The sequence below is a fragment of the Diadema setosum genome, chromosome 20, assembly GCF_964275005.1.
Source record: "Diadema setosum chromosome 20, eeDiaSeto1, whole genome shotgun sequence".
Taxonomy (NCBI): domain Eukaryota; kingdom Metazoa; phylum Echinodermata; class Echinoidea; order Diadematoida; family Diadematidae; genus Diadema; species Diadema setosum.
The window spans coordinates 9273589-9561946 of NC_092704.1; the positions used below are offsets into that span (position 1 = coordinate 9273589).

Here is a 288358-nt window from a genome sequence, read left to right on the forward strand (position 1 = left end):
CCCTGTCCTCAAGTCATAATTATACACCTGTAACATTACTGTCTGTACTATGTAACCGAGAAACACACTGATTATTTTATAGATCTATTATAACAACAATGTACACAGTGAATTGTAATGGTCGTACTTGACACACTATCCCTGTAAAGCACACATCATTTTCCAAAGAATATTATTTGATATGTAGTCAAAGACATTATATTGTTGGTCTGTTCATAGAGACATTATCATAGATACAAACATCAAAAGCCAGAATTTACAAAGATGGTTTAAGTTTAGTCAATGAATAATGCAAATTTTACCTATGGAAATTTGCGTGATCATCTGGTGTACGCCAGTATACATGCAATAATAAAAGCTCACTGACACACACATGTCGATGGGGAACTTGCAACATGCTGTGCTGGTTTTAGTCCATGGACTAGATTTAAGCCATGGATTTCATTCAAACTACCTTTATAAATTGATGCAAAAGCTTAGGCGAGAGTCACAAACATATCTAATGCACGGTTAGATTAATCCTATGTCCCCAAATCCACCAATTGTGTAAATGCATGAAGGAGATAGTGTGGAATTGACAGAGCATGATCTTTTCATAATCTAATGCAGTTACGTTTTGCCGTGTAATTCAGCTCACAAATTAGGCACTTGGTACACACCTTGATTTTGGAGAATATACTCAAGGGAGGACCTCATAGGGGGGTGGAAAAAAAAAAGAGTAAAATTTGTGGCATGGAAATCGTTGTCCTCAACCAAAGTTGCACTTCAAGTGGAGAACAGTGCATCAGCTAAATGAGGAAGCCTCATTCGGCCCTCTATGCGTAGACTTGTATGTTCCACCAAATGCTACGAAGTGTGGGATTGAGGGTCACATCTCCTCCACTGTGTTCATTGCATTTCATGTAGCAGTTGCAGTGATGATAAAAAGCTTGTTCTGAATACTGACTGAGCTGGCATTTGCAGTATGTTAGGACACCTTGTCATTGTAGAAAGGGCTAAGATACATCCCATCTGATAAACTATGGTCTCTATATATCATACAGTGAGGATATCTTTCAAATACACAGACTTCTGTTCCATGTAAGCTGTGTTTCTCATTTCAAAGATACAGACTATAAGATGAATGCATTATCTCTTTTGAGGACTGTGGGAATATCCCATGCTTTTACACATACATGTATCACGTAAAAACGTACGTGGCTGTTCACATGCATCTCTAGGGTTATGAACTAGCTTTTGCAGAGTTTCTGTGGATGTAAAGTCTTGTTAAGTTAGAAATATGCTTCAAGTAAAAAAAAAAAAAGAGAAATGATTAATTTCATAGTAGTGAACAACATATAAAATTTAGAATTTCCTTTACTCTTTTCCTCAGTTATAATTCTTATTATTTTACAGTCATATGTATTCATCTGTGATTTTTCTTCTTTTTTCAATCGATGGCTCCTTGTTCTTTATAAAAGCCAGCTTTGCAAATTAATGATCAAAATGCTGCTCTGCCATTCAGCTTGTAGAACTAGATGTGTAAGCTTCAGGTCTTCCATTATTTCAAAGTTGTGCTTCAATCTTAGGCTGCTTTTTTTTTTTTTAATTTCATTTTCTATATAGACATCCAGGTGGAAAGGGGTCACTTTCTTCTTTTATTTTCAAATTCCCTCTTTTTTTCTCTTAAAAAAAAAAAAAACTTTATTACTACCATCCTCTCTGGAAAAGTGGATGATGAAATGATGTATTCTTTCGCTATGTGTGTGATTGCACCTGCTGTTTAGGTTTAGGTAACTGTCCACATTTGAGCGGAGAAGAAGAATCACCTCAGAGATTAAGGAATTGACTGTTCCTGCCTCTCCCTTGTCCTCCAAAATGGCTTAAAAGAGTCCTAAATGTACCTCTTTGGATACTTCTTTAACACAGATGATGGTTATGATGATACAGTGAATTGGAAGATGAAATAGAAGTAAGGATTTGGATTTTTCGGTGTGGCTACTAAAAGAAGCAACAACTTGCTGAAAGTCCAATTTATTGCATGCCAGACATTCTTTTATTGCCCCATCAGTAGGAGCAGACAATTTGAGGATAAAGTAGCAGTACATTGTGTAGATGGGGAGTGCTTCTGCTGTGCCATTGAACCTAGGACCTTCAGAATGGGAGCCTGTGGAGTTACCCACCGAGGTACACATTATACATCTGTTGTTGGGTTGAACGGTTGAGTTGGAACACAGCTTCACGCTGTTGTCTTGTTGAATTCACAAAGCTGCATGATTGTGTCCAGCTAGCAGATCATTTTCAAACGTTCTCAAGGATATCCCAGGTCTATCTTAAAATGCTAGGAACCCTAGGGGTCTTTTTTTTACCCCTTATCTTGGCCCATTGGCTTCAAAGTGATTGGATGAGGAGCAAACTGTCTAGGGACTTATAAAAGTCATCAATTGTAATACGCAAAAAATGAAGGAAAAAACAACCAAACAAACCCATACATTGTAGATTATTAAAAAAAAAAGAAAGAAAAATCATGATACAGGTACAAGTGGTTGCAGGTTTCTATTGTGTATCAGGTTCATCTATAGGGCCACAGTGCTGGACTAATTGCTTTCTGGTGTCATTTCATTTCTGCAAGTCCGCCTAGCGCTGTTCTTTTTTTTTTTGTGCCCCCCCCCCCCAAAAAAAAAAAAGACTCATTAGACACATTAGCCACACCAATATAACACTGTGGCTGAATCTTGAATCATATTTGTGACTATAAAGTGCAAAGTGTGCATGCGAGCAAAGCGATAGTATATGCTACAGTGCATACATAATCAAGTCTTGTCGTGAATTTCAGTCATGGGCACCGCTGATCAACGCTAATAATTTTGCTCTTTTTTTTGGGGGGGGGGGGGAGGGAGAATTGGGAAAAAAAGAGATGTAATATTTAGCTTCTCTCATGAAGTGGGTAGTTTTTTGCCATGTTTGTTGTGTAGGAATCGATTCTAGCACCTAACAGTGTTTTTGGTGTTATGATTCCAGGCTCCTAGCAATGATTTTGGTGTTACAATTCTAACACAAAACAAAGTGTGATATATCTGCATCTGATTCAGAATCCAAGTACATGGAACTTGTTGCATGTACAATACCTTTGAACCTGTGTGTATGTGTGTAAATGATTTCTCTGTCTTCAAGTTGTATATATAACTGCTGTACGTAATAAAGAGTAGCAGTTTAGTCGTCAGGTGTAGCAGCTATTTAATGCGTAGATCTCACCAGTACCGAGGCAATAAATGATGACCACGAATGCTGTTCAGAATTTGATATTTTTGCCATGCTTTTGGAAATGTTTAATTTTTTTCTTCTTCTTTTAAATTGGATATTCTGATGTAGCCTCTGTTTTCAGATCTGTCTTCAGTAAATCACGTTTTCTGTGAAACACCAAGAAATGTACAAATGCAGTTTTAGCTGTATCCATTCTGTGTATCTCTCTTTCTCTATTGGTCTTTGTTGTTCGATACTTGTCTTAAATGAGAAAATATACATGTATATTTAAGTGGAATTGAATACTTCAAAGAGTTGTGATTAATTAATTGAGCATTCAAAACTGTCACATTTGTTTGTGGTTGGCGTCAAGCTTCATGTGACTGCGACAGCGCTTTTTATTTTCTTTCTTTATGAGTGTATGTGAATGCTTGTTGGTTGGCCAAACAACTAAATGTTTGATACGTACCGATAAGAGTGTAACCATGGGTTGCAGAATACCTGGATTGTTTCATTATTTTTCCCCCACAGTGTATATGTACCAGTAGATTTATATCTTTAAACTGAGCAATTTACAGGCTACAGAATTTATGTGAAGAAGGATAAATGCGTACCCTTGCACCCTGTTTTGTACAATTTATAGAAGCAGCGACGCTGTAGGCTCATAGCGCTGTGAATATCAGATCATCTCATTCAAACTACAAATTGCCCATGTCCAAGTTGCTGCAGTCTGTTGGGCAAGACTACCTTTAATGATAGAAACATTTTGGGGTTTTTTTTTGTGAATTTGAGTCTTAATAGGATCATCTCTCTTGCTCTCTCTCTCACCTTTTCTTCTCTTCTTGATTTTCTTTTTGTCAGCCCTTCTATCTCTCTGCCCTTTTATCTCTTTGACTATCTCTCTTGGTCTTCCTGAATTTTTATTTATCTATTTTTTTATTTGTAATACCCTAGCTGTCTTAACTATGCTTACCCATGCCCTTGTGTTGAAGTCAAGGTCAATTATTACTGTGTAATGATTATCAGAAATAGGCCAGTTCACAAATGTATTCAAGTGTATGGATGATTTGCCGTTTCATTTTCACCTCTTAGGTGAAAAGACAAAAAAACAACAACTTTGGAATGTGCATGTTCTAGTTATTGTAGAATGTCAGGTGTTGGAATAAAACTGGCATGCAATAGTTGATATCACGTTAGAGCGAGCGTGGTACAAGCCTTTTGGTTGTCAGGAACAACTGCTTGTTGCGTAGGCATGCCAAAAGTTTGAGTATGTTGGTGAACCAGCCTATTTATTAGAACATTTGGGCCAGAGAGTGTTTCGGGTGCGGACTGCGTCATTCGGTTTGACGTTATCTCACGTTTTCCTCGTCAGAAACCAAATTTGACTGCCAAGTGGCGTCCACTTTGAAGAGGGGAAAAGCACAAGTGTTGGTGCGTCATCCAGTGAGCTATTAAAGATGGATCGGCATTATCCCGCTCATTTGCTTTTGAGAGATGGCATACGTGTGTACTTGCTATTTAAGTTCTTCCATAGTATTGCCAATTTGACTTAGCTGATTGCAAGAGATGAATGGGAGCAAATATACTTTGATGCGTGAACGTGGTTCACTATTCTGCGAGAGTTTTTGAGGGATATTTTTTTCAATTCCTCGTGATGTCCCTCGTTCCAAACAGTGGGACCATCGGGTTGGATTTAACACAAGGGCTGTATTTTTGTGTGAACAGAAAAAATACTTTGGTCATATATGCTTTTGCATTTTGAAAATTAAATAGCTAGAGCTGAAATGGTAGGTAATTGAGGATTTAAGGGAAAAAAGAAGAAGAAAGAATTAATACAATGCAGTGTGATGGGCCTGTCGTATCTTATTCTAAGTTTTTGAAGGTGTCTATTTGCTTTACGCTTGATGATATTAAACAACTTTATGTTTTAAAAAAATGTGAATGATTCGACTAATGTATCATAAATTATGTAACTATTACTAAAGTTAGCTACTGCTTGATTTCTGAAGCAGTGACGACACATTTGCAAATAAAATGATGAAATAGTTCATGGAAATGGAAATGCAACCATTGCCCATTGTGTGTTAATTCTGGTGTTAATGTGACTGATTGTGTCTGATTCCCCTCCCCCCCCCCCCCCCCTCCGCCAAATCAACAATGCAGTTTGTTTAAAGGGTAATTCCAGACTAGTTCAACGTTTGTCTAAACAGGAAGAGAAAATACAATGGAAGTTTTATTACAAGCACAACAGTGAAATTTAATCAAAATCAGATAAGAATTAGAGAAGCTATGAAATTATGAAGTTTTGCTCGTATTTGAAAAACAGTTCTCAAACTGCCTTTATGCATATGAATATTAGTGAGCTAATGTCCCCTCGCAATTTTTCATTGATCGTGTTTTAAAAAGAAAAGACATGAAGTTACATTTTTCTGCTATCAAAATGTAAAACAAAATGAAAGTAAAACAAAAAAAATGAAATTTCACAATTTTCTCTACGAACTATATGCCGAGTTTCCTTAAAGTGTCCTCAAAGTTAAACCTGTGATAACATGTGTTAGCTATCCTTAGAATGGGCACCAAAAATTGTGTTCTGCAGTATTAAAGGGATGGTACAGTATTGGTAGATGTGAGAATTGGGCTTTTAACTGTTTGCGAGATATCAAGAAACCATTTGTTAAATGATACAGAGCGTACCTTTTTGAGAGGAATTCAAAGTTTGTGTGATGAAATCAGTTTTGGAATGGCTGAGACATCCAAAAATAAAGTAAAACAAAGCGATCGTAATAAAAGCTGGGTCCCATATTTTATTAGAATTGCTCTTTTTTGGGTATCTTAGTCATTTCAAAAACAATTTTCATCAAATAAACGTTGAATTCTTTTTGGAATCACATGCTCTTTCATATTTCATAAGAGGTTTCTCATAATCTGACCCCAAAATGTTAGTAACCCGAGGTTAGGTCTCGACCAAAACTATACGATCCCTTTATACAAGTACACTGTATGTCTATCATCCGTCCAATACCCTGCACATCCATCGATTGACTGAGATAATATTTTACACGAGTGAGACACATCCCTGATTACACAAATAAGAAAGAGATAAGAAGATAAAAATTGCTGATCAAATACATTTATTTTTCAGACACGAGTGGCATCGATTCACATTTAATTACATTCAAGGTGAGCGGAGACACAGTACAGCGTAAAGGACAAGAAATCACTGTTTGCTGACCTTGCAACAAATGGGCCTACATGCAAGACTAGGAAAAGAAGAGAGAGAGAGAAAAAAATTCCTCCACACTGTAGTATTGCGCAATCTGATTCAAAACATACAATTATATATACCTTACAGTTATACACAGAAGAGTGTGTGTACTTAAAATATCTTCTTTTTTCCTGCATGAAGTACATTGTACAGTACATATCATAATATATTCACATAAACTGACCTGTTTTCAATATACCTGTTTAGATTCAGTGGTTTTAAATTCATTTTTCTAGCAAGCTTACTTTAAATCATTTGAATCCTTCAGAAACTAGTCAAGGTGTGACACATAAAATGATACATTGCCAATAACAACTGTGAAATAACACACAGTAAATTGGTTTGCTGTGAAAGTCACTGAATACCCTTCAGTATATTTCCTGATCTCAAAAGATTACACCTGTGGCAGGAATGTTTCTTTTCTTTCAGAAGCGAGGACATAACGTGTATATATGCACACAAAATTCACATTCACAATGATCAAATCGAGCAAGCACACACAAATCAAATTTAGAGTGAGCAAATCTAGCAATCAATACACTCCTCGCTCCCAACCCCTCCCCCCCCCCAAAAAAAAAAGAATCCAAAGTACAAAACCCAACAACTTAATGGACATGAAACACGCACAATGTAAAAATGGTCCCAATGCAAAGCCACGATTCCTCACCTGTATTTACCCTATTGTCTACATAAAGATATGAAAAATAAGAGAAAAATGTGTAATCTTGATTGCCAAATCACATAACCTGCTATCAAATCATAGGAAATCTAGTCTATACAAACACAACATTTGGACAGAATGGAGAACTGTCATACAGTCTTCCAAACAAAAATGTAACGTGATGATTTCATCGTTACGCTCAACTGCATTGTATTAAAGCACAAATCTTCGCCAGATGGTAGCATCGATCACTACTGCAGATTATTTACCTGTTGAAGACTAGTCAAGAGTATTCTTGAGCAGGTGTCTATTGGAATGTGTGTTACAGCGCAATCAGCTTCTTAACGACTTATAAAGCCCACCGCACACTATACCACTCACGACTATACAACTGGCAGACTTTGGATCCGAAATAAATCACAACAGCCTCAGAATAAACATGCTCGTCTATTTCAGATCCAAAGTCTGTCTGTCGTTTAGTTGTGAGTCGTATAGTGTGCGGAGAGCTTTAATGATAATGATGGTATTGCACCTTGACAATGATTACATGGAGACATTGGAGGCTGAATACTGTATAAGCTGTTATTTTTACGAGGGTTTAATTTTCACAAATTTCGCAAATCAAGGTTTGATCGCGAATTTAGCAACACGCGAAAATGTCGCTATGCGCTAGATTATTAATGCATTAATGATAGCGTTGGTGTCTATTCGCGAAAACAACATCTGGCGAAAATGGTTGTGACCTCCACATTTGCGGAAATATCTGTACGCGAAAATAACAGCTGATACCGTACTGGAATTTGTCCAACGATGCAGCGAGAGCATTTAAACCAGGCTTAATCCAAGGGAGGGATCAAGGGCTATACCTGTATTCATAGCTGTACACATCTACAGCTGCACTGTATTATAAGGGCTATAGTTGTATCCATGGCTGTTAATCTCTACTACCCTACTCTGGCAACAGGAAATAAATGACATCATTTTTTTTTTTTTTTATGACTGAGCAAAATGTACCTTTCACCTACATTGTCTTTGGTGCAATGTAACAAAGTCTCAACTTCAATAGGTATCTCTCATCTGAGTAGTGTTTCTGCTCAAGACCTAAGCAAAGCAGAAAGCGTTAAGTCCCACCATAAAAATACAATGTATGACTAGAGTGGAACCTGTTATAAACACATTGGATGTAACATAACCCTCTAAAATACATCAAGTTGATTTTGCTGGTCCAAAGTCTTTATATTTCTCTGTTTTTTTTTTTTTTTTGTACCCTGGTATGCATGAGGTGAAAATCTGATGACGAGGTAATGGTTGTGGTTTGAGGTCCTTGTTATAAACAAGCTTCCTCTGTAGCACAGATTTTTAATACAATGTCACTTGGTTCACTCTGCCAGTGAAGGGCAGCATATGGTAGCTACAGGTGGAGTCCTATCATCTGTTATCATTTTCTTCCTCTTCCCAACGCTATGTTAAATTTTCACACGCACACGCACTGTACTGTCGAGTTATCATGGTTATTCAGTAGTCTACAAAGCAAAAAGCACCACATACATTGTACGTCATTAAAGTAAGTAGCGACAATTTGTACTGCCGATCACATGATTCCCACTTTGAATACATGGTGTACGTTCCCCGATTTTGGGGTCAAAGTTTAGGGTGCCTTCACCGCCACCTCAGCATTAAATTTCATTGCATCCATATTTTGCACATGAAACAATGTCAAACAAATTTAAGTGTGAGACATAAATGAATGTTTCTATGCCCCTTCTAACCATTTGTATAACCCCAAAGTTTCTAGTCTTTGCCAAGGTGCCTGTTGGTGAGGATTTTTTCTTTAAGAACAAATTGTCACCCATCAAATTCACTTTGCTGAAAAAGTGGAAATATTAATGATCTCATGTTTTCATGCTTGACTAAGAAAGATGAATGTGACAAGGTGTCAAGATTGTCAAAAGCTGACATTGTCAATACAGTGGTCTCCCGTTATAACAAAGTCCTCAGGACTCTTTCGTTATATCGAAATTTTTGATCTAACCGAGCAAATAAACATTAAAAATACATAGAGTGGATAATGCTGCGGCCTGAATTTTTACTTAGTTGTACCTGGAATTTCGTTATATCCGTGTTCCTTATTGCGGGAGTGCACTGCAGTAACAGAGTATAATTTCATATGGACAAAATTGTCATTTTCTTTCCTCATCTTAGCACTGGTAGCACAGTGTGCAGATGAGTGAAAATCTTGTGAACATCGTGAACAATTCAATGTTTACAGTTAGTCGTGTCACAACGCAGCGAGCAGAAACCCCAAGCCCTAACTTTGGTCATTGAAAATATTTCAGAGGCATGATATGTTCACAGCAATGGATTCACATCAAACAGCAACGAACACAAGACCAAGGTGAGAGAGGAGATACTACATGCGTTAATGAAAAACAGAAGTCAAGAATCAGTTTTCAAAGACACGTCAAACGGGCATTAAGCCAACTTTTGCTCCTGTGGTACATTTGATGGCATAACACTCTTTATAGAACTTGGAAAAAATAGAAATGAGGTGAACAAGTGTAAATTAGTACAATGCGCAGACACAAAAAGAGTTATTGAGTGCAATCCTGGTATGTTATTATACGGAATAAAGATAGAAAGTGGGCAACAAACCTACAGACACCAAAGGGCTACCATGACAACAGGGGGTGAGGCTCGTTATCCTTAAAGGTTGCTTTGCTTTTGTGAGACATGCAAATTCCATATACCTAGTTGTTCATTAATCTAATTGTAATGAAATAGGTTTGTTAATCAGAACATTTGTGGCATTATTCAAAAGGCTCATACGTCTGAAAACTAAATAAGGTTCTATCTAACCATGCCTAATTTCACTCTCTTCAGACTAAACTAGAATTATCACTGAAGGTGATTAATACCCCCGCCCCTAGTGTTGCTTTATAGTATGTGATGTCATGAGGGCAATGACGTTAATACCAAGTTTATGCACTTTTCGAATTGGAAACAGAATAATTTTAGTTTACTGTACAATTACAGAGTTTACACTGAGTATAAAACTTACAGCAAATGAAAACATGCTTTCCCCCAGCATCACTACACTTAAAGACCATCATACACACCAAATTTGACCTTCATAGCTTGAATGGTTTATTTTGATACAAAAATGAGAGGTTACCATCGATGGCAACACATTTTCCTTAAACTAACACATTGGTGTCTTGCAAAACTACACTTCTAGATCATGATACATACTAAATTTGAGTTTAATTGCTTGAATGATGGAAAAGTTATTCAATCTGTAAGGTTTTGGGAAAATTGTGGTTATCATGGCAATGGTTTGTGTGACAAACGCAAAAATTATGTGTTCCACATATATACCTCAGGGCCATAATGCCTACCAAATTTGGTTTGAATTGCTTGAAAACTGTGGAAGAAGTTCACTCCACAGGATTTTTTAAAAAAATGCAGTTACCATGGCAATGCATTGTCCGATACAAATACAAAGGACATTTTGCAAAACTATATTTAAAGAGCATCATACACACCAAATTTCACCTTCATAGATTAAACGGTTCAATTTGATACAAAAATGAGTGGTTACCATGGCAACACATTTTTCTTATATTAACACATTGTTGTCGTGCATAACTACACCTCCCGATCATCATACATACTAAATTTGACCTTAATTGCTTGAATGATGTGGAAGTTATTCAATCCACAAGGTTTTGGTAAAATTATGGTTACCATGGCAACGCTTTGTCCGACAAACACAAAAATCATGTGTTCCACATCTATGCCTCAAGGCCATAATGCCGACCCAATTTGATTTCAATTGCTTCAAAACTGTGGAAGGCGTTCATTCCACAAGATTTCGAAGAAAACATGCGGTTACCATGGCAACGCTTTGTCAAGTACAAATACAAAGAGTGTCTTACATAACTAATCCTATAGATCATCATAGATACCAATTTTGAAATTGATAGCTCAAATACTACGGAAGTTATTCAATCCACAAGGTTTTGGTAAAATTATGGTTACCATGGCAACGCATTTTCCAACAAACACAAAAACATGTCTTGCACATCTATACCTCAATATCATCATTTACCCTAAGTTTCATTTAAATTGCTTCAAAACTGTAGGAGTTCGCGACGTAAGATTTTGCAACAGACCGACCTACCGCCCGACCGCCTACCCGACTGCCCACCCGCCCGACCAACATCACGGCGACTCCTATATACCCCCTTCACACTATGTGTGGCGGGGGTATAATAATGAACTTTCGGACTAACGAAGCTTCTGCATATCTACAGTGTAATCTCTTGGATTTGGACCAATGAAGCTTTGAAATAACAAACTTTGTCCACAGTCACAACAAGGAGTCCACCAATATGGTTTAAGGAGACAAGAACTATTAGTCAGTGAAACATGGGATGAATGTTTATGTGCTTGTTATCAAAATATTGCACCTTCAGCTGTGGATTTTTGCCTGTCAATTTACATGACACACTGCAGCTTTAGATGCATCACTAAATATGCACGAATGAGGAGTACAATTCTGTTTTAATAGCAATGAATTTTGCACAAAAGATGATAATTATCAGCATTTTCCCCTCAATCTTTGGCATTTGTTTTTGATACATCATCAAGTTTATCAAAAAGTGCAAATCCAATTTGCTCATCAGATAATCAAATTCAATGATGGCAAATTACAAAATGTGAAATACTTGTCTTTTCTCAATGCAAATGGTGGATTCCTGGTGATGAGGTGACAAAGGGTAATACAATTTCCCCCAATCTTCACTGCAAATAATACACAAATTTCTTTATTTCAGATATCTTACCATCTATGGTTCTTCCTGAGCTTTCAGGTTTTCTACCCAAATAACTACATGAGTTGTAATATACCTTGAAATACTAAAGCTAATCATTAATGAAAACACACACGGAATAGAATACAACAGTGCCTCAGTTAGGTTACTTTGTTGTTGAATTGTTGCTATTAAGAAGGATGTGTTTCCCTCAAAAAGAATTCCAAATAACTAACAAAACAAAGTATAAATTGAAAAATAAAAACAATAATTAGGCTGAGAAAACTCTCAGATAAATGATAGTAAATACTGCGTATCTGCAAAGTACTGTTTGCAGCCTAAAATGGGTGTTCATTGAAAACTAAAAGTAACTGCATTCTGAAAGAGTGAAAAGGATAAGGGTGGAATGTAATTGATGAGGGCCCGAAACCAACCTCTACATTTCACTCTAACCCTGTCACTAAGCTGTATTAACCTGTTGAGGACGAGTCCAGAGTATACTCGGGCAAGCATCTATGGGTAATGAGTGTTGTAGCAAAATCAAACCGTCCTCAATGGGTTAAATTAGGATTGGGGGTGTGATTATCCTGATACGAGGTGGGGGCAGTGCAACATTGGATCCAAGTCTTTCCACTTTCCTTTAGAACCAAACTTCTTGTCATTTCTAGAATGATTTACAACGGTTGTATTATTCATTTTCATTTTCTTTGTTTTTTCTTTCTTATCTATTGCAGCCTTCATGCTGAGGGACAATGTCGTTGGGATGTTTCATTATAAAATACTTTTTTCTCTTCGATAATTGCACTTCAGTTTACTAATATTTGATGCCAACTGTGACTACATGGTGTGGAGCCAGCAGGGGCAATTCATTATATTGATGACATTGTGTTCAATACACATTTTTTTTTTTTTTTTGAACACCGTAGCCAGAAACAACCAGCGTCCTGAAGCAATGTTCAGGGTGTATGATGTGGCATCCTTCATGAGGTGGGGATTTCTTTCTTCTTTTGACTTAATACTACATGTACACTTCCGTTAATGCTTATACACTGCATTAAAACAAATAAGAAAAAAAAAAACAAACATTAATCCACACACATGCAGGAAACATACAATATTTGTGATTGTACAAGAAATCAACCAGGAAAGAACAAAAGAAGCTGATTATCCCGTGTAAATTGGGTTTTATCTACAAAGAAAGAGAGGGAAATGATAAGAGTTATTAAACAGAGATCAAAAAATGTGCCAGATTCAAATCAAATTTCAAATTAAGTCTAACCCTCTCTGCAAACTCTTTGCAATGTTTCTTCTCTCCCCTTCATCTCCCGCTAGTCCCGGTTAGACCTGTTGCATGCAAACAAGACAAAAACAGAACATAGCAACTGATGCCAATACAACATGCGGACAAGTAAAAAGAAAACAAATAACACCCCCCCCCCCCCAAGAGAAAGGGGAAAACATATCGTCGCTGGGGTGATAAGACCTTGTATCTGCAATTTGGTGAGAATGAGTTTTTTGGATTAATGGTCAAATAATGGGTTAAGTGATGTCCTGTCCAAATCCCAACTGTCTTACTCCAAAAAATGAAGCCACCATGGCATGTCAAAGGAAAGGCTATCCCATTCGCCACAGTGTTTTGGCCGCCATGTTTTTTGGCTCTCCTGAACATTTGACATTTTGTAGATACGAGGTCTTGTCGCCCCAGCGACGTTATGTAGAAATTTTCAGCAAAACATTTTTCAGCTGCAGCACCAGCAACATTCAAACAATGATGTCTATCACATAAAAGAAAGGCGGAAAAATTAATAATGATAGTCTTGACAAAGTAGAGCATAGTGCCACAAGTAAAGCGAATACATACATGTATATACACCAGGATCTTTTGCAAAACACTGTAAGCATTCTTTGACCAGGATTACTACCAGACATTTTGGGATGAAAGATGCTATTCTACACTATGCTCTACACAAAAACCAAAAAATGTAATAATGATAATGATGATGATAATAATAATAATGATAATAATAATAATAATAATGATGATGATAATATGATAATAATAATAATGATGATGATGATAATGATGATGATGATGATGATGATGATGATGATAATAATAATAATAATAATAATAATAACAATAATAATAATAATAATAATAATAATAATAATAATAATAATAATAATAACAATACTAATAATAATAATAATGATAATAATAATAATAATAACAATAATAATAATAATAATAATAATAATAATAATAATAATAATAACAATGATAATAATACTAATAATAATGATCATAATAATGAATAAATGTATAAGCAAATGAAAAAATCACAAAAACAGTGATGGAGGCTTCATTAAGATCATCCCTAAATTAAGAAGGTTATGGAATGTTCAAGTTTTGCATGTTTTTCACGCGAGTAATGATGCTCCCAACCACATATTGAAGAATGTAGGAGTGTGGAATCACTACTTGATACATTGATGAACTGTTGCAAATGCATATCGTCGCTGGGGTGACAAGACCTTGTATCTGCAATTCTGGTGAAAATGACTTTCTTGGATTAATGGTCAAATAATGGTAACCCTAACTAGGCCGGGCTATTTAGGTAGATCATAGAGCCGGGGGGGGGGGGGGGGGGGGGGGCCTCCCAGGCCCCCCCTCTAGATCTCGGCCGTCGACCGCGCGATCGCGACGAAAATTGGCACACACATTGCCTATGATGTAATCTAAAGTACTATGAAGTTAGATTTTTGAAAAATTGTCATTTATGCTAAATTATGCTAATTTATGCATAATGATGCATGAAATCAGACAATTTGGTATAAATCACTAAATAAAGCCCGAAATGGGCACATTTTTTGTGTAAATATTCTTTTTAGTGTCCTAAGCAAATATAAGAGAAAAAAATTGAGCCATCCAAAAAAATTTCTTAAGTTATTTTATTGTTTTTTGAATTTCTTATGTATTTCTTTGTTTTTTCGACTTTATGTTTTTCATTGTTTTTCGATGAAACTTGTCTGCGACATTGTTCTGAACGAGAAAATATGTTATTAGTTGATTTTAATCAATAAAACCCCCAAAATAATCATGCTTTTATGAAATTTGACTGTAAGCACAGTTTCCATTGAAATTGTACACGAATTCACGTTTTTGAGCAATTTTTGGTCTGACATGCGAGTACATATTATGCAAAACTTTGGAACCGCGCGCCCGGGCATCGCAAATTTGGTGTCAAAAGATGCGGGAGACTCGACAGAAAAAAGTCATGAAACGTCGCGGCGATAGCTTTTCACGTTAGCGATACATCGCGCGAACGTTGAGGGGGGGCCTCAGAGGCCCCCCCGGCCTAGTTAGGGTTAAGTGATGTCCTGTCCAAATCCCAACTGTCATACCCCAAAAATGAAGCCGCCATGGCATGTCAAAGGAAAGGCTTTCCCATTCGCCATAATGCTTTGCCCGCCATGTTTTTTTGGCTCTCCTGAACATTTGACATTTTGTAGTAATACGAGGTCTTGTCACCCCAGAGACGATATAGTTGAGTTGTATGGGAACATCATATGTATACATAGGCCCTACAGGTCTGTACATAAACATTTACATTAAATACACATGTTACAGCATACATGTAGATGCAACATATGAGTGTAAACACAGTGATAATATCCATAGTATTATGCATGCTACATGTACATGTTAATTTATCAAATCCATCAATAAATGACACTCAGAAAATCTCATCTGTCAAATTACACGGACTGAAATGTCTTTCTTCCATGAAAGGACTCTATTTTTTTGGAACAATGCTTTTCAATTTCACAAGAGAATGCGCAACAATATATCAGAATGAAAAAAATAAATAAATGGTACTTCCAGGAATGTATCAACTATCATCTTCAATTTGTGTATATTCATTCTTGTCAGCATAAATTCAGTGATGATTTGAAAGATTTGGGTGAAATCAAGGTGAAGATTTGGGTGAAATCAAGGTGAAGATTTGGGTGAAATCAAGAGGAAGATTTTCAAGGTGATCCATTAATTTTTGGTGTTGTTCAACATGCACCAACAGAATGTTGGGAAGCCCCTCACTAGTTATTCTTGATAAAATTTTTGCATAAATCAAAATTCAAATGACTGCATAATGTAATGATATTGCATTTCTGATCCAAATTTAAAAAGTAAAAATCTTATTTCAATATCATTGGTGTGCTTTCTTTTTCTAAAAAGATGCTGTGATTAATTATCTCACCTTCGAAAATTTACATGCACGTATATATCGTATATGTATATATTTTGCATATCTACATATACATGTACTGTAGGTATGTCTGGTATGTTTAGTATGCAATATCAGTATCCACATTATATCCTTGAGCAGTACAAAGATTGAAAAAAAAAAGTTACTTGTTCAGGGGTTAATGACCAACGTCCATAACTAGTGATCTGAATACTGAATTTGTCCACGGGAGTGATCCTTTTCATTTCATTTCATAACCACATCATCTTTTCTTTTTTTCTTTTTTTTTTTTAATTCAAAGAACACAGTATGATAATGATTGTCAGCAGAAAATCAGTACTGGGGAGATTGTTTTGCAAGTACATGTAGAGGGCCAGATAGAAAAAAAAAAAGAAGAAGAAAAAGATGATGATGAATAGAAACTTAATCTTTATATAACATTCTTTTTTCCTATGTACATCATATGCTATCTACATACATCTGAAGACACTATTGGTAACACACCAAGTTCACTTTGAAATAAATTGCATCTTCTCTCTCCCTCTCTCTCTCACTCTCTCTCTCTTTCAGTCTCCATCTTCTTCTATTCTATATTTTCCTAGCTACTTTTGTACACTTTATCTTCCTCAAATACATCGTATGTATCTGCGCTTTGAGCGCTTTGACTCCACTTTGAAAAATCGCTACATGAATATCGGTTATCATATCAAACAGTCATCATAAGGTTTCTTTCAAGAGATTAATAAGCACTTCTTGTCATTGTGACAAATTATACGCTGAATATTTAGTGAGGTTTTTAATTTTTGCGAATTTCGCGAGTTGGATGCTATTCGTGAATCTAAAAACATGCAAATATATTAACTCTGATCCCTTCATGATTGTGATCTGCACAAATGTATTTCTCGGATCAGTACTGTACTCCACTATCACAAATTTACCCACTTACAAAATTGTCGGGAAGTCCCAGTTCGCGAAAAATTAGACTCGGTAAATATATGCCACATACAGTTATAATATTTACATGTTTTCTACTATAACTACACAGCTGCAATGGTTCATTTTGCTATGCCGAAACAGAAACACTACGACCAATTTCAATATGTGTCGCAAAATGGTTCCATATTGGCATACCTTCTTCACTCCTCTACACACGACTCCATTATTCAACGATATCAGGCAATAAAAAAAAAAAACAACGGATACACTCTCCATAAGTTGTGCCCTCACAAGTTTTTGCACAGGAAGCCATACATGTTTGGAAAGCATGTTTAAGGTTTCCTCACATCCTGTTCACATTCAAAGAAAGACCCAAATTTTAAAGCAATTATGCCTCAAAAACTCAGTGGAGTAGGGATTTATAGGTGGTCTGATTTATTTGCTGTCCACCTGGGTACATACAAAAACCACGAATAGCACCTGACAGTAACAGTCGATTCCAGTTGTGATTCTGGGGCTATATGTGTACTGTAAAACGAGGAGTGTTAGCATGCATTTTAATTTCGCGAATTCTGTGAGTGGCAACACTCGGGAAATTAAAATGCATGCCTACACAATATGCATTGGATGCCAGTGGCAAGTTTTGAGAATTTCATGCTGCGGAAAAGGCCGTTGGCTCCAATTCGCGAAATTTTCATGCCGCGAATATATAATGTTTTGCAGTATCTAAATACACAAGGATCAACAATATGCATGTACCCGTGTACAAAATTTGTTATGCTGCATTTACACCATGTTCCCTGCAGCCAAGGCAGTCCCATTTCCTCGAAAAATATTGTGCCGTAGGTGGCTGAGACAGTCTCCAGTTTCCCCCCCCCCCCCACCCTTCGTATTCTAGTTTTGTTTGGTCCAGTCCTCGCCCCAGTGAACATAATAGACATCAGACCCTATTCTCACGGCATCTTGTCAGGCTAGATTATCAAAATTTTCTGTCGCATCCCGCTACGGACCACCTTCAATTTTTGTTACGGGCTATTACATACTGTCGTGTTTTGATGCGTTCAACCTGTTTTTATCACGGCATACAAGGTTCCTCATAAGCCCCACGATTGCAGTGGCAAATTTTTTGACAGTTTAAAGATCTGACACGGCAATCCACGGCAAATCACGGCCTGTCACGTTTTCCTACCCCGTCTCACCGCGTTGTCTCACATCCATCCGTTTTGTCAATGGTGGCCTGAAACGTGACTGCCATGGTTGCCGGAAACATGGTGTAAATGCAGCATTACAGGGATTCTTGAATACATCTGAACTTGGTCACCGTTCCCACTCCATCAATCCTTACGCTACACGGTCTTTAACTTGGTCACATGATGGCACAATACTACTACGCCCTCTACATTCAGTATAAAGATGCAATCGTTACAGCAGCACTTTCTATAGTTGCAGCCATTCATAATACAGTATTCATCGCATAATCGGGCATCTGATAATCGGGAACCTCGCTTAAATGACATACGCTTCCCAGAAACATTTCCAATGCATGTCATTTTCACTGGATAATCGGGCGGGGACCTCTGATAAACGGGACAATTTTTCTTCAAGCGATCTTTGACTTTGTTGATATTTTACACAAAAAATCTACCAAAATACCACAACAATATTTCAAAGATTCCCTATCAGTTGTCGTTTACATCAAACTTACAAAGCAAGCTTCGGACTGGTGTGTTTTGACCTCCGTCCATCCAGTATACGTACATGCATAGCCACGAAAGCGCCGTGTATAAGTATCCATGCCATTGCGAAACACATGCTTTCGCGAACATTCTTCTCCCCTACATAAAGCAAAGCCATGTGCAGGGAGAGCTAGAGGGTCGTGCCGAGGGGTAGCGTGGTTGTGTATTCATGTACATGTACAGTACGTCAGTATGCCTGTGTGTGTGTGTGTGCACTACATGTACATGTCGTATGCCGTTAGTGTATGGTGAGTACTCATCGCGAAATCGGGCAACCCGCTTAAAGGGGCCGTGTTTGCTACTCCCAACCTGTCCCGATAATGCGATGAATACTGTACTCTGCTTGGCTGACACTAAAACCTATTCATATTGCACACACCTACATAATCTGCGCAACGGCAAAAACACAGAGATGAGCAAAAAATCAACCAAAACCTCCCTCCAAGCACCCGAGTCAGAAGATTGCAAAGTAATACACGGGTAAAGCAACACTGCAAAATTCCCAGTACGAAGGACTGCAGTAAACAGTTCTGCCCTTCACACACTCAGAGGATTGCTAGGTATACACTAGCCCAAACACCCAACATAATTTCCAGCAGGAAGGACTACAGTAAATGTCACTGAAGTGTGCACATGGCACTCGTCACCTTTCCATCGGCTTCCTTCTTCATCTGCTCCGCGAGACCGACGACGTGAGCAGCGGCCTTGAAGCGCGTCAGGTTCCCCGTGTTTAGGACTTCTTGGACATCGCTCACCTGTAGTGTGGTCTGTTTCAGCCTCGCGGCCTCCGTCACCAGCTCCTGGATTTTTTGCTGTAAGGTGCAAGAGACAAAAGAATCAAGAAACACAGTGTTGCAATCTTTTTCTTGCATTGTGTAATGTTCACTCACAGCGTTAAATTGTACTTGCAGTGTACAATCTGTTTGTTGTGTCTACAGTCTACACTCAGTGTGCTGGTACTTAAAGCAGGGATGTTTTTACTTCGTCACTCCAGCAAAACAAAGCGAAACAACGGCATACCTCCAAGATCAATGATCCTTCACATACACTATAATATATGCTCACAGCAGCACACCGTCAACATTGCCAGACGAAGGCTAGTAGATCTTGCAGCCAAAAACATTGTTATCCCTTTTTGTTTTACCATGCATTGTGAGACAATTAAAGATAATAAAAAGTTTTGGTACCTCAAAAGTTTCCCTGAATTTCCTTGTCTTGGTTTGTGTTTCACGTTAAAGTACGTTGTCTGTGAGAATTACTCGCCCCAAAGTGCTCTCATGTCTTAGTAATCATGCAATAATGGTTTCGTACCAGAGCCGTCGCCGTACAGCGTCGATAAATATTGTACGAAACCACTGACTGCGACCAGCAGCGTGCAGCCCATTGTACGCATGGCTAACTGCGACCAGCAGCCCCATATGCATAGTGTAATGGGGCTTCGCATTGTAACATTCAGGATCATGACAGAATTAGTATTGCGGGTAAATGTCAATTCAAAATCCCAAAATTTCTTCGATTTGAACACTTACCAATTAAGTTGAAGTATTGAAAACAGGCTTCGAACAACGTTTGGTTCTGATGATGATGATGATGACTGAATGTGACTCGGTCGAGAGGACCTTGGGAGAGCTACATACACCATGGACCGATGCATACACTGACTACTACGGCCAGCGCATGCGCACACAAACATCTTATCCGTTGATATGGGATTTGAAATTTGTGTGCATGTGATGTGTTCGCATGCACTGGCTGTAGTATTCAGTGTACATGGTGTATGTAGCTCTCCCAAGGTCCTCTCGGCCGAGTCACATTCAGTCATCAATTCGAACAGAAAGGGACTGTAGGCAGAACCAAACATTGCCCGAAGCCTGTTTTCAATACTTCACCTTAATTGGTAAGTCTTCAAATTGAAGAATTTTTGGGATTTTAAGTTAACATTTATCCCGCGATACTAAATCTGTCATGATCCTGAATGCTACAATGCGAAGCCCGATTACGCTATGCGTATGGGACTGCTGGTCGCTATGCATATGGGGCTGCTGGTCGCAATTAATTGCATGATTACTAAGACATGAGAGCACTTTGGGGCGAGTAAGTCTCACAGTGTTAGTTATATGAAAGGTACTTTAACCTGAAACACAAACTAAGACAAGGAAATTTTTGAGGTACCAAAACTTTTTATTATCTTTAACCCTACTTCTTTCAATGATTATTAAACATCTTTTGTACTATACCATGTGGCGTTTATGTAAAACTCTCCATCTACGACACTGGCCATGTAAAGTTTCAGGACTTTCCCAAATGGTGTTACAGTTGACTCTCCAGCTAGTACACAATTGCCATGGAAACTAAGATTTGTACTGTAAGACTATGTAATTACATTTGTACTACTCTCATTACAGGAAGTTTCAGGACTTTACCACATGGTATTACAATGAAAAACTCTCAATTCACTCCCCTTGACATGTAAAGTTTCAACAAAAATTTCATGTACACTTAAATGCACAAAACTAGAGTCAGATTTTAAAAAACGGGCAGTAATTGTTTAGAAGAAACAAGATTTAGTGCAACTTTATGAGACCGTGACTGCTTGGAGGTATGACTCAAAAACTTAAATAAACAGCTAACAAACTCCGATTAAGTAGCACAACTCAAGAAGACTGCTTCTTTAACAATGACACTCACCAGTTTGCCTTCTAATCTTTGAACTCGTTTCTTCTCTGTGTTCAGTTCTACATTAAGTTTGTACTTCTCTTCACTTGGCTGTCATGAAACAAAACAACAAAACAATAAACAACTCAAATTAGTTGCCCATGTGACACCACGTCTTGAACATATTATGAAGTGACCGTTAATACTATTGATTTACCAGAATAAACCCATTGAGGACGGGCTGATTTTGCAATAACATGCATTTCCCACATACTGTACACTTACTCGGGACTCATCCTCAATCTAGCTGTACAATTTTCCCAAAAGTAGTTTTTTGTGTTTTTTTTTTTTCTGTAAATTAGTGATATCAATGTACACATGCTTTGCCACAGTTTGCGAGAAAACTCTATCGTTCCCCAGAAGGGGCAAACTGAAAAATCTGTACTGTGTTTAAAGCTGAATTTAAGTTACAGTTTTTTTTAATTTCTTCTTATTTTAGTGTAAATTCTGGAGAAAAAGGAAGAAGAGGAAAAAAAGATGATGATGATGATGATGAAGATGCAGAAGTCAGCAATAAAGCAAAAAGACAGAAAAGGAGAAGGAAAGAAGGAGAGGAAGAAATCTATCCTTACAATGGAGGCTGATCTGTTGATGTCTTGTCGGTGCTTCGGGGTACCGGAACCACTCCCCTTCCGAGGGTCTTTCTGTTTCCCCCACACCTCAATGATGAGACTCTCATTCCCAAGGTAGTTCAGCATCTAGGCATAAGTAAAGATGGAGCAAAGAAAATTATAAAACATATAATGCATCTATTTGACCAATAAAGAGCATATTGCTTCTCTGACATACACATTGCAGAATCTCACTACAGATCTGCAGATAGCCTGTTGGAGAATGGATCAGAAAACAGAAATCAAACAAGAAACAAAACTCCAAAGAAAGCAAGGCAAACATACTTATAGGCAAACAAAAATTTACAGAATCTCCAACAGACCAACATTAAAAAACGTAAATGCTGACGTGAGTTTCAGGAGTTTGTAAGGTTCACTGACAGAATGCATGTATGTATGCATGTATGTATGTATGTATGTATGTATGTATGTATGTATGTATGTAGGGTATGTATTTATAGACGTATGTCTAGTACGCATTTATTCATTTATGTAAAGGACTATTTTGTATATCTACACATGTCTATGAAGACCGATGTCATAGTTATAATGGCCAATTAATGTTCTATCAGATGGTCATAACAGGCAAGTTTGAACCAAACATGAAAATAAATGTGAAGTGCATGGGCATGCTACATACAGCAATATGTATGTGTGTTTGTGTCCTTGTGTGTATTCAAATGGTACTTTTGTCAAGGGCTTGCATGTTTTTGACCCCCCCCCAAAAAAAAAATAATAATAATAAAACCATGACAGTGTAAGTTGAAAGTAAAACAAACCTCTTTGGTCGTTGTTTCGATGGCAAAGACCTTGCTGTGATTGTACTCTGGATTCCTGCCCTCTGTCAGTTTTGTCTCAACCACCTCTCGGTTCACGTAGAACTTGTATCGGCAGAAACTCTGGCGGGGGAGGCCGCAGGGAGACGTAGTGGGAACACAAACACAAAACAGTGTAGAAATAGGGAGCGGGCACATCAATTGTCAGCAATCATTTGATGCTATATAATATTCCATTGTATGAAGAATGCCATGCAAGAAAGTGTTTCCTCCAGGAAGAATCAATGACCAATAGAGAAGATAGATACAATTGTATGCCTATTATAATTACATCTCTTTATATCTATACATGTATCTATTCATCTATATTCCTAATCTCTCTTTCTGTCTCTCTCTGTTTATACGCTCATGTGCATGCACACAATAGCTGCGGTCACACTGGCGAAAGATCGCAGAGTTTGATATTGCAAAGTTTAATATTGCAAAGTCTTCAAAAAGTTTGCTTCTCTATCCACAATGGCCGCTAAACTTCTCGATCTTTAAGTTCTCAAAGTTTGGGTCACTGGTGCGTGTGTACAAGAAGGAATAAAGAGCGCAGCATCTGACAGCTAGTGATTGTGACATAACAGTGCACACACTTACATGACAATGGCTGCGCACTTCGGAGTCACCGCTCGCAAACACATGGTGGGTTTGCCACACGACAAACTTCGCAAAGTTTCAGTTCTAGCATTCAAACTGCCCAAAGATCAAATAGTTTGGTGGGGGTCTGGGGAAATATCCCTAGTTTGAGTGGGAACTTATGCTGGAAAGTTTCGCGAGAAGTTTGCGGTCATAATGGCAAAACTTTGAGATTTTCAAGATTGCAAACGTAAACTTTGCGATCTCTTGCCAGTGTGACTGCAGCTATACAAAGTCACTTCAGTTTTCTTATCATTGAAGAGGGGGAGTGAAAAGAGAAAGAGATATGCATCAAGGCCTATCCCAGATGAGTCAAAGTACTTTAGTAACATTATATTATCAATTCTCACTCTAGCACGTTCTTCACCTCTCACCGTAAGTGACGTACTTGAGAAATGGCTATGAGAAAAAGAATCTATTTGCCATAATGTTAGATACCTTTGCTATCCTGTGAGGAAGGCCACGTGCGCTGGATATCGTGAACTTGAAGGTGACCGGCTTTCCAATCTGAAAGAGTTTGGGAAACTTAATAGCATGATCCAAACGTTAAAATGTTTCCGGACCACTTTAAAATGAGTCATGAAGGCATTATTTCTTTCTCAGAAATACAAGGTACGCTCTATAATTTGCAAAGTACATGTTCTTCAGTTCTGCAATTGATTTACAAACCACACTATCTTGTGTTAATGATTTTATTTTTTTTTTTCAATTTTCTTCAGAACTGATTTCAGGTGTAGACTTCACAGTTAAGAGGTTAAACTTGCATTTATTATAACTGCTACCAAAACAAAACAATGCAGTCTTTTACAGAAGTAAATACAAGAAATTGTGCATGCTGGCAACATCTTGGTTAGGTAGCTAAGAGTGAAACACAGACACAGAATAGGAAATATTCATTTTAGGATGACATAATCACTCAGAATCAGCCAGTCGATCCAGTAATGTCACATGACCAATCGGTCATCACGGTAACTGTTAAAGACTTCATCCTTTTCTGAGTGATGGTCTTTTCAATGTGAATATCATTGTAAGTCAAAATAGAAGAAATTGGAAAATTACACACACAAAAAAGGAGAAACAACTGAAAACCTCTATCTCCAGGGCTGCCACCCTCTACATTAGGAAATTAACAACAACATGCTGGTGGCGGCTGACATACTTTTCTTTATCAAAGGCATAATCAAACTTGGTATCAATCTGGTTGGATGCCCTGTATCTGTATCAATCAATTTTAGCACACTAATATCAGATTTCAATAGTATGCACGTATGAGGGGAGTGTAGTAGGGACCGGACCGGACCGGACGCGTCTGTAGTGCGCTCCCGAAATACTTTATACAACATCTTTTGGCGGGAAGTTTGAATGTTATCTTGGATATATTTTGGGACATATTAGACGCCCTTTCGGAAAAGGTAAGCACATTTTGGAGCTTAATATTAGTGAAGCACATTTGCACCACTAACTGAAATTTATCTTCTCTTGGTATTTTTCCCCCCAAAGTCGGCACATGGCCTACCACTATGGTGGGGGCGATAAAGTGCCCACTAGGGAAGACAGTATGATTGTAGAAAACATAGGCACAGACTCTGACTCAGGCTCAGCCCCAGAATCAGACATTGGAGTAGAAACCACTGATGATGTAGGTTTTAAGCAAGTCTCTCATGGACGTACACGAAATAAAAGACCAAGACTTCTGACAAATACATCCGACGCATATGATAACAACCAAACCAACCCTACTGATCTCCCTACTGGTTCGACCTCCAAAACTGGAGCCCCTCAGTCTACAAGACCAAAGTTTGTACCACAAAACAAAATGTACGTAACTGTTATGACTGTTGGTGGGAAAACTTTTTCCAACTTGAACCCTTTCAAATTGGCAAAGATCTTGAATGAAGAAGTTGGTCCAGTGGAGGAGGCCCGAAGGGTTAATTCCCACGTAATAGAGGTCAAATGTAGAAATGTCAAACAAGTCCAAAGAATGACCCAACTGGTCAAGCTTGGTAGTAATGATGTGAAAGTGGTAGAAGGGAAATTAGGAGTTATTCGAGGAGTCATTAGTGGTGTGGATGTCGAACTACTTGAGGAGGATATTGTGAAAGGGTTACAGTGCAAGAAGGTGACGAGAGTCCAAAGGATTAAAAAAAGACAAAATGGCGAACTGAAAGCTACAAGATCAGTTTGTTTGACATTCCAGAGTAAAGAACTTCCAGAGTCCGTCACACTCGGATACGAAGCTTTCAAAGTGAAACCGTATATACCACCCATCATAAGATGTTTTAAATGCCAAAGAATAGGGCATAGTCAGGCCCAATGCAAAGGAAAGGAGAGATGTGTCAGGTGTGGTGGAGATCACTCTTTTGACAAGTGCCAAAATAAAGAAACGCCAATGTGTGTCAGATGTAGTGGCCAGCACAGCGCTGCATACGGGGGGTGCCCGGAGTTAAAGAAAGCGCGCCAAATTCAGTCATACAGAATCGAAAACCGAATTAGCTACGCAGAAGCCGCAAAGACCTTACGCCAGATGCAAGAGAATGCGATTCCGGAAAGTAAGAAGAAAGATGACAGGTTGGTAGATAAAAGAAATACTTTCAAACTTCAGAATGATAACAGCAGTGCGAATCCCAGCAAACCTCTTATTGTTGCCCAACACACAATGACTGGTGGTGAGTTAGTGAAGGAACGTACAAACGAAATAAGGGGGGGAAAGGTTGCTATTAAGCTAAGTACCAGTGACGCGCAAACGCAAACTGAGACAGCTGAAGAGCAGACACAAACACCTCAACAGCATGAGGGTTTTCAATTCTCTTGCGACCAGTTGCTGGCATTTCTAGTGTTCGTTGTAAACAATCTAGACAATCCAGCGTCAAATTCAAAGTCGAACCGGATAAAACTTGTGGTGGATGCAGCGAAGAAGTGTTTTGGAAAAAACACTGACCCCTCCACCATACATGCATTGTTGAATGATGTTTAACTTATACCATGGGTCCCTTGTCATTTCTGCAATGGAATGCTCAAGGACTCCCTTCTCATGGATGCGAACTACAATCTTACCTAGCATCATGCCATACAAGCAAACCTGATATCATCTGTATTCAGGAAACATGGTTTAAAGAAAATAACGTTGTGCAATTAGAAAATTATACTTGTATACCACATAATAGAAACACAGGAAATAGAGGTGGATGCGCCACATATATCCGAGGAGACCTCAATTATCGCTTGATCGATACTCCTACGGATGAAGAATATCAATGTGTGGAAATCTCTTTTGAAAACCTAGTACTAAATGTTATTAATTTGTACAACCCTTGCAAAAGAATAACGTGTAATTATTTGAGTGACATTTGGAATAGAATAAACAGACCTATTATTTTGTGCGGAGATTTCAATAGCCACCACGAAATGTGGGGTAGTGATTATTGTGACAAAAATGGAAAAGAAATTGTCTCCCTTCTTTCAGAAAACGATGCTGTCGTACTGAATAATGGTGATCCGACAAGACTCGATCCTCATACTGGTACACTCTCTTGTTTAGATCTAACTATTGTGAGTAGGAGGTTAGCCGTTAAGAGTAAATGGAGTGTCATTTCGGATAGATTCGGAAGTGACCACTTCCCCGTGGAAGTTACAATAGAAATATCCGGAAATGAGTATAAGAAAGAAACGTCATATGATGGGAAATGTTACAAGAAAATCGACTGGAGTATATATAAACAAGAGATTGATGATTGTTTTTTAATGAAAATGGAATCTTATGATGTGCAGAGTGAATATAAATTGATGTTAGAAGTTATTAATGATGCTGTTGAGAAGGCGTCTGTAGATTGTTCAAATAGAAACAAAAAACGTCATTCCTCTATCCCGTGGTGGAATAAAGACTGTTGGGATGCAGTTAAAGTTAGAAATAAAGTAAAAAGAAAATTTATGAGAACGGGAAAATATGAGGATTTATGTGAATATAAGCAGAAAAAGGCGTCTGCGCAGCGTGTTATTAGACAGGCTAAAATGAATTATTGGAGAAATTATTGTAAAAATATGAATCGTTTTACTCCAGTCGCGCAAATATGGAGAAAGATAAGGAGAATGAGAGGAGAGCATAGTAATAACGAGAAAGCTATTATTATGAATGTTAACGGACTATATATTACTGATGAATCTGAAGTCGCAAATGTTTTGGGTAGTTGTTATCAAGAAAATGATCGTGTATACAATGAAAACAGTTCGGAGGAAAATGATGCTTCCTATTTACATAGTATACATGTATCTGACAGCTTAAATGAACCATTCAATTTTGGTGAATTAAGATTAGCACTTAAAATGTCAAAGGAATCGACTCCAGGTCTAGATGGCATTTGCAAACGCCACATTGTAAATATGTCAAAAAGTGCTCAGCAGAAAATACTGGAATTGTTCAATCGTATTTGGGAGACCTCTGATCTTCCACACGATTGGTTACATGCAATTCATATCCCAATACTAAAACAAGGAAAGTGTAAGACAGATCCTCATTCGTATAGACATATATCATTAACCTCATATTTGTGTAAGATCATGGAGAGGATGATCTACAAGAGATTGGAATGGTATGCAGAAAAACACGATCTCTTATCTGAATACCAATCAGGATTCAGAAAGGGCAGAGGAGTCCTTGACTCGATAGTCATGTTGGATACAGATGTTAAGAAATGTATGATAGATAAAGGTTATTTGGGTGTGTTATTCATGGATTTAGATAAAGCGTATGATTCTATTGAGAAGTGTAGTATGATGAGGAAGTTGAAGATGGTTGGGATCAATGGAAGATTGTTATCATGGATATCATCCTTTTTATCAAACAGATCATTTAATGTAAGAGTTAAAGGGCAACTCTCTAACAACTTCCGTACTGATGATAGAGGACTACCTCAAGGAAGTGTTATATGTCCTTTGTTATTCAATATTTATGTAAGTGATATATCCAAAGGATTATCAATTGCTACTACATTTATATATGCTGATGATATTGCTCTGTGGATTTCTTGCAAAAATCTGAAATTATTAGCAAAGAAATTGCAGTCCTGTGTGGATATTTTATATGAATGGAGTAAATCCTGGAAAATGAATTTTTCAGCAGAAAAATCGTGTTATATGGTATTTACTAATAAGAAAGGTTACACTGATATGAATGTATGTATGAATGGTTTGAAATTAAAGCAAGTACACAGTTATAAATATCTCGGAGTGGTATTTGATAGTAATTTGAATTGGTCAAAGTATATTGAAAAAATTAAGATTAGTTGTCAAAAAAGAATCAATTTGATGCGATGTGTATCTGGTGCATCATGGGGAAGTGATTTTTATGTCCTCAATTTGATGTACAGGCACCTTATCAGACCAGTAATAGACTTTGCTGCAGAGGTGTACGATTCTACCTGCAAGACTATTAAATCTACCTTGGATTCTATACAGTATCAATGTCTAAGGTTAGTTACAGGAGCTCTCCCTACAACGTCTTTAGAGGCTCTGCAAGTGGAGTGTGGCGAGATGCCTTTAGAACTTAGACGTCAGTTATTGGCTGATAGATTGAAATACAGAATATTAAGTTCTAGTACCAATCACCCGTCAAGAGCTTGCTTTACGGACTGTTGGCAATACCACACGAGAAAATGTGAAGAAAATAAGAAATATCAACCCATAGCTGTTCGCACTCTAAATCTAGATGCGGAGGTAGAAAATGTCTGTGTACCAGTACACCCTCCATGGCATGTCGTAGAGCCTGAAATATGTTATGATATCCATAACAGGGTCAGTAAATCTGATATGGTTCATCAACAAAGAACAGTTAGCGAAGAAGTGATAAATACTCGCTGGATATATCATTTAAGAATATATACTGACGCATCCAAAGAGACTGATAGCGGTGCTACGGCAGTTGCCTTTTACGCTCCTCAGCTGAATGTTTCAGTAGGAAAAAAAGTTACGTCAATATCAGTATGTAGAGCGGAGCAAGTAGCCATAGTAATGGCATTAAACTGGATAGAAGAATTTCAGCCAGTCTCAGATGTGGTGATATTAACGGACTCTTTGAATAGTTTGCATGAAATAGAAAATGTTTCCAGTGATAATATAGTGCAAGAAATAATGTTTAAGATTGCGAATTTATATTACATGGGAATAACAGTATCCTTTGTATGGATTCCTTCACATTGTGATATTTATGGAAATGAAATGGTAGATTCTTTGGCAAAAGCAGCCTTGAAAAGAGAATATGTAGATATATTTGTTAAAAAATCATATAATGAAATACGAGCAATGATTGGGAGATATTATAACCTGATCTGGCAGAGTCAGTGGGACGCATCCGATAGAGGGCGCCATTTATATATCGTGAAGAATAATGTACTGCCGGTCACATCACTGAGTTGTCGTACAAGGAGAGAGGAAGTTGTTGCTTGTAGATTGAGATTTGGTGTGGCAAGATTAAATCATTTTATGTATATTATTGGCAAACATCCGACGGGAATGTGTGCCACATGTATGGTTTGAGAAACTGTAGAGCATTATTTATTACATTGTGATATGTTTGAAGATGAGAGGAAGTTGATGAAAACAGAAGTTAATCAGAAAGAGTTAAATATATATGTTTTATTACAACCACGCAATATACATATCGTTTTGAAATACGTCAAAAGGACAAATAGATTTAGATTGCTGTAGACCCTGTGTCTTTTTTTTTTTTTTCTTCTTCTTCTCACATAGTTTCCTAGGTTTGTTTTTGTTGCTGTATTTATAGCACACTAACATTGTTGATAAACTCACTTTAATTAAGCTCCAAATGAAAGTGCTTACAGTGTGAGAGACCAATTATTACAGTATGAGAAATTGATTATTATTCAAATTGTTTCTAAAAATTTCTGATATCTTTGCCCCCCCCTGCCTGCTCTCCGTGTATATGAGTGGCCTAGGCCTTTGTGCTGAGAAGCCTGCTAAATGTACATAGCTGGGTTGGCAAGATTATACCATTAGACAGCGGTTGGCAGGTTGAGTGGACCAGTGCAAAGGACAGTTTTTTATGTTTATTTTATAACATATATTTTGAAAAATATTTTGTTTATGATAAGTGCGAAAAAAAAAAAATTAACGTGGTGTCTAAAAATAAAAAAATGAATTGTTTGGCGTGAAATATTCGAGTTTTGAATGCAACGCCAAAATATATAACAACAACAACAACAACAACATATGCACGTATTTAAACTCATATATACTGACTATGATGGGTGGGTTTGGTAAAATTAGCAGTTCTGATAACCACTGTATATAATGCCTGATTGCTAGAAACAAAATGAAACTTACTCACTTACAGTGTACTTGATACTCTGAACATTCTTAGGATTTCTGTCACTGAAGTACCTTTTACAATATCACATGAACATTAAATACTGATCAGGATTAGATTGAGACGGAAAATATTCATTTTGATAATAAAGGTGAAGATGATGACGACCAAAATGATGATGCTAATGGTGTCATGGCAACACTGACGATGATGATGATGATGGTGATGATGGTGATGATGGTGATGATGGTGATGATGGTGATGATGGTGATGATGGTGATGATGATGATGATGATGGTGATGATGATGGTGATGATGGTGATGATGATGGTGATGATGATGATGATGATGATGATGATGATGATGGTGATGATGATGATGATGCTCCTCCACACCTACCAGTTCTTCGGGATCGTCCACAAATTCCTCGTCCGGGAGGGGCGATCCGTCCGGGTTGCAGGGCCTGATGTCCACTTGGAGTAGGCCTTGTTCCATCCCCCGGAAGTCCCCGATGCCGAGGAGCTCCTCGATCTCGATGAGGTAGCCGAGGCTCTGGAGGTAGACGTGCACGCAGCCAATCATCACCTCGGTGTCCGGCGGCTCCCAAAAGGGGTCCCTGTCCTGCAGGTGGTCAAACGTACAGTCATGCTATGCTATTTCTAACAGCCTTTTTGAGTGCCAGGGACTTTGGACAGTGTGTACAATGCTATGGGGTTTTCTGTGCCAAACTGCGCTCAAAGTACACATAAGGTTAGGACAATTTGGTTCAAACCAAAGAGGTTACATACTCACTATCTGTAGACGGAATATTCAAGTATAGCAACATTTTCTGAAGATGGTCCTTGACTATAAGTGGTTATTTTACAATACATAGTGTAGACAAGACCTTTCACAAGCATCTTTGTTTTGCGAATCTTGGCTCCTCGCAAAATTTGGAAAAATTTCATGCACACAAAACTTTGGGGTTTTATAGCAGTAGTTTTCACTGTAGAGCAGGAAAAACAAAATCAGTTGCATTTTCATTTTCTGTTTTACCCACAGGAGATGATGGATAGAAATGATTCCATTAATTTTACAAGTAAAGAATAACAAAGATGAACATAGATTGCAACTCACTGAATCAGAAAAATATGACAGAAATTAGCAGATAACAGTGCTTAGGAGAGATATTGTATGTATGGGACTATTGTAGTGCTGTGGGATAACTTGACAAAACTGCTCTCACCTGTTCAACATCCCAATTTTTGTCCCCGTCTGTAAAATTCTGGTACATCTCCTGCATCAGGTATTTACGGTTGAGAAACTTGTTGCGTGACCAGAGGAACTCGTTCTCGTTGTCCACGTTCTTCATGCATATCGACACCTGGAACGAGAAACAAATTCAGAGAGTCGGGATGACCATGTTTTGAAAAAAAAATTGAAATGAAATCAAACCTTGCTTCACTGTCAAGATGCAGTACTGGAGTTAAGTCTCTCATGATCATATTAGGCGCAGTCAGACTGGCAAAAGATCGAGAAGTTTAAGATCGCGAAGTTTGGTCCATTCGTACGCACGCAAGAAAGAGTGTGCCGTCCGATGGCTAGTGATTGTGATGTAACAATGCACATCTGAACATGACAATGGCCTCGCGCTTCGGAGACAACGCCCGCAAACAGATCGAGAAGTTTCGCGAGAAGTTTCGCGGGAAGTTTGCGGTCACACTGGCAAAACTTCGAGATCTTAAAGATCGCGATCTTAAACTTCGCGATCTTTTGCCAGTCTGACCGTGCCTGTGGAGAAAGTATTGGATGACATTAGTGGGACTGCCCATGTGTGTTATTAACAAAATACAAGTAGAGTGACTTATAATTTGAATACGAGGTGAGTGCTAACAGGGTACCAGCACACAGATTTCAGAACGGGGTTGATGTGACTGGGTTTCCCACCTTTAGATTTCCTAACAAGCTGTTACATTTTGAAGGGGTTTTCACTGAAAAGATAATTTCTTGAGACAAACATGCCATGCTATCGCAACGATTATGTGCCACTTGACACATCAACATGAGATGATTCCTCCTGCTATATTTCAGCATATTACATTTATTCTACATCAACTGTTTGTAGCAAATTATTGAAGTTTAATACATTGAGAATTTTCAGTGAAAGAATTATGCTATTCTGGGCCTGGTGCAACTGCTTTCTGAAAGAGGTAAGTCAAACACTCTTTCATTTTGCAAGAAATATGAAAATATGTTGAATTCTCTTTATATTTTCTACGTTTATGACATTACTAAAATAGTAGTCTTTTCATCCACACATAGCTGCACAGAAAATTTAAAATTCATAACTTTTGAATGGATTGCCCAAAATTCCTCAAACTTTCACTGACATGTTCTACTAATATGCTGCATTCACTCAATTCACACATGTATTTGGGTGCACTTGTTCTTTTAACCAGGTGACAGGTACCTCTGTCCGGCCGTGCTTGGCGCCCCGGGCTGTGGGAGAGATGAGAGCAATCTCAAAGCGCACCCTTTTCTTCAGCTCCTCGCTCATGGCGTTGGCCTCGCTGACGTGGGGAATCAGCTCCACAAGGTCCTCTTGAATCAGCAACTCATCTAGAAAAGTGCATGATAGTATGTGAGTGTGGGTGGGGGGGGGGTGGGTTGGAGGGCATTGGGGAAGTTTAACAATCTGAATTGCATGTTTCTACATACAATGTATTACTAGTGTCTCTAATATAGTGGAGAAACAAAGCTAGTAAGAAAATTGCACTTGAAATTGATCATAAAATGCTTCCAAATAGGTGAACACCTGTGACTGAATTTACCAAAAGTAAATACATTATACAGATGCAAATTTTTTCGTATATTGAAGTGGTAGATTAAACATGATTTTCAAACACTGCCAAACTCAGCAAACCAAAATATACAAACTATGATGGTGTACCATAACAAATGGCATCTTTGATCTTTTTCTGTCCTGCTATACTGCAATGTAATGAAAACACAAGATTTTTCCTCCCCACCTTTGGACTTGTCTGGCCCCTTCTGCATGTCGAAGCCCGAGTTGGCAGCGATCTCCTCCTGAGCCTTGCTGTACGTCGGCTTCTCCTCCTGCTTCTGCCGCTGTGGATTCTTGGCCAAGTCTTGAGGGTGGTGGAACACGTACAGGTGCTTGGACCCAAACAGGACCCTGGGGACAGATATTTCAAAAAGTCTTTTGTAAGCTGTTGTTTTTTCTTTCATAGATCAAAATTACATGAGAAATTAAGAAACTCAGGGTAGTAGAAATGCAACATGGTAAATTTCTTTATCAGAATGATTGCTCGCTTGCCAAGGCGAGAAGACCTTTAACAAAGAGTTTTACAAAACTTTTGGTGACCGCTGTGAGTGGTCAGAGGAAAATGATGCCAGTGGCAAAAGCTGCATGACCGCTGAGATAGTTCGTAGTGAAATACAGACATTACTGATTCACTGATATTGGTTCATATTGTGGCGAGACAGTCCCACACACGGATAAGGGGTTTGTTTACACGCCTATGCATAGGTCTTGTAAAATATTTCACATTGTATGGCGTATGTAACAAATATTGACTGTATCCTTAAGTTAGGTAACAATGTGAATCCGTGGCCCTCATTGATTCTAACTTCCACATGCAACAACTTGATATTTCTTCTACAACTACATGTACATCTATCTACACATTTCTACATCTAAAAGCATGTCAATCTCAACATTGCAAAAAGTCTATAAATGAGTTGCCATGGTAACCTGTCATTGTGATGCACCTCCGCCCTGTCCGTCAGCTGCTTGCCATTGAGGAGCACTTTACCTGGCAGGCACGGCTTCAGGATGATGTTGTTGGCACGGTTAGAAATCACTGCATGTTCCTTCTCCATGCTGCAAAAAATACGATCACAGCAACGTAAAAATTAGTAGATGGCCTGAAAATAAGTCGTTGCAATGAATATATGGCTAATAGCATGCAGTTCTTCAAATCCCCTGTGTGTCACAATGATCCACAAAAGGGACTCCTCATTTCATTTTTACTTTGAACAGGTTTTCTTTCACTTTTATCACCCTAAGCCAAGTTCTAGAGGCAATGAAAAAATAATAAATGAGATAGCTTGGTTTGCGCTGACCAAGTGTGTGGCACAAAATTTGACACAATGTTATGTTGTAACATAATAAGTTATACCAGACAGAATAGAAATAAAAAGGGGCAGCAGAACAATGTGCACATGTATTTTTGTGCTTTCGTTTTCTTTTCTATTTCTTTTTTTTTTCCTGGGAGAGGGAGAGAGAGAGAGAGAGAGGGGGTGGGGTAGGGCTGTCAGGGGTTGTGTGCATGGTCAGGTCATCAGGGTGGGGAACTCAAGGGTTTTCTTTTGTCTTTGTACCTTTCTGATTTTTTTTTTTTTTTGGCTTGATTTTTAAGAGCCACAAGTGCAAGGGGGTGGGGGGGGGGGGGGGTGGGGGGGCTGCAGACTCCCAGTCTCACCCCCCCCCCAATAATGTGTCCCCTAGCTGACACAGAACAATAAATTTGATCAAACATTGCTCTGTTTGCAGTTCCCTGACAGCCTACGTAGAGAGCTATATTGCCGACAAGACCATTAGCAACAGAAGGAAGAAGATTTACTTGAGGCCCGACAAGACGATATCGGCGGCCGGAGAGGCCTTATCGCTGCCGACCTTGGTCAGTCCGGGCTTGACGAAGTGGACAATCATGCCGGTCAGGGCGGGGTCCTCGTTCAGGTTCCAGAAATGGGGCGTGACCTTCATCTCCTCCTGCTTCTTCCGCTCCTTCTGCAGCTCTCGCTGCGGTGGCAGGATATGTTTTGGGGAAGACAAAATTTGAGTTACAGTTGTACTTTTATATGTTATGTGTTGCCATACCACTCTGGTAAAGATAAAGATATTTAAAGGGATAGTACAGTACTGGTGGAGATGAGAATTGGGCTTTTAACTTTTTGCGAGATACCAAGAAAACACTTATGATATAGTACAGAGCATTTCATTTTAAAAGGAATTCAAAGTTTATTTGATGAAAATCGGGTTTGGAATGACTGAAACATCCAAAAACAAAGTAAAACAAAGTGATCGTAATAAAGTGTGGGTCCCACACTTTATTAGAATCGCTCTTTTTTGGATATCTCGGCCATTTCAAAACCAATTTTCATCAAATAAACATTAAATTCCTCATAAAATTACACGCTCTTTCATATTTCATAAGAGGTTTCTCATCATTTCACCGAAAAATGTTAGAAACGCGAAATTAGGTCTCAACCAAAACTGTACTATCCCTTTAAGGTCCAGTTTACCTTTAGGAGCAGTGATTTCAAAATTTGACAAGATATCACATTTGAACATATGTGAAAGTCTGTTGTATCACAAAACATGCTACCATATAAAATTTTTGCAATAAAGCCAAACATATGAGGAGATATCAGTATTTTTCTTAACCCTAAAAAGACTGGGCTATTTTAGTGATGCCTCATAGGACTAGGGGGGGGGCTCATTGGGCCCCCCCCCAAGATCTTGGCCATTGACCGCATGATTGCAAGGAAAATTGGCACGCGCGTCACCCACAAGGTAATCTACAAAACTGAATAGGTAATTATTTCACAAATATTCAAAATCATTTCTAATAAATTAATTATGCTAATCTATGCATGAATTAAAAAAATGGCTGTAAATCTGTAATCAAAGGTCCAAAACTGCTGATTTTTGGTTTAGGTATTCTGTGTAGGATTCTTATCGAATGTCCATGAAAAAAACGACGGTATCAAAAAATTTTTCTTATGTATTTTATTGTTTTTAAAATTTCTTATGTATTTCCTCGTTTTCGACTTTTTGTTTTTTATTGTTTTTTTTTGATGGAAATCATCAGCGACACTACTTCGATCATAAACAACATGAAATTAATTGATTTTGATCAGTAAAAGTAAAAATAATGATACATTTATGAATTTTGGTCAGAAACAGAATTTGCATTGGATTTGTACATGAAATCACGTTTTTGAGCAATTTCTGGTCTGACATGCACTTACAAAATATTGCGTAACTTCAGAACTGCGTACCTGGGCGTCGCGAATTTGGTCTCAAAAGTTGCACAAGGCTTAAAAGAAAAAAGTCATAAAATGTCGCGGCGAGAGATTTTTACGTTCCAGATTTATCGCGAAAAATGTCGAGGGGGGGCCTAAAAAGCCCCCCCCCCCCCCCCCCCCCCCGTCTCTTTAGGGTTAATAGACTGTAACTGTAGACGGTTTAGTCTGGAAACACTCTTACTATCACTATTGTTCACATTTTGTGTATTTAACAATACTTAACATCGATAATACGGATTCTAATTTTTACAGCGGTTGTTTCTATCCCTAACGCACATTTTAGAACTATTTTAAAGCACTTATGCTGGGTTTTTGTTTTACCTGCAAATGGTAAATTATGCCTTTAAGGCCGAGAAAATCGAAAAATATAGCAACAAAATAAAAGAAACTGGGTATCTTTTTTTTTCTATTAAAAAAAAAATAATGAGCAATGAATGACGGTTGTCTGAAATAGATCTTGACTTCTGTCAAAATTTTACGACATGTTCCCCTGTTCACAAATTATTTATCTTTTTTTGACATCAGCTACCCCCTGGGAAGATTTGAATTTCTGATGCATTTTCAACTACACGCAACTACACACATTCATGCAGTTTGGGAAAACAGTATTTTCCAGGAAAAAATGCAGTATTTTTGGCAGAAATACTGGAGAATCTGAACAGTTTGGATCTCTGCTAGAGCTGCCCCCTGTACCTCTACCAACCCACCTCCTGTGCTGCATGGACCTCCTTGAGTTTTTGCTCCCAAGACTTCTTCATGGTCTCCATCTCCTCCTGGTTCTGGTAGAGCTGCTGCTCCAACTGTTTCTTCATCTCCTCCACCTCTGCTCCAGCACATCAAAACAAACAGACAACCAACAAACAGACAAAACACAGACAAACAAAACAAAACAAACAAAACACAAGCAAACAGAAACAAAACAGCAATACACGAACAGAAAAACATGAAATGTATTAGATAGTAATATAATCTTGCACTAATCAATCACGCACTTCACATAGAAATTTTCACAATTTTTTCAAACTTCATGGGGTACAAATGAAGTTAAACACTAATGTGATGAAAAACATCAACAAAATATTAATTACAATACACTAGAAATCACAAAGGGATCTCTTCCTTCCTTCCTTTATGGGAAATGCCCTGCAAAATGGCTGCCTCCTATTCTTAAATCTGGATGGGCTTTTCAAACAGAGCCACATTTGCACAGAACCATAAACAAACAAACTAAAATAGAATAGAGCAGAGATGCCATTAGAATGAAACAGAGGGCCTGATATACATACTTGTACATCTACATGAAGCTACTTTGTGCACAAAAGAACCCGAACTTTGATACTACAGATGTACCAGGACCTGAATTCAGGCTTTTGCTTGAAAACTAGCATCCCTAATAGAGGTAGCAAATGAAAACGGGTGAAGCATTAAATATATCAGCTTTCTCTCTCACCCTCTTCTGGGATGCCTTGCAAGATGGCCGCCTCCTTGACTCCGCCCCCGCCTCCCCCTTTACCCTCCAGCTCCTTGAGGAGACGGGCGTTCTCCTCCTTCAGCTCTCGGATCAGTTTGTCAGTCGGGCTCTCGTTCACCACCGCCTTGGTCTTGATGGATTTGGCTCTGTCCGCTACGAGCAAGAATTTTATGCGTGGTTATTTTCAACATGACCACTACCATCACCACCCCCTCTCCCCATCTCCCTCTTCTAAAAAGCTACAGTATACCACTGGTGGCTGGCTCATGCATGCAAGTCATTGTAAAGAATCAGGCTCCCTCCCCCCCCCCCCCAAAAAAAAAAAAAAACAACAACAACAACAACAACATTCAAACAAACACACAAACACACAAACAAACGAAAGGATATAGTTCTTTTTCAAAGAAATACATCACATCAACAGCAACAAAAAATGATGAAAATAATGATAACAGTATCATCATTATGATGGGAAAAACAAAAACAAACTACATACTGTAAGTATGAGCAGTAGGCTAGAAAGAAGCTACGATGGAATGCCACAGGTCTACTTAGCTTTTTTTTTTCTTTTTTTTTTTTTTTAAATAGAGTTTCTCTTTCATTCCACTGTAGCTCTAATGCATGCCATAATGTACATCAACTTCTTCTACGACAATACAATTGAAGATGAACATACACAAAAGATATCAAGATTGTTGATAGACAATGATAGTGATGATGAAGGTAATAATATTATAATGATAACAATTACACTGGATTGATCATCATCGTCGTCATCATCATCTTAACAATAATAAGAAATACAGTGCACAAGGTAAAAAGTATGATAAGCAAGACTTACCATATCTTAGAGTTGATAGAGTTTCATCAAAGTTGATGTCTGCAGGACTGATAGCTGCAATCTGAGGGATTTTGCAGAATGACAAGGATTTAATTGAAATTGTGTCATTTTTATCTCCAAAAAGTACACAACATCAATATTACTACAGCAAATATTACACCAGTGTCGTCACGGCTATGACCATCAACATCACTATTATAGCAATTATTGCCATCATCCTGTTCATTGCCATCATCAGCAGGAGCATCGTTAGGCGATACACTAACAACAACAACAACATTGCAAATGGTTGTAGATGCAGGTAAACTGGCAGACCTATCTTAAATAATTCAGGAACAGCAGCAGTCTTGTTTACCACTTGTCTGCACATTTTTAGCACAGAATCTTTGTGCAATCCATATCATTGCCGCTACTTTGCAAATCGGCATCATTGCTGGAACCTTTTCCCCTCTCTTCACAAAAGAGTCTGCATGTTGAATAAGACTTCCACAATGTAACACAAAGCGCATAAAATCGCTGGTACAACTCTAAGAGGATTTCACAGAACAGATGGATCTTCCTCTGACAAATAATTTTGGTAGGGATACTATACACTCTAATTGCCATCATATTTCCCAAATAGGGACTTGCAAGACAATTTTGAGAGTGGCTGAATTTGCAATTGAAAACCATAGTGAAGGAATGACAAGTAAGTATCATCTATTTTCAGGAGTGATTTTCCTTTTTAAGATACAATACAGGGCATTTGAGCTGCAGGAGGTAATATTTTAACTAGTTGATATTTTCTCAATAAAATGCCACAGTGATAAAATGAGATTTTTTTTTTTTTTTTTTCCAGAAGTAAACTCAGTGATTTTTCCTCCTTTGGGATAATATACAGTATATTCGTGTTACAAGAGGTGACATTTTCACAAATTGTTGATTTTGTGAATATGGGACGACTCGCAAAGCTCGTGGAGAATATTGAAAAACACTACAAAAACATATTTATGCCATAAACAGTAAATACTCACCATAATTGTCTTGCTGTTTCCTCCGAGAGCATTCTTGAGGAGCATGGTGAGTTTGGAGTTACGATACGGCACTGTGACAGAAAGCAACAGGGATGATATTGAGGTTTGTTGAAAAAATTGGAAATCAAAATTTTCAGGTGATTTTGATACATGCAAAAATCAAAATGTGTATAGATTTGAGAGAAAAGAATCTGAAATCAGATTCAAATCTACAGAATATCATGCCTGAAACAAGCATTGTTCCCATACAATAAGAGTGAAAATACAAATGTAAATCAACAGGTGAACTCATTACTACCCATTGAAATCAAACTCACAAAAAGCCATTTCAAAGGGGAAATATCACACAACAACTTTGTTCAATGGGCTTTTTGTTATATTCCTGTATGAAAAAGGAATGAAGAAATCAAATAAGACAATAAAAAAGGCAAAGAAATAACAAATGTCCTGCAATGAAAGGTCAATGTAGCACATCAAAAACAAAATCTGCTTATTATGCTCCAGCAACATTTGTGCTACAATGAAACTCAAAGGTGATGTAAAACCACTAGAAACCAAGTATCTATAGTTAACAGAGGACGTCACTGCATAAAAAAGATAAAACAAACTTACAATGAACCTGTTCTATTTAAGAAATAGACTTTCTACATTAGTCTAAAAAATTAGACTGATTTTGCTAAAAATATGTGCTCAAAAAATGAGAAAATCAGTCTACAAATGATCGAAATTTTAAATCTTAATCTGAAATTGTGGTGCAAGGTTCGGCATAAACAAAATGGAATTAACAAATCTATCCTTCATTTCTTTCAGAATTGCATCAGTCATAGCTGGATATGTCAATGTTGGTCTTCTGCCAAACTGCTGAGCTGTCAAGGTTCGGCTTTAGACGAACCTACCGAGCTGGCAAGGTTCGGCTCTAGACGAACCTGCCAAGCTGCAAAGGTTCGGCTTTTGACGAACCTGCCAAGCTGCCCAGGTTCGGCTTTTGACGAACCTACCAAGCTGGCAAGGTTCGGCTTTTGACGAACCTGCCGAGCTGCCAGGGTTTCGGCTTTTGACGAACCTGCCGAGCTGCCCAGGTTCGGCTTTTGACTAACCTGCCGAGCTGCCCAGGTTCGGCTTTTGACGAACCTGCCGAGCTGCCCAGGTTCGGCTTTTGACGAACCTGCCGAGCTGCCCAGGTTCGGCTTTTGACGAACCTGCCGAGCTGCCCAGGTTCGGCTTTTGACGAACCTGCCGAGCTGCCCAGGTTCGGCTTTTGACGAACCTACCGAGCTGCCCAGGTTCGACTTTTGACGAACCTGCCGAGCTGCCCAGGTTCGGCTTTTGACGAACCTGCCGAGCTGCCCAGGTTCGGCTTTTGACGAACCTGCCGAGCTGCCCAGGTTCGGCTTTTGACGAACCTGCCAGTGGCTGCACAGGTTCGGCTTTTGACGAACCTGCAGAGTTGCACAGCTTTTGACGAACCTTCCGAGCTGTCAGGGTTCAGCTTTCGACGAACCTGCCAAGCTGCCAAGGTTCGGTTTTTGACGAACCTGCCGAGCTGGCAAGGTTCGGCTTTTGACAAACCTGCCGAGCTGCCCAGGTTCGGCTTTTGACGAACCTGCCGAGCTGCCCAGGTTCGACTTTTGACGAACCTGCCGAGCTGCCCCGGGTTCAGCTTTTGATGAATGTGCTGAGCTGCTCAGGTTCGGCTTTTGACAAACCTGCCTAGTTGCACAGGTTTGGATTTTGCTGAACCTTCCCAGCTTTGTGTGAGAAGTGTCGTCAGCAAAGAAAATGAAACAAAAATTATTTAAAAATTATTGAAATTAAAAAAGAATTGTAATGTAATTTGCATAAAAAGTAGTAATAGGTGTTCAGACATTTCAACGTGGGATATGCTACACTTTTAATTGTTTGAAAGGAATCCTATACCAATATAGAAAATAATCATCTATATAGGACGTTTTAGCGGCGCATTAAAAATGCGTATTGCAGTCAACTCAATTTTTACCGTTCAATATCGGAGCATATTAAACGAATCGCATAGACCAACGTATTAATTCCCCATAGGCTACCGTTGTTACTTGCCGTTCAAGATCACACGATATTCAATTCTGTCTCGTTTATTGCGTGAGCGCTTGCTGAATGCGCAAATACTTGCTACTAGTGCGCGTCATTTTGTTACATTTTTCACAAGCGCGCAAACATCTTGCTAGTTTGTTTCAATACGCAGTTTTAGGGGCTTCCCCTTTTCAGCGCTGGGATGGGACTGCCGAGTCAACTTCAAAGACGAGTAGAAGTCGGGTAATTTTGTGCAGTTCATGGTTGCTCTACTTGATTGTATAGATGATAATAATTATATTGGATGGCCTTGATTCATGGAATACCAGGGAATATTGCACTCGTTAGAGTCAATATTGCACTCATCTTCGATTCGTGCAATATTGGCCCTAACTCGTGCAATATTCCCTGGTATCCCATTCATAGCCATCCAATATAATATAGATAGATGAAATTGCATGTAATTGAATAGTTTTCAAATCAGAGAAGAGCCATACCTGTGATACATATACTATACTCACTTCATTTATGAATCAAATTTGTATGATCAATTGTATTAAAAGACTACTTAATTCAGCAAGGAATAGGCCAACTACATACTCTATATTTCGATGTCTTTCAGAAATGGTCTTGATTAATTGCTGGAAAAAAATGTTATCGATGGAGACATAAGGGCTCATAATATTGTCTTTCACACACAGACACAGTCTACATGGCTGTATTAAGTATGCAGTGTAACTGAAGCTTCTAATATGTGGAGCAACATACACTAAATAGATAGACTTTGCAAATTTACTGTGTCAAGTGATAGGCACACTTCAATTGATTTCCAGTACAAAAAAGAGTACTGAAAAAAATTGAATGCATGACTGTTAAGAAAAGAAGAGCCTTGAACTGTATTTTTTCGTTTTGAGTTTGTTTAAAGTGGCCTCAGAAAATGATGAAGTTATTCTTTGTGGATAACATTACTCAACACTGAAATAGAAAAAGGTACTCAAAAGTTTTTAAACAAGTTAGGATAATTAACTCTTGCTTCCAGGTCGATATGCAGGGTCAAAAATTAACTGTGGCCCAGTAGCCTGGTTTTAGGTTGATTAATTGTGGACCATCAATTTAAAAGAAAAAAGTTATCTGTTATCCCCAAAGCAGGCAACTATCATAGAAAATAGATTGTTTTGTTGGTCTTATTTTGGGCCAGTACTCATTTCCTTTTTTGGCCACCAAAATCTCAGGCTAAACCATCTTAGACACCTGTTACACACAAACACACAAACACACACACAAACAAAAACACAAACAACAACAAAAAACACACAAACACACAAAAACACACAAAACATTGCGATATTAATTTTGGGCTGCCCCCCCCCCCAAACAAAACAAACAAACAAACAAAACAAAACAAAACAAAGCAAAACAAAACAAAACAAATATTATTGAGTACATCTGGTTCAAATGTATTTAGAGCACCATTTCAACCCCCCCCCCCCAAAAAAAAAAAAGGGGGGGGGGGGCAAAAAAAATATACAAAAGGATACTTCTTTCCCTGGTGCAGCTCGGCAGGCCAGTAAAATGTATTTATACACATATGAAAATATGGGGCTGAGTGCAGTAATTTAGGCAAGCCTTGAGCCGATGAGATTCTACTTACAGAGTATCTAACTACCTAAACATATTATGTGACAAACAGTTTATTTACAAGCCAAAGACATTTGAATCCCACACTGTTAACTTAAGTCTTTTAGCACTTTTTGTCCATACTTTATGTATAGCTTCCATGATCATTTGACACAAATCATGCCCACATCACATTGAGCCATTTCTACTTCCTGAGGAACAGTGGTACTGCTGCTGCTAGTTGTACAGGCAAGTGCATTCATCTCATCCAGTGCACACAGGAGTACATTACTAATTGTAATTGTATGTGTATATGCCTATTTGTGTTGAATTTCATGGAGATGAATGCCATTCTGAATCCTGCAGAGTGCTGTCGAAGTCTTAATGCTGTTGTTGCTTCTGTCTGGTGACATGACCCTATAAGGAAGAATATAAACAAAAATATGTGATTTAAAAACTTAAGCACAAACTCTTGGGACAGTATAACACACAGATAGCAAGGTGTTTCCTGTGAAATAGCTGCAGCACAGAGGTGTTTGTTTTCTTAAGCTTTGTTTGACTTTTCAAATCTCCTGTTTGGTGAACACACATGTACTTCTTAAACTGCCTACATTGTCCACACCTCTTTAGAGGGCCAAGTTTATGCAGAATTAGGATTAAATGCCTCTTGACTATTATATGGAGAGTGGATCTGCAGCTGTGATTGCATAGGAAGCACACCAGTAGTGTGAACGGTCTGACCTCACACTGGATTGTAAAAGGCTCATTATTATGGTCATGTACAACTGTAGTATAGCACTTATTTCATCCGACTGTATTGTCGATAGGGTACTTGAGCTAGCGATGATAGTATAAAATGCCAACTATATTTTTAAATAATTGGATGAACCATTCCTATCATCCCTAGCATGTACATCCAGACAAATTTCCATAATAAATCTGTACTCTCATTTTTGAGGATCTAAAGATAGATTTTCACATACTTCAACACCTTTATCTTTCTCTTCCTCTCTTGAGTTATCTTCTTTGTTGCTCATATGAGGCCTCTTCAAATTTTACCTTCTTTCTGGAATCTTCACCAATGTACGTTGTACTCGGTCATGTATCCTTTTCTATAGAAACTGCAGTGTGATTACTACATGATGATCAGGGCCTATCTGCAAACGTTACCCTTCAAAGTTCATTTAAAGACCAGTCAAGTCTTCTACTACATTTTTTTTTCTTTAAATGTTGTGTAACTTTTAATGTACCTACAACTGTATTTATCTTTTTGCTTTATACTGTATAACATTGAATTGGGATATTTCATTTTCACACACCAGTCCATTGCTCTTTCTTATTGCCTTATTGAATTTAACATTGTTACGTTTTGGAAGAAATGATACACATATTTTGCAGTAGGCATATCAATAGTGTCATTGTCTGCCTAAATTTTGCTTGACAACAATTTTGGTTCCTTTGATCTCAACAGAATAGAATTGCATCACATTTTTTGAATGGGAGGCAGGAAGTGCACATACATAAAGGTTTACATATGACAAAGGGATGTCAAATGAGCTGACTGATTATTATTCCTTCCAAAATTGAACAGTATTGTAATATTTTGAAATTGCTTTGTGTTTTTAATGCCAGATATCATAACCATGACAGTAATTGGTTATCTGTTGTTAAAAGGAATCTATACATTGTGATGTAGGCAATCAGTCATCGTATGGAGACAGGGACTAAATGCATTTCCTTTCAACATAGAATTATTTTTAAAAATAGTTGAAAGTACTTGCTGAATGTGATTACTACTAAAAACTTCAAAGAATGGAACTGTCCGAGTCCAGGACGTCTTAAGACCAGTATGCATCATGCGGAATAGCAGAAATTACTTTACTTATGCCTACTTTTTGCTTTGATGCAAATGAAAAACTTACCTTTATCACCTGGGAAAGTACTTTCAGCAGGATATTGATGGTAAGATTTGAATCACAGTTGTGTTGACCAATATCTAAAAGTCAAATTCTTTTGTTGTTCATGAAGGATAACACCAGTCACATGTGTTTGGAGGAGTTCTGTATCATTGATACCCTGTAAAAAAAGAAAAAGAAAAAAGAAGAAGACACATAGAAGGGAAAATATTCATTTCTTTTTTCATGCAAGAAACATATTTTCTCAATTTGTGAACTAATTCTTGATATACCATGTATATGTCAGCAAAATTGGTTAACAAATTATTATAATAAAGTTGTTTGACACTTATAGCAAGCATGCATGTCATGAATATCAAGAAATGAATTTGGTTTCAAAAGTTTGTATGAATCAAAAGTTTGTATTAAGCAAAAGTCTAGAGTTTGTTGCCAAAGCTGGTGACAGACTCTCTCAAAATGCTTCTTGTAGCTGCATGTATTTTACATCTTCATGTGACTGCTGAGTACTGTTTTTTAGGGCATTTAATCCTTATCATCATATATCTGTTGGGTGATCAGCTTGCAGATTTTATTTACATAAGCGTTGTCGGCCCACTTTTATCAGCATAAATGGGTGTCTTTCCATCCTAAATGTGTGTCATGCAGTCACAATCTAGCTGTATGAACTTTCAAAACTTGTTTTAAGTCTGGATGAAATATTTCACATTAAGTACCTTTATCAATAACATTGTTATAAAGAACAATGACTTGTGCTGATAGTCAAGTTCAGTGTCCTGTTATCAACAACTGGCTAAGCAGTCCAATATACACTGAGAAGTATAAAAGCCCCAACCTGTTAAAGGACAAATTCAGATCACCTTCATAGACATGTGGGCTGAGTGAATGCAGCAATATTACTAGTAGAAGTTGAACAATTTAATGAGAGTTTGAGGAAAATCTAACAATCCGTTCAAAAGTTATCAATTTTTGAAGTTACTGCTTAGTCATAGCTGGATGAAAAGACTAATTTAGCTTGTGATGTCACATGTGTACAATATAAAGAAAGTATAAAGAAAATTCAACATATTTCTACTTTTCTCGCATAACCAAAGAACACTTCACTTTTCTCTTTCAGAAGGCAGGGGGAATAATATTACCCTTATATCGGTGACAAGTCGAAGAAATGTGCACTTTATTCAAAAAGTGAAGTTTTGTGAAATTCTCTTTCATTTTGCTTATACATGTAATATCATTCTACACATATGACATTATACACTATGTATAGTAGTCTTCTCATCCAGCAGTGATTGCACAGATACTTTAAAAATTCATTATTTTTGAACGGAGTATTGCTTTCCCAAAACTTTCGCTTAATGTGTTCTACTAACCAATTTGTTGCAATCACTCAGTCCACATGTAATGAAGGTGGACTTGTCTTTTAAAGGACAAGTTCACCTTCATTAACATAAGGATTAAGAGAATGCAGCAATATTAGTCGAATTATGAAAGTTATGAATTTTTAAAACTTTTGTGTTGGAACCGCTGGATGGGGAGACTACTAAGGCTCGTGATGTCATATGAGTACAACAGTATAAAGAAAATGTAAAGAAAATTCAACATATTTTCACTTTTTTCGCATAATAAAAGAGCACTTGACTTGCCTCTTTCTAAAGGAAACGGGAGTAATATTACCCATAACATATGTCAGTGACGAGTCAAGGTAATGTGTACTTTTTTCAAAAGATGAAATTTTGTGAAATTCCCTTTATATTTTCCTTATATTGTTGTACGCATGTGACATCATACACTGCAGTAGTCTTCTCATCCAGCGGTGACTGCACAAAAACTTCAAAAATTCACAACTTTTGAATGGATTGTCCGATTTTCCTCAAACTTTCAATGAGGTGTTCTACTAATACTGCTACATTCCCTCAATCCTTATGTTAATGAAGGTGAACTTGTCCTTTAAGATCAAAGACACATGTTTATTGATTTAAGGCCCAATTTGCAAGCTGCAAGCTGCCTATCTGGTGTGATACCAACTCCTCTGGCCACCAGCTTCCCAGAAAATGCAGTGGTTGGCGTCTCCTGCTGCATCTTGTTTATGTACACACTGATCAGGGAGGTGGAAAATGCTCTCATGGACAATTGCCCTTCACTGGTGGTCAATGGAATGTGACACAGGGAGGCAAGCAAACAAACAACAACCACCACAGGGCTGTGAACTCACTGGCTCCCTGACCACAATCATACTTTCATGACATCCCCACTATGGTCTGCCAATACACTGTATAACAACTGCATGCAAAGATGCCAGCTAGTGTTTCTCAACTGCATGGCTCTGAGTGAGTTCTCCTACCAAGGTGGAACTGCAGTAGGAGGGGTGAGGAATAAGGGCCGTTAGGCGGGAGTTTGATCCCCCATGATACAGCTAGGTTAGGGAGCTTTTTACTTTGGGATTACAAATTGACAAATTGTGCTGTTAAAAGTAAAGGAGCTGGCTGATATGGTGTTTTAATTCTAAATTTCTGTTTATGGTACTCCTTTATGCTGTTTAGTGCACTTTCTGCCTCACAAAGTAAAATGGATCCCTTCCAGATAGAGTCTTCTCTATAACTCCTTGGAAAATTAGACTGTAGATGATGGCTCTTTCTGAATACCTTTTGTTCTGTTTATCAAAGGAGTTACAATTACACACTCTTTAGGTTAACCCTAATTATACAACGTCCAAGTAGATCCTTGTAATTTGATTGGAGGATTGTTGGTGACGTGATATTAAATAAGCACTCCATTCAACGCGCCGTGCAATTTTGGTTCTATTTTTGCGTGCAACTTGGTTCGATTTTTTCGTTCTATTCCACGGTTCGAGAAATAATGTACGGTACTGCGTGTACTGTGTGTTGCATATTGAGGATCGCATGCAGCTAGCGCAGGTACGTGTGCGGTACATGCATGCGCGTACGTAGGCCTACGTAGTGCTAGTGTACGTGTATTCATCAGCGCTAGTATAGCTGTGACCTGTATCTACACTGATTGCACAAGCCAGAAAGAAAATCGCAGTGGATCCACATGTAAGTATGGCTATATTTTTCATACATATAGGCCCTATAGACTTCTAGGCCTACTTAGATCAAAAAGATCTACTAGGACGTTGTATAAATCAAATAGTGTATGGTCTTTACTCTTGCAATGGAACGAGATTTCGCACTCGGTGAAAGATGAGGCGCACTATTCAACTCGGCTTCGCCTCGTTGAATAGAGCGCCTCTATCTTTCACCTCGTGTGAAATCTCGTACCATTGCACTCGTGACCATTCACTATTTGTATACTAGTGTTAACCTAGTTAGGGTTAACCCCCCCCGACGTTCCACACGATGTATCACTAACGTGGAAAGCTATCGCCGCGACGTTTCATGACTTTTTTCTGTCGAGTCTCCCGCATCTTTTGACACCAAATTTGCGATGCCCGGGCGTGCAGTTCCGAAGTTTCGCATAAATATGTACATGCATGTCAGACCAAAAATTGCTCAAAAATGTGAATTTGTGTACAATTTCAATGGAAACTGTGCTTACAGTCAAATTTCATAAAAGCATGATTATTTTGGGGTTTTATTGATTAAAATCAATTAATAACATATTTTCTTGTTCGGAACAATGTCGCGGACAAGTTTCGTCAAAAAAACAATGAAAAACATAAAGTTGAAAAAACAAAGAAATACATAAGAAATTCAAAAAACAATAAAATACTTAAGAAATTTTTTCGGATAGCTCAATTTTTTTCTCTTATATTTGCTTAGGACACTAAAAAGAATATTTAGACAAAAAAATGTGCCCATTTGAGCTTTATTTAGTGATTTATACCAAATTGTCCGATTTCATACATCATTATGCATAAATTAGCATAATTTAGCATAAATGACAATTTTTTAAAAATCTAACTTCGTAGTACTTTAGATTACATCATAGGCAATGTGTGTGCCAATTTTCGTCTTGATCGCGCAGTCAACGGCCGAGATCTGGAGGGGGGGCTGGGAGGCCCCCCCCCCCCCCCCCCCCGGCCTAGTTAGGGTTAAGCACTGGAAGACTGTATAAATCATAGAAACAACGCAGCAATGATTCACACTTACCTTAAATAGCTTTATCTCCCACAAATATAAGTAGATTGGTTTTGGACTGATCCATGCCGTCTACGATTAGACTCAGGATTTTTTTTCTGTTTCCTCTTTGCATCATCACGCTTCCTATAGTACAGCTTTCTTTCCATCCTACAAATGGCAGGGCACAAATTTACCATAGCTTTTATTTTTTTACCCTTTTAATGAGGCAACAGATCACTTACATATCATTATGCCTTTTATTTAAAAAAAACTCACTTCCCTCCTATAATGTCCTTGCACTACTGTATGACCCACTGGTTTATTTGGAAAGCACTCAGTCCCCACTGACCTGTTCTACCCACTTCTATATGTGCCCCTTTGTTTCAGGCTACTGGCTAAACACTGACCAGCACATTCCATTGTGTTGACAACCACTACAGCAGAGCACAGAGTTCATTGATAAAATCTCATGACCATATCAATTTAATTCCATTTCAATTTTTAATATTGAAAATCAGTCATAGTCAAAGTACAATTTGTAATGAATGACATAATGCAAATGAATATGAGCCCCCATGAAACAGCTTGTGACCATGGTGCTGTAAGGACATTGTACTTGTAGGAAGGTAGTGGGGAAAATACACAATTTTTAATGCATAGATGTAATTTAATCAACTTAATCAGAATTGCTCTGTTATGGATATCTCAGCCATTTCAAAACCAATTTTCATCAAATAAATGTTGAATTCCTCATGGAATTACATGCTCTTTCATATTTCATAAGAGGTTTCTCATTATCTCACCAAAACATGTTAGAACCCTGAAATTAGGTCTCAACCAAAATTATACAATCCCTTTAATATGCATGTGAATTGAGAGAATGTAGCAATATTATTATTATTATTATTATCATCATTATTATTTCATTTTATTCATACAGGGTGGCCCCGTCAGTAATCAAGTACTGTATTCCAGGGGGCCCTGTAATATCATAAGTACAATACATCAATGAACGTTTGAGGAAAGTCTGACTATCTGTTCAAAAGTTATAAATTTGTGAAGTTTCAATGCTGCCATGGCAGGATAAGAAGACTAAAACATCTTGTGATGTCACGTATGTGTACAAAAAAATAAAGAAAATATAAAGAAAAATCAACATACAATTGTATTTTTCACTTTCTAGCATTATGTTTATGACAAGAACAATTGACTTGTCTCATTCAGAAGGCAGGGGAATAATATTACTCTAAACATACATCAGTACCAGTCAAGTATTGTGTACTTTCTTCTCAAAATGAAATTTTGTGGAATTCTCTTAATAGAAATGTTTTTTCTTTACATATCGTTCTATACATGTGACATCACAGACTGTAGAAATTTTTCATCAGGCAGTGACTGTACAGAAATTTTTAGAAATTGCTAACAAATTGAACAGATTGTATGATTTTCCTCATAACTATTACTGATTTTCCTCAAACTGTCAATATGCTCTGCTGATAGCACTCTATTTTCTTACATACTCCACTTGTCACATGAAGATGAACTTGCTCTTTTATCTGATTTCAGACGTTTTACTCTAAACAAAACACTGTTTTTCAGATTTTGAATGCATTGATATTTTTGCGGTACTAACATTATTTTTCTGCATTTTGGATTATTTGAATTTGTCCCACAAATATGCTTTCACACCCCTTTTGGCACACATTATACAGACTGTGCTATAAAAAGGGAAACCCAAACTGCAAGTTAATTCTCTGTGGAAAGGAAACAATTCATGAAATATGATGTTGCACATCAATATAAATTTCATATTATATTTGGGAAATAACATGGCACGGTATAAAAAGATGTAAACACCATGATGATGGAAGATGATGGACATAGACCTTGAGAGATTGTGATTATGTGACAGTTTTATCATAAAGCAGTAGACTGAGTTACCATTTACTGGTACACAGATGAAATGTATAATAGTTTCCTGAAATAATTCACTTACATTTGGCTTTCTTTGTGCATCATCATTGCATTCTCAAGCTCTTTCCTTTTTGGTCTGGTTCATTTCCTTGTCTAGTGTCTTCTCCAGGACAATACATTTCTGGCATTTTGAAGAAATCTCCAGTCTGCATGAAATGAAAACTGATGAAATTAGAATATCAATTACACCAAACTCTGAATCTGATTTTTTTTTATGCATGATTATAAAATGTTTTTTGATCGAATCACCACTCCCATCAAAGTACTGATGTGCACAAAATTACATGCATTAGAATACAGGGATATTAAAAAGCAAGTGTGCATAGGTTAACCAGAACACACTCACATTCAAATCCCACCAGTAATTGAATGACAGCTACATGTAGATGTTTCCAAATGTACCCCTTGATTAAGAAATTGAAAACTATATGTTTGAAAGACAAAATAAACTGACTTCAAAGGTCTGCAAAAACTTTCTGAAGCACTCCCAATTTATTTTATTATATTTTCAAGTGTCACTTAAAATATACAACCAAAATGCCACACAACAGTCACAATTGCCTGGATGCCTGAATCATCAATTGTGATGTCATGAATTCATATAGCACCATATCTGAAATTAAGAAAGAATCCAATTGAACATTACATTTTCAACGATTGTATAGAGCTGCGATGAGCTAATACGAGGTAATGAGATATATCTGCACTTTTAATTGTGACACTGAGAATATGAATAGGTTTTCTATGTATCATGTATTCCCAAATATATCATTAGCACTTGTTGAAAAATAAACATGTTGAGCCTTCTCTGTTTGCGCAAAAACTCCCCATGATTAGTAAGTGTGTTGGGATAAAACCTACCTTTTTCACTCTCACTTGCCAGAAGAACTTTGACCACAATTTGTAGAATTCAGCTTGGCCAATAGTAGGATCCAGTATTTCTGCCTTGTCACGAAGATACTGACTGTTAAATGTCTCTCTTGGTGCATCCATGAGGCAAGCGAATTTCATCTTTATGTGGCATGCGATCTCCTCCAAAGCTCAGGTGAGATAAATCCATCATGTCAGAAGCTCCATAAATATTTGTTCTTGTTGATAATTTTGAGGACAAATGTTAGCACCATCTCCATCATCATCAATACTGAGCTGAGATATCAAGTTCATTGATATTTCCATCATTTGTCTCCATTAATTGTACAAAAATTAGAATCATAGTTGTCCAGAGGAACATCTGCAGCTGACGAATGTGATATCTGACCAGAGTACACAGCTGGTATGGATGGAGCATCAGTTCACTTTCTCAATGAAGGCCAAGAGGAATGCCAAGGAGCTTTGAGTTTCAACCAAAGACTGCCCAAACATTGTTTGCTGACTGTGGTTTGGCAGACCACAAAGCACTTCTGTGAGAAACAAACCATAGGGCTTGGCACTTTCCGAAACCAGCAGAGCATTAGGGCTACATTGTATCTCTTCCCCCTCCCTGGCTATATCAACAATCTGATCTTGGAGGCGCACAAGAGAGTTTTCATTGTCTCTGATAAGGAGATAATTTATTAGGATTGCCTGCTCAGTGTAGCTTATTGTCAAGGGCCTGTTTTATAAAGGTATAAGGGTATAACCTCATTGCATGGACTAGCCAGCCAAAGCCTTATACGAATTGCCCACCCTGACTTATATTATCTTGCACAAGGAGAAAAGGAGGTTAGTGCAGTGCACATGTTCCTATACCACATGTTGAGGATACCATACATCAAGAATCATCAGTCATCTTCTCCATCAAACAGGTATAATGCATCTTAACTCTCTATGATTCAATGGCATACTACTTGATGATCTTGTATTACTTTTGTGTGGACTGTGTTTATGCTCAATTTGCTATGTAGAATCAGTGTTTTGAAATACTGATTCAAAATGCCATTCACAGGATTGAGTACCGATGTGCTCAGTCTTTTTGAGCTCGAGAAAGAGACGATACTGCAAATATGCTATGCTTATTGTTGAAATACTTTGAACTGTGCTCTACTGAACTATTCAGCTTGCATACCGTACGTGTTTTTCATATGTTTCATATGTTATAGTGCTGGAGTATAACATTCCTGAAGCTGAATATCAATAATGAAAACACTGTTTAGTCAAATGAGCAACTAATGTTCCTCAAATTATTATCTTACCCTTTGGTGAATATTCTCCTCTTTCTACAGAATATTTTGTGACTCTGGCAATTGAAAATGTCACAATTAAGCTTGAATAAAAATTGTTTCATTTTCATGTTTGAATATCAAGTTTTCACTGCAGTTTGGTCCCCAAATTGGTATGCGTGTACCATGTAGCTTCTTGTGGTTATCAGTGTACTGGATAATCAAAACAACACAGGAATGAACCTTTCAATGTGGCATGATAGAAGTGCATGTTTTTGCATTTCAACAATGAAGAAGCATTTTGCTGAAAACTGATTAAACTGAACTGCATTTAAGATGTATTTCTGGCTATTATTCACTGCAACTAACTGTCTCTAATCCCTATTTTTGTGATCTTCGCAAAGGGACATGGCAACAGGTGAAAATTTGGAGCCTGACAGGATCATTAAGAGGTGATATGCAGCTTAGAAGATTTGGCAAAAGATGAAAATTGACATCATGACAGGTTCATCAAAGAAGAACAATGCAGCCTGGCAGGTTTGTCCCCGGCTGAACCTGAGCAGCTCAGCACATTCATCACAAGCCGAACCCGGGGCAGCTCGGCAGGTTCGTCAAAAGCCGAACCTTGGCAGCTCGGCAGGTTCGTCAAAAGCCGAACCTTGCCAGCTGGGCAGGTTCGGCTTTTTGGGCAGGTTCGTCAAAAGCCGAACCTGGGCAGCGGGCAGGTTCGTCAAAAGCTGAACCTTGCCAACTCGGCAGGTTTGTCAAAAGCCGAACCTTGCCACCTGGGCAGGTTCGTCAAAAGCCGAACCTGGGCAGCTGGGCAGGTTCGTCAAAAGCCGAACCTGGCCAACTCAGCAGGTTCGTCAAAAGCCGAACCTTGGGAGCTCAGCAGGTTCGTCAAATGCCGAACCTTGGCAGCCCGGCAGGTTCGTCAAAAGCCGAACCTGGGCAGCTCGGGAGGTTCGTCAAAAGCCGAACCTTGCCAGCTCGGCAGGTTCGTCAAAAGCCGAACCTGGGCAGCTCGGCAGGTTCGTCAAAAGCCGAACCTTGCCAGCTCGGCAGGTTCGTCAAAAGCCGAACCTGGGCAGCTCGGCAGGTTCATCAAAAGCCGAACCTTGGCAGCTCCGCAGGTTCGTCAAAAGCCGAACCTTGGCAGCTCCGCAGGTTCGTCAAAAGCCGAACTTTGGCAGCTCCGCAGGTTCGTCAAAAGCCGAACCTTGCCAGCTCGGCAGATTCGTCAAAAGCCGAACCTAGGCAGCTTGACAGGTTCATCAGAAGCCGAACCTGGGCAGCTCGGCAGGTTCGTCAAAAGCCGAACCTTGCCAGCTCGGCAGGTTCGTCAAAAGCCGAACCTTGCCAGCTCGGTAGGTTCGTCAAAAGCCGAACCTTGCCAGCTCGGCAGGTTCGTCAAAAGCCGAACCTGGGCAGCTCGGCAGGTTCGTCAAAAGCCGAACCTTGCCAGCTCGGCAGGTTCGTCAAAAGCCGAACCTTGGCAGCTCGGCAGGTTCGTCAAAAGCCGAACCTGGGCAGCTCGGCAGGTTCGTCAAAAGCCGAGCCTTGGCAGCTCCGCAGGTTCGTCAAAAGCCGAACCTTGGCAGCTCCGCAGGTTCGTCAAAAGCCGAACTTTGGCAGCTCCGCAGGTTCGTCAAAAGCCGAACCTTGCCAGCTCGGCAGGTTCGTCACAAGCCGAACCTAGGCAGCTTGACAGGTTCATCAGAAGCCGAACCTGGGCAGCTCGGCAGGTTCGTCAAAAGCCGAACCTTGCCAGCTCGGCAGGTTCGTCAAAAGCCGAACCTTGCCAGCTCGGCAGGTTCGTCAAAAGCCGAACCTTGCCAGCTCGGCAGGTTCGTCAAAAGCCGAACCTGGGCAGCTCGGCAGGTTCGTCAAAAGCCGAACCTTGCCAGCTCGGCAGGTTCGTCAAAAGCCGATCCTGGGCAGCTCGGTAGGTTCGTCAAAAGCCGATCCTGGGCAGCTCGGTAGGTTCGTCAAAAGCCGAACCTTGGCAGCTCCGCAGGTTCGTCAAAAGCCGAACCTGGGCAGCTTGGCAGGTTCGTCTAGAGCCGAACCTTGACAGCTCAGCAGGTTTGGCAGAAGACCAACATTGACATATCTAGCTATGGCTGATGCAATTCTGAAAGAAATGAAGGATAGATTTGTTAATTCCATTTTGTTTATGCCGAACCTTGCACCACAATTTCAGATTAAGATTTAAAATTTCGATCATTTGTAGACTGATTTTCCCATTTTTTGAGCACCTATTTTTAGCAAAATCAGTCTAATTTTTTAGACTAATGTAGAAAGTCTATTTCTTAAATAGAACGGGTTAATTGTACCTGACAATTTACTTTAGAATATCAACCAGAGGGAGGACTCCACAGCATACCCTAAAAAACCCTACGCCACTAGTACTTTAAACTGCAAACACCGATTATCCATAAAAAGTATCGAAGATATTATTTTATGTACACATTAATATGTTTGATAACTTGCATTTGTTGGCCGACTCTTCCTTTCATTTTGTTGCCTCTTCTTGGTAAACCAAGTAAGGGCTCACAGTTTGCTCAGCCCCCACCCCCCCCCCCCCTCTCTTGCTGTTACTATTTCACTCTTTTCCTTTCTTTATCCCTCTGCTGTTCCTCATCTTGTTTGATGTTGCCTCCCTATTCACCCTTATCCTTCAAAGGTTGCCCCCATGGTCCTGGGGATCATCTCTGACCCTCCTCTGCCTTTTGTCTGTCCACCTTCCTTTAATCCCCCTCCCTTTACCCCTTAGGCTCCGTGCCCATGACCTCCTACCCTTCCCTTTTGTTTTCTTTGTTCTGTGTCCCTAGCCCTTCCCTAACTGTTCTTTTTGTCATGCAGTCCTTAAATGTGATTGCTTTCCCTAGCTGCCTGTTTGTCATTTTGCCTCTGACCAAGATTCTGCTAGGATTGAAAGCTCAGGCCCCTTTTGACTCCATTTCACTCCACTGGCTCGCCACTATTGGATAAGCAGTTTTCAGCAGCCTTTTTTGCTACAAGAAGATATATAAAATCTCTTGAGATTTCGATGACCACACTCGCATACAAGCAAAATCAACAACCTGGCTACAGCTTACATCCAAGAGTTACAAGCTGTAAGATGAATGCCCCCTTTCCCCTCCCCCCTCCATCCCCTTCCTCCTTACCTCTTACTCCCTTCTTCCCTGATCCAAGGTCTGCCAGCGCCTTGATAACATTCCCCAGGGAGGAGAGGGAGAGGTTGATGGCTGCGCCCTCCTTCAGACGGTCCCCGGTGGCACCCGAGCTCTCAACCCTCTCGCTGTCAACAAAGGAATGAAAAGACACACACAAAACCAATGATGACTTCACATGTAAGGACATGTGATCTTTTGTTTAACCCATTGAGGACAAGTTGATTTTGCTATAACACACATTTCCCATATACACACCTGTCAGAGTATACTTGCAATTAGTCATCAGTGGACTAATAATACACTGGCCACGGAGAAAGGGCATGTTTCAGTAAGATTGAGTGTACATTGTAAGTTGCAATCAAGCTAATTGCGTTTCATAAACAACTTTGCAATTCAATGAAAGTTACTCTTGATTTTTCTTGAAATCAAGCGTGTCTTTATGAAGCAGGACATATGCTCAATATTGAACTTATGATCCATTCTCCGAGTTATGCTAAATAAATCGAGCGTAATATTGATCACAACTCTTCATGAAACAGGCCCCTGCTCTCACGCTGCCATTTTCAAGCTCTCTTGACATCCTCTTGGCATGCAAGCATTATGTGCGACAGAACCCTTTCATAACATATTCCAAACAAACTTTAGGGTGTCTTACTACAAAATACAATTCATTAGCCCAAGGAGGTTGAAGAGATGGAGTAACAACAGAGTTATTCCCTTTGATCTATGTTCGAAGCCGCTGCTCAAAAATATTTGGAGCATGTGCCAAACAGGATCTGCCGCGCCGATACGAAGACAATTGACTCGTGTCTCATTGCGTAATCACCAGCCACTTTCAAAGGAAGATATGTCTTTGTGATGGTAATTATTTTTCGCTATCCCTTCTTATAAATGCTAGGTGGTACAGACACGAGGATGTGCGAACAGAAATTGAGGGAAAAATGCTGAAATGAAAATTCAAATTACTCGACTGGGCATATGCGGGCACTAATCTGATATATATATCAATAAAGAATTATACTTGAAGATTATTACATGTTAGTTTCATATGGGGAAATTAAGTCGAAAAGTGATAAAACCAGCTTTCCGGGATGGTACAGTTGTAAACATTTTCACATAATACAGCTCTGATTTACACTTTTGCGCAAATTTCTCAACGGAATTGACTTTTGTTTTACATGCTTTATCATTAAGTGAAATTTCATTTCATTTAATGAATAGATAAACAAAATATGGCCAACACTATGATAACATTCAAAATGAATCTTCAGATTGCTCAGCAAGACGGCGGCTTGGAACATCGATCATCAAAGGCACAAGTGCACCTGTGGAATTCTTTTGTACATCAATAGAAATCTGACAACTGTTTGAATAAATTACAGCCAGTTGGAACTCCATGTATAAAACCTCCTTGATTAGACAAGCTGTTTGTACAGTACATGTTTCAAATATCTGAGAGCTCACGAATCAACAATATGCAAACACAGGCACAAGTGTTCATCAGGCTTACCTTCCTGCCAAATCCACCAGGTTGATGATTGATGTCTTGGTCATATTCTTGCCCGTCTCATTTTTTCCTTTCTGGACGAATCGAATGGACACTATGGTGTGAGCTCGGCTGGAAAAATAGGCACAGCAAAACATGAAGAAAGAAAAAAAAAGAAAATGAATCAACACGAACTTTGTTCATTTTCATTCATTTCAAGCTTGGTTAAAATGTCATACTTGTCACACAACTCACAAAGAATTTCACACCTAGATTTCATATATCAGAGCAGTGCAACATCTTTTAAAGGTGCATGGTCCCGGTGTTTTAGTCAAATGCGTACACGGGCGCACGGCACAAGTTTCCTATAGAGACCTACGCTATTGACTCCTCTTTAGCGCTTACGCTTTGGCCCACTTTCCCCGAGTCCAAAGAAGTCCGATTCACTGTAGTCAGTGGTCGGATCACAGTTCGGCTCAAGATTTGGCTGAGGGGAATGACAGCTTTAGTAAACTTCTTTTGTGATGTCATAATAACAAGCACATATGCACGCACCCTGGCATTACTACAGACTGCGCGATGCGCAGAGAAGACAACAAAGGCAACGTTACTTAGCAACACCTATGCACTTTACTCTTGATGACAGCTAAACTTCGGTAATCTTCGTATCAATGCCAACGGTGATCGGCAGTATCATCAACAGCGCCCTCTACACTACCGGGACTATGCACCTTTAAGGGCACCAGTCTCATTCATGATGCCTTGGAAAATACTTTTTTTATAAATGTCTGGCATCCTATTATGTTTCTCGCTCACTCACACACACACACACACACACACACACAGTGAAACTGACAAAAGGTACATTGTGGGAGTAACCAATTATTTTCTCCCTATAGACAAATACTCCCATGTCAATTTTTACCCCCACAGTGCTGACTAAATAAAGCGAAACACAAGAGGAATACCCTCATAATATACCTCTTGCTCGTCAACACACACAAACACTAGAAAACTGCTCTTTCCCCATTCTATTTTGTCATATATTTATCTGCTCTCTTTCATCTCCATCTCTGTCTTTCCATCCCCCCCCCCCATTTGCATAGATAACTTCTGCATTTCTTACATATCTGCTAGTGTTCCCTGAACACACAGAAGGATCGAAAAGAAGTGTGTTGACTCACCTGCTTGTGGCATTCATATTTGTGGACGCTATGGTTCGGTTCCTTGTGCCTTCATTGATTTTATTGTTGATGTCAGCGTAGCTCATTACAGGAAACGTTGCCTGCTGCTCAACTGTAAAGCATCACATACCACACACCACAAATTAACGTTTTGTTACTGTGACAGGAAGTATGAATAGCTCTGTACGTACATTATGTCAAAAAAAAAAAAACTTACAAATGAATTTTCGCATTGATAACTTCCAATATGATTAAACTGTCAAAATGCTACTTCAGGGTCTTAACATATAACATCTTAGTTTTACTTTGCAGAAACCCCCAATAACTTTGGTTAAGTGGTCACAGAGAAATGTGGAACTTAATAAAGCGTGTAATGGGTATGATTCTTCTAAGTTGCAAGAATTAGGGCTATTGAAACATCGCAGCATGTTTCTGTAGAGAATAGCATAGGCATACTGCATGAGTTTTGTGTTTGAAATCACCTTTTTTTTTGTCTTCATTGCTTAAGCGTCCAGATAAGGGAGAAATTCAAGTAAGAGGGGGCCAGATAATCATGGTCGGACTGTATTTCCTTCTCAACACTGCCAATTCATTCACCTACCACGATTACAGGTGACAAAAATTTGCAGTGATGTGAGGCAATACAAGGTGTCCAGTAGAAACACACTTAAACATTACTGTAGTATTCATCATTCCGCAAGATCTTGGGCTCAATAATAACTCACAATATCTATAAAACACTTATCACATTACAATGTCTCTATAAGCACTGATATCACACAAGTGAACATCATTATGCTTTACCGAAGAAGCCCTTCTGTGCATGCTCCCTGATCTTCAGGCCACCTTTGACCTTGAAGCTGGACGGGGTGAGAAGGTCTCTGACCTGTTCATTGTAGATCTCCAGCATGCTGACAAAGACCTGGGTCAAGAGTCAAAAGGTCAGAGGTCATTAACACAAAGCAAAGGATGTACCGGGGCTGACCCATTTGGGTACAATTCCAAATTCTATACACAAAGGCATGTTACCAACACATCTAAATCTTTCCATTTTTTCCCATTCATTTTTTTAAAAGAAAAAGCCAAGAAAGAGCAGCACTTTGCAATCACACTTGAGGCACTCATTTTAATGGATCCTGTGGTATATGGAATGGAAGCCATAAATAAAGTAAAAAAAAAATAATTATGAATTATATTTCTTAAATTTGCACAATAGCACTCTGACTTTGTAAGGTTATGGCTGTCTTAAAGGACTACTCAAGTGTTCGTGTCTTCAAAAATTCTTGCAATGTCAAAAACAACAACAAAACAGGATTTTTTGTTTTGTTTGTTTGTTTGTTTTAAGATGAGACAGTACAGATTCAGCACAATATAGGTCAAGAGTGCCTAAGTCACAATCAAGATGAACTAATGCAAGTTGGCCATGGAAAGGTGCATGTGTGTCCAATGACTTCTTAACAGCGCAAGGGTTATCACTTTCTTACATCTGCATAATTTTACCAAAACTTGTAGTGCATTTACCACATTCTTCCTTTAATACTGGTTTTCGCTAACCCTTTCTGTGCAATGGACATTGGCCAGTGTGTACAATGCTGTGGGTGGTCTGTGTCAGTCATCACTCTAGGCACACAAAGGTTAGGTAACCATCCCTTTTTGGTTCAGTTCTCGCTTCATCATGAAGAGAAAAGCCTGTGTAGGAGGACCAGTCATTTCAATCCTTTCTGAGCCAAGGCTCTTGAAGCTTAACTTGACAAGTTTTGTTATCAGCGTTCAGTTATTGAAACTTGACCTCGTTAATAGCAAGCCCACTCAGGTGCAGCAATGTTCCTCAGGCCAACAGGAAGTCACCCCTATGATGTCACCATTGTGACATCATAGGGATTAAGGGGATTAGGAAATCCCTATTCATTGATGATCAAGTGTCCAGACAGCTTTGTCAATTGACTATTAACCTGTTGAGGATGGGCTGATTTTGCTACAACACGCATTTCCCATAAACACTTGCCTGAGTATACTCGAGGGGGGGGGGGGAGGGAACTGGTCCTTAACGGGTTAAAGAAAGCACTTCAGGGTGCATACCCATTTAATATTAGCAGACAAAAACAAAGCAGAGCATGGGTCGAGGAAATAATTAATTATACCTGGTACTCTTCTTCTTTTGACTTATCAGCAACCTTCATCTTCTCTGCGATACCACGGAACAGCTCTGAACAAGCCACAGGAACAATTCCTGACAAAATAAACAGAAACAAAATGAGAGAAAGTGAGAGATGTTGTCATCACCTCTGCATTAGTTGCCATGGCAACAATCACAGCACCACGCACCATGCTTGATGTTTCCCCTTACTTCATATAAAGATTCATTCATTGTAATTTTGGTATTTTCATGTATTTATTTTCATTTTTTCTTTTACAGTGAGGACTTTTTCTGGAATTCATTGACAATGGTCAACCTATCCTGTGGTGGTGAGTGCTTTCATTTACAGGAATCATAACACTTGATACCGGCATCATCATCATTTTGGTCCTGAGTAGAACGGACTGGTCAGTTCAAATGTGAATGGATTCAGGTTTTGTTGTCTGGTGACTGACCACACGAGGCAATCACTACTAAACACTGCTCTTGAGTGGAGGCTGAGCACAACTGCCTACGTTTCATGGGGTTGGGGTGGGATGTAGTAATAAAGTGAGGACGGGAGGAACAGGCTGGTGGTCTACACACAGAAGCAAGACCTTGGAGTATTACCAAAATCAAGTACAAGAACAACTGGTGATAAAGTGGGGAGTGGAAATAACAGGATGGGCATCCATACCCAGCAGCAGGATATTGTAACATTTAAACCTAGAATAAAGAACCTTGTGGTAGTAAGAAAAAGGATGAGGTCTACACAAAGTTGAAGAACACTAGAATATAACTACAATCGAACATAAAAAAGAAATTTGATGATCACAAGCCAATTATGGTAGTAATATGTGAATTACATATTACATATATGTAATATGTGAATGTGAAACACTAACACACATACACAAACAAGCAATGATTAATACATCAACATCATGTGCTCATTTATTTATCATATCTAGCGCCTTGAGTATCTTTTTTAGGTAGAAATGTGCGCTTTATAAGAGTCTCACAATTACTATTATTATTATCTAACTCCATAAAGAGCATTTACATGGTCTGGGCAAAAATTCCAATCGGCTCTAATGGTAATATTGCCATGATATGTCTACTTATGTTCCTGGACTTTACTGTCTTTTTTTATTGAGTCCCTAGTCAACCATACCAGTATCATCCTTACCTCTGTTAGCACCGTAGCCCACGATAGAGTAGGACTTTCCACTTCCGGTCTGTCCATAGGCAAAGAGGCAGCAGTTATAGCCTTGCCATGCATTCTCCAACACGCTGGCCCCAAGGTCTGCAAACACCCTTTTCTGTACACACGTACAACAAAGTATGTGTCCATTGTCATTATGATCGGTAAAAACACAGAAGCCTGACAAACGGCATATTGAAGTTTGCTTGGTTTTTGTTTCACATGTACACCAACAGTTTGTCCTCTATGATAGAGCAAAATTACAAATAACTGTCCCAGTTGAAGTGACACAACTGGAATGAATATAAGTTAATGAACACAACCAATAAAAAATACCTAAATGAATGCTTGGCTGATCAAGACTTTGTAGTGAAGAGCTCCATTCTGAGAATTCGACTATGCCATCATAAACTTGCATTCTCCTATACTCTGTTTTTACTCATCCGTGGGCCTTGATTTTAACAGTAGTCCAGGACACAATTTTCCAAACACTGTGACTGTCATGAAACCTAAAATTGGCTATCTGCTTCTAGGATAGTGTGGAGTTTTAAAAGACGGAATATCTGCCATCACTTTCCAGTCACCTGATCTGCATATTTCTTGTTTGTGGGCTCCAGGTAGCCGTCTTTGTTTTCCTTGAACCCGTCATGTGACCAGTAGGAGAAGTCGTAGGTGAATTTCTTCGGCTCCTCCTTGTCATTCTCTGGGTTGCTGATGAGGGTGGTGTTGCCGTTCATTTGGATGATGCATTTTGCCTTGCGGGTCTTCTCGCGATCGTTGTGTAGAAATGCTAAGGAAATATTTTCCAGCATGCAGCTGCTACTAGTACTACTACATATTATGCAATTTTAGTGCATATTGAATCCTGAATTTGACCTTTCCTGTCAAGTACATCTTACGTAAAATGCTTACAATGGTATGGTGCTTGGCTGTCATTTTCCCCCTAACTTAATAGGCCCTAAAATTTTGTCCGTATGCTTCAAAATGTAAAGTGGACATCAACCCAATCTACCAATCCAGTGGTAGTGATTCTAGTATGATTCTGGTATTGATTCCAGGGTATCAATCATACTGTACATACTGTAAGGATAGGTAACCTACATGTAAGAAAGGCAGTCAGAACACAGAATATTTTGGCTGGTCCAGGGCAAGGTCCTGGCACATCCTGGCACTCAGCCCCCAGCCCTGGTCAGCCACAGCCTGGGCAGGCATTCACCACACCTGATACCTCCATCCTTGCCGCTAGCACTTTGCTGCCTTAAAAAAACAAAAACAAAAACAAAAACAAAAACAAAAACAAAACATCAACCCCACTTTTAGCATAACATCATTAATGACCCACTGCCTCAGCTCCGACACATTCTCAAAATCCGCAATGGCCATGTATAGTAAGGGGATTAGATCTCGTGCAGGGACTTATGGTCGCGCATAGCGAAACTGCGTATAGCAAGCAATATTACGCGTGGGACTAAGCGCAAAATTTGATGATACGCCCATGGAATAAACATACCTGACAACCGCTAAACATGAGAAGGAAGCAGGTAAGAAATTTTGATTTCGAACAAATTTTTCACTAAATTTCCAATTTTTTACCTTGTAATTTACCTAGGCGCCTACCTTAGCTTAAAATCTGTTTTAAGGATGTTGTAGCCTAAACGTGTCGTCTCGCTTGTCTCGTTCGTAGCCGATAGAATTCGTAATTTGTTTGATCGATCGTTTATAATATTTTACAAAAGCCGAAGCACGTTACAGCCTCAGAGGGGCATACACTTTCACGCATGAAACTACATAGCTAGGGCAGCTGCGTGACCTTTATATACCCCGAGAATTGAACGCAGAAATTCAAATCCGACATACAAACGGCGACAGTGCACTACTCCGTCATCGAATCATCAGAGGAGATTCTGGGAGGTGATTTTTCTGCATTTTCGTGATATTTATTGAGAAATTCAGGTACGATTGTGGAATAATTCTATTATAAGAGCATCACAAACTTTCGTGCGCGATATCTAGACCCCACAACCATACGCCATGATAGGCTCTATACGGGTACAACTTGACAACCAACCCGCGGCCACCCGCTCATCTCCGAATGCAGAGCAGAGCAGAGCCAGGCCCAGGCCGGGGGGCCAGGCCAGGGTCGTCTGGGCCAGAGCGCACAGGAACTCTAAAAGAAATTTAGGTGCCTAGGCCTAGTCCTACTTAAATTCTAGGAGGCCGAATGAAAAATTCTAAAAGAAATAAAAAAAAAAAAAAAAACCTGAGAACGGTGACAATACTGACATCAATGTCAAAGGGGACCTTGATTCATTATTCAGCTGTCCTATTACGAGTGCAAAATTGGTTATACTTAACGTTAGTTCTTATAATTTCCATATAAAGATGCGAGTTGAATACAAACGCAGAATAGAAAATCTACGAAACCGCATAAGCTGCTTACACACAAGAAAATAAATAGATGGGACTACACTGCGGCGGGTTCATGGCTCACACTCGTGAAACACCTCGCCACCCACGGCGAGGGAGACTCTTTCTGATAATCTCAAGATATATGATGAATTTCCCGTAATTTTTAGGCATAAAGCGATAAGTGTTATTCAAAAGGATATGAATGGTCTCACACGAACAGCTACTCTGACATTTTCAGCCATGTTTTGTGGTACCTTGGTAACGGCCTAACCGTTAACGTTGGATCGTGACCTGCGGGCGGCGGCGAACGGCGAACGCTATCTTTTCGCACCCACCATGATATGGATATGCATGGTATACGGTACGTACGGTAGTACAGATTGCATCAAGCACTTTTTTTTTTGTTTGTTTGTTTGTTTGTTTTTTTTTTTTTGGATAATTATTTATTCAAATTTCGTTCAATTTCATATCAGAAGGATCAGAAACGTTCACAGACCAAAACAAGACATCATACAAAAACAGACTGAATTATATACACAAACATAATACAAAATAACATCAACTTACACTAGAAGGACAAAATGCAGTAATACTAAAATTGTGCAAACTAATGTCAAACTTACATTGTAACTCTTAAAAAGAAAACAACGAAATCCGCTTTTTGTTTTTTTCAACACATATTCTCGCAAAATCCCGCAAAACAGGAACAATAGAGATAATTTGCTTAAAAAAAAACGGGCATATTTCATTGCTTCTCGAAAAAAAAAGAAGAAAAAAAAAGAGGCCATTTGCGAGAAAGCATACACACATGCACACACACACACCCACATAACACCAAACATGCCCCCTCCCCCCCCCCCTCCCTCCCCCACCCTCCCCGTGCCTTCAGCCCTCAGGTTTATATGTACACTTAAATAATTCTGCCGTGTAAGTTGCCATTTTATTTATCATACAATAAAATACATCCTAATCATAATATGGAGATGATGTGGAAAGGTAGAAGCAATAGAGGAAAAAAAAAAACGACAACGATGTGATAATAACCCGCGGATACGGCAAAATCAAGACAAAAAAAAAATCACGTATCATCCTCGGTATTCATCATATACTCCCACTTTAACAAATGCATTCCAACTGTTCCTCTGTTACTCGCTATCTTATTTTCTTCTTTACACATATTAAAATACTTCATAAAATCATTAAACTTCGGTACATTCCCCTGCACTCGCTAAATATAAAATATGTGTAACCATCTATAATTGTATTCCATCCTTTCACTTTTAACGAGTTTCCGGATATACCTGTATAAACAACTTCCAAGTTTATATTTCCTAATTCTTCTAAATTCAATTTGTGAATAATAATTTGCCACAATTCCTGCACTTCAATACACTCCCAAAATAAATGTGAATATGTCTCAGTGCTTTTGTTTTGTTTTTGTTTTTGTTTTTTTGCAGAAAGAACACAGATCATTAGAAGCAAACCCAAATCTCAACAGATTAACTTTTGTATAAAGTGCACCATGAAGAAGTTTAAACTGAAATTCCCTAAGCTTTGGGATAAGAGTTGTGACTCTGGGTCGGAGAAAAATATCTTGGGTTACTTTTGGGGAGAAGGCTAAATTACTCTGTTGATCTCGTACTTCCAATTATATAACTGCTGTAAATCAGTTAATCCCATGCACAACACACATACACACATACACACACACACGCAGCTGAAAAGCATGCATGTAAAACAGTCCCCCCCCCCCCACCTCCTCCACACCAACACACACACACATTGAACAGCGGTAAACTGAGGTACGTTTCCTGTACTGAGGGAGGTGGCGCCTCCTAGAGTGGTTTCATGAAGTCATCACAATAATCATAAAGCCAAGGTCCTTATAAATTTGAGTCTCGTTCATAAGACATCATGCAGACTTATAAGACACTTCTGTATCGTGAAATTTATGGATATGAAAGCCTCTCTTGTCTACGCATGAGCAACTTTAGTCATTCTGAGATTTGATTAGGACTTGACTCAACTGATGAGCCGTTTAAAAAAAAAAACTATTTTCATCAAAGAAACGTTGAATTCCTCTTGAAAGTACATGTTCTTTTACATTTCACAAGAGGTTTCTCGTCTCCCCTAAAGATGTTAGAAACCACGATCCCTTTAAAAAAGCAGCAGGAGCAGTGTCACGGGACGGAACGTTTTTCAGGGTGCCCCCTCCCCCATAGACGGAACCTCGAGGATGTTTTCTTCTTTCCATTTTTGTTTCCATTTTTCATTTTTTTTTAAAGTTCAGTGTGTGTGTGTGTGTGTGTGTGTGTGTGTGTGTGTTTTATAGTTTTTGACAATCTGCAGCCTCCACCCGCACTTCCGAGGCCCCTTGATGTGCAGAGTTGGCACAATGCAAGAATTCTGGCATAGATAGCCATGTCAGCAGAAATAATTATCTACTCTTTTTGCTTTTGGACTTTTTTAAAATCATTCCTTACATCAGTCATTCCCTTGTTGAATTTGAATTGTTCGTTAATTTATTTATTATTCATTCATTCATTCATTTATTCATCCATTTAGGCACAATTATTGCTCACTCAGTCAGTCATTCAGCGATCGTGGATCCATCATCAATCCTTTTGTTTTGTCATATTATAAGAAAGTTACTTTAAGAAAATTTCATAGGTTATGAGGTTAATCATATCACGCACCCTTCGATAGCGAAATATGATTTCATATATGCCTTCTAATGATTCAATTTTAAGCTTCAACACACTACCATATCCAGTGTCTGATTATATAATGAAACTTTAAACAGTGGCGGATCCAGAGGGGGCGCAGCCGGCAAACGCTCCCCTTTATTTTTTGTTATAAAACAAAAGAAACACACACACACACACAAATAAAATGAAATGAAACCCGGAAGTGGCACCAGAAATAGTTGCGCCCCCCCCCCCCCCCTTTGCAGAATTCCTGGATCCACCCCTGCTTTAAAATGCTTTTTTTGATAGTCAAACAGTTCCTCTGCAGCCCTCCAAAAATTCACTTTGAATAGAATTAGAAAACAACAAAATATGATTCATTTTTATACGTCACACGCAACAGTATGGTTAAAGTCTACCCATTCATACTTACGCCGTAACACCGCTTTTGCGCAGTAAGTCTCTGTTTTTGTTTTGTTTTTCATCGCATACTTTGTGAATGACCTCCTATCTTCATACGCAATATTTTCCTCTATGCACTTGAAGAGGATGATATATTGCATTTCCATTTTGATTATTCTTGTTGGGGCATAGATGTTTCCAATTCAATGTTCACAAAGGAGTCAACGATACACCACGCACGCATTCACACTGCACGGTTATGATCACTTCCGGGCGGCGTCCCATCATTCTTTCACGTGGCGATTGTTGACATGTTTTGGCGCGCCTTGCACAGCTGAGTAATTCCGCGCGAATCACAAGCGAGTTCAACACACACCACAGTCCGCCTCGCACCACCATACCTGGAATGTACACTGCACTGTGTGCCGTGCGTGCATTATTGTACCGCGAGTTTCATTCTCTGCGTTCGGTATTCCAGCCAATGTACGTTTGTGATCGAATGAACTTGTCTAGCTAGTTGTGTTGAGAAGAAAGGATCTCCAACTGCCTTCAGAAAGAGGATCGCATGGCTTTGCTCGTGCAGTTCCCTGAAATTTAAGTGGTAAGTGAAAAATCAGATAAAAGCAATGCTTCGAAGTATGTGAAAGTGAGTCAAACCTCTCTAAAACAGTAACGTTATTGTCGTTACACTTGCTGAAAGTTGACTTGACGAAACGACTCCGACCTCCCTGGCCGCGCAGCCGGGTCTATTCCAGTGTTAAAAAGTCTAACGTTACTTGTTGTTACACTCGACTTTACACCGGTTAGGTCTTTTCTAAGGAATTCTTCATAACTACAACGTGAAGTGATTGTTAATGTCATGTCAATTCATAACGTAATGATGGGTTTCCCATAAGACATTGGGTGTAAATTTATGTCAAAGTGTACTCAAACTCAAATTTGTATTGTATGCCATGCGTGGGCAAAGTGGGCGGTGGGGGAGGCCATCATTTGACTTGGAAGTTGTATCTTGATCTTGATGGTGTACGTTGATCAGCCCTGGTCATGCTGGTAGAGCAACACTCAACTCACGTAGACGGAGTCTACGTGAGATGAAAATTTTAACTTTCCTTGTTTCAACTTAAGAATGAAGCAAAAGAGCCCCTATCTCTGACATGATGGCCAGATTATCATGATCATGATGATGGTGTTGACAACTAATTTTTCTACCAGCAGCAGTAGATACCACTCTACGTCTCTACGCTATACGCTACGCTACCCTGGCCTTGTTACAATGCACTCACTCAGGCACGGATGCATGCACTCACTTTCACACTTCACAGTCTCGCACACATTTGGCAGGTGTTGGGGTATGTGGGGGGACATAGAGCTCTACAGCTGTAAGGAAAGAAGTCTACCTTATTTGTTCCTTCTCTAGGAAATTCTTGCATGCTGTTAGTATTAAAGGCAAAGCCTAACGACAACGTTAGAGGGGATGGCTAGTGTAGGGTAGTAACTGATCAGTGGGAATCAGTGGGAATGCTGGGGGATGATTGTGCCAATCCTTATATATCTTCTATTGTGTGAAAATTATTTGCTTCAGAATGGTCTCATATTCAAGTAGTGTGCAGTTTAATGTTTCCAGATTAGCACGCCTGTACAGTGACGGGGCAATCGTTAACGGGCTCGTTAATGGCCCGTTAACGATCGCTCCGATACTTTACAGGCTGCTAACCTGGAAACATTAAACTGCACGCTACTTAAATATGAGACCATTCTGAAGCATATAATTTTCACACAACAATAGGTACCGGTATATAATGTACTCTTAAATGAATCCCACAAGGATTGGAACAATCATCCCCCAGCATTCCCATTACTGATTCCCACTGATCAGTTACTAGCCATCCCCTTTGATTAATTATGCAATGATTAAAAGTGCTATTAAATTGACACACTCTTAGTCATAATGCACTTGTCAATGTAATGACTTACCCCACTACCCCCGGACATGGGTGCGTCATTTCCTCGTTTGGTCCGTCAAACTTATGACCCAGGTGTTCGTCATTTTACCAGCTTTGTCCGTCAAATTTTTGACCTAGGGGTGCGTCAAAATCCCATCATTGTCGGTCAAATTTTTGACCGAGGGGTGCGTCATGGTACGTCACTTGGCTATGGAAAATAACACGCATTATTCTGAACAGAGGGGTGCGTCGACGGGTACGTCACTTGGCTATGGAAAATTGCACACATTTTTGCACGCTACCAGTGCCGGATACACGTACCGCGAGTGAAATTACAGTGAGCGCTTTCCCGCGGCAAGTGAAAATCAAAGTCGGGAAGCGTTTTGGAATAAGAGGGAAAAATGCTCGCCAGAATCTGGCGAGCAAATAATTTAAAAGCCACCCTTTCTCCTCACAACAAACCTTTCCCTCCAACAAACCCATGAAATCATGCATACTCAATCTCAAACCAGGGACTGTTCAGCGATGTAACAATTTCAACCTTATTAAGTTACTGTTGAACACTTAGTGCCAATTGCATATTGCGATGCAACACCAACACACATTGCTATCGAAGAAAGTTCGTTTATATTCCAATACAATGTAAGTCTAAATAATGTTCTGTGGTGACAAAGGCAAATTTTTGACAGTAAAAGAAGCGGCAGCAGAGGAAACTGCCTGCCGCATGCCATTTTGTGCTCGCGGGATGCCGACCAGACGCGCGATGCTGTTAAGGGTACGCTGTGCGAATCTCTACATACAGCGACTGGGCTGTGTAGTTACTCGCGGGAATGCTGTGGCGTGGTGTGTACCTGCGCTGCAGTATGCATCCACCGGACCAGCAATGGCCGTGCACACACAGCGCATCTGCACACATGTGATTGTCATGTATGGATTGCATGCACAGAATACATACTCCCGTACGGAATATCGTAGCAGCAGCGTGATGTACGGTGAATGACGGTACGGTGCTTACAGGGCCAGGGTAAGGGAAACTTGCCGAAACTTTTACAAATTATGTTTACGAACCAAAAGAAAATGAAATTGCTTGAATAAAAAGTACGCAAAAATCGTTTCAGTATTTTCGGGGGTGCGTCAAATGTATAGAGGATGTCCGTCAAAAAAGTGACCGAGGTGTGCATCACTTTCAACGTGTTGTCCGTCAAAAAAGTGACTGGTGTTCGTCACTTGCAGCGTTTTGTCAGTCAAAAAAGTGAATGTGGTGTCCGTCAAAAACCCCGTGTGGTCAGTCAAAAAATGACCGTGACGCACCCATGTGCTGGGGTAGTGGGGTGCGTCAATACATTGACAAGTGCATAATAGGTATAATCCTCATTCTACACGTTTTGAGCTGAGTTGGTTTTATTGCCACGTTACAATGTAAATTTAGCCTTGCTCCAAAAGAGGCATTTTTACAATATTCTATTGTAAACTTGGACTGCAGGAGGTGCTTCAAATTTTGTGTGGTGCTTATAAATCAAAGACCACGAAACTTAAGGTTGGTCTGGTCTGGTATAAGCAGCTATTAATCTACTTGAGGGAAATTGATCCATTGTTTTGTTTCCATGAAAGATGGCACTCTCTTTAGTATCAGATATTGGTTGAGGAAATTACATGTGACAATTACAGCCAGCAGCATTTCAACTCGCATGCCCAATAGAATATGGTTAAGAAGTTTCCTTTTATTTGCAGTACCATTTAACCTATTCTTTGCCATTACATTTGCAGCTTGTAAAAAATGTTGTATGACTGCATAATCTGAAAGTCATCTTTAGGTGTCATTTTCATGTCAATCTTCTGATGCTAGTCGAGGCCTGAGGTCGCAGATCACCATGATGGTGACAGCTGTGGTTGAACCCGGAGAAGAGGTCCCGACCTTTGAGACGATTGTGGGGCGGCTGCAGGGCAAGCATGATGGAGGGTCAGCTGAGGACAGGACAGCGGTATACCAAGCAATATCCAAGTGAGTGTTGAAGAAATTGTGCCATTTTTGTGTCATAATCATCTCCATCAATGTCATCATTATCATTGGTATCCTTTGGAACTAAAAATTTTTCAGAGCATCATCAGTCATTGTTGGTGTTTTACTCAGTGATTCCTGGTTTGTTTTTTAACACACCAGTATGACAAAGTTGCAATCCTGTAGTTCTTTCATCCTGTGCTACCAATGTCACCATCAACTTGATATCATTCTCATCATCATTTCTTTATCATTCATCATCACTATACCACAGTCATCATCAACCTCCTCTTCATCTTTGTCTGAATTTTGAGGATTTGATATTCTTCATGAATTCTATCCTTACATACACTGTATTGTCTGTGTGGTCCTCAGACAGGTAGGCAAAGTCAGGACTGTCCTGAGTCCCAAGTGTATATTTTGCTAAAATAAGCCAGGAGATATCTTTCTATCTTTACATGTATAAACTGAAGTTTACAGCAATCATATTTCTTGCTTTAAAAATTGTACATGTTGAAAAAGAGGATGTTTTGTATGTATTGATTTGCAGATTTCATCTCATGTCCACAGGAATTGCCATTCCCTTGTTGCGGTATTTCTTTTTTTTTTTTTTTTTTTTTTTTAGGGACCTACGCTTTGAAAGAATTAAGAACATTAGAGTTTGATATTCATGTTACACTAATTTGAAGTGCAACAGTATTTTTCTCCTTTTTTATGGGGGAGAGGTAATTTTGTAATGTTATCCAGAGTAATAAGTTTCGGTGACTTATTGCATATATTCCTTGTAACCACAGTTGGTTCAAAGAGAGTGAGGCCAGGGTGCTGGGCAGTGATAGCCTTGACTTGGGTCCGCTGGTCCAGCAGTTCAGCACCGATGTGATGGCGGATGATGGAACCATGGTTCAAGCTGCCCTGGAGGCCATGGGGTTTTGTCTCTACCTGCCTGACACTGTAGGGTGAGTAGCATGGACCCCTCCTTAACTAGGGAGTTCAGTTCTCCAGGGCCATCTTGTTGGAGTCACCAGTATAAGACTTAAGCTATGGTGCATGTTTAACTCAAGAAATATGAAGCGGGAAAAGGGAACATTAACATGGTGATGTTGTGAATGGCATCTGTGGCTAGGTATCTGCCTGTGTAATGAGAAGAATTCAATGTTAATCAGACTATGGTGAGATAGGGGGGGGGGTAGGGGGGGACAGTGACCATATTTTTGTTTCATATTATTTACAGAACCATCTAAATCACTGCGTTTATGAAATATAGAAAAAACTTGGAGAAAAAGACCATATAGATGGGTTGGGTTTGTGAGCATCAAAGCTCATGTGCTCACAATTTGTTAACTAATGATGTAGATTTAATGGGTAATATCAGTTTTACCTCATGTGTTGGTCAGTATTTTCTTTAACAAGAAATCCATTCTCTTTTCCATTCATTAGTGCTCTGACTGATGAGAACTGCAGCTTAGTGGTGAAGGCATTGTGCAATTGTGTGCTGAAGACGGAAGACAAGAGTGTTTGCACCAGGGCGCTATGGTGTCTTGCAAAACAAAATCTGAAACCACATGTGCTAGTAGATGAGGTAAGTTAACATGTGATTCCCAGATGTAGAGAATAAATCAACATGAAAGAAAATTGTTTGGAAAGATAACCATTATTGAGAGAGCAGATCAGTAAAACTCCAAAAGTAACCATGTTAAATCATGATTCAAATGAACACTAGTATACTCAGTGATTTTGGCATCTTATGAAAGATAATTACTCTGTAACAACCTCATTTGGATGACTATCATGTCTGGTAAATGCTACACCTACACCTTATTTTTGTCCTTACGAATTTTAACCAAACTGTCATTTCTGTAGACCATTAAAGAATTATAATTGGCTCCTTATGTTCAGACAGATTACATGTAATTGTGACAATTCATTTTAACAAAATTTATCAGACAATGATATATCCTGCATCAGAGAAAAACTTTTGCCTTTAATATAGACATGTTGAAAAAAATGTTGTCAAGTTCTTGTTTTCATGGTACATTTATAATTATCCTCTGTGTAAATCATTTGCCTCTTCTTCCTTTCGTCTTTGCCCTCCTCCTCCTCTCCCCCTTTCCCTTGTCTCTCTTCTCATTTTTTTTTTTTTTTTTTTTGCCATTGTCCTCCTTTTTTCTTCCTCTTCCGTCTTTTGCATATCCTCCTCTTCCTTCTCCTCCGGTCCTCCCCTCCTCCTACCCTTCCTGCTCTGCTTTCTCTTTTTCCTCACCTCTTCATTCACTCTATCTTCACCTGTTCTCTTCTCCCCCTTCATCATCCTGTTCCCTCCCCCATCTTCCCTTCATCCCCTCCATTTAATTTTCTCCCTTTTCTCCTTCATTCTACTCATCCTGTCTTCATCCTCTCCATCTATATCTTTTCCTTCTTTCATCTTCTTCCTCTTTCCCCTCATCCTCCTTCCATTCTCTCCATCTTCATCTTCTCCCTCACTCTTCCCATTCTCCTCCTCCCCCTCTTTCTCCTCATCCTCCATTCCCTCCATCTCCATTTTCTCGTCCTCTCCCTTCATTCTCTCCATCCTCATCTTCTCCCTCACTCTGTCCATCCTCCTCCATCTCTTTCTCCTCCACCAGGTTCATCCCATCCTGTGTTGTGTGGAGAAGGCTCTTCAGGCAGAGGGAAGTGCAAAGTCCATGACAGTCCAACATGAGTCCATCAATGTCATTATAAGGTAATCAAGTCTTCCAATTAAAGCTAGAGCTGGAAAGAGGCCCGGAGGTCAAGATGTCAGTCTTACAATAACATTAATTTCAGCACCACCCTAGCCCTGAATACTCTCATAATACCCAGAATGACATACAATATGTTGTTGTTGTTGTTGTTGTCATTTTTTTTCACTGCTTCAATAAACCAAGCTGTGATTAGATACTATTTAGACCTTGTGGTTTATAAAGTATGATGGGCTCCTGACTAATCAAATTGGAGTTTGGATCTCTGTGGCTTAAAAAACTCCACAAGTTTTCACCTTTTGAAGCTATTGAGTAAAAAAGGAATACAATTAACTGGTTTTTCAATTCAAGCAGGAAAGAATGCTGTAATTCTTCAAAAGAGTTCTTGTTAGAATAGGGGTGGGAAAACCTAGGGGAAGAAAAAAGGTCAATAAAAACCAATGAAATAAGAATGATTACTGTCATCATAATCATGACATACATATCTGAATAAAACAGAGGAAATCTCGTTGCATAAGGAAGTTCAAAGATATCTAAGATGTCCTTATTGACAAAATTTGTACTTACAATGTATAGTAACCAAGAAAGTATGTCTGGCTGCTGGTTTGATACAGCATTATGATTACAGTACAGTTGGCCTTGTGGGAATATCCATGTACCATGTACATACAATCACCTCGTTGATCTGAGCTTGAGAAAAGTAATTGCCCTCTCCCCCACTGTCTCCACAGGTTGAATGAGCAGCTACCAGACGTGATGGCCCCTCACGCGGCCCGCTGGGGCAAGGTGCTCATCCCCAACGTGGCGCACTCAGCCACCAAGATCCGCGAGCGAGCGGCGCACGGCGTGCAGACTGGGCTGGTCGCCATGACGAAGTGCCAGGCGGAGCTGGTGCCCTCGCTTGTCTCGGAGCTGAAAGGACCCATGTTGCGTGAGCTGATAAAGCTCTTTCGGGGGCGACATGAGCACTTTGTTCTCCGTGTGTGGGGTTACTTTGTTACCATCTTGGGGAAGGTAAGTTGTCATGACAAAAATGTATCATTTTTTTTTTTTCTATTCTCCACTTTAGATTCATTAAACAGCTCATGTCATTTGAATTTATCTACAAAACAATTATGCTTAATGGATATTTTGTGACATTCGTGGTCCTAAACTTCAGCAACTCATTTGATTCAGTGGTTAAATTCCCCAGTGATTATCAGTGTCAAACTGAATTTCTGAGGGGTCCAAGATTACAATGTTTGATAGAAGATTGGTAAGGTACCAGATGAATGTAACATAATGTAACAAGTGTAACATATTTTGTGTCCTCATCTCGTTAAGTATGTTCAGCAAAATGAATGGCATTCTCCTTTCGTAGTGCAACATATTGATATTCTCCCTGATATAGTTCTACCACCTTTCATAGTTCTAGATTACTCAATGACAGTTAATCTTGGTTTGCTCTTTTTGTTGGAAAATATAGGGATGAATTTATTGATGAATGCAACAAATGATAAGGCAAACTAAGATCTTGACTGAAAGAAAGATATTATTCAGAGGGGTGAAGGTTCAGATGGGAGTTTCTTCACTTTGTCTCCCTCTACAAATCAAATTTGTTAGGATCGCCACTGCTGATCTGTAAATTAACAAACATGTCAAAAAAAAATTGACTCTTGACTCTTGACTCTTGTTCTGTGCATTACACAGACTTTACACAGAGGTGGCAGTATCATCAACCAGCTTCTGTCTGTCATAGAGCAAGGCTTCAAACACCCCCAGCCTGAAGTCAAGAGGGCTGCCTTCCAAACATGGCAGGCTCTGATTGACAACTTCAGCCTCGACCTGGGTAAGGCCCTGCCTGCCTCTTAACCATTTCACTGCCAGGGACTTTGGACAGTGTGTACAGTGCTGTAGGTTTTTCTGTGTCAATTTGCACTCAAAAGAACACAAAGGATTGAGCAGCAATTAGTTGGTACATGCATTGAGTAAAATAAAAACAACAACAACCACAAACTTCTTGTTTGTTGTTCGTGAATGCATCCCCAAACCTGCAAAGATATGCAGGGATTAATTTTCAGCAGACCCATTATTATTTGCTTAAGGTCAACAGGATGCATCTGTGTATGTCTGTGTGCATGTGTGTATATGTGTAGGTACGTCATCATTTTGATACGTAAGATTATTTTTAATATAAATTAAGTAAGTTGAGAGGAATTAAACTAGTACATGGTACATGATATGATGGCTGTAGTAGTAATACTGCATTGTCTGAAATAACGTTGGCTGAGAATCTGTACAGTATTTGTCAGTTTTTCCTTTCAAAACAACATAATGTGTTAAAGAGAGAAAGAAGTAGAGTAAGAAGTAGAGTACAGGAACAGCTCTGACGTGTGCAGTCCAAGAGATCTTGCCTGTTGTGATGTCTTCTCTCTTAATCCCCGTTTCTTTCAAAAGATATCCTGAGTAACGCCAAACGACTCAAGCTACTCATGCAGCCCTTTCTGGCCACCAGCGTCAAGGCGGAGACCGTGGCACATGCCAAGCTGGACGCATGGTGGCATCTTGTCCGAAGCCTGGGATCGAGACTACCCTCCACCTTTCAAGTGGTGAGATTGAGAAAGCTGTCTCCTTATTGAATCAGTGAATGCAACATTTGAGCAAAATACGCAAAGTTTATAGAGACAATAAACTTTTGCAAAGCATTTCTCTCATGCAAGAGCTAATAACGAATTGTAATGCTTACATCATGTGTTTCAGTGAAAGCGATGTGTAATTTCAGTGTAGGTGAGATATTGACAAAAATAAACATTCTAGTGACTGGCAGTATAGAGTAGTGTAGGGTAGCGTGATGTAGTGCAGTATAGTTTAGTGCAGTTGTGTAATCTAGTCTCATCTAGTCTAGTCAAGTCTATAACAGCTCAGAATCCCAATATTAAAGTAGGAGCTTTTCCAAAATTAACATTGCACTTCTATTCCAGCTTCTCCAAACACACCAATAGGACCATTAAGCCATTGCTTACAGGTTGCAGCTGCTCCATGCATTAAATCTATGTCAATTGCTTGTGTATTGTGGGAGATACAGGTTGGAGTTTGAAACCATAATGGAGGTATTCTCAAAGCGCACTCATTTTTCAAGTACGAATGAAATCATAGTCCAATTTACTATGCATTTATCTTGTTCAGGCAACATGTATTCCCATATAAGAGTGGTAATCATTCATATGTGAATGGAACCATAATGTGAATGGCATTCATCTTTCCTATTTTCTGGGGTTTTTTTGTGCTTATGTCAGGTGTGCATACCCCTGTTACAGTACACCCTTGGTTTTACTCCCGGGGCACCTGGGGTTGTGACCCCAAGCAAGGCTGGCGGTGCCGCTCCATCAGTCTTCAGCACACCGCAGTCCAGAGCAGGTAGAACACCAAAATCCTGTTGTTTTCATTAATACCAGGATGTGCCTAATTGATACTTTTTCACAAGGATAGAGTATTGACCAAAAGTATCAAAATGTCTTTATTAATCCCATGAATTCAACCATTGTTTGAAAACATTGACAGTCTTTCTTTAAGTCATACCAACTTGTAGAGAGTATATTAAATTGATTCCCAGTTTATGAATGTTTTTTTTTTTTCTCAGCACTGTCGTAAATAGTACATTAAGGTATTAAAACTGCAATGCATAAGCAGAGGGCATATCAATTATGCAATGCCTAGAAGTATCTCATCTATATGTTGACATGCTAATTATAAATCCTGCCATTACAAATGTAGTCAATAAGTAGTTTAGACTGCAATATGGCTTCCAAGTTTTCCTTTGTATCATGTAAGTAAGAGCTTGAGGATTTGTCATGATTCACCGTCCCTTTTCCCTCTGCCCACCATCAACTTCTGATTTGCTGTACATGCTTCCAGAGGCCTTATCCTAAAGGGAAATAAAATCCACTGTGTAGGTTCCAAATCAACAGTTTTGTCTGAATTCATATTGCTAGTGGTCTCATTTATGGTTTACATAGTTGTTACCATTGCCTTTAATTGTTATTGCATCAATTAAGTGTCATGTTTCTGTTGGTATTTAGGAGAAGAATTATTTCAATATTTGCTCTTATGATTTGTCTTCAAAAGAAATAAAGAATAAAACACCATCAAATATCAATGCTACCTTTTGGGTGCTACCAAGTCACCAACCATCAAATCATCTACACTATTTTTATTTTTCAATGTCAGCCATGCTGCCAGGTGCCAGCCCCATCACGCCACGTCTCAATCTTGCCACTAGAGGGGGTGTGTCGTCCCAGGCCTCCTTTCCCTCCGTCCAGCGGAGAGGAGTGCACATGCTAGCTGCCTTCATGGATGTCACCGTGGCAACCAAGGAGGGATCAGGTGAGATGGTGAACTTGGGGAACTTTTTTTTTTGGGGGGGGGGAGGGGGAGGGTGAATTGGGTTTGATCATTTTGGTTTGTGTCTGTATCCCATTTGGAAGGTATACATTAAAGAAACAGCTTTAAGACTTTTAGACTTACAGATGCATCTCACCCGATTTTATTGCTGTTGGGGAGTTCAGTATTTTTAAAACAATGATTGTGTGGTAGTACACTGAAGGTAGATTTTTTTTATTGCTTGATGCACATTGCAAATATATGTTTTACGTTCATTTGAACTCTGAAATTTTGCCAGTCTTGTCTTTCATGTGCTGTACAAAAGAAAGCAACAAAACAGAGGGAAAATCACTAACACTGAGCTGCACAGCAATTCCATTTGAAGAGTGTCTCATGTAAGAAAGGCTTGTTATTTCAAGTTCATTTGGAGTGTGTTCAGGCTTTTATTATCAGTCAGAACTCACAAAGTTCTGTTGGCTAGTCTAGAACATGAGAGGAATCAATATGTGAACACATTCATTTATAGTTACCAGTGCTGCTTTTCTTGGATCGGGCTGTTGTTGACTCAAGGGAATTTATGTCTCTACTAATGATGCTACATCGTTTATACACAAGCTAAATCTATCATGATATATGTTTGATAGCCACAGACATGTACTGTCTTTGTGCACTATAAGTAAAAAACTGAATTTTGCTATTTATTTCATTTTTGCAGCTCCCATAGATGTTCTCTCCCAAAGGCTGCTGACCAGTCCGAGTGTTTTCAGCAAACTTGCTCCCCTCCTCACACCATGTGTACTCGACTCACTCTGCATGGTGGATGAAGAGATTGGTCAGTCTTCTATTAGCCTCTCTTACTAGAGATAGATATATATGAAATCCAGTGTAGAAATCAAATCCCACAAACCTAGGGATACATTTTGATAAGTTCAATGCCAGAGTAATGTCCTTGTGATGTACAATTCATGTCGTGCCTAACTTTTCTTTTTAAGTCTAGCGTGATTCTTATGTAGCCTGCTGGGTTTATTACCTAGATGTTGAGAAGTTCTCAGCATGTTGAATAAGAAACTTCAAACTGAAATGTTCTTGTCATGCAATCATTCTATTGAAATTGAGACTTTAAATATCCTTAAAAGATTGAAATAAGAAGATATATTTTGACCTCTTGATATAAGAGAGTGCAAGGGTTGTTAGCATTTTTAACCTTAAAACTTGGTATGGATGCACTTATGCTTATTGTAGCTTTGAAGTCGTCCGTTTCTGCAACAGCCTCTTGTAATGACATACATGTAACTTATTTCCAATTTTGCACAGAAGTCATGAGAGGTCAACAAACTTATGAGTGTACTCTTATTCCTGCTGTGTGTAGCCTCTTTTCGAAGGTGTATGTCTTTTTAATTCTGTGTGTAGTATTTTGCTTTTGCAGTTACTTCAGCAAGAGGACCATTACCAAAGACTACACTATGTTGTATGCAGAAATTATTATTTTACACACAAGGTACAGTTCTTCTTGTGTGCTAATTAATTTTGATCTTGTAATTTTTCTTCACCAGGTGACCTCCCACTTAGGATATTTGAAAGCCTGGTGGGACAGGTCAGAGGTGTCCTGGAAGGCCCATCCAAGAGGGACAGTCTGGACGTCTTCACTCTTTTCATTGACCATCTGACCTTTCTTGTCAACTCCAAAGAGCTACCTCCTGCTACAGTACTAGTGAGTAATGGCTGCTCCCTATATCAGGCATTGTAGCTCAGTGGCTAAGTCCATGGTGTCTCAGTCTTGAGGTCCCTGGTTCAAGTCTGCTGGCTGCAGCAGTTATGTCCTTCGGCAAGGCATTTTATCCTCATTGTGCTTTTCTTTGGAGGGGACTTCAAGCCATCAGTATTTTAGTTTTTTGTTCATATTAAAGCATTTAAGTGCTTCTATTGGAGCCATGTAGATGAAATGAATTAAAGATTATAAAAAATTGAATTGTTAACATTTAAAGCATCAGAAGGCATGTCATGACCCAGAGATGTAGAATACCATTGATTGACGGTCAGAATTCTGCTATGGCTTGCTTTTTATTTTCTTGTTTATTTGTGTGTTTGTGTCGAGTTTGTTTGTTTGTTGTATATGTGTGTGTGTGTGTGTGGGGGGGGGGGGTGAGCAGATGGGATATCATTGATAAGTGAACTCGTGTCAATTTACTGTCAGCAAGGTCTGTGTATGTCTTATTGTCTTGTGAAAAGCCTAATTTGTGGATGTATGTGTGTGTGTGTGTGAGCACAGGTTTTCTTTGAGAAGCTGAACATCATGTGTTATTAAAAGAGAAAGAGTTTATATAGGGGTCTTTCTGTACATCAAACTGCTCATTTTTATGACTAGCTATGTGCTTTTCTCTAATTTGGTTGTGTCACTTGTTTACGATTGCAGAAACTTTTTGACGCTGTCAGTCTGCTGCCAAAGAAAGTTCTGTCTTCGTCAAGTTACCACACGGGCAGTGCTGGTGTTCTCCACGTAAGTCTGAATTTCTGTGCTGTATGCTTGTTGCATTCCCACCTGTTTTAACTTATTATCAACTTTCTCATTTTCGTTGATATGAAGGATATTGTAATGACATTTTGTATGCTTGTTAATGTGTCATGTTTCAGTTTTCCCCCTTTTAAGACTTTAAATTCCATATTTGTCAATACTCACTTCAACCAGAGTGCTTCATTAAAACCTAGACGATTGATGTGGTGCATGCTTGTTTTCAGAGAGTCACCATACTATCTTAAGTTTTCAAATGAATCTAACACAAGAGGTTTACTGCCTTGGCACTGATTGAAATTTGATGGGTCTGTCCAGAGTTAATCATGATCTGATTACGAGGGAAAAGAAATCTTTATCTGTTATTGAGGTTGCTTTGTCATGTATCCAAGCTGAAACTGCAATGCCTTGTTTTATTTTCTCTTGCAACAGGGCACACCTGCACTGTTTCTTATCGAGCTGCTATTCAGTCCATCAGTCCTAGTTTCTTCTGCAGAGGAGAGGTAAGAATAGCTCCACATCATTTTCATTATATTGATGAAAGTAATGTCATACAGATCAAGTAACTAGTCATTATCATCACCAACATCATTATAATATTAATCATCATCATCGTCATCATCATCATCATCATCATCATCATCATTATCACCATCATCATCATCAGCATCATCACCATCATCATCATAATGTTATGAGTAGAAGTGGTGTTGCAAAGATAAGGTAATCAATTATTATAGCCAGTGCCACCATCATTGCCATCATCATCACTGCCATCATCATCAGCAATATCATCACAACCTCTATCGCTATTGTCATCATGGTAATATTAGTAGAAGTGATGTTGAGAAGGTCATGTAATTAATCATCATATAGCCATTGTCATAATCAACCATCATCATCATCACCAGCACCATCATCACAACCATTATCATCATCCTCATCCTCATCGTCACCGTCAACGTCATCGTCATCATCATCATCATCGTCATCATCGTCTTCATAATCATCGTCATCATCATCACTAAAGTCAAATCTTGTTTTGTACACACCTGCCCAGATTCTTCACTGTGCTGATGAGGCTGGTTGGATGCGGGATGGGGTCAGCTACCACCGTCCTTGGCTTCACCCAGTCCGTGGTGGCCATCTTGGACAAGGTGGCCGTTGCCATCACCAACAAGGAGTGCCTCTGGAGGATGTGGAGCGTTCTGGCTGAGCCCTTGCTCCAGTATATCGTCCAGGTAATGTCCATCTTTCGGTCATTTGTCCAGTGTCAAAGTGTTATTTGTGTTCATTACTGACGGGGAAGATGTAACACTACTCAATCGGTTGGTTCACTGTTTGATGGTTGACTATTGTAATATTGCAAATTTTTGCAAATTTCTCAAAATTTCATGCAACATGAAAATAACATGAAAGTGAAAACATGCAAATATTTTGCCTTGCATATGTAACACATATTTTATGTCTCATATTTCTTGTATATATGTTTACCTCAAACCATTTTTGCAGGCTTATAAAAGTTGTGTGGTCTTCACTGATCTGATGTAGATTATCATTTTCATGGTTATTTAATAGCATCATATGATTTCACATCTACGTTGCAAAGAGTGTTCTGTTAAAGAGGTTTTATTGTGAATTGTCATGCTTGCCCACCAGACCAACGAGGTGAACCAGGGCGATTCTCTTGAACATGACTTCTCCGCCATCGTCGTCTGCCTCCTGTTTCCCATACAGAGGCTTCTGCCTCACCATTTACCACAGGTAAAACTCATCATGTTTGAATCCTAAAGAGCTACTACAATTTTGTTCTCAAGAGTCACAGATAGCTAGAAATGATATTTCTTCTATGTTTGCTTCTCTCGATTGTAATTACCGTGATGAGTAGGGTACTGAAGCAATGGTTCTAACAGTGGTTTTAACAAGTTCTGTGGGATGATTTCATGAATTATTGTATTATCTTTTATCTTTGGACATACTGGACTGTATGAGATCAATTCAGACAACCATCAAGATGAAATCTCTGCCTTTAGAAGAATACATACACTGTAATGTACATTAATTCAAATCAAACTTTTTAACAACACATGAGAATATATCTCTCTATTGTGTTACCATGTCCTTGTTGGACTGAGGGACATACATTTGTAAAGGGTTATGTGGAGAATAGTACCTCTTCAAAGGGCAGTATTTTGCAGCTATTGTAATGGAATAAAAGTGTTCTCATTGACTCGAACAAAAACAAATGTGAACAGAAAATATACTTTCTCTTGTCATTTTCCCGCCCGTTCCTGTCACCAGCCGACGGTGAAGACGCTGCTGAAGCTGTGGTCAGAGCTCTACGAGGCGTTTGCCAGATCTGCCTCCCTGGTGACTGTTGCTGAGGGCAACCAGTGCTGCGAGGATGTGTGTGCAAAGCTACTTACACTGCTAGATGACTCGGCTCTTGCTGTAAGTTGTGTGTGCTGCGACACAAATGTTGAATCAATATATTCTTCGTTCAGTACATTTGTCAGTCTGCATGATTTTTTAATTAGATCAGAAAATCTGAAATATTTTACTGCTGCCAGAAGTAGTTCGGCCTCTGGGAGCTTGAATGCTTAACAATTCAAGTGCTGTCTGAATTTCATTTTCTTTTGATTGCATGGATTGCTAGTTGCCCATCATTGCAATTGAAATGAAGGTACCATGTAGGAATGTACCCAGTGTAGCTTCAAATTAGGTTGCAGCCTTTACAAAATTATATTATCTTATTATGAACTAATACATTGCATTTCAGGAAAGTTTGAAAGTCTTTGTTACAAGATGACAGGGAAATTCCTGGAGCTTTCATTGAAAACAAAGCAAAATTTGAGAATCATTTGCAGAAGCTGGCAGAAGAGAAAAAAAGAATATATTTGAAATATTATAAGGGCTTTTCCAGTGTCAGGTACATCATTTGCTGATAAATTTCTTGTGAAATATTGAAGGTTCTTTGCCATTTAAAAGACCACTGAGCAACTTTGCCCATTCAATAAGTTTGAGTTTCAGTTTGACATTTTCTGAATTTGCATACCGTTATTTTTTGCCTTGCAGAGTTGGCATTTTGTGGATGCTGTTGGACAAGTTTGCCAAGTCATGTCTCACAACATTGATTCTCTGCTCACAGTGGATGCAAACAACCCTGGCAGTAAGTGTTATTGTGTGGTTCTCATGTTAGGTTGAATTAGCCCCACAACCCAGTTTTTGTGCTTCTAGTGTAAATATTTTCTCTCAGTGGTGAGATATCAGCCTTTCAAACTTGGCTGTGCAGTTCAATTGGCCAAAAACACTCCAGAAAGTGAACTTGATGACATTAATATTCTGAAAATGTGTTCCTTGCATGGTTTTAGCACATGGAAGAAATATGACTCTATATCTGGAAGATAAGTGTGATAGTTTGAGGTTTACCTTCCCAAAATGATGCACTCTGTTTGATAAAGAAATATCGACATCATTTAATTTTGTCAATATGGTGACCAGTAAGCCCATCACCAGAAGATATTACCACGGAACTCTCATGAAACATTTCAAACTTGGCTGTGTAATTTAATTGGCCAAAAACACTCTAGTAAGTGAACTTGATGATGTTAGTATTCTGAAGATTTGTTCCATACATGGTTTCAGCTCATGGAAGAAATGTGACTCTATGTCTTTGTGAAAGTTTGAGGTTTACTTTCCCAAATGATGCACTCTTTTTGTGAAAGAAATATCCACAACCAGAAGATATTACGACAGAAATCTCATAAAGTTGTATTTTTGTGTAATTTTTCTTCTTTTTTAAAAATATCTGTAGCTCCTCACACTCCTGGTAGGAAGGCAAAAAAGAAGAAGAATCGTCCTCTGGGCAATCTCACCTCATTGGTCACTCTTGTGAGTCATGTGACACTGGCGTGTGCCAATCTGTGCGAAAAGCAGACTGGAATGCTGTGTCAACCTCTGTCCCAGGTTTGTTTACCTCAGTCATCTTTCTTTCTTTTTTTTTGTCGTCGTTATTGCGTGTGTGATTTTTGTTAGATTCTTTTGGTTGATGATATCTATTTTATTTAGATGTATGGGGGTATGTGCTAGATTGGCCTGAGATCTGTCATTGTTGCAAGGGACTATGCCATGTGTGGTGTACCATAAGATTAGAATAGATTAAAGATACCTTCAGTGCACAAATGTGCTGTAAAGAGCAAAGTTCAGGGTTGACCTAATGCAATGTATGACACTGCTCAGTTATACCACATTCATAATGATATATTTTTCTTGCATTTGCCCTTGCACCTTCCCTCAAGTTCAGAAGTTATTAAGTAAGATTATCCAACCAATGCCCCCCCCCCAAAAAAAAAAAAAAAAATAAATAATAATAATAAATAAAAAAATAATAAGCTTGATGGAATGAAAGGTGGTAAAACCCACTCAGGTATTACAAAGTAACACTTCTGTTTAGTATTCATTGTAATACAACACAGAAAAAACAGGATTTCATTACAAAGTAACACTTCCGTTTGGCATCCATTGTAACACAACAGAGAAAAACACGATTCCAATAAACTGTTCATTGACAGTTAATTATTTGACATAAATAACATACATGAACACCAATTGGATCTGCTAATATAAGTGCTCTATTTCATTCCCTGCTTTCAGACTGACCTGATGCACTGGTCATCGGCTGTCCAGTTTCTGACCGCAGCTATGGGTGAGCTATGTCAGATCAACGTGTCGACCTACTTGCAGGCATGCCTGTCAAAGATCAGCCAGCCACTGGCCAAACTCATGAAGAATGCTGTGAGGTAAGTAATGTCGCGGAAAATTCTCTCTCAACTTTTTTTTTTTTTTTAAAGTCAGAATAACAAAACAAGTTTAGTGTATATACACAACAAAACAAAGAATGTCTGTAGATTGCACTGAGATTTCAGTGTTACATCTTTATGGGAGAAATTAAGAGTCCACTCATGACTGACACTCTTGTCGACTATAATGTCGAGTGGTGACATGATGTATTTAATGTATGAATAGATGTATCAGATTCAAACTAAAATGGCTCCCTGAAATGTTGGTTTCCATGGCAGCCCTGTGTTTACCAACAAGGATTACCTGGCAACCATCGAGGACAAAGTGGAACGTTTGTGGGTGGAGCTAACCACGACTGTGCAGACGAGCTACAGCGGAGAGTTCGACTCTGCCTTCCTGGCCATTTTTGCACCGGCGCTGGAAGCGGCTTTCACGTACAAAAAGCGCTCCTTGCGAAACTACACGTTGGTTTTTTTGATGGCGACATTTGGGAAGGAGAAGACCTTGGAGTATCCAGATGTCTTATTGTAAGTTATGCACATCTCGTTTGCCAGATTGTCTTATTGTAAGTTATGCACATCTCGTTTGCCAGATATCAAATGGAAAGTTACTCTGACAAGATTAAATTTTTTCTATAAAATCTGTAGAAACAAATTGGATGGTGACATTTTGATTGCAGTGAGACATAATTTTCAAGTTATACAATAACATGGTGCCTCGTGACTTACAGAACATTTGTGTAAATTGATCAGTAAGGGAGTTTCTTGCAGTGTACAAGGAGGATATGAAACAAAATCAGTTTTAACTATAACTGCACCATGCTGAATGCTGGAGGATTGCAATGTTTCAGTTAAAAAGAAAAAAAGAATTTTACAGAATGGTAATTTCATAGCTTTTCACCTTTTGGTTATAAGATGGAACACATTTCTAGGCATTGATTTAGAGGACAAACAAATTGCCCTGCTCTCTTACATGTAACTGTGATATCTTACAAGTCGGTGATTGTGATTATGCTCCGCTAATGTGTTTCATCAATTTACCCATGATTACTTACTAATCTTTAGGATTCATCTTTCGTTTTTGAATGTTACTACTCTCTACAGACCCTGCCTGGGCGTGATAAAGGAGCGCAGTGACATAGCTCTACCTAACTGGAAAGAGGCGGAGATTAATGCTGAGACACCAATGAGTCAAGAGGTAAGTTGATAGAAATAGATAAAGCAATGTTTGTGTGATATTCTTGTTCATGGGATCAATGGCGGTGCATTTGTCTTTCTCTGAGAATATGTTTCTTTCCCCACTCCCAAAAAGTAAAAGAAACAAAAACAAGAACAAACTGTAGAGTATGTATGGCAAGAGCAGCAGCAGCAGTAGCAACAACAATGATAACAATAACGACAACACACAGCAATTGTTTTGTTCTTGTCTATTTATGTCATAGAGTCAGCTTATGGTCTCCTTTTTTGAAGTGTATACATGTTTCATTGAGTTTCCATTGCATACACCTTGCTTCTGTGTTAGGAGATTTTTTTTAAAGCAATGTTCTGATGCCTTTGAATTCATCATTAAATTGCAAAGTTGTGGAGCATTCTACAACCTATAGAAGACTGGAAAGACTTTGTGTGCAGTCATTGAAAATCAAATCAAATTTGAGGCAAATTTCATTGCCAAGCATGGGTGACACTTCTACTCAAGTCCTAACATGAGAAATGTATCTGAAAAACAAGAAAGTATCTTTCAAACTCAATGATGCATCTTTGACTCCTGTACTGTTAGCTTTCTTCTCAATGATCTATGTACTTGCCCCTTAGTAGCCATGACATTTGTTGGTTGGTCAGTTCCATCTCATGAAGTTCTTGGGGCATTTTTTTTTCGCCAACCGATAGACTGAAGCCTCCCAGACTCTCATGGCTCCACCCATCGTCCCGAACTTCGGTGGCCCCTCACCGCAGAAGATGCACGGCAGCTTTCTGCACCGCACGGCCGAGGCCAAGAAGCTCATGGTGGCGTCCTCCCCGGTCAAGGCCGAGCTGAGCTCTCCGGGGAGGGGGAGGAAGAACGTCCCCGTCGCCGTAAATTCCCCCGGGGTGGGGAAGAGGAAGCAGTTTGCATCCCCCGCCCCCGTTGATGTGGCCAAGAGGAAGCTTCATGTGGATGAAGACAGCAAACTGGTGAGTCAATGATGGATCATGCACAGAACGTTGTCAGGCCCCTTGTATGAAGCGCTCATGCTGATCATGACATTTGGGGAACCCCACCCCCCCCCCAAAAAAAAAAAGAAATAATAATAATAATAATAATAATAATAATAATGATGATGATGATGATGATGATGATGATGATGATGATGATGATGATGATGATGATGATGATGATGATGATAATGATAATAATAATAATAATAATAATAATAATAATAATAATAATAATAATGATAATAAATAAAAAAAAATAAAAATAGAAATACAATAAAATAAAATAAAATAAAAATGAATAGATGAATAAATAAAATAAAGTAGATAAATAAAATGAAGGTTATAGATCACCAAAAAATTCCCATGTAAAAGAGTGATCTAAATGACTAGTACCAAATATCATATCCCAAGCATTTAAAGCAATGGTGACATAAACCAGTATAAAATAAAGTGTGATGTGTAAAGACCAGTCAGTGAACAGTGTCATATCAAGGGTTGTTATGTTAGAAATTAATGTCTTTGTGCCCAGACTGGTACAGGTAGGGGCATTGTCTTGTCACTTGCTACCCAGTATTGCCATCCTCACTTGTACTGCTGCTGATAAAAGCGATCGTGTAAAAGCTAAAGCTTTGAGAGGACTTGCACACATGAGCTTGGGCATACAAAAGTTCCAAAGACGCGGATGAATGCATCATAGCCCTTTGTTTATTTGCCCCTTAAAATTTCTGTGTTATGGTGCACTCCTATTATTAGGAACACAGTTATAATGAAAATCTTGTGAAGTAAAAATTCAGGTTGCAAAATTCTTGTCTTTACATCTTTGTATTCTTTATTGTTCAGCCTAGCAAAATTTCGATGTAATGAAAGAAAACTGCTGGTCCCGAGGACTTTGTTACAATGGTAGTTGCCTGTACTATTTGTTTGTCATGTGACAGGAGTTTGTGGTGATTTCATCTTCGCCAAGTAAGAAGCGTGTCCTGACGGAGCACCAGAAGGAGGTGCTGAAGACAAAGCGAGTGTCCCTGGCCCTCTATAATGACCTGGAGCAGTCTCTAGACATTGAAACCTTCCAGAGCCTAACTCAGACCCAGTCTCAGCCAGTGTAAGTACTCTGCCCACTTCCTCAGTAGATAAGATTTATTAGACTCAACCTCAAATGATCACAAATATTTTCTTGAAGTCTTCAGACATAGAGATTTTTCAGTGATGTGTATTTTATTACCTCCAAGAAGGTTATCTTTTTGCTAGTGTTTGTATGTTTGTTTGTTTGTTTGCTTGCAAGTGACTCATATAGTTACAAATGAATTTGAAGTAAATTTTTAGGAAAAGTTTATAATGACACAAGGAACAGATTATTAAATTTCGGTAGTGATCCAGATCACCATATGTATCCTATGAGTGGAAATGAGCTGCTTGGCAGAGGTCTGCGCTTTCTGAGTGCTTGTTTAGTTTGTACTGTGTATGTATCATGTCTGTTCACGTTAATATCAAAACAGAAATGGGGAGAAAAGTGTCTACCAGACAAACATGTTTAAAGCTACCTGGTTTCATTATTATCTATCCTTGTTATCATCCTGTAGGTCTCCAGTGCATTCAGAAAGTGGGAGTACTTCATCTCAAGACAAGGTCTCATCTTTGCAATTTAGCTTCCCAAAAGAAAGTGGGAGTCCATCCTCATCCTCAAAGAAGGAGAGTGCAGATGAAGGTGCTCAGGGTAAGATGGAGACCAAGGAAGGACAGGGAAGACCCACAGAGGAGAAGAAAGAGGTTGTAACTGATGAAAAAGTTCTCCCAAGCAGTCAGCAGGATCTTTCTGAGAATGCCCAGAGGAAAGTGGCTGCCACAAAGGAGGATGTTAGTGATAAAAAAGAAGCCCAAAGCAGCCAGGACAACTCTCAGAAAGCTCGCAGGAGAGTTGTTACTTTCTTCCAGCCAGTAGCCAAGTCGTCCTCTCCGCTGAAAGATGCAGGGAGACTGGACACGGAAAGCAGTGCAAACGGCAGTAACGATGGAGCTAAAAGAAGTGATGACTCTGTGAAGGAAATCTTGCTGCCGGAGCAGGTGGAGAACGAATCATCCGCAGTGCTGATTGAAGACAGCTGCTTGGATCAGTCTGTAGAGGAGATTGCTCCTCAAACCGATGATGCTACAGAGGTGGAAATGAAGGATGTGGATGATCCCAATGATATATTTGATGTGCCTGAGACACAGGAAGAGCCGAAGGGTAATGAAAGTGTCGTGGATGTGTCGGATGAAGCCATACCATTGTCTGTTGCTGAGAGTCCTACAGAAGATGAAAAACTTGAGGAAGACCCCCAGGACTTCCCGCTGGATGATAGGTTCAAGAAAGTTGTCTCAACACCAATTATCAAACTCCAGAAACTTAGTGAAAGAGTCGTAAAGCAGTACACCCCCAGATTAGTATTGAATAGTAGTGTGAGCTCGGAGGAAAGTGCAGACGAGTGCGGGGAGGCCGGTCAAGCAGGCGTGGAAGGGCGCACAGACTCTGTGTCCAAAGGAGCATCAAGACTCAGGAAATGTCTGTCAGATGAAACCAACAGTCTTCAGGTGACTCCAAAGAGGAAAAGGAAGTTGGATGATGTGTCTGGCACATCCAAATCTAGATCTGATGCAGAGAAAAGGGATCCCTGCAAGGACAAGAAGGCGGCAGAAGTCAGCAATTTACAGGCCTCGCAGAGAGACCTTGCAGAACTGGCTGAACGGTATGAACTGGACGGCATTGCTCCCTTAGTGGATGATTTAGACCAATCTGTCGAGGAATCCTCAAATATTTGTAGGACTGACAATGAAGTTGATGATGCCCCACCAGTTCTAGAATCCTGTGACAACCAAGCGAGGAATGATTCTGAAGAGATCCCACTGCTTGAAAATATAAATGCATCCAAAAATTTGGATGGCAATGAAATAGGGGATGTTATTGCCAGTCAGCCTGAGTTGTTTTCCAATGTGCCTGATCAGTGTACTGTAGGAGAGTCGCTCTCGACAGAACCTGATGAAGTGGTGAGAATATCTAGTGACCTGACTGGATCAGGTGACAGCAGTCCGTCCAGAAAGGATGCAGCAAGTACGGCAGGAGACAAGTCAGAACCATCTTTCCAACAAACACCGGGAAAGAGAAAAAGAGGGAGGCCCCGTAAAAATGCCATCACGGGCGACAGAGTGGGGGATTCCCAGTGCAGCCAGGATGACACACAGCTTTCTGTAAACACAGAGGAGGCACAAACTGAAGTGGGGAATGATGAGACAACCATAGTAGGAGTGGCAGACGGTTCTAGCCAGGTGAAGAGGAAGCGAGGAAGGCCACGCAAGAGCGTTGCCAAGGGCAACTCTCCAGAGAACTCCCAAACTCTTCCCGTTCAAGACAGTAGCTCTGCTCTCCCTGAAAATCTGGACAGGATGCAGTGTGCAGAAAAGGAGGGAACTCCAAGGAAGAGAGGTAGACCAAGGAAGAGTGTTGTGCAGAAAAGTGCATCAGCCACAGATGAAGCAAGAAGTCAAACGCAAGAGAGTGAAACAAAGAGTGAGTGTAATGTTGCGCAGGGAAGTACGTCAGCAGCAGGTGAAGCAGGAAAACAAGCACAAGAAAGTAAAACTTTAGATGTGGTCGAGCTACCAGCATTAAATGCTGTCTCCATGGAGGCAAAAAATGAGAGCGATGCAACAGACAAAGACAGTCAAGTAGAATCAGGACCAAAGGCATCAGTGGATAAAATAGTTGAAGAGGTTAAAGAGACAAGTGAATCAATGCCAGAATGCAACAGTAGTTCGGAAGACTTATTTGGGACATGCACTGTAAGTTCTTCTCCAATAGTTCAGGAAGAGCAGCGAGTGGAGTGTGGGAGGGCTTCCATTGAGGAATCACAGGCCAGTTTGAATGAGAGTTTTGCAAGCGAAGATGATGTTCCCCTTGTCCAGCTGAAAAAATCTCTAGATTGCAGTTCGCGCAAAGAGGGAGAGGAGAGTATGGAGGTTGACGATCACGACGACTCCGAGGTGGACTTCCCAATCATGACGCCCAACTGCAGAGAGGACAAGTTCAGCGTTGAATCAGAGACGCCACCCAAAGAGGTGCTCGTGGATAGACTTGCAAGCAAGACAGACTCCCCAAGAGTGCGTGGCAAGAATTCTCATAAAGATGATCAGGATGTGATTGCCATCACAAGGTCAGGAAGAAAGTGCAAGCCAAGTGCAAGGATCAAATGTGCCAAAGACATTCTCCGGAAGGTGCTCAGGTCTCCAGAAGACAGGAAGAGGGCTGCTGCCAGCAAGTCAGTCAGATCGGGTGTGGTCTCTCCTGTGAAGATTTCTCCCAAGCTGCTGAGATCGTTTACATCCAAAACGCCAAAGACCAAGAGCACATCTCTGGAGGATGGAGAGGATATTCCCTGCACTCCGGACAGCTCTGGAATCAACTGTCTGGACGATTCGCTGAAGGAGCAATCTCGTGTCAAGGATTTGTCAGCATACCAGATTTCTCCTCAGTCCCTACAATCACTGGCAGAGAAGATCACAAAAGACCTCTCACGAGAGTCGACCCTGTCGCCCCCTACATTCAGATCTGCTCGCAAGGCTCAAAGGTCTCCCAAGACATCTCCCGTCAGCAGCCAGATGCTGAGAGGCTGCAGAACAGGAAGGGTAACAAAGACTAGGGATCGCTCCAAGTCCCCAATCTCTAAGAGGCTGAGGTCTCAAAGACTGTGCGTAACGCCGGGCCCCTTGCAGACAAGGTCCGGCAACAAGCTGTCACGAGTACACTTCAAAAAGAGGCACCAAAAGAGGCGTCTCTCTGAAAAGGCAACAGGGCATACTCGAGAGGAGAGGGAGGTGAAGGATATGGCTGTAGCTGAGGAAGCGAATGAGGATGCAGTCACAGAAGTGGAGAAGAAGGAGTTCTGTGATAGTAACGTCATTGTGATTGCAGATTCCATGAGCCAAGGAGAAGAAGTGGAATGTGTCATCCCAGACGAATTAGCGAATGCTTGCAGCTTGTCTCATCAAGGAGAAGCCATTGAAGCAATCAAGGAACTCCCATCATGCAAAGGTGCACCACAGAATGAACTCAAAAACAGTCTCTCAACTGGTGAGCAGAAAGGCATTACCTTAAGTCAGACGATTGATGAAGACGGAGATGTGACGATGCAAGATGTGGAGGAAGAAGCCTCTCCTAACCTTCTCTGTGAAATGGCTGAAGCTGAAATTTTGCAATCAGGGAGGGATGGGTCGTCAGCATCTCCTCGTGAAAATGCAGTTGTGGAGGTCATAGCTGCAGATATTGCTGCAGAGGAAGAGCAAAGAGATAGCGAGAAAGTTGAATTAGGATTAAACCTAAGTGATTCTGTTAATGCATTAGAGGAAGCGAAGCCACATGAACCTACCTCAGCTGATCCTGCTCCGCCTCTTAGCCCTGGGAAAGATGGAGAGCAAGACAACAGTCGGAGGCTTGAATCTGGGGGAGACTCCAGTGCCGAGCAGATCCAGGACTCGGAGAAAGAGGGCGACAACATCAAGGAGTGCAAGACTGCCGAGGGTGGTGATGCTGGCAGCATGTCCACAAATGTTGGTGAGAATGCAGAGAAAGATCAGGAGGAGGTTGTAAAGGTGGATAGCGTGGAAAGCAGCACCGATGACACTGCAGACAGTGGTGAGGTCATAGTGGACAGCAAAGCTAAGAGTGACAACAGGAAGGCTGATGTTCTAGAACCAGACAATAGTGCAATGGTTGGAGTGATGTCATCTGGACTGGATATTCAAGGTACTTTTTTGCCTACCTTTTTGCCACTTGTACTTTGGGGAAATGTAATCTTATGCTATTTTTTTTTTACATCAAATGATGAATTTCAGTGAGGTGAAATGCATAGCAAATATTTCTTTATGTTGGGATGGAACTAAAATTCCAGAAATGGGTTCAGTTAGGAAAATGTATTGTGCAGTACACAGCAACACCAGTGATATGAATGTTTTTGAGACTGTAAACTAAATTTAACATTCTGCCAGTAAGGAACCTTGTAAAGTGATGAAAAGGTTAATAGCAACCTTTCTTACAGATGTGATATTACTTTTTATGCCTCCCGCCACGAAGTGTCACCAGAGACGTTATTTCTATTAAATTATGCTACTGCAAGCATGGTGCAGTGGAAACTACAATTTCATCAAAAGGCACCGTCAGACCTGAGTTTTAAACTGCATCAAGATTTTAAGATAAAGTAAAATAAAATCAGTTTGGTTTTTGCATGTTTTCGTGTAGAGCTGAGAGAAGTGTATCAAGCAATCATGGGAAAAATTTGTATGTGTGTCATAGTATTATCTCCCATATTATCATCACAATGGTAAACATAAATTCTGTTTTCTTTGTGTATGTTTAGAAACTGAAGAAGACATAGTGAACAGCAGTCAGAGCCCACTGAAAATGCAGGAAACGGTGGAGGAATCTCCTCTGCAGGCAGAACCAGCGGTCTCCCTCTCCCCGCGCCTTTCCTTCCCCAGTCTGACCACCTCGGACATGGACGGAGCCGGCTCTCCCGACAAACCCAAGGTGGCGGAGGCGCAGACCCAACCTTTCCAGGTGTCCCCCATCATCCCCACCAAGTTCAGCCCCCGGGTTCAGGGCTCCCCAGAGGGGGCCAGCATGAGACCTCAGTGGGCGTGTCACATGAACTCTCCAGAGGGCAGCATACCCCACATCTACTCCCCGACTGCCTCGCCGAGCAGCGGGATCCTCAAGAACCGGGATGGTCCGGGGAGCAACTCTCCCTCCCCGTCGAGCAAGGTGAGAGACTCTCAACTTCCTAGGGTTTGTGATTGTCATGGGAGACAGAGAAAGTTTCCTGAGGGTCTACACCCTGTCAACAAAATCACTTCCAGAATTTTTTGTTCCTCTTCAGGCTAAATTTATCTTCAACTTGTATTAGCATGACTGCATGTTGAAAAGTGTTTTTTTTTTTTAGATTTGAAAGTTCTACCTAACATACTAAATACGCCGTCTGTATATGCCATATATTTTGCGAGGTTCTTATTTTCGCAAGTCGGGTGCCATTCACAAATTAAAAAATGCACTGAAATATTCACATGATCACAACATGAATGCGACCTGCACACATACATTTTTCCATTCTTAAGTGTGCTCTACAATTGCATTTAGTCACTTGCAAAATTGTTGAGAAGTCCTGATTTGTGAAAAATTAGACTTGCTGAATATATGATGTATACAGTATACTGCCATAGGAAAGTATGAATGGCTATAGATTGATTCTTTTTTCGTTTTTGGTGATGTCATATGCTGAGAATGTGGCATACATACTGTACAAAGTTTCAGAAGTTGACACCATTTAGATGCTTACATGGCAAAGATAATATTCTCCCCTCTGCTCCTGTCTGTGCAGAATCGCCGCGTGAGCTTTGCCGAGAAGGTCTTCATCGAGCCCGAGCCCCTGAACGACGGGTCGTCAGGCCGCGTCCTGGCACTGAGCGATGCCAGCACCAAGTCCGACATGCCAGCTGATGCAGACAGGCGTATCTTTGGGCATGGCAGCCACCCGCCCTCCCCGCTTGTCACCATGGCATCATCCAGAGTAGTTTCCCACAATTCCAAAGTAAGAGAAGAAAACAAAAATATGATTTTCGGTTGATGTGGCAATGGCATTTCCCTTCTTGTACGTGCTGAGTTGCTACAAAACTTTTTGCTCTCTGAATGTCAGAATGACCGAAATCTGTTTACTCAGTAGTATTTCATGAAAACTTGTCTGTAGATATTTCTATCAGGAGTTAGGAATGTAGACATTCCCTGTTTGAGTGACTGTGATTTTGTTTGTACCTGTGCTGGTTCTGCATGTTCTTGCAACTCAACAAAAGAATGCATTTTTGCTACCCCATAGTGCATTTGTGGATTTAGCAATTTGTTTTTGTTCATTGCTTTTTCTACTTGCTGTCCAGCACAATTCTGTTCAGTTATGTTGTTCATACTGTAAAATCTGCATACACTCGGTATATGACATTGCGTATGCCACGTGTTTCCTTACTTTACACTGTTCTGGTCTTTATTGGATTGCATTAATGTTGAAACAAATGTGCAGATTGAGATGATAGTGGAAAGACGATTACCATGTATTTCGTTTTTTGTTGCGCCGCAGTTCATCACGACACCGTCTAAGAGCGGCGAGGAATCTCCCAAGTCGTCCCTGACGTCATCCTTCTCCTCGTCCCAGTCGCTCAGCCGGCTGCGGAGGAAGAGCCCCCTCTCGAGCCGGCGGCTGAAGAGCAAGCTGAACGGCAAGAGCGCCCTCTCGAAATCGTCCTACGCCAGCAAGGTTCTCAGTATGGTGAGCATGATGTGCCCATTGCTCGTGCTGATTCAAAACTAAGCTTGAGATATCCATTAAATCTTTACGTGCCATGGTGGAAACCCCCTGTGTGCCACATTATTCTGAGACACCAACATTGTCATGCCTTGGAAAAACTTTGTCTTTTAACCCTAAAGGGGCCGGGCTTTTTTGGCTATGCTCAGGCCGGGGGGGGGGATGGATTCCGCCCCCCCCTGAGATCTCGGCCATCGGAGGTGCGATCGCGATGAAATTTTGCATGCGTGAGACCCGCGTCATAATCTACAAGATTGTGTCATAAGATTTTTTGAAACAATCAATTTCTAATTTTAATTAATTAATTATGCAAATTAAGCTCAAGGTGATATTTTAGCCTAATTAAAAGCATTGAGAGTCTAATTTTTGATCTGTAAATCTGTTTTAGCATATTCAACAATTATACATCACGAAAACTTCAAAAACTCATTTCAATTCTTATGTATTTTATTGTTTTCAGAATTTCTTATGTGTTTCTTTGTTTTTCAACTTTTGTTTTTTCTTTGTTTTTTCATTGGAAATTGTCACTGACCTTTTTTCTATCATAATTAGCACAAAATTAATCAATGAAAGTGATTAATTGTAAAAATAATCAGGTTTTTATGCCTTTCATGACAGAGCACTGTTTTCCATAGGAAATGTACACAATATCACAAAATTGTGCCCATTTTGGGGCGACATTCCGTTACAAAAATGGGTGTGGCTTCGCAAAAGTATGCGCGGACGTTGCAAATTTGGTCTCAAAAGTTGCGCGAGACTTGAACGAAGAAAGTCAAGAAGCCTCGCGACGAGGCCTTCTCGCGTTACAGAATTATAGCGCGAAACGTCGAGGGGGGGGCGGATTCCGCCCCCCCCCCGGCCCTTTTAGGGTTAAATCCATGTAACTTTTCTCAGTTCTTGTTACATTTGATATGTAGTGAGCAAAGTTGTAGAAAAAATGCCAAGATTTGCATTGATGTTAATTGTATGATAAATCTATGATTGTTTTTCTTTCAAATAACTAGTATACATAGCCACATTACTGTAGAGATACAGCGTATGGCATTGCGCACAAAACATTGACAGAATCTCAGAATTTACTTGCAAATTCTGGCGGGAACACCACTTGATAGTCAATCACCACATACCCTGACAGGAATGGAATCTCAAGAAACGCTTTCATTGTACTGTGGTATTTGGCGATTTATCGATCGGTTTGGGGGGGTTTGTGTTTCTGAGCAGAATATGCAAAGTTGGCACGCCAATGACTGAGATGGATGTGCAAACGTGGCACATAAAGAGTTAAGAGACTTGAGGAAAATTTTGCATCACAATCAAACAATCTTATTTGAACAACAAAGAGTTCAAACTAAAAATACATTTTTTTACTCCTCATAATGAAGTTTCATTGTAGTGAAGATATGGAAACAAACCACATAAATGTAATTGTTTTTGTTTTATTTTGTTTTGTTTTTTGAGGGGTGGTTTTGAATAGAGGGGGGGGGGGGCTTGATTAGTTAGTGCTTTTTCTCACAAAAGCATTCCAGCCTAGTGCCTTACCTGTCTCATTTATTTTCATCTTCCGTCTTTCAAGGCCCAGCAAGGCAAGGACAAGGATGCCCTGGTTCGACGCCCCAACTCCGGCGGGAGTCAGATGACCCTAACTCAGGGGTCACTGACCCAGGGGTCGCCCACCTCCCAGGTGGACAGTTGCAATGAGGCACTGGAGGAGAGCCAGGGACCAGTGTACCCTGCCCTGGTGGACTGCTCATTGCCGGTGGATTCTGTCCTGCCGCAGCTGACATCCTCAATGTGGTAAGGTGCCATTTAATTGTGTTCGATTTTTGTCCGCATCGTCAAGAGGAGGGTTTGATGAAAGACTGCCTGTAATCAGCTGCATCACGACTTGTTTTATGATGGCCCTAACCATTATGATTTGTTGGAGGACCTTTTTACTATGTTTTGTATTGTTTCATTTTTCAGCGTCATTTCTTGACATTCCTTTAAGTGGCATGTCAAGAAAAACTGGTGTTATACTCTTCTTCAAAGAGATGCATGAATGGCAACACATTTATGGTAGTAATGATTGTGTCATTGTATAAATCATATTTCTTTTTCTCTCTCTCATAGGTATAGGGGCCTGGGCAAACTGTTTTGTGCAAGAAACATCCGGACCATTGGTGATCTCTGCTCCTTGTCAGCTATGGAGGTATGAAATCTTTCTCTTGCAGACATTATGTTCCTCTGTACTTAATTTGTGCCTATTGATTGGTGTAGAATATTGTGTGTTGCCTAAAGGGCTGTTTTGTGTAGGAAGATTAAAAAACAACAACAGTGAAAACATGAAAATAGAAATAATAACAAAAGTTAAATATGCTTGTTTCGTGTGAGGGTTTTTAGGACTTTTTGATACAAACTGTTGCAGATAGTCATCATATTTTATAAATGTATCTGCACCACATACTGAACAATCCTAATAATTGAATGCAGATCAGGGTATGTGAATTTCTTTAATTGGTGGTGGATAAGCTCGGTTTAAAATTTGTAAGCATCAAATCTTTTCAAAAGAATTGCAGATGGCTGAAATCTCATGTAAATCAAGCTCTATCATATGTGACGATGGAGTTTTTTGTTTGTTTGTTTTTTGTTGTGTTTTTTTTTTACAAAGGACCCTGGTCACTTTGCTTCTTTAAGCAGTGACTTTTATGCGCCTGTTCTTGTTTACATTCCAGTGTCATATACGTGAAACTTGATATTGTACTTATATATATTGAACAGAATACATGTATTTTTTCCATCATGTTTATCTAATGCCTGTCCCGTCTTATCGAATGTTTGTCAAATTTTAAACCAAAATTGTGATATTTCATAGTGCGAATATATGAATTACTGTATGAATACCTCAAAATAAATGATGTGTTGTTCTTACATAATGAAACCAATGTCAGTCTGCAAATATAGGCATTCTGGTTCAATTAATTTAATGTCTCCTAACAGGTGCAGTCACTGCCAATTAAGTCACCAAAGATTGCTCACTTGAAGAAGGTGCTGTCTGCTTTCCAAGACGAAAAGGTTTGTGTGCCAGGCGGTTCATCCATTTAAGAAAACAGTAATTAAAATGCTAATTGGTCAAAATCGAAATGGGGTTGTACGAAGAGAAGTATGATGGGACCTACATGAAAGCAAGCTTGTTTGGCTGTAAGCCCAGGATAATCGGTGCTTGGGAGTATTCTTTCACAAACGCTGTATTTAAGAACAGACGTTGAGGCATAATGGTGTCTCCCTCTTTGGCTTCCAGTGCTAATCTGAATCAAGAGGCCCAATATGCCCTTGTAGTACCACCTTGTGTGCTTGAAGGTTAGGGGAGGGGATTGTTTTGTCTGCTTATTCATTTTATTCATTACTATGTTTTGTAATATTTATTAACTATTGATGAAAAAGGTTGGCAAGTTAAGCTAATTGCCTGGGCATATACTAAGGGTTAACCAAACAGATTTAGATGCACCTTTAAACAACAATATGTACAATGGATACATCATTTTAGCCACATGTTTCTGGAAGAGATGCAAGATCATGTAATAGAGCATTTCAATTAAACTGGTCTTGATTAATTCTTAATCATGGCAGTATGCTTCTTCATTCTGTGTCTAATCAATTGTCTTCATTTTACCTTCTCCCAGTTCCCAGACCAAAGAGAGAACTCGGCTAACTCAGGGGAGCAGTCTTCAGAATCACAAACAGGTATGGATACTGAATCAAATCTATTCTTTTCCCATGTAGGTGTCACTTGCAGGGCAGTGCTCGGGTCTTGAAATGTGTTCTTTCATTCCTACATGAAACTGATCCATCGTTGGTTTTTGATTTTACAAAAAGAAGTACAACTGTAGTGTGTAGATTTCCTAAGTAATGATTTGAAATGATGCAAGTATTTTTGCTTTCTCTTTTTTGATAACTCAATTCTTCTCCTTTCTTTTCCATTAATCTGAAACCCACTATGCAGTATTATAACCAATGATGAACTTGAGTCTGTTTAATAGAAACATTTGATATACATGTAGTGTGTAAAGGGTATTATAATCCATGTACACATACTGTACATGTATGTGTGTATGCAGGGCTCGACACTAACGGTGGCCCGGGGCCACCAAAAATGCACGTCGGGCCACCAAAAATTCGGAAATGAAGATTTTTGTGGCCCGATCAGGCCACCAAAAAAAGTCGGATGTTTGCCTTTACTTTTGGAAATGAACAGCGGTAACAATCGGCTCCGCAAGATGCTGAAATAAATTTCAGATGTTTGTTTCTGATTTTGGAAATGAATTTAGACATGGGTACCTGTATCACTTCAGTATTGCTTAATATTTATTTTTCTGTGTTTAATAGGACCGATTTAGTTTTTCTTATGTTTTCCTTGATTTTTTTTTTCCGGGCCACCGGATTTTACTTTCGGGCCACCAAAAAATAAAAATCAATGATTTTTGTGGCCCCATCGGGCCACCAAAAATAAAAGTTAGTGTGGAGCCCTGGTGTATGCATGTTTATCTGTATGTGTGTATACCTATGTATGGCTGTATGTATGCATACAGATATGTGTGTGAATGTTAATGTTTGTATGAATATCTGTACAGCTATGCCTATGTGTGTGTAGATGTATGTCTGTTCTATGTGTAGATGTATGTCTGTTTCTATGTGTGTGTATGATATGTGTAAGTTTTATCTGTATTGAATGTTTATTGCACAGAAAGTGCTGTAAACCATTTCAGTTTAGCTGTAGCTGAGATTTATGATTCTATAATATGCCAGACTGAAGAGATCATCTCCCATTCTTCTCTGCAGGAGAGCCTGGCAAGGGATCCCCATCGAAAGCATCAGCTCCCGGCAGCCTCTCACCGCCGAGGAGCCCTCAGCAGGTCAGCCGCGGCAATCTCGTCGGGAGGCTCGGCGAGCTCGTGACGGAGTTCCACGAGGGGGCGCTGGACTCGCTTCCGGCGCTCGAGCTTTTCCAGGCCCACGCCCACGTCAACAAACTGATGGACGGCATCGTGGGAGCCCTGAAATCAAAGTGCCACTCCCCCAGTATGGACAAGGATGCCTAGCGGGGTCGTTGGTCAAGAGAGTTCGGAGGTCATGAAAGGGATGAAAAAGTGACGTATTCAAATTTATAATTTGTGTAGCTCAATGCCTGGGGACGCTTTGTACCAAATGATGGATTTTGTTCTGGCATGGATTGAGAGCTGATGTGTCAAGCAAAGCATCGGCAAGCTCAGGGGCGATCATGAATGATGTTTTTAGAGGAGACATTTACATAGGATTTTTACATAATGAATGCATCAATGTGGGTATTGCTCTGTGCGGTAGCAGAACATCCCACTTAGAAAGTGGACTGCCAAGTTCTGATGTTTATTCATTTTCTTTTTCCTTGAACGGGAATCTTTTCTTGTTTGTGATGAGAAAGATCTTGATGTTATGTCTGTGCACAGGGAAAGAAAAATTTAAGATTAGCCTCACTGTGTATGTGAACAAATACAGTGTATGCACTCGATGACAATATATAGAGACAGAGCAACAGGTTTAGGTGGCGATATTAAAGGGTGGATGTAGATGGATGTGTGTGGAATGTTTTATGATTGGCAGATCCCAATCAAGATTGGCATTGGTATCTAAACAGTACCTCATTAGTGTCTTTAGCAACAGCAACAGTGCATCTCCTATTTGTTCTTGTGCTGTATATGTTTGTGCTTTAAATGAGACTTAGAAATAATCGGGATATTCAAAGTCATGGGTGCACACATGTGGCCCTACATCATGTTCAGGTATTAGCAGTTTTTTACTGTCGGAACTGCTGTACACTCAAAATGCATTTTGACATTCCGTGTAAAGATTTCTTTTGTCTTCCTGGAACTGGGTAACTGTCAAAATGATGCTGCAATTATTAAATACATTTAGTGCGTAGTTGAGCAATGACGTCGGCACAAGTGCTGTCACTTCACACTGCATTTCCCTTTGTAGCACTTTGATATCTTTTTGGCTGATCTTATTAATCAAAACGTTTTCTTTCTTTGAGATGAATTACCTCAGTACATGGCCGACCATCCTTGGTGTGATGTACCTGACTTAGCATATTTCTTTTGACTTGTAGATGTATTCGTGATATCATGAACATGCAAATGTCATACAAGAGTTGCATCAAGACTAGCTGGAGTGATGTTGATTGTGTGCAGAGCACGTGACGTCATTGAAAAAAATGATAAATAATAATAATAATAATAAAAAAATCCTTCAATTTTGAAACTGAACTTGGACAGGGATAAAGCTGAGTCACCTCTCTCTTCATCAAAAACTATTTTCACAATCCAGAATGGGAAATGTTATTCTGCTATCCTCAGTTGGATTTTTACACTCACAAGCCATGATTTTTGCAGTCATATACAAACAGTACATAATCTTTGTATCTTACCTCGACATCCTGTGTTTACTGTTGGAGCATTCGTGGCAAACCACATCTCGTGTTTTCAGCCATTTTTTTTTTTCACCCAAAGTCAGATGTGATTAGAACATGGTTTGTGCTCAGTATGAAGAAATATCTCCTTGCAAGAGAGCTTATGCATGAAATATTTTCACTAGTGACCATGTCTGAGAAATGTAAGATGCAAGCCAAACTTCTGATTTGCTGGTCCTTCATGGCTTTTTGTCACGTGTATCCAGTATCTAATATTGTCTGTACTGATTCAAGTTTTAGATATTTATTATACATTGATTATCCCTCAACCAGTTGTAAATAAAATTTGTTATTCTGAATTATTTGTCATCTTTACCATGAAGTTATTAATCAGAACAGAGACTGTGAAGTATGAGTCTTCTTTTCTTGCAATTTGATATTTAGTGATGAAAGTTGTAATCTGCATGTTTGATAATAATGGATCCTTGTATGTACAGTACATGCTGCTGAAGTTGCAATTTTGTGTACCCCAGTTTATGCATACACTGTACTTGTAGATCATGGGAGTGAGGTATTCAATATTCATGCCATTAACAATCAGTCATAGGGATTTTGCATGAGCTATGTGACTGTGTACATCAATTCATGCTCATTGATTTTCATCATTGCATTCAATACAAGTAAACTTTTGTACTTTTATTATATTCAATGCTGGAACACTGATTAATTGTACCTTTTTTTCCAGTTTCAGGTATTGGAGCAAAGAGATGGGATATTACTTGTTTAAAAAGAAACTGTAAAAGATCAGAAAATGATGCAAAGTAGAGAATGAAATGTCCTGACTTCGTCATTGAAAGCTCATGGTTCTTCAATCAAAGTGTCCTCCATGTTTCTAGGCAGACGATGTTGTGTATTTGGCATGTGACCAGGTACCTAGTATAATTGCAAGAAACGTGCCAAATAAAAGAAATGGGCAACTTCAGGTTTGTACAAACATTCACCCTTTGCTATGCGAGACAACTTGACATTCAAAGCTATCATCGACAAATGAATTCAGTCAGTGCTCAAGCGTACACCTGCAGAATGAGAATTTCAGGAGCCTTTTTTTGTTCATTTTCACTTGTAAATAAGCATTTTTTTTTATATATGGAAATTTTTGGACTTTGGGAAGCTAAGTCACTTTTCTTCTGAAGTGATCAAAGGTGCAGCTTGCAAATTTCAGCTGATATAATGGAGCTAAGGCATTCTTATGTTTTGAGCACGAGTGCATTTCAATATGTAAACTCACTGTGGATGGTAATGAGTGAATGAGAGCATTAGTAACAGAAATCCCATTCTTTGTGCAGGGAGCTATTGTCCCACCAGGTATTTTGAAAATATAAAGCAGTGTACCTTTGACCCAGGGATGGACCATGGTTGCAAGAAAGTCATTATCAGACAGCATATTATTCTCTTTGTTGATGACAACGAATGGACTCTAACAATCATGCTGCAGAGAGCTTGTATTCGTCACCGGTGCATTTCTTACATGTATGGAAACCAAATTGTGTAAGAACATTCCAAATTGAAAGAGAGATTACTACAGCTGTAGTATACTCCAGCCTTCTCCACCGCCACCCTCACTATCATTAACAACCACAAAAGACTCCTACTAGGGAAAAGTCTAATGGAAATTCAAATAACATGCCTCAATTATCTCTTTTGTACTGCTTTGTATTGTGATTGAAATTGGAATGGGACCAAATATGTGTACATATATTACATTCCTTGTGCTTTATTCAGTGATAATGGACATATTTCTCGTGGCTACTTGTTGCCTCACATTCAGGGACTTCCAGGAAGAAAGATGTGAGAGAAATGAAATCAATTTGAGTTGTATTAAACTTGCATGATAATCTGTTCAGTATCTATCGTAGGTAATGCTATTCTTGACTTGTACTGTAATTGTTCAAATGAGAATTTTGCTTTAGAAATCTTTTTCTCTTCTCTCTTTTTTTTTTTTTTTTGGAGATGTTAATAAAATATTTTTTAAAACTGCATCAGTTTGGGTTCAGTTGTCCAGATTCATGTCGTCCATGTACGCGAGTATTTTGCAATTAATGCTGGGTTTTTTATGTCAACTGTACATTAAACAGCAAAGTGCTCAAAGATTTTTTTGAAGGGATGGTACAGTTTCGGTAGAGATGGGACTTCAAGTTTCAAACTTCTTTTGATGATACATGTATTATCTTTTAGATTATGAGAAACTTCTTATTAAATATGAAAGAGCATGTAATTCTAAGAAGAATTCAAAGTTTATTTGATGAAAATTGGTTGTGAAATGGCCGAGATATCCAAAACAAAGTGGTTAGGATCGCTATGCTTTACTTTGTTTTTGGATGTCTCGGCCATTTCGAAACCAGTCTTCATCACATAAACTTTGAATTCTTCTTAGAATTACATGCTCTTTTATATTTCATAAGCAGTTCCTTCATTATCTCACAGGAATATCATGGAAACCTGAAGCCCTATTTCAACCAAAACTTTACCATCCCTTTTAATCTACTTCATAATAGCTAAAAATGAAGAGTATATGCATACTTGCCAACTAGTAAGATTTTATCAGATTCAGTAAGATTTTTTACGTTAAAATAGCAAAATCAGATTTTCTGTCAGAGAAATCAGATTTCTAAAAAATATTTAGATGTACCTTTCATGTGTATTTTATGAAGATTTGACCGAAAGTAAGATTTTTAACTTCAGTTTGCATATAAAATAAGATTTTTGCAATCCACGAGTAAGATATTTCATCTTGAAATGTTGGCAGGTATGTACATGCTGTCACAAAGAAAACCAGCAACAAACCACAGAAACGTCTCCACACAACTTTGTTGTCATTGCCACCCCCCTCAAAAAAACAAAAACAAACCAAGAACAAGTAAATGAAGCACAGAAAACGCTATATTTCGATGTAGATATATCTATTTGTATAATATAGTTAGGGTTGTCTTTTCACAATTCAAAATTTACAACAAAAGGAGATTCTAAATGCATGAAGAGGATACACAATAGAACATTTGTAGATTGACAAGACAGATGTCATGGAAGAATGCTGCAGGGGAAACACGGATTGTTAATCACTACAGCTCTTATAAACTTAAAACACTGCACCAAAAAGAAAGAAAAAGGAATTGCATAAAAGCATCACAAAGTTTGCTGGTTAATCAGTGATGGATTCTTTGCAAGCTGATCCTTTTTCACATCTCGTATTGTTAACACGCACAAACACACACTTGTACAGCTTTCCCATTCCGGGTGCAATTGATTTTGGAGGAACCCCATCACACTTTGAGCCAAGGGTACTCCACATGAAATGATTACAATGACATTTGAGACACTTCGGTGGTCTCAAAAAGTTAAACACAGCGTAATGGACACATCCATCTCATCTAGAGCTGCCAACTCATCGTGTATTTTCATCATATTTTCTTCGTGGACTTAAAAGGTGTTTTTTTTTCTGTCTTTGAAAAGAAAAAGAAAAAAAAAATAGTATTGGATATGAAAAATTTTGTTCAGTTAGCCTGCTCTGATATGTGAAACATCTCTATTTTCTTTTCTTTCTGTTTTTACCAAATCATGATCTTGTTTCATTTTCATTTTGTTTTAATTTTTTTTTTTGGTTTTTTTGTTTTTTTGTTTTTTTTTGTCTACAATATGGCAGCCCTGCTAATGATGATGAAGCTTACACACGCTTGAGTGCTTGCTCTGTTATGACATTTAACATTGAATGTAATTATTAAATGCCCGTGCCACATAGTGCTCACTATGGAAAGTAATAATCAAGTTCTCATATCATACACACACACCCACTAAAAAATTAATATCCAATTTTGATGAACAATATGTCTTGCACTTCTTAACCTTACAGCAGTCACAAGTGCCATATTTCATATCAAAAGCTCCAAAGCTGAAGATATTCAATCCTCAAGAGTGAACTACGATTGCTATCTTTACATTGTTTTATTGACAAAAAGCTTTACCATCGCAACAGATTTTCCGACATTGATGAAAAGTGTGTCATTAATATCTACATACTTGTATCATTGTGTGGGCATGGCGTTTGTGCCAAATTCAAGCCAATAAAAGGTAGCTCAAAAATTTGATAGTACATGTACTTTGAAAGACAACATTTTGCAACAGAGTGACAGACTGACAGACTGACCAACTGACCGCCAGACCAAGCAGTGACTCTTATATTTCCTTTCATTAATACACACTTTGCGTGAGCAGAAGTAAAATTACCAGACAGGAAAATATGGCAGAGGTGGGGGAACAAAAAACACACTTCTTCACAGTTGTTTATGTATCGGCAGTCATAGAAATGTTAAAAATGGAAGAGAGAAAAAAAAAAACAAGATGTTATTCTATATCCGCAGTCATAAAAATATTTGAAATGGAACGAGCAACGGTAAAGTCACACATAAGTTGGTTTTAATAGCAGATGTGCTGTGCACCAGTGGTATGATTGTTTGGTGTGTGCAATTAAAGGGATGGTATAGTATTGGTGGAGATGAGAATTGGGCTTTTAACTTATTGCGAGATACCAAGAAAACACTTATGATATAGTACAGAGCATACCATTTTAAGAGGAAATCAAAGTTTATTCGATGAAAATTGGGTTAGGAATGACCGAGACATCCAAAAACAAAGTAAAACAAAGCGATCGTAATAAAGTGTGGGTCCCACACTTTATTAGAATTGCTCTTTTTTTGGATATCTCAGCCATTTCAAAACCAATTTTCATCAAATAAATGTTGAATTCCTCATAGAATTACATGCTCTTTCATATTTCATAAGAGGCTTCTCATTATCTCACCAAAAAATGTAAGACTGACCTGAAATTAGGTCTCAACCAAAACTATAACAATCCCTTTAAGCATGTCTGTCAGTGTTCTGCAAAGAGGACACACAAGTGATGGTTACAAAGTTCTCCAACTTTGCACCTACCGGTATACTCTAATCTCCCCTCCACATCTTTGTTCACAGTATTTGCTCTCTAAATGCATCACCCAAGACTAATGTGCCCTGTGTTTATCTGTCAACAATAGGCATTCAAGCATTTTTGCTATAAACCCTGTCCTACAAAAGTCTGTTCCTTTCTGAGTTTATTTTTAGGTATTCAGACAATCAATTTGCTATGAACCCTGTTGTACAAAAGTCTGTTCTTTTCTGAGTTTATTTTTAGGTTTAGATAATTTAATCAAAACAGTTTTTTGGAGTTTTTTTTTCAGGTTTTAGGTTTAGGTTTTAGGCGTACTCTACCTATGTGTATTTGAAAGGCCTATATATTGTATAACTAGATTTAGCATTAGCTTAAGGCTACTCCATTCATTTGCCATTGATTTGTTTGGTTTGGATGAATCTATTAATTTTGGGTCCATACAGTTTTTGCAAGTACTGTATATTGCATAGACTCTTGTATACATGATTACTCATATTTTAACTCTGAACACTCTCCATATCTTACTGTAATATATGTATGTAGACCCCTATGGAAACCAGCTCTGCTGAACTGGGTGTTCCACCCCATAGATGTGGAAAGAAATTCAATTCCATAACAATTCAGTACACACACAATAGGTGAGAAAATGCCCTATTCATCACTTTTGCCATACGGTCCATTGAAGCATCAACCAATTTTGCACAAAAATATTCATTAAAAAAAAAATGAATATACCACACAGCCATTGCACTTCTGAATAAACATATGAAATTCCAACGCTTACACTGCAGTTGAAGCATCCACACATCTTTAGCGCTACCAGCAAATGGTCAGTCACGGTAAAACATTTCCTACACATTGATAAATGTGCCAAACATAGGGTGAGTGTATCTTGTATCTCTTTGCACTGCTATCAAAGTTTTGCCAAATGAAAGACACTAAATGTTAACTATGGTACAATGGTATTAAACTCATCTTCCAGCAGATTCAATTTCAATGCACACATACACAGATCCACTTTCTGTGCATAACTTCTTCAACATTCAGCTCAAAGTTAGCACTGGTGAAAAAATACAGTGTACCACCCGACGGTGCTTGCCTATTCAGCTTCAGTTTTATCTACATATACACAGTGTCCATCTATGCAGTACCCTTATAAAAAAGTACCATGGTTTTACCATAGTACTTTTACAATGGTAATACCATAGTATTACCATAGGATGGTAAATTGACAGATGAAGGCAGTACATTTACCATGGATTTACCATGGTAAAAATACCATGGTAATACCATAGTATTACCATGGTTTTACCATAGTACTTTTTACAATGGTAATACCATAGTATTACCATAGGATGGTAAATTGACAGATGAAGGCAGTACATTTACCATGGTAAAAATACCATGGTAATACCATAGTATTACCATGGTTGTACCACGGTAGTACCATTCATTACCATGGTACTTCCATGCCATGAGTACCATTCTTTCATGGTAGCACTTCCACGATAGTACCACGGTAGTACCACGGTACTACCATGGTAGTACCACGGTACATCCACGGTACTACCGCGGTACTTCCACGGTACTACCACGGTAGTACCACGGTACATCCACGGTACTACCACGGTACTTCCACGGTAGTACCACGGTACATCCCACGGTACTACCACGGTAGTACCACGGTACATCCACGGTACTACCACGGTACAACCAGACGGTAGTACCACGGTTCTTCCATGGTGGTACCACGGTCCTTCCATGCTAGTACCACAGTACTTCAAGTATCACATAGTATCACATCATCCACAGAACTACACTAGTATATAACTGTACTAGCACAAAATAATACTTAAAGTTCAACCCACTCACCTCATATCTTATCATATACCGGTATGCTTTGCATGGCTAATTGTGGTAGCTTGAATGAAATGCTCATTATAAGCAATAATCTATGCCATTGCACGTCAGCATGACCTTGTGGAGATGAAGTACAGGTAATATGATTTAGTGGGTTTGGTGTTGTTGTATTTCGATGTACTATGAGATACCTAGCAAGTATTAAATGAGTGTGTGATGTCAGATGAAACGTAACCAAAAGTATTGATCACTGACTTCAATAAATTCACACACACACACACACACCATTCACATGTTTTCTCAGCGCAGCTCAAAGTAAAAAAAAAAACAAACAACTAAAATCCAAGGACTCCACATGCCCATTCACCCCACACTTTTGATCACGGGATTCACAGGTAGATTTCTAGGCTTTACACTAAATGTTACACCACGCAAACGAAGGCTTTGGTACTGGTCGGTATACTGTTCAAGATATTTGGCTTAAACCATTTTTATTTATGAGGCATCAGCCATCAAAAATGAATCCAGAGAAAACACAGCGTGTCTACAGAGTTCTTAAATTGTGGTTGACAAGTAAGCTGTGGCTCTGTTTATATAGCGGAAGGCCGCCGCTTAACCTTAAAACTGGTTGACAGCTGTGGCACTGTTTATATAGCGGAAGGCCGCCGCTTAAACTGTAACATTAACGTACATATGTTCTAATCACAATGGCCGACAAAACTGAGACTAAAACAGTATAGACTAACGTTAGATAGCCTATCCTATACCAGTATACAGACTGTAGGCCCTACACTAGAGTGTCTACAGTACGCACGTTAACCAGCAGGGACTGTTACTTTTTCTAGTAGGTAACCTACAGCTTAACTACAGGCACTGTTTATATAGCGGGAGGCCGCCGCTGTTTACAAACATGGATTGTAGTACATGGTTGTACCAAGTATAAATCTAAGACCTAATAATAAAAGCTACCTGCTAGGATAGTCCAGCACTAACGCGGTAGTCGATATGTCGGTAGCAGTCCCGTCGACAGTTAGATCTGACAGTAACACAGCCACAGGCGCTAGAAATCATCCGTAGAATCTTGGAAGAAAACTCTGGCCGCTGACGATGAAACTAGGAGGGTGGTATTCACTGTTCACTGATGTTCACTGCCGTGCTGGGCGCCCGCGTCGTCGAAAGAAACAGCTTGAAACCAAGAAGGGACCCTGCTGTGCACGAGTACTGCAATGATGGCAGGTTCAGACGTCAGTGTAGGGACCAATGCGAGGTTAGCTCCCTACGCCACGGAGATAGCCTAGCCTGATGTGATACTGCATACTACTGTCAATGTCCAATCAGAAGTCTACGCAGTGCGTAGGCTAGGGCGATGTACGACTGATAAAAAACCTTGGTAGATTCTAGCAGTAATCTAGGGTCACAGGAGTGCCTGCTATTCCGGGGTTGGAATTATCCAAAAATAATGCTCAGTCCAAAATATGAATCCACCATCAGAATCAGTATATAGGCAACTGTGCAGAACACAACTGAGGTCTACGTAGACCGATCGAGTAGGTGACCTACAGTGAAGTAGCTAATCTCAAAGTCAATAAAAACTCATCACTGACAGTATCGTGTGCCCGAGTCACAAGCACGTGCCAGATTAAGCAGAATAGAGACACACTGGTGATCACTCTATGAAAGTTGCAGCAGGACTGACTAAATTTTGGGGCCTAGCGCGCGCCTGCAAACTTACCCTGCAAGCGCAGCTCTCAATGGCCACAAAGGCAAAACTATTTTGATTGGCTAAAGAATACTGAATATATTACGTAACTTAAAATGATTGGCTGTCATAAAGATAATTATTCATTATTACTCATTTGCATAAAAACCAGACATCACATGACATTGCAGACAGGAAGTGACCTGGGGTCCGTTTCATGAAAGTCTTAGGAGAGACTTTCTCTCTCCTAAGTCATACTTAGGAGAGACTTTGCTAAAAACCGTTTCATGAAAAAGCTATCGCATAAAGCTATCACATAAACTCAGACTTAGGAGAGACTTTTTCTAGAAACCATTTCATGAACAAAGCTAGCACATAAAGTCTCTCCTAACTTGGCAAAGCTATCACATAAATCTAGGAGTGGTCAGGAGCACTCCTAAGTTTATGTGATAGCTTTTTGAGAGAGCCATTGTATCAAACTTTTTTCTCATTTTGGAGTAATTGACCCTAAATTTGGCATGTGTGACCACTGTCAAAGGTAGATATGCAAGATATCTTTTTCGTTGATATCGCATAATACGTTGTCATGAATGGCAATGACAAATTTTCACAAAAACATACAAATTGTTGTGGATTGAACTACTGCCCTCAGTTTTAAAGCAATGCAGTTGAAATTCTGCATATAATCAGATAAATGTAATATGTAGTTGTGCAAAACACTTGTTTCATGTGTGGTGTGAAAAAATCTGTTGCCATGGCAACAAGTGTTTCTATACCAATTACACAAAGAAATATGTGAATTGACCTAACTTCCTTAAAATTCTTTTAACATTTGACCAAAAATTTGGCACATGACCATTACAGTATGTAGATGTGCAAAACTAATCTTTGGTTGATGTTGAACAATCTGTTGCCATGGTAACAACATTTTTTCACTTAAAAGCATACAAAAATTGTGAATTCGCTAAATTTGTCAATCTTTGTGCATATGACATGAAATTTGGCACACATGTGACCGGCATAGTGCGTAGATGTGCAAACTTCATCTTTCGCCATTGTTGAACAATGCGTTGCCATGGTAACAGCAGACTTTGAATGAAAATCATACAAGAATATTGTGGATTCTGCTATCTCTCAGCTTTTGAGCATTTTGCTTGAAATTTGGTACATGTGACCACCATGATATGTATAGTTGTGCAAACTTCATCTTTCACAGATATAGAACATTGTGTTGCTATGGTAACAGCATTTTCAATGAATATAATAAAAAAAAGGTGTAGATTCAGTTTACTCCTTCAATATTTGAACATTTTACTTGAAATCTGGCACATTAGACTGCTAAAGTACATAGACTGATGTGCAAATTTCTTCTTTGTTCTTTTTCACACAATGTGTTGCCATGGTAACAGATTATTTTGAATGAAAATCATTCAAAAATATTGTGGATTCAGCTAACTTCCTAAGCTTTTGAGCATTTGACTTGAAATTTGAAACATGTGAAAGTTATACTATGTACTTGTGTATATTCATCTTTCGTTAATACTGAACAGTGTGTTGCCATGGTAACATCATTTGTGAAAATCATAGGACTTTCCAGTTTATTCATTTAATTTATTCAGTTTTTGAGCACTTGACTTGCAATACATATATGAAACATGTGACAAACAGATTTTTTGAATTAACAAAACACTTTATTCAATGTTGAACAATGCATTGCCATGGTACAGCTTTTTTCTTTTTTTAATAAAACCATATAAAGTTAGCGCTGGTTGAACGAACTCCCTCAGTTGGAGGAGGGAGTAAAAATCACAATGATACTTCTAATTTCAGCAGGTATTCTTTGTTCGTACTTGGATTTGATTTCACTCATCAATTGCCACAATGGGAAAACATTTCATTGAAAGAGGCAGTGTAGGCCGACAATGATTCAATTACACTGTATTCAATACATTCACTGCTATCAATTTCATACTCATTAATATCAATTCCTCACAATTTAACTACATGTCATGTGACAGATTATGTAACTGCACAAACTATTTCATATATTTCATTCTAGTTGCCTGATTCATTAGAAAATCTGATCTTGAAAACATTATTTCATTATTCAGTGTCATCATAATCACAGCACAATTATCACAACCACATTGGTGATACTGGTAAGAGTCCTTGTGAAATTATTATCACTCACAGTATTTTCTGGTATTACATTCTACTTGATTTCTACATTATAAGCTATGCTTGATTTTATCTTTCTAATCAAATAATAATTGCCCGCATAGACATAATTTCTAACTGGGTTACAAAAATATTGCCTTCACATGCCTGGAAATAATAACAACTAGAAATGTCGCTATGGCGACTGGTATGCCTCCGCCATGATGCATGATTCTCCTAATAGGTCTAGATAGTGCATGTGGACAATGTGTGATTACATTTTCACAAAAATGGCTAAATATTAAAATGACAAGTTTGTCACAAATGTGTTGAATGTTCACCTTCCTTGACCTAGGTTTAATTGGATGAATAGGAGAGCATGTATTTGGGATTTAAGGACTTTAACTTGACTTTGACCAATTCATACGTTTATGCATTGAGTAATTTCCAAGGTATGGAGAAAAAGTTCAATTTCTGTATTGAATAGTAAATTGTTACCATTTTCATCTGGCCTTTGACCCTAAAATTCATAAGATAATCCCTGTCAGGCAGAACATGCGTAAATATGTAGAAAGTTTAAAAATAACTCGAGCCACTTCTGAGACATGGAGGAAAAACTTAGTTCAGCATTTTCACTTGATCTTTGACCTTTTGACCTTTGAGGCAAAAAAAAAAAAAAAAAGAGATCTTTCCAGAGAATCTCTATTAGGTTATACATGCATACACCAAGTGTAAAAAAATAATCCTGCTGGCATTGCATAAACATGAGGGAAATAGTAAAATTTTGAAGTGTTGCCCTTGACGTTTTGACTCCTGACCTTTGACCCCATGAACCCAAAATTGTCTAGATAATCACTGCCAGTCAGTACATGTATGTTCCATGAAGATACCTCGAACAATTTCCAAGGTACGGAGAAAAAAGTGAAGTTTTAATATTTTTAATTGACCTTTTGACCTTTGACCTCATGACCACAGACTTTCACCAGAGAATCTTAATTGGGTAATACATGAATACACTAAGTTTCCAGAAAATATCTTCAGGCATTGCAGAGATATGGTGGAAATAGTTAAATTTTATGTATTTGACCTTGACCTTTTGACTTTTGACCTTGAGCATGTGCACCCAAAAGTTGATAGGCACAACTTCACCCCCTAATACACGTACATGCCAAGTTTCATTAGGATACCTCAAAATGTTTTTTAGTTACGCTTGCCACAAAATTCATTACGGACGGACAGAAGGACGGACAGACGGACAGAAGAACGGACGGACGGACAGAAGGACAGACGGATGGACAACCCGAAAACATAATGCCTCCAGCACCACTTCGTGGCGGAGGCATAAAAACAATGCACTGCAATGTTCACTGATGTATTTATGTTTGGATCACTTATACATCGACAGATCTTTCATAATCATTTGTATTATTTTCATGGTTTATTAATCAAATTATGAAAGCAGCTGAACTTCACACAATGCTATCATTGCAAATATTTTGTAAGCATAAAATAATATGTGTTGCAATCCACCTTCTTTGCACTCTAAGGTTCCCTATAGCAGAATATTAATTATGATATTAATACTAATAATAATGACCTTGTCTACTGCACAATAGCTCTTAATCATCAAAGATCAGAAATCAGACTCTTATGTGCTGACTGATACAGAATTTGCATTTATCCATTTTAAAATGCTTTCGTACACTTTACAAGGCCTATAAATATTTCTTTTTTTTCACAGTGCTTCAATTCACCCATTTGCTTTTCACTGAATCATTTGCACGCTTAATTGTTCTGTCCTGTTTTGTATTGTAATGTTTTTCCTTTTTCTTTTGAAGGGGGATTTTTCTCATTTCTGGTTTGGTTAATACATGTACCTGGCAAAGCACTTATGCCATCACCTATGGACTCGTCTATGACAAAACTCAGTGAAGTTCAGCAGTCAGACTGCAATAGTCTGATTGCAGCTTCATATTTAACACTGCAATTGTGACTCTGTATCACAATATCAACAGAAAGTCACCAAACATGGATTTCTGGTTAAAGGGCTGGTAAAGTTTTGGTTGAGACCTGGTTTCAGATTGATATCATTTCTTCTCTTTTTTTTTGGGGGGGGGGGGGGAGGAGGGGTGATATAATAAGAAACCTCTTATGAAATATGAAAGACCATTAATTCAAAGAAGAATTCAATGTTTATTTGATGAAGATTGGTTTTGAAATGTTTGAGATATCCAAAATAAAGGAATCCTAATAAAAGGTGGAACCAACCTTTTACTAGAATCGCTTTGTTTTACTCTGCTTTTGGATATCTCAACCATTTCAAAACTAATTTTTGTCAAATAAACATTGAATTCTTCTTTGAATTAATGTCTGTAGCACTTCAATAGTGGTTTCTTAGTATCTTGCAAAAAAAGGGGCCAATCCTGTTTCTGAAAGAGCACACTCTCAGTTTCAAAATGATGTACAACTGAATTCAGATGGACTCTCCTATGTATTTGAATATTAGAAAGAAAGCACACACTCTGCAAAAGCATAGCTAGCAAATAGGTTCTGAAGTATGCGGTCTATCTTACCTAGCTATGTTCTGTGCAATAAATGGGACAAAACCAGGATATAAAACTCTAGAGCAACAATAATGAAGGGATTATCAGATAAAGTTGAAATTGAACATGCCAATTATGTGAACACAAAATAGAAAAGCAGACAGAAAACAATCAAGATGTTGTTAGGTTCTGTAACATTACTCATGTCATTTGCAGCAAGTGCATAAAATTTGAAAATCTATCATGTGTGTAGGTCTAGCGACAATAGACCTATTCTTATTTTCCAAATGATGTCCTGACAGACATAATATTCGCACTCCATTTTAGGAATTTTTGTTGTGCAAGAAGCTTTTGTCATAAGGATCTATTACAAAATCACCATGACATTTTGCATTCATGACTTTCATTACAGTGCTGCAGGTACATGTCAGATCCTCACATCTACAAACTGTAATGCAGCCACCCCCCCCCCCCAAAAAAAAATGTATACAATGTATACCATTAATTTTTGAAGGATTGAATCCACAGCGGTCAAAACCAACATATGTTATATTCAACCTGTCTGCATCACCTTTGGCAAGCTCCATGCCTTGAGAATCTATATGAAAGAAAAAAGAAAGAAAGGACAAAAGAAATAGAATATGGACAAATAAACAATACTGGTTACATACTGAAATTTTGTAACATGCAAATCACATCCCCTCTCCCTGACATTATACAGAGTGGTAACATGTGGGTGTACAGTTGAATGAATACACACACGACTACCACACATATCATTACACAGAGCTGCTTGTCAGCAATTTCATATACAGTATATTAGCAACAGTTTAACAGCATCAAGGTAAAAAAACAAAGAAAATCGTCTGGGTTGTCATAAACAAGAATTAGTGTATCGGATTCTTCCTGATGAACAAAAAAGGTGTGACACAGACTCAAAATGAAAATGTGATTGTGACTTAAAACACTCATCTGACATAATGTCATTCATTCATGTCAGTAGAGACTTATTTGACTTTTTTTTTAGAAAGGATTGTAACTTATGTCAGGCAAGCTGGGAGTTCCAAAATAAACAGAAAGATGATTCAATGGGTTATGCAACAAGTCAGCTGCATTGCTATGTCAGTGCATTAATCAACTCTTGTGAGCCGTACTGAATTCCCAATTGTGGCTGATATAGACATAAACATTAAATCAGCTCCCAACTGGAGTGTATGAATGCACTGATTTCTTCATTTCTCGCGTGGAACAGTTCACATATAGAGGTGACATTGTTCGTCCACCAAGTCTACAATAATTCCTAAAATTAGAAAGACCGAATTACCTGTAACTGATATGTCATCAACAGAGGTTGCCTTTTTTCAACTGTTATTCAAGTTGTTTATTTTGTAAAATCTTTATACTTTCAAGTTTAATTTGAGAAATACATACCTGTCTTCTGTCGTAGATAAGATGCTGCTATACAGTTCGTAGTCCAATTGCAGTCTGACTCTGACCTGGGTGAAGTTCAGCTGCAGTTGTCAGTCCCAAGGGCTTGGTGAGGTTCAGCTCTCTTCAGGCCTTTGGGTGTGCAAATATAAGAACAGTTAAATACCATACAAACAGAAACATCGGATGCACAAATGGGATAGTTGGAAAATATTTGAGATGAGTGTACATCTTTATTAAAACAAGCAATAACAACAAAATGTTCATTAATGAATATCAATTTTGTAAGATATATTATGTGAACGACAAGTTGTAATTGCCAGTTTTCAAAGTTTGAATCACTCTGTAATGAGCCCCTGTTAGCAAATTGTAAGAGTATGAAGTAATTTTAGTAATGAATGAGAGGGGAAATTAATAACAAGCATTCACTTTATTCAGTTGGCAGCAGAATTATTAAACCCCCTTGCGTTATGGACACTATGGCAAAATAAACAACATTACAATTACTAAATCATATACAAAATGGTGAATAGATAGTTTATGACAAATGCCTACCTGATCAATAATCTTTGATTTGCATATAGTTAGAAACTTTGATCATTCATGCATGAAGAGATAAGGTCAAATGAGTACATTATGGTCATTTCAGACCTTTCTGTGATCACTGAAGCATGACGTGTTATGGTCTGATGATAACGATTAATTTCTTTTGTTTTTATGGAATTTTAAATAGTATCTTGCCATTCTATACATAACTCTTAGCATTTCATTGGGTTATATTCATTTTGACATGACTTAAACTTTGAATTATTAATATCATGGCTAAACCTCTGTACAAACTCTATGGTGGCAACTTTCACTAGAAATTAGTTCATTTAAATATTTTTGTACAATGAAAAATGCCAATTCAAATATTAAGAATCCTACATCAAATTCCATCATATTGTGTCACCTATCAAAACATTGAGTGAAACCATATTCAACGAAGCATTTCAGTGATCACTGAAAGAACTGAAAATGACCATAAATGTGCCCACTGGACCATATCTCTTTATACATGAATGATCAAAGTTTGTAACTATATGCAAATCAAAGGCTACTGATCTGTTTTTTACTTGTAGCAAACTATCTGATCACCACTTGTATGATTTAGAAATAATCTCAGTAATAATGTAATTCATTATGCCAGAGTGTCCAACATGCAAGAGAGGGGTTGACTAATTTTGCTGCCAACTGTAGATGATCAAGATAACATGATTTCTCAACTTGCTTCAATAGCTAAAAATGATAATTTAACACACCAAATGAAGATGGTGGAATATCCATGACACTGTCACTTGACTTTTCCATTTGCATCTTGCCCCCAGTCCTTAACTCTGAAGTGGATGAAGTTCACATGTTGTCTGGTCCTTGGCTGTTTGGAGTTTATTCAATATACAAGAACAGTTAACATCTTACAAACAAAACAATAGTGCAGGACATGGGACATTAGAAAGTATGTTAGAGATGGGTGCTTTGCCTTTGCTATAACAAGCTATAGCAATCAAATTGAAAAGCCCTACCATTGATTTTGAAAGACTGAATTCACTAGTATCTACTGATCCATAAGCTGTAAATAGGACTTTTCACAGTTTAAAATGATTAGCTATGTCGAATATTCTTGTTTCAAACATTGTAAGAGCATGAGGTTGTTTTGATACTAGAAAAGGGAGAGGGTAAATAAACAATCATAGTAGGGCCTACAATATTAAGATAACGTGACTGCTAAAGTTTATTTCAGGAGCTTGATACATGTAGACATGCAGGTACCCCCCCCCCCCCTTCCATGAATTATCTCTTTTCAATTGGATCAGTAGGTAATATTCTACAGATAGTGAAATTAAAAAAAAATGCAAAAAACAGTTGTTTCTAGAAGGGTCACTATTCACTGGATAAGAATGTTTGTTTTCAATTACCAAGATGGACATTACAGCAAACATTGTTTTCAATATTTCCTGTCTAACACTATTCAACTAAAAATCCAGAGACAATTTGATGTCCAAATGTAAATAATGTTGCAATTGTAGTATTTGAAAATATACAGATATGTTGTCTGCTAAAATAGTATTATAAGCTAAAATACTTGCATTCTGTTGAAGGTGATCATGCTGGTAGATAAGTCTCGACAAAGTTCAGTAGCAGTCTAGCTGTGGAGAAGATGGAACTTCAGCAGTTTGGTTCTGTGTTCAGTGAAGTTCAGCAACTGACTTTGGGCTTTATGAGATGCAGAAGTCTGATTGTAGCAGTCTGACTGATGTTCCATATCTAACGTTATAATTAAAAATGTGAATACAAAATAGAAAGTGTTTTCAAACTGTTGTTTGATTATACAAGATTTTACACACAATATCTAGAATCTGCATGAAATTTGAAATCAGTTTGCAGTTTAAATATATAAAGGACCTTATATTATTATTTTTGGGGGATGATTAAAAGACATACTACTAGTATTTGAGTTGTCTCAATTCAACATGTGTAAGCCTATAGTTTGGGGTATTATGACTTCTTGAGGTTCTAGATCTTGTCGATAGGCATCCACGTTGCAAGGTCTACATCTACCTAAGATCTGGTAGGACCAGCTGTACTGTGGCTTCACATTCGGGTTGATCACAGTTACAGCCTGAGATGCAGCCACAGTCTGACTCTGATCATGAACTGTTGTCATGTCATCATCATCAATTAAATTGCTAAAAGAAGTTGTGTAAGCGGTACTAGCATCGGAGTATGGACCTATAGAATCCACTAACTGCCTAGATAGATAGCACTATTTAGAAGACCTATTAACTTCCTTACTGATGAGTGATAGGCCTACTTATGTTAATGATAATATGTTAAGAATACCAAGGCTAAGGGTCTAGTCTGGTTATACTTTTGGTATACACTGGTTAAGTAGTATCTAGGTCAGTAGGTGCTACTCAGGATCACTATACCACTGGATTCTAGATCTATAGACACCTGGTAGTATAGCAGTAGAATTCTAGAGGTTCCATGCCAATGAATTAGGTAAACATCATTCTCTATCTTATTGTGACACATGCATTGCGATTACAGTGCTGTATGCACTTAGAATTGTGGAAGATCTGAACCAAGATCTGAACCATGGTTTCCAATTCATATTCTGTGTAGACCTGGATCTACGTACTACTACTAGGCCCTACTACTGCTACTAGATCTAGTTAGTCTAACCACTGTCGGACTCTCCAGATAGTACTACCTGCCCTAACCCCAGGGCACTCCCTGTTAGTTGTACAAAGTGCTTCGCGTTCGGGCTGGTCGCTGTTATTATAACCCCTAACCCCTAGTATGTTACAAGTTTTTGTTGTAGACCTATAGCAACGTTAGACAGTAACATTAGGACTTGTAAACGTAACAATGACACAGGTAACTTACAGCTGGTTCTCTGTAGTGTAAATGCTAACGCTATAAGTTCACGTTAGGGCCTACCCTAAAAAACATTAGGCTTAGGCTAGGCCCATAATTCTGTTGGACAAAATAACCTAGATTTTCTAGACTGAAAAAAAAAACCAACAGATTTTTCCTGTCGATTTGACACAGAATGGAAAATTTGTATCACTTCTGAATACTATCCACACAGCTAGTGACAGTATAATTATTCAATGTTAGACACGTCTTCAAAAATATAGGCCTAACATAATATTAATAAAATGCAGACCAATTCTTATGAAATTTCCGGTTTCTTCTTCGATCCCTTCACTATTCAGGCCTTAAGTTACCTGCAATTCACCCATACATGAACAAATCGGGCAATTTCTCTCATGAAATATCTGCACGCTAAATATATCATAAAAATCAACCTACAAACATTTCACTATTACTTGTAACAACGTTAGAAGTTGTAGTAGACCCTACCATGCTAAGTAACAAACTACCTAAACTCAGCTGGCCATTTGGTCATTCAAACAAACGGCGATGTGCCTACGTGGGACTATTGTGATAACGCTACTACCGGTAAGATTAGATCTACATCTAGCTAGCCCTTTGGAGAATTGTAGAAGATTCGAACAAAAATATATCCAAATAATATCACATTATGAATCCACATGCATTACTTTTCAATTGTAGACAGCTTTAAATATACTCACTAATAGAAATATGTACTGGTAGCGGTGTAGAATGCAACTTAGCCTCTAGGATCCTGCCTCCGTCGTAGATCTGTTGCCTCTGCGCTGTATACACTGTGTGTATACGTGCTATGTCTATGTAGCGAGTGCTCAACGCATGTAACACACAATAGGGAGAAAAAGTTAATGTATGCTAATGATATGTTAATTAGTATTACCCTCGAACATGACGATTGAAAAAATTAAAGTCTCTCCTAGCTTAGGAGAGACTTCGTGAAATGGTTTTTACTTCTCTGTGAAAGTCTCTCCTAGCTTAAGAGCGGCTTGGCCATTTTAAGATTTATGTGATAGCTTTTATGTGATAGCTTCATGAAACGGACCCCTGGGCATCCAGGGTACGTCTAGCCTGCAATGCCTGTACAATGCATACACACAAATAAGCAACCATCTACAGTAGATGTTGAAAAGCTATGTACACTTGTAACTGTGTATGTGTGTGTTAGAAAAAACCTACAGCAGTGTACATATGCACACTGCATATCACGCTGTATATTACAACTACAACAAAAAATATACACTGTATGCATACCCTCTTCATGCATTATCATAATAGATACTAGTAGACAAATGTTGAGCTACTACAACCTTAAATCATGCATTCATCAACCTCATGCAGGTCCACTCATTAGGATTCTTTGAGGAAAACTGGCATTTCGAACTTAATAATTCTTTTCTTAATGTAAAGTGCACAAAGGAGATTGGCGAATGAGGTTGATGAAAGCACTGTACGATAAGATATGATGGTTTCACCAACATCACACCATGAGCCGTTTCAAAATCAACACAGACAGCAACAGTCCTTAGGAATCTGCAAAATAATCCACAAACCAAAAAAAAGTAATTTTCTGTTTTTAATAAAGACTTACTTTAACGTTGTAATACAACTGCAGAAAAACAAGATTTGATATTTTGAATGATTTCATGACAAATAGAACACAGTGAATACTTTGGTGGCACTTGGCAGTTGGCACATAATACTGGTGTTTCATTTAGCACACAAAGTTACAATACTCATGGTAATTCCCGTAATCCTGGCCTTAAAATTACACACGCACATACATATTAAGAAAAGTGCATTTCAATTATGCAACTGTATCTAAGCAACAAATAACAAGACTCTAGTGGGTCTTGTACTCATACATTTCACTCAAAGGGGAAAACTTGATTTCACGCATCCAACCCAGTTGATAAAGTACAGTAAACCTTGCCTAAGTCAAATCGAAAGGGACTTGAAGAAATCCTTCGAGTTGCGCGCATTTCAACTATATATTTGAAGTAAAACAGGGCCTGACACAATCACTTGCACACTTTCCCGGGGCTAGTAAAATCTTATGTCGGGCAAGTGAACAAATTAAAATGAAGAAATTCACTTACCCATAGGCAAGTAAAATGTTATAAAAAAATGAGGAAAAATGTGGAAATCTTTAGGCTGTTTAATGCCTAATTCATATTTTTTGCAAACTACAGAATCACTTGTAACAATATTCCAATGCTATGAAAGGCCAAGCTTAAGTAATTAGATTATTAAAGAGGAAGTTATCATTTTCAATGTTTTTGACTTTCTTGGGGCAAGTCAACTTTGCAAGATTATGGTAGCAGTACCATATGCCAGTCAAACAAGTACCATAAGGTACCATGAAAGTACCATAGAGAACTGTGAAAGTACCACAAAGTGCAATGAAAATGTCCAAGAGTACCATGGAGTACTATGGAAGTATCACAGAGAACCATGAAAGTACTATGGAGAACCATGAAAGCATCACGTGTGAGGATGGCACTCTGTTCAGTATTGTAATTTCATTGTAATACCGTAACATCTATGGTACATTCATGGTAGTACTATGGTACATTATGGTACTTCTATATTTTCAAATGGTACTTTCCTATTCCGTACGGTACTTCTGTGGTAGTACTATGGTAGTACTATGGTACAAATGAATTTACCATGGTTACTATGGTAATACCATGGTAATACCATAGTAATACCATGGTACTTAATGGTACTTTTTTACAAGGGTACTGTACTTAAGAGAGGACCCAGCATAGAAAAATGCAGTGTACAAACTACATGTAATACATCAATCAAGAAGAAAACCAACACAAATCTGAAGTATTCAGGTACTGAATATGACAATGGGGCACAGTGCAATTAGCATTTTTTTAAAGGTAATTGTTTCAACCAGATATGACTGGGGTCCTCATTCTAAACAGACCACCTCTTATGCTTTACACCAACATGTACAGCATGGCGTAGAATGAATTGAATTCCAGCATTTTTTGTCCCCGTTATAGGGATGGTCATTAGCTATTTCTGTTACTTTCGGAAACTAGCTAATCAAGAGCACATGATAATATTTTCATATGACAGTTGTAGCAACCTTTGCTACCCAGAAATTCAGCCAGTATTATTGAAGTTTTATTTCGTGAATAATCAAATCGGTGTTTTCATGATTGGATTGGATTAAGAAACATTAATATATTTATGCATTAAATTAAAACAGCAAATGAAAAATACATAAAGAACAACATTGTACATGTATATCCATGAAACTGATTTGGCACACACTGAAATTAATATACCAAGGGGTAATATTTTTTGCCAGGTTTCTTTAGTATTTCCATGTGGACACATGATGATACAATGTATCACACTTCAGTCCGCTGAACACCTCCAAAGCCTGATCAAAACAGATTTTTCTAAACTTCTTTTCGTTCAGCCTTTTCTGTCACTCTAAAAAAACATTCCTGATTAACACAACTCGTAGGATCCTACTACAAGTGTACGCACTGCTATAATTGCTACTTCTAGCTGGACATACAGCATCAAATTTAGACTTGATTTTTATAACTAAATGATTTCTCATATCAAAGGTTCATGATCATCAGTGACACTTGTATGGCACTATATAGTGGTATCGGAATCAACCCAGGGGAGCTTGATATAACCAAATGATTTCTCATTTTCGTGATTGTCAATGACACCGGTGTTACACCATAGTGGTATCGGGATCAAACCAGGGTAGCCTCATCTACTGTATAAGCTGTTATTTTCACGAGGGTTTAATTTTTCGCAAATTTCGCAAATTGCAGTTGCGCAAATTTAACAACACGCGAAATTGTCTCCATGCGCTTTGTTAATAGAGCATTAACGTACGCAAGCGTCGGCGTCGATTCGCGAAAACCACATCTCGCGAAAATGTCTATGACCTTGTCATTCGCGAAAATAACGGCATATACAGTATGTTAATTAGCTCTGGTTGGCTCCAGGGCCCTGCCATTGACTCCTATTACTCTAATGCCAAGCCCATGGGGTCAGTAAGATGGACATCTGTGCTAGTACTGCTTGATTGTCAGAGGAAGTAAAAATACTTTATAGGAATTGGGCCTATAGAACCTCCTGCATCAAAGCTGGGAGCTTATTTGGTAAAACCATGGAACCCTTACTGTTGTCTCATACAGCACATCACAAACCTAAAAACTCTTGTCACATTGACCATGGTCAAGTACATCAGAATCAATGAATATACCAAACTCCATAGCACTCATTCTCAGCGTACTATATATACACACCTGTAGATATCCATTTGTCTCTGGTGATGTGTAGAATGCACGTCATTACCAGTGCTGTTAAGATCTTATATCAGAGGTAAACACAGCAAACATTATTTGTATTGCACGCATGACTACAGAAATCAAACAAGCATGTTGTATTACACCGCACAGGACGGCCAATACCTGCATTGTCTCTAGTTTGCATAAGTACATATTGTGCCTTTAACATATGTGCAGTATTGTATTCTATATATGCTCTGTGTCCCTCTAAACTTCTCTCTGAATTCACACATTCAGATATACGTAAATCCACTTCAGGGTCTCACATCTCTATGAAAATAACAGGAATTTCATAAATTATCACTGATGTTTAAATAGACAGCAGAGTGCTTTCAACTGAAAGCAGCATTCTTTCATTCTCAAGGGGATCACATTTGTCTCAAACCTTTGGCTTTCTTTACTGAACTCCCCAACACATTTTACACAGTTGTATATTTCTATTTTTATGATTATCAATAAAAAAGTGAATTTGAATTGAGAAAAAAAAAAATGAAATTGAAAGACGCAAAGGAAAAGTTGCGGAAATTAAATTCCAGCTCTCTTGGACCATGTGTACTTCAAAAGTTTCTTCACTCACTAGCAAAATCCTCTCCTCTGATACTGTCAAGTCATTTCAAAATCATTACTATTGCAAAAAAAACAACAACAGCAGAGAAGTAGCAATTATGAATGCTAGCTGGTACCATGGAAATTGCAGATACTGTAAGTTACAATCACAGTATGCATTATCTTAATAAGTTGATCTTAATAAGTAATAAGTGTAATGAACCTTTCATATACTATATAACATTTATTTCAGACAACGATAAATGAATGAGGCAAATTGGTCATCACTTGCAATCACACAGTCATGAAGAAAAAAAAAATCTGCTATATTGTGTTGATTGATGAGGAATGATTGAGATTTGATGCTTTCTCGACTTGTTTTCTATAGCATGGCAGAAACAGGAAACATATTTGTAGAATACTCTGATACTGGCAATGGATTTATGATGATTAATCAAACAGGAGAGCTTTGTTTATGCATTATTCTCTCTCAATGCAATAGATTGAATAAATTTCTGAAACTTTTTTCTCCTGATGGCAGGCCATAATTTCAAACTGTAAAATCTGTCTTGATATCATCCCATCAAAATCAAAATGAAATGAAATAATCGGGACACGGGGCTATAAAAAAAAGAAGAAGACAAAAATAAAAATTGGCACCACCACATCTGGTGAATAAAAACATATAGAAGAGATATACAAGTTATAATCTCACATGAATTTTATTTTGTCACCAACACATCGACATATGACTTGGATGGATTTGGATTTGGATATTTAATGTCTGTGCTTTACATGGACTTTTGGCCTTTACGATACTTCAGCTTTTCCACATGATGACTGAGAAACATCATGACTTTTAAAGCATCAATTTATCATTCATCATGTTCCTTGGAAAAAAATGCAATTCATATGCTGGCACATGCTGAATATTGAGAGTAACGCTACTTCAAAAGAATATAGTGCTGGTCATGACTGCAGGCATAAAGTCATAACGTTTGAGATAACCTACCTCAAAAAGGAAAGTGCATACAGGGTTTTATGGCCAAGTTTCACAAAACACATGCACAACTTTGAATACAAAATTCTCAAATACCATTCTATAAACTAACTGGTCTATACTGCTCTACTGGTAAATCAAACACAGAGATCACTCACAGCCGACGGCTGCAGCTACAATCTTGAAAGACAGTCAAAACAGCTAGCCAGGTTTACACTCCTAACTTTAGCACTCTGCCTAAAGATAAGATAGTCATGCTAGTAATGAAGATTTTGGTTGATGTAAACATGCTAAACGCAGGGGGGCACAAGAAACAATAAACACACCAAATTACATGTATACAAAAAAACAATTTTCTGCTCATCCAAATATGCACAACAAATCACATCCACGTGTGAAAACTTCGATGACTATCAAAAACACCACTTCCCTCGGAGGGGATAAATGCTTGAATTATAAACTATGACATTCGTTCATCAAATTCATTGAAATCGACAATTAATGTATTCAAGACCTGTTTCAGAGCACAATAATCGTTGGACGCTGGGTTTTACCTATAATCTATAGGAAGTCTACAACTTGCATAACACATTCTCCATATGAGGACACCTATCTCATACAAAGCACACTGGAAACAAAAACTGATGATAACTATGTATTAACATCATGAATTGATTGTATAAATAGATATATATTCCCGGAAGTGGTATAATTATAAGTGCCCTGTTAGGAGAGCCTGCGTCAGCATGGACTGGGTCGTCGTTTGATTGACGACCGGGGCCGGCGCGGGTTGGCAGTATGCGAAGCCCTCGCTCTGCGTGCACTTGGTGAAGTCGGGGTCGACGATCATGGTCACGACGCCGGAGATGATGACGATGATGCCCAAGAGGGTGATGAGGAGGGAGGGCAGCTTTTCCCGGCCATAGATGGAGCCGTCCGCCAGGCGCAGGTAACAGGTGGTAGGCATAATGATGAGGGGCACGGCACAGACCACACCCTAGTCAGAGATGGAAGACATATGTGTGGCGCTCCGTCGGAATGAGTCAAAAGTCGCAAAAAATGAAATCGTAGTTATGCCTATATGTGAATTCTACAGACTCTAAGCTTTACACTGATATGTAATACAACTCATTTCGACATCCCTATAGATCATAAAAACGAATATTAACTACACTTATGATGTCAGTCCATTTTCTAAATAACGGAGAAAATCGCTCTCAAAGTTCAGGTTATGTTCAAGCTCACAACCTGTTTCTTTCACGGGACGAAACAATACAACAGTCCTGCTTAGCGACGGCGTTTACGCTCCATCGCACGCACAACCGTATAAGGCGATAGCTTGGGTGTGTAAGATAATTAACCAATCGCAGGACAGGTCTATCATTAACGATTCTGACCAATACGGTAGTCCGAATGTAAACTTCGGGGCGTTTGTGTCCGTGCCGCTGCCGCCGCATGAATGAGTCGGTACGCGTTGTGTGTCGGCTGCAGTGTAGTTTGCCCCAAGTTTTTAACTCACAAACAATAGGAAACAGTAGAAAGAAAAAGGCAGGCAATGCGTATTACGAAAAGCATCTATAGCGAGAGCGTTGATCGCTTCCATTCTCCTCCCATGTTGTTGTCAGTGGAAACTATACAGGATGCGTTTAGCAAGTACCAATACCTAAATCGAACCTGAGAACCTGTTGTAGGCGGGCACGCAATGCGTCTTACGAGAAGCGTCTTTTAGCGAGGGCGTTGATCGCTTCCATTCTCCTCCCATGTAGTTGTTGTCAATGGAAACTAAAGAGGATGCGTTTAGCAAGTACCAATACCTAGATAGAACCTGAGAACCCATTGTAGGCGGGGGTTCAAAATGAAGTTAATTAACGATAGTCGTCTTTTGAAATCGTATTCTTTGCGTGTACTAAAAACCCTCAAATTACGCACATGGTCGTAATGTTGCAGAACATCAAACACTGCTTTCGCGTCTGTTCTGCTGCAGCTGTATACCTCCGTAACATTCTGAATTCCCGCCATATTAGGCACATTTCCTTTATAGGCGTTGCGTCCTCAGTAATTATCGCTTATCAAGCTTGCCAATGCTGCACATACTATACGTATCAGAAGCAAAGGATGATGTAGGCCTGACAGCTTCACGTTGGGTTTATAATAATGACTGTATCATGAATATCGTCGCTGGGGTGACAAGACCTTGTATCTCAAATTTTGGTGAAAATGACTTTTTTGCATTAGTGGTCAAATAATCGGTTAAGTGATGTCCTGTCCAAATCCTAGCTGTCTTACCCCAAAAATGAAGCCACCACGGCATGTCAAAGGAACGGCTATCCCATTCAGTATAGTGCTTTGGCCGCCATGTTTTTTGGCTCTCCTGAACATTTGACATTTTTGAGATACGAGGTCTTGTCGCCCCAGCGACGATATGCTTCTTATTCTCGGTCACTTTTGTAATACCATAGCATATAAAGAAGCGTTAACTTGTAGCTTAAGTTTTTTTTTCCCCTCACATTTACAGTTACAATCTTTCTGCATTTGTGAAGTTGAGTATAGATAATTATACTGACATATATTCTGAATTAATACTTTACGGAGGCCTTACAAATTTCGTTTTGTATTCACAAACCTTACTAAAATAAATGATTGCTTGATTACTTTCGACTAAAGGAAACACCGGAAAAGGAACCGCATTTAATGTGTGTGTGTTTGTTTGTTGTTGTTTTTTAACGAACCTAAGCTAATAGCGAACCATATTTCATTGTGTGATTAACGAACCTTCAGAATAATCAATTGAATTCCCCCCAAAAAACAAACAAACAAACAAACATTTCAATGTCATGCGTTGTCAATAGTGATAAAAGGCCCGTTTTTATTTAGTAGTGTGCATGTCTCAATACTCCTGTGTTTCTTTTTAAGGATGTAACTCTCCTTATGATTGCGATTGATGTTGAGGTATTTCTTTCCCGCAAGCTTGAAAAGGAAGCAGCTAAAATTCAGGCAAGGAGACGATTTTTTTTTTTCCATGAGATACAATCATTAAGACACACAGTACATTTATTCCCGAAAGCTGTGTGATTGCATATGCGCTAAAGAATTGTGTCCATTATAATGTATCAGGCACTATACAAAACGGTTGAAATCTGCTGAAAGTCGAACTTCGTTTTTGTTTTGTTTTTTATATTTCATTTCCATTTCAAGCGGGGATAGACTATAGGAATTAGTTTGTCTATACTGACAGGAGACACTAGTTTTCCAGTACATACTCCGCATTTAAACAGTCGCCATATTTTCGTGATCAGAATCAGATACACACGTCCATACCTACATGTAATAGTCCGCATAAAAAAACAAGCACGCCAAACAAATAATTTGATAGAATTAATAGAACCCTCAGCGATATCATGCATGGCAGATCAAATCAAGTTCAGTAGGTGAGAAAGCTAAATGATGTTAAAAAGTTTCCCTTTCAGTTTATGAAAACAGAATTACACTATTGAAGCGGATTGTCTTTGTTTCCAACCATTGCCATATAAAGCATTTTTAGTCTTCTGAGCAAATCCGAATCCCTATATACTTTAATTTTTGCTTGATAATGTACAAACACTGGTTATAACTTTAAAAATGACTCGCAAATTCAAAGTTTCAAACCGTATACTAAAACATTATATTGAACACGGTGTATTTCAAAAAAACATTTTGAATGCGTTGTGTGTTAGCATGTTAATGGAATCAATCTGCCTTTTATTTTCCGTACGTAAAGCGCACAGAAACGAAACCAAATGTTATCAAATACAGTGGAATCCATTGTACGGGGTGGTATTATCATTATAAGTATATCTCTTTCCTTTTTACTTTTATTATTTGCTTGAAGCAGTAGTCAAACCATGTGTCATTATCGCAGCGACATTACTTAGGAATTAGAATGTATGAAGATAATGGTTACTCATTTATTTCACGCTATTATTATAGCATTTACATTTTCCAACTGTTATTGACAGTATTATGGTACTGTATGGTTACGATTACGAATGTTGGTTATGAATTCAAAAGACTGGTTCATTAATCGAACTATAAAGGTAGCTGTTTTGAAACGGTAGTTCGGTACAAGTTCGAAACGCAAACGAAATCATCGTCATAGGGGGAACTGTTAGCTCTAGAAAACTTGTTTAGGCCAATAAAGATTGCCGTATGCAATCCTTGTAAAATGTTTTGACTATGGCCATCTGTTGAGTATTTTGAGAATTATTATATAAAGAATTATTTGTTTGGATTATGCCAAGAATTAGTTTGAACCATGAGAATAAAAATGCGTGGTTTCCCCAACAATGTCGTAGTTCGATGTATAGACATGATGGGTAAAGTGAATTCATGACTTGTTGACTAATCTTTGCTGATTGATGATCATTTCTGTATTAAAAACCATCAGATAAGTCTCGTAGATGATACCTTTGTAATCGTAGTCAAAATTCTGTTGAGCGATGAGACGAAAACCAACAAACAAAATGCCATGTATCATCGCTCGAGTTTCCAACATTTGGGTCACCCGACCAACAATAAGTGACGAATCAAATGGAACATTATATTGTGGGAAAGCGGACTGTGTTACGATTTTTAAATGTTGCGAGCAATTCTTTAAAAAAAAGAGAGAAAAAATGAGGCAGAGTTCAACAAATTAGAAAAAAGCACGTAAATGCAGGCGATCATGTTTAATAGTCAAAGTAAGAGATTACAATCGGCCATGCGGATGTATATGATTGCCTTATTTACATGTCTGATTTCTATAAACTATGTTATATTTAAATTTAAGTTCGCTTCCCTCCTTGATAAAAGTTGTGTTGGGTTTTCGATAAAGGCATTTATTAGGACACGCTATAAAAACGACAACAAATGACTACTAGACATCAAGAGATGACCTATACATGAACTACAATAATTCTGTACGTTCTGATATAATGCAACTGCTTGTTTGTTTGTTTGTTTGCTTGTTTGTTTTGAATTACCATGGTCTATGTCAGGGGAAAGATGAAGAAAAATAGTAGAGTGTATCACTCTCAAATCCGAATGATTGCGATAAGTGTGTATTCCCGCCCTTTCTATACAGGTAAACGATTTAAGCTTGGTATGCTATTATAAAAGCCTTGTGTCACGCAGAAGAACTGATTCCGCGATCCCTTTAACCTTTCATGAAATTCACGTTTTAAGATAGTAACGATAGCTTGTAGGAGATAAAGTAAGTTAGCGTCCCTGGCTGTGGTTCTGAACACAAAAGGGGACTGAAAAAATCTTTTACAAATTAGCAGACATAATGCCGATCCTCCAACACTGTCGCTCCATTACGTCACTAATTCTGCTATCAATGACGAAAAAAGGATACTGGTTGCGTGATTATCCACCCTTTGATAGCAGGAAGTTTACCTTTCATTGTTCAAGGCTTCGTTGATGCGGGGTTTACTCGGATACAAGGCGTGAACAGTGTCGTCCGAGTTCTTTCATTCGGAATTCCTCAGAATACACAATTCAATAGGCAATTAGCGCTGCTACTTCGCAAAGCTGTTAGCCAAATTCTTTGCAGACTTGACCTCTCACATGTCAGCTACACGTAAGACACGACAAACAGCTATCATTACACACATTCTGATTTTAGAAAAATAAAGAAACACACTTTTGAGTAGCGACACAGCTTTCTGTCACTTTCTCAAATAGGTCCTACTTCTAAAAAATACACAAATGACAAGAGTCAGAATATCCTCCAAAGGGAACACGAGCTATTTGGGCATTGATAATGTTTGTCGTCCGATTTCTCTTCATGTCGTCGCGGTCCAAACCATCATAAGAAAATAGGGCAATAAGTTTTATTAACCGGGGAAATAAAATTACGCATTAAATACATTTGGCTTAAATTATCATACGAATTGTCGACTTTATAAAGACGAGAATAATTGACAACTTAGGCCATGCTATATCTCCAAAGATGAACTTTAAACAGCAAGTCACATACCAGGGAACGCAAGTTATAATTATTTGAATGAATTCATTAATGAGGCCAATAAAAGTTGTAAAAGTACACACACACATAGAGAGGTTTCAAGTTCGATATGTGATCATAGTTAGCTCATTGATAAAGTATCATAAATTTTTCGTGATCATTCGTTGGAATTATTTTTTTTTTCAGCGCCATTTGTGCGTCACATCAATCACCACTTCATGAAATGTGGTGCATGTATCAAACGCAACTCGCTGGTCATGTAATCGATAGCCTTGGTCAGCTCACTGTTATTACGTAATTAAGCCCTCGCAGCCGCCGACGCCGCCGCGCGCACCATGCTTTGTTTTGTCTTCAATGGGGTCAAGAGCAATGCTTCATTAGCATACGCCCTAGCAACGGAGGCGGAGTTTCAATCGGGCAAGAACAATAGGTGCGAAACGCAACGCAAAGGCGAGCATTCGAAAAAAATGAAACCGAAAAAAATTGTCGCAGAAAAACTGTGATTTGGGACCCTTGTCCTCATTTTTACACGCTGAAATTTTCTGTACAAATAGATAAAACGTCAAGGAATCAAAATCCGTCATAAAAAAATTTCGACCCGAGCAGTGCTTCCCCTTCATTTTCGGCTCATTACGGGAAAAGTCCCCGTGCGACTTATGACTCATTTTGTCGGAGCGCCACACATATGCTGATGTGTTAAGTGAAAGTGCAAGACATAACTTACATACAATCAAACAAATGATATATAATTATACAAACACCCATTCTCCCCAAAGGTTTTGCAAGTTTAATTCAGTACATTTTTGTCTCTCAGAGACTTTCATTGTACTCTCTGACAAGTTCTCTGCAGAAACCATGCCATATACATGTATGTATATACACATAATATCAAAATTATGTGTAGATAGATAGACAAGTATAGACAATGGATTGATAAGATAGATAGACAGATAGATAGATAGATAGATAGATAAGTATAGACAGAAAGATAGATAGACAGACAGATAGACAGACAGACACTGTCAGATAAATTGATATATAAACAGAAAGATAGACGGACAGATAGATAGATAGAGATAGATAGATAGATAGATAGATAGATAGATAGATAGATAGATAGATAGATAAATAGATAGATAGATAGATGGGTGTAGATGGATAGATAGATAGATAGATAAATAGATAGATAGATAGATGGGTGTAGATGGATAGATAGATAGATAGATAGATAGATAGATAGATAGATAGATAAGTATAGACAGACAGATAGACAGACAGACAGACACTGTCAGATAAATTGATATATAAACAGAAAGATAGACAGACAGATAGATAGATAGAGATAGATAGATAGATAGATAGATAGATAGATAGATAGATAAATAGATAGATAGATAGATGGGTGTAGATGGATAGATAGATATTTAGATACAGTTAGGAAAAGATGGATAGATAGATACTTAGATAGACAGATATATATATATATATATATATATATAGATAGATAGATAGATAGATAGATAGATGGATAGATAGATAGATAGATAGATAGATAGATAGATAGAAAGACAGACAGGATAGAAAGATAACACTTGCTGCAGAACCCATTTGGACAATTACAGAATAATCCTCTGGACCATACCTCCGAATGCTATTAACATAATTGCAAACAAGCAAGTTGCCTATGATAATGCTAATGTAACAAAAACAAACAAACCAACGAACAAACAAACAAAAACCAGGGACAACCTGCCCTGACCAGCCATAAATGGCCCCAATGGATTTGGGGGATGGGGAGGAGTATGCTACACCTATAAACTTGTGTCAATACTCACATTAACGGAGAGAACTAGCCCCAGGCAGGATGTGCTCATGGAGACGCCGAGGGTTAGACCGACAATGATGAGGGTAAGAATGAGGTGCCTGGTGAGGGGCTGGGGGGACTCCACCCACCCCTGTCTGACCATGATATTCTCAAGCACCTATGGGAGCAGAGACAAGATTTGGTACAGGGGAAGAGTTGGTGTTAGTGAAATGATTCTATTCATTCCACATAGTCTTCTTCATTGTTTGAATAAATGAATGAATGAATGAATGAATGAATGAATTGATTGATTGATTAATTAATGGATGAATGAATGAATGAATACGTTTATGAATGAATGTATGTACGAATGAATGAATGAATTGATTGATTAATTAACGGATGAATGAATGAATGAATGAATACAATTATGAATGAATGTATGTATGAATGAAATGAATGAATTGATAGATTAATTAACGGATGAATGAATGTATGAATGAATGAATGAATGAATACATATGAGTGAATGAACGTATGAATGTATTAATCAATGAATGAATAATATTGATTGATCGATTAATTAACGGATGAATGAATGGATGAATGGATGAATGAATGAATGAATGAACACATTTATGAATGGATGAATGGATGAATGGATGAATGAACACATTTATGAATGAATGAACGTATGAATGTATGAATCAATTAATGAATGAGTGACTGAATGGGTGAATAAATGGATGGATGGATGAACAAATTTACAAACAAATGAATAAATGGATGAATGAATTGGAGATTAAATGGATGGATGGATGAATGGATGGATAAATTAATGAATGAATGGATGAAATTGAGACGGGATGAATGAATGTATCAAAGAATGAATGAATTTACACATCACTGCCAGCAGGAACACACAAAAGTATGTTTGCACATCAAAAACATGAATTTCATTATTTGAAACATTTTGAGCACAGTATGAACACCTGTTGAACTTACACACAATAAACTGGCAAATATGGGAAACTAACTGTACCACAATTAGTATTCATGAAGGTTAGTAACCCTTCTAAACTGTTTGTCATTTAACAATAGAAAACGATTTATCATTCAAATATGTACATCACAAACAAATCTTCCACAGGTGTGCCTTAGTTGCCAGTAATAATAAATCATCACCTCCGGAAGGTACATACAGCTGTATGTACCCATAAGTACACCTAGTTCAAGGGGACGGGGGGCATAACATCCTGTATGTCCCATGACCGTTGCAACAGGCAGGTTGAGAACTAGCTATAAAGACCAAGTTGTTCTTACTGAGTTTGAAAGTCTCATCCACTAGACTATTATGATACTACCACTCAAACAGAGGTTCCAATTGAAATAAGCATTTTTGTTTTTGCATAAACTTGTTGCATCACACTGAGATATTATAATGCGCTACTGTATATTTTAAGAGTTTGATTTAAAAAACAGAGAGTAAGTAAGATAGAAAAATAAGAAAAAAAAATATTCTTTTCAATAATATTGCATTTCTTATGTACATAACAAAATATTCTTGAATATATCACAAATACTGCCACAATATTTAAAGGGTTCACTTTGTGTTTCAGCACATCTCAAGTTGATAAAAATGGATGTATCTGTTTTTGCATCTAAACTCTTCATTATTTGCTCTGCAAATGCCTCTTGAATGGAGAGGATGACTTAATTGTCGTTTATGGCATGCACCTGGGTACACACACCATGCAGGTTTCCAATATATGGCAATTAACTTCAATGGGGAAGTTGAGAGCTGATGGCAAACTAACAATCAATTTGCTTGATTGCAATCGCATTCCCATATGTCAAAGAGTGATTTCAAATAAATTTCACATCTAACCTTTGAACTCTTTCTAACACTTGGCTATCAAATTCTTCTTTTATTGCCTTAATTGCTAAATTTTCATGCAGTATGTGTAATGAACATGTTTACCGGGTTTCATCTTATTTTTTGGTTAACTGATACCATACAAACACTCACACATATTCATGAAAACTCTATTCATCCATCAAAAAACTAAATCAACTTTATAAGTGCATGTAGTCCCACATAATTATACCTCTGTAAGTGATAGTCATCTGCTCCACACTTACCTCTCTGCACACAAAGCATTCCAGTGGGTAGGTGCACATGATTGTAATTGCAAAGAGCACACGGGCCACATTCACCAGTGCATCGTTGTAGCAATAGTTCTCCAGTAGATCACCTACATTTGATAAATAAAAAAATTTATATACACATGTTTAAATAGCCAGGACATATACCTATTCTGCAGTTTGAATTCAATTAATGTCAAAATCTATTTCAGTTTGCAACAGAACACAATCATATTAGTAAGGTGTGCAAGATATACATGTACATCAATGAAATCATTCACCAAATTATTCATCTTTTATGACAAATATGCTTACCATGAATATTGAAAGTTGCAATAAAGGCACGTTGTATGCTTGCCTGAACACTGAAGGTTATTTTAGGTCGATGATTTATAAACACAGTGTGATATTGAATACTTCCATTAGTGGGTAACCATTTCCAGGAATTTCCAGGTGCAGAAGGGTTAAATGGGGGAGGGGGTGCATTGGGTGCGCATCCCCTTTGATTTTTTTGAAAATGAAAGAAATAAAAAGAAAAAAACGAAAGTGGGCGCATGCACGAAGTGGCACGAGAAATGCACAAATTGCCCGAGAGGCTTTTTTATTTTTTGTGCTTGTCAGCTGATGAAACCCAAAAGTGGCAACAGAATTTTTTTCCCCACCCTCCCCCCCCCCCCCACTTTACAAAATTCCCGGATCCACCCCTGCCACTCGGGGTCTTTTTTTAAAGGTGTTTGGATGCGAGTGGCTGTCACATTTGTCTGACAGCGATCGAGTTGCGATGGCATGGCTTTGTCAAAAGTGTGTGTGTGTGTGTACTCACCCTGCGTGTAGCCGGTGAAAGTGACGTAGCCACAGATCCCAATGACCAGGCACATGAGGGAAGAGACAAAGACTGAGACCTGAGTGACCGTGGTCCAGCGACCCTCTGACCTCTGCTCCAGCGACTCGTACAGCAGGAAGGAGTTATGCTGACACAGGAAAGCTGGTGATAGAGAAAGATATGTTTATCATTCCTCGGGTGCAAAAACCTCTGAACTCCAGAGTCACAAAATTTCAGATGAGCAAAAAAGAACAAAAAAAAAAAAACTCTTCTATTTTTGCAACATATTTTCCATATAACATCAATATTGATGTCAAATAATGCAGAAACATTGTTTTCGATTACACTTAATGATTGTAATGTTTCAACTCAAATCAGTATTTTTGATAGCTAGTTCAAAAATTGAGTCAAGAGGTTTTTGAATATATGCCAATTGAAATACCATGTCTTATCACATCAAGGATAACATACTGCACGGTAGCCAAAGTATGTGGAAGCATTATTGTGATTACACAAGAACATTATGTTGAGACAACATAGGGCTTTCATGTACATGTATTAATATAGAGAGCTAAAGTGTGCTGTCTCATAATGAGTCATGCTAAAAGTGTATAGGCCTAACATAATTTGTGATGATGATAATAATGATGATAATGATGATGATTATGATGATGATGATGATTCACAGCATTTGTATGACGCCATATATCTGCTCTAAAAATGTGCATTGAAATAACAAATTTTCAACTTAGAATTGTGTATGTGAGCAAGATAACATGAAATCATAACTGTCCTCCGGAACTGCCTTACAGTTTCATTCACTATTCTAATTTCCAGTCAATATTTTACTCCTTTACCTAACAAAACGGATTTTATTCCCTTTCAATACCCAGCTCACCCTTCCCTCCCTCTCTCTCCTCATTACCTCCACTGATTGTGTCTGTAGTTTGAGTGACCGATCTATTCCAGGTGTTAACTTAGGAGTGCATTGCCCGAGAGCACAACCGCTAATGACAGGGGAATTGAACCAGGGACCTCAGGATTAAGAGACAGTTGTCTAAACCACTGTGCCACAAAGACTCCTAAACTACTACCAGCTACCCCTTCCCGCTGCTACAGCACAACACTGCTGAGGTCAACATAACACTTGCCAAACTATGATTTCAATGGAGGTCAATATAACACTTTAATACAGTCGACCTCGATTACCCGGCCATGTCGGGACTGGCGCTCATCCGGATAAGTGAATTGGCTGGATATGGGAGACACAATGTTAATGTATATAGCTGCCGTCCAAGCTACCGTCCCAGTGCACTGGCAGCTAGGCAGGTATGCTTACCCTGCAACGCTGGTGTAATCTATGCTAGCCTGCGCAAAATTGTTGTCCCTTCTTCACAAAAATAAAGTATATCTTTATGTGAAAATCATACATGTTTTACCTCATTAAATATTGAGAAACCTATCATGAACATCTTATGAAATTAGTGAAATAGATCCATGAAAGTCACATTTTTTTCTGAATTTTTGGATGAAAAAAAAAAAGTCCTGCACTGCGTGAACGCATCTGGATAATAGAGATTTCCAGATAAAAGGAGGCTGGATAATCGAGGTCGAACTGTATCAAACATTACGATCCCGATGGTGGTCAATATAACACTTGCCAAACATTATGATCCTAATGGAGGTCGATATAACACTTTACCAAACATTATGATCCCGATGGTGGTCAACATAACACTTACCAAACATTATGATCCCGATGGTCAACATAACACCTCTGAGGTCAATATAACACTTGCCAAACGTATGATTCCGATGGAGGTTAATATGACACTTTCAAACATTACGATCCCGACGGTGGTCAATATAACACTTGCCAAACATTATGGTCAGGATGGTGGTCAATATAACACTTACCAAACATTATGATCCTGATGGTGGTCAATATAACACTTGCCAAACATTATGATCCCGATGGTGGTCAATATAACTCTAGCTTACTAACATCATGATCCCGATGGTGGGTCAATATTTAACACTTACCAAACATTATGATCCCGATGGTCTCAAAGAAGTGAGGTTTGCCAAACGCCCATGCACCAGGAGTATGTGGACTGTAGGCACAGACAAAGGATAATGATGTCATCATCAAAAATAATAATAATAATAATGATCAATTGTAATCGTGCATCACAAACAAATGAAAATAAGCTCTGATTTTGTTTGTTTGTTTGTTTGATAGATACTTTATTTTCTGCAAATCAATATATACATAAATTACATAATCATGAACACGGGAAACATACAAAGTATATTTGAAACAGAGTCGTTTGACTTGCATAAACAACGATATAAAAGGAAATTAATGATACAATATTACAGTATGCATGTCTATGCAGCAGGGATTACAATAACAATATTACATTTAAGAAGCGATAATGCAGAGGGCCGCCATTGTAAGCATTGCTTGAAAAGATGGCCGGCCTGAGGAAAAGGTAGGGACGTATTAAATTCGTAACAATACAAATTCTGCTGCGAAGATAGAAGGGGAAAATAAACTCTGATGTGTGATGGTGGTGAATGCGCATGCAGGTGCTTGAAAGTGCACAGGGGCAGATAGGCTGGAATTTAGAATAATAAAATTGGTTTGCTGGAAGAGGGAACGGCATACGATGTTGCTATCGGGAGACCAACATGAGTCATATAAATCATTTGTGCTTAACTCGTATTTGAAGTATACTGCAGTAAAATATGCTTCTTTAAGTTTGCTTTGAATGAAAACAAGGAGGCACACTGTTTCATGAGGACTCAAAATAAGTGAAATGGGTGAAACTGGTCAATCTTTACTTTTTTATATTTTCTGAAAGAACAATTTTTCTCCATATGTTATTCTAAGGTTTGGTTTATAAAATAAATGGGAAAGTGTATTTTTAGCACTTTTTAAAGGACACCATTTTTTAGAATAGTGTGATTAGGTATGCCTTAGAGGCTCTGTTTCATTTTATAAAACTCCTAACTAACTACTTACTTTCAACTTTATTCAATGATAACTTTTTGAAAGGATAGTGCTACTGGACACTTTAAAGGGACTGTAAAGTACTGGTCGAGGTGGCCGGGGATTCATGTTTTGAACATTCCTATTAAAGTGAGGTAATGAGAACATTATACCTCTTATGAAATATGAAAGAGCATGTAATTGTACGAAGGATTCGTTCATTTGATGAAAATTGGTTTTCAAATGGGTGAAATATCCAAGAAAGTGATAATAATAAAAGGCGACAGGCCACGCCTTTTATTAGGATCTCTTTGGTTCACCTTGTTTTTGGATATCTCAGCCATTTCAAAACCCATTTTCATCAAATAAACTTTTGATAGCCCTTAGAATTGCATGCTAAATGAAGAACAGGCAGGAAATCAATCACACGATTATAAGGACTTCACACAACAAGAACAGTCAGGGACAGGCTAGGGACACAGAACAAAGAAAACAAAAGGAGAGGGTAGGAGGTCATGGGCACGGAGCCCAACTGGTAAAGGGAGGGAGATTAGGGCAGGAGGGTGGACAGACAAAAGGCAGAGGAGGGTCAGTAATGATCCTGAGGACCATGGGGGCAACCATTGAGGGGAAAGGATGAACAGGGAGGCAACATCAACATCTATTCTCCTTTTGTTTTCTTTGTTCTGTGTCCCTAGCCTGTCCCTGACTGTTCTTGTTGTGTGAAGTCCTTGTATGTGATTGTTTTCCCAGCCTGTTTGTCATTTTGCCTCTGATGAAGATTCTGCTAGGATCGAAAGCTCAGGCCCCTTTTGACTCCATTAAAAAAAAAAAAAAAGGTATGACAGTGTTTGATGATGGTTTTCAGGATAGGTCCTTTGTGGTATGACGAATAGGTGCTCAGCTCTCTGAAACTTGTCAGGAGGCAAGCTCAGTTCTGTACTTGGAAAGGGATTATCCTATTACATTACCTGAGCTTTTGCATCTTCTTTTCCAGTATTTTTTTTTTTTTTTTTTTTTTTGGGGGGGGGGGGATAGATGTGAAGTTTCAATTCATTTGTTTTTTTAAGCCTTTAGATGCCAATGCACATAGCTGTTACTTGCAATTAACCCGTTCCTTACAGGAACCTGGTATACAGGTTCCCAAGATGAAGATAAGAGTGCCTACTTTCGTGGCCTAAATTCAAGTTTCTTTGTGTTGTAATGCCCAGAAAAATTGGTTTGCTAAAAAGATAAGAGTTCATTATATCACCATATGTTCTCTTTCTTATTGAAAAATGTATATATCACAGCATTATTTCCTTTTTTCTGATTTAGTTTGTGCCTGCTTTGCTATAAAACTCGTATGAACATGTACATAGTGATCGTAGCTGAGCTCGAGTAGATTTTTGTATTCGCTGACCCCAGTCATCCCATTCAAGTGCCCGTTTTTGTGTAGAACAAAAGAGTCTGTGAGCTCATCAGCACACGCTCTATTCATACCTTGCACTCGATCGATATTTCCATTGTTCACTGACACATGTAGTTGACCATGGAAAGGGGATATATGTACCGCTCAATGACTGCTTTCGGTCAGGTGGATTACCAAACCTGTCCCTTCTCTGTCGATGGGCAAAAAGAATCTCGTTTGGGGGCATTTAAGACACTCAAAGAATTGCAGAAGGAACGGGTTAAGCTCATTAGTGTTAGGTTAATATCCCCCTCCTTACAGTGTACCTTGAATTTTACCTAGCTGACTGTTAGTTTAGCATCCAACTCGGGGCTTAATTTCCCCCAGCCCTTTCTGTACCAGGGACTTTGGACAGCGTGTACCACACTATGGGGTCTTCTGTGCCAATTGGCACACAAGGCCGGTATACAAGGGGATATTCAGCCCCGGTGCTACGGTGCAATTAACTCACTGATAAGAGGCCAAAGCTTTTGAATTCTTAACGGTCATCGAAGCGCTGTGTGGAGGGAAGGACAAAAAATCTCGAAAGTTCACCTCCTCGTATCTCCCTTATTTTACCACCAAATCCCTTGAAACTTCACACATATATCAAATATGAATATATCATCCTTCATATGATTTTTGGGCGAAAACGCTGATGTATCTTTCGAGATATGTGTATTTTTCTACTTGAGTCGACTGTGGGAAAGGGTTACGATTTTTTCCCGACACAAGTCTGCGCCTGCATGAATATGCATTTGATCAACATATTACTAGTCTGTATACACCAGACTCACTACCTGCGAAGTCTCGTGTTTGTGCAATTAGTAGTTAGGTAAAAATAAGAGCAAAAAGACAACCAACTTTAAGAGAAGATACTGGACATGCACAACTAGATCATCCTCCTGCGCATGCGTTTTCTACTGGTGAGTGCACGCTTAGCCAATCAGCGGTGTCAGGCTCGGCGCAATGCGACAGAGGTCGATTTTCGGTCAGCAGGGTGGTGAGTGGGCAAGAGAGGAACCCTGCTTTGTGCTTCAACTGTTTCAAGCAGCACAAAAACCAATACATCGGACTGCGTATTCCTTTACGCCATGGATTTTACGTGGGTCACAAGTGACAGTGATCTCGATTTTTTCCAGACATAGCTGTGCGCCAAATGATACAGAAAAGATATTTGGAGAGCAGCATGGATATACTACCATAAGTCATATACCGAAGTTTCATTTTTGTGCAATGAAGGAAAATGTGAGAAAATAACACTTGTTTTGAGACCAAATTTTCTGTTTTGGAAGCTAAGTTTCGACATTATTTTCACACGTTTATCCTCAATAAAACCCCAAATAACTAACATTACGAGTTAGAGAATAGTTTCTTCTTCAGTTTGCTGTATAGATTTAATCATTTGATGGCTTTGAGGTGAGATATTGCGATTGTCCTGCTACACTTCCCCAGCGGTTTTACGCACACAAGCTGTTTACTTTTTGCAACTGAGGCTTCGAGGTCATAAGCTTTTGGCGAGTTAATTGCACCCTAGCGCCGCGCCTGTATTCAACTGGAGTAAGGGAATCAGATGATCTTCATTCATTATTGAACAGGTGGCTTACAACAGGCGCATGTGTCAATTATGAATGGCAAGCAGAGCACACCAGCAGAAGTGCCAAATGGTGAACAGAGCACAGAAAGTATCATACTCCTGGATCAATAGACACATTCAGTCTAACAGAAACACATATGAAGAGTTTGTTTGCAAAAACCGATAAGTCCATTTTTGAAGATTTTGAAGTAAGATCTCTGTCATAAAGTACAAAATAATACCTTTTAAATGATATATTGGTCACTACATATAAAGGTACAGTTTTGAAGTTATGGTCTAAAGAAGCAAAAAAATTCTTATTATTCTCTTTATTTTTCTTGACCTTTAATCGCAAATATCTCCATTTGGCAAATATGGACTTATTGGTTTTTGCAAACAAACTCTTCATATGTACAATGGAAAGTATACAATTCTATAGATAATAATGGAACATAAAGTTTACTTACATATCCATTGTTGCTGCACGGATGATAACAATTATTACAATGAATACCAGGAGAGCCAGAGATAGAATTGATACCTGGTAGGCATAAAGAAAGGGGAAGAAATAAAAAAAGGCAAGCATAGTTAGTCTATATCAACTGTGCAACCATTCCTTGTCCAGTGCAAGATGATGATGATGCGTTATCATTTTCAAATGAACCTACAAATTAAAATAACTATGTCTTTAACCCATGGAATCCGGGAAGCAGATGTTGCATGTATCAAATAAAGGACATTACGATCCACCTTGGAAGGAAAGAGTTAATGACTAAACGAGCATGGCTGCATTTAACTTCTGAAAGTATCAAACGTGCTACATGAAATTTAGGGCTATGAAATATTCGAACCCTCTATCAAACCTGTGATGCATTAAAAAAAGAATAATTTTATATAATTCAAATCTAAACGATAAAGGGGTTCCCACGGTTAGTGATGGGCATGGGAGGAAATTCCCTTGTCTGGGTTAAAATTAGAAAGAAAAATCATTTCATGCATACCTGCAACCATGCACAAACAGCATTTAACAGTCTACCACTCGACCTATTGTGTATACATAGATCTGAACTGCAGATCAATGACAATAAAGCCACTATGTACAGTCCGGGAAAACACCAGCAAAAAGAAAAAAAGAGAACAATTATGTCTCAATGCATGATTAATCAGAAAATTTCCGCTTCCAAGCTCCCATATGGCTACAACGAATCAGAACAAGCAAAAGATTGTAGCATCCATTTAGGCCACTGATTTTAACCTGTTGAGGATAGACTGATTTAGCTACAAAATGCATTTCCCACAGACCCCTGCCTGAGTATACTCGGGACTCGTATTCAACGGGTTAACAAAAAGACCCTCTATACATACGGTACATTTACAACTCTCTGCCAAACCTGCTTCTGGTAGCAGCCACCTGTCTATTTGGACCTAATATCTGTTGATACAACTAAATTTGCTTCCCTTCATACTTCTGAACTACAAAAAACATGAAATTTTCTATAAAGACCACATGCTCATGACAACTGCTATTTCTACTTGACTTTATGAATGTACAGAGCGGGTACAAACATAAATTTACAGCTGAACAATATTACAGTACATGCAATCATAACAATGATATACCTAGTTGTTGCTGTATGATTACTTTGTGAAACCAATTTTCTTCCACATGATTCCTTCTCAGAGGGCCGAACACAATTACAAAACTAGAAACATTTGCAGCATGAAACTTTCGCAAATTGGAGCAGACGGCCTTTTTTGTGATATGAAACTTTCATGACTTGCTGCAATGATCATGAAAATATTATGAGTACTTATACCTCTAGATCTACATGTCTAGTACTTAAGTATTTGGAGGCTTTCATTAAATGAAATATCATGACACCAGAGAGAACCAGTATTCGTTTTCATGCCTGCTGAACATAACTGCGTTAGATTTGGAAGTACAATGGCAATCATATTTGAGTAACTGTTATGGCAGTGGTAGAAGTCAACTTTACGATTGTACTTGCGCATGGTGTGCAGCATTGTACTGACATTCAACGCACTGTGTAGACACAAACTTTTGGGCGCATCCCTTCACTTTCGCAGATCTTGGCAACTCGCAAGACTCACAAAAGTTTCATGCAAAAGAAAATTTCTGGTTCTGGCAGAATCCCAGGCTCACCTTTACCAACTTGGACACATTTTTGTACAGCGACACTGGCAGCATAAAGAGCACCGTCACGAGGCTAATGACGAAGTAGCGATTGGCAAGGACGTTTGTTTCTGAAAACAAACCAGGTAGAAATATTTTCGTCAATTAAGGGCTGTATGCCAGAGAAACCCACTGTTTGCATACAAATAATATGATACAATACATTCATTTAGTATACAAGACATTGTCCTACCATTATAAAAATGTTGTATTCATGTACTGTACGAGCTGAAATTTTCGCGTACAGATATTTTCGCGAACTGCTACTTGGAGGACATTTTCGCGTGTTGTTAATTTCGCGGTTGCGAGGGTCTAATTGAACTTAGCTATTAGCACGTTGTTATTTTCGCGTGTTGTTATTTTCGCGGTTCAAAGGCGATTTGCTAAAATAAAACCACCGCGAAAATTTCAGCTCGTACAGTATTTGTTTGCTTGGGTGCGTGTGTGTGTGGGTGTGAGGGTATAGAGAAGTAGGGATAGAGAGGAGGGCTTACAGGGTACAGAGAGAAATTCATGATATATTATCTAAAGGGAAGGGAAAGATTTCTGTTTGCTTTGTAATATTGATTCTTTAACATTGTTCATTCAATTTCATTTCATGTTCCCAAGAATCATTTGAAAAGGAATTCTGTGTCCACCTGCTTATTACTATCAAGTGTAGTATGAAATAGTGATCTTTTTGATAGCTAAATGATCAAACAGATTGTTGAGTACTACATGGCTTTTCGGGAGAGGAAGGGAGTTGTGGTTTTCATGAAGTGCTTCATTTACAGTTGCATATTCTCTGATATGAGATGTTATGTTTTGCATAATTGTTGCGTACATAATTACAGTAATTTCAATTCCTATATAGATTATTTAATGATGTGTTTTGGGTTTATATTTGATTTGCCTTTTTTTTTATTCCTGTGTTTTCTTATACACATACCTGTCTTCTCTAATTTCTAAAAAGTGCATAAAGACTTAAAATGTAATTTGTGCTCTACAAAAACTGCTTATTATTATTATTATTATTATTATTATTATTATTATTATTATTATTATTATTATTATTATTATTATTATTATTATCATTATCATTATTATAATTATTATTATCATTATTATTATTAGCATTATTATTACCATATGTACATACTTATTCACAATCCATGAGTAAAATCAAAATGAAAAAAAAAAGTAGATACTGGAAAAAGGTTTGTACGTGTCTGTGTGTGTGTGTAACAACAAGTGACTTTGTCACTTCTTGCTGGTGAAAACTTGTTCCTTGCGAGAGATACTCACCAGCTATTACTGCTGCAAAGACTTTGGTTATCGTGTCTCCAATGATAACATTGTATCCAATCATGGCTAGAGAGTAAAACAAAAACAAAAATCAAACCAATTCCAGAGAAGAAAAAATCAACAACAGTAGATTGCTACTGTGATCATAATGGCATCACACTGCAATTAATCATATAAATATATATACCTATTTATCAGAGAATAAATGTGGTAATAAAACTATATCATTCTACTCAACTTTTCCCAAAATAATAAACATTGCATAATTGTACAGGTCAATTGTGAATTGTGATTACAAAAGCTGTGGGCAAACTTTTCCCTTGTTGGTTTGTTGTACAAACTTCTGGGGTACCCTTTCATTCTTAAAGCTCTGGAGAGACAATGGCAAACATACATCAGTGGAAACTAACTGATTCATTTGTTCATGTGAACCAATGTTCCTAGTTGAAGGTTTGTTGCATGATAAGGTATATGGACAAAAAAAAAAAAATATGACGACAAGTGAAATGAAACATATTCTTGGCTGTCTGCCTATTGGAAACACTGTGACCCAGAGGTGCAGGCTTCTAGCCTACGGGCTCTTTTGCAGATGGCTACTCGTCTACAGGCCTTTTTGTAGACGGTTTCAAGCCTATGGGCCCTTTCGTAGATGACTCTTGAGACAGACTTAACTAGCATCCAATCTATTTTCTCATACACCATTTAGGATGTCTGCTAGAAGGAATTCTGCACCCACAATGATTTGGGGGGATGTGTTTACCTATAAAGGGGTAAACGAACTGAATGACAGACAACATGTAATAGCCAGGCATTCCCAGGGCTGCTTCCACCATCTCGGGGTAGGTGTGCGTTCCTGTCAGCTCAGCGATCCTGATCATGAGCACCATAGAATAATCTAATCAGAAAAGAGAGAGAGAAAAAAAAATATCAGTCCCTTAAATACTCTATTATAATAATATTGCACAGAGCCATAAAGATATAATCTTACATAATGACTTTCCAAAGATTTGAAACAGGCAAAGAAAATGGAATAATCTAGGCAGGAAAGAGAGAGAGAAAAAAAAGAAATATCAGTCCATTAGTAGTGCACAGAGCCATAAGATATAATCTTCAATAATGACTTCCCAAAGATTCGTAACAGGCAGAGAAAATGGAATAATCTAGTCAGGAAAGGGAAAGAGAGAAAAAAACAAGAAATATCAGTCCATTAAATACTCTATAGTAGTGCACAGAGCCATAAGATATAATCTTGAATACTGTATATGCTGTTATTTTCACGTACAGATATTTTCGAGGTCATAGACATTTTCGCGAGTTGTTTTTGCAAATCGACACCGATGCTTACGTTAATGCTCTATTAACAAAGCGCATGGAGACAATTTCGCGTGTTGTTAAATTCGCGATCCAACTGCAATTCGCGAAATTCGCCAAAATTAAACCCTCACGAAAATAACAGCTTATACAGTAATGACTTCCCAAAGATTCAAAACGGGCAGAGAAAAATGGAATAATCTAGTCAGGAAAGGGAGAGAGAAAAAAATATCAGTCCATTAAATACTCTATAATAGTGCACAGAGCCATAAGATATAATCTTGAATAATGACTTCCCAACAATTCGAAACACGCAGAGAAAACTTTGTAAAAAATACCATTATATTCTTAGAATATTATTTACACCATACTAACACTCAATTTGACTACAGAGTATGAGAGATAACAATTTTACCTTGAACAAAAACACAAACAAACAAAAAATGTAAATCTGAAATGATATAATGCTGAGGTTGAAATTTGGTCTCACTATATAGCATGGCTGTATAGCACTCATTCACATTACATTGGTGTCTTACAATAGGTTGGTAGGTACCATAATATGACATTTTGAACTTTGTGGCAGACTTTTACGCAGAATTTGATGCAGACTTTGTTCAAACACACCTGGAAGCTGCTTTAAGCACACAATGCAGGGCAAAGGCAATGAAGAAAGTTCATTTCATACTGTCATATTCAATGATTAAAATTTCAGGATATTTGAATTTCAAATTGATCAATTGAAAAAAAAATAAACAAATTACACATATTTAAGTACAATGTTGTATAAGTGCCATTTTAGATGAAATCTGGTAAAAATCTAAAACACGTTTGCAAGAGCAGAGCTTTATCAAAGTGCCATAACTGTGTCACACACACACACATACACACATGCACATTACAAACACAAGATAAACCTAAATACATAATCTCTCAGAATTCCTTTGTCAGCTGCCTTCATAGCCTCTATACATGTATGTTGCAGGTTAATAGGCAGACATACTTTAAACTTTTTTTTTCCTTACATGGTTTAGCAGCTTGTCAAACACTTTGTGTGACATAAAGTGCAAGATTTGTACACACTGGGCCTCTGGGGCCCTCTATGCACATACATTTTTCATAAAATGTTAGTCGTTTGTTTGTTTGTTTGTTTGTGTTATACCTGTTACGCCACTGATAAGGATGAGGAACAGTATACCAAGAGGGAGACCGGATTGCTTGAATGCATAGGGAATACCTGCAAAGAACAGAGAGTAAATCATGTTAAAGGGATCGTATTGTTTTGGTTGAGACCTAATTTCAGGTTTCTAACATTTTTTGGTGAGATGATGAGAAACCTCTTATGAAATATGAAAGAGAATGTAATTCCATGAGGAATTCAACATTTATTTGATGAAAATTGGTTTTGAAATGGCTGAGATATCCAAAACAGAGCAATTCAAATAAAGTGTGGGACCCACCTTTCATTACGATCGCTTTGTTTTACTTTGTTTTTGGATGTTTCAGCCATTCCAAACCCAATTTTCATCAAATAAACTTTGAATTCTTCTTAAAATGGTATGCTCTGTACTATTTCACAGTATTTTCTTGGTATCTCGCAAAAAGTTAAAAGCCCAATTCTCATCTCCACCAATAGTGTACCATCCCTTTAACCTATATAGTGCTCCACCATTGTAGTATTCCACTGCCTATTTTTAGGACTGCCAATAGGTACAGAAATCTACAGGGAGAAGCGCATCATGATATAATATTCCGCTGTTCAAATGTGCACATGCATAGAGACAGATCAATCGAGAACGTTTATTGACGTCTACGACAATATTGCACAGATTACATTTTGCAGATTATATCAGCGCTGAAAAATGCTTCAGGAAGTCAACAATTTACTCTGTGCTGGCACAGTAAATAATATTTCACAACAAAATTTAACGGATATCTGAAAATAATCACAGAAATGCAGGTTATTGTCCTGTCATATGACAACTGTGCCAGCCTTAACAAAACTTAAAGTACATGTACATTCCTGGAAAAAAAAAAATATCTATCTAGATTGGCTTATTTACAAGGAGCTTGTTAACCCATAGAGGATGAGTCCAAAGTATACTCGAGCAAGCATCTATGGAAATGTGTGTTGTAGCAAAATCAAACCGTCCTCAATGGGTTAAAGACAACATCATTGACAGGAAAATACAAACACTAAAATAAAATCTACAAGGGAACACCAGTATGTTTTTCAAAAGGGAAGTTTTCACAAAGAAAACAAGGTCTTGAGGTGGGGATGCGGGTGAGACATGGGGGTGGAACAAATCAATAATGGGGGAAATACAATGTATATTGTAATGTTTGCCAACACTGATTGGTATATCAATTCATTGTCACCAGCACCACACTTTTTCTACATACAAACTTTCAAATACAAATACAAATGGGAAAGAATAAGTGGTATATCTCACAGTGACAATCATTACTATAGACAAATTGATATTGCACAAGTTCCTGAAGGGAAAGAGAACATAGGTCATTCATGCACTATATCTGTGAATCAGCATATTGCAGTAACTTTGGAATGCCAGCGATTGCAGAAAAGTCCTACAATACATAATACAAAACAAATGTACTTTTACAACTTTCAATATGACAAGGCATGATGAGCGGAAGTTCTTTCTGTGTGGGTGTGTGTGTGTGGGGGGGGGGGGGGTGTCTTTTTGGCACACAACTTGGCCTTCTGAACTTAGATTATTTGACTTCTACCCATCTGACTGACTCTGAGATCCCAAATAATCTGATTAGAGTTAAAATTAAGCTAGCATTGCACTTTTTATCAAATCACAGATATATGCAAAGATGTTGTATAAAATTGATGCTGCAATTATCTTGTTTTCCCTACTGATCATGTTCAGGGAATAATCGGGCCTCCTTGCTAATCATTTCAGATGACATGTATGTGAAATACTGAATAGGCCTCTATCTATACTACCAGGTATACTGTTGCATTATTTTGAAGTAAATGGATTTGACACTATGTATAACATGTATAAATGTGCACAGACATAGTATGTACACAATTTACACTATTTGCATTTAGGATTAGACCAACAATGTATGTCTATGTCAAATACTTTGTTCACAGCCTCTCTGAAAAACAGCCTCTTGGCTGATTGAGGGCTTTTAACCCTGTGATTAAATAAAATATAAAAAACAAACAAACAAAACACAAAGCATCAAGTATATTCCTTATTTCATACCATGTGTGATACTTGACATCAACTTCAAAATTGAATGTACATACAAACAGCAAATTCCGGGGGTGAATGTTTATTTACAGTACAAGTACAACATAGTATAGCAGCATGAGTTTCATATTTCTAAGTTTATTTGTGGAGGGTTTGTTTGCTTGTTTGTTTTTTCTTATTCATTTGTTTATTCCAAGCAAAGAGAGCAGGGCCTGAACTTCTGCTTCACAGGTATTGTGCAATATGCAACAAAGACCATGGGGGCAACAAAGGCACATAATAATTCATGGGTGGCACAGTCAGCTGCACACGCAGGTTAAACAAACCAACATACAAGAAATTTAGAGTGTTAAAGGCAAATGAGCCGAACTACTGGATGTTGGAACGTGGGGAGGGGGGAGGGGGACAGTAATTTCCACTCAACATTTATTGCATTTACCCATAACTACCACAGAAAAGCCTTGGTATGGATGGGTGAAGGAAAGAAGCAAAAAAAAAACAAAAAACAACCAAAAAAAGGTATCAGAAAGTGAATATCGATACAATCCTGTTATATTACATGAATAGTTTTACTCTTCGAGTATCAAACAAGACTGGATATATTCAATGACTGCTACCCTGCCATCCATGTACAATATGAAGTGAACCACGAGAGGTAACAAATAAAATAAAGGGTCCATTAAAAGAACCCAGAACACACTCATATTAGGTCTGTGCACACACAACGAAAATTGAAATTACAATCGCGATCCAAATTTCGATTTTTTTTTTTCTTTTACCGTTCATACACAAGGAAAAATCACACTTCGCAGCAAGGAAAGAACGATCAGTGGCCAACACAAGGAAAAATCGCACTTTGCAGCAAGGAAAGAATGATCAGTGGCCAAATTGCGCATGCGTGAAACTTGCATGACCGAAGACTGACCCCGCGGTCCCATTAATGTTGACGTTCACGCGCTACGAATGATGGGATTAAAAATACCAATTTCCGAATCTCCAACGCACTCACACACACGACGCTTGGCAAAATAATTGCGATTATTCTGAAAAATCGCACTAATAGTGCGAGTTGGATCGCAATTAGGATCGCAAAAATTAGTGAAATTTTTCTGTCCACACAGGAAAAAAATTTGAAATTTTGATTGCGATAAGAAAATAGATTTTTAAATCGCACTTTTTCCCTTGTGTGTGAACGGGCCTATTATCAACCGTGATGATCACCTCCACTGAAAATGCCCAAAACTGCATGCAAAAAAATTTGGTGGACTAGAAAAATAAATGCGCACATCTTTCTGAAAGACTGGCATGCACTGAATGCATGAATGGCTATCTGATATGCTGAGGGTCATATCTGGGCTCCGTTTCATAAAAGTTGATATGATAGCAACTCCTGATTGGCTGTTGCTGTTGGAAGTTGCCATTCCAGCAAGAGATGCTATCCTTTTGTGAAATGGGGCCCAGGTCAGTCTATTTCGTTGTTGTTGTTGTTGTTGTTGTTGTGATATTGACATGTAAATCCTAAAATGCTGTAGAAACAGGATGGAGGTAATTTAATAAATGTTATTTCATAACAGATAATTATTTACTCCAATATCTTCTTATGTATATGTACTTCAGTCATCAACCATTGGAATACATTATGACTGGTTCATATCATTTACGACATTGAAAACAACCGGCTTTTCTTCAACTGCATACCTTTTGTCGGGCTGGGGTGAACAATCTACTGGGAACCCCTCAAGAGCCACAAAATATCATTGCAGCAAAATTTTTTTTACGTTAAGTGCCCCCTTGTAACAATAGCATTCATACAGCATCTCAAACCCCCTCGAATGGCATTCTGTCGTCAAACATTCAGGGACATTGCACACATTGTAATACGTCCCCCCAGTCAATAAGGTAATACAACTGTACGTATGTTGCACATAGCAGTACGTTTGCTTCCAACTGGTCATTACGTCATTTTCAGAGGAGGAGCTATGTCCAGCAACTACTGTAAAACACAATATTTTCGCGGCATGAAATTTTCATGAATTGGAGCCAACAGCCTTTTTCGCGGCATGGAATTTTTGCGAGTTGCCTCTAACATTCAATGCGTATAGTGTAGACAAGAACTTTCACATGCATTTCAATGTTGTGATTCTTGGTTCTCGCGAAATTCGCGAAATTAAAATGCACACAAACATTCCTCATTTTACAGTATTGCAAAAATTTTCAGCAATGAAATGAAAGAATACAGAAAAAGTTAATGTCATAAGCATGACCACTGGAGAAATATTGGGAAGGTATGAGTGAGAATTTCACACAAATTCTTAAAGGGATCGTATAGTTTTGGTTGAGACCTAATTTCAGGTTTCTAACATTTTTTGGTGAGATAATGAGAAACCTCTTCTAAAATATGAAAGAACATGTAATTTTATGAAGAACTCAACGTTTATTTGATGAAAATTGGTTTTAAAATGGCCGAGATATCCAAAAGAGAGTGATTCTAATGAAGTGTGGGACCCATTCTTTATTACGATCGTTTTGTTTTACTTTGTATTTGGATGTTTCAGTCATTCAAAACCCGATTTTCATCAAATGAACTTTGAATTCCTCTTGAAATGGTATGCTCTGTACTATATCATTAGAAGTGTTTTCTTGGTATCTCACAAAAAGTCAAAAGCTCAATTCTCATCTCCACCAATACTGTATCATCCCTTTACTAGTGCCTGCAAACTGTCAAGGTTGAACAGCAAACTATGTCCACTGCCTTGGAAGATTTTTTGACTGTTCAAGCCTGATTATATCATACAGGAAACTTGTTAATCAGGGGAATGAGAAATGACATTTCAATCAGACTGGTACATATTTCCCCATTACAGCATTCACACTAACTTGTCATTAATACACCTCTAGTGCCCTTAGAGAAATACATAATAATGCATATCCAAGACATAACATGCACATATATACATAAATATCTATAAAACCAGACAGAACCTTCATCCTTTCAACAACAATCAAAGATCTACTAGTATTCAAAACAAAAACAAAAACTGTTAAAACACTCTTGTCTTTTTTACGCTGCTACTATGCATCCAATTATGTATGTAAATTAATTCATTTATGATATTACACATTCAGGGTTGATTGTTTCCTTTAAGATTCAAACCTACTTTCACCCACATGGTAATTCATTGCAGAACTATAGCCACAGAGATCATGGCTAGACTATCAAATCTATTGATTAACTGTCAAAATTACAATGTGTGCAATCACAAGTTGAGCACATGTGTGTAGCTCTGGAACATTTGAAATATTTCAAATATTTGAAATATTTGTGCCTGTTAATGTTTCATTCTCTCCATATTCCTTTGATATTATCAATAACTTTATGAATTAAATAGTTTTGTGCCTGTTTTAGTATGTTTTATTCTCTCTGTGCTCCTTTTATATTGTTGGTAACTTTTATCATTCGGTATTTTAATGTTTAAATTGCAATATGTGTATGATTTGATTTTAAGGGTATATTCTATTTTAACAAGCCTCCAACTTTTGCTGAATTGTACCTCCTACATTTTGTAAACATTTTATAGGGTATATCCAAATGAGTTTCATTACTGAAGAAAAGTATTAATTGAATTGAATGGAATATTTCAAAGAGAGAAGACACTTGAGTTCTCATATATTTAGACACTGATACATGCACAAAGTGTACCAGTAGACTGTATGTTCTAAGCTGTGATGCCTTAAATACTACATGTACAGAGTGTATCAAAAAAAAAAGGTAATCCAACTTTGGAGGGCTACCATTTCATAATTGTAAGCTCTGGAGAGCTGAATTCAGTTGTATGGAAAGGGGAACTCTCCCTCTTTCCATTGATACCTAATTATGTTGGCAAATGTCATGCGTGACTTAGCACACAAACTTAAAAGACAACAATGACAATTCCTTACACTTTTTCCAAGTCTGAGTGTTATTGTAAAGGAACAATGCATGTCTCACCAAGGAGGTAACCTCCTTGGTCTCACTGAATGGATGGGGTCTCTCAATGATAGTGGTAACATAAGCAGGCCAGTCTGCATGACTGCAGGTTTGTGTTTTGGGCTTCTTCTAACCTTTTATGGTCTGTAATCTTCAATATATGGCAACCGTTGTTGATAACTTGGTTACTTCCACAAGGGCTGAACCATCATCCATTTTCTCTCTTCACATTCAAGACTTGGTTTTGCGCTGCGAGCTATGTGTTGAATATGGACAGGGGAAATAGACTGTGTGGATTTGCCTTAGCAGGAGTGACCAAGTTATCGGACAGGTGGCCATGTCAAAGGTTGTGAACCATAAAATGTCAGAAGAAACCCTAAACATTAACCCTAAACACATACCAACAGTCATGAAGGCTGGCCTGTTAATGCTATCACTCTCATTGAGAGATTCCATCCATTCAGTGAGACACGCATTGCTCCTTCACGCAAACTTGGAAAAAGTGTAATTTGTCATTGTTGTCTTTAAAGTTCATGTGCTCTGTCATGCATGACATTTGTTAACATAATTAGGTATCAATTGAAAGAGGAAGAGTTCCTCTTTCCTCACAACCAACATTGCGCTCTCCATAGCTGAAAATTAAGAAATGGTAGCCCCCCAAATTTGGATTACCTGGGTTTTTTTAATACGCTCTGTATATCCATCACTGTACTAACTGCACCTGTGTATGACATGCACCCATATTAAAGTTTGGGTAAGTTCATTTCAGAAACGGAAGAAGAAATATAAGTTGGTACCTAGGAGATTTTACAGGAGATTTTATGTTTACACTTACATGTACAACAGTCGAATGTTAGTGTGTTAGTTAAATACAAAACATTCCCTATTTAACAAAAATTCTCCTTACAACAAAGTACAAATCCTAGTCCCAAAATCATCATCTATACATCTTTATTTACTTTACTGTTCGGATATAATAACAAAATTTCAATATAATGAAAGACAAATGCCGGTCCCGATGATTTTGTTATAATTAATGGGAGTCACCTGTCATGGCTATGGGCATGTGCATCCACACAGGAGCTTTTGGAGTGAAGTACAAAATACCTTGCTCTTCCAGGCATTTAAAATATTGAAATATCCTCTTTAATAATATATTATATAACGCCCGAAGAGATCCATGTCATTTGATTGGTTGTTTGACATTGATCATTCCGCCCATTTCACTATGACGTCATCATCCGCTCCATTTACCATGCAATTTTAAATCCATTGCACGCTCGCTGAGAGCCCGGCACACTACGGGTGTTAAACGCTTGCGTTTGCATTGTGTGTATGTGACAGCACGCTAGCGTAAAGCCCTCAGTGAGCACTCTCGCGATCATCAGATTCTCTCTTGTTTCTGAATTAATAAAACATCAAATGACAAGGATCTATTTCAGGCGTTATATAAAACAAATAATAAATGTTTTTCATTCGTGCAATGGACAGAATATTTCACTCGGTGAAAGATGAAATCGTTTGATCCATTCAACTTGGCTGTGCCTCGTTAATGGATCATTTCATCTTTCACCGAGTGAAATATTCTGTCCATTGCACTCATAAACATTCATTATTTGCATACCATCCAATACCACCCAGCGTACTACTTGTACAACCTTTTTGCACTTCTATTTCACTATCAAAATATACTTATTAAGATGTTTCAAGTAAAGGCATAAATCAAATACTGATATATTGGCACAACTGTATCAGCAGTATAGTATCCCCCATTTTTTTTTTTTTTTTTTTAGGTCTTCCAGTTACAGATAAAAAGTTAAAGGGAAGATAAACCCCAAGAGCAATGTGGATTGAGTGAAAGCAGCAACATTAGTAGAACACATCAGTGAAAGTTTGAAGAAAATCGGACAATCGATGCAAAAGTTATGAATTTTTAAAGTTTTGGTGTTGGAACCGCTGGACGAGGAGACTACTAGAGGTTATGACGTATGAGTGGACAACAATACCAAGAAAATATAAAGAAAATTCTACAAAAATCCATTTTTCATGAAAATTACAAATTCCATCAACTTGATATTGACATATGTTAGGGGTAGCAATTATTCCCCCTGCTGTCTGAAAGAGGTTGGTCCATTGCTCTTTCATAATTCTAGAAAAGTGAATTTTTGTTGAATTTCCTTTATATTTTCTTTGTATTGTTGTCCACTCATACGTCATATCCTCTAGTAGTCTCCTCATCCAGCGATTTCAACACCAAAACTTTAAAAATTCATAACTTTTGCATCGATTGTCCGATTTTCCTCAAACTTTCACTGATGTGTTCTACTAATGTTGCTGCTTTCACTCAATCCACATTGCTTTTTGGGTTTACCTTCCCTTTAACTAGCCTCCCTCCACCCCCATTACAGAATACATGTATTCAAAGGTAAAGATTTGTAAATTGGTACAGTGGTACTTTTTTCCTTTTTTTTTACACAAAGACTACATGTACACCATACAACCCACCAAATTCATACACTACCACTCTCTACCCAAGATATATATACAAGTATATTATTATATATATATATATGTATATAAAACTCAGAAGGAGATCAAGAAAAGTGCAGTACCCCTATGAAACAGTCACAAACAGCATGCTCAACCACTGGCAGCTATACGTGCTACTCGCAGTCTAGACACTCGCGTTAGAACATAAACTCGTTATACCAATCATGCGGTTCTGAGTGCACAATTCGAACAAGGAGCAGACAAGGGGGCCTCAGACGAAGTCTGTCATGCACTCATGTATATATTGGAGAGCAAGAGAATGAAAAATTAACATGTCATTAATGCCTTTAATGCATCCTGCTTCTAAAGAACTACATCATATCCTAGTGGCATTGCCGTGGTTACCACAAAGGGAACAACACCAGCATGCATGCATCCTTTTCTCCTAGCAGATTTTACGGAGTCATCAGCACAGACAGAATGAATAAATTGATGACTAATCAAGTCTAGATCAATTCTATAGATAAATCTGTGGAATTATTCATGTTGCTAGAATTCTCATCTCACTAGGGAATATAGTATGAGCATGACAGATAATGAACAATATTCAAAGACAAGACTCTGATATGTTGGGTAGATAACCATGATATACTGCATCAAACCTTCAGGCAACTCCACAATTAACCCTTTGTGTGCACAGAAAACCCTGTACAAGCATTGAACACATGGTCCAAAGTCCCAAATGGCGAAGAAGGGGTTAAGCTAGCTCCTTATGCCATCAGATGTAAGTGATCTTGTGCATGGCAATAAAAGGCCACCGGAGGGAGAAGCAAAGCGCTCTTACAATCAACTTCAAGTTGATTGTAAATGTTAGAGGTCGTGACCTTTCAAAAGAGAAACAAATCCCTGTTTCATATTTCTCTTCTCATGTACAATGATCTTGCAGCACCGACAAAAGAAGTAGCAAGTTTGCGTCTCCAGACCAGTGGGTGAAGAACAATACCTTAAATAGAATAGGAAAGAGATAGAGTGAAAGAGGGGACGAGCAACAACAACAACAACAAATTGTGAGAGAAATATAGGAAAAGAGAGATGAAAAAAGGAAAGAAAATAGAGAAGACAGGCAGAAAGACCAAGAGGGAGAGAGATAGGTATACAGTAAGTTCTTTGGAGAGAGATTAAAGGGACTGTACAGTACTGGTTGAGGTGAGGATTCAGGTAGTAATGTTTTGCGAGATATTTAGAAACCACTCAATGAAACGTTAAAGTGCATACAATTGTAAGGGGAATCCAACGTTTATTTGATGAAAATTGGTTTTGATATGACTGAGATATCTAAAAACAAGGTATAACAAAGAGATCCTAATAAAGTCAATTTTATTAGGATCACTTTTTGGGATTTCTCAGCCATTTCAAGGCCAATCTTAATCAAATAAACGTTAAATCCTTCTTGAAATTACATGCTCTTTCATATTTCAAAAGGGGTTTCTCATTATCTCACCAAAAATGTCGCAAACCTAAATCCTTACCTCAATCAGTACTGTGCAGTCCCTTTAAAAAGAGAGAATAGGATACTAAATAATAGATCTCATCAGAATATAAGATAATAGAGAAGGTGAGAGATGGAGAGAAAGAACAATAAGACAACTGTGCATGAGAGACTGTGGTATATTACTGGAGCTGATTATGAGACAGGTGGTGGTATGACTGATTTAAGGTGGGGTCCTCTCAGACCAAGTGGTAGAAGAATCGATAAGACACCTACCGATGATGCCTGAGCCGAGGATGCTGTTGGTGGTGTTGAGGCTGGCTCCTGGTATCCCACTCGTTGGCTTCTCGGCATCCTGCTCTTTCTCCGGGGCTCCCTCGGGCGTGGCCTCCGCCTGTACCAGCCCCGCCTTGTCATGGGTTGGAGGCTCATATGGAGGTACTGGCTGTGGAGGGGGATAAAAGGAATATAAATGGTATATACATGTACATAATCCAGGTCTGCCAACATTCCCACATCCAAACTAGGGAGATTCCACACAACAATCAGGGAGATATCTGTGTGTTACATGCATTTCAATGGGCAAAAATAATTCCCAAATCAGGGAGATTTTGATATTCTCTTATTCAGACATGAACAGATTTTGACATTTTCAGGGAGACTCCTGCAGAATCAGGGAGACTTGGCAGCTCTGATATTCTAGTGATTCATATCCAATTCCACAGCTCATCATTAGAGGTGGCCTGGTGGCCCGGGCCACTTAAAATTATTGTTGGACCACCAAACTCCCAAAAAGGTTATCTTTTGGTGGACCAGTCAGACACCTAAGATTCAAATTAATCTTTACATTCTGTTTCATTTCAGACCACTATATTACTTTTTCTGGCCAATAAAATTCTACATTCAAAGATTTTAGTGGCCCAAACAGGCCACCAGAGATTAAAAAAAAAAAAAAGAAGAAAAAAGTTGGTGTTGAGCCCTGCATACCATCCTACAAATTGTACACAGTGTATGCCAGATTTGTCCCAAATATACATAAGCATGGTTCACAAGACTGTCTATTGTGTAACCGTAACATGCAAAAATTTTTGCTATGATAAAATAGATGCAATACGCCAGACTGCTGACATCATGGAAAACATTGATTTCAGTTCAATTCAATTCAATTCCTTTTTTTTTTGATACATCCTACAAAAGTTAATGTATTATACAATGATGAAATGATAAGAATAAGAAACTGGCAAGTAAGTCAAATGTGTTCTCACACTTCAAAAAGAAAATCTGTTTAACAACCTCTTTTAATTCTTGGATTTCAGTTCAGTCAGTGTAGTCATGCATTTAAAAAAAAGGCGAAGATAGCACAAGAAAGCACTTACAATTGTAGCGCCCTTATAGCTTCCTGGGCTATTTAGGTACTATAGCTCCATTACAAGGGGTTTTGTGACTAACACATAAAATCTTTTATTTTTCCATATGCTGCATGATGAAATTCAAATCAGAGTTCATACTTATACCCCAGTTTGCAATGAGTTTACTGAAAAGCCAGCAGCACAGCTCTGGGATATACTTCCTTGTATTTTGGAAATATACACTTCAAGAAAACAGAGCATCTTGTGGCATCAGTTTACGAAAAATCCTCAAGATTTGGAATGCAATCATTATCCCACACTGTTTTGTCTGTGTGAATGCGACCAACGGAAGCTACTACATCCGCTGATTCATCTGGACATTAAAGGGATGGTATAGGTGGAGATGAGGATTGGGCTTTTAACTTTCTGCAAGATAAGAAGAAGCCACTAAAATGAAATTATATGAGCATTCCATTCTAAGAGGAATTCAAAGTTTATAATATGAAAATCAGTTTTGGGATTGGTGAGACATCCAAAAACAACATAAAACAAAGCGATACTAATAAAAGGCAGGTCCCACTTTCTATTAGGATTGCACTGTTTTGGATATCTCGGCAATTTCAAAATCAATTTTCTTCAAATAAACATTGAATCCATCCTGGAATTACACGCTCTTTCATACTTCATAGGAGGTTTCTCATTATCTCACAAAAAAAAAGTTATAAACCTGAAGTTAGGTCTCAACCAAAACTATAGGATCCCTTTAAATCACCTTCCCTACCTACACTCTTCTGTCATCAAAACCTACTATCTGCTTGCGTAAATGGTGAGAGTTTGTCGGTCCATTAAATCTGCTGCCAAGGGCAATTCTATGACTTGTTTTTTTACACAAGCCCACTGACTGGGAGAAACTACTCCTCTCATCCCGTTGCCATGGCGACAAATCATCCCATTAGTGATGCACCAGCAAATTTTCTGCCATCCCTAGTACATCTATAGGGGTATCTGCCCTCCCTCTGAAATATCACGCTGGAGCAGATGGCGGCTCTGCATATAGGCTCAGAGTCTCACAGAACCGCCAAAAGTGGAGACACGCAATCAGAATTTGTCATCCGAGATCTTTGAGAAATTGGATTGCTCCCATCTCTCCTGGCATGTGTCTCTTCATCTTTATCTCTCTCTATCTCTCCCTGATCTCTCCCTCCATCTCTTTCTTTCCTTCTGTCTGGTTTGGTATCATGCATCTACATCAGGTGCATCAATCGATTGCAACACAGTGCAGAACACAGAGCACGCACATGGTACCATAGTACGGCGGATGATAGGGAATACATGGTATTAAATGAAAGGCTTTCAAAACATTTCTGTAGATGAGTGTAAGTTGGCTGCTTTCAATATGGATACATCTTTCATATGAATATATTATCTTATGAATATAAAGATACACATCATATATTTACAGGTATAAAATATATACATTCATAGAGATGTATACCAGTATATTATGGATGGATATAAACTTGTTTTTTATGAATTTTGTGAATATAATAGATAGATATATTTCTATTTATTCTTCTTCTTCACATAGATATGAATATGTATATGTACCAGTATGTTATGGACAGATATACACGTCATTTTTTCTTTCCACTTGAAGAGTTTGTTTGCAAAAACCGATAAGTCCATATTTGCCAAATGGAGATATTTGCGATTAAAGGTCAAGAAAAATAAAGAGAATGATAAGAAATTTTTAGCTTCTTTAGACCATAACTTCAAAAAATTTACCTTTATATGTAGTGACCAATATATCATTTAAAAGGTATTATTTTGTACTTTATGACAGATATCTTACTTCAAAATCTTCAAAAATGGACTTATCAGTTTTTGCAAACAAACTCTTCACTTGTTTTATCCTCATACATATACTTATGGATGTATTATATGTGTGTTGAAGTAAAGACCAGTAGTTGACTCTAGCAAACTATACATACTAAAATGGAAAATGTAAGGCTTGAATGCTGGACAAACACTTAAAATTTATGAATAATGGAAGCAGTCACGCATGACACACGATCAGCCAAGATCAAAAGGCTGTACATGCGAATGCAAGGAAACATGCCTGTAGCAATATGCCATGTGCTAGAATACCATGGTACAATGCACATTACACAGGGCATACTATTATCCACATGACAGTATAAAGTTTTGAACAGACAGGATTGCACAAGGCAAATGGATGTACATTTTGGATTGTTCATAAGTTATGAAGGGTGGATAGAATGCACACCTGACGACAGGATGAACCTTATTTGTTTCATGAATGGGTGTGACATCTCAAATTCTGCGACCAGTCAGTTTTGCAATATTCCTAGGTCAGCAGCAGGTCCTAGTCTACTGAGTGCCAACAAAAACAAATTCTGCAATGCACTTGTAATACATCTAGGTAATGAAGCTAAATGTAGATAAGCAGGACCAGTCAATAGTACAATATGGCTGATGAAAAGAAGGGTTGGGACTTTCAGGCAAAATCAAAGACTGGTGGTCACATAAAGCTCTCACCCAATCATTTGATTACAATCCAATATAATCACAAAAAAAAAGTAATGTTTTATGATAAAGACATGGGCAAGGTCCTCCTCTGGGAAAACCTCTTAACACTTTATGTGCCAATAAGTCAAATGTGCACAAATTTCACACTCATAACCTATGGACAGGAAATTAATATGGTACACAGAGGGTTATTGATGAATGTGCCACTTTAATTAGCCCCTTTCAACCACCAAACTAAAATTCTATTAACTTTGAGCATAAACCTGTGGCCAATAGAACTGAAAGAGTTACCATCTTAAATGAAACTGCATGTGAGCCCTATGACTAGCACATTTGCAGACTCTGCAAATGAATTGCCTACATGTAGCTTTGAACATCTAGAGCAGTTGAACCAGGGAGGCCACCTCCCTGATTGAACCCTACTATAAGCTTCATCGCCAACTGTCATATGGCTGGGGTTCTTTCTGCACCTATCAGCAGAGGCGTCTGAAATCAAGGAGGTCATACCTCCTTGCTGAAACTACTTGTAATCCCCAATGAATAGTGATTAAACCTATAAATCCCCCAAATCCCTATTGAGTCACCATAGCCTTCCTGTTGGCTTTAAAGAGACACAATGCTACACTTGAGCGCACAGGCTTGTAGATCTACAACACCCATTTAATGATTACAGGTACTCTTCAACAATGATACCAGATAAAAGTCTGGGCTGCCTGGTTCTATCAAAAGGAGGTAAAAAGTAAGCTAGTACCTCGAACCCTGACACCACATGCTGCCAGTATCTCTGCCATTGGGTAAATTATATTCAAGCTATGAAAAAAAAAAAACCCAACAACAATCAAAGGGTTTCAAATTCAATGCTTAAAGGAAACCTCCGGATGATTTTCAGATTTTTACATTTGAACAACTATAAATTATTTATGCTGAGGACAGAGTTTCAGAATTTGTGATAATTGGGATGAAGAATAAGAATATTTTCAAAATTTAGAACAAATTGCACTGAACAAGGATGATGACATGGCAGAGTCACCATAAGAATGCATGAGTTGGGGCTCAAGGAAGCAGAACAAAAGAAGAAGGCATGCATAGATTATACACAGGTGAACTTGCAAGCTGGCAGTATTGTAATGGGAATTACACTGCTACATTTCTGAAATATGTGAGCCTCCTATGTCATCATCCTTGTTCAGTGTAATTTGTTTAAGGTTTTTCAAAGTATTGTTTCTCTGCTCAAAAACCACAATAAATTCCACAAATCTACACATGGAGTTGTCGATTTATGTACTACATGATGTGAAATTATGAAAATCGTCTGGAATGTCCCTTTAATGCTTCTAAGAAGCAAGAGACTGGACTTGAATCACACAGCGAGTCCAATTTTCCCACTTGGGACTGAAAGCAGAGAACATGTTTTGATGCCGTTTCAATTTTGCAAATCTTCCACTCTTCCTGCGTGTCTTCTGCTTGGGATGACTTTTCTCCCACTTAAAATTCAGCTTTCCCCTCCCAACTTTACTTTGTCATTATATATATATGACATGTCTCTTCAAAGATTAGGCAAAGATAGCAGTCACTGGTGTGAAGCATCAAAACTGTACACCATGGTCAGCCATTAACTACAAATTGTAGTATCATATGTCCCCCCCCCCAAAAAAAAAAAAAAAATTACAATGGGACCCTCCGCAATGATAACTTTAAAAATAGTGAATCAATCCAAATACAATGTCAGGATACGAAACTATAACTCATTGCCCACATCTTACAGAAAACCCTATTCGATTTGCTTCAGTGGTCAAAGAGAAATGAGGAATTTTGTAGAGCATGTCAGGAATCTCCTCCCTCCAAGTTTTGTCTATTGTGTTCACACACAAGAGCATCCAAGTGCTAAACTTGGAAGAATCAGACTCATGACATGCTTCACAACAATCCACATTTCTCTGTGATCGCTTAACCAAATTGAATGGGGTTTTCTGCAAAATAGAGGTAAGATGTTATTTTTTAAGACCCTGAAGTAGCATTTAGACAGTTTAATCATATTGGGTGTTATCAATGCGAAAATCTGATTATAATTTTTTTTTTTTTTGTGGGGGGGGGGGGACATACTGTATAGTAGCAGAGCAGTTCATATATGAGCAACAGTCTAGCTTTAAGTGTGAACTACAAGGTAAACATTGCACCCAAATGAGAGCAGTACAAATACAAGTTGCGCACATACACCGTATGTTTACACTGCTTATAAATATTGACTACACTGAGTGGTCTGGTACAGGAAGACTACATTATTAAACATTGATCTGTGTGTGTGTGTGTGTGTGTGTGTGTGTTTGTGTATGCATGTGTGTGTGTGTGTGAGCTACATTTTAAGAATACTAATGATAAATGTTTGCTGTTGTTGTTGTTTTGTTTTTTTAATGCAGGGTGGCCTTGCTCTACTAATTACCTGAGCATTGCAAAATACCCATTTAATCACTTGGACACAGATCATTGAGGGGCATTTGGTAGACAGTATAGACATCTTGTCCAGGGAGGTAAACACTGGAACTCGGGTCCTTTGTTTTGACAGTCAGAGGAGCCTAATTCCACTATGCCACAGTGCCCCTAACACTCATGAACGTGATATAAATGCCATTGTCAAGATTTTAATGGTACTACATGTAAGAGCCCCTCTCAATTTCATGACATTTTATACCCTTCGGGACACATGATTCCAGTAAACAGCCTTGAATTAAAGCCTACATTGGACATACATACAATGTAGATCACTTGATGAATAGACGAGGTATAGTGCCATTAATGGAAAACTACCTGTGCATGCCTACTCAAAATCCCAATTCACTTCCTGTCATTCAAGGATAAGGAGTTAACACAGTTATTAAAATGAAACAGTAATACATGATTGAGCTGGGCAATTATACATTTGCAAGATTTCTCATGTGTGTATAGAGCTATCATCCATATGCTGCAAATATAATACTTGGAAATCTGACAAATTCCTACATAGTGGATGTAATTATAACCCTGGTCTTGTTATGTTTGGAAAAAGGTGGGAATGATGGAAGACAATTTCCCCACGACATCGTTACATCAAGCAGTCGTCCCAACAAATTAGCCCCTTCGAGACATCAGCCAGTAATGTAACAACCCGGCGCAGCATCCATGGGGATGTGTGATCTCAAGGCGTGCAGTCGTGGGGGCAGGTGGTTGACGGAGGCACTATATTAACAGGAGCTACAGCCCTCCGAAGTCAATCAATATTCAACCGCCAATTTATTGATTGCGCACAGAAATAATGCACGGGTGGGGGAAGACCAGGAAGGCATGGAGGTTTAGGTAGCTTTGCAGTGTGCCCAGAAGCTTGCTAGCGCACTGACAGCAGAGGCCAATACATGCAGCAGCTCTCTGCAGAGGTAGACAGATTTTGCTTGTGGATAGAGATGAAGAGGGGAGAAAGGAGGCAAAAGGTGGAGGGGGGGAGGAGAGAGAGTGATGGGAAGAATGAATGAGGGTGAGAGGGAGAGGGAGATGGAGAGAGTGCAGGAAGGATGAAAAATTGGAGAGAAGAGGGAGATATGATGCACCACGCGCTACCCCGGGGTATCGTAGTAACCCGGGGTCCCACGTTGTGTAGCGCCATCTCACGTTCACTCGAGTACAACCGCAGAGTTACTGCGTTACGTATGCGCACTGTACTGACCCGTGGTACGGTGCGATACTCAGTATAGCGCTTCATGCACTGACTACACGCACTATTATAATAGCCCGCTAGCTGTGCCAAAGTTACGATCTCGTAGACGTAGTTTCGATCCCGTAATCTTATAAGCTTTGTGCACTTTGTGCCGAACAAAATATCCTTTCGCAATTAGGATCAAGCTGCAAAAATGCCAGCAGGTGATGGGGGCTATGCCGCACTGAAAGGAAAGGGCCGGAAAAGAAGGAAAATTTCCAGAGAGGAGAGGCTGGAAAACGCGAGGCTTCGCGCCACTCGGAAGTTGGGGAAGGAAGGGGCCGCCGATGTTCTGGAGGTGTTTCAGAAGGCCAGTGACGACGGGGATAAGGCGGAGGCATGAAACAATATCAATGATACACTGTAAAATAGTTACTCATAACGTTAACAAGGGATTAATTGAGAAAACTACAGGATGAAGAGGTTTTTTTTTTACAAGAACAATGGCCATAATTGAATGTTGAAGAATTAATCACACACAAAAAAATTAATTTCCCACTTTTTGGTAACCCAGGGTACAGCCCTAAAAAAAAAATAAATAATTCAACAAAATGGCTGATTTTTTTCTGGTACCCCAGGGTACCATTTATGTCATCATATGGGTATTAGATGGAGGGCAACAACAAAGAACATGGGCACATGAGGAAAGAGAAGAAATGACATACAGAAAGAAAGGGGAAAATGAAGAGAAAAAATGAAACAGGAAAAAAGATTTAAAAAGAGATCAGGAGATATAGGAAAAGAAATACATGTAGATAGGAAGAAAAAGTACAACCTTAGACAGACAGACAGCATGATGATCGAGAGAAGGATTTAATAATGTGGGAAGATGATATCTACAAGGAAAAGAGATGGAGAGAAGAGAAAAAGAAGATCAAGGTACAAGGAGACAAAGAGTTGAAGCTATTACAGGGCTATCTTCCGAGGCAGACTTCGTAAATTGGCAGATGAATCTGAAAACACTCAACACAACCCGCGATGAAAGCACTGCATCCATAATTTGTCTGTTTTGTTTTGTGTTTTTCATTTATGGGTTATGTGTGTGTGCTCATGTGTGTGTGTGTGTGTGTGTGTGTGTGTGTGTGTGTGTGTGTGTGTGTGTGTGTGTGGATGTGCTGGCCAGATTGAGTGCTGATGAGTAATGCTTGCTCACATGACCTTTGACACCAGTTTGCCACTGTGATGCCATCAAGGATAGTTAGTCTGGACTAATTATCACTGTCAAGCAGTTGATGGAAATGTCGAGTAATGGCTACTGCACATGTACAAGGTTACCACAGCCCTGTAATCCTAATTCTCGCCTCATAAAGCACCCTTTGTGCCTGGTGTGTGGCAATTATAGCCAGTTCACAGCTCCACTTTGCGCATGAGTGGAAAAAGATCACTTGTACAATCAGGCATGTTGGTATTCAAATTCAGTGAGAGGAGCATCTGTGATGTATTGATTATTCATACATTAAAGGAGACCTCCGGATGATTTTCAGATTTTTACATTTGAACAACTGTAAATCAGTTGTACTGCTGAGGACAGAGTTTCAGAATTTGTGATAATTGGGATGAAGGATAAGAATATTTTCCAAATTTAGAACAAATTGCAATGAACAAGGATGATGACATGGCAGAGTCACCATAAGAATGCATGAGTTGGGGCTCAAGGAAGCAGAACAAAAGAAGAAGGCATGCATAGATTATACACAGGTGAACTCGCAAGCAAGCGGTATTGTAATGGAATTACACTGCTACATTTCTGAAATATGTGAACCTCCTATGTCATCATCCTTGTTCATTGTAATTTGTTTAAGGTTTTTCAAAGTATTGTTTCTCTGCTCAAGAACCACAATAAATTCCACAAATCTATACATGGAGTTGTCAATTTATGTACTACATGATGTGAAATTATGAAAATCGTCTGGAATGTCCCTTTAATCCTTGGTCCTTGCTAGCACCCTCCACCTGACAGCAAGCCTGGTATTTTGCAATATTAATACAAAAAGGTTGTTGATGCATTTAGTTAACGGATTAGTTTACAATTTGAATAATGAAATGGATGCCTGCCCACGTGTCATTGATGGACCGTTCTGGTCACTGGTCTATACCCAAGTTCATTTTTTGTTTAAACATGGAATGTCATATATTGTTACAACAAGTTCATAAATTATGCATCATGCTGCTTTGAAAATTAGTGTAGTGTGTTGCCTAATCAACCGAGAGAAAATGAAGGTCATTTGTACCAATACGCACATGTATGAGCTAATTGTGAAATGGCTTATCATAACCATACTATCTCATGAAACATCCCATGTCGTCAATTTCTTCCCAAACTTTGGAATGGTGCAACCATGTTTTGACATCTGAAGGAACTGCACACCATGAATATATATAATGTACAAAAAATAACACTTTTCATTGTTCTCATTGGACTACTTTCAATGAAATGCAGATCATATAATTACATATCACAATTGACATAATTTCTGAACATACACTGTATATCTAAATAACCCCTAAAAAAATCCTTTGTTAAACAGCTTATTACACACAGATGTAATATGTTGAATATCTGTACAGGATTGCTAGTTTTGAGAGTGTTCACACCTTCAAATCAAGGCATGAAGGGTTGTTGTAACAAGTGTAAGGGCCAGGACCAGATTCAGTCAAGAGATACACTTGTAAGATACTGGAATCTTACATGTATCTCTTAAAATCTGAATCTATGCTATGTCAGAATATGTGAAAGATGTACAATGTACTTGATAAAGATATAAATCTGCAGAATCAATTTATTCAATGGTCTCACTGCATTATGTTTTCTTGAGATAAACAACTGAGTGCCTCTATACATGGCAGTCCTATCTTTCACAAGAATGATAGTATTTCTACATAATACATAAAAATCAAGTAAGGAAAGGATCGAATATCTAATTACCACAGAGAATTACAGCAGAAAGTAATACAAGGTACCAACAAAGGAGTAGCAGTTCAGATCATTTGGGAATGTGATTGAAGACTGCTCCTTCCGGAATAAATTTACTCAAAGATTTAGGTCTTTCACACTGAATTTCTATTTAGTTCTGTTCTGTGTGAATTTAACACTTTGTAGAGTGAATTGAATCACCTTTTACGAAGTGAATTTTCTATTTAATGAGGACCGATTCTGTCCAAATTCCAACCTTTAAGCAGGAAATTGGCTCCTTTACATTAATTAACAGTGTAATTTTGTTGCATGAAAGTACTGTAAGCTTTGCTCAGATTCAAGCAGGCATGTATCTCTTTCTATGCATGCATAAGGACTTACTCTTCACGCAAGTTTTAGAGTGAAAAGGAACGGAGTGATTCAAATAACTTGACAGATGAACAAGAAAGAAGTTATGGCTTGCATTGTGTAGCTGTATAGAAATCATGAAATACATCCCTGAACACACTTAATGAAGTCAATATAACTTGAATTTCCACTGATCTCATGTTTCTGTATGTTACCCCCTTTTTTTCTATTTTTTGTGTGTATTAAGTATGCTAATTTCAGAATTTGATTATTGCCAGAGTATATTAAGTAATGTAAATTATTGTAGAGTTTGTAGTTATGTTGAATGATATGTAAGATTATGTTTTGATATGATTATGATACGTGTAAGGCGCTTAGAAACCATGTATTAAGCGCGGTAAAATGCTAATTATTATTATTATAACACAAATAGTGCCTTCATTTTAAAAAAAAAGCCTCTAACAAATCTCATCCTCAAAATGAGATGTTCATCTCACAACGACAGCATAATGGCCCACAAATTTGCCATCAAGTTAGCCTTTAACCAAGATGCAAGCTGACAAAAAGGATGGTGCAGGCCTTTCTAAAGGTCACCCTATTCTCATGGAAGTGCTATTCCTTTATTTGTATCGCTCATGTAATCAAGTGGAAGGGACATAAAAACAGAGCATGGTGGGTGGCTTTCACAACTTGTTTGGATAGTCAGCTGATAGGGATATATTATCCTCTTTTAGACTTCTAGCAAGATTTATCAAAGCACAAAAAAAATGTACTCGAGTGCAGAAAAAAATTCTAAAATACACAAAAGGTCTATGATTTTTGAGAGAAGGTGTTTGCATGGCGTGGTATTAGATACACTTGGTTTGCGGTTCACCATGTATGTATAGTCCTGAGAAGGACTGTTGGAGTGACAGGAGAAGGATAGAAAGAAAAGTTGGATGAGAATTGAGTAAGAGTATTCTTTCTGGAATGAGTGTAGTCCTGAAAAGGACTGTGAACCAAGGAAGTATAGAACCAAGGAAGTATAGGAGAGTAAGATGAGACTCAACGTTTCGGACAGTTGACTGTCCGTCCTCAGGAGTGAGAGAAAGCAGGAGATGCGCGGGGTTTAGTAGGCAGGATGCGGACGTGAGTGACGCCGGCGTGGGTAGTACAAAGCGGGAGTTAGCGATGCGTGTCGGCAGAGTAGCGGCGGTGGGGTGTGTGCGGACGTGGGGGTAGGTTGGGGGTACTACGACAAGAAGATTCAAGACCTAATTGATGACCCCAAGACCTACTCCAAACTTAAGCGAGACCCCACCCCTGCCGCCGAAAGAAGAATCAACCAGAAACTTCTATCCCTTCATCGATCCGACGTACTACCCAAACCTCTCTACTTCCAGCTTCACTCTTCCTCTGCCTCCTGCCCCATCCTCTTCGGCCAACCCAAGATCCACAAGCCTCTCACTCCCCTCCGCCCCATCATAGCCACCCGAGGATCTCCATGCTACAATACAGCAAGACACCTCGCCACCCTACTGCAACCTCTAGTTGGACTCTCCTCCCACCACGTGACCAATTCACAACACTTCGTCGACATCATCTCCAAGACCCAAATCCAACCTTCCGACATTCTCGTCAGCTTTGACGTTGTTTCCCTCTTCACCAGTGTTCCTGTTGACGAAGCCTGCGAGATCATCAAGCAACGTCTCATCTCCGATCCAAGCCTCCCAGCCAGAACCAAACTCACCCCTGACCAAATCCATGATCTCCTACTCACATGCCTCAACTCGAACTTCTTCAAATGGCGCACTAGCTTCTACAAACAACTACAAGGTGCTGCCATGGGATCCCCCCTCTCTCCCATCATCACCAACATCTTCATGGAACATTTCGAAACCCAAGTTCTCCAATCCTCTCCCACCCGCCCTTCCCTGTGGCTCCGCTACGTGGACGACACCTTCGTCATCTGGCCTCACAGCAGATCCGAACTTGACGTCTTCCTCCGCCATCTCAACGAACAACATCCCAACATCCAGTTCACCATGGAGATAGAGGAAGACAGCTCCATCCCCTTCCTAGATGTCCTCGTGAAGAAGACGCCCTCCGGCTTCCCATCCCATCAAGTGTACCGCAAGCCCACACACACTGACCGCTACCTGCACTACCGCTCCCACCACCATCCTTCGGTTCAGCAATCAGTACCCAACGCCCTCATCAGACAAGCCTACCAACTCAGCGACCAGGAACACCTACACAAGGAACTCAAACATGTCACACACGCCCTCACCACCATCAACAAGTACCCCCGTCGCAAGATTCGCACTCTACCACCATCCAAGAAGACCAACAACAGCGCCCCCATCGACAAAACTCTCGTCACCAAACCACCTACCACTGTCGTACTACCCTACAACGGGAAGACTTCTCACCAGCTACAACGCATCCTCCAAACAGCCGACATCAAAGTCAGACATCGCTCCTCACACAAACTTCACTCAATCCTCCACTCTCACAAAGACAAGATCCCGACCAACAAACAACCCGGCGTCTACAAGATCCCTTGCGATTGTGGCAAGGTATACATCGGGGAAACCGGCCGGAACTTCGACACCAGACTCAAAGAACACAGGACCTGCCAACAACAGTGTGACTGGGAGAAATCAGCAATCGTCAAACACGCACAACAAGAAGACCACCGCATCGACTGGAACAACAGCCAACTCATCTCATCCATCCCACAATGGCACGCCAGAAGAATCCGAGAAGCCATAGAAATCAACAGACATAACACCGTCCCTCAAGACACTGGCCTTCACATCAACAACATCTGGCTCCCGGTCCTACACAAAGAGCCCATCGCTGAACGCAAGCCGCCCAACTCCACACCCAGAAGCACCAGCCCATCAGAGGCCCTGCCCGCCACTCTCCCGACACGCGTTACCACCTCCCGCTACAACCTCCGCCCACTCACACGCCGCCCCTGACACGTACCACCCATTCCCCCCTCCCCCACGTCCGCATACCCACCGCCACGTACTACCCCCAGCCTACCCCCACGTCCGCACACACCCCACCGCCGCTACTCTGCCGACACGCATCGCTAACTCCCGCTTTGTACTACCCACGCCGGCGTCACTCACGTCTGCATCCTGCCTACTAAACCCCGCGCATCTCCTGCTTTCTCTCACTCCTGAGGACGGACAGTCAACTGTCCGAAACGTTGAGTCTCATCTTACTCTCCTATACTTCCTTGGTTCTATACTTCCTTGGTTCACAGTCCTTTTCAGGACTACACTCATTCCAGAAAGAATACTCTTACTCAATTCTCACCTCTCATCCAACTTTTCTTTCTATCCTTCTCCTGTCACTCCAACAGTCCTTCTCAGGACTATACATACATGGTGAACCGCAAACCAAGTGTGTAAAAAAGGTCTATTTGTGTACATTTTTTCACCACATACTGTTTAAGAATTATGAAATCATAGCAGGATATATAACATCATCTCCATGGAAAATTTTTACCGTTACCTTACCAACTTTTAGCACTGAAAAGGAAACTCCCATGATCAGCTTTCATAACAGAATATGATACTACACGTAGTCCTTAAAATGCCTTAATAGCCACATTGAGATCATGCAAAATAACTCTTGGCTCATATTAACATTACAATAGTCATGCATTGTACACAATCACAGATGCTGGTATGAAATTAAGACTTCCATTAATGTTAAAGAAATACTGAATTGCAGCATTATGGCTGTATCATATTTCTACTTATTGACAACCTAAGTATAATATTTAACACTATATGTTTGTCATACGATAACCTTTTTATGCTTCAAATTGACTACATAATGCAATTGTGATTCTAGGATCAATAATACGTGTTCAATCCACAACACTATGTCCATCTCTAGGAGTGGAATTTTGTTGATAAAGGACTTTGTTCCATGAGTTAATGATATGCAATGATGACTTAACCAGTTCCTTACAGGTGTCATATCCTAAAATATCTACAGACATTTTTAAAATCTGGTAGCTGATGGGTTAAAGTACATCATAAACCAGCATGGTACACTGGATACAGAGAACCCACTTTGTTTAATAGAATTACAGTACCATAATGGCAACTTTTCTCAAGATTTCATTTCAACCTAGAATTCACCCTTCCCTGCAATATTCTATTCATTCTAAAGTGCCTTTTAAAGAAGATACAACATCCTTAAAACATTATAGTGACCTTTTGTAATACATTCTGTTGAAACAACAAAGAAATTGATAATGAACTACAACTACAATGCTATAAAGTAAGGCCCAAAGGAGTTATCTTGTTTTGAAAACAAACAATGTATGTTAGTGGGAAAAACCCCAGATACTATATCTAATGGCTTGACATTAGAAGTGTAATGGTAGCACAGGGCCACTAAGAATTGATGTCGCACAACCAAATTTCCAAAAAGGCTATTTTTTGGCAACCCAATTAGGCACTCAGAATTGGAATAGTTTTTCCTTCTTATTTTGGGCCACTACATTTTATTTTTGGTGCCATCCAAAACTTTAGATTTGATGATTCTAGTGGCCTGAATAGGCCACCAGAGAAGTTAGTGTTGAGCCCTGATATTAAAGCCACAATACATGTTTGATATGGCATCCCACATATACTCCAAGTTATCTACTGAAGGTCTTAAAGGGATGGTATTTGGTTGAGATGGGAATTCAAATTGTAACTTTTTGCAGGATAATTATAATCCACTTATTAAATACTAAAGATCAGACAATTCAAGAGGAATTTAAAGTTTATCTGATGATAATTAGTTTTGAAATGGCTCAGATATCCACAGCAAAGTAAAACAAAGTGGTCCTAATAAAAGGTGGGTCCCACCTTTATTACGATTTCTTTGTTTTTTGATATCTCAGCCATTTCAGAACCAATTTTCATGAAATAAACTTTGAATCGCTTTTAGAATTGTATGCTCTTTCATATGTCATAAGAGATTTCTCATCATCTCACAAAAAATGTTCAAAACCTGAAGCCCCATCATATACTATACCATCCCTTTATTTTTTGATGCAACTCTTTTTCTTTTCTAGCGGATCTCCGACCACATACACTCACAAACACACACAGTGCACACAGTTGTAATTCATGGTAGGATAACTGCATCAGTGTCGGCAGGTGCAATTTACGTGTTGTGGTACACAGAGTCAAAATGCAGAATTCTGCGTACGGAAGAGCATGGGGCTATCTTGCCTTTTAAATACAATTGTAGGTAAGCTATCAGATGGTATAAAAATTTTCCTCTGCAGAAAGATTTTTGTGTAAAGGATCAGTGTTTTGTATAACATCTGTGCGTGTGTGAGTCATACACTGTGCACTGTATGTGTGTGTGTATGCACTGTGTGTATGTGTGCGTGTGTGTATATGAGTGTGTGCACTGTGTTTAATGTGTGAGTGGGTTTTGAGTGTACTTTATGTCAGGGTGTGTGCGTGCGTGCGCGCGTGTGTGTGTGTGTGTATAGAGTGGTAGGAGTGCGTGGGCGGATGAGGCAGCATAAATCAGCAAACACTGCAAGCATAAAGATGCATATTATATTATTGAAGCAATAAATATGAAGCCCGGGCCAATCTGGAGGAATACCGGGGGGAAATCATAGGATACCGCCAGCGAAATGAGATTATTCCAGCAGGATGTGCAGCACTCCAAGAATCATTCACTTCAAGTGAAAAACAGTGTACTGCTGGAGGAATGCAGAGGCAAATTCACTCATACACTATACATAAACACCCACACACACTCACACACCAAGAAATCAGCTGCAATGACTGCACTTTTTTATTATTGGAGAATAAGGTATGTACACATAATCATACGTATTGTATATTAATGCCACTTTTGAAGAAATTTCCTGCCAAGTATTAAACAAGACTCCACCACTCTTCTGCAGCTTGCATCAGCACTTACAATTTTTTATATATTTTAAGCAGCTTTTTTTATTTTTTTATTTTTAATGGGGAAGATTTATAGATTCCATATTGTCACTGAAGCTTACAACTGTAATCCACTGATTATAGAAATGAGTGCCATGTTCTGGCTTTCCATATAAAGTTGATTAAAACTATACGGCACACTTGAAACAGCACACCTGCTTGGAATGACTCTACACCATATTGAATCTCAATACTGTATCATATTCAGTGATATGGATATATCACAAGTATCATGTAGACAAATGTTACAGATCAAAGAAAACAATTAGCGGTTAAGGGCCTATGGATACATTCTTTTGTGCTGTGTACACAATATATCAGCAGCAGGTAACTTTACTGTTGAATTCATATTTTTTTTTTTTATGACAGCTTCCTGCTACCCTAAATTCCCCAAGGCAGCCAACAGGGAAGGGATTCTACTTTCTTCAAAGGTTATACACCTGAAATGCATTAGAGGAAGGCACCATTTTTTTTTTTTTTTTTTTTTTTTGGGGGGGGGGGGGAGGCAGGATTTTAGCTTTACAGAGTCTGCATAGAATGACATAATCACCACTGCCCATGTATAATCACACCAACGGATTAAAAATCCAGCCGACATGAGATAGTGCTACAGCTTTTGGGCTTAATCATGATCACGTCTGTGGGAATTTTCGCCGGGAGCATTAGCAGAAATGGGATCCTACTGAGACATCCGCATCACAACCCTAGACTCAGACACAGACCCCATGCCACAGTTTCTAAGTACACAGTCATAATAACTGGTTATAATACAGCTTGACTGTTTTTAATGCACCACCTATATGTGCGACAGAGAAGAGCTTCTGAAAAAAAAAAAAAGAAGTGTTTTCAGCATAAATCTTGAGCTGTGCGAACATGACATACTGTAGATATGGTGTGGCAATGCATTGGTGGATAAGGTCTTTTATGTACAAGTGATCTATTCCCCAATGACTGCCCCCTTTTCTGGACTCCAAGTCCTGGTAAGACAGTAAGTCGTACTATTGTTGGCACTGAAGATCGCTGATGCTGTTTTGTTAAAGATGGACATTGTATTCTGGGACACCACCTTGAGCGCAATGGAAGATATGCAGCAAAGATACGGAGCGGAGATCTACGCTGATCAGAAAGCCAGCATGTCGGCATAATGAGAAGGCTAGGCTACCGTGGCTCCCTCTTCTCGAATATCAGTGGGCGAGAGCATCAGCAAGGCCGACTCTCCTAGATGGTGTTGCCGTCGACGCCGAAATTAAATGCCATCTCTTGGCAGGCCGGTGTGATGCATGCTCAAGAGGATGTGTGGGAACACCCAATCACCGGACCGTGGATGCGTAAACCCTCTCGCCCAGCTCATTTTCAATGAAGCTGGCTGTTATCCACCAACCTGCCAGTCTGGCCAATTTCCATGGCATTTCCTTTTTGTATTTAAAATGAGAGCAAATGACAAATGAAAAGGCATCACTTTTTTTTTGTCACAGTGAAGATGTCTGCTTTCATAACCAGCTTGAATCTCTTTCACGAACTAACATGGCAGTTTGCTACTCACCCTTATGCCTGTGTGATGCAAAAATAATAGTGCATTATTGTTGAGCAACTTAAGTAAATGAGAACTTGCCTGTTTTGGATATGGGGCCTTTGCCAAAATGCCTCTTTGGGCTTCTGGGAGAAACATATTTCTTATCGCAAAGCAAATAGCAATTGAAATATGAAGCAGCTTGATACACAATATTAGAGTGTCTCATACAGTAAGAAAGTATACTTTATGTTAGTGGTATTATTGTAGCACTTAAATCAGATAACATTCAACCTTTTTCAAATTGTCACTGAATTGTTATCTTTAACAAAAAATAGTAGTTCATGCCCTTAGACATCACCATGCAATCAACAGTACGGGCATATGGGCTGCCTTCTTTTTTTCTTTTTTTTTTCCTTTTTTTTTTTTACAGTTTGGTGGTGCCACTGCTGGATAAAAGGACTACTATAGTCTGCGATGCCATGGTGATGGAACTTTATAAAGAAAATGAAGAGTTTGTTTGCAAAAACCGATAAGTCCATTTTTGAAGATTATGAAGTATGGTCTCTGTCATAAAGTACAAAATAATACATTTTTGAATGATATATTGGTCACTACATATAAAGGTACATATTTGAAGTTATGCTCAAAAGAAGCAAAAATTTTCTTATTATTCTCTTTATTTTTCTTGACCTTTAATCGCATATATCTCCATTTGACAAATATGGACTTATCGGTTTTTGCAAACAAACTCTTCAAATATTTAAAGAGAATTCCACATATTTTCATTTTTCTAGCATAATGAAAGAACACTTAACATACCTCGTTTCGGCAAAGCTGGGGAGTATTGCCCTTAACATACATCCGTATGTCAGTGACAAGTCAAAGGAAAGAATACTTTTCAAATAAAATGAAACTGTGTGGAGTAAGCTTTATGTTTTCTTTATATATCAGTCACTACTATGACGTTATGACATGTAGCCTTCTTATCTAGAAATTAAGCAGCACATAGAATTAAACAAAACTTTTGAAAATTCATGAATTTGGAAGAGAGTTTCAGTTTCAATAATGTGTTCCATTTCTGCATTCATTGAAACCACATCTGATGGGGCTACTTGCCCCTTCAAAGCGATTAAAAAAAATTAAATGTATTTCATGCTGAAAAGTCTATAACACATTAACTGAAAGATTCATAATTCAGGATTACAGTCACACACCAGCAATCTTTCACTGATTCAGAATAACCTGACTCCAAACCATCTTCACATCTAAGCAAGATAGCACAAGAGAAGCAGACATACATTATACATGTAAATTTACATCTTGTTGCACTCATGTAAGATTATTGAACCAAGCAAAAGTATATTCTGCCTGCAAGAATGCGTCACTGCAGACAGCTCATAATCCCCTTACTCCAGCACAAGCATCGCAGCACAAAATGTATGAATTCAGAGAAGAGAGCTTTCCATATCATATTCCTGCCTCGATCCTCAATATCCCAGTTTATCATATTCGGCACCCAGCATGCTAACAACACAGGAAGTATGCCACTTGTCCTTCCTGTTGTTCAGAGCAAACTCTGCAATAATCTGACTATCAAATGTTCCTGTTTTAGTGTATAAATCTTTTATAGACATACAATGTGAATATTCTCTTTTCCCCCTCTCTACTGCTGTGTTTAGATACAAACTATTTCAGGACTTGCATGTAAAAGACATCCTACTGTAGGTGTATACAACTTGTACTGTATCCATCTGTTGAACATTATTTTCACGGATTTTCGGGAGTGAGGAGGTCACGAACATTTTCATGAATTGACACAGAGGTCTTCATAAGTGCAATATTACCTCAGCTCATGGGGACATTTTCGCATGTTGTTCAATTCGCGGTCCAACTGTGATTCGCGAAATTCACAAAATTTAAACCTTTACAAAAATAAAAACTTATAAATGCAGTAATAAATTTGATAAAAATCTTGTGCCTGAAAAAAAAAGAAAAACAGGTGTACCTACTAGGTATAAGTTTCAAAGGTCAAAATGAAAAGGAAAATGGACATTTTATTTGTTTCAAATTTTATTACATTCTATAACATTTCTTAATGCTTTTGAAAATTCATCATGCACAACTGTAGTTTCAGGAGCTAATATTTTATTTATACTAAATTATAGGTCATCCATGATTGTATCATTTGCACTGAATAAACAAATCCAAAATTTACTTTAAAATGTATGTTTGTGGCCAGTTTGTGAATCAGTACAAGTCTGTAATGACATAGAAATGAATAGCATGATGAATATGACTTGTATTCAGAGTATGTTTAGTGTGTATGTGTCTGTAATATGTCTGTTTGCGTGAAAACTCCCTGTGCAGGTAAGTAGAATGAAATGTACACTGGCCTGTGTACACTATGCGCAGCTACAAGTGTGCATATTGTGAGTAAAACAACTAATCATAAATGCAAACACGCAGCTAAAGCTATTGTTACATGCAGAGAAAAGGTAAAAATTATCATTATGCTGACGGATTAATCTCTGAATAATAAAATGAAAGTGCAACAGCAAAAAAAAAAGAATAATAATTATAATAATGACATGACAGGATAAGTACACTATATATTAAAACAACTACCAGCAAACCTAAAAGTGGTGGTTGCAAGTAGACCTCAATGTGCGTAATATCAATTAATTTAAGTGGATGAATAATGATAACAAGTAGTACAGTGACACTTAAAAACTACATAATAATATCAAGTGACTTTTAGGCCTGATGCAAGCGAGCACATGTCAAACTGTTCAGAATGTCTACTAGCTACTACCCCATTTATTTCTCAGTCATCACTTCCACTCTTTCATCCCCTCACCCCATCCCCCCCCCCCTACCATCCCATTGTAATTAGCTGGTATTACCATGGACCCCAGGGTCCATGGTATTACAAACACCAGTACTGGAGTAGTGTGTTCCATTAACTGTACTTTTTGCACTACGATGTCAATTAATCAAGTATGCAATATTGTCCACCAGTAATGTATTGGTAGGTACCTATGTCAGTGTATTTCGGTGCCACTGGTCTTTGAGTGTATCTGTGCTAATTGGAACCACAGCACACTCGGATATTAAGCATGTCAATTCATTTGGTGGATTTAAAACAACTCCCAGAATCTGAAGCAATATTTGATGCATGGGGCAAGTGTAGACACTGCGGCTTAATCATTCAACAACAAACAACACACACACACACACACACACACACACACACAAACGCACACACACATACAAAGAGAGACATAATTCAAAATTGAAGCTGTCCCTGATGCACCATAGCGGCCATTCTGCCATGGATGCAACATTAATAAGCCACTTTGCGCATGAGCAGAAAAAGGTTATTCATACCAAGACGCAGGATGGTTTTTAAATTCACGGAGATAAGCTTCTGTCATATTATTCATGCAGTCCTTGTACATGATACTTGCCGACCACATCCACCTGACAGCAACCCTGGTATTTGGCAGTACGAATTAAAACATATTCTAGTGCATTCAATACAAAACAAAGAAATGGATGCTCCCCCCCCCCCCCCCAAGGGTTGTTTGACAGACCATTCTGGTGACCTGGTGGGCATTTCATGAAGGAACTTGTCGGATAAAATATCTGACAAGTCAATTACATCCGACAAGTTTTGAGAAATTCTTTAGTCTGATTGGCTGATTTCTCTGAACTTGTCGGATATAATTGACTTGTCAGACATTTTATCTGACATGTTCCTTCCTGAAATGCCCCCCCGGTCTCACTATGCAAGATCATTTTTTGTTTAACACGAATTCCATAAATTGTTACAGCCGGCAAACTGCATTATGTTGCTTTGAATATGAGTGAAGTGCCTAACCAATTAGTTTTCCTTGCCAGCAAAATGATCCCAGATATGACAGGATAGAGTTACAGATGTTTTGCAATGTTAAAGTGGTTGCAAAAACCGATAAGTCCATTTTTGAAGATTTTGAAGTACGGTCTCTGTCATAAAGTACAAAATAATACCTTTCAAATGAGATATTGGTCACTACATATAAAGGTACATTTTTTAAGTTATGGTGAAAAGAAGCAAAAATTTTCTTATTATTCTCTTTATTTTTCTTGACCTTTAATCGCAAATATCTCCATTTGGCAAATATGGACTTATCGGTTCTTGCGAACAAACTCTTCAAATATGTGATTTTTCACACCTATTTTTTGGACGACTCGAGGAAAATATTTAAACAAAAGAGAATATACAATTAACATGATGAGCGAGCATACAGAAAGAGATCAGGTGGGAGGAGGTGATGCTGAAGTAATGAGACTAAGTGAAGAGTTGAATCGCTCCAGAATGGAGAAAGAACTTCTAGAATGGCAAAATGAAAACTTTCAGACTAGACTTAACCACATAGAAAGAACAATGGAAGAAATGGAGTTACAAAAGCAGAGCACGAAGACTCCACAAAGCAAACCAGTAGTAGATGCTACCTCAGAACCAAATTATGACTCAGAAATACACTTCAAATTGCCTCAATCTACGATGGTCAACAATGATGAAACGTCAGGCTATTTATCTGGGCACATGAGTAGAGATAAAACCCTACCCATTAACATGGCAGACACTCCTTAAATCGTAACCACCAAGCATTTCCAGCAATGCATCCATCTTCGACCCCAGGTGTGTTGAACCAAAAAGAGAAAGCACAAGAAATGCACACCCCCATCATACTCCTGACTCTATATTTCCTTATATGCTATCTTTTGATTCAATCTCTCATCTTCATATTCATTCTAATGTATTCTATCGTGCCTTCACTCAACTTACTTTTTTATACTTATGCCATTCCCTATTTTCTTTATGGTATACCAGTTAAAGTGCATTGTTAAAGAATATTCTTGTGTGTGAAACATTGAAGCATTTTATTATGTGATGATTGAAGTACATGCCTGTTAAGATGGGAAAAAAAGGGTATGTAACTTCAATATTTTGCATTATTGCAAAAACAAGAGGAATCATAAGGTTTGTTTTATGGAAGCAATCTTATTTTAACTTTGTGGCAAGAAGACATCTTGTTGTGTTCTTGACAACTATCTGCTTGAAATAAGTTAGTCAAGTGTGTGATTGTTTAAGATGAAAAAAATGTCAGTGAAAATTATTGATTAAGTTCCTCATGATCCAGTTGATGAAGATTTTACTGAGCGCTGTGGATATGTGCTAGGAAGTATTGTGTTCTGTTTATGTTGTTCCAAAAGCTTTGCGTTAAGTTGTTGCAATGTGAGGAATATATATATTATCATGTAAGCTCTTGTTATTATATGCATTGCAGGATTTGCATTGAACTTAGTTATTGTGCATGAATATTCTATCTCTATCTCTTTTTACTGCCTATCCTCGACTATACTTCATTCTCCATCTCTGAATCACTTTTTACTCTCTTCATCCTCAGTCATGCATTTGAAAGTGTCGGTATTATTAAAAACATGTGTAAGTTCGATGTATTTTTATGGTGCCAGTGGGTATAAGTTCATCGGTAAACATATTCATATGCTGCTTAGAGAGACACAAGTACATAGATGGATTTTGGAAACCTGTTGATTGTGTACAATCCAATGAAAATCCTGATGATGTTACTCAGGTATAAGTTAGATCCTTTTTGTTAAATGTTTATTTAAAAATGTTCAGGAAAGCCACCTACACTTATATACACTTATATATACCTACACTTATATAGAGTAGAGGATTTCTAGTGTAACTAGCATTTAGTTAATAAACCAGAAGCTGCATCGAGGAATACACAGAAAAGATTGAACGACTGCAGAGAGACCTATTTGCAGCCAGAGAAAAGAATGGAATTTTCCTTTCAGAGGAAAACTACAGGTCCATGGAGACGTCCATCTTTTGTCAGAAAGCCCTCATTAAGGACCTGGAGGAGAAGATTGAAGGTCTGACTGCAGAGATGGGGGGGGGGGGGCGGGGGGTGGGGAGGGGGGGGGGGAGGAGTAGTCTCTCTGCCAGTTGTTTAATAGAATAACATTTCTGTTACAGTATTCGACTAACAAACGGTGTTCCCTCCTGGATTTGTGTGCAAATTCTAAGTTTCTGTCACTGCTTTGTGTGCAAAAGTTATGCCTTCACAGTAATGTACCTACACACTTGTACTGGTTATTTGAAAGAAAAACAATCGTAGATATATGTCATGCAATTTAAATCAAAGCAAAGCTTAGCATTTTCTCTATAACATTGCCTACTTACAATATGTTCAGCTAAACACAAATCTATAGAAGTTACTAGATTTGAAAAGCAGAATGTTTTCTCAAATTAGGTTTTGTAGTTTAACTCAATAAGAGTAAAAAAACAAAAAAGAATATTAATGTAATTTAAACATTTAGAGATTAATTTATCAGCATTATCCATCATAGTAGGGTCTACAACACTTATCTTACCATACTACCCGTGGAATCCCTACATGCAGAGTTACAAATATAAATCTTACCTCTTGCTTGTTGACTATGTGTGTCTTCTCATTCGGTCCTTCACTTGGCGAATCCATTTCCCCCTATTAAAAGCCCGCTGTGTACTGTGCGGTGAATGTCGTTGCTTTTAATCCCGTACCGTTCGCAGTTGTGGATGAGATGCTCATTTACCACGAGCAAACCAAAATACTTAGTCCTTCGACTATTTTAGAGAGCACACCTTACACATAGCACTAGCAGACGACAATTGCATTTGCCTCGATCTCCTCTGCACATGAAAGTAAGCAGCGTGCAAATACATGTACCACTGCGAAGCGAACTACTGTTGTACCTCCTTCCTGCTTATCTCGGGCGACCGGGAAAATGTTGCTCGCTCAACATACGATCTGCAGTCGCAGCAGCTGTGCCCTCTCGCATTCGTTGTCTTGATGCTGCGTAGCGTGATGGTGAATTATGATGAATGCCACTACCTAATTTCAGTGAAGATGACAGAGTGGGGACATTATGTTGATGACCAGAATGCATCAAAAGACAGCACACGGTAATTATTCCAACGAGTGGAGCTCGCTTTACGCGTTCACACACACACCCCGGCGGCGCCACCACTCTCCCTATGTTCCTCAGACCTCCCTCTACCACCTGTTCGGCAGTCTCACAGCAGACTTGTTCTGCTCAGGGAGGTGTCACCTCCCTGTTCTGCTAAAGTGTCTTCTTTTTCAGGCTATGCTAAGCCGTGCCAATCAACACAGCGTCGCGTATCCAATGTACTAGTACACGGCTATGGAAAATGAGCACGGGGTGCGTTCCGAACTGTGAGCATTAGGTAACAGCAAGGAGTGGTAACAAGGGAGACAATGGTCCCATCGCACTCCGGACGATGATACCTGCGAAACTGGGCGGGGAAAAAGCGAGATGGAAAGGTGAGATGGCGCTATACCACAGTAAGCTCTTTCTGCTGAAGACGTGATACCAAGTACATGTACCTGAAAAGCGTTGCAAATGTTCTTGTTCTTTCTTTAGCTGTGTTTCGTTTTGGTGTTATTGTGTGTGTGTGTGTGTGTGTGTGTGTGTGTGTGTGTGTGTGTGTGTGTGTGTGTGTGTTTGTGTGTGTGTGCGTGTGTGTGTGTGTGTGTGTGTGTGTGTGTGTAATTTACACATATTTTTTTAACTGATTTACAGCAGCTACGTCTATATACACTGGAAGTATACAAGATCAACAGAGTAATTTCGCCTTCTCCCCAAAAGTAACCCAAGATATTTTTCTCCGACCCAGAGTCACAACTCTTATCCCAGCTAGAGCTTTAGGAAATTTCAGTTTAAACTTCTTCATGGTGCACTTTATACAAAAATTAATCTGTCGGGATTTAGGTTTGTTTCGGATGATCTCTGTTCTTTCTGCAAAAAAGAGCACTGAGACATATTCACATTTATTTGGGGAGTGTAATAAAGTGCAGGAATTGTGGCAAATTATTATTCAGAAATTGAATTTAGAAGAATTAGGAAACATGAATTGGGAAGTTGTTTATACAGGTATATCTGGAAACTCGCTAAAAGTCAAAGGATGAAATACAATTATATTGATGATTAAATATATTTTATATTTGGCGAGATCAGAAGGGGAGGTACCAAAGTTTAATGCTGTTATGAAGTATTTTAAGATGTGTAAAGAGAAGAAAATAACATAGCGAGTAAAAGAGGAACAGTTGGAATGCATTTATTAAAGTGGGAAGATATGATGTATTCCGAGGATGATACGTGATTTTCTTTTTCTGTCTTGATTTTGTCATATCTGTGAGTTATTGTCATATTGTTGTCGGGTTTTGTGTTTTTTTTTTCCTCTTTATTGCTTCGGTATACCAATTCCACATCATTTCTACATTATGGGATGTATTTTTTATTGTAAGAGAAACAAAATGGCAATTTACACGGCAGAGTAATTCAAGTGTGAATAAAACCTGAAGCCTAAGAGCTGAAGGCACGGGGTGGGGGGTGGGGTAGTGCATGTTGGCCTTGTGTGGGTGTGTGTGAATGTGTGTATGTTTTCTTGCAAATGGCCTAGTTTTTCTCTTTCGAGAAGCAATGAAATATGCCCCGTTTTGTGTTTTAAGCAAATTATCTATTATGTTCCCATTTTGCGAGAATATGTGTTTAAAAAAAAAAGCGGATTTCGTTACTTTGGTTTAATAAAAGAGTTACAATGTAAGTTTGACATTAGTTTGCACAATGTTGGTGTTACTGCATTTTGTCCTTATACAGTGTAAGATTGACGTTATTTTGTACAATGTTTGTGTATAATACAGTTTGTCTTTGTATGATGTTTTGTTTTCGTTTCTGTTTCTGTGATATGTAATTGAACGAAATTCGAATAAAGAATTATCCCCCCCAAAAAAAGTGTGTGTGTGTGTGTGCGTGTGTGTGTTTATGGGACCGGGGGAGATGCATTTGTGGGAAAATCTGCATCACAGTATTATTAGTAGTATCATAGTCATTATTGTGTGCTCTTCAGTAATGTGTATACACATTACTAAAGCCTTAACCTTGCCAAAATTATACACCATTAATTTGGATAAGATCATGGACCATTCATCATAATCATTCAACGCTGAATGGATTTTATTATGTTAGAAAAGGGCTTTCAGCATTTGTGGAAGTGCTTATAAATTGTCTTCGATCCTTCGAAGCATTGTCGCAGATCCCCATGCGGGGTGGGGTATGGGCAATGTATTTTTATATTTCAGGCTGGATTATGATTAACATGAATTTAATTTTACAATTTAACCAATTACACTCCGATACCCATATTTGGTTGATATCTCTCCATTGTAGTCTCTGATCTTGGTTTGTCTGACCACACTGTTTTTATTTATCTTTTTCTTTTTATTGACAAAATGTAGAGATGGGAATGGAAAAAAAAAATTATTTTCTTTTGTTTACTTTATGCCTTGAGAAAAAAATAACACATGCTCACAATTAAGCAACATGAATTTCCTTTACGTAAAGCCTATCATTAAACCTCATTAAGTTGCATGAATTTGAAGGTCTTTAATCAATTAAAAAAGATGTACACATGAACATTCTGACAACTAAAAACACATGCCTATATACCTGAGCTCATAAAAAATCTACACCACCTACAAAATTAAAACATTTTAGCTGCCGTACATGAGCAACTGTTAATGGAGCTAATTTTCAATCACCAGTTTGTTATCAAATAATCTTGCCAAAATATACAGGGAGGTGGTTCCCACCTCCCTGATATATGTAATCATATGTGCATGCAATCCACTACTGCAAATAATGAGTGATGTTTCATCCTACATGGTTTACAAAGATATTGTATAATCATTATGATCGAAATTCATCTAACATTCTTAGTACACTTCAGCACTGTCCATTCAATAACATTAACAACAATCCTGTCTACACCATTTGGCCCAAATTTTGTAGCATTGTAATTAACGGCATCTGTTTTGTGTGTGTGTGTGTGTTTTGTGTTTTGTGTTTTTCGGTGAGATGTTCTTCTTGGCATAATAATGTAATTAGCAGGTTTACTTATGCTAGCTGCTATGGATATACTGTATTTTCTTTCCCAAGGAGCCAGAGGAGGTAGCCACAAGCTATTTGATCCACCCATTATGCCCATTTCAATACTTGGTATATATTTTTGTATTTTCATTTATACTTTTATTTTTGTATTTGTATGATGCCATAGCTCTTGCCATGCAAGGCAAGCCTTGGGCAAGATTCTGGTTGTCAGAGATGAAGTTTGGTGTGAAGGTACCTGGGTATGCAAAAACTTTGAATATGTCAGTAAAGTGGTATACCCCCCCCCCCCCCAAAAAAAAAAAAAAAAAACACACAAAAAAACAACAACAAACAAAACAAACAAACAAACAAATAACCATGATTATTATATACCAGGTAATGTTTAAACAATTAAAACATTTATTTTAGGACTGCATAAAGTCTGTACATTGTAACAGATATTTGACTACCATGCTGACTAATACACATTGATAAAGACGTGTTCTCACATTTTGTTCAGTGCCCATTCATCTAGTGTGTATTTATTTTTATGTGTGTACAAACAGTATATAATCATACATAAATACAATGTATAGAATTTATATGTATATACATATAAATACTTTCACATTATATCCGTTGAGTATAGTTTGTGGATTGATGAAAAGTGCTAGATGCTGTGAAGCACAGTGCAAAGTGCAAGTTCGTCAGTGCAAAGACAATGATGGACAATGATTGTCCATCATTGTCTTTGCACTGACGAAGGTCTGAGGCAAACCGAAAATTTTGTAATAAAAATTTTTTGTAATCGTTGGATCCATGGCGTACTTGAGACTCTTTCTTCTAATAATTATATATATATATATATATATATATATATATATATATATATATATATACATATATATATATATATATATATATATATATATATATATATATATATATATATATATACTGTATATACTAGCGTGCACACACACACACACACACACACATTCTGCCTTGAATAGACCAAATTTGATACACAATCAGACATAATTGGTGGAAATTGCTTTTAAAGTTCCTTTTACTACACTTGGTTCAAATCTTAAATGCAGCATTAACATTGAGCTAAAGCTGTACATCATTTGCAGAAATATGAAACAAACTGAGCATCAATGACTAAGTGCAAATATACAGGGTGAGTCCAAAAAAAAGAGAAGTTTACACTCAGAAAATGGGCATCTATTCTAAAAAGCAGACATAAACGAATGATTATCATACATCATTTGAGAGAGTGTTTCATTCTGGATCATTTGGCATCATTTTTGTGTGGTATGTCTTCACGCTTGGATGTTTGGGATTGTTTGCGAAATTAAAAAAATCGACTTGCACCAATGTATTAAAGCGAGAGAACGAATTGAATGTACGACCCAATTTAAAGGTGCATAGTCCCGGTAGTGTAGAGGGGGCTGTTGATGATACTGCCGATCACCGTTAGCATTGATACCAAGATTGCATAAGTTGAGCTGTCATCAAGAGTAAAGCGCGTAGGTGTTGCTTGGTAACGCTGCCTTCGTCTTCTCTGCGCTTCACGCAGTCTGTAGTAATGCCAGGGTGAGTGCATATATGCTTCTTATTATGACATCACAAAAGAAGTTTGCTAAAGCTGTCATCCCCCTCAGCCGAATCATGAGCCGAACTGGGATCTGACCACTGACTAGAGTGGATCGGACTCCTTCGGACTCGGGGGAAGTGGGCCACAGCGTAAGTGCCAAAGAGGAGTCAATAGCATAGGTTTCTATAGGAAACTTGCGCTGTGGGCCCGCATACGCATTTGACTAAAACACTGGGACAATGCATCTTTAATGAAAAACATTGCATATCATATATTTTTTTCAGATGTAAAGTAGCACGCCTGAGGGACCAATCTACATCAAGGGTCAGAACATTGTAACGAGGGATGTTGCAAGCCGAGCAGAGTTTTGGAGCCAGGAAATTAACAAGTTGTCCTATTTGTTTTTTGTTTTTTGTTTTTCCCTTTTTTTATAAAGCTTTTAGTGGTTTGAAGTTTACAACTGCAATTGTTTGCTTGTGTATGATCAAGTCTACCCTAATGTTTCATGTACATCCATACCTTTGTGTAGTGCTGGTTAAATAAAGGGCAACTTGCATTTTGTGTTTGGGGTTACTTTCACATTTGTTTTATTTTCTATTTTGTTTAAATTGTTAATTTTTATTTTTTATCTCTTCTTAGGGGGGTTTGGGGGTGCTAGTTTCTTGATATTAGTCGTTTAGTCCAAAAATATACTATTCTCACAGTGGCCATTCGGTCATTAGGAACCATCTAAACCTCCCTGTCAATGAGATTTTCTCAAATTTCTCCAAGGATTTAGGATTAGGGTCATGGTTATGGTTGTAATAGGGTTTTAGGTTTAGTTTGACGAGGGGGTTAAGGCTAGGATATGTTTGAGGGCAGAAGTTGTTTGCTTTAGCATGCAGATATTTTATGGAGCAAATGTCATGGAACCATCATCAAGAACAGGCACCCCTCCTAGCCATTATATTTGTACACAAAGAGAGGTTATATACACATATCACAACATACATGTAAAATAGCTCAACTACACTTACAAGTATATACAAGTAGTTCTCATACCCACCACTTACACAGAGGACATCTTAATGCAAAAACAGCTTATGACGCTTGCACTTTGCGGTAGCTTAACCTTCCAAGGTGCACACGGATCGTACAGTACAATTTACATACAAGTTTTACTCTACATGCACATTACATACATCATCAGAAGTGCCAGTTTCGGACAGAATGAACAAAAATAGAAAAACAGCAGTAAACTGATCGACTCAAGATAAGAAAAATGATTTCAAGCGAGGTTCTAAGTCACATTAACATAAACATGTAAATGCAGTTACAAAACAAATACTACAAATCAAGTTAAATGACAAAAATTCAAGTAACATGGGAGAGAATTACTAGATAAGATACATGACGGTTCCTGTAATTTCTTTCATTCGAGAATATGAGATTCACATTCAGAACATCCAGATTACATTCTTGTCACAAAACAAAACTGAAACAAAACAAATCTGTTTCAGGATAAAAAGATGATATGACCACACCCAGATATACTTCTCATATGTGAGCTTAGCATCATTCCAGCAAGTAGGGGTCTCATTTTGACAAGAAGTTGTATATGTCATCAAGATTCAATATTCTAGACTACTCTTCGATGCAATCCGGCATGTGCACTTTTTCTTTCCATTTTTATAATTAAGACGTGAGTGGCGGTGACAGACAAAGTCACCATTGATAGCACAATGCCTGCAAGCCACTACAAAAAGATGGTACATGTAGAGTGTATCTTATTTTGCTGAGCAGTTAATGTTTTCCCATCATTTCACAGAGAAAGTGCAAAGGGCTACCCTTTGTCGTCTTTCTATGCAAATTTCTTCCACTTGAAATTATTTCAAAGACCCTTTTGGAATGAGCTTGTGAAGATTATTGTTGAGAAAGTTCCACAATCAACTGGATATGGACATTTTCACTGATTTCCCAAGAAAAATTGCATCCAGTAAGAAAACAGAACTTTGCTCAGCACCATATATACATGTGATTTCTTGAAAAAAAAACCATGTCAAAATAGAATTCCTGATATTTGACCCCAACCCTACCCTTTCCAGCCCTTAACCTCATAAGCAAAAAAATCCATCAGCTTTAATTTCATAAGGTCCTATTTACACATATCACCTCAACATTATGATATATTGAAAGTCATCTACATTCACAGGTAAATGCTGCAATATGGAGTGCTTGGGCGTGTAGTAGGCAACAGACGATTGATTCATCCAGTACACACAATGTGTCCAGCAACATTTCATATTGATGGAAATAAAGAAATACTGAACTAGAGAAATGCTACAGTGCACTCCCTTTACAACGAACACGGTTATAACGAAATTTCGTTATCACGAAGTAAATCTTCTGGTCCCAAAATTATCACCATTAAAGTCTATGGTACAAAATTCGCTTACAACGAACGCGGTTATAGCGAAATTTCCGTTATAACGAAGTCTTTTCCGAGCGCCACAGACAAAGAAAAACAAAAGAAATGTGCTCCGTTATAACGAAATGCGAATTGCTTTCAAAAATACGTAGCAGAAAAAGCATTTATTGCGTCTTTGCATGGGTGAACGCTTCACACCACTGTGTGTTCGCTCCTTGTTTCACGCACAGTTTCTGAGGGGAACTTGCGTTTATTATTGTAATACAGTTATCCCATCACATTTCACATAGCTTTCCAGTGTATGATGAGTATTCAGTTAATATGATATGATATATATATGTGGTTCCTTGTTTTCGTTATATATTGTATTTGTTCGGTTATAACGAAATTTCGTTATAACGAAAGAAAACTGCCGGTCCCGAGCATTTCGTTATAACGGGAGTGCACTGTATTTACATTTTTCTCTTACTTATAAAAAAACATAGCACTGTACGAAGGAATTAACCTTAATTGACCATCTACCACTTCAATCTTAAATTGTTTGTGTGGCCCCAGCTTTGGAGGGGCAGAGGTTGGGGGCAGAAGAAAGGTGAGGGGTGGGGGAGTGTTGGTGCTCCTTGGGGTAGCGGTTGGTAGAGGGTAGGGGTGCTGGGGGAACCTGCTTCAGCTGGGGTGTGTCCTGATTCCACCAAAGAGGCAACTGGTAACTAGTCCGCTGAGGCATGCTTTGCTGGGCCTGTGGTATGGTCAGGTTTCTGTCAAATGTTGGGAGTTGGAACAGCCTTCTAACAAAGCAAAGGATAAGTAAACAAAAAATACATTAACTATCAATGAATGACTGATTACCAAAAAAACCCCCACTCATTCATATTAAAATAAATTTATTACTACACACACATATTACAAGAATAAGAGAATGACATCCCAAATCTCATATGACAAGCAAAACTACTGATACTGTAATGGAGGATCATAACCGTAAATACTGGACAATGCCTCAGTCTCAAACATTCAAGGGATAAATTTCAGTCACAGTGCTCAAATACATTTATAATGAACTTAAGGATGGGTATGTCTTCTTGGAGTATTTTCGGCTGACATATATTACATTAAATGATGGCTGTTCTTGTTAGGAATATACAAAATGTTCTTATCTTCAGGGTTTGAAATGCTATATTGTATCTGGGAAGTTCTATGTCCTAGAAAAAGTCAGTTACCTCCTCTAAGAGCACTTAAACCCTAAGAATTGAATATTTTGTATGTTCCCTTCACATGCAATAGTATCTGGTGTCCCATTAATGGCAAGCAATATAATATAATCACCTGTGAAAAGTTTTATTCCATCTCGGATCGATTCCGCCGCATAACAGGCCCTTCCATCTTGGACCTGCCAGTGGAAGAAACAAATTTCCATCTCCGTGATACAGTAAACTTGCTTCATAAAGTTGCTGAGGTGACAAGACCTTGTATCTCAACTTTTGGTGAAAATTACTTTTTTGGATTAATGGTCAGATAATCAGTTAAGTGATATCCTATCCAAATCCTAGCTGTCTCATCCCCCCTCCCCCCCCCCCCAAAAAAAAAAAGGCCATCACCTGGTGTGTCGTAGAATCTATCCTTGGGGCCTTGGCTCCCATTTTTTTTTTCTCTCCTGAACATTCAATGTTTTGTAGATACCTGGTCCTGTCACCCCCGTCTATTAAGACTCAAGGACAAGCTTCAACTCAAGTAATATTCAACTGTAACATCACATGATTTGCATACACTATGTATATTTTGTTGTAAAGATTTATGTTGACTTATGAAGAAAAGAGATGATGAGGACAGCTATAAGTATTTTCATATCTCTTAGGTCGTATTGCACGGAGTTTGGGCTGAAATCTACAAGTGCTCTCCACTGAGGTGGGACAAGGAGTAAGGGTGTGAGCTGGTAAAGGTAAACAAACAACTTGTTCTGCTTGTAGGTGACTTCCAGGTGATTTTCATACATTTGTAATAGAACACCTATAAATTGGGTATACTGGAGAACAGAGCTTTAATAGAATTCATAGTCATTGGGATGATGAATCGGACATTTTTTGTTTGTTTTTTGAACACTGGTAACAAAGCATGGTGTACGAGGATGATGACATAACAGCTTCACATGAGAATGCATGATCGGGAGCTAAAGGAAGCAGAACACAAGATAGCATGCGTAAATTCTACACATGTAGACTTACTTAGCATGTAGTATAGTAATGGAATAACAATGCTACATTACTGGAATATGTGAGCCTCCTCTGTTATCATCCTTGATAATTCAATTATTGTATTATGTACAGGTTTTTACATCATTGGTCTATCTGCTTGGGGACCACATTAAATTCCACAAATCTATACATGGTACTATCAATTTACAAAATGCATGATTATGTTAATTTATATAAATCGTCTGGGATGTCCCTTCAAAATGCAAACATAGCGTTGTTCCACAATGGTCACCATGACAACCAGAAATCATCACATATTCTCACCAGCGAGGCCCGGGCCCCTCCTTGTACAGGTCTTTCAAGGTCGGGGACACTCGAGGGCGGTCTTCCAGGAAGGACTTCCTCTCATACGGAGGAGGCATGCCCTTGGAGTCCCTATCTCCCAGCTGTCGCCAATCGTCCGCGTCTCTTGGGTACTTCATGCCCAGCGGTCTCTGGTACTGGCGCTCTTCTTCCTCCATCAAAGCCAGCCGCCACCGCTTGTACATCAGTTCCTCCTCCATCGCCCACAGATCGTTTTGCCTCTCTACCACATGGGGAAAAGGGAAATGATAATCATGAAACAAGGAATCTGTATCAGCGGCTCTTGAACTCGACTAAATGATGACCTCAAAAGCTCTCAATTTATTCCTACTGGAAATTCGAATGTTGTTTCCATATGATTTGGCTTTTCGAGATCTTCAAAAGAACAAAACAAACAAAACAACAATTTAAAAACATTCCTGACAATATGGATTAGAAATGTGAGAAAGATGATGATGATGATGATTTAAAACCGTCTGAATTCCTACACAGCAAAACATGAATATGGATATGTGGGACCATTCTGTTCATGAATTGCACAATGCAAACTTCCCGATCCATCCGTTCCTGTCCCAAAAGATTTTCTCTGGTTTAATCATTCCATGCACTCATATCATCCATATGAACACAACAGGAGAAGTATTTTTCAAAACCATACTTTGCTCTAAGCAAGATTTTATACATGGCTAAGCTGTGATACATTGCACAATTCAGTATTTGGATAGTATCAACTTATTCAAATTCATGAAATTCTTCCGTCAAGATGCTTTCATTGCAACTAATTGACAGATATCCGTCGATGCAGGGATATCTGTCAATTAGTTGCAATAGTATCAACTTTCCCGCACATGTGATGTGCGGGTGGGGGGGGGGGGGGGGGGGCGGAATTGCATGTTACATGCTTGACTGAAAAAAGATTGCAAAACAAGTATACATATCACAATCTGAGCATTTCACTAATTACCAGCTGACACATTAAATTGGTTACGTATGTTTTCTTGCAGGCTTACCTCGCATTAAGCCACTGTATGAAAAAGGCGACGTTTCGCCTCGGCGGGGACGGCCTCTGAATGAAGAAGAGGGCCCTGCCCCTGGCCTCGTTCCGAAGGACCGGGCCTTGTTGAAGGGCGGCTTGCCCCTGCCTCGTGGGGACTGGTCGTACTGGTCGTACTGGTCGTACTGGTCCTGCGAATTCCTGGGATTCATGCGCTTTCGCTTGCTGAGTGGCACCTGGGCGGAGTTCGAGACTGGCCTCTTGAAGTCATCAGCATTAAGTGCTTTCAGCTGCATCCTGGAGTCTGAGGATTATGATAAGAAAAGACCGATTAGGTACATGTAAATCATTCCAAAGCTCTTGTTGCTGGATAAATTGTATTGAATAGAAGTGAAAAGGTGTTTCATTGATTGATATCCATCGCAGCCTGGAGGCTGAATTACAGATAAGGACCATGAATACATTAAAAATACCCACAAGATACAGCGTAGCAACGAAAAAAAAAAATACATAGAACAACAAAAATCAATCTTACTCATCTCAACCATTGCACAATGAGATAAACCTGTATATAAAACAAACACAAATATTACAACTACAATGCCTCATATCACTATTCTCAATATTATAAATAAATTGTGACCCACTACAACAAAAGGATCCTAAAGTCGCTGACGGCTTAGCCGAGAAAATCAAGTTTGAAGTCACATCATCAAAATTGGTCAAAACAATCAGATTTCTGTTGCTTGCATAATTTTGTACTCTGAATGTTTTGTCTATCATCTGCTGAAATTTCGAATCTAAATAATCAAAGGAAAGGCAAGAACTCGGCGTTTTTCTGGGAAATGATTTTCCGACTTTCAACGTAACAAAATCGTGTCCGAAGATTTGGATTTAGCGTGGCAGCTAGACTCCGCCCCTAGCAACTAGGGAGCGATCTTATTGGTCAGTGCGTGGCATCCTGATTACTGATTGGTCGTGCGTAGACCGCTGGCGCTAAGCTTGAATGAACATCGCGGAGGTCGCTATGAGCATACCTGCTATTGTCAAGCCGTGAAAACTGAAGGCATTTTTTTTTCCACAAGCACTTGACATGCGCTTATAAATCAACGATATCTCCGAGTACTTTTATGAGTTGTGCTATATAAAGAGATTAAAGTAGAAGAGTACGGGAATAATGTCATGCCATTTTAAGAAAATCGTCCTCCCCCGACTTTCGGATCCTTTTGTTGTAGCTGGACACAATTGAGTTTATGTTCATCTGATGACATAGGTACTCTGTTTCCCCTGGTTCATGTGCTTTCACAATTCTCTTTACTCATTTTCTTGCACACAAAACTTGTCTACTGCATACAGTATGCCATGCACTTCAAGGTAGTGTCATTTTCATTAAATTCACGAGTAAATTGTTCTCTGCTCCCGTCAACATCTGTGATACCAATAAAAACAACAAACACAAACACACATGGTTCTCACCTTTGCCTCTGGTGGAGATTCTACTAGGATCAAAGGCTCAGGCTGTAGTTGACTAATTCCAATCTACTGGCTCCAAATCATTGGATAAGAAATTTTCAGCAACTTTCATTTTTTTTTTTTTCCATTTCGAATGAGGTGAATTAACTTTTCCTTCTGATAGAGATGCTGCTAAGGTCAGAAGCTCAGGCCCTTTTGGATCAACTTTACTCTTCTGACTCACTATCACATGACCATCATTATTCACCCATCAACATCATGGCAATGTTAAAGACAAATCATGCTAGTGTGCTTGCAGAATTGTTGACTTTTTGCTGTAATCTGTACACGTATGCATACGAAATGTATGATAGCATTCCCTGATAGCGCAATTACTTTATTTTCTACCTCCTTTGGCAGAGGTAAACTAGAAATGTCACTATATGGCGACTGGTATGCCTCTGCCATAATGCATGGTTCTCCTAATAGGTCTATAGTACAATGTCTTGACAATGTGTGTTGACAGATTCACATAATTGGCAAAATATAAAAATGACAGGTTTGTCACAAATGTGTTAAAGGTTCACTTTCCTTGAACTCGGTTTAATTGGAGGAACGGCTATATTGTCTAAGAGTGCAGGTATTTGGGGATTTGAACTTGACTTTTGGCCCTTTCATAAGTTTTAAGAAGAAGTGAAATTTAGCACTTTCACTTGACCTTTGATCTTTGAGCAAAAAACTTCCAAGAGAATCTCTATTGGGTAATACATGCATAAACTAAGTCTATTAAGAAAAATCCTGCAGGCATTGCATAGATAAGAGGAAAGAGTGAAATTTTGAGAAGTTGACCTTGACCTCTGACCTTTGACTCATGACCCCTATATCAAATATATCATCACTGCAGTCAGTGCATGCACATACTAAGTTCCATGAAGATACCTTCAACCATTTGTGAGATGTGGGGAAAAAAGTAAAATTTGAACATTTTCACTTGACCTTTGACCTCAACTCAAAACTCTCTCTGGAAAATCTTTATTTTGTAGTTCATGTATACACCAAGTTTCAAGAAAATATCGTCAGGCATTGCATAGATATCGGGGAAACAGTGAAATTTTGATCATTTGACCTTGACCTTTGACCTTGTGCATGTATGCCAAAAAGGTTGATAGGCACGACTTTGCCCACTCATACATATTCATACAAAGTTTCATTATGATACCTCCCTCAAACGTTTTTTTAGTTATGCTGTCCACAAAATTGACCACTGACGGAAGGATGGACGGATGGACAACACAAAAACATAATGCCTCCAGCGACACTTTGTGGTGGAGGCATAAAAAGGAACATTCAAAATGAAGTTCAACTAGCTCACCAGCATGCATGGTCTTCTTCAGCCGGTTGACTGGCATCTCGGGGGGATCTGGGTCCACCCCCCTCTGCATCTTCTTCAACCCCTCCTCCGAGAGGATCTCCAGACAAACCCGCGTGATGTTGGCTGACACCTCGGTGCGGTTCCGCTTCTCGATCTTTTGCGTGACGACCTCTCCAGACTCCGTCGTGGTGGTCACCTCACGATCCTTGGCCTCCACCCTGCACTCATCCTTCGCGTCTGGCCGTTTGAGTTTCTGCAAGGAAAACGGAAAACATTAGCTGCATTCATACACACAATCATGCTTGATTGTGGTGTATTCTTTGCATTATAAGACGCAAGTATTTTATATCATAATAACAAGAGATTGCTGTTACCTATTTTCCTCCTCTTTGCTGCACCGACACCCTCCTTGTTCATGACCACGAATATTTGGTGAAGAGCCTTTAACAAAGGCTACTGGGTAAAAGAAACCTACGAAGATAACCTGATACAAACTTTTGTAGCTCACCACTATTAAGAACTCGCAGTGATACATTTGTGTCCACAGATACGTAAATTGAGACAATTTTGGAACTAGTAATGTGGCCATGGCGACTGGAATGCCTCTGCCATATACCATAATTTTCCAAATAGGTCTATAGTACATCTTGACAAAGTGTTATGACAGCTAGTTTCACATAATTGGCAAAATATCAACATTACATGTTTGTCACAAATGCGCTGAATGTTCACTTTCCTTGAACAAGGTTTAATTGGATGAATGGCTATATTGTCCAAGAGAGCATGCATTTGAGTATTTGAGGAATTAAACTTGACTTCTGACCCTTTTACAAGTTTTTTACATGGAGTATTTGTCAAGGTATGGAGGAAATGTGTAATTTCTTTATTACATAGTAAATTGTAAGCATTTTAACCTGGCCTTTGACCCTATGACCCTAAAATTCCCAAGGAAATTACTGTCAGGCAGAACATGCACAAATATGCTCCAAGTTTCATGATGATACCTCAAGCCACTTCCGAGATATGAAGGAAAAAGTGAAATTCAGCACTTTCACTCGATCTTTGACCCTTTGACCTTTCACCTTTTTGGCAAAAACTTCCCAAAGTATCTCTATTGGGTAATTCATGCATACACCAAGTTAAAAAAAAAAATCCTGCAGGCATTGCATAAATATGAGGGAAAAGGTGAAATTTCGAAGAGTAGACCTGGACCTTCTACTCCTGACCTATGACCCCATGACTCCAAAATTCCCTAGATAATCACTGCCTGTCATAACATGCATATTATGTAGTATATTCCATGAACATACCTTGAACAGTTTCAGAGATATGGAGATAAAAGTGAAATTTTGACATTTTCACTTGACCTTTGACCACTTTACCTTTGACCTCATGACCCAAATCTCTAAGCAGATAATCTTTTTTTTGGGTAGTACTAGTACATGTATACATTAAGTTTCAAGAAAATACCTTCACTCATTGCATAGATACGGGGGAAATAGTAAAATTTTGAGCATTTGACCTTGACCTTGAGCATCCGCACCCAACAGGTGATAGGCACAACTTCACCCCTTCATACACTTGTACATATACAGTTGAACCTCTCGTATCCGGACAAGTCGGGACCGGGGCTCATCCGGATAAGGGATTTGGCCGGATACGGGAGACTCAATGCTTTATACATGTACATATACATACACATGTACTGATGTAGCCCATTGTAGTGCCACATGTAGTAATGTGTATACTGCAACCTTTTCATTGTTACATTTGGGGATGTTTCGGGATGTTGAAATGTCTGAAGGTAAGCAATTTGGAAGGAAATTTGATGCAATGTATGTTAATCATATTGGAAGTAATATGTAATTCATGTGTGTTTGGGTAGGAGTTCTCAAGGAGTTGGGAATCCCCCTTTCTTCCCGTAATTATTATAAAAAAAAAATCACAGCGAGATTGCGTCCGGATAATAGAGAGATCCGGATAAAGGGAGGCCGGATAATAGAGGTTCAACTGTACATGCCAAGTTTTATTATGATACATATCTCTGTTTTTTGGTTACACTGTCCACAAAATTGATTATGGACGGATGGACAGATGGACAGAAGGACAGACGGACAACCCGAAAACAAAATGCCTTTATCACCACTTCGTGGAGGAGGCATAAAAATAATGTTTTCCTTTAAATCTGCAGCATTTTGAGGCAAAACAAAAACAAAAACATACTAAATAAAAAAAAAAAAATAGAAGTTACTGTAATTGCTGACATCCACACATGACCATCAACCATAATTACGGGGTCAAGTGATGCGCCATTCCTTGGGCAGTACTGCGGACCAAAGTGGCCGAAAAACTTACGATGTACCCGTAGCGATGACGATAACCAGTGACGTGGGGGATGAAGCACGAGAAGGAAATCCTGCTCTCGCACAATGTGCAGTAGAAAATGCTCTCCGTCTGCCATTCCTGTCGAAAGTACTCGACGATGAGTTCCAGGCCTGGGGTTGAAGGGAGGAATTCATGCATTTATTAGCAGCTCTTCACAAGTTATGACTTGGATCTGTATACCCTGTGATGATGGAAGTAGTGCATTCCCAACACAGCATCACTGGTAAATATGACATCCAGTTTAATATAACAGCGAATACAGGGTTTGGGTGTCAGAAATAACAGGGGTAGGAGGGGATTAAGTATGCCTAACAATAGTTGATTTATGCAATGACATAGCAATGCATCCAACTTATTGCATAACCTGATGAATCATCTTTTCTTGTCATTTTGGAAAGCCCCCCGGAATCACCGATTTATAAATGATAATGATGTTGGATGTTAGGACACCATGACCAGCATTTACGCAGTAGAAACATATCCCCACAAAATGCAGTCTGCAGAAATTAGAATAGTTATGAGGGACAGATCCAAATTTTGAACAGGCTTTGAGAGGCTACAGCAAGGCCCCATTCACAACAAAGCCTTTTAGAGCAGCTGACATCAGCCTGGATTAGTTGGGACACCCTCCTCTTTGGTTGGGTAATTTCTGTGGGGTCATCCTACAAGAAAGACAGCCACAAGTCACATAACCAATGAGTTTAACAATGATCAAAGGTCCATGAGTCATAAAGCCCATGAGTTTGACACTACGCAAAGAAGGTCCATGAGTTCGACACCAGGTAAAAACAGCCTACGAGTTCAACATTAAAACATGGGGCTTAACGTGCACATTTCTGGGACCCTGTTTGCTTAGCATCAAAGTCATGGGCTGTATGACTCGTGGGTGTCGGATTAGTGACATGCAACCACTTATATGTCACCACCTCCAGAAAGAATGCACAGCTTGTGAAACTTACCGACGAGAGGTTCTAGACAGCTATCAATGACTGGCTGGATTTCCTGAATCTCTGAGCCATCTGAGGCAATCTTCCGTTTCTTCCCAGAAGACTTGTTTCTGGAACCTTTGTGGATTTCCTCTGGATAAAAAAAAAGGGAAATAAAGTGTAAAGAAAATAAGTAATGGAAAGGGTACAAATTCTGACACAAATTTCAACCACACCCCCTCCAGTCACCCACACACTCATTCAAAATATAAAAAAGATACTAATGTGATCATAAAGAACCATACAAAGAGCCTGGTGCTACCTATAATCTATTTGACAGACATACACACATGTACTATTCAAACTGGAACCCCAAACGCACGTTTACACATACACACACACACACACACACACACACAAATACAAACAGTGTGATGAACTCGATACGGGTCTGCAATTGGAATAGGATACTGTCTGTACCCTGTTATTTCAGCATACAGATATTTTCGCGAATTAGACGGTCATAGACATTTTCATAAGAGGTTGTGTTTGCGAATCGACGCCAACACTTACGTTAATGTTCTATTAACAAAGTGCATAGTGACAATTTTGTGTGTTGTTAAATCCACGATCCAACAGTGATTCCGAAATTTTGCGAAAATTTAACCCTCGTGAAAATAACAGCTTATACAGGTACTGTAGTAGCACATCCTCAGTTCGAATGCATACATCCTCAGATTTGATTATGAACTCATAGTCATTAGAGGTCTTTTCTCAACCCAGGTGTACGAATGGGACATGGCAATGATGAGGGTGGATAATGCCATATCACTGCCTTCTGGAAAAAAGCCTTTCTACTGAAGGAGCCATCTTAGGCGAAGAAAACCATGTTTGTGTAGTGGAAGAGAAAATCCTCGCTCATAAATTAGACGGAGATATTAGATGCCCACCAAAGCCTACAGTGTACCACCATCATATCTTTGAGACGAGGTCTGGTGCGGATCCAGGAATTCTGTAAAGGGGGGGAGGGGGCACTGTGTGCACGCGCCCAACATTTTTTTTTTCCTTTTTATTTCTCTTGTTTTTAACAAAAAAAATAAAGGGAGGCATGTGCCCCTACCTGGAGCTGCCACTGGAAGTCATACTAATTATCACAAAGTCAACGCTCATCTACATTATGTCCTGGTGACTTAAACCCATTGCACGAGTGGACTGAGTAAGCACAGAAATGTACTAAGTAGAACACATCTGTGATGTTTGAGGACAATGGGACAATCTGTTCAAAAGTGACAGAGTGTTCGGTACCACCACTGCTAGAGAAGAACACTTTGACAATTTGTGTTAGATGTAACTGTAGGACAACAATATTGAAAGAAAAATATAATAGAAAGAATTCAACATATCTTTTATGTTCTAACACTGTGACAGAACACTTTATGGAGAGTACAATTTTGAGTGAGAAGTTTTAGTTCAATCCATGAATCTTTCAATGAGAACTCCTGGACAATTCATGATTTTACCGAAGAGGAAAGATTCATCTATAGGAAAATTTAAGAGGAATTCCATGACTTGAGTGAAAAATAAACATTCTCTTGACTTGTTCCCGAGATATGCCAAGTCAAATATTATTCTCCAAGCCTTCTGCAGCGGCTATGTCAATTGCCCTTATGATATCTCAGATTTTTTTTTTTTTTTTTAAACCGTGCCCATTTGAACAATTTGAGATTCTATCATCCTACAGATGCTACCCACCACATTTGGTGAAAGTCCATCAAGGAGTTCTCAATATTGAACCTGAAATGTAAAAAGTTTTTGCATAATGCACAACACGAGCTGGATACCGGAAGATGAATTATCATATCAGCTCACTTGAACCTTTGGCTCAGGTGAGCTAAAAACTTAGAAATTTTTGAAGATCGTGTACATCAAAAAGAACTGAAATATTATAATCAGAAATGTGAGCCCAAACTATCCCTTTAAAAAAAGCCATTTTCCCCCTGACTTATGTTTATGAACATATAAGATCAATCTACTACATTTCCAGACAAGAGGCAATATTTTTTCCTGTCCTTACTTCATACGCTTCATACACGTATTCTTTGCTGTTGCTTTTGTAAAAAGATATTCTTTAATTTCAAAATCAGACATCAATAAAGAAAATGGTCATTTGCTGAGCCATGTACATGTACAATGCTTGAACAAATTTCCCATTCAATACCACATAAAATTTTTTTCTTTCACTTTGACAAGTGAAATGGGTGCATATTCAGCACTCTTGTTCTCCACTGATGTTTGAGGTCCAAAGTTACATTTGTGTGTGTGCATGCATTGTATGTGTGTGTACTTGTGTGAGAGTGTGCATGTGTATGCATAAAAGTGCGTGGGTATGTGTCTGTGTCTGTGAACATGTGTAGTGTGTGGGTGCATGTGTGTGTGTGTGTGTGTGTGTGTGTGTGTGTGTGTGTTCACTTTCAAGGACAGAGATCTTTCCAGTTCTGAGCAATACTGGAACTGGAGGATATCTATCGACTCTTTGATGATCTTTATCGCATACTTACCGCCTTTTTCCTGGCGAGCTACGTTCTGCAGGATGGGGATAAAAACGGAGGAAACTGTTTATTGCATTGGACAGAGAGCGTTCGTATTTCAGCAGCCGGTTTCACCAAACTTATCACCGCAGTATCAAAAGAGTTCCATCGACTCTACAGCCAATCTCTGTATGCAAATTAACCCTGAAGTTATACTAATTGAAACACTGGTATTGTGGTTCAGTGGTTTTGAACACCTGGCAGGGAAAAAGCAGGTCACTGGTTCAAACCCTGACCACGGCCACCGGTAAAGTAAGTGCCTGAACAGAGTCATATACTCCCCTACAATCCTTTGCCAAGATAAATGGAGAACTCCAATACACTTGGCAGGGTTGCAGAACAGTTTAGTGCAGAGTATTCAGATATGTCTACAGCCACATCTGAAATTAGGCACCAACATCTCTGCCTGACATTTACCTCCATCTTTGTTTTGGTGAACGGCCGTGATATGATTGGTCGAGGCGCTTTCCAACTTTTTGAACAGGTGATAAGTTTGGTTGTCTTTTCTCTTTTAATGATTATTATCGTTTAGCTGCACTGTTCTCTCTGCCAACAATAATACTGCTGCAATAGGAGCAATAAATGTATTTTATATTGCTCATATTACTGCTACCTCCAACGAGTACTGTGTACGCCATATATTTCTCAAGATCATTATTTTCGCAAAGTTCGCAAGTTGTGTGCTATTCGCGAATCTAAAAGCACATGAAACTATTAACTCTGGCCATGACGTGAATGTAATGCGTGCATCTACATTTCTCCATTCACTAATGTACGCTCAAATCACAAATTGAACCGCTCACAAAATTGCTCAGAAGTCCAGATTTGCAAAAAATCAGACACATATGGCGTAAACAGTAATTATGAAAAATGATTGAACAGACAGTCAACCTTGCATGCATCAAATCATGTGAGGCCTACGCGATGGTGGGAGGCCCTGCATCATAAAAGTTGAGATCAAACAAAAAGTCAGTAAATCAAAGTTTGTGAATACTCAATTCTGATTGACGGACATCTGACATTTGTTTGATTGTATCCCATTATGCAACAGGGTCCCCGTACTCATTCAACTCCTTTTGAATGCCCTGCTCCTCAAAGACCAATCTCCAGCAAGTTCGGTTGAACTCCGGTCATGTCTTTGGAAAGAAGGAGATAGAAATGCGCAAAGTCTACGGTTGGTGGGTACAAAGGCAAGACAATATGAAATGCAGTGACGCCGCTTAATTCAGCTTCTGCTGAAGCTGACTCTTACTCCGGAGGTTCCCTGAAGACTCAGGGTACCTGGCTGCTCTATTTGACGCATACAAGGTTTGACTTTACGGGCACAAGTTGTTGTGTTTTAATCATGTCAGGACTCAGGCGACAGCTAAATGCTGCAGCATGACCTGACAAAAAAGTACATTCGAAGAAAACAGAGAACAATAAATGGCAGTAATTGGTACTGCCATTATCAAGTCATTCAAAATCGTATCGGAAACAAGTGTAAGTCTAACACTTGTACAATTTCTGTTGCCATATAATGTACAAGTAGAATCAATATCCATTCTCATACATGTATCTACTGTACGGTAATGCAAAAGGGAAACATCAGTAAGTAATCGAATAATTGACATATCATAAATGGGCTTTAGAATTTGTGCAATCTGATTGGTCAATTATCATGAACTGATTTTTACCGATCCACACTGAGCCATGTGTCCGGTAAAATCCAAAAGGATGGCTAAAGCCTTGTAATGTACTGTAAGTGTACCAGACGCATGATGGGGAAAAAGGTTGAATTTCATGAATTCATGGGCCCATCTTATAAAACAAATGATGCACAGGCCTATTTCATGGATTAGTGAGAATTGGACTCTCTCATTTAACTTTGGAACAATCTAAAACCGACTCGCTGCTTTCTTGGGTTTAAACAGTTCAAAAGTTAAACTCGCACATTCAATTCTCATGGATCGACTCTGTCCTGTGCATCATTTGTATAATGAATGATTAAACAGCAATGAAAAAGTATTTCAGTGCAATACCACTCCATACCCATGCTAGTTATGTGTTCAATACAGTTGTGGTAACTTTTGCAAAATCCTACCCTAGCCAGCTCAAGTAATTACCCTGACATTAGCCGGACAACCCTTCTGATAAAACGCTCTTGCTGTAACACTCTTTTGATACACTCATCACACATGCAGAATAGTCTAAAAAGAATGACACACTGCTCATCGATCACATGCATAGATTGTAACCACATCCACTTTGCGCATGAACGGGTAGGTTGTTACAGAAATTTACCCGCAGAAGTGGATGAAATAAGAAGAATAGGATGCAGAATTTCACATATTTTTGATAGAACTTTAACGACCCAGCCCACTGAAGACATTCAGGAGAAGAGGTTGTAGCTGCTACATTATTGACTAAAATCTGATTTTTCTTATTCTTGTATAGTAACCTACCACGGTACATGTATGGTTGAGTTCTGACATGACGGAATACATGTAACTTGAATACATTGTACATGTATTGTACGTAAGACATTCCTGCTGCTTTTACTATTATGTGAAATCACGTATGTAAGATATTAAACTTTGGTATTCATCCTTCTGGATAACTTGTCCATTTTTGACAAAACTTCGTTCTACAGTTCTGATTACTGTAAAACACATTTCGCGGCATGAAATTTTCGCGAATGGGAGCCGACGGCCTTTTTCATGGTATTAAATTTTCGCAAGTTGTCTCTAACATTCAATGCATATAGTGTAGACAAGAACTTTTGCGACAATAGAAATTTTGCGAAATTCTGCTCTCGTGAAATTCGCAAAATTAAAATGTACGCGAACATTCCTCATTCGACAGTATATGACTTCACTCCATTCATCAAAAGTTAATTTGATGCTGGAATGGCAATATGCTCAAATTTGTTACTTTGCAATACACGTATGTAAATATTTTTTATTTTTTCCAACAGATTCATTCTGTCCATAGAGTCAAAGACTGAACGACAAACTTTGCAAGAAATAGTTGAAACTTACATGTAAACTATGGGTTTGACCTAAGATTAAACCATAGCTTTCTTCACAGTGCAGAGATGTATCTTAAACCTTCTTCCTGTAAGCTTGGACAAAGGGTTTGCCAAAGTCTTACATTTTAACAATGATTTTGAAACATGAAACCATGGTCTGAAGTTGTTAACAGAAACAGTTTCTATTTCAATGAATGGCTATCACATTGCACTGTGGTATAAATCTATAAGGTAGATGTGGAGTGATCTGACTGACATATGAAGCTCTTCATCTCCTTCAGGCACTATAGTTCACTACAATAGTGTCTCAGGACCTAGCCCTGGCCTAAACCTAGTCTCTACCAGCTGACAAATAAAGGAAAATTCTAAAATGTCATCACTTTCCTGTTAAATGTTAAATGATCATCCCACTTTGATCAATATTTGATCAATATTTACTGTAAAAGTGGACATTTTCCCAGTGTTGAAATTTTCACACACTTCGTGCAACCAGAAACCAGTGCGAAAATAAAAGCATACAAATATTTCAGCTGGTCTCATGTTTCAGCAGCTGATGTCATGATTCCGCGGAATTAAAAACACGCGAAACTCTTCTTACCCAGCCAGGCGTGAAAAACTAGTTGCATGAAAATATCCATTTTTAAAATACTGTTGTGTCTTTAAAATTTACTTCCTTTGTCAATTCTAATTTCATGTCTATCATTGTACCATCTGCTCAATGTGGCACAGAATTTTTAGACACACTTTTGTTTTTCTGTTTTAAAACCACAAAGTAAGCTTTTAACAATTAAACAGAAACATGCCAAAAGGCAAAAAGCCAATGCTTATAAAAACTTTGTCTAAGCATACAGAATATTTAGACACACTTTTGTTTTTCTGTTTTAAAACCACAAAGCAAGTTTTTAACAATTAAACAGAAACATGCCAAAAGGCAAAAGGCTAATGCTTGTAAAAACTTTGTCTGTGCATACAAGTCCATGGCATACTCCACTCACTTACGACAATCTGCTAAATTCTGCAAAGTACAAATATATACGTACTGGTATCTTTAATTTACTGAAGGTGCACAACTGCCCTCCCCTAACTCTACCAAAATATTATACACAATATATATATATATACATTGTACTAATTCTAACTAAATGCAGTGGTTTACAAAGAGAAGATTTGCTATTAAATGCTAACAGTGTTTCAAGACCCACAGACCTGTCACTACAAGGTGAGTACAACGTGCAATGTCTTACTGCAGCAGGAAGCGCTAGGAAGATTAGGTGTACTTACCGCCCTGTGCTTCTGGCCCTTTTTATGCATCTCCAGATTCTGGAGCCCAGTTGTGGGCACGTCACACAGCTATAAATCATGCAAAGTAACAGACAGAGAAGAGTCAAAATGGCACTTTTAAAAATAATACGAGTCAACATGAAATATTTCAAAATAATCGTGACAACATTGCCTACCTGGGATCAAACTATTGGTGATGTCACAGTGGCAGTTTAAAGTCACATTCATGTCTTGTGGAAACCAGTAAGAATCCACTTTCATGGGATTCCACAAAGAGGCAGGGGGCCAAGTGGCAGCAGGTAGCCATGCAAATTTTTGATACTCTCAATTTCAGGTCCAGTGCTCTACTGGAACCCATCAACTCTCTCTATCTCACTACAGCTCAAATTCAGTCTTTAACAAAAACTGAGTAGTGTCATGTCAGGCAAAGAAAATCAATCACTCAATTTGTAATATTCATGCTGCTACAACCCTCAAATTTCCAAATCCTCAAAGGGTCAGGAACTATGGTGTTTTAAAACGATAATGTCAAACAGAGTTGCCAGGGCTTGTCACTTGTGTCTAGAAGACATCGTTAGTTTGTTGCATATGAAAAAAAATTACCAATTCTTCTGAGTTCCCCCGAAGATTTCTTTTCTATTTCATCTGCTCCAGATAGAGCTTAGAAACCAACATAATGTATGTTCTCACTTAATTTTCAGGTTACAAGCAGCCAAATCCTTCTAACACAACAAGAGGATTCAGATCATTTTGAACATACATATGTACAGTATGTCCAAAAGAAAAAAATACAATCAGATTTTTGCATTGATAACACCCAATATGATTAAACCATCTAAATGCTACTTCAGGATCTTAAAATAAAACATCTTAGCTCTATTTTGCAGAAAATCCCATTCAATTTGGTTAAGCACTCACATAGAAATGTGCATTGTTGTAAAGCATGTCACGAGTGTGATTCTTCCACGTTTAGCACTTGGATGCTCTTGGAACTACATGTAATGTGTTAACACAATATAGACAGAACTTGGAGGGAAGGGACTCCTGACATGCTCTACAAAAATCTTAATTTCTCTTTGACCACTGAAGCAAATTGAATGGAGTTTTCTGTAAGATGTGGGCAATGAGTTTAGTCATACCATGAAATTGTATGTGGATTGATTCACTATTTTTTTAAGTATCGATGCAGAGGGGTACAGTTATAACTTTTTCTCTTTTTTTTTTTTTTTTTTTTGGGGGGGGGGGGGGACATACGGTACATCAAATAAAAGTTATTTGGGAAGGTCCCTTCACAATGATAGTTAGAATAAATGGCCTGATCATATGAGACCCTCACATTCCAATGGCCACTATTTCCTCGCCCTTCCCTCTACAGCTCTTGCACTTTCAGCAAACTGATGCAACTACTGGAAACACTCTTGATACTAATGATAGACCCAGGTTTCTCCGGGGCCCACTCCTCTATTGATATGAGCGGAAATTGATCGCTGTAACCATCTCTGTACAGACCAGGATTCAACTTACCTCGCACATATACACCTGTGACCCATCAGACATTCCCTCTCTTTGCGCCCCTGCTGAAGCACCGCCCTGCTTCCTCTCCATCTCTGCAAAACGACCAGCTCCTCTTGAGTTACCTTGACGCAAGCAAGTTCCATTCATGAACAAATCTCATTCTGAGTATGTCTATAAACTGCAAAACGGCAAGCAATTCAGTAGCACTTGTTTTGCTACATATATCTTTAATAGGTATTACATACATGTACTACATTGTACTACAGTGGAACCTCGTTGTTAAAGAGGTGGGATACAACAAAGCCCTTTCAAAATAAGGTGATTTTGCAGGTCCCAATTTTCTTGATATTTCTTTGTATTTACACCCTGATTTGGGTGAGAAACCTGTTATAACAAGGTCATTGTTGCAACTGATTGACAAGTTGCCCTATACATTGATGTAAACAAGGTATGGTCATTGTCATGGTTTCAAAATATTTTAGGTCTCTATTAAACCAAGGTGCCCCTGCACTTCCAATAATAATACTGCTGATGATAGAAGTGATAACTTCAATAATAACAATAAAGAAAATATTACTATTACTATTACTCCTAATAATGATATCAATAATAATAACAGTAATAATAATAATAATCATCATCATCATAATCACAATCACGACAGGTCCAGCTACTAACATATTTTCTAGAGAATAACCACCAGTATTCAATATTCCAATCCATTCTGCCACTTCTTAAGCACTACAGTAGAATTTTTTGATGTTCTTTTTCAATTTTGCCAGATGTGAATGGTGGCAAATAATACTTATTTTCACATCGTGATGTAGAAACTGATATCTTCTGGGTATGAATGCAGCTCACAGTATGTAACTTTTTTGTGACAAATTATTTAATCTAACAAATTCCACTACGTTCTTTCATTTGTTTTTTTTTTTTTTTTTTGGGGGGGGGGGTGGGGGTGGGTTATTAAGATTGTATTTGTTTGTCTTCACTATTCTGAGCACTGCCAACATAATCGTGGGGTTGAATTCTCCTGAAACGTTCCTTGACTTACCAGTGCCCCACTCGCCTGTGTTCTGTTTAGGCAAAAACGGACATGAAAGAAAACAAAGACAGAAAGTTTTAGACCGAAAATAAGGCACTCAGCAAAGTCAAAGTGTAGTCAGTACCCTGAGCATTATGTTTGCCATATTATATACTTGAAACATGCCCTCCGCAAAATATTACAATATCTGCTACTCTTATTTTAATGAATTGGGGCATAGATGTAAAATTATCAAAAGTTTAGAAAAATAAAATGACTTGAAATAGACTAGTCAATCACCCGATTTTTTCAATGGAATGATAGTGCAACCAACATTTTTTAAACTATATCTTGAACGATAGTGATATGCAATGTGTGCTAGTGATCAGCTTACTGATGGACATGGCATGTTAATACTTTTTTTTGAAAACGTCTGCATATAGCGAGAATGCACATTAATCGGTATTGGCACTTACTTTAGCAGAACTTAAATGCACAGAGCACAAGTGCCAAAATGCTATAGAGATATAATCTGATCTTTGTTGCATCTTAATATGTATACTTTCAGGGGCCATCACAGGTGACTTATGGCTGTTTTTTTCCATAGTTTGTTTGTTTGTTTTTGTGTGTGTATATTCTCGCTGTACACAAATTTGATTTCCAGGGTATTGGTACACTTTAAACAACACTGCACACTGGCACTAGTCCAACAGTCCCTGACCAGTAAAAGTCGCTATTGGACCAGTAACGTTTTTAGAAATTGACTAGTAAAAGATGGAAACACTGGGTACATTTACTCCACAATAAAACTCTTCTGCACCCTTGACTGGTCCTGATGGTGCTCTTACCTTTGTCTGCCAGTTATTTTGTGGCTGTCTTTGCATGCCACCCCGGCCCCTGGAGCCTCTTCCTTGGAATGCATTTTGACCACGCCCAGCGCCTCTGTTTCCGCGCCCAGTGCCTCTGGTTCCGCGCCCAGCGCCTCTGTTTCCGCGATCAGTCCCCCTGTTCCACGCATTTGCCATCTCCGCAAACCAGTCCTCGGAAGCATCTTGGTCTCCAAATCCCCTCGTTCCACTCTCTCTGTTGCCGCCACGACCCCCCTGCCTGTTGCCCCCTCTCCCACCACCTTGCTGACGTCCACGTGACCATCCTTGCCCCCGAGATGATGCCCCATACGTTCCAAACCCCTGACTGCTGCCTGCATCATTCTGGCTGGTTGGCGTAAACGTGTTGGACGCGCTCCAGTCAGCTCCTCCTCCCCCCATCCACTGACCTCCTCCCCCGCTCCCACCACCGCCGCCCGCCGCCTGCCTCCCGCTTTGCCCCGGAAACCCCACATCATCTAGGGATACATCCTGATCCCAACCCTCTTTCTTTTGTCTCTGGTCTGTCCCCGGAGGTAAAAGAGAAGACCCTACGCTCTGCCCTGTCTGGTTTCCTGCCTGCATTGAAAAGCCGGTTCCCCAGCCTGCTGGAGCTTGGGACTGCATTTCTATCTCAGGTCTACAGATATTCTCTTGTTAGTCAATGTATGAACGGTCCTGTCCCTTAGTCAAATGCAGCAGTGTTCAGACCACTTCCAAATTCCCTGCTATCTTTTTTTTTTTTTAATTCCCTCATCAACACTGTACAGCTATTAACTGTTATACCAGTTCTTTCTTGCTCCCCTCCTTTTGCACGTTGCAGCCTCAAATCATCTGTTTAGAACTGCCGGTATCGCAAGCCGGGTCCCTGTATAGACAAAGGATATCATATATCAAATGAGATTACTTAACAAAATAAACAAGACAACCTACAATGAACATAACAGAAAAACAGTCAAAGCACTGTTCAAAACATTAACTTAAGCTTCAGATTGTTTATGTGCCTGCTTGCACATCATGTATTTGAATTAAACACTTTCGAATTTGACTTGTGGTATAAAAAAAAAAAAAAAAAAAAATAGCATGGGCAAAAGAAGGCATTTCAAGCACTAATTGTCCAGCGGTGTAGGAGCCTGGACATTTCTTTGACATTCTGTATTTTAACCCGTTGTCTATGGGAACCAGGTGCTGCCTGTTTTGAGGCAATGGGAAATTGAGTTATCTTGGAAGCAACGGGTTAAAAAAGTATGAAACTCGAAACTCTCAAAAAGGTTTCACCATCCCCCAAAATATCTCATTTTCTAGAATGTATCTTGATGACATGCATTCTCCGCTCTTCTTGTACTTGCAGTTTTACTTGATATTTCACTTGAATACAAGCTCCACATGCAATTATAAACATGGGCCCATTAATGTTAAACTGTGTACATACAACAGGCTAGTTGACCAAAAAAAGTCAATTCCTATAATGCAACATCTACAATCATCATTCAACTGCAGAGCTCATACAATTGTACTTTGTAGACTAGGTCTAGATACTGTAGTTAATCAGGCGTGGTATAACAAGTAATCTTTCACTTGTCACTTGTCACCACTCCATTCACTGATGTTTTATTTCATCAGTACATCATGCCAGTGTACATACATTGTAGTGACACTGCTACTGTGGTACGGTACCCTACATTGTACAGTATTGTACCGTATACTTCCCTAGACTACATTATTGTAGAACTTTTCACACATCAGGGTGGTGAGAAACACCTCCCTGCACACATAAAGCATCTAAAAGACCACATCTTTTTGATAGCCTGACCACACCCTGCACGACTTCTGTACAGCAACAGGGCTGTGTATACATTGTACATTGTATCAAGGAGTTATAACTCCTTGATTGTATTGAAAGTTTTTTAAGTATTGTACTACCATGTAGAAATCGGAAACCAAATGCATGTACACGTGTAGACAGAAAAATCTGTCTGTGTGGGGGAGTTTGTTATCATTTTTTGACATTTATGCCTGACTTATGGCCCTCTCCTCCATAGGGGATTCCGTGAAGCCAGATGAAGTGTCTCCGAAACATATCCCCGATGACAAGAAGCAGGCCAATCTTTCGGTCAAGTACACATATGTACAATACACCTTCTCTTGCTTGAACAGGCAGAACTTTCTAAGTAAAATCATCAAAACTCCCAAGACTTTGCACCGAGATACAGTAGAGAGATACCTACTGCACTGGCACTGAAAAACGGGGCATTGTTTGAATGATTTGTAAGCCTAAAAAACTAACACTGATCGACACAGTACAGTACATTTTAATGATAATATTAAGACTATATAGTTGGGCCTAGGGAGTACTACTCACTGACCACTTTTTGAACATATACCTTCTATCTTAGAAAATTTCCCTCAGTTTCACCTTAAATTCATTTCACTCAAGGCAGAATTCTCAGCGACAACTACAAGTGATATTTTTTACTGTACACCTGTGGAAGCTCATCATTTTAACTGACCAGCCATTCTCCCATTGATAAAGCACATACACATGTAAATCTAGCAAGCAAAGACGTGTTAAAAATACTTACAATTACAGTGTACATGTATTCCCGATCACTATGAGGATTTTGTTGAATTCTTTTTATTCCCTATTTCCTCAGGTTAAACCTGCGCGCTGTAGATCCCGTTTCTCGAGATTGATTTGTATTCATCTTCGAATGTTCAAGTGCATTGCGCCCTGTCCTGTAAATTAACTTTGATTTTGATGCAAGAAAACCATTGTGCAGACTTTAGACACATACAGATCTTTTAAATGTTAGCAGTGAGCTACAAATAGTAGTTGGACCTACACAATTGTAACATGTACTACTCATTGACTACTTTTTGATTAAAAACCTTGTATCTTAGAAAATACATGTATCTCTCTGATTCACCTTAATTTCATTCCACTCAAGGCAGAAAATACTGCAGATTCATATCATGGGCACTGATTGTTGATGCATTCCGTACGTGCGGAATTTTCGGCAATAAATGCAAGTGACATCCTTTACTGTGGACCAGCACAAGCTTATATCATTTCAACTGACCACCCATTCTCCATTGAAAAGCACGTAAATCCAGTGAATGGCAAAATAAGTGTTAGGGCCTATGTGTAATACCAGTACAGTGAAACCCCGTTATAACGAGGTCCGTGGGACCGGCGATATTACCTCGTTATAACCGGTACCTCGATATAACCGTACGCATCAAAAACAAAGAAAAACATAAGCGCGACATCGGAATATACCCATCAATGAAAGAAACTTAAGAACATCCTTTGCGTTGTTATTACACAATTATGGATCATTATTATTGAGATAATAAAGGGAAATTATTTGTGAATTAGACGAAAAAGTAGGGGTTGAAATGAGATAATTCTTTATTGTAATTCTTGTTTGTTAATTTTTCCTAACACCAGCGCAAATAGAGTAAAATACAGGCGTTGTTTACCATAACTTGCGAGGTATTTTTACGCTGTTGGTGCCCAGCGGGAATGCGATGATTTCATGAATCATTTCGGCTGTAATCTTGTAATTATGATCGTTGCGCTCGAAGGGATTAAAAATGCGTCCTTTATTTTCTTCCGAAAATCTCTTCGCGTTTTGTACATCCGTTCTTGAAAAATATGCGACAGGATTGAATGTGGAAGGTTACGTTGTGATCCTTTTTTACGCAAATCTGTACCTCATAGACCATTCTGAAAGAAAGAAAAATCTTCATTGTGAAATGCAGTGTTAAAATTGTGATAATGAACAAACCCAAATCTATTGAAACTAATAAATACGTTTGTTTTTTTTTCTGATTTAGGTTAACATGCGTTATTCAACTATTTTTTACGCTACTGTCACCTGGCGAGATCGCGATAATTTCAGAGTAACATACACGCGTTGTTTACCGTTAACTTGAGAGGTATGTTACGCTGTTGGAGCCCAGCGGGAATTCGATAATTTCATGAATCATTTCGGCTGTAATTTTATACAATATATGATCGTTGCGTCCGACGGGATTAAAAATGCGTTCTTCATTTTCTTTCGAAAATCTCTTCGCGTTTTGTACATCCTTGAACTGTTAAATGCGTTTGTTTCTTTTTCGGAACACCGATTAAGTAGGTTAACATGCGTTATTCAACTATTTTTACGCTACTGTCGCACGGCGAGATCGCGATGATTTCATTAATCATTTCGGCTTTAATCATACACACTCATATTTAAATTATCATTTGTTAAATGATAATGAACAAATCCAGATCTATTCAAATTAATAAATGCTCTTGTTTCTTTTTCTGAACACCGATTAAGTAGGTTAACAGGCGTTATTCAACTATTTTTACGCTACTGTCACCCGACGAGATCGCGATGCTTTCATTAATTATTTCGGCTTTAATCATACACACTCATATTTAAATTATCATTTGTTAAATGATAATGAACAAATCCAGATCTATTCAAATTAATAAATGCGTTTGTTTCTTTTTCTGAACACCGATTAAGGAGGTTAACATGCGTTATTCAACTATTTTTACGCTACTGTTACCCGACGGGATCGCGATGATTTCATTAATTATTTCGGCTTTAAATCATCCACACTCATATTTGCTAAGCAGCAAAAGAACTGGAAGTCGGAACCAAAAATGAAAAGGATATAATAATGAGTTGCACACGCATTCGAATTGTCCATTTTTGGCCACAAGTGTCGCTACATGAAAAGTTTTTGAATGCGTTATCTTTTTTTCTTTTTTTCTCCTCGTTGCGGTGTGGTCTGCCCTAATATCACGCACGTGTATCTCGCGGAAAAGAAAATCGAATGATTATGTTTAATGATTTAGTAGGAACATCGGAAGGCATCCCTGTGTCTTATTGCGTGATTTAGAAGAAAACATGGAAGGAACGGTTCTCTGCAAAACGGAAAAAGACGTGGATAGCGTGAATTCGGTTTTCAGTGTTTCGTTTGTCGCGTGTTTGAAAGCGGCAATTTAGTCAAGAAATGGAACCTCGTTATATCCGATCAAATTGCTTATGTTTTTCTTTATCATGATGCACCGAAATTGTCCTCGTTATAACCGGAATCTCGTTATAGCCGAACTCGTTATAACCGATTCGTTCTGCCATAGGTTTACACGCAAAGGAAAATGGGACCGACGCGATCACCTCGTTATAAGCGGTTCCTCGTTATAACCGAACTCGTTATAATGGGGTTCAACTGTAGTCAGTATCGTTGGTCCTACTATTCATCGACCACCTAATTTTTATCTGCCTGATAAGAATATTTAAGACTGAAATTCACCTTAAAATTTGACCTATGTGATTGAGAAAATCCAGCACTATCAAATGATGTTGTCCCCTTTTCAATTCGAAGTTTCAGTGCAAAATTATCGCCGTCGAACTCGAGTGCCCTCTTTTCAGCTCCTCGCGGTGCCGCTGCTTTTTTTAATTGACCGCTGTTTTTGTATTGACAAAGCACACAAACCGAGTTACAGTGTATATTGAACACCATGTTGTACGAAGCTTTTTAGAAAATGCATTGACATTACATTAGGATTCGGTTAAAATATTAATTCAAAAATTTTGTCCTCGATTTACAAAACCATAACGAACAGTGAATTTTTGTTTTCCCACACATCCTCATCGACAGTCAAAGCCAATACATTTTTATGACGTGCTCTGCGCACGTGCAGTGCAGTGCAGTGCAGTGTGTACTAAGCGTTCTGTGTGCCAAAAACTATGCGGTCGGATTCAAAAAGGGTGGTCGATGTGTAAAGTAGAGCTACCATACTAATGACAATTTTCTTCGATTCTTTTCACTCCCGTGTCCTTAGCCCGACCAGACGCGCGCTGTGAGAAGCATACACTATGTCACTACACTAGGCTAGCAAGGACTAGTGACTGGGCCGTGTATAGTTTATCATTTCCTCAGGTTACTTTAATACCTGTGGGCAATGGTGGGCGTCCTCCAAATTTCTCTTGATTTGAAATTGTATTCATGTTCGAATGTTCCAACATATTGCGCCCCATCCCACGCATACTTTTTTAGTTAAATTATAAATATGCGAGAAAGCCATTGAGTGAGCTAATGAGGGTGGTCGATATAAAAGTAATTTTAGGTGGTCAATGTACAATGAGTAGATCCCCTATGATGGCCCTAGACTACTACTACACTAAGGCTCTAGTAGTACAATGACTAATGTAGTTTCTTTAGAGAGTGGTGTACAAAGTGTAGATCTAACGTTAGACGCTAGTGTCTATAAACATACAACAATGTTCGAGTGATTGACATTAATCAAATCTAAGCTACCATGGTGTCACCGACTCAAAATTGACTGTCAGTGTCACTGACACCATGGACACAGCAGTGTCAGCATACTTACATGTAGCCCCGAGACCACACCATACAATTACTACGATATTTCGATTGACCGAATCAAGAAAAATCATGAATTTGGACAGAACGAAATTTTACATGGTATAAACGGTATGAGTTATCAATAAGTGAACTTCACCTGTAGGTATTCAAATTGAAAATAATTCACATTTTCTAGTTGAATTTTTATGTCCAATACCCTTATTTTTACTTGCACGGGTTCAACCACTTTTATTGTAAATATGTGGGTTATGATTATGGCACCTCTGCACCCTTGTTGACACACGGCAGGGATTGTTCATCCCGGTATAGCTTCAACGGAGCTGTAGTTTTGGGATTATTTCAACAAGTAACAGGTAACCACGTACGAAACACTAACAGTTGTAATAACCAACTGGAATACGCAGCTGAAGCATGGAATCCACACACTGTTACAACTTACAGCCATTTAAACTGATAAATGCACTTGAACTAGTCCAGAAAGCAGCGGCCCGTTTCGTGCATGGGGACTAGGATAGAAGAAGAACATCTTCCTCAGCCCTAGTTTCTGCCCTAGGCTGGCACACCCTTCATAACCGTCGACTTCTAGCACAGTGTGTCCTATTCCATAAAATTCATTATCAACTGGTTTGCATCCCACACCCACAAGTCATCACACCTGCAACTTATATTGGAAGACATGACCACCAACTCAAGTACACAGTACCCACAGCAACCATTGACCCCTACAAGTTTTCACTATTTCCAAGAGCAACAAGACTGTGGAACAGTTTGCCAGGCGCAGCTGTTCAACTCACCAACCCAACAGAATTCAGAGAGGCTGCACTCCAACTAGCCCGACCAGACGCTGTTACGCTATGCGAAAACAGCGTCTGACGAGCGCGGCATGCAGCCTCAAAGTGAGGAACCTCAACACAACTACAAAACTTAGGAAAATGTATACTTTTCTCCTTTAAACAGAATACTTTACTCACGTTAAATGCATGTTTCTATTACAGAAGAATAGTTCGCCACACTGGGTCCATGGAGACCACTTGCGATAAGTCCGTGGAACAAATAAATGACACTTTCTGGCGCAATTCCTGACCGTCGGTACGTCACGACGTACCATGTACAGCGACTGGGCTGTGTATAGTTAGGCCTGGCGTGAAAGATTGTGTACCGTGCAGCCGTGTGGACATGCTGGATATGATGATCAATTTCGGTAAGTTTCATTGCGTACGGTACATTTGAATACTGATAGCATCAGATGTAGAGTAAATATTGAAAAGTATACTCGTTGAGTTTGAGGTGACAAAAATGATGTTAAGTATCAAAATTCAAAGCTATCGTAATACGATTACGTCGCTCTCCTAGTGGTTGGTGGTCGCGCGCGTACAGCCCTGTCGCGACGTACCATGTACAGCGACTGGGCTGTGTATAGTTACACTCCAACATATCATCATGATGCAGCCTTCTTCTGGTTCCAGTGTCCTTAAGGAGCCAACCTTATTTTTACTTGCACGGGTTCAACCACTTTTAAAATTGTAAATAGACCTAACCTAGGCCTATGTGGGTTATGATTATGGCACCTCTGCACCCTTGTTGACACACGGCAGGGATTGTTCATCCCGGTATAGCTTCAACGGAGCTGCAGTTTTGGGATTATTTCAACAAGTAACAAGTAACCACGTACGAAACATTACTAACAGTTGTAATAACCAAGTGACCTTACAAGTACATTCGCAGACGCCGCCACCAGCCCGATGAACACGCTTCGCGTCGCGTTCGGACTGCACACTGCACACTGGGAGTGGAGGCAATAAGAGCAAACCACATAGATCTAAATCATTCATAAAAAGGCTCCTCTACCTACGCCCATACCCTTTTATTTAGACTGAAAGTGGTACCTTTTAGCTTACCAAGCAATTTTCCTTATTACAAGGTCTCTCAGGTGGGCTGAAAAATCTGCCGAACGCCTTGACGAGGAGATATGAAAGCCGGCGTGGCATTTAATTCGCAAAGACTCTCAACAGTCCCACATACTGAAAATCATGTTAGTGCTGGAGTGATATGGATAGCGTGTACTTTGACAAAACTGCGCGTGCGTATATTAATTTATTTCTACGAACGTTTAAATAGTATTTGTTGTCTCTCCCACTCAGCGGCCTCGTTAGCGCAGTAGGCAGCGCGTCAGTCTCATAATCTGAAGGTCGTGAGTTCGATCCTCACACGGGGCAGGCGGCTACAACCTTTTTTTTTTTTTTTTTTTTTTTTTGAATTAGTTACTCGTAAAGTAGAATTTTCGACAACACATTTATTACCCTTTATTTTAATACAGAAAACAAACTGCTGTTAGTCACGTCGTTCATTACGCACTTGTCAATGTAATGACGCACCCTGCTACCCCCGGACATGGGTGCGTCATTTCCTATTTGGTCAGTCAAATTTGTGACCCAGGTGTGCGTCATTTTCCCAGGTTTGTCCGTCAAATTTTTGACCGAGGGGTGCGTCAAAATCCCATCATGGTCAGTCCAATTTTTGACCAAGGAGTCCGTCATCAGGATTTTTGAAGATACACTATCTGATCTTTTTATTGAATTTGGATGAGATTTCTGCAGATATTATGACGGATGCCTCAAGGTAGGATCGATTCAGCTCTTTTTATCATAAGCAGACATGCACATGGTATTTTTAAAATTTATTTTTTTAATGAGCAACAGCAGACTGATTTTGTTCAGGGGCGGATCTAGCTTTTTATAAAGGGGGGGGGGGGGTTGGGGCGGTATGCGAGGGAGCGTAGCGACCGAGCCCGAGCGAGCGGAACGAGCGAGGGGGGTGGGTGTGGGAGGGGGGTGTCCCACCCTCCCACAGTAGGGAGAATTTTTGAAAATCTGTGTGTGAAAATGGCGTTTTCTTGCATCTAAAACACCACTATTTGTGGTATAGAGGTCATTGCCATAAATAGAAAAAAATAAAATTACAAAATAGTGTTATTGGATATGCTATTGGCTATGGTGGAGGGACCCGCACCGAACACAATCATAAATGATCATAGAGCGATTGTTTCGTCATGCTTGCAATGGACCAATCATGAAGAAACGAAAATCGCTGCTATGATGTGTTTTTAGAAACAGAGAAGATGGAAGGCCTACCTGTACTGGTGCATGAACAAATCGTAAACAAAAACATCACACGGTTCATCGGATGCCAGTACGTATGGGCTATTAGGTTTCAGCTTTGAATCGTCATGATCGTGCGCCAGGATTTTCGTGGTTCAATATGTTTTGTTCAAAATCTATTGGCACCATGAAGATCTCAAATCATCAAAGCAACTAAGACTTGATGATGTCACTATCGACAGTATGAAAAGAACTTTTTAAAACCAAAATCCTTTGAATGATGTGCATTTTTTGTGCTTTCCTTATAAAAACTGACCGACGAAGAAGCACGAGTCTGTTCTGACTCTTTCACCCAGCGAGAACAAACACATGCATTTTCACTCTCATCGTCGAAAACTTATACGACTGGTACTGAAACGAAACTGAAACTTTTATAACTTGCGTATCAAAGTCAATAGTCTCTCTCTTATTTTTAATCTCTCTCTCTGTCTTTTTCGTTGCTGATCGAAATTTTCGCCGACATCATCGTCGTCATCATCATGTTTGCCTACATGAATCCAGATCTCTTCGTAGCGTTGCTGTTTCTGTTCAGCGTTCTTGCGATCGTCCTCAACGGAGTCACGATGGCGGCAGTGCTGTGCTCGAAAACGTTGCGGAAGACCTCCAATATATTCACCTTCAACATAGCGCTCGCCGATTTCACCTCGTCCCTCGTGGTAGCCGTACAAAGATGGATGGAAATTTGGGCCGATATCTATGTGAGTCACCCTGCATATAATATTTTTTTCCCTTCTGATACATGTAGTTATCAAAGGATTATTTCGGGTCGGATAAAGTTGTCTGAAAAGAAAGAGTTAAATGTTACAATCACAACAATAAAAGTGTGGTTAATTTTTTTTTTTATCCGTGAATAACACATCAGTTCTACACTTTTGTAGCAAAGGAATTGAATTTCAATAAGTTGTTTTGAAAGCAGTCAAATTAAAATTGTGATGGAATGACATAATCAGCACACTCATTTGCATAAAATTAATTTGCAAGAATCTTTGTAATTTCTTAGCTGTCTTTTTTATGAAATTTTCTTTGCTGTGCTTGCAAAGAAAAACTATTTTAGGTGACAGTTTGATTTTTATGAAAACAAAAATGATACCAAGAGTATACACGGCAGGAGATTGATAATGTGTAGACTTACTTATAGATCCGGACTAACGAAGTCTCGAGATGCTGTGTTTGAATCCAAAATTCTTTAAATAAGACTGACGCGTTTTGTTCATGTTTGTTCACGTTTTTGTACCCAATGATTTTTAACTGAATGTGATATTTCATGAGGGTCTCAATTTGAAAAAAAAAAAAAACTCTTAAACCTTGCTTTGCTCATTTTCATTGACGAAAACAGCTCAAATGCTGTGATGGACTGGTGAATATTCCTTTTAGTCAACAGTTAACATGCAGTTTGTCAGTATCAGTGACTTTAGTGATAGTTAAAGGGGATGGCTAGTAACTGATCAGTGGGAATGCTGATGGATGATTGTTCCAATCCTTGTGGGATTCATTTATGAGTACATTATATCTATGTTGTTGTGTGAACATTATTTGTTTCAGAATGGTCTCATATTCAAGTAATGTGCAATTTAATCGCCCCGTCACTGTACAGGCATGCTAACCTGGAAACATTAAACTGCACATTACTTGAATATGACACCATTCTGAAGCAAATAATTTTCACACAACACTAGATATGAATGTACTCTTAAATGAATCCCACAAGGATTGGAACAATCGGTTACAGCTCGTTATTCCGAAGGCTCTTCAGTCCGAAGATTCCTTATTCCGAAGATTCCTTATTCCGAAGATTCCTTATTCCGAAGATTCCTTATTCCGAAGATTCCTTATTCCGAAGATTCCTTATTCCGAAGATTCCTTATTCCGAAGGTTCGTTTTTCCGAATTTCATTTTCGATGAACAAATCTTCGGAATAACGTCACAAATGTTCGGATTAACGAACCCTTTTTCATTTTCGGATTATAACGAACCTCTGGGTATAGGGAATTTGCGTTTTTCGGATTAACGGACCTTCGGAATAAGAACCTTCGGAATATCGAACCTTCGGAATAACGAACAGCACCCGGAACAATCATCCCCAGCATTCCCACTGATTCCCACTGATCAGTTACTAGCCATCCCCTTTAAAATTATCTTGCTTGGTTCCTCGATGTTCTCTCTTTGTCACCGTTTTTCATCCATCTTTTTTATTTTATAATGATTTCGAAAATTCATCAAGATTAATATTCTGTCTCTTTAAATATGCATTCCGATGACCGTTAGTATGATATATCTTTATATGGACCTTCTATGAGATATGGTGAAAATGGAACTAACGTCAGTTCAAATATGGACTCAATCAAACATCAAATTTCTCTTAATATAGTATGTATTGTCGTTGTTTTTATGTTTGTTTAATTGGCTATTCTGTCATGCACCTGCCCGATGTTAGATAACTAAATGATAAATATCATCTACAAGCGGAACCATCAAAGTTCTTAGGATCTTTTATCGGCCATCCGTCGAAATTGCTCTTCGATTATTTATGTACGTTACTTTCAAGAAATACTGGATATTTAAACAAACTCAAACACTTCTTTGCTAATTACATTTTAAAACGTTTGTGTTCCAGGCTCATTTTGCCGTATCTGAATTATGCTAAACTTGTATGGGGAAATTGTGCAAAATCACAAATAGAGAAAATTATCGAGGTACAAAGTCGGGCAATTCGTACAATCAACCTATACTGGGTGTTTATTCTCATTATAATGATTAATGATTTTTTTTCTTTGAAAATAAATTCAAACAAAGTTGCTGATATGTTTTCAAATAACTAGAGCAAGTTATTGTATCAAGTACCCGCAAATGATTTGCTTGATATCATTCACGCATATTGAGTTGGTCATTAAAAGAAAATGGTCATCAATATTTTTTATAGGTAGTATAGCTCGTAAAATGAGGTATCACACTTTTCTGTAAATATGCAAGTATAATAGTAATAGTAAATGATAATGCAACTTAGGTTCAAGTTCAAGTTCAACTTTATATCATTTGCATCTCCCACCTAATCAATAACACAACCATAGCAAGATTGCAACAATTTCCACCTCAGTTTAACAATGACTTGGGCCTAATGTCATCACCAAGACATTATGTCAACAGGTTTCCTGAAATCGTGTATGTATCAAATAAATACAGGTGGACCTATACAGGCTTTCTTGTGGATCTCCATCGAGTATGTTCCTTACCACAGAGGCATGGCCATTCAAGAAGGCATTATTGCTTTCGAGTGGAAGCGTATGAATGATAAATCATTACACTTGTCACATTTCAAGGAGCAGATTCTGTGTGTGTTGCCGAGTGGCAAAAGTGGATTTCATCTGAACATTTCGTTTTCGTCCTTGTTTAATTTGTTTGTTTGTGGTTTTGTTTTTGTTTTGCTTTTGTATTGTTTTTTTTTTTTTTTTGGTTTTTTGTTTTTTGTTTTTAGTATGAACGAGTTGTCTTCTACCTATAACATTGATCACATGTGACGTTGGTTTAGAGACGTTTCAACAGTGTATTGAATGATGGATAAAGACACCCGACATTGACTTTTAACGGTTTTACTCTGCTGTAAGTCAAGAGCTTAAAAAAAGATACAGTAAAACATGCATGGGACAACACGTCTGCTTCGACTTTCAATTACCAAACAGTGATTTGAATCAAGGAGGTGACCTCCCTGATAGAATTGATCTGACAACGTTAATTATGACTTCGAAAGATACCGATGCTGATGATAATGTCTCTCTGTCTTTCAGACACCTTACTTGACAAGGGTGCTCGGAGCTGCTATGATGACAGGGATCCTCAGCACACTCACCGTGGCCATTCATCGACTGATCATTATCCGCATCGACCCATTTAACAGCCGAAAACTGGTCACGGCGCCTCGTTGCGTGGTCGTATGCGTGGTCATCTGGTTCACCGTTTCATCCATGTTCATGGGAACATACTATCTTCACGCCAGCCTTTTCTTCAACTTCATCTCTCCCATAATGCTATTGACGGCGATTGGAATCAGTGCACTCGTCTACGGAATCGTTTACGTCACAATAGCGGCGTCTACGCGCGATGTCAAACTCAACAAAGGCGCCTACGCTCATCGCGTCAGGCAGAACAAGCAGATACTGTGCACTTTCGCGCTCATCGTCTGCTCAAACTTTGCCTGCTGGGTCATTATGTGTTTCTGCATGTTGTGTCTCTGGATAAAGCCCGCCTTCAACAGCACGTATGACACACATTATGGCATCTATCGTACCGTCCCATGGTTCTACAACCTCTACCTCGTCGGATGGTGGCTAGTTAACGTCAACGCCATCGTCAACCCCATCATCTACTGGACAAGACTCTCTGACTTTCGGAAGGTCCTGCTCAGTACTTACCTCCGTGTTCGCCGACATGGGAACAGGGAATATCCCGCGGTGTCAATGATCACGCAAGACAGCAAGTGCGACGGGGAGATTGAGGACTTAGCGAAGCAGACACCGGGAGGAGAGAAAGCTTATAGTCCGGGAGCCAGCGGGGGTCAGCCTAGCTGAAAAGGTTACCAATTTTTATGTGTATAGCAATTTAGTACATATGCCCCTGAGTATGGAAATGCACGTCTGGCTGGTCATAGGTGGTGGGTGTGGCCAAGAGGGCCACAAAAAGGACCCCCCAAAATTAGGCTAGCCTAGCTGGAAAAGTAACCCCATGAAAACAACTGGAACGTGTTCGTTACACTTACAGGATAAATGAATGACCATTGCCAGACGTTTTAAGTGGTGGGGGGTAGCCGCCAGACGCTCTTAAAGGCCCAACTCCAGCTAGGCTAGCCTAGCTGGAAAAGTAACCTCATGAAACCCACTGGAACTTGTTCGTTACACTTACAGGATAAATGAATGACCATTGCCAGACGTTTTAAGTGGTGGGGGGTAGCCGCCAGACGCCCTTAAAGACCCAATTTTTTCCAGCTAGGCTAGCCTAGCTGAAAAAGTAACCTCATGAAACCCACTGGAACTTGTTCGTTACACTTACAGGATAAATGAATGACCATTGCCAGACGTTTTAAGTGGTGGGGGGTAGCCGCCAGACGCCCTTAAAGACCCAAATTTTTCCAGCTAGGCTAGCCTAGCTGAAAAAGTAACCTCATGAAACCCACTGGAACTTGTTCGTTACACTTACAGGATAAATGAATGACCATTGCCAGACGTTTTAAGTGGTGGGGGTAGCCGCCAGACGCCCTTAAAGACCCAATTTTTTTCCAGCTAGGATAGCCTAGCTGAAAAAGTAACCTAATGTAACCCACTGGAACTTGTTCGTTACACTTACAGGATAAATGAATGACCATTGCCATATGTTTTAAGTGGTCGGGGTAGCCGCCAGACGCCCTTAAAGACCCAAATGTTTCCAGCTAGGCTAGCCTAGCTGAAAAAGTAACCTTGTGAAACCCACTGGAACTTGTTCGTTACACTTACAGGATAAATGAATGACCATTGCCATACGTTTTAAGTGGTGGGGGTAGCCGCCAGACGCCCTTAAAGACCCAACTTTTTCCAGCTAGGCTTGCCTAGCTGAACAAGTAACCTTGTGAAACCCACTGGAACTTGTTCTTTACACTTACAGGATATATGCATGACCGTTGCCAGACGTTTTAAATGGTGGTGGTGGGGGGGGGGGGGGTAGCCGCCAGACGCCCTCAAAGACCCAATTTTACCAGCTAGACTAACCTATATATAGCTGGAAAAATAACCTCCTGAAACCCACTGGAACTTGTTCTTGTGATACACTCAAAGGATAATTGAATGATTGTTGCCAGACAATAGCCGCCAGACGCCCCAAAGACCAAACTCTTACCAGCTAGGCTAGCCTAGCTGAAAATTAGGAAAGTAACCCCATGAAACCCACTGGAACTTGTTCTTACACTTACAGAATAAATGCATGACCGTTGCCAGACGCTTTCAGTGGTGGGGCGTAGCCCCCAGACGCTCTCAAAGACCCAATTTTACCAGCTATAAGGTTCACATATTTCAGAAATAATAGCAGTGTAATTCCATAACTATACCGCTTGCTTGCGAGTTCACCTGTCTATGCATACCTTATTCTTTTGTTCTGCTTCCTTGAGCCCCAACTCATGCATTCTTATGGTGACTCTCCCATGTCATCATCCTTGTTCATTGCAGTTTGTTCTATTTTTTGAAAATATTCTTATTCTTCATCCCAATTATCACAAATTCTGAAACTCTGTCCTCAGTATAACTATTATGTAAAAATCTGAGAATCACCCGGAGGTCTCCTTTAATGGGGGAGTTTCTTGAGCGCACAGGGAAACATGCTTTGAAATATCAATAGGGCAAGTGTTGAGACGAAATACTGTAGAAATATGAGAATATACAGTGCTGTGGTTTTGGTAGAAGAAATAGGGTATCTGTATTTGTCCTCAGTGATAACCAAAAAACTTATTTGGAAAGAATGATAGACATCAAAAAAGAATTGCCCAATCAAACATGTCGGGATTTTTCTCAAACATCAGTGGTCTCATTTTCTTTGCAGTGTAAAACAAAAATAAAAAACAAAAAAGCAGGGCCGGATACAGTATCCGGATGGAAATTGGTGGGATGGGCGTAAACCCGCGGGTATTATAACATACTGACGTGAAAAAAAAAAACAAAAAACCAAGACCAAGAACTACTTTCTTTCTGTGCCCTGGGGAGAAATATTCATCAATTGCATTTTGGAAATGTTGGAAATCACAACTTTTGATGAAATTGTCTCCTACAGTATCTCTTCTTATATCATGAAGGCTTTTTTTTATAATTAAGTTTCTTTCCTCTATGACCATGATAAAACAAACCCCTGATGATTAAAACAAAAGACAATCAAAACTTGGCAAATGAACTCTTTGGACATGAGCAAAAGGGAATACATTAACAGTTTTTGCAAACACTTTATACAATTGTCTAATACTCCATCAAGCTCATAGAAAATACAATTCTACTGCAACAAGAAATCCATTCAGTAAGACTCGTCCTCGGTGTACATCGCTTAAAATGCCAACTTTTTAAAAATAATGCCCCAGCTCTTAAATTTACTTTAAGAAGGGGAATTAAAGCTCAACACCTTTGGCCTATGACTTATTTAGGTACCGTATCACCTTACGGTTGAGGAGATGGGTAAAGAAAAATTATTAACGGAGATGGGTAAAGAAAAATTATTAACGGAGATGGGTAAAGAAAAATTATTAACGAAATAAAACTTATAGGAACATGCTTCACATGACCTCACCGTTTTCTTCTCTTAAGAAAGAAACGAAATCTGAAAATTGTTCAAGAGTGTTTTTGAACATAGTACATTGCAAAAGCAGAAAAAAATCAGTGTTTTTAAGAAACATAACTCACAACAACAAGGAATTCCTGTCGTGTCTAGTATTGCACGTATTTTGGTTTGGAGGGTTTAGGATGCTAATATTTCAAGACAAGTTTATGCTCCGGCACTTCAATGAACTTAACTGTAAAGTAATGATCAACCTCTCTTGGCAACAAACTCAACATTTGCTGTTCTTCAGTAAAGCATATGACAGAAACATATGAGAAACATGTCTAAAATTCATATGAATAAGCTCACAGCAACAACAAAAATACTATGTTATCTATAAACTAATACTGCATGTACTTAGTTTCGAGGGATTTAGATGCAAAATGTTATGACAAAAGCCCCTACGTGGCTACCAGCAATTAAACATCCTTCAACTTCTTTAGCAAATGAGCTCATGTGTATCATCTTCTTGTTGAGAAGACGAAGATGAGTAATGATAAAATAACCAAACTATCAACTTTCCTTAACATGTTTTACATGAAATCATTATTGCCTTCTCGTAACGAAATAGAAAAAAACCAGAACATCTGAAATTGTTCAAAATCGCTTCTTGATAACGATGAAAGCAAAGGAAACTTAGTGTTTGTAACCACTATGACACGTGTCTACAGATCTGTCATGCTCATAAGAAACGTAACTCACAGGAATATAATTTTATACAGTGTAAAAAGTACTTGGTTTGGAGGACATTTAGATGCCAACTTTTCAAAAATAATACACCAGCACTGACATTAACTGATGAAAAAAAGTAATGCTTAGCTTCTTTATCCAATTAGCCCATAGGTAATTCCTTGTAGTTGAAAAAAAAAAAAAAAACCCGAGTACACATAAAAATATAGACTTTCCGTAACATGTATCACAGGTCATGATCTCCACATTTTTGCTCCTCTTAACTTAAAAGAAATAAATATATATTTAAATTTGTTTTAAATGACCTTTAAACAATATGAAGAAAAAAAATTCTGTGTCTGCAAAGGCTTGACACGTGTCTAATACTGGGTCACGCTCATATTAAACGTAGCTCACAGGAACAAGGAATTCACGTGTGTATAAAATAATACTGCAGAGAGGGTGCAAAGTTGAACCCTTTATTGAGGGTGCGAAAATGTTCCCTTGGATACATCTTTCCACCCACACTAAGTGGTGCTAGGTTGCACCTCTTCTTGAGGGTGCATCTTTCAACTCACACTAAGGGGTGCTAAGTTGCACCTTTCTTGAGGGTGCGATCTTGCACCCTTTACCTTTCGGCGCACCTTTGCACCCCGTGTAGCCTTTACATCTTGGTGCAACTTTACATCCTTTCGTGAGGGTGCAAAGAAACACCCAAAGTTCCAAGATTGTGCCTTGTTTTGAGGGTGCAATCTTGGAACTTTGCTACTTTGTACCCTCAAGAAAGGGTGAAAGTTACACCCTCGGGAGCAACTTTGCCCCCTTGAAAAAGGCGCAACCTCTTTCCTTTAGGTGCAACTTTATGCCCGAAGGATGCAAGAATGTACCCTCTCTTGAGGGTGCAATCTTGTGCCTTATTGGTATGATGTTGCACCTATGTGGTGTTTATTTGCTCCATGACTGCTGCAAAATTGCTCCTTTAAAGGAGCAAGTCAGTGTCACCGCCTGCTCCTTTATAGGGGCAATATTGCCCATCATCTCAAGGTGCAACTTAGCATCACATAATCGGGTACGATTTAGTTCCTTAACTACTCTAAACCTTGAATAGTGCGAACTGATGTAAGCCTATTTGCTCAGAATATAACTTAATATGTTGTTGCACTCTGCAAAGTAAATAGGATTAGTGTAACTTGGATCTTGTGAATCATGAAATGTGTGTGCGTGTGGAATTTGTGAGTTGTGAAAATGTTAATGTAAAAGTTAACTTAGTTGTGTTTGAATAATATACTGAAACCAAAAATTTACCCAATTACCTTTTCAATATTAAAAAAAGGTGAGCACTATATCTATCAAACAGTTAACCTTCTCGGCAAGAGTATACATCTGCATGACGGAAGAGGTGAAAATATGATATGCAGTTGTCTGGATACGTTTTATTCAAAACGTTTGAATGCGTACTTATTCACATAATCTATAAGAATAACATATTATACTTCTTACCAGTACTCAAAGCCTCTAAAACAAGAGCATGCTTCTTACACTTCTAAAGTATACACCATATCTTAAAAACAAAATGTAAGAGGATTTAAGAAGCTGTTTGTATGCATTCAAACGAATCCATATTTCTATCTAAAATCTAAAACGTGTCTTGTAAAAGGGGAATTCGTTTTATAATGACGATGCCAATTGTCTGAAAGTCCTTATCACGACATGTCTTGGAGTTCACGCTTATTGAAAACATGAGATTCTTGGCACGTAGATTACAACTATGGTTTAAAGAGTTAACTGAGATACGCATACCGTATTAGGGCATTTCGATGAAAACATTTAAATACAAGGCACTGTAAATAATATGAAAATCAAACTTGATACCAGCCCTTATCGGCAACCAATAGAGACTATGGAGGACTGCAGTTATAATTGTGTTCAGATATTGTTTTGGGTGATACACGCATGCCGACTGATTTGGGATCAATTCGAGTCCCTCGAGCTGAGATTCCGGAACTGCAATGAGCAAACCATCATTATGCATAACAAAGTGATTGAGAATAATGCATGCACCAGTTTCTGTTTCGTTGTTCTATACACAGAAAGTTGTTTCGTTTTCCAATCCTGTGCAGGCACACAGATTTTACAGAATTCAATCATCTTTGGCTATAACGCCATGGTCGCGTGCAAAATGAATGCAGCTTATCTAACTTAACCTGTAGTTACTGAATAGGGGACTACTGTATATTCAATTTATACATTATTAATCGGATGATAGAACCTGTCAAAGAGTAAATTGCGGATATCATATACCATTGTCAAATTCACTTTAATTCTATAAATAGTATCAATGGAATGTTATGAACCACTTCAGCATTAACAATCATTATCATAATTATTTCCCTGAAACGGCTGCATTTGTATGAGAGGGAAGAGTTTGGCATCATACATAGCAAGAGTCGTGACTACAAAACTAAATACATGTATTATACAAGGTTTTAGGACACTTTGAATCATGCCCCCCCCCCCAAAAAAAAAAACAACAACAACAACAACAAACAAACAAAAAACAAACCAACAACTTAGTGAAATGTTGTACAATGTACGCCCTACTTCCATTAACCTATGATCTTTGACCTTTGAATACATGGCCCGCATTTTTTCAACGAATAGGCATTTGGATGCAACGTAGGTAATATATAAAAGAAAAAATGTTTTAGGAAAATACATTCACTTCAGAAATAATTATGGAACAAATAGCAAAATATTGACACGTTCACTTCTTCCGTAATGACATGACAGAAAACTTTCCTCACCGAATCGTTCTGCCGTAATTCATGAGCAAGTCATGGATATATACTTAGTTCGATTAAAAGTATACATTGAGTCATTGCAAAAGCATCTAATGAAAAGTATGCTTCAGAACTACATCATTGTCATTTATTCTATAACACTAATAATATAGAGCTATTGGTCCGCCATATTGCCTAACAGGTCGTTGTCCTCCTGTCACTATACCACGTTTGTTTAGCAAATAAGGCACAGAATTTAATTTTGCACTTGTTGCCAAAGACTCTAATCTTCTTTACCGCTATTCCCAGACATGTATGTTGGTGCTGTATGAATTAGAAACGGAAGCTTACAAATATTCACCATCTAACAAGGCAAAAGCGAAGTGATGTCTCGTCCACGTATCGACTTTGTGATTACAGAGATTTTCAAATGGCATAGGCCTAGTTCATTGACTTTTTGACTGTTGACGTAGTCGGACTTCACCAATATTAACACTTGACAGCAATCATTAGATGATCTGAGGAGTGAATTTGGTGGTCATATAGCTCAAAAGTGTGGAAAGTTATTGAAAGAACACCAGAATACTATGTCGACAGTGTTTATCAGGTGAGATACAAACATAGAACAAGCAGTGGGTTTCAGGAGGTTACTTTTCCAGCCATCAGGGCTATAGTCTAGCTGGTAAAATTGGGTCTTTGAGGGCATCTGGCGGCTACCCCCCCCCCCCCACTTCTTAAAACGTCTGGCAACGGCCATGCATATATCCTGTAAGTGTAAATAACAAGTTCCAGTGGGTTTCATTAGGTTATATTTTCAGCAAGGCTAGCCTAGCTGGAAAAATTTGGGTCTTTAAGGGCGTCTGGCGGCTACCCCCCACCACTTAAAACGTCTGGCAATGGTCATTCATTTATCCTGTAAGTGTAACGAACAAGTTCCAGTGGTTTTCATGAGGTTACTTTTTCAGCTAGGCTAGCCTAGCTGGAGTTGGGCCTTTAAGAGCGTCTGGCGGCTACCCCCCACCACTTAAAACGTCTGGCAATGGTCATTCATTTATCCTGTAAGTGTAACGAACAAGTTCCAGTTGTTTTCATGGGGTTACTTTTCCAGCTAGGCTAGCCTAATTTTGAGGGGTCCTTTTTTTGGCCCTCCTGGCCACACCCACCACCGATGACCAGCCAGACGTGCATTTCCATACTTAGGGGCGTATGTACTAAATTGCTATATACATAAAAATTGGTAACCTTTTCAGCTAGGCTGACCCCCGCTGGCTCCCGGACTATTATGTGCAAGGCTGAAAGGAATGCCCCAAAACGAAACATGAAATCTCCCGTATATTGCCAAAAAAAAAAAAGTTTAAAATTTGTAGCTTTTCAATTGAGCACACTGTTTTAGTGAAAATATTCTAATGTGCATAACCTGAAAATGGCAGTATATTTTTTAAGTATATGAAATAATCTATTTCATAAGTATATCGATTTATGCTGTAAGGTTAGACTTTGTATCACTCCTCTTTCATTATGTCTTCAAAAATGCATTTTCCATGTTTGTTTGTTATGAAATGAAATCTAAATCTTTCTAGTAAAATAGTGACCTCATTCAGCACAGAAATGATTTTATAAAACCAAGTCTTTTCCTTCTCAATTAAGAAACAATATTACATGATACATGTACCAATGCATGTACCCACTGTCGTGCTTGTAATGGTAGTCTATTCATTGGCTGTCATTAAGATAAAAATGCCCTAATAAGTCCGTTATAGATTTATGGGTTACTCGGTTTTCAGGGGCAATATACATTCAGATTGCCCTCAAGAACAGTCAATTATAACAATCTTTACCTAACTGATTTCACTACACGCTTTGTTTTAATAAGTGTCTTTATAGATTAGTATGCTTGTGAAGACGGAGCGGAGTCTTGTTTTATATCCATTCATCTGCTTAATTTGTTTGTCTTATATTTGATGTTGTTTTTAATTTTATCTCACTTTTTCATTCTTTTATCATATCATTTATGAAATTTATTGCTACAGGTGTAAAACAGAGGCTTGTAGATAAACTTTGCTGCTTTGTACTTTTAAGGGCCTGTTTTAGCTTTGGGAACAGTGATTAAAAAGATGTTCAAGATATCACATTTGATGCATAATTATGTGTAGGTCTGTTGTATCACAAAACATCCTACCATATATATATATATGTATATATATTTGCAATAAAGCCTAAAATATAAGGAGATATTGTTATTTTCTCATTTAACCATAACTGTAGACGGTTTAGTCTGGAAAATTTGTTATTATAACTATTGTTCATATTTTGTATATTTAACAATACTTACATCGATTATACTGATTCAATTTTTTACAGTGGTTGTTTCTCTCTCAAACTTACGTTTTACAGCTATTTTAAAGAACTAATGATGGGTTTTTGTTTCATGTGCAAATGTGACATTATGCCTTTAACTGACTAATCAAACGAGAGACCAGAACGAAACGTATAAACTATCGTTTACACATTAAACGATTTTCAATTTAAACGAAATTGTCATTAAGCTTATCACCACGGAAATATCTCGTCTGAAATAATGAAGAAATGAATAATTATCATACTGTAATTGAAGATTCTCACTTTACGTGTAGATATCATATTCTTGTTGAATTTTCACATTTCGTTCACTACCGCAAGAGCAGTGCATGTAGAAATGTATACAGATTACAAGAGTTGCATAAATGACAAAAAAGTTGCGTGTATCAGGTGTTTCATCCATTGATTGATTGATTAATTGATTGATTGATTGATTGATTGATAGATTGATCGTTTCATTGATTGATTGATTGATTGATTGATTGATTATATTGCTGCGTTTTTCACAAAGTGACTAAAACGTTACAAAAAATTAAAAAAAAATTATATGAACAATATATTGTGCGTATTGTAGAAATCTAAAAAAAAAAAATGGAAAATCGTTCATTATTCAGTCAAATTATTGCGAACAAATAATGGATACCGCCATGTTTAGCGGATGCTTGATTTCGCTGACGACCTCTGAATTAGTGGCCATAATTTTGGTCAACGTGTAAAAAAAAAAAAAAAATAGGGCAAGGGTGAGTGAGTTTATAGGGTGCGTGTAAGGAAGTGCAGTGTTACCTTTTGATAGCTCTTACAGGGTTAAACAATAATAGGACAAGGTAAGACATCCCGTATAGGTGATGTACCATGTTTTATGATTTACAACAGATCGTATCTCGAACAAAGTGTCCAGTCCCCTTTCGCTCTCCCACGTTGTAAAGAATTTCAGTGCAATACACATACCCGGATATTTGGTCTTAACTTTTCGTCGAAGTCTGTTCGACAGACACATTATTAACGAATCATTAACCAATCAAAGGCGCGTATACTGTGTTTGTACAAGAAGTATTGTGTCTATGTGATGTAGCTGTGAACGATATGTCTCATTCATTAATTTTCATAGTCATCCATTCCCAGACATTTCATCCATCTCACAGCCACCCTTCCTCAGTCAAGCTCCTTATTATCAGTTCTCTGGTTTCTGTCTCTGGACAAGATCAACTAATCTTCTGACATGCTGACATCCACTTTCTATTCCCACTTCCTTTCCGCTCCCCCTGCCACTTGTCTTCACCACTTCTCATAATGTAAGCGCTGTGTATACAAATGTAAACAACAGCGGAAAGTCACCGGGAGATGTTTTGTAAGTATGATGTACAGTGTAAATGCATTGGATTATATTAGAGAACGGTGAATAAAGAAAGACACTTGCATTCTGACTCCAACAAGAATCAGTCATGCCTCCATCACTCTCCGACTCAGCTTAAGCGTCAATTAACCCAACAAACATGAAAGCATAGATTTAAAAAAAAAAAAAAAAGGAGTGCGTATACCATCCTGTTTCAGTGGTGGTCATTTTTGCGCTGCGAAGCATCATAGATATACAAACTTATTTAATCAAAGAATCATGTACATTTACGCTTTATACCATTTTCATGAACGAACTTATTTGTTCACAGGTCTGATATCGCAGAAGGCAAAATATTCTGTGCATAGCGTAACTTATGACTGAAGAAGAGAAAAATGAATTATAATGATGACTTTCATTTCGAGCTTGATGTGATCAGATTCATCGATCCAAAAGTTCAAAGGATTGTCAAATAGTACCAAACTATAGATGGCAATGAGTTGTTGCTGCTTTTTTATGCGCAATCATGAAATGAAGACCTTGCTTCCAAATGGCGCTAAATCCATCATTTATCAATGGATTTACAGCCTTTTGGTTGAAAGTTCTTCAAATAGTCTCATTCAAGTTGCGAACGGAATATGCATGATACAGGCAAACATAAAATTAGATAATATGCACTGCGCATACTATGCTTGAGGCTCAAAAGCTGCGGATCAATAACTTTGAATTTGTTGATGATCGGGTGATGTGGGTAACACCGACAATGAAATGAATTTTTTTAAGGCATTTATATATTTGTTTTTCTAAATTCTTTGACTAAGCCAAGTGATAGAAAATCAAAGTAACATAGCATCGTTTAAAATGTAAATAGTTAAGGAATACAGTAAGGCTCATGCATACACTTCGCTTTCATAATTATCTGAGAGTTATATTATTATTTTTTTTTATTAGTCTTACCAAAGATTCACTTGCGCTACAAACTTGTTCCTTTAAATATAATTATTACATTCACCTTTTCATTTGTAAATATTCTGACGTTCAACATACATTGACTAAACTGTTCACATAATTCTTGATACACGCGTGGCATGTTCCTTGAAGATTTTGATTTTGTATTCGCCTGTATTCTCATTCTCATCTGATTTCATTGTTGTTGATATCGCACATCTGAATACATTCGACTTTCACACAGTCGAATGTATGCTTATGGTATATTTCCTGAGTCATTCTATGTAGGCCTACTATTTTGTTGAAAAAAAGAATGACAATAAAATGAATTGAATTGAACTAGCATTTTTTTTTCTCAGTTCTTGGTACATAGTTTTTAATAAACTCACTCATACTTATATAAGCATCTCAAATAATCAGTAATATACAAAAAAAAAAAAATGTGCAAATACTGTTCCGAGGAGGTTGCTCGTCGAGGAACGAAGTCAACGGACTCCTAACATCTTCGATAGCATTTCCACCATTACGATTAATCATTCTGTATGATTACATGACGGGAGATTGTATGTACCCCAGACAGAAATTGTGTGAGTGTGAGTGTGTGTGCATGTGTATTTGTGTTTGTGTTTTGCATAGATATTCTTCAATGCATCCTATTGACCGATTTTCCCCCTGACAGTTGTTTATTTTCTTCGTACATGTATAAGGATTAAGAAACTGGCAAACCTCGTTTAGATATTGCACAAGTAGATTTTGCTTTTGATTTTGATTTTGATTTTGTTTGGTTTATTCGGAATAAGCAAAACTGATCCTCTACAGGCTCTGCCATTACAATAAATTTGTATACATATCAAAACAGAACAAAACAAACTCGCGCACAAGCAAATTACTAATCAGCAACCATGCATCGAAACTGTTTACCAGCAGTGCTAAATAGTAAGAACATTTAGAATACACATTACATATAAAACACATAACTATATCGATTAAGCTGATACCAAGAATTAACACATAGATATAGATCACAATAAGCTGATGACATACAGGGTTTTATCGAAAACATAAAGGAACGTATAGATATTGGATGTGAGATGAAGCTTTTCAAAAACAAATCATAGTAAGCTTGTATCGTTGAAAGACTAACACGTCTGTGAAATCACTTATTGAAGATACACCATACATTGTGAGCCGTATAAAACTAAAAGTTTTAGAGCATAAGTTGATCCACGCGTAAAAAAAAAGAAATGAAATAAAACTAGAGCATTCGTATTGGAGTTGAGCATTTCATGCACTTTGATATAAGACAACATGACGTTCATTACAAAAATACCCATTGACATAAACTGTTTGATTTTGTTCAAATGGACGTCTTCAAAGTACGAGCACAATGTATATAGAGATTTAAACAGTGAAAGAAATGCTCCTTCTTTGCAAATGTTGATGACAGTTAGAGAACTGTTACATACGCTTATAACTTAGTTAAAGGATTTTTTGATTCTTTCATTGATTCCATTTAATTACAACATACTACCCCCCCCCCACAAAAAAAAAAGATAAAACTCTTTAAAGGACAGAGTAATAATTTCAGAATTGGAGCGGTTTGACTGAGACAAAGATTTCACAACGGGAAAATGCGCCTTTTTTAAAAATAATATACTCATGCCCACGTGGACATACACATGAAAGATGTATATATGCATATAATATATTCGATTCAATGATTTATATTTTTTCCAGGAGATTAAAACATACGTTACTTAACATTCAAGAGTTCAAAGAATTACCAAAAAAAAAAAGTACACAATCTAATTGCGGCTAGAGGGCCATATGAGTGGGTGCTTGTGCCCGTATCTGAATTTTCGTTTGTTTGTTTGTTTGTTTGCTTGTATTTTTAGAAGGGTAAGGGGGAGGTGCCTGATGAGAATCTACTTACTACTAAAGGGTGGATAAGCTTCTCTTAATGTTCATTTTATCAAACTATGATTTAGTGTAAGACAATTCCATATATCATGCAGGGATATCAGGAGCACTGATCTTAACACCTAATCTAAACTCTACAACTCCTAGCTTGATCGATCCCAGTAGAATCTTCGTCAGAGGCAAGATGATGATCATTGATGGTCAACTTGCTTCTGACGAAGATTCTGCCAGGATCGAAAGCACAGGACCTTTTTCGACTCCAGCATCTTTACATCTTCTACAACTTTTAAACATCCATGTTCAGATGACTATCTTACAACAGCGCCTCTAGCGGCGATGAAATTTGAGAAGGATTTCGGTCTCTGGCTTGGTGACAATCTTATAGATGGGCAGCGAGTCTTTCACCAGGCTGACGCTGAACCGACGGAAGACTCGTGCCGCAGTTAGTCGGAGCACCTCCATGGCGAATTGCTGACCGATGCAGTTCCGTTGTCCAGCCGAGAAGGGGACAAAAGCGAAGGGGTCTCGCTTCTCGACGTTGGCCCTCTCGAAGCGGTCAGGTTTGAAGTCCATGTGGTCGTCACCCCACACATCTGGATTGTGGTGGATCTGGTAGCCGTTCACCATCACTTCGGTCCCCGCGGGAATGGTGAATCCGTTCACTCTAAGTGGTTCCCTCAGCACGCGGAATGGCGGGACGTTCAAGTACACCCTCATCGATTCCCGAAGGCATTGAGTCGTGTAGGTAAGTTCGTTGAGGTCATCACTAGAAAAATGATTTTATAGGAATTAAGAAGAACAAATCGATTAATTCAGTTTTAAAACAATTTGCAGAACAAATACATAATCAAGTAATTAGATAAGAAAAAAAAAGAACAAATGAAAATAAAATTCACGTAATGTTAATGATGAAACGTTTGGACTTCTCTTTTCCTATAGGCCCCTTTCACATTTGCACGATTCGATGGTCCAGGATGATCCGTAAAGCGACCAGTGAGAGTGTAAAGGGGGTTGGAGTCACACTTTATTGGTTTTAATGTGATCTCGTTTATGATGATTATTTGCCATTTGCTGCAAAGAATCGTGAGACTGATAATAACAATAGCACTGTTTCTTTTCGTTTGGATAATGAACGGGCGTGTAACCTCTTTATTTGCCACATCTAATTCAGAGGACACAGGAATTATAGGGCAACACAGCATAAATCAGCTTCTTCTGATGTACAGGTTTACTACCACATTCTTGTGCACTCTTATTCGGAAGCTCGAATACACGGAAAAGAATTCAGTTGGCGCTGAGAACCAGACATAAGACTCACAAATCTCGATAAATTTCGACAGCTATAAGCCAATCAGTGCCGGCATCTCTATCGAGAATCATCGAAAATTATCGAAAATTGACCAATAGGACGACAGGATGCTATCGAAATATGAAATCGAAAATTGGCCAATAGAACGACAGGATCCTATCGAAATACGCGCAGTGCAATGAGTTTGCCATGCGAAGTCCCCTAGCTCCTGTACAGTCTGTCGCTTGCGCCCAAACTTTCTTCTGAATGAAAGAAAAGATGAGAAGAAAGCAAGGGTGGTGGGAAAGAAGAATACCTATTTTACAGATACCAAAGAAAAACTCTCCAGCTCGCCATTAATTAATCTTCGTGTTTGTTACTCAGACCATCGACTAAAATAACTGTCGTCCGCTGCCTCTTGCGTGTTAGCTCGTCGTATGTGTACACTTCGTCTTTCTTACACATAAACAGCGACTAATGAACTGTCGTCTGCCGGGTGCGTGCGAGGGGTGCTGGCTTGCAGGCTGCCGCGACGGCTGGCTATTGACCGATTCGGGTTCGTTGAGGGCAGCAGATATTTTATGGCACTGGGCGCAGCCATGAGCTCAAATTGCGGTGTCTCAGCCGACCCCCCTGCTCTCCCCCACCCCACGGGCAACATGTATATCGCGCACTTGTAACAAAGGTTCGCGCACTAAGCAAGCATTCGCGCACTCAGTACGAGACGCCCATTGGCTAAAGCAACCATGCATCAGTTTTTCATTCTGCGCGTGTGAGAGGGGTGGGGAGAGAGGAGGGGGGTCGGATGATACACCGCAGTAATGGCGCTGCCCATGCCAAAAATACACATAGCGCGTCACAGAATCGGTCAATAGACACCACATGGCCTTTTTGTGCATCATACAAAGGAATACATAAGGTGTCATCACTTTGGGCCCCTACACTTTTTTTTTTTTTTAACGCGGAAGTACGTAAGTGGCACTAAATAGAAATAGATAGAGATCTTGTAGTGTGAGCGGGGTAAGGTAATGCTTTTGCAGTTAAAACATTTTCAGCTGAAGAAACCCGGAAGTGGAAGGGGAGAGATGAGAGATGGCCCTGCACCATGCATTTGGTGAAAAACCATTCTGTGACGGAGTGTCTTGTGCACGACAATATGTGCGTGCATTTAGCAAATACTTGTACGATATGTAAACCTGGCAAGCTGGATATAATTATTTCCTGTGCTATTTTGTCCTTAGTATTAAGTTTGGTGATTGATTTTATACTGGATTTTTTTTTTGGCCATTTTTAATGCTCTTGACCAATCAACAAACTAGAAATAAATTGTAAGGGATATTAACAAATATTTTAAGAGGTTGCCAAAAGATTTAAAACAACATTCCTTTATTCCAAATTTCATTTACAAACCAGTAAGTGTGTTTAGTGCTTTTAAAAGACTTGCTTTGCTCTCGCATATTTAATTTGCTTACCTGCTTAGATTTCTGCAAGTCTTTCAGCAGTAGCGCAAGACTTTACCTACTCCACCCATTTACATATGATTTGTTATTGGCACATATGCATAACTTTTGAACACCGTTCTTTATTATAACCAACACTTACTTGTTTGTTTCTTATTTGTTTGTTTGTTTGGGGTATAAAAGTGACGCTTTTAGCTATTCCAAGTCCTGTATGACAGTTTGCGAATCTAGGCCTACCAAGGATGTGCTTGAGGTGTCTTCAGTAGTACTGTTTTCTGAGTGGTGCAGCCCTAAAGAAAATAGTGCTACTAAAGTCACTGAAAACACTTGTTTAACCAGAAACTCGATTAATGGCTACGGCGCAGACTATGCCCTGAGAGTCTCACACTTACAATGTCACGTTGTCGTCATCTCGGCCCGCGAAAATTTGGTCTATCTCTTCCTGAACCCGGGCCTGTTCCTTGGGATGTTTTGCCATAACGCGAAAGAACCATGTGAGGGCGCTCGATGAGGTGTCTGCTCCAGCAAAGATGAACACGTTGACCTGTTACGGTTTGCAGATTCGTAAGTTAAATTCTGTCGTCATTGATACGTTTATGATGAAATGATGTTATTGTGGATTATGGTCGAAAAAAGGATAGATATCGAACTTGGTGCCAAAATTTGACGCACTACGAGAAAAAAAAAAAAAAAAAAAAAAAAAAAAACTTCCATACTATTTTCACGTGGTTTCACCCTATTCCCTCAAACACAGTAAACAAAGCGCAGTTGTCTCTAAGACATACGGATTCACATTGCTGCCTCAAATAAGTTTGATTTGTTTTGATAGATTTTATTTCCTTTCTGCGTTCATTTTCCATGCAAGAATGTAACACAAAGGCAACTGAACCAGTTTATTGAGTAATATTTCAATCTAATAGTGGAGATACTTGTACTTGGAAACAGGAAAATGACTGAGTTAAATGTTCTTCTGGCGCCAAGCTTTGATTACCTCGTCTCTGATCTCCTTGTCAGTCAGACCTTCACCATCTGAATCTCGAGACAACAGCAACGTGTCGAGGAAATCCAGCACGTTCTCTTGGGGCTTTATAGAGTAATCAAAAGGAATGAGGAAAACAAAACAAAGTACAATCACTGATCACTATGGAAGAACAAGATCACAGTGGTTCAAAAGAGCTTCTTGGCGAAGGTCTGCGCTCTCGGTGTGCTTCTCTAGTTTGGAATTAGCCTTAGCAACCAGACAATAACAAAAGTAGGTGCATTCAAAAGAGATATCCACCATCGACCAAGTCTATTGTGTGATTGTCAAAAAGGTCAACAAAGTCAACAAGTTGTCAGCAAGCACGATTAATATTCTGGAGGAAGATATGATTTGAAAAACTACTTTTCTTTTCTTTTTTTCGCAACAACCGACAGAACAATACTAGTAGATGATACTTGAGGACAATAACAACACAGCATAATTTTATAGTTTGACGTGACAACTCAGTTATGAAATGTACATGATTAGTCTTTTTATTTATATATTACTAAGGAGGCTTAACAATCAGATCCCCTCCCTCTTTTTACGAGTCATCCTCGATCACGAATGGCCAATTTTGGATTAAACTTGATGTGTATTCAACTAAAGCTTGAGTCGATAAATGGCTCTGTGATCCCAAAAGAATTGATCAAAACAAGGTATTTTTAAAGAAAATGATACAAATAATGCACCTTGCGATTAATTCCACTATCATTTCCACATATTTTTACTGCAGATTCATACAATAGTGAATTAGTAGCATTCCCTTTTTGATGGAGAGCAGTTTTGTTTCGTTCCATTTCTTTTATTTCCACATTATAAACCACGAAAATTAAGATAGATCATTCAGAGGGACCTATACAATCTGATATGGCCTGTCAAGAAAAGTCCTCACAAGTTCGTCAAGGAAATGCAATAGACTGGTTCCGCTGCTTAATTGTGACGTCACAACTCACCTCCTTTTCCATAGCATACTTTTGTCGCCGTTCCTTGATAATCTGCTCTTGAATACCGTGCATGTAGCGGATACCATCTTTCCATACTTTGTGTTTTGGAGACAGTCGAAAGACGAAGTCGTACAACATCAGAGGTGTGTACATTCTGATGGATTCGTCGTTCATTTTCGATGTTTTTTAATTGAAATTTAGGCAAAAGAACAGTTACGCGTGAATGATGATGGCATAGATAAAAAACAACATCGTATTTCGAAAAAGCTACAATTGCATTTCTATATATTCTTATATTGTTTCCGTAGTCATTGCAGAAATGTTCTACAATGGAAACACTTAGACACTGTAAGAAATGTTCTTGACGATATACGAACAGAAGGATAATTGGCGGTATTGGCGGTGTAATGGTGCATTTATTTTTTCCACTGGAATATATTGCTTCGCCAGTATTGAGGTCAAAAGGAAGACGCTGTCTCTAGTTGAAAGGAGAGAAAAAGGTGCATGCGAACAGTGAGATTGAGAGAGGGAGTGGGGAGGGAAGGGGAGCGTGGGGGGGGGGGGGGGGTGGAGAGAGGGGAAGGGAAAAACTGGCGTTAAGTTACTGTTCCTACATAGTTAAAGTACACAAATAAAGTACGCAGTTAGACAGATAAAGACACCGTATGGTTTTTCTTTGATACCTGTATGTGAGAACACTCGTCAACTGGTCGATAACGTTGATCATGCGTGATTCTCTTTCCTGGCAATGAGACATGTACGAGAATGCGCAGCGGAAGATGACGTCACTAGTGAAGAGTGCCATTGTTTTAGAAAGTTCAACGGACTCCCCCAAGTCAGCAGCTTTCAACAGCTTGTTCACGAGGACGTCGGCAGTCTACAGGAACAGAGAGTACATCAAAGGCCTACTCTTGCAGTTTGCATATTCAATTGTTGTCTTCCCTTTTCTTTTAATAGCGAAAAAGGAATTGTATTTTTGCGCTACATAGCGCTTTCAATCATTATTGTTGTAACCATTATAATCAATATTATTAGTATCATTGTAATCAATATATTGTTGTTAATATTATGCCATATTTCTCCAACATTCGCCTCACTGTACATGTATTACAGAAAGTGCAAAAGAAACATAATGGTTGACATTGATATTCTGAAATACATTCGATGTTGAAATTCATTTCGTTCAGCCCGACAGCACGTTGTACGCCTTCTATTTGCAACGATTATTTTCACTGAAAATTACTCTCTTATTGACTTAATGATCATTAGGGTACTTAAAATGTAACACGCAATACCTGTATGATAGTCATTAGATGCGTATTTTGTCGTATAATGACAGGTATACAGATGAAATATTAAAGTAGAAGTATATTGTTGGAGATAAATAGCTGTGTGTTTGTGCGTGCGCGTGTTTGTATGTGTGTGTGTGGGGGGCTGACTGGCCGGGTGTTCAAGCATTAATGAACGACTATGGACTCCGCGACAACAAACCTCATTTATGGTGGCGACGTATCGTTTCAGCATCTGAAAGTGAAACGATGGCGTCATGAGGCGACGGTGCCTCTTCCAAACAGCGCCCTCTAAGATGCCCAGTCCCTCGGTCCATTCTTTGAATGCTTTATATTCGTCACCCTTAAAACAAGTGTGGATTAAGCAGAATACATTCAATTCAATAAGCATTTATTAAAAGCAAACAAATACACACTTCAGAGACTAGAGATGACATATTTATGTATGGTATTACATCATTATCTTATTATTCATATCGACATTAACTGGCAATAGACTCTGGCAATGTCAGTGGTTGGAGTTCAGAAGCTATGATTGTATCACAAAAGTCATTTTCATCGGGTACACGTCACGAGTACGACAACCCACAAATCATACAGCCCAAGAGTCATACAGCCCATGAGTCATACAGTCCACGAGTCGACACTGAACAAATTAAGGCCCACGAGACCGACACATTAAGAACCCTGATGTAATGTCGAACTGGTGGGTCGTTTTTACCTATATAGTGTTGAACTCATGGGCCTTTTTTGCCAGGTGTCCAACTCGTGGGCCTCGTTTGTCTAGTGACAGACTCATGGGCCTTATTAGCTTAGTGTCGAACTCATGGGCTGTATGACTCGTGGGTTTGAGGACTCATGGACCCTTATTCAATGTAGAACTTTTGGGCCGTATGACTCGTGGGTGTCGGTCTCGTGGGATGACTCTTCTTCATCGGCAGGAGTGAGAAATAACGAGGATTCATAGTGAACGTGTTCAGAAATTATGGTCAGTAAAACCGTCAACATCGGTCTCAGTTGAGGCTAACTCGGGTGGCCATTTTCTCTGATTTTCAGCCACCTTGGTTCTCGATAAATGTTCAGAGATCGCCTTACCATTTTGCCGATGGTTGTACTACTCAAGAGTTCCTTGATGCTATCCGGGTGGTTTAACATAACCATCGGCTTCCATCCAACCCACACCGCCAGCAGTCTGCGGTATTTCTTCACGGCTTCTTGCTCCCAAACAAATCCCGGCTCGTTGAACCCCGGGTCGCGGATGTTTCCATAGAACCAGTGTGGCTTGGGCCCGGGAAGATGTCGTCGGATATACGCTAGACGGCGAAGAGTAGCGACCAGTGACAAGAGAAACTGGACAATCTTGAAACCAAAGAAGGATAAAGCAACAGTTCCCAAAATGGTCGTAATGAACGACATTATGATGACGTCCACAGCCTTTACAAAAACGCACCTGGATCCACCAAAATTCACGAGCACTTGTTTTGCTGTGTGTGAACGTGTATAGTGTATTATCATAACACGTATTACATATAAATGTGTGTGTGTGTGTGTGTGTGTGTGTGTGTGTGTGTGTGTGTGTGTATGTCTACATATCTGTGAGTGTGTTTTGTCCGTTTCTAGACCGCACCTTTGGATGGAGGTGACTTGTATGTCATGGAGCCCTTGGCAAAGTTCAAAGTGCGTTTTTATGTTTGTGCAAGTGGGAGCATAAACATATCTATTCTTTCGTCCTTGGGGGAAAATGCTCTGCACTTTGAGAGAAAAGAAAAAAACAATCGCAAACCAACAACACACAGTTCACTCCATTATACTTTCTTTTTTGTCTGACAAATGGAGTGAACGCCAATTGAATGAATGATTAAACATGACAAAATGGAAAAGATATCCGGCTGTCCAATCAGCATATTGTTATGTTTATATTGGTAGGCATGCCATAGGAAAGCTAATTTGTTTTACGCACATTACCAAAGCAGACGTCTCGAGAGAACATAAGAGAAATGTAGACATAAAACTCTTCCTACTGAACAGGGATAACAGCTAATTACTGTAGCTTAAGACTATGCACATAAAAATGTTCTGTCCCTTTTGAAACAGATTATTTTTTCCCTCAAGATGTGTTAAAAAACTGTCACTGCCATCGTTGAAACGTCTTTAGTTCTACTCAAAAATTTGAAGTGCTCCCGTGGTTCCAACAATCTCCACTCACTAGACAACGCATAGAGAGAGAAAAGGGGTATCTTGCATGATTACATCTTATCTGAAGCGTGATAGCAGCAAGGCAGAATGCCGTACGAGATTCAGAGGTGAAAGCATAGAGAAAATTAAGCTACACATAAGTTACTTTGTAGGCTACGTAAAGAATGTACAACATACAGACATAAGCCGCATTCAGACACATAAATGAACGGTTTTTGCACTGCGATGCTAAACTCGAGTTTCAAATAGCATGTGTAATAAGTGGCACTAGAAAAGTGACATCTTATGCACAGGGATTTCTTTGAATTTGCAGCAGATTAAAAAAGAAATGTCAGGAGGCAGAAGTGAAGGGAAGGAGCTGATAGTCTGTTAAATGCCAGCCGTTTTTATAATAAAGTTTTCTGTCCTGAACGCCCTGTCGAAGAGACTATTCATCCCTGACAAGATGCGAAGTTTGCAAGGTCAAGGCGCAGGTTAATTCAACACGACTCCCCAACAATGTTTTCTTCTGTCCCATCCACTCCGCGGGTTCGCACTAACCTTGTAACCTCTTCTAACCCAAGGAAAGGAAAGAGAGCGAAGTTACTGGGGTAGACCCAGGGAGGTCACCTCCCTGGGTATAGACTATAGTCACGATAGTGTGCAAAAGCGATGTACGTAAGCTATTCATATCCTGGACTTGGGAAGACTATAGTGTGCAAAGCGATGGATGTACGCTATTCATGTCCTGGACTGATCGAGTATTTAAAGTGAGGACAAAGTAAAGACATCAGTGGCTGGTATCCAAAGTCTAACATTGTCATTAATTTTCATCTAAGCGTGATGTCATTTCCATCTCATGTCTGAAATGTTTGAATCAATCAAGCTTTGAAATTCTTGTGAGTCAAACTTCGATCGTACAGTTTTGGTTGAGACCTCACTTCTCTTTTCTAACATTTTTTTTTTTTTTTTTGGTGAGATAATGAAACACACCTTATGAAATATGAAATAGCATGTAATTCCAAGAGGAATTCATCGTTTATTTTATGAAAATTGGTTTGAAATGGCTGAGATATCCAAAAAAGAGCGATTGTAATAAAAGGTGGGACCCACCTTTTATTATGATCGCTTTGTTTTACTTTGTTTTCCAAAACTGATTTTCATCAAATAAACTTTGAATTCATCTTAGAATAGTATGCTGTGTGCTATTTCATAAGTTGATTTTTGGTATCTCGCAAAAAAGTTAAGAGCCCAATCCTCATCTCCACCAATACGATACCATCCCATTAAAGCCACTATTTACTTTTTGCAGATGGAAAAAATAGTTCTAAAATATGAGTTACGGTTAGAAACAACTAATGTAAATATGTTAATCAGTATAACCAATATTAAGTAGTATGTGATAACTCGATCATTTTTGTAATCAGTGCTCCCAATGGTAACCAGCGGCTTTAAATAGGCACTTCATTCATAACGTTCAAGTTGATTTGAAGTGGAAAAAGTAAAGTCTGTATGGCAAACTGAAGAATGAAAGTAAACTATCAAAATATAGCCAGATAGTCAGAGGTATAATTCAATCCTATTCATATATAAACTTGTTTTATTTCATGAACAAGAGACATATAAACAACAATAATAATAATAATAATAATAATAATAATAATAATAATAATAATAATAACAATAATAATAACAATAATAATAATAATAATAATAATGATAATAATAATGATAATAATAATAATGAATACAGCATTTGTAGTGTGCCATCGATCTAGTGGCCTATCCTGAGGCGCAGAGGGACATATAAAGAGAATAACATACATTATATAGTTGTACATATGAAAGTTGAAGAAAAAGGAAGAGATAGAAATATTATAATACACCCGGTAAGCAATTCAACAAATAATCAACCAAAGCAAGATGCGAACTGTAATATGTCTTCAAATGATTTTTAAATGTTTCAGTGGTTTCTACTGATCGGATTCTCAATGGAAGAGCATTCCAGAGAGATTGGGCTGCAGATATAAAAGCTTTTTCTCCGAGAGTCGAGATTGATCTTTTGACTGTTAATTGTTAACTATTGCATGTACGGAGATTTCTGCCGGGGACATAAATATTCCGAAACAAGGTCTTGCAAATATTTTGGAGTTGAAGAATGCACTGCTTTCCATGTATGGAGCAGAATTCTAAACTCTATCCTTTTGGATACTGGTAGACAGTGAAGATTTTTAAGAACTGGGGTAATGCTGGAGGAGAGAGACGTTCCACTGAAGACCCGAGCAGCAGAGTTTTGATACATGAAATAGTGTTGCAATAAGCAAAGATTTTCCAACGATTCATCAGTTACAAGAACTGTTTGACAATTTTTGAAGCATATAATAAAAAAACAAACAAAGTTCAAATTACAATTTATTTGCTTGGGTTTACTTGTTGTTTATGAAATTACAAGATGTTACTGTCACATCTTTTGGAAGTAAGTGTTCAATTAGTAATGCGGGCGTGATAAATATAAATGTTGTATTTCCCTAGTACAGTGGTACTGAACACTGAAGGGTCCAGAAAATTCCCTGGCGTACCTTCCACTGAAGCAGTACCCTACCTATTCGAGGAGGCATGTACATAACGAACATGCACTTTTAATTGGATGCTTTGATATCGCAAACGTTCGATGATTATGAATTGAGCCCACGCTATGGGTACCCATTCTATATAGGTGACTCTTACCATTTAGGCCTATTATACTGAGGCTAATATTTGGAGCGTCCTCGTACCGTAGGCCTACGTGTCGGAAACCCTTTCGAGAAGCGGTCTCTTGTCTGTTTCCCATGATACTGGTCGGGCAGCCCGCCCAAATCAGGCCCTGACTGGCTCCGTTTCCATGGCAAACGAGTTCCCCCTCCATTATCTTTGTCTTTGATGTGACCATATGTATATAATACAAATAAAGAATGTTTATGAGTGCAATGGAGAGAATATTTCATGAGGTGAAAGATGAAATGATCCATTCAACGAGGTGCAGCCGAGTTTGAATGGATCAAACTTTCATCTTTCACCGAATGAAATATTCTGTCCATTGCACGAATGAAAAACATTTATTATTTGTTTTATACAACGCCTAAAATAGATCCTTGTGATATTTTGATGTTTTATTAATTTAGAAACAAGAGAGAATCTGAGATCCCGAGAGTGCTCACTGAGAGCTTTATGCTAGCGCGCTGTCGGATCTACACACTGCAAACGCAAGCGTTTTACGCGCGTGCGGTGCCGGGCTCTCAGCGAGCGTGCAATGCTATGGAGCAAATCGTATGGATCCAGAATTGAACCGCAAATGGTACGGATGATGGCGTCATAGTGAAATGGGCCGAATGATCAATGTCAAACAACAAATCAAATGACAAGGATCTCTTCAGGCGTTATATAAATATTATGATACATACATACATACATACACACATAAATACAAACATACATACATACATACATACATACATACATAATACACAATACATGTGAGGTAAAATGATGACGAAGGATGCCACCGGTTGAGATAGGGAGAATAGTTTATTTAGAGTACAGAATAACTCAAGTCAATTAAATTTGATTCAACTTTATTTTTACATAATGGGGTCCTCTGTGGGTGTGGTCTTTTACCGTCTTCCGCTGATCCAAAGGGTACACAATGTTAAGTGGTGGAATTCTTGCTGGGTGTGGTACCAGGGTCCATATGGGGGGGGGGGGGGGAATGAATTCAATGTAACCAGAATCAGATTGCATAATGTGTTAGCAAATTGTTAATTGCTGATGGTAATAGTATTAGGTAGTAACTACAGATTTCAGAACGATGTAGTTGCACAGCTTAATTAGCTACTTTTCGTATGCGTACAAATTATGTATGTATTATAATTTATATAAGTATACATATGAATATGAGTGAGTATATGCGTGCGTATGTGTTTTTTTTTTTAATACTGTCTTTATAGGTACATGACGAAAGTCTACTCACTAAAACTGCAAGGGGTTAAACTTGTCTAAATGTTCATTTTTCAAACTCAAAGTATGGTTTACTGCAGGACGATGCTATATGTTGGTATGATACCAGAGATGCAATGGGCAAGCGCCTCTAGCGGCGATGAAATTTGAGAAGGATTTCGGTCTCTGGCTTGGTGACGATCTTATAGATGGGCAGCGAGTCTTTGACCAGGCTGACGCTGAACCGACGGAAGACTCGTGCCGCAGTTAGTCGGAGCACCTCCATGGCGAATTGCTGCCCGATGCAGTTCCGTTGTCCAGCCGAAAATGGGACGAAAGCGAAGGGGTCTCGCTTCTCGACGTTGGCCCTCTCGAAGCGGTCAGGTTTGAAGTCCATGTGGTCGTCACCCCACACATCTGGATTGTGGTGGATCTGGTAGCTGTGCACCATTACTTCGGTCCCCGTGGGAATGGTGAATCCATTCACCTTAAGCGGTTCTTTGAGTACGCGGAAGGGCGGGACGTGTACACCCTAATCGATTCTCGAAGGCATTGAGTCGTATAGGTAAGTTCGTTGAGGTCATTGCTGGCAAAATGAATGTATAGGAAAAGGAACAGATCGGTTAATTCAGTTTTAAAACAATTATCAGAACAGATACTTAAATAAATAAGTAAATGGTTCAAGAAGAGCGACAGAATAAGATAAGATAAAATCTAAGAAACATTAGTGATCAAACGTGTTTTTTTTTCCCTAAACCCCTTTTACACTTACGCAGATCGCGTAACAGATCACACCGGATTCAGCTTCAACTACACTGTATGTTGTCTCCACCTTGACCGTGTAAATACCGGGAGGCATCCGGCGTGATTCTTGGCGTACTGACATGTCCGTGGAAAAAACAAAAAACAAAAAACAAAAAACAAAAAACGAAGTACTAGTACCGAAGTACTAGTATCCGAGCCACTCCGTCGACACCGGGGGTCTGTATTTATAACATCGACTTGAAATTCTCTGTATTTTAACAATACGAGTGAATAATGACAGTGTAACTGTCATGTGGAGGACAATGATGTACGTACCTTTCACCATTTACATGAAGACAAGAGGCGTGCCAAGATGCCTTCGGTAAGATGCGGAAGAAGTCGAAGGGCACACAAAAAAAAAAACAACCCACCAACAACAACACATCCACATTCGAATGTATTCGGCAGCTATACACGATACACGGTACACGGTACCTTTAAATCAAGGAAGGTTTCTTCAGCAGTGAACTCCGCAATGAAAACTTCCCCGGCAGGTGCGTCAAGGATCATGTCAGACGGACGCTCGGTGTTTATCTGGTAATGCAAGAGATGGCAAGGATGATCCCTGACTGATAGTCCGGGATGATTTAGATGCTATCCGTGAAAGTGTAAAGTGGTTGCAGTCACGTAACATGGGTTTTAATGTAATCGCGAATTATGATGATTATTTGCCATTTACTGTAAAGATTCACGGGATTAAAAATAACAAATGCACTGTTTCTTTTTGTTTGGATAGTGAACGGACGTGCAGCCTCTTTATTTGTCACCTCTGATTTCAGAGGGAAGACGAATAGGGCAATATGAGATAAAACCTTATTCAGATATACACGTTTACTGCCACATTCTTGTGCACTTTTGTGGAAGGAAGATTGAATACACGGAAATAGAATATTTCAGTCATGTAAACCATGCTATGCCTTTGAGCCTCTCACACTTACTATGTCACGTTGTCGTCATCTCGGCCCGCAAACACTCGGTCGATCTCCTCCTGAACCCGGGCTTGTTCCTCGGGATGTTTGGCCATAACGCGGAAGAACCATGTGAGGGCGCTCGATGAGGTGTCTGCTCCAGCAAGGATGAACAAGTTGACCTGATACAATAGAAACAGTTTGCAGATCCACAAGTTGAATTTTGTTGTCATTGATACGTTTATCTAATGTCATGATTGTGGAAGATGGTTGGTCGAAAAAAGGATAAATATCGAACTTCGTACCCAAATTTGACGCACTAAGAGATTAAAAAAAAAAAAAACTTTTATACTATTTCTGCGTTGCTTTATCCTAATTCCTCAAACACAGTATACAAAGACGTCTATACATTGCATTCTCTTGTTCAATAACTTCGATTTCTTTATCAGAAACTTATCTCATTTCTTCTAATCTTTTTCATACAAGAATGTAATACAAAGTCAACTGACGAAAGTTATCGAATAGTAATGTGTGAATTTACTGGTTGAATACTTGGAAATACGAAAATGACTGACTTAAATGTTTAGCTTTGTTTTTCTTGATAACACAAAATGAAGACGACCCGGTGTCATCATGCACGTTACAATTTAAGGTTTTTCGTACCGGCTGTTCAAGAAACAACTTAAACATATCATACATAAATGTGATAGAAATGCAGGAGACCACTATCAAAAGCAGGTGACTGACAACGACAATGACCTTAGAATAACACTATTTTCTTCCTGCGATACGTTGATATTGAAACAAGAAGCCACATCATGCTTTACAATTACGTTCCTGTTTTATTATTTGATTTATTTATTATATTTATTATATCTATTATTATTTCATTTATTGATCTTTTATATTCCAAGTTTGGGAAGGAGGGATCTGATTTACCTCATCTTTGATCTCCTTGTCACTCAGACCTTCTCCATCTGAATCTCGAGACAACAGCAACGTGTCGAGGAAATCCAGCACATTCTCTTGGGGCTTCATACAGTGATTAAAGAGGATTAGACAACCACAAGCAAAAATAGTAATACCTTGGTCAAGGCTCGACCCACTGATTCACATACTCTCACATAACATGAATTAGCATGCTAGGACCTAACAATGACAAAAGTTGGAGCATTCAAACGGGATTTCCACCATCGAGCATGACTGTCTATTGTGTAATTGTCATGAAGTTCAACATGGTCAACAAGTCATCAGCAAGCACTTTAGTCATTACGGAGATAAGAATTGATTTGAAAAACGATTTTTTTTTCCCCCAAAGCTTTTTATGGAACACGATAGAACAATTTAAATATAACACATGGGGACAAAAACAACGCAGCATAACAAGTATGTGGCAAATCAGTTATGAAGTGTGCATGATAAATCATATTTGTAGACATATCTGAGGAGGGAATCACAATCAGCTCCCTTCCCTCCTTTTTTTGAATCACCCTTGATAACGAATGGCCAGTTATTAATAAAACATGATGTGTATTCTCCTAAGCTTGAATCCATAAAATCACGAATGGGCTTTTTGATCCCCAAAGAATTCCTTTTATGATTAAAGCGATATCATTAATTCATATTCCAGAAAATAATACAACTAGCGCAACTAGCAATAAATTCCACTATCATTTCCAAACATTTCAACGGCAAATTCAAACGAAATACTAAATATGCAGCATTTACTTTTAGCACTCAGATGGACTCGAAGTTTCGTTGCATACCATTTCCGTAATTTCAACATTACAAACTACAGATGAACCCGTACAAGCTGATTTGGCCCGTCAGAAAAAGTCCTCAAAAGTTCGTCAAGAAAGACCAATAGACAAGTTCCTTAACTTACTGTGACGTCACCACTTACTTCTTTTTCCATAGCATACTTTTGTCGCCGTTCCTTGATAATCTGCTCCTGAATACCGTGCATGTAGCGGATACCATCTTTTCATACTTTGTGTTTCGAGGACAGTCGAAAGACGAAGTCGTGCAACATCAGAGGGGTGTACATTCTGATGGATTCGTCGTTCATTTGTGAAGTTTTCATTGAAATATAGGCAAAAAGAACATTACACGTGTGAATAATGAATGCATTGATAGACAGAAAGCATCACATTTTGGAAACGCTACAATAATATTTCTATGCTTTCATATTGTTGCCGTAGTCATATAGCAGAATTGTTAGCAATAAAAACGCTGCTAGTGACTGTCAGAGATGTTCTAGACGAGATACGAACAGATGGATAACATATTGGTCGCATAATGGGCGATGCATATATTTTTCCAGTAGAATATTCTGTTTCACCGGAATTAAGGTCAAAATGAAGATGCTGTGTTAATAATGGTAATATTAAGGTCTTTTTAAAAATCCAGGGTAGCCTCTTCATTGTTTTTCACTTGCTGCTCTACTAGAGGGCCCTGACATTATCATAACCCTAGCATTGCCAGGTACCCGTTCTGACAAATGGATAGAGAGGGTCATGGTGGGTAAAAAAAATCTTGTCCAAGGACGTAAGCCCTGGGCGGCAACCGAACTCTCCATGGTCCTCCGATTGGAAGTCGTGATTCTTATCCACTGTGGAAATTAAAAAAAAATGTGAGAGCATGACATCATGAACTTAGTGATTTAAATACTCATAATGACTGATCGAGAAGTGTTTTCGAAAAAAACAAACAAACTTCAAATTGGGATAACTTCCTTATTACTTATCCGATTTTGATTATTATTATTATTATTTTTTGCACTGCTCTGCCAGGAGTTCTTTTCTCTTATGAAATTGATGAAATTTTTGAGCGGATGTCTTCTTTAAAGGAGAAAAAGAATGTATAGTGACAGTGAGGAAGCGGGAGAGGGAGCGGGAGGAAAAGGACGAGAAAGTTTAGGTAAAGTATAGTTTTCGTTGATACCTGTATGTGACAACACTATTCAACTGGTCGATGACGTTGATCATGCATGATTCTCGTTCCTGGCAATGAGACATGTACGAGAATGCGCAGCGAAAGATGACGTCACTAGTGAAGTTTGCCACTGTTTTAGAGAGTTGAATGGATTCTCCCGAGTCAGCAGCTTTCGACAGCTTGTTCACTAGGACGTCAGCAGTCTACAGGAACAGAAAGTACATGTATCCCTATTATCAAAAGCGTGTTCTTGCAATTCGTATATTCTAGCATGGTCGTCCCTTTACATGAGCACACGCAGAATCTGATGGACATTGAATGCGCTATTTACCGTTGTTAGTTACTAATGTTGTTATCATTATGACCATCATTATTAGTATTATTATTATCATTATTATTATCAAATTAGATATACAATATTTCTCTAAATCGCTATAGTACAGAGAGTGTGAGTGTGTGTGGCTGGGTGTTCCAGCATGAACACTGCGAAAACAAACCTCATTTATGGTGGCGACGTATCGTTTCAGCATCTGAAAGTGAAAGGATGACGTCATAAGACGACGGTGTCTCTTCCAAATAGTTCCCTCTAGGATTCCAAGGCCCTCTGTCCATTCCTTGAATACCTTGTATTCGTCACCCTTATTGAAAAAAAAATGGATTCAGAATACATTTAGTTCAATGCACATATTTATGAAAAGCAAACAAAAACAATATTGTACCAAGCAGAGAAGCTTTAAACTATTCAGAGACAAAGAAGATGAGTAAAGCATGATATTGCATATAGGACCTCATGCTAGTATCTTGATACTTAAAGGATAAGTTCACCTTCATAGACATGTAGTTTGAGTGAATGCAGCAATATTAGTAGAACACATCAGTTAGAGTTTGAGGAAAATCGGACAATCCGTTCAAAAGTTATGAATTTTTGAAGTTTCTGCTCAGTCACGGCTAAATGAGAAGACTACTATAGCTTGTGATGTCACATGTGTACAGCGATATAAAGAAAGAATAAAGAAAATTCAACATATTTTCACTTTTCTCGCATAACAAAAGAACACTCGACTTTCTCTCTTTTCAGAAGGCAGGGGGAATAATACTACCCTTAACATACGTCAGTAACAAGTTGAAGAAATGTGCACTTTATTCAAAAAGTATAAAGTTTTGTTATATTCTCTTTTTAATTTCGTTATATCGTTGCACGCATGTGATATCATACATTGTACTAGTCTTCTCATCTAGCAGTGACTGCGCAGATACTTTCAAAATTCATAACTTTGGAACGGATTGTCGGATTTTCCCCAAACTTTAACTGATGTGTTCTACTAATATTATTGCATTCACTCAATCCACATGTATGAAGGTGGACTTGTCCTTTAAATCGAGATACCTTGGCGAAAAACCTCCAAAAACAAATTAATCGGCTTTCGTTTAACCGTGAGAAAAAAGAGTTGTTGCGGGGTTCGAGAAAAAGACTACGACTATCAATCGTAGGGTCCCTGGATCTATAGTCTCGCGGCAGCAGTGGTTTGTGTTTTTCTCAGGTGACGAACGTTAACTTAGTCTTTCGATGGGGTCAAAGTCATCGGTTCTATGTTTGTCGACGTACTATCAAGCATGGTAAAAAGAAGTCCTGATTCAATTCAATATGTTTTTACAGTCGAGCCTATATAATTATATATATACATAAAGTCATCGGTTCCATCGTCATCGGTTATTGGTTTAGTAAGTTTTATGGACAAGCAATGATACAGTTACAGTGTCACAACAAGGGGAAAAAAAGGGTCCCCAAAAAGGCGGAATGTTTTTTTTTTTTTTTTTTTTCAAGTCGGTGAATGAATGTCAGCGGTTTGAGTCTCGGTTAGCGATCGGTCAGCAAATAATATGAAAGTCACCGATCGTCATCGGTTTATGAGATAGCTGTGATACAGTTATAATGTTACAACACGTCAAACTTTAGGGAGAATAAAAGGGTCCCAAAAAGGTGTGTGTGTGTGTTTTTGGTGTTTTTTTTTTTCAAGTGAAAAAGAATGTCAGCGGTTGGAGTCCGGTTAGCGGTCGGGTTTATGAAATAGCTGTGTGTTACAACACGTCAAACTTTAGGGAGAATAAAAGGGTCCCAAAAAGGTGTGTGTGTGTGGTTTTTTTTGTTTTTGTTTTTTTTTTTCAAGTGGAAAAGAATGTCAGCGGTTGGAGTCCGGTTGGCGATCGATCGGTCTGCAAATAATATGAAAGTCAGAAGATGTGATTGATTATACACTCAGCAAAAAAAAAAAAAAAAGAAAAAAAAAGAGAAAGTTAACACTTTTTCGAGTTTATATTTCTCATTGGAGATTAAAATAAAAATCAGTGTATCATATACCATATTGAAGGTAATTTAATAGGGTGTCAACCTAGTAGGTTAATACAAAAGGAAACTTTACGCATGAATGAACACATTCGTTTTTGTCCTCCAAAGCACACACAAAAAAAGAAAAATTGCAGAAATTGGCATTTTGTTAGTCATTTGCAAATGCCCTTAGGTTATATACTTAAAGATAGCAATGATAATAAAAGATCAATTTAACACTATGAGAGACATGAATGAAATAGCAAATTCAAGTCGTAGTTCTCTTTTATCTCTATATCCTCAAACAAAGACAAACTGGGAAACTTTAGGGGGAATCAGAATTGTCGGGCAACTAAAACTTCATATGACATAAAAAGTAAGCCGCAAATGCGGAAAAAATGGTGAGAATTTCTTAATTTCATGTCTGAATCTAGGAATTTAAAAACTCATGGGACAAATTAAAGAACCAAATATTATTTTCAGTTTTCCCAATTTGAAATAACATGTCAAATTTCTACCGTTTTTGTTGGTATTGCTTTTTTTCTAAACAACGTCAATTGACTTTCGATTTGACATAAGTTTCTTCATTTTTCTCCTGTGCTTTTAACCTTGCTTTATCTGTTGAAGGCTACAGAGGAATCATAGAGATCGTAGTACTATTTTTGCAAATTTACTCGTGTTTCTTACAGTGTTAAATGTGTCTTTTGCTTTCATTGTTATGTGGAAGAGCACTTAGGTACCAACCCATGAATCACAACTTGTTCATTTTTGCAATTTTTACTTTTATGCCTTGTAAAACGAAAACGAATCTGTTCACTCATGCGTATTTTTTTCTTTTTTAGCCAAATATTCTGTAAAAAAATATGAACTTAGATTTTTTTTTCTGATTTTCGGCCACCTTGGTTCTGGATTAATGTTCAGAGACTTACCATTTTGCCGATGGTTGTACTACTCAGGAGTTCCTTGATGCTATCCGGGTGGTTTAACATAACCATCGGCTTCCAGCCAACCCACACCACCAGCAGTCTGCGATACTTCCTCACGGCCTCTTGCTCCCAAACAAATCCCGGCTCGTTGAACCCCGGGTCGCGGATGTTGCCATAGAGCCAGTGTGGCTTTGGCCCGGGAAGATGTCGTCGGATATACGCTAGACGGCGAAGAGTAGCGACCAGTGACAAGAGAAACTGGACAATCTTCAAACCAAAGAAGGATAAAGCAACAGTTCCCAAAATGGTCGTAATGAGCGACATTTTGGCGTCCACGGCCTTTACAAAATGAACATGGAGCAACAGAATTCACGAGCGCTTGTTTTGCTGTGCGTGAATGTATATTGTGTATTATCATCGCATGTATTACAATAATGTGTATATGTGCATGTCTATATATCTGCGAGTGTGTTTTGTCCGTTTCTAGACCGCACCTTTTCATAGAGGTCACTTGTATGTCATCGAGCACTTGGTAAAGTTCAAAGTGCCCTTTCTTGTTTGTGCAAGTCTGAACATAATCATATCTGTTATTTCCCTCTTGGAGAAAAATGCTCTGCACTTTGAAAAAAAAAAAGGAAAAGCAATAGCAAACCAACAACACACATATATTCTGTCCATTATGTTTTCCCGTTTTTGTCTGATAAGTGAACGTCAATTGAATGAATGAGATTAAACATAACCAAATGGCAAACATAGCAGGCTGTCCAATCAGAACATTTTGGTATGTTTATGTTGGTAGTCATGCCACGGGAAAGCAAATTTATATTACGCACAGTCCAATACAGAAATAAAGAAAGAAACTATTCCTACGGAACTACCAATAAGGATGACAGTTTCTTCATTAGCTTTATATGACAGTTGACATAAAATGTTAAGTTTTATTTCAAACAGATTGTTATTTCCCTCAAATGATGTTTAGAAAAAAAAACATGATACATAGCAACAGCAACTGCTGCAACTGCTATAGGCCTTTTATACAGTAACGTTTTCCGTTCGATTCAAAAATTTGAAGTGTTCCCATAATTCAAACAACTTCCATTAGGCCCCGATTATAGAGACAGAAAAGGAGTATTCAATATCATTACATCTGAGCTACTAGAAGCGTCATATAGTAACAGAGGCAGAAAATTCACATGTAAAAGCTGTGAGAAAATTAAAGGGAAGGTAAACCCAAAGAGCAATGTGGATTGAGTGAAAGCAGCAACATTAGTAGAACACATCAGTGAAAGTTTGAAGAAAATTGGACAATCGATGCAAAAGTTATGAATTTTTAAAGTTTTGGTGTTGGAACCGCTGGATGAGGAGACTACTAGAGGTTATGACGTATGAGTGGACTACAATATCAAGAAAATATAAAGAAAATACTACAAAAATCAATTTTTCATGAAAATTACAAATTCCATCAACTTGATATTGACATATGTTAAGGATAGCAATTATTCCCCCTGCTTTCTGAAAGCGGTTGGTCCACTGCTTTTTCATAATTCTAGAAAAGTGAATTTTTGTTGAAACGCATGAATTTCCATATGAAGAGTTTGTTTGCAAAAACCGATAAGTCCATTTTTGAAGATTTTGAAGTACGGTCTCTGTCATAAAGTACAAAATAATACCTTTTAAATGATATATTGGTCACTACATATAAAGGTATATTTTTGAAGTTATGTTCAAAAGAAGCAAAAAAATTTCTTATTATTCTCCTTATTTTTCTTGACCTTTCATTGCAAATATCTCCATTTGACAAATATGGACTTATCGGTTTTTGCAAACAAACTCTTCATATATATATATCAACGTAGGCGATCCTCCATAGACGCAGTACTCGCACTGGTAAATGCACTGTATCAACATACAGACACTTTGGGGTGTTATGCAATGGCAGCTCACGTGAACTTTTCCGCTTTTAATACGATGTATAATAAATTGATTTTTTTTTTTTTTAATAATTGAATGTGAACCATCTTTGATTGGCACACTGGTACTCTTCAGGGTCAGGTACTGTCACCAAATCTATTCATATTGTATACAAATTTCTGTCTTATCAAGGCATCTGAAGGACGGCAAAAATTTGAGTCGAATAAACTCGTGCTTTATTAGCCAAAAATGAGTCACCAATTTGTTTCTTCATTTCTTTAAATCTATATATGTATATAATATATATATATATAATATATATATATATAGTATATATATATATATATATATATATATATATATATGAAGAGTTTGTTTGCAAAAACCGATGAGTCCATATTTGTCAAAGGGAGATATTTGCGATTAAAGTACAAGAAAAATAAAGAGAATAATAAGAAAATTTTTGCTTCTTTTGACCATAACTTCAAAAATATACCTTTATATATAGTGACTAATATATCATTTAAAAGGTATTATTTTGTACTTCATGACAGAGACCGTACTTCAAAATCTTCAAAAATGGACTTATCGGTTTTTGCAAACAAATTCTTCATATATACATATATATATATATGTATATATATATAATATATATATAATATATATATAATATATATATATATATATATATATATATATATATAGTAGTGGCGTACCGTGGGTCAAGACATTGGGGGGGGGGCACCTCATGGCAGCAACATCAGAATTGCATAACGTAACAATAAATGCGAGCGAGCGGAGCGAGCGAGCTTGAAAATTTTGACATTTTTACAGTCCCCAAACTGCCGTTTGTAGCTATATATGATAATATATGTATATATATATATATATATATATATATATACATATATACATATATATATATATATATATATATATATTTGCTTTGGAAATATACATATATACATATATATATATATATATTTGCTTTGGAAATTAAGGGGGTTGCACCGGGCGCAACTGCTGGCAGTTGCTGGCAGTAACATCACGAGAATGGCATAACGATTAAATGCGAGCGAGCGAAGCGAGCGAGCTTGAAAATTTTGACATTTTACAGTCCCCAAACTGCCGTTTGTATAGCTATATTTTTTCGCTTTGGAAATTCAGGGGGGGGGGGGGCACCGGGTGCATCTGCTGGCAATTACTGGCAGTAATATCAGGAGAATGGCATGTAACGGTTAAATGCGAGCGAGCGAAGCGAGAGAGCTTGAAAATGTTGCCATTTTATGTTCCCAAAACTGTTTTTAGGTTTTTAGGTATATTTTTTCGCTTTGGAAATTAAGGGGAGGGGGCGCATTGGGCGCAACTGCTGGCAATTACTAACAGCAACATCAGGAGAATTGCATAGCGATTAAATGCGAGCGAGCGAAGCGAGCGAGCTTGAAAATTTTGACATTTTACAGTCCCAAAACTGCCGTTTGTAGCTATATTTTTTCGCTCTGGAAATTAAGGAGAGGGGGCGCACCGGGCTCAACTGCTGGCAATTACTGACAGCAACATCAGGAGAATTGCATAACGATTAAATGCGAGCGAGCTTGAAAATTTTGACATTTTATAGTCCCCAAACTGCCGTTTTTAGCTATATTTTTTCGCTTTGGAAATTAAGGGGAGGGGGCGCACCGGGCGCAACTGCTGGCAATTACTGACAGCAACATCAGGAGAATTGCATAGCGATTAAATGCGAGCGTGCGAAGCGAGCGAGCTTGAAAATTTTGACATTTTACAGTCCAAAAACTGTTGTTTTTAGCTATATTTTTTCACATTGGAAGTTAAGGAGAGTGCCTGGGCGCACCGCGCACAACTGCTGGCAATTACTGACAGCAACATCAGGAGAATTGCATAACAATTAAATGCGAGCGAGCGAAGCGAGCGAGCGTGAAAATTTTGACATTTTACAGTCCCAAAACTGCCGTTTGTAGCTATATTTTTTTCGCACCGGGCGCAACTGCTGCCAATTACTTACAGCAACATCAGGAGAATTGCATAACGATTAAATGCGAGCGAGCGAAGCGAGCGAGCTTGAAAATTTTGACATTTTACAGTCCCCAAACTGCCGTTTGTAGCTATATTTTTTCGCTTTGGAAATCAAGGGGAGGGGACGCACCGGGCGCAACTGCTGGCAATTACTGACAACAGCATCAGGAGAATTGCATAACGATTAAAATAATGCGAGCAAGCGAAGCGAGCGAGCTTGAAAATTTTGACATTTTACAGTCCAAAAACTGTCGTTTGTAGCTACATATATATTTTTTCGCTTTGGAGGGAGGGGGCGCCCGGTGCGCGATTTTTTTTTTCCGTAACCCTAACGCGTCGAAATTGCCTGTTGTGTCACTTGAGCAAAGACTATCAGTGTACTGGCTGGTTTTGTACGCATGCGCTTGGACTTCGTTATGCATACTGTACTGCTATACAGTATGTACAGTGGCATGGTCGTCTGCTAACACAGAATCAGATTCGAATGTGAGTGGCACGCCCTTCAAACATAACGGGTTTGTGTCTAGGTGTGTGTGTGTGTGTGTGTGTGTGTGTGTGTGCGTGTGTGTGTGTGTGTGTGTAGTGTGTGTGCGTATGTGTGTGTGTGTGTGTTTAAAAAAGAAGGTGATTCAGTAGCACAAGTGTGTGCGTAAGGCAGATATGGATTTTCTTGAAGTTACAAAGTAATCAGAAAGCCTTTTCTGAGATATTCATGCAGAATATTCTATGTCAAGTAACACGCTATGCATGGTATGATTTGTATATATTAGGATTATAGGCCTATATTGTATACTGTGTGTGAGAAAAATATGATTTAGAAGCACAAGAGATAAGAATTCAGCTGCTTATTTTTGTTCAAATTAATTTCATTGTAAACATGGGCCTGATATCGATGAAATTCTAATAAAGAATATAATTTTTTTTAAAGTTTTTTGGTGTATTATTCTGTTGGCACTGCAAGTATACACTCAACAGTAACACGTTCCCATTAATCGAAGTTCCAGGGGAAAATGAGAAGTGAGGACACAAGTCGTACATGGTAAATTGGAGCTTTATTCGAAGACGTTTCACATGAGCAAGCCGTTTAGCAAGTATATCATTTTACAAAACTCAGCACTCGGTATATCGTGTACAACATAAGCAGGGAGGTGACTCACCTTGCTGGTATATTAGCAGGGAGGTGAGACTAAAATACTCTCACCTCCCTGGTACACGGGAGGGTGCCTTTTTCAATCAAAGTTACAAATCACTGGTCACTTTCACTGACAGCGATCACTTGTGTTCAGATTATTTATGGGCTGCCTTACGCGGCAGCCTCAAAAGTGGAGTGAGCGTCAGGTGATTTCCGTTGACAAGCCACGAATGATTTTTTTTTTTATTTTTTTTTTGTGGGGGGGGGGAGGAGTAGGATAATAGTGCTGCTTGATATAATGATGTGTACATAGGCCGTGAGGTAAAAGAAATTTCATTTCAATTCAATTCAATTCGATTTTATTGTCCGTTTCTGGAAATTTGTTTTGTTAGCATGCATACAAGTTACATCGATACATACAATATACAGAGCACACGTTTAACATGGATACACATGATAAACACGCAAGAGATATACACTAATACAGCAATACAATGTCAATGTCATTGTCAGAAATATATAACATTAAAGAAATATTAATCTGTATAAATCAACGTTGTGTTGGGTGTGGTGTGCATTAACATACACAAGTTTGTAAACATGTATCAGATTTATAATAACTATAAAACTTTTGAACAATAAAATCAATACATCTTTACGTCTAAATAAGTGATGGTATTAAAAATCTCGAAGGCTATTTATGTGCGTGTGTGTGCGTGTATATGTATACGTGTGTGAACGTACAAAAATGTAAGTCTATGTTTTTTGACAAAACCGTATAAATTACATCCATACGATTGTTCTTTTGCTTTTGTTTTACAACAGCTAAGATGCTGTATGATATAGTAATTTGCTAGTCAACTGTTAGGATGGCGTTAACAGCTGTCTGTGAAGGGTTAGTGTATAGGATCGCATTATGTTGTATAACGAAAAGCAATGACAGTATTCAGTGAAACATTGTGCCAACATCGATCCATGTGACGTTTACATGAATGGTAAGTCCAGCGTGGCACGACACAACTATGTGCATGTATAAGGTTGAGCCAACATTGGTTCGAAACCAAGATGTTGACTCCACTAAGAATTAATCACCTACACAGTGTTCAAAAATTCATTCTGCCCCCCTCCCCCGCAGAAAAGTGGTGTTTTGATGTGCTCGTCATTTAATCTATGAAGAGTATTTTGATAATTTGTAAAGAAATCATTGAGAAATTTATTTGAAATATATTTTCCATGATGTTTTGATGAAGTAATAGAACTGATGTCACAGAGGTTATTTGTAAAATATTTGGAGTGATTACTATAGAGGATGAATTTAAAATGGAATACAAACATGTATTTTAAAGGTCCTGTTTACCGTTGAGAACAGTGATTTAAAAAATGTTCAAGATATCACTTTTGATGCATATTATGTGTAGGTCATTTCGTTGTATCACAAAACATCCCACCATATAAAACGTTTTCAATAAAGCATGAAATATAAGGAGATATCACTATTTTTCTCACTAAACCATGACTGCAGACGGTTTAATCTGGAAACGTTTTTATTATAACTATTGTACACATTTTGTATATCTAAAAATACATAACATCGATGATAATGGTTCAAATATTTACATTAGTTGTTTCTATCCCTAACGCACATTTAAGAACTATTTAGAAGCACCAATGCTGGGTTTTTGTTTCATATGCGAAAGGAAATGATGCCTTTACGTTAGAATATGAAATTTTGCATACATGTACTTTTTTTCTATTCTTTTGTATAGGAAGTCGCTGGAAACGTCATAATTTGCCTGATTTTCTTGATCGATTATAATTTGTTGAAAATTAGAATGATGCCTTTCTTAAGAAAGTTTTCCTCAATCTTTAACCAATAATATTTTCTTACTTGCCAAGGTTTTTTTTTTTTTTTTTAAGAAGTTATCTTTAGTTTGGACTTCCCCTTACTTTAGGTTTCAAACACAGACATGTAAATTCATCTATTTCAACGTTTGACGTTGTATCTTAGATCAGCAAAAGTTGTCGATTTCTACAGCCTGGATGCATTAGGATGCGTGCAGAAAATGCACAGAAATTGGTTAGGAAAAACATATAGCACTAATAGTCATATGAGCGGTTGAATTGGCAGAAAGGGATGGAACAAACTTTATGAACATCCCAGCTAGCAGACGGAGGTGAAAAAGACGTCTCAATTTGGTTGCAACTACATGGTCAAAGTTGTCGCAAGTCTTAAAATGACCAGAAAATGACGTAATTTCAACGTCTCTTTGAAACGAATTTATCACGTCATGTTACGGACCTCCTGATATGTTACGTCAGTTTTCCGACATATTTATTACCTAATATTGGTGACATATTGATGACGTAAAATTTACGTCAATTTTGCGACGTAATTTTTACGTCATAAACACGTATTAATGACGCAATCTACGTTCGTTTGCAACGTATTCATAGCGTTATCTAAATGACGTCTTAATACCGTAATATATACTTTGATTTAGAACGCATTTATGACGTCATATGAGCGACGTATTAACGTGAAATTTTCTTCAGTTTTGAGACGTATTTATGACGTCATATTAGCGACGAACTGAAGACGTAAAATTCAAGCTAATTTTGTGACGTATTATTCACGTCGTATTTATGACGCATAAGTGAAGTAAAATTTACGTTGCTTTGCAACGTATTTATCACATCATATTAATGACGTATTATAACGTGAAATTTAGGCTACACTGTTTTGGGACGTATATATGACGTTATTTTAGCGACATGTGAACGTTATGTTACCGTCAGTTTGCGACGTCTTCGTGACGTCATATAATTAGTCCTACGAATTATAGAGTTTTATAGTTATATCAGTTTGCTTTGCAACGTGTTTATCACGTCATATTAATGACATATCATAACTTTAAATTTACGTTGTTTTGCGACGTATCTATAACTTTGCATTAGCAACATATTAACGTTATGTTCACGTCAATTTTGCGACGTCTTCATGACGTCATATAATTAGGCCTACGAATTATAGTTTTGTAGTTATATCAGTTTGTTTTGCAACGTATTTATCACGTCATAATAATGACGTATTATAACGTTAAATTTATGTTGTTTTGCGACGTATTGATGACGTTATATTAACGACATGTGAGCGTTATGTTCACGTCAGTTTTGCGACGTCTTCATGACGTCATATAATTAGGCCTACGAATTATAGTTTTGTAGTTATATCAGTTTGTTTTGCAACGTATTTATCACGTCATATTAATGACGTATTATGACGTTAAATTTACGTTGTTTTGCGACGAATTTATGACGTTATTATATATAAGCAACATATTAACGTTATGTTTACGTAAGTTTTTCGACATCTTTATAACGTCATATAGTTAGGCCTACTAATTATAGAGTTTTATAGAGTTATATCAGTTTGCTATGCGACATACTGTCGTCAGAATGACGACATTTTCACGTCATTACTGTCGTCAGAAAGACGTCGAAGCTGTCAACAATAAGACGATTTTTTGTTCAAATGGAAGATATAAAAATGACGTCATTATTTAGACTTCAGAAAGGCGCAATAATTGTCGTTTGTTTAACGTAAATAAGCAAAGAAAGCAGACATCATTTAGACGTCTTAAACTGATGCCAGAAAGTCGTATTTCTGCTCTAATGGATGACGTCTAAAAGACGACATATTTGTGACGTCTTTCTGACGTCTGGGTTGTTATACAAATACGTCATAAAGACGTGTAAATTACTAATTTAAAGACGAGACTGACGTCAAAAACATAAACAAAGATACTGGATGTCATATAAACGTTTCAAACTGACGTCAATATGTCGTATTTTTGCTCAAATGGAAGTTGTCCAAAAGACGTCATTGGTGGTCATATAAGAGTCGTCTTAATGACGTGTAAATCACAATTCTAAAAACAAGATGTACGTCAGAACGTCATGAGCACGTCGTTTACACGTCAATTCATGACTTTTTAACGTATATTGGAAAAGAAAACAAGGAATACATCTGAAAGACGCCTTTTCTTCAAGAACAAGGGAAATGGACGTGATTTTGACGTCATTTTGAAGTCGTGGCCAGTTGGTTTATCAGTATTTCAGTTTAAGATCTAATAAAGCGCTTGTGAGCACCTCAAGGTACAATCATGATAAAAATCTAACCTACCCTACTCCTGCAAATGTCCTAAGCCTTACATCTACGTCTACCACCTATTCATATATAGTTGCTAGCACTGTTGTATCACGTTTAAGGGGAAAAATTTGTAATGCTTTATGACATGGTTACTAAACTAGGTCACAGCAGGCTCAATCTTGAAATATATAAATATGTGTTCATAAAACACGCTGAAGTTTGAATAACAAACATTTTTTAACAATAGAGTGCACAATTTCTGACACTTTAATGATTATGACCAGAATGTTTACTTTTTCAGACGTGAACAACGACCAACTGTGACCTCGATTTCAATTTCTTTCAGAATAACTCTTGATTATCATACGTTTTTTACGTTAGCATACACAAAACTTTGCAAGTCAGTAACGATAAACGATATACTGCACACCACACCCACACAAACACATCAGAGATGCCAAGTTCAAAAAACTTTTATGAGTGAGATTTTCATGACTCGGCGTTTTGGCGCTCGCGCGCATGCGCGCGCAAACGAGGAGGGTGTCACCCCTCCCATGGTAGGGAGCTTTTTTGAATTTTTAGCTCTTAATGATGCGATCTGGTGCATACTTAAGTGACTATTTTTTACTAATTTTGAAAGACAAAAGGGAAATATACCTTCAATTGCAACTATCACTTGAATCCTTTGAGCTATACTCCTTATTTTTGGCACAAATTGCAGACTTCACCCGATGCGTGAGAAAAATGGGTGCCCTGCGTGAGATCGTGAGACAGGCCCTAAATGCTTGAGTCTCACGCAGAATGCGTGAGACTTGGTAGCTCTGACACATAAACACACAAACACACATTGCACGCACTCGCACATACACACAAAGACTCACACACACAAAGTGCATGGAAGGTGCAATCATTGCACTTTCAGGCGCCCGCCCTCGAGTGTTCGGTTCAAAGAAAACACACACACACACACACACACACACACACACACATTGCAACATTGCTGATAGATTCCGTACTTTTGTCCAGGCTTGGTATGGAGCTATATAGGTGACCATAATATGATGGCTATCATCGTTTAACGTATATCAGTTTCCTATAAATGCATATCATAAAAACGCGTAAGTAGCGTCTGTGACTCTATGAACAGATGCTTGATGTTCCAGCTTAATGAAAAGACCTTAAATTTGGCTAATATCGTGTAGATTAATTTTCTTTTGGTTATCCTTCACCATTAGAATAAATGAAATTAATTAATTTTGTGCCAAATAACAACACATTATAAAGCGATCATTTCAAGTCGCTTCCACAAATGTGTATTATTACTCATAAACTCATGAACCCACCTGCACATGGGAATCTGATACCAGTTAATGCCAGTTGATTGTTTCTATAATATTATCGATCATGAAGTTTCATAAAAAGTTACGAGTATAACAAGAACTCGAGTTTTGGAGCGCGCTCGGTAACCAGCTAACACGTGTGAATGCGGTTAGTGTTCTTACAAACAAACAAACAAACAAATCAGTGTTTTAATATTCAATCATGAATTATCTTCATCATTTCATTGAATCGACTTACAATAAGGGTGGTAGGCCATGTGGGCACTAAAGGGAGGGATCGAGTAGGATATATTGATAGTCGCAATGCTTTTTAGACTGATGATAATGATGAAGCTGAAAATATGCAAGAGATTTCGTGAAGTTGTTGATGGATTGGTGACATGAAAAAAAATATTGATAGTGCAATATGGTGGAGGATATAATTGCTTGTGGAAATATGTATGCGATGGTAATACGAGTAGCAATCATGGTGATGATGATGATGATAAGATGATATCCAGTTGTGAAATGATAGTAATGATGTTTATGGTCGATCCCACAGAACTCTTTTCTGTGATCGATCCCTCAGTTTTATAATCTAATTGAAGCAATGATGGTCGTGATGATTGCTTGATATTAAAGGAAACCAAAACCCAAAAGAGAAATATGGATTGAGTGAACGCAGCAACATTAGTAAAAGTTTGAGGAAAATCCGACAAGCGATGCAAAAATTATTCATTTTTCTAGTTTTGGTGTTGTAATCACTGGATAAGGAGACTACTAGAGTCCATGACGTCATGTGTGGACAGCAATGTAAAGAAAACATGAAGAGAATTCTACAAAGAAATCATTTTTCATGAAAATTACACATTCCAGCAACTTAACTGATACTGACATAAGTTATGTTAAAGGCAGTAATCATTTCCCCTACTTTCTGAAAGCGGTTTTTATAGTCAAATGTTCTTTCATTACGCAAGAAAAGTGAAAACATGTTTTATGATTTTCTTTATATTTTCTTTATGTTGTTGTCCACACATAATATCATGAACTCAAGTATCCCCTTATCCAGTTGTACCAACATCAAAACGTTAAAAATGCATAACTTTTGCATCTTTTACAATATTGTGCGATTTTCCTTTAACTGTCACTGATGTGCTTTCACTCAATCCACATTTCTCTTTGGGTTTGGGTTTCCTTCACTGATGGTCGTTTTGGTAGAGGTAACGAGGCACTTGATGAGGAGAACTATAGGGTTGGCAATGATAAAGTGAACATCCAAAAATATAGACCTATATATTTATATTGATAGATCAATTCAAACCGTACGTGATACTAGAATTTTAAACGAAAATGAGTTGCTGTTTGCTTTATAAATGCTGTTTCAAAATGCCTTTATAAAGCTGATTTAATTAATATATCAATATAGAGATTTTATCGATCGAAATCAATGATTACTCTCCCCCAGCTTCTCTTCCCCCCCCCCCCCCATCTTCATCTTGGATGTTAGTGCATGAGAATTTAATCATATCTTGATCTACATGAACCTGAACTAAAAAGGAGCCTATACTACGCCTTTCTGAATCATTTCTTTTTAAAGCACAATCATCGTGAGGTTGGAGAAGTATAAACCCAAATTAACCAAGTAGTGTATTCATGTTACCCAATTAGACATAATGCCCACTTCGAATCTGATTCTGCGTGGCTTAATAAACATGATCAAAGTTAACAATAGCAATTGCTGCAGTTGTACGCCTACATAGGCCTATATAATACTTATATCATAATTCATTCCAAGCTTAGATTTCCAATTTACTTTTGCAAGATATTGATGAAAACTTCGAGTTTGCATCTTGTACTCCATGACTAAATTTCTCTTTTCTAATGTTTCATCGAGACGCTCAGCGCTTAGAAACATTGTAATAAGCGCTTTATAAATGATATTTATTATTATCATTAACAACGCAAGTCTTGCGAGACAAAAGGGAAAGTGTCAGCAGACGGCGAACAAAACCACAGGAATACCAGCAGACGGCAAAGCAGAACGCGATGCCGATGGCGAAATGGAAACACGCACATATACAGAACACACACACACACACACACTCACACACACACACACACACACACACACACACAAAGCCGTTGTTGTGACAGTTCACAAGGCGGCGTGCCATTCTCACATTCTAATCTGATTCTGTGGTTGGCAGAGGACCATGGTACTGTATACAAGAAAGCAACACAAGTATCGCAACCAACTAGTACTCTGATAGTCTTTGCTCAAGTGCCACAATTGGCAATTTCGACGCGTTAGGGTTACGGAAAAAAAATCGCCACCGGGCTCTCGGCGTGCGTGCAATGGAGCAAATCGTATGGATCCAAAATTGCGCCGGAAATGGAGCCACAATTGCACGGATGATGACGTCATAGTGAAATTGGACGACCCATCGATGTCAAACGACCAATCAAATGGCAAGGATCTATTTAGGCGTTATTATAATAAAATATTTCGAACAGAGTGAACAGAGGCGCTCTATTCAACGAGGCGAAGCCGAGTTGAATGTGTTAACTTTACTTTTGCAATATAATAACTATTGTTATTGTTTATTATCACCATAATTGTGAGTTTGTTTGATTATTAGTTTTCATATTGAGAGTTAAATTCGTCGTCAATGGTCGCTATCAAACTTTACAACACACGAACAATTTTCCTGACTATCTAAACTTTGACATATGCCATAGTAACAGAACAAAAAAAAAAAGATAAAACTGAAGCATTTCCCAACACCAAGACTCTGTGTCAAAGTAGAATACATACATAACTTTATATTAGAAAAAAAAAAAGAATATGAATGCATATACGCAATATCGATAATGAAGACTATAAAGAGTGAAGCAAGGTAAATGTAATAGATATTCTGTTTACACTATGCAGACACGGCAGAAGTGGAAATTGAGGTAAAAATTCTAAACAAATCACGCGTTGCTACCATGCACCTATGTACAAGAAGATGATTCTTTATCCTATATAGTATGGAATTTTCAACAAAAGATATGCGAATATTATGATTATAATACCGAATTATGCATAACGCTTGCAACATTAAAATATTCATGTCACCACTGAGCCTTAAACAGCACCAGTGGTGACATGTCATTTTCTTTATAAAATTTTGATACATTTTAAGCATTTTAACCCCTTGCTGTTTGAACAGTGTACAAAACTTTTCATTTTGTTTGTAAACGAATCTACATTAGATTTCTTTTCTCGACAAAAAAAGAAGAAGAATATATATATATATATATATATATATATATATATATATATATATATATATTTCGAAGGTAGGGATTGGCTTAGTCAAACTAAATCCTTCCAGCATCATGAGTGGTTTTCCTTCTTGTTGTGCTTTGTTTTATATTTTTGATACCTGGGCCGGAGCATGCCAAGTTAATCAATTAATCAATACTGATGTCCCACTTTTTAAATCAAAACAACGCATAATAATGTATGCAACCGTAATTTCCCATATTGATTTGTATGTGTGTGTTTGTATGTTATATTCAAAGGCTCTTTTGCATCAACATCCTCCATTGCATTGCGCCCACTTGATCACTCTTTCGATAGAGGGTTACAAGTTGCCAAATATTCTTATTTTTTTATGAGACCCGATCTACTCCCTCGATAATCACCCATGATGAGTCTCCTGCGTTCAATTATCTTTCTCATTTACTTGAAAATATCTAAGTACTTTATACCTCTTGTGTTATTACATGCGTAATTCTTTTGCCTATTTTTCTGCGTGTGTGATAGTTTGTTAAAATCTTAAAGGGGCATTTCAGACGATTTTCATAATTTCACATCATGTAGTACATAAATGGACAGCTACATGTATAGATTCGTGGAATTTATTGTGGTCCTTGAGCAGAGAAACCAATAAACTGAAAATCTTAAACAAATTACACTGAACAGTGTTGATGACATCAGAGCCTCACATACTTCAGAAATGTAGCAGTATAATTCCATTACAATGCTGCTTGCTCGACAAGTTCACCTGTGAAGACTCTATGCATGCTTTCTTCTTTTGTTCTGCTTCCTTGAGCTTCAACTTGTACATTCTTATGGTGAGGCTGGCATGTCAGCATCCTTGTTCATTGCAATTTGTTATGAATTTTGAAAACACTCTCATTCCTCATACCAATCACTGTAAATTCTGAAACTCTGTACTCAGTTTAACTAATTTATAGTTGTTCAAATGTAAAAGTTTGAAAATCATCCGGAGGTTCCCTTTAATCATTGCATTTATTTTTCTTTCTTTTTGTATTTTTGGAATATCAATTGGAATTAGTATTTGTTTATTGCAGAGATTAACCAAACCAAACCAAACACTGTCGGTCTGTTGATTGCAGGCTCTGACGTAATGTGGTACGAGCACGGTCTAGCCGCGATGAACGAACTTGATAAGAATTTCGTTGTCTGGCTTGGTGACAATCTGGAAGACGGGGCGGGCTCCCTTCACTAGGCTGACACTGAACCTGCGAAAGATCCGAGCCGCTGTGCTCCGCATTTCGTCCATGGCGAATTGCTGCCCGAGGCAGTTGCGAGCTCCGGCCGAGAAGGGGACGAAAGCGAAGGGGTCTCGCTTCTCGACGTTGGCCCTCTCGAAGCGATCAGGTCTGAAGTCCATGTGGTCGTCTCCCCAAACATCCGGGTTGTGGTGGAGCTGGTAAGTGTTAGCTGTCACGACGGTTCCCGCGGGAATGGTGAAATCGTTCACTTTTAGCGGTTCCCTCAGCACACGAAATGGTGGGACATTTACGTACAGGCGCATCGATTCCCTGAGACACTGCGTTGTGTAAGTTAGTTTTTTTAGATCTTCGCTAGAAACGAAGAAAAAAAAGGAGAGCATTATTCCTATCAATGACTGCATATAAACAACTCTTTAATTCACAGTCATAATACGTCGTGCCAATCTGAAAAAAAAGAAAAAAAAATCATTACTTGGATTCTAACTGTCATCATTATATTTTAGGATATAGTAGGTCTGCTATTGGGATGAACCCAGGCCGTTTCACGTATAATATACTAGTACGGTTTATTAAGTGTATACGTACTGACATTGTGATGATGACCGTCATCATTTGAGTTTTTGATAAAGACTAAACCCCAGGGTTGATAAAATCTCTGAAATAATTCCAGTGTAGGTCCTCAAGTATAGGCCTATCCTATTTGTTTACTGAATAACGCACACAACATAACAATGTACACTTCGCTTCAATTCATTCACTCACTAATTATTACGAATACAGTTATGTATATACAAACACACACACGCACACACACATATATATATGTATATATATATATATATATATATACATATTTATTTACTTAATCATTTATTTACATATATATACATACATACATATGTGTGTGTGTGTGTGTGTGTGTTTGTGTGCTTATCAGAAACCCGTCGAACATATTTACTATTGAACGCTGTCGTCATCTCGTCCTGCGAACAGTGTGTCCACCTCCTCTTGAACTCGGGCCTGTTCCTCGGGATGCTGGGCCATGATGTACAGAAACCACGTGAGGGCACTTCCGGTGGTGTCCGTGCCGGCGAAAACAAACTGGTTTACCTGTTGTGCCATCAAGAACAGACCATGAAAGCAGACCATGAAAGCAGACCATGAAAGCTAATTGATGATGAATCGACGTGAAAGCACTTCATAGTTATGTCTTCACTGTAAAATCGGAAACTAACGCAGAATTAAATCATCACCTGTGATTCATAACGTCACTAGTAATAATAATAATAATAACAATAGTAATAATAATAATAATAACAATAATAATAAAGGACATTTATATTGCGCAGCTACTATAACAAAATGCTCTACTACGCATATATGTGACCCGCCACAATAAAAGGATCTTAAAGTCGCTGATGGCTGAGCCGAGAAAATCGAGTTTGAAGTCAGATCGTCAAAATCGGTCAAAACTATTGGTTTTCTGTTTTTTGCTTAATTTTGTAGTCTAATATATCGTCTATCATCTGCCGAAATTTTGAAACTAAATGATAAAAGGAAAGGCAAGAAAATAATGTTTTTCTGGGCCATGATTTTCCGACTTTCGACGGAACAGAAACGGGTCCGAAGATTTGGATTTAGCGCCGCAGCTAGACTCCGCCCTAGCAACGAGGGACTGATCTTATTGGACAGTGCGTGGCATCCTGGTTTCTGATTGGTCGTGAGTAGACCGCTGGCGCTAAGCTTGAATGAACATCGTACAGGTTGCTAAGAGCATACCTACTATTGTCAAGCGGTGAAAACTGTCTTGCCTCCCCTTGATCATGATAGCGTCGGAAGGAAAACTTTGAAGGCGGTTTTCTCGAAACGCTGATTTCCTAAACCACTCGATATGCGCTAATAAAATCATCGATACGTATCTCTGCAACAGAGTACTTTCATGAGTCGTGTTATATATGAACTTAAAGTGGAAGAGCAAGGGAATTACAGTATATCATGTCATTTTCAGAAACTCGTCCTCCCCCGACTTTCGGAGCCTTTTGTTGTAGCGGGTCACACACACACATATATATATATATATATATATATATATATATATATATATGTGAGATATGAGAAAGGAAGGAGAAAATCGGTGCGTAGCTTTGACATTATTATTCCTCTTACTGTTCCTCCTTTTCGGAAAAGCGCAAGAGTTGAAAAATTGGTCTCCGCCGGGACTCGAACCCGGGTCTTTGGCATGGAACGCCAACGCCTTAACCGCTCGGCCACGGAGACGTCATAGCGGTTCAGGCAGACCCAAGCTCGAATACCCAACGGACCAACCTTTCAACTCTTTGACTTTATGCACACGTTCCTTTTTGGGGCAGAGAGTTATGAATAATAACCAGCCGCGTGCCTCAGCTGCATCTTCTAATGAGATTCACGTAGCGGTGAATTGGGATAATGTTTTTTTGTGAAAGAAGTCACCACTACAACAGCTTTTTGGCTTCTCCTGGATAATTTTGCATATGTGAGATATGAGAAAGGAAGGAGAAAATCGGTGCGTAGCTTTGACATTATTATTCCTCTTACTGTTCCTCCTTTTCGGAAAAGCGCAAGAGTTGAAAAATTGGTCTCCGCCGGGTCCCGGCCGGGTCCCGGCGGAGACCAATTTTTCAACTCTTGCGCTTTTCCGAAAAGGAGGAACAGTAAGAGGAATAATAATGTCAAAGCTACGCACCGATTTTCTCCTTCCTTTCTCATATCTCACATATGCAAAATTATCCAGGAGAAGCCAAAAAGCTGTTGTAGTGGTGACTTCTTTCACAAAAAAAAAAAAAAAAAAAAATATATATATATATATATATATATATATATATATATATATATATAATATATCGTGCATGATTTATAAAGAGCTTCCTTTTTATGGACAATAAATCTCAGTGAATGGCATATGTTTCATTCCTAAAATTACAAATCTAATATCAGAGCCTCTTTAGGCTTGGTGTTTTCAAGCTTGTACTTTCATTTTGAGTAAAGATTAAATCTGAATATCGGATGATTTAAAAGCCGTTAAAGAAACAAACCACGCAAAAAAGAGCTAAAAATGTACCTCATCACGTATTTCCTTCTCACTCAGTCCGTTGCCATCCGAATCTTTTGCTAGCAGCAATGTGTCCAGAAAATCCATTGTTCTCTTCTCAGCCTTCAGAAACAGAGAATTATAAACATCATACGGTGGATAGTATTGTGGCTACAATAATTATACTATTATCATCATAATAATTTATAAAGTGCAATGAAATTCTCATCAAGATTGAAATGCCTTGTGTAAAAAACCAGCTTTTATTACTGTTATCATTGTCGTTATTATTATCATTATCACTATAATCATTATCGTTATTATTGTTATTATTGTAATCATCATCATTGTTATCATTATTGTTATCATTATCAGCTCACACTTACAATGGAAACGGCAAACTGTATGATACATCTTACACATTTTCGCAGAGTGGTTATATATCCATACTTCTGTGTCGGTTCGCTCGATCAACAACATTTAGTTCATAACGCCTTTGAGGATTCTGTCAAAATAATTCCTTCTATTTCATGTTATATTGTTGTCTCCAAAGGGGAGTGTACCATTGACCCTTGACTTCATCCCTTGCTGTCACCCCTTCCCCCCCCCCCCCCCCTCCCCGTGGCACTTGTGTTGGTTGTGGAAACGTTAAAGGGATGGTACATTATTGGTGGAGATGATAATTGGGCTTTTAACTTTTTGCGAGATACCAAGAAAACGCTTAGGAAATAATACAGAGCATACCATTTTAAGAGGAATTCAAAAGTTTATTTGATGAAAATCGGTTTTGGAATGACTGAAACATCCAAAAGCTAAGTAAAACAAAGCGATCGTAATAAAGTGTGGGTCTCACACTTATTAGAATTGCTCTGTTCTGGATATCTCAGCCATTTCAAAACAAATTTTTATCAAATAAACATTGAATTCCTCATGGAATCACATACTTTTTTCATATTTCATAAGAGGTTTCTCATTATTTCTCCAAAAATGTTAGACACCTGAAATTAGGTCTCAACCAAAACTATACGATCCCTTTAACACATAAGTGATGAACAGTAGCGATCGATTCATTCATGATTTATAGGGTTACCTCGTTTTCCGTGGCATATCTACGTCGCCGGTCAGCGACAATCTTATCGTGTATGCCATGCATGTAAGAACAACCCTCTTTCCACTCTCTGTACTTTGAGGACAGCCGAAAGATAAAGTCGTTGAACATCAACGGGTGGAACACTCTGTAGAAGAAAATTCGCAGTGATTAAAAATGGGGTCAACCAATGCATTCTAACCATGTAGGATGATGAGTGTAAACTGCAACTCACATGTTCAATCGCCACGCCATCAGGGAATTCCTTGTTCATAAATGAATGATAGAGGTTCGTTTATTCGTTTGTTGTATTGTGTCGCGACGTTGTTAACATCATGTAACTTAAAAGATTATAATATCTTAATGTAGTTGTATAAGAAAATGAAGGAGGAGTTTATGCAGATGAAGATGTTGATAAGATGATATTTTTAAACGTTGAATTTTATATGATGATATCATTATGATTATTAAATCCAATTAAGGTCAGTATTTAACAGAGGGAGCCAGTGAATGAATCAATGTTTGAATTATCAAATTTGATGCATATAAATAGTCTAGTTGTATAACAAAACACCCTACAAAAAATAATCAGATATCACAAATTTTCTCAATGAACCGTAAATGTAGACGGTTTATTCTGAAATTGGTTTTGGAAAAGCTATTGTGCACATTATGTACAAACATCCAGTTAACACTGATTATACTGATTAACATTTTCATGTTGGTTGATTTGTCCCTAATTCACAGTTTAGAACTACTTTAAAGCACTAAAGCTGTTTTATTTTTTCATCTGTACATGTTAGCACTAGGCTTTAACATCATGAATATATGTGACACATATTATACATATTATGACGTGTTGTGATGCTGTTCTTACTATGTACAGTTTAAAATGTTATAATGTGTTAAACTAGATGTATAGAAAAGATAGATGAAAATGAAAGGGAGTTTATGCAGAAGATGAAGGAAACGTTGATAGGCTACGGTCACAACTCAGAGCGGCGACCGACCGATTTGTAGCCTGCTCGGTCGCTGCTGAAATTTTGGCACCGCTCAGCAGTTTTTGGAGATGCTGAGCAGGCTGTAAAATCCTAGCGATGACCGAGCAGCGCCCTGTCGATTTCCCGTCGGTCACCGATCGATTTCAGTAAAATTTTGGCGAAATGTGGGGATCTGCCACGAGCAGAGTCCGAGCAGTCACCGAGCGATGCCCCATCGGCAACTGGACGATCTCCCACCGGCCACCGGCCGATTTTTACAAAATTGCTCAGCGACCGACGGGTGATCGATAGGTCATCTACCGGTGACCCGTAGGCGTACCGGCGGCCACCCGCCGGTCTCTGCCGGAAATTTCTCACGAGCTACCTGTGTTTATTAATGTTCCTATGTGATTTGTGATGTGTTAATTAATAAATTGTTTAATCAAGAGAAAACTTGAGGCAAAACATCTAATAGTTAAATTATCAACTAACAAAACTCCGCCATGTGATACCACAGATAACTAAAAATTAGGAAATAAAACAAAAGGGAGGAACACCCAAGATGGAACAAAGATTAGAATAGATTAGAATTTTCCAAAATATCTTTTTTGCTTCTATATTTTACGGTATTTTCTATTCCTATTTGATTTCATATTTTAATTTTCCCCATCTCTTGTTATTCATTTCTTCTTCGATCGATAGGCATTTAATGAATGATAAGGTAACCAAACCATATTTTACTACGTCAACATATCGACACTAACTTTAAGCTTTCATCTCTTTTGCCTCGAAGTGGTTGCCTCTGACTTCAATGTCCCTCATGTTGGTTGCCGAGATGTTGAGATGCTGATATGTTGGTGGGGATTCCTTGCCTCTTATCCCTCCCCCTGCTTCTTTCACATTGCGCTAGATTATCTTCTCCATCTAGGCCCTGATTTCCTTCAGTGCCTGTGTCATTTTTATCTTAACATTTTTAGTCCCCAATTCGCTCGACGGCGACCGCTCGATCTATTCTTTTGGTTTTCTTCTGTGCTGTTGTCATTTTTGTCTCTATTATTTTTGTTCCCTAAATCGCTCGGCAGCGACCGCCTAGGTCAGTACCTGGGCGGTTCCTGCTCGGACACCGAGCGTATTTTGGGCAGCGAGTGAAAACTGGTCGGTCGCCGCTGAAATTTTAACTCCGCGTTAAAACTTCAGCGGCGACCGACCGATGCCCTAAAAATCAGCTTCGCCTGGTCGGTCACTGGTCGGTTACCGGTCGTTCTCAGACCGGTTTTAGCTAAAAACTCGCCGACCGGTCGCCGAGCAGGCTGATTTTGGGGGTTGTGACCATAGCTTAAGACAAGGAGATATTTTTCTTTAATATTGATTCTTTAATAAGGAAATTATTATGATCTATGGAATTTATTCAAAGTTTCACTCTTTTTGCTTTTTGTACTGTTATACATTTCAATCAAAGATGTGTTCAAGCACACTCCTTTTTTTTCTTTATTCTTTTTCTCAATACATGTCAGCATCATAGCACAATATAATAAACGTCAACGTGCTGACGACGATATTATTGTCGAATCACCTGTATGCGCAGATGGTGGTCAGTTTCTCCAAGACCTCCACTTCACGTGACTCCGTTTCCTGGCAATTTGATTGGTGGGAGAATGCGCAGCGGAGTATGACGTCAAGGGAAAGAAGTGACATGGTTTCATGTGTTTTGACCGGTTCTCCTTCGTCCGCAGCGGCGTGAAGTTTGTTAATCAGGACATCCAATGCCTATGGATTAATAAACAATTCAGGCAGAGAGTGTAGTGAACCAGAAGTAAAATTTTGGACAAATACACCTCATTACCAAACAATCTCAAAATAAACAAGCGAATCAACAAAGAATTCAAAAAGAAAATAAGTCAAGTGGTCACGTTATCGGAATTGTTAAGATATTTATTCTTTTTTTTTTTTTTTTTTTTGGTGTGGGTGTTTCAGTAATACGAGTGGTATTAGTAAATTGATTCAAGAAGTAAGTGTTTGATTGAGTGAAATACTTGTAAATGAGTTCCATGAGAAACCAGATGCAAGCAAATTTGTCCGGCTTGTGTATGGCACCCATGATATTCAGTTACCGTTCATTATGACAAAGGTTTTGTTATTCCGAAAATAAAATCAGGCTCGTTATTCCGAGTAGTTATGAGTAAACACTCGGTATTACGAAATTCGACTCAATCACCAAACATTTCGATGTTTGAACATTAGATTTTCTGCATTCATAAAGTGGAATGTTGTTACCTAGTGTGCTATATTCGTAAATTTCTCATGAAAACAGTTAACTCTTGAATTTTAAAGTGAAATTATGTTATCACTCGGCAACATTCATGGCCTTAACATATACGAAAATTTTTCACTGATTTACAGAATTCAATCGCAACCATAGGGAAAAAATAATCATGCCGTAAAAAATGAAAATTTTCAGAAATACTGAGACGGTACATTTTATTTCGTCGCCGGTACATTTCTTTTCATGGCCGTCGATTTTTTTTTTCTTTGTGAATGTATTTAGGCATAAAGTTTTCCTTTTTGAATGTAAGAATATTTATTGACCTAAATCACAGTAGTTACGTTCAGACGGTGACCTTTAACCTCGAGGATAGCTAACCTCGAGGATAAGTTTTATGGGGCGCCAAGTGTCGCATGATCGATTTTGTCACGAAATCAGTTATTTCGTCGACGAAAATCAAATGACTGATTTCGTAACGAAATTGGCCGTGCGACACATGGTGCTCCATAAAACTTGTCCTCGAGGTTAGGATCACCGTCTCAACGTAACTAATCCCAAATATGTAGAATTATAAGAACATCCATAAATGCATGAATTTTAAGAGCTTTAGATGATTTTTGCAAATATTATTATAACTCCCGATGATAACAAAGTCAGTGAAAGTTGATTTGACCTGTGAGTATGAGACCAATTAAAACCTCCTTTAAAATGTTTTTGTAGTTTTTATGGAGGTCCAAAAATTATTTTCGAGTTCTTTTGACAGGCTAAAAGGCCTAAGCTTTATAGTGATTATGATGAAGGTGATCTTGAAAGGCTGCATCAGTACTGATGATATCTTGAGTGGAGAGGTATCTAAACAATTAATGGATTTACAGCAAAGTGAAAGGTGTTCTTAGATATACCCCACCCAAAAACAACTACAACAAACAAACAAACAAGCAAAAACAAAAAACATAAACAAATGGAACGTCTTTTCCAGACATTTAATTTTAACATGAAAGCAAAAAGTAATTTTGGAACGATGTTCTTATTGCATGATATTATTACAAGTAGTGTAAGATTAAAGGACGTAGTCAAGCTTAGGGACATTGTTTCACACTCTTGTGGTTTAATTCCCATGATGCACAGGTCATTGCAGGTGGATCGAACTGAATGTGATCTGCATCGGAAATATTTTCAATAATGATAGATAACAATATTTCTGATAACAACAATAATAATGGCAATGAAAAAGAAATAGCTGAACAGCTTGATGGAGACCACCCACCTCGTTCATAACCACCAGGTATTGTTTCAAGACCTGAAAGTGAAATGATGGCGTGATGAGAGTGCGATGACGCTTCCAAATAGCGCCCTCTAAAAGACCTAATCCCTCGGACCAGTCCTTGAAAACCCGATATTCGTCAGACTTTTTTCAGAGAAAGAAAAAGTAGTATTAATGACAGTAATGTTATTATATTGATAACAATAAAAACGATGATAATCATAGAGACAATATTGATATTACTAATAATCATCAGAAAGGTCCAATGCATATAAGTGATTAAACTCTAGAATGATGAAATTAAACAATGAAATATTGATTTTAAGAAAATGACGAAAAATAATGAAGAAAGACTGTAGACTATTGCTTAGACAGACCAATCATTTGCATGATTAGAACCCTTTGATATAATTCAAAATTAAGCCGGCCCGTCAGGGCAATCTTTCACCAGATATTGCATTTGTTAGCCCGATGCAGAGAAAAAGTGAATAGACTATTATTAACAGTACAATGACATCTACATAATAAAAATGACAACGAAATTGATTAAAATAACGCTTATGATAATAATGAGTAAACAAAATAATTAGTGCATAAAACCGTAGACATCATGTACCTTATCATTTTTCATGCTTTGCTGTATTTTCCTTAACTGGATTTTTATGACAACACATACTTCATTATGTGTAATCCATGACTAATTCCCTCACACAGATAAATAAAAGATCTGACTTCTTTAAAGTAAGTTTAAAGACATGTTTTTAGTCAATATTTAGTGAACTTAACTTATATATATATGCATATATATATATATATATATATATACATATATATATATATATATATATATGCATATATATATATATATATATATGCATATATATAAACACACATTTAGATACATTTAAGTTGTGTGTGTGTGTGTGTGTGATTATTATACTTACAGTATTTTTTCAAAACCCAAACCTTATATAAAGATTCCAAAACACGTTTTAGGGCCCAGCTCATCCCTTCTTTTTTTTCCTTTTTTTTTTTTTTTTTTTGCAGGTAGCCGCTAATAAATCGTATTATCTGCGAGATTCATTCGAATGCTATCAAAATCTTGTTCTTGTGGTTATTTTGTAAAATGTTAGATCTATTTCCGCGTATCGTTGGGACATACCTTTATTCCGATGTTTGTAGCCAGTAGAGGTTTAATGCTGTCGGGATGGTTGAGCATCACCACCGGTTTCCATCCCATCCAGAACACCAGAAGTCTCCGATACTTGGTCACTGCTTCTTGCTCCCACTCAAATCCCGGCTCGTTGAACCCCGGGTCGCGGAGGTTGCCATAGAGCCAGTGTGGCTTTGGCCCGGGAAGATGTCGTTGGATATACACTAGACGTCGAAGAGTAGCGACCAGTGACAAGAGAAACTGGACAATCTTCAAACCAAAGAAGGATAAAGCAACAGTCCCCAAAATGGTCGTAATGAGCGACATTTTGGCGTCCACGGCCTTTACAAAAATGCACCTGGAACAACAGAATACACGAGCGCTTGTTTCGCTTTGCGTTCAATGCGTGTGTACACCGGTATGTGTAATTCTAACTCATATACTCAGTACACTACTTTGTGTGTGCGTGTTTGTGTGTGCACCCTCTGATAAAGTTAGTCTGTATGACAAGACCTTGTTCAAGTTCAAAGTGCCTTTTCTTGGCTGTGCAAACAGGAGCAAGTATAGAGATAGCAAAACTATCCATGCTGGCCTGTGCAATATGTAATGCTATTTCGAAAAAAATAAAAACTCACACATCAACCATACACATAATAGATCTACATGATTGTGCTCTTTGTGCATTCTTCTAACAAGATTGGGGTCATTTAAATGTTAAAATTCTGTTTAACATGACCACATAGCAAACATACTCGGCCTTGTGGGAAATAAGTATTTGTATCAAGTAAGAACTGATTTGTATGTGTGTTTGTGTGTGTGTATGTGTGTGTGCGCACTGTTAAAGCTAATGAATAAAATAACATCCCAATTGATAGTTCTGCAAGAAAAGGTTTGAAATGTCTGTGTCCAATGCTGTTCTACATTCTCAAGACGTCTGTATTTTGAGGATTTGAAAAGAAGACACACAAAAGTGTCTCTATACCTTGTACCCAGAGTATGTCCTTACAATGTGTTACACCAAAGAGATGACATCGGATGTCCCCTACAGGAATTTCTTTCAATTTGCAGCCAGTGGATCTCTGGAGGCACTGAGATTGAAGAGAAGGGGGGGGGGGGTGGGGGTGTCTGGTAGACTTTTAACTCCAGTCTTTTTCATGATAAAGGTTACAGTCCAAAGTGCCCTGCCAGCTGGAGAGATGATTTATCCTTCATGAGATGATGGGAATTTGCACGGTCAAAGTTCAGGTTGAGGGTTCAACACGACTCGGAACATTTTTTTTTCTTTTTTGCGTATGTGTGTCAGTGTCTTTGTGTCTCAAACAAACATACAAAGAGAAGTTATTTAGAAATGCTATCGTGCAAAACGAATAGATATGCTTAAACAGTATACCGTATAGGTTCTGGACTGACAACAACAACATAAAAAGTGACGACAAAATGACTTGCTAGTCTTGCTTACTTGACACTGCCAGTGTTTCATAAATCTCTCTCTCTCTCTCTCTTTCTTTCTTTCTCTCTCTCTCTCTCTCTCTCTATATATATATATGTATATATATATATATATATATATATATATATATATATATGTATATATATATATATATATATATATATATATATGTGTATACATATATATATATATATATATATATATATATATATATATATATATATATATATATATAATAACGCTTACACAAAAAGATGACTAAAGGTTCATCAGTGCTTTATTAGTGCTACTCCGAGTTTCACGCATCGCTAGCTGGGGATGCGATCATCAGGCAATAGAGAGCACAACATTTTCCGCTTGGAGGACGTGTATAGTGTTGTGAGTATATTGGTCAAAGTTGACTTGATTTTACTCTCACGTTTGAAAAAGTGTGAACTAATCTAGAAGTCCTATTCGTGTGAGTTAACCTTATGCCCTCCAAGTTGCAGACAAACGAGTGGCAGTACACCGTCAAAAGATACCCGTATGACAAGAGGAATAATCAAATCTTGAACTTGTTTTATTTCACGAACAACCTTTGATATCCGTCTTAATCACATACATGGGTACATAAAATGATGTTATAAAAAGCATACATTTTACAATCATTCATCATTTACCAGTATTGTTTGAAGCGTGTTAAAAAAAATGAAGTTCAAATTCTTTTCGTCTGTGTGTTTGTTGTTTATCGGTTACAAGATTCAATTGATCCTATGCGTGAGTAGATAATTTGATATACATGTATCTCATGATATAATCAACTGCTTTCAGTTCCTGTAGATTTACTCACTTTGCTCATAATAATACTGGTAATGGAGCAATATCAAAATAGTAGGATCCGGAAAAAATGTGAAATTAATCGGCCCTCACATCAAACCGCCTTGCCTTCTCCATAGCGTGCGTGCGTCTCCTATAGGGAAACTCTAGCACATGCATCTTTATTGTATTGTGTAAATAAAAACTACCGCGCGTCACATTTAAAAAAGAAAAAACCACAGTTGACATGTTCAATTTAAAGTGGCTAAATCTCGAGAGCTTCCAGAGGCTCCGTCTCCCGGACCCCCAGCAGGTAGACTCTGCACCCGACCTACATTCAAGTTTTACGCTGAAGGAATGTGTTTTGTAAAGCAACCTATGCTTAAGAGTCATGGAAAATTACTTCTTCCACCCCCCCCCCCTAAAACAAGAAAAAAATCTGTACATGCCACTGACCGGGAAAATGTTGATCTTGCCCCCCCCCCCCCACACACACACACACACACCTGTTACGTCCCTGAGATCGCTATAATACAGTTTTATTGGGTATGTGGCCCGGGGGGGGGGGGGCTCCTAGAAAAATGGAGAAGTAGCTTTAATTTACAGGGAAATTGCGTCAGATGTGGTGACTGTGATACTCGGATGGGCGTCTAGCACAACCCCCCCCCCCTTTCCCCCGAGCTCTTGTTTTCTTTCTACACCAATTTGTAAGCGAGCAATAAACAGATAAACTCGGATATAATTCGGATATAATAAAGCGACAACGAGCAAGTTTGGACTGCAAAAATGCAAAAATTTTCAAACACGAAAGTTTTCCCATTACTAAGGTGTCTCAAAAACACAGAAAAAAAAAACATATGCGATCACATTCAAACCTACATTGTAAAAGTCTTCAAAAGAACGCATGGTTTGTGGAACCTTCCTCTAGATGTAAAAGGAAGGAAGAAACTTATTTCAAAAATATAACATTACAGTGACGTTCCTAGATTGTGTGGTATATTTTTTCACGTTGACAGTTTTTGTTAATGGGATTTATATGAATTTTTTCCAGACTGTGAATAATAAGAAATAAGATAT

The 288358-nt window shown here is 38.5% G+C and overlaps 7 protein-coding genes and 1 non-coding gene across 9 annotated transcripts; 2 read left to right on the forward strand and 6 right to left on the reverse strand.

Annotated features, from left to right (window-relative positions):
- Positions 1-13105: 13105 nt before the first annotated feature.
- On the reverse strand, positions 13106-65984 carry LOC140243659 (kinesin-like protein KIF28P). Its single transcript, XM_072323324.1, has 24 exons — positions 65943-65984; positions 63918-64112; positions 63319-63451; positions 62155-62243; positions 60818-60935; positions 60014-60125; positions 58854-58961; positions 57335-57468; positions 40398-40468; positions 39385-39445; positions 38523-38696; positions 37780-37895; positions 35605-35783; positions 34734-34862; positions 33988-34154; positions 33429-33577; positions 32205-32342; positions 31379-31600; positions 24100-24168; positions 22984-23103; positions 22166-22291; positions 21567-21644; positions 19526-19690; positions 13106-13303 (listed from the first exon to the last, which is right to left on the reverse strand). The coding sequence occupies exons 1-24, from the start codon at positions 65982-65984 to the stop codon at positions 13298-13300; spliced, it is 2901 nt and encodes a 966-aa protein (XP_072179425.1). The 3' UTR covers positions 13106-13297.
- A 3330-nt stretch (positions 65985-69314) lies between these two features.
- On the forward strand, positions 69315-106178 carry LOC140244071 (uncharacterized). Its single transcript, XM_072323721.1, has 33 exons — positions 69315-69432; positions 72621-72776; positions 73568-73729; positions 74211-74352; positions 75398-75495; positions 76225-76507; positions 77183-77321; positions 77930-78081; positions 78769-78889; positions 79700-79855; positions 80568-80684; positions 81406-81563; positions 82266-82349; positions 82794-82864; positions 83422-83602; positions 84021-84125; positions 84663-84812; positions 85437-85530; positions 86176-86327; positions 87015-87160; positions 87440-87688; positions 88265-88358; positions 89048-89332; positions 90292-90458; positions 90937-95129; positions 95740-96143; positions 96757-96966; positions 97504-97696; positions 99312-99522; positions 99838-99916; positions 100705-100779; positions 101388-101448; positions 102544-106178. The coding sequence occupies exons 2-33, from the start codon at positions 72646-72648 to the stop codon at positions 102801-102803; spliced, it is 9123 nt and encodes a 3040-aa protein (XP_072179822.1). The 5' UTR covers positions 69315-69432; positions 72621-72645; the 3' UTR covers positions 102804-106178.
- A 22519-nt stretch (positions 106179-128697) lies between these two features.
- Positions 128698-185803, reverse strand: LOC140244072 (putative sodium-coupled neutral amino acid transporter 11). The gene is made up of 13 exons (XM_072323722.1): positions 185747-185803; positions 161153-161321; positions 153370-153390; positions 150860-150934; positions 149147-149281; positions 148387-148452; positions 147073-147173; positions 145376-145449; positions 140952-141022; positions 138909-139070; positions 138083-138195; positions 135972-136118; positions 128698-129150 (listed from the first exon to the last, which is right to left on the reverse strand). Exons 1-13 carry the CDS (start codon positions 185801-185803, stop codon positions 128866-128868), a joined length of 1476 nt encoding a protein of 491 aa, XP_072179823.1. The 3' UTR covers positions 128698-128865.
- Positions 185804-192870: 7067 nt separating this feature from the next.
- On the reverse strand, positions 192871-213452 carry LOC140243306 (uncharacterized). Of its 2 annotated transcripts, none has more exons than XM_072322980.1 (12): positions 213206-213452; positions 212388-212409; positions 211343-211425; positions 209819-209887; positions 205498-205522; positions 202973-203092; positions 201984-202123; positions 199629-199881; positions 196821-197108; positions 195772-196033; positions 194582-194645; positions 192871-194043 (listed from the first exon to the last, which is right to left on the reverse strand). In XM_072322980.1, the coding sequence occupies exons 1-11, from the start codon at positions 213380-213382 to the stop codon at positions 194594-194596; spliced, it is 1491 nt and encodes a 496-aa protein (XP_072179081.1). In that variant the 5' UTR covers positions 213383-213452; the 3' UTR covers positions 192871-194043; positions 194582-194593. The 2 variants fall into 2 exon arrangements, with proteins under 2 accessions (XP_072179081.1, XP_072179080.1); XM_072322979.1 differs by having other exon boundaries at positions 192873-194043; positions 211343-211455.
- An 8307-nt stretch (positions 213453-221759) lies between these two features.
- Positions 221760-221832, forward strand: Trnam-cau (transfer RNA methionine (anticodon CAU)). The gene has a single exon. It is a non-coding gene; the product is annotated as a tRNA-Met (tRNA).
- An 18526-nt stretch (positions 221833-240358) lies between these two features.
- Positions 240359-247520, reverse strand: LOC140244073 (ultra-long-chain fatty acid omega-hydroxylase-like). Its single transcript, XM_072323723.1, has 7 exons — positions 247200-247520; positions 246307-246447; positions 245499-245692; positions 244813-244969; positions 243839-243931; positions 243240-243391; positions 240359-240865 (listed from the first exon to the last, which is right to left on the reverse strand). The coding sequence occupies exons 1-7, from the start codon at positions 247518-247520 to the stop codon at positions 240427-240429; spliced, it is 1497 nt and encodes a 498-aa protein (XP_072179824.1). The 3' UTR covers positions 240359-240426.
- A 4882-nt stretch (positions 247521-252402) lies between these two features.
- LOC140244074 (ultra-long-chain fatty acid omega-hydroxylase-like) lies at positions 252403-260473 on the reverse strand. The gene is made up of 6 exons (XM_072323724.1): positions 260153-260473; positions 257395-257535; positions 255867-255914; positions 254903-254995; positions 254002-254145; positions 252403-252783 (listed from the first exon to the last, which is right to left on the reverse strand). Exons 1-6 carry the CDS (start codon positions 260471-260473, stop codon positions 252403-252405), a joined length of 1128 nt encoding a protein of 375 aa, XP_072179825.1.
- Positions 260474-275131: 14658 nt separating this feature from the next.
- LOC140244076 (ultra-long-chain fatty acid omega-hydroxylase-like) lies at positions 275132-285363 on the reverse strand. Its single transcript, XM_072323725.1, has 7 exons — positions 285046-285363; positions 283887-284027; positions 281930-282123; positions 279380-279524; positions 278320-278412; positions 276181-276332; positions 275132-275573 (listed from the first exon to the last, which is right to left on the reverse strand). The coding sequence occupies exons 1-7, from the start codon at positions 285361-285363 to the stop codon at positions 275132-275134; spliced, it is 1485 nt and encodes a 494-aa protein (XP_072179826.1).
- Between the last annotated feature and the right edge of the window lie 2995 nt (positions 285364-288358).

Excerpts from the sequence above, each read along its gene's own strand:
- LOC140244073 (XM_072323723.1), bottom strand. The coding sequence starts at position 247,520 with ATGTCGTTCATTACGACCATTTTGGGAACTGTTGCTTTATCCTTCTTT. Across the intron at positions 246,448-247,199 it reads GTACAACCATCGGCAAAATG|GGTGACGAATATAAAGCATT; the intron begins GTAAGGCGATCT and ends ACTTGTTTTAAG. Across the intron at positions 243,932-244,812 it reads AAAAGGAGGTGAGTTGTGAC|CCCCAAGAGAACGTGCTGGA; the intron begins GTCACAATTAAG and ends TACTCTATAAAG.
- LOC140244076 (XM_072323725.1), bottom strand. The coding sequence starts at position 285,363 with ATGTCGCTCATTACGACCATTTTGGGGACTGTTGCTTTATCCTTCTTT. Across the intron at positions 278,413-279,379 it reads GATATGCCACGGAAAACGAG|GCTGAGAAGAGAACAATGGA; the intron begins GTAACCCTATAA and ends CTGTTTCTGAAG. Across the intron at positions 275,574-276,180 it reads GATGACGACAGCGTTCAATA|CGAAGATCTAAAAAAACTAA; the intron begins GTAAATATGTTC and ends CTTCGTTTCTAG.
- LOC140243306 (XM_072322979.1), bottom strand. The coding sequence starts at position 213,382 with ATGGCAAATGCGTGGAACAGGGGGACTGATCGCGGAAACAGAGGCGCT. Across the intron at positions 211,456-212,387 it reads CACAGGCGAGTGGGGCACTG|GTAACTCAAGAGGAGCTGGT; the intron begins GTAAGTCAAGGA and ends GCTTGCGTCAAG. Across the intron at positions 199,882-201,983 it reads GTCATCGCTACGGGTACATC|AAACTCAAACGGCCAGACGC; the intron begins GTAAGTTTTTCG and ends TTTTCCTTGCAG.
- LOC140244071 (XM_072323721.1), top strand. The coding sequence starts at position 72,646 with ATGATGGTGACAGCTGTGGTTGAACCCGGAGAAGAGGTCCCGACCTTT. Across the intron at positions 73,730-74,210 it reads TACCTGCCTGACACTGTAGG|TGCTCTGACTGATGAGAACT; the intron begins GTGAGTAGCATG and ends TCCATTCATTAG. Across the intron at positions 87,689-88,264 it reads GAGTATCCAGATGTCTTATT|ACCCTGCCTGGGCGTGATAA; the intron begins GTAAGTTATGCA and ends TACTCTCTACAG.
- LOC140243659 (XM_072323324.1), bottom strand. The coding sequence starts at position 65,984 with ATGGCTGAAAATGTCAGAGTAGCTGTTCGTGTGAGACCATTC. Across the intron at positions 37,896-38,522 it reads GCAAGGCATCCCAGAAGAGG|AGGTGGAGGAGATGAAGAAA; the intron begins GTGAGAGAGAAA and ends GTGCTGGAGCAG. Across the intron at positions 35,784-37,779 it reads AGGTCCATGCAGCACAGGAG|CGAGAGCTGCAGAAGGAGCG; the intron begins GTGGGTTGGTAG and ends CTGCCACCGCAG.
- LOC140244074 (XM_072323724.1), bottom strand. The coding sequence starts at position 260,473 with ATGTCGCTCATTACGACCATTTTGGGAACTGTTGCTTTATCCTTCTTT. Across the intron at positions 255,915-257,394 it reads ACGTCGCCACCATAAATGAG|GAGCAGATTATCAAGGAACG; the intron begins GTTTGTTTTCGC and ends CACGGTATTCAG. Across the intron at positions 254,146-254,902 it reads ACAAGGAGATCAAAGATGAG|GTCAACTTGTTCATCCTTGC; the intron begins GTAAATCAGATC and ends CTATTGTATCAG.
- LOC140244072 (XM_072323722.1), bottom strand. The coding sequence starts at position 185,803 with ATGGATTCGCCAAGTGAAGGACCGAATGAGAAGACACACATAGTCAAC. Across the intron at positions 161,322-185,746 it reads ACATAGTCAACAAGCAAGAG|CCAGTACCTCCATATGAGCC; the intron begins GTAAGATTTATA and ends CCCCCTCCACAG. Across the intron at positions 145,450-147,072 it reads ATGTGTCCAAGTTGGTAAAG|GTATCAATTCTATCTCTGGC; the intron begins GTGAGCCTGGGA and ends TATGCCTACCAG.